This window comes from Vidua chalybeata, chromosome 8, assembly GCF_026979565.1.
Source record: "Vidua chalybeata isolate OUT-0048 chromosome 8, bVidCha1 merged haplotype, whole genome shotgun sequence".
Lineage (NCBI taxonomy): Eukaryota > Metazoa > Chordata > Aves > Passeriformes > Viduidae > Vidua > Vidua chalybeata.
The window spans coordinates 29,518,482-29,806,839 of NC_071537.1; the positions used below are offsets into that span (position 1 = coordinate 29,518,482).

At 41.0% G+C, this 288,358-nt stretch overlaps 3 protein-coding genes across 12 annotated transcripts; 2 read left to right on the plus strand and 1 right to left on the minus strand.

The window, feature by feature from the left end:
- Positions 1-760: 760 nt before the first annotated feature.
- TMEM26 (transmembrane protein 26) lies at positions 761-17,406 on the minus strand. Of its 4 annotated transcripts, none has more exons than XR_008432089.1 (7): positions 17,109-17,406; positions 13,979-14,057; positions 8,532-8,645; positions 7,783-8,003; positions 6,721-6,797; positions 2,452-4,468; positions 761-2,367 (listed from the first exon to the last, which is right to left on the minus strand). XR_008432089.1 is itself a non-coding variant. In XM_053949395.1 (6 exons), the coding sequence occupies exons 1-6, from the start codon at positions 17,297-17,299 to the stop codon at positions 4,053-4,055; spliced, it is 1,098 nt and encodes a 365-aa protein (XP_053805370.1). In that variant the 5' UTR covers positions 17,300-17,406; the 3' UTR covers positions 761-4,052. The 4 variants fall into 4 exon arrangements, 2 of the variants coding, with proteins under 2 accessions (XP_053805370.1, XP_053805371.1); XR_008432088.1 differs by having other exon boundaries at positions 761-1,395; positions 2,255-4,468; XM_053949395.1 differs by having other exon boundaries at positions 761-4,468.
- A 6,881-nt stretch (positions 17,407-24,287) lies between these two features.
- CABCOCO1 (ciliary associated calcium binding coiled-coil 1) lies at positions 24,288-123,107 on the plus strand. Of its 4 annotated transcripts, none has more exons than XM_053949398.1 (10): positions 24,288-24,341; positions 78,975-79,105; positions 81,982-82,151; positions 85,164-85,308; positions 89,420-89,492; positions 99,413-99,452; positions 118,889-118,929; positions 119,056-119,109; positions 119,509-119,649; positions 122,277-123,107. In XM_053949398.1, exons 1-10 carry the CDS (start codon positions 24,330-24,332, stop codon positions 122,316-122,318), a joined length of 849 nt encoding a protein of 282 aa, XP_053805373.1. In that variant the 5' UTR covers positions 24,288-24,329; the 3' UTR covers positions 122,319-123,107. The 4 variants fall into 4 exon arrangements, with proteins under 4 accessions (XP_053805373.1, XP_053805372.1, XP_053805375.1 ...); XM_053949397.1 differs by lacking the exon at positions 24,288-24,341 and adding an exon at positions 72,020-72,073; XM_053949400.1 differs by lacking the exons at positions 24,288-24,341; positions 119,509-119,649 and adding an exon at positions 72,020-72,073.
- A 39,191-nt stretch (positions 123,108-162,298) lies between these two features.
- ARID5B (AT-rich interaction domain 5B) lies at positions 162,299-279,944 on the plus strand. Of its 4 annotated transcripts, XM_053949156.1 has the most exons (10): positions 162,299-162,399; positions 162,572-162,832; positions 175,920-176,145; positions 209,319-209,549; positions 241,532-241,644; positions 247,769-247,973; positions 250,332-250,384; positions 257,575-257,672; positions 269,941-270,139; positions 274,002-279,944. In XM_053949156.1, exons 1-10 carry the CDS (start codon positions 162,379-162,381, stop codon positions 276,150-276,152), a joined length of 3,558 nt encoding a protein of 1,185 aa, XP_053805131.1. In that variant the 5' UTR covers positions 162,299-162,378; the 3' UTR covers positions 276,153-279,944. The 4 variants fall into 4 exon arrangements, with proteins under 4 accessions (XP_053805131.1, XP_053805130.1, XP_053805132.1 ...); XM_053949155.1 differs by lacking the exon at positions 162,299-162,399 and having other exon boundaries at positions 162,420-162,832; XM_053949157.1 differs by lacking the exon at positions 162,299-162,399 and having other exon boundaries at positions 162,420-162,832; positions 250,356-250,384.
- The last annotated feature ends 8,414 nt before the right edge of the window (positions 279,945-288,358 follow it).

The following is a 288,358-nucleotide window of genomic DNA, read 5'->3' on the forward strand; positions in this document are numbered from 1 at the left end:
TTGTAGGGAAGGAGAGACTTCCTTCCTCATAACAGTGCGAAAAAAAGTGGAAAATTGAATCCAAAGACAGAGGGGCCAGGAACTCTCCAACCTGCTGATTTCAAAGCTTGCCTATTTTCTATTGACACAGCACCAGTGAAACAGCATTGTGCAGTTTTAAACACCTTGTTCTGATGTTATGTTCTAATGCTCGCCTAAAAAACTTTATGTATGAGGGGAAACTAATGCTTGGGTACATTTCATTCAGCTAAGGAAATCTGCATGGAAAGAATATATTCCAGAGAACTTAATTTTTTTTTTTTTTTAATCAGTGTTTTGTTCAGGGTATGGTGTGCTTAGTATTTAAGTTTCAAGATAGTTGTAATGCTTAGGTATTTTCTGTAAGTGTTTTTGAGGCATCTGCAGAGACTGGCAGTCTCACAGATTGTTAGAGAAATAAAAGCTGTATATTGGGCATTGCCAGGTGTGTGTGAGGGTATCTAAATGCATGTATGTATTTGTGTGTGTATTTTAAAATGGCTCCTGTGTGCAGATATTAAACATATCCTCTTGGGGATTGCAGTGTGACTTGCATACTTGGAGGCAAAGGCACTGAATAAAGAACCTATCCAGAACAGAGTGAAATTAGCTGCAGTTGCTTGTGGGCTTTCAAAGCAAAGGCAGCAGTCAGAATCTGGCCTAAGTAATTAACTTACGAAGCATGGAAAGGAAAAGCAGCATGTGGAAGATATAATTAATAGGAACATATAACAGTCAGCTCTCACATAATAAATTGGCAGCTATGCCTGAGGTAACTGCCTTTTATTTGCAAAATGCTGTTGGAATTTTTTAAAAGTAATTGCACATTTTCTTCCATTTCCACATGGTCACAGAGAACATAGTACAGTACAAATACCAACAGGAATGCAATAAAATCATCGCTGTTGTTTGTTGTTTTTCCTGCTTAGGGCTATGATCTTATTTAAGCCAATGTCCAAAAGAAAGGAGGAATACATTTTAGCTCAGAAAAAGACAAGTGGTAAAATATTTTAGTGAGGTTTAATATGGAATAATTTAGAAGGACTAGGCAGGAACAACCAGAATAAATAACAGTAAATGGTCAGATATCTATTTGCAGAAGAGATTTATTAATGTGTTCTCCTGACTTGAGTAAATAATGGTTAAGATAAATGTTCTGAAGATCTTCCATTTTGGAGGCTTGAATTTTTCCCATCTGAAGTTTTACTGCAGCTTTTCCTGCAGAGCAAGCATGACATCTTTGGGTACACCACAGATGCTGGCAGATCTTCAGGTGATCCAGTCTATCCCTTGCCTAGTACAGGGCTCTGGAAGGCTGTGGGATGGCACCCGGGCTCCCCACAGCCAGCTGCTGCTTCAGCTGCCTCCACCAGCCTGCTGCAAAACACAAAGCTGCAGTCCTGCTCCAAACATTTGCAACAGGAAACAGCAGGGCTTGCAACTGAGGTTTGCTGCTCTACCCAAAACATGCAAGTTACTAGACTTTTTAATTGCCATTTCCAGGCTTCTCAGTGAAGTAGAGGGAGCTCCATGTCACTCCTGCTGCTACCTGGTGTATGTGATTCCCCTCTGTACCCAAGTGGGAATTTATAATACTGCTTTGTTAGTCTGGATTTTCTTTTGGTTTTAAGCAATCTGATTGCCATCACTGCAATAGTGGGGAGGAAAAGGAAGTCCAAATCTACTTTATTGTAAATGTGAAGAGGATCTGACCTCTATTGTCTGTGAGTAAATAAGGATGGGATCTCGTAACCACCTAACACTGGAGTGAGTTCTGAGCACCATAAATGTGATTAGAAGCCTTACTGCTGTTTAAAGTTGAACAGCCTGAAGACTAGGAAATAGAGTTTGCTGTGAAATATTCCTGCTGTAACTAGTCTTTGTACTGCTGACCCCAGGGGATCTTGCATTTGCTGCCGGCTGAGTCTAGCAGGCAGTTTGTTGCTGAACAAAGACTTTAAATAGCAAGTTTTAAAGAAGTACATACTTGCAATTTTTGGGCTGACAAATTTAGAATTGTGTTCTAGCAAGCTCAGTACACTCCAAATTAATTAACAGTGATCCTTTTAACAGGATAATTACTATATCAGCAAGTGGTAAACTCAAAATGAATACAAGTAGGTCCAGTTTGCATCCACAAGGAAGAGCTATCTTGTGGTTCTACCAAGTGATTCTAAATTCATTCCAGTGTGAAAGGTTTTAGCACAGATCATCATCAGAACTGTCACTTTTTTACCTCTAGACTTGAATTAAAATCTGAAATGAAGTTGCATTCCATTTTTCATATGTCTACTTCACAACACCATGGCAAGTAGTGATTGGCTTTTTAAAGCTGCTGCTGGAAAAAGGCTGAAAATAAGCAGAGAAGGAGGTGTTGCACATTATTACTACTATAGAAATGGTAGACAGGGCTATGAAGCATGTGATACTTACTTATGGCTGTGCATTTTCTTCTTTCATAATGGAAGGGTCTTATCCTGCATCGAACAGTAAGAACTCACAAGTGTAAACACGTGTTCACATCTTTGGTATTTGGGCTTTTTAAACAGGTTCATCTTTCAAAGAATAAATGTGTCATTGTTTATCAGGCTGGGGATAAGTAAGTATATGACTGCTGCAGTGATGGCAGAAACACTTCCATTCATTCTTGAAATCAGACCCTGGTCTTCAGATAGCTGAGGCTTTAGAAAATAAAGTTTAATTTGGTGTTTTAATATGGGAAATTATCTTAATTAGGTCAGTCTATATGCTTTTCTGCTCTCTTTCAGAATGGATGCAGGAATCTGTAAAAGCACCTGCCATTTTCTGTAAGAATATAATTTTTAGGCAGACTTTCAAAAATCGCTTAGCTAAGAGAAGCTGAAACTAAGATAAGTTGAGCAAATGATCTTACACTAATCTCAAGTGTGCTGTTGGGAGAAATTTGGGTCCATGTTGTTCACTCCAAATGTGAAAGAAGGAAAGTACTAATTATTAGCCATTTCTTAAAAATGGATCCTGACACTCCAGACTAGACAATCTCTCAGGTTATTTCATGGGTCCTTGTGGTGCTTTATGAAACATGAAGTGAATGCCTGAATCCTTTGGCTTAGATTGCCTTGAGCAGCAGTGCCATCTTCTTTCTAGAGAGATTCTATGTCTGGGTCAGACCACTTTTAAAAATTATACAAAATGGAGACATTTTAAAAAACTGTCTCAACTGTAAAAACAGAACTGTAAAATCAATAGGAAAAAAGTATTTACAAATATTTTGGTCAGGTTTTGTACATGTGTGTTCTGTGTATGTTCTAACTGGTAGAAATAGAAAGGCAAGTGACTCTGTAGAAAATGCCTGTAGCAAAAAACAGTTGACTTCTAGTGGTCCAGGGGACTGCTTTTTTCTTTTTGTTAAGGTTTAGGTTATTCAGACCAGGCAGGTCATAAGAGTCTTTTGTATGCAGTTTCATGGTGTTGCGTAGTTCTTAACTGAATACAACCAAAGACAAGGTAACATCTGAAGAAGGTTTCCTAAAATTTCTGGAATGAACAATGTTCTCATATCACAGTAACACCACTAGCATGCCTGCACAGTTGTTGCTGCTGAAGTTCCCCCTGTACATGGCAAACATATTGTTCATCACACTGTAGTTATAGCTCTACCATTCTAGTAGTGCCCAATGCTTTTGTGTTTTCTATAAAGAACAAGCCTGTCCTTCCACTTGAATACATGCAAGTACGTAGGTCAGCACAGTGCTGCCATCAGTAATAACCAATCTTGTTAGTGCTCCCAACCTTTCTTGATACTACAAACTATGGCTACAAGATCCCTGGGAATAATATAATATGGAACTAGTCAAAACCCACCATATAAATGGCTTTTAAAAAGGTCCCATTTCTAAGAATTTGTTTGAGAATTTGCTACAATTTAGAAGAAATTAATGTTCTCTTGATGGAAAAGATGACTTAGGCACTCAAGATGTATTTGATCATAGAAACTGACAGAGCCCTTATGAAGAAGCTGTGGGAAATGCAACCTCTTCCAAGTCAGTAACTGCTCAGTGGTCTTCTGATGGAGCTTGGGATTCCTCTTTTGGAGGAAAAGCAACAAACTCTTTCATTTCCTTCGCTTGGTGACCAGTAGCCTGAGTATGAGCTTCATAAGGCTCACATGGGCAGCAACACACTTCTCCTTTCCTGCTCTTCTGCAGAACGGTGGTGCGGAAGTCTAAGCTTATCACTGCCAGCCGATACAACTGGAGAGTCACAACTAAGATATTCTTAGCTGTAAAAAATACCAGCATCTGATTGAATATTCTGAAGTGGCCCATCAGAATTGAACGCACAATGAAGAAGGGGCCATCCTGTATGAAGAGGCTGACGCCAATGTTCCAGAGTTCTGCGCTGTACCTGCACAGCAGCAGGCTGGGGATCCGCCTGGCCGATGCGCTTGGTTTGCAGCCAATATGCTGTACTGCAAGGAAAACAGTCATGTTAAAACAATTTTGTGAAGTGGAGCCAGGGTTGGCCTAAAGGGCACTCACAATACAGGGTACTCTGGATTATAAATGCATTCACCTGTAAACTTTGCAACATGTAGAATATCCAGTTTCTGGGATGTTTTTCAGCAAAACACACTGAACTCACCTGAGGCACTTATGTGATCTGACAAAAAGAATTAAAAGCCACTTCCCCTTCTGTATGCCTCAAACTTACCAGTATTTATACTCTTCTACAACAAAAAGCAGAAATAGATCACCTAATGATTCTTCGCAACTTCCCCAGACCTTTTATTTGGTCAATCAACATGCCATACCAGTATGCATCCTTATGAAAAAAATCTGTGCTGAAAAGGAACAGGTAGTGCTGTAGCACTTCACTTTCTTCCAAGCTGTCTATGACATTGCTTTTAAAACGTTCACTAGATAGTCATTGCCTTTTTCATGTGTCATAGTAAGAATAAGGCCTTTCAGTGCCAGGCAATATTGAGCACTGTGTGGTTTCTGTCTGCTATGTAAGACTTGAGGCACAGTTAATTGTTCTTAGTCTTGTGGGTATCAATGTCACACAACTGCTGAACTTGCATGCATGGATTTCCCTTGGCTGTAAAGGTGGTGGTGGGCTCAAATGCTCTCTATGGTGTAGTGCCCAGAGAAGGAGCATCAGAAGGGTTTGTGGGGATAAATTTGGCTGTGTCTAATGGAAATACACAAAGCTTAATTAACCTGTCTCTTTGATAGGGAGATTTCATTGGTTTAACAAACATCACTACTTGCGATGCAGTCAGAATGTGATGCAGTAACAACTGCCAAATATTGCAGCTTGCCAAAAGAATTCTATTGTTTGAGTCAATGCTGGGGTGGAGGGAGAAAGAAATGAAACTCAAATGGAAAATGAGTTGTAAAATGTAGAAATTTACTGAATCCATTAGGCAAAGCTTCAGCAGCAGCTAATGTTTTAATATGCCTCTGTGCCATTGCTGCTTAATAGTCCTAAGTGCACTGCTGTAGTCTAATCATAAGTGCCTAAAAATTTCTTTTACGTCATGTTTGATGTGTGAATAAACATTGATGCTTGAACAAAAAGTACTATTTGTGCAACTGTATAGAACTACCTAAAATGAACTGTACCCATAGTAATTTCAGGGAAATAGGTGTTCAGTAATTTAATTTTTAACTGGTAAATGTAATTAAATAAGTAGAAAAGCAACAGCTGGAGGAAAAAAATGAACAGATTGTTTAAGTGCTATTTGAATTTATTTGTGTGGTGGTGATGTATACAGGATGTTTTTTATTTGGTTGAGATTTTTTTAAACCTGACTGCTGTGCATCTTTAATAGAAATTATTTGAGCAGTAGCAGGAATTTTAGCTATGATAAAGCTGAAATGTGATTGCATCTGATTTTTTAGGAGTTGAGCTGCTGAGCTGAAATATTTTCATAACTTCCCTGTTGGAAACAAAGCCTAGCACTGTCAATGAAGAAAATACTAATGAACAAAATAATATTTCAGGAAATTTTAATTTATTATTTTAGTCAGTGTGTCAGCCTAGAAATCTATTTTGTATAGATGGTACTGAGGATAATGCATTTTTGAACTGCTATAGTTGTTGCAAACTTCTTGTGATTGGAGGCCAAAATGGTTGGAACAGATGATGCTCCAGAGAGCTTTCATTGTTCTTTTTGGACAGGGTGAAGCCCTTTCTGCCCAGGAACAAACACAGCCCTGAGCTGGCTGAATAGTTGGCCCTTTTAGATTAATATAACAGTGTACAGTCCCAACATCATATGGTCCTTTAGGTCTCCAGTGAATAGGTAATTTCTCCTGTGCTTTTGGCTGTGCTATTTGGTGGTTCACAAGTCCCTGCCTCTCTGTAGGGTCTAGGACCTACCCAAATTTGAGGCATAATATAATAGACCAGCTCTAACATGAGAGCACTCATAGTGAAGTTTAAGGCAGTAACAGGCAACTGGAGCAACACAATAGTGTAATCATTTTTTCCTTTTCCTGAAAGTAGACAGCTCTATCAGAGAGATCAGAGGTTAGCCAGAAACAAGTGTTTCCTCAAAAGAAACCACAATGAGCTTTCTTCAAAAGCTGTTGTCATATGAATTCCTCTCCACCAGAAGTCCTTGGTAAAGCTTATAGTGTGTGCACAGCCACAAGATGTACCAGCAAAAACTTAAGAGCATTTTTTCTCTTTTCTATTCTGTGTGCAAGTACTAACCTGCAAGATCAAGTGGAAACTGTAACATACTCCAGGTCCATACAGCAAGAATTGCATTTATGAGAGCGTAATTCTTCCTATGGGAGGGGAAAAAGTGATAACAATGAAGATGCAGTTTCCTTATGAGATTACAAAAATGCTTCCTGTAGTGTTTGGAATGTCATTTGAAGGGTAGTTGAGTGGCACAGTAGTTGGTTTATTTATATGTGCTTTTACAATGCAACACTAAGGAAAACAGAAGCATCTTTTTGTATGGAATTTTTGCTGTTAAGGCTTACATGTTCCAACTGTGTAATTACACTAAATATCTGAAGCTAATGTTATAATAATAAGCATATGAGAATAGACTCTGTGGCTCAGAGGGGATATCTTTACCCTTGTAGTGATTGCATGTTCCTTGCAAGCCTGAAGCTTCTCTGCCAAGCAGGAAGGACTCTTTTCCTGCTCTAAAAGCCTTGCTATGATATTTACAAAAAAGAAAATAGTATTTGTTAGAGAGGATGAATCTCTTCTGTGACTCTTTCTTTATGATGGATGTTCACAGCTCATCTCTCAGCAGTGTGAGGGGGAGGTGAGCTTACTTTCTCTGGGAGAGATCACAGTGTTGAAAATCCACACCAGACTGTGCCATTCCCTTTCTTCTTATCTTTGAACACTTTGTCACTCTATCATGAAGTACACATGAGATAACCAAAGAAGCAACTTGGATAATGAATCACTTAAGCCAGCTCTCGTTACTTCCTTGCCCATCTGAAACAATTCATTAACTTGAAGGAAGTTTACCGTGTATCCAGTGTTTCAGCTCCTGTAGCCCTAAGAACTAATGCTGCCTGGCAGTTAGGCTGCTCGTTTGGCTCCCTGAACCCTTTCATTGTGATGATGTGACATGCTTCTCTGCTGGCAACACGTGAGTAATCCCCAACAAAGCTCACAGGACTTTCCCAGGGGGAAAGGCAAGAGCAGGCACACAGAGCCCTTCAATGTAGCCTTCTGCTTTCTATGGGAAAAGCAGTTTTACCAACACTGCACCTTACACAAATATCGTCAGCAAAAAATCCTTACCGAACATCCTCAATGTCCAAGGTTTCACTAGCAAATTCAAGTATATCTGCTGCTGTTCCCACAAACATGAGAAGCAGCTGAGATAACTGATCCCGGGTAATTTCAACTCCAATGGGGAGAAGCCATCTCCCAACTACTAGTAGCAGTAGAAAAGTCTGGTGGAGGGCCAGTGTCCATACAGTCTCACAGATGGTGGAGAGCTGATTGACAAAGACTTTAGCCTGTTTAAAAGACAACAATAATATACTGTAACTTCAGGAGATTGATGTTAGAGATACCGTCAGAGACTGTGTTTGTCTTTGAGCCTGCTTTTGTTCTCTTTCACATTGTATGAGAACAAATAATTTCCATCTGGCAAGCCTGGTTTAAAAAGGCACTTTAATACAAACTTTGGATAACGAATATCAAATCTTTCTCTGTGTACTACTCTTCCTGTTCTCATTTTTCAATTGGGCATTATCCTTTGCAAACTCATTACCCAGGCATTTTCTAAATTCAGTTACTGAGATTCACAAGAGAATGGTAGGGTCACCTCTTCTTTACACAGAGACTGGTCTTAGCAACAATAGTTAGTATGCAGTATGCTGTACTTTCACAATGTGGTTTTCTAAACTACAAATATATATAATGTACATGTCCTGGGTTGTTTGCCTTTTTTTGTTTGGTTTTTTGTTTTGTTGTTTTACTCTCAAAGTGCTTATCTCTAATTGTCATAAGATCTCTACCAGAAACAGGAAAAGGTGCCCTACCGTCTGAATGATGTGGTGATCTGTTCCCTCACTTCCATGACTGCTCTCTCTGGATTGATTGAAGTCTTGATTGCTGACATTGACCTGAACAGCCCCAGGCTCATTGCCACAGTACTGTTGTGAACAAAAGCATGATACATGTGTAAACATCCTACCCATGGAGCAGATGTGCTCTATGGCTGAGTGTCCTGTTTTGCTGAACTGCAGAGGGTATCTGATGTTTACAAAGGTCCTCACTCTTAATGTAATTCCCCTCTTCTTCAGAAGGGAGGAATTCCTCTCATGAGGACAAGAGAGATCTGTTGGTAGGTTCCTGAGAAAGTACAGGGTTGTACTGCAGAAGAGGATGCAAATTCAAAGGCCAATGGATTGGGTGATGTCTGTGCTCTTAAGTCTGCACCCTGTGAATGTGATCTGCTTGAAGCTCTCCTGAACTTGCTACTGGATTCCCTACATGGTCTCTCTTTGGTTAAAACAGTCAAATATGGTAAAAACTGGTCATGGTAAGGCCCTGTATTCAAACTTGTTCCCAAAATATCTGCTTTTCTTTTCTACTATCCAGGAAGAGCTCTCTGAAAATGTCACTGTTTCATTTTTCTGTATGACTTCCCTCAAGGCCGAAAATTAGTTAAGGTAGGATATTTGGGTTGTATCCTCCACCTCTCCTGCCCCTGCTGTGCCTTATTTTGTAAGGAAATTCATAGGGTGAGAGGTGAAATAAAGGAGTATTTAAGAGAACTAGACCTGTATTGTTGCCTATCCCTTTGAAATAGAATAAAGGGTATTTTTACTTTCTGCAAGTACATGGTGATCTGGGAAACTGAGTGTTCACTAAAACATACTGCTACTCCAACTACAGTAAAGCAGTGGTGGGGCCAGGTTCTGTCTGCAGCACTGTCCTGCCTTTCTACCTTCACACCCATGGCTGGCCCAGGAGCAGCTGGGGGGGCATGGCTCCAAAATCTGTCTTCATAACAATCTGTAACATCTCTCCATTGTAATAAAAAGAGGATAATTAGAAAATCGAACCATGCTGTTACTAAGACTTTTATCCTGTCCTATTTTTGCCAGAGAATTGCAGATGATTTGCATTTCTCCATTGGGCCCCCCACCATTTTATTGCATGGGGATTGATTTTCTGTGACAATTGGAATGTGTTTGAGAGCATACTGAGTAGTTGTGTTCAGCATAAAGCCTGCCAATAGAAGAGCAATATTTTTCAGAAAATTTCAGATTCTACTTTGATACTTTGCTTGGTCTCTGATAATGTTGTTCAGTAACTGGGTAAATGCTGCCTCTTGTCCGACCTTATGGTAGATAAATTTCCTGTGACTTGAAAAATCTGGAAAAAATGTCAGTGCTTGTTGCTTTTAGAGTTGGCGGTAAAGAGTCTTAAGCTGAATGCTTGTTTTATTTGAACAGTGGGTGTGAGAGTCTTGAAAGATTGACACACAGATGTGGGGAAGATGATATTTCCATTTAGTCTAAAATTCTGGGCATGGAAACAGTGAGATGCAGGGGCTGGTACTCTCTGCCTGGCCACAGCCTTGTAGGGCTAATCTCCCTGAGTTTGCCCTTTAACTAAAGGAGAGAGCGGGAAAGGCTTGTTCGGAGGATATTTTGGAAATGAAATTTAATTGGTGCTCTGGAGAGGCATCTGTAGCTGCTGCCTACAGAAAAACCCTAAAGTCTATAGAGACCCATCCCAAGGTCAAAGTCAGGCTGAATTACTGCCACTGGCTGTGTGACACAGCTGAGGAGACCACAACCTAAAAATATTGCATAGCTGTCCTAACCACCCCAGAATACTAAGAAGTGAAGATCAACAAGTAGCCTGGGTAGGGCAAATGGATGACTAACCTGTAAGGAGGAGGAAGGCTGACTCTGACAGCCTTTGGTTTGTCATTAAGTCTGCATTTAAGCTCACCCCTCTGGCTCCTTGCCTGGGCTGGCATGGTAATAGGAAAGCAGCCATGAACCTGTACAAAACTTCACATCCAAGGCTGAGGAGCTGCAGGACTCAGCAGTTTGACTGCTAGAAGGAGGCAGAAGAAACCATACCATGGCTTGCAGGGGAGCTCTTTTTCTCTTGTTCTAGTGGCATAAAGGTGCAGGAAATACCTCTAAGAAAATTAATTCACATTATTGGTGTCTTTGGTAGGTGTCTTTCCTTCTATGTAATTTTTGTAAGTACTTTCAGCTGAGATGTGGGTTGCTATTTCAGAACAAGGCTCAATGATCTTGGGTTGAATGGCAAGCTCAGGGCCAGTCCATAGCTCTTCTCAATTGCTTCCAGGCAGGAAATGGAAATCTGCATCTGCAAAGCCAGTCATTTAAATAGGCTCCTGTTTTTTTGTTTTTTTTTTTTTTTTTTTTTTTTTTTTTTTTTTTTTTTTTTTTTTTAAGTAGGCTTCTGTTTTTTTAATTTAAGTATGTTCATATCTTGTTTGGGTTTGTTCTTCTCTGAATATTTAATGAGTGGTGATTGTGAAGTGATTCACTTGAAAATTTGGAGAAGAGCCTTTATTTACATCATGTATATGCATGTAAATAGGACTGTTGGTGCCAGGAATATCTACTTATCAATTTGTGAATGTGCAGTGACTAAAGGGGAATATGACAAAAAGCAAGTGAATATTGTTCTACTGTTTCATGGGCATTTGATAAACATGGTTTGCCTTTTTACTACTAGACTCCAGTTAGTCCTAAGTGTTGACTATGTACCAAACTAAATAAAAATGGTTTTGTTTTCAGGTTTTTTTTCTGTACACATTTTGTATAAATTCTGACTTGGCTTGCTTTCTTTTGTTTCTTCTGAGGTGAAGTTTATGTACCTCTGATTCATAAGCCATCTAATCAAAACGGAAATGCTGTTGCATGACATGGCGATGTCCCAGTGTATGGGGGACACCCGAAACACCAAACTAATGCAGGCAATTTCTGCTTGCACCTTATTCGCAATCTATTATTTTCAAATAAAACTGAGGTTAGCTAAAACTTTTCATAATGGGGCCAGCATTGGGGTGTAAAATTGACACTTGAATATTAGGGTGGAGTACCCTCAACCTATTAATGTGCATGGAGGCTGTCAGTCTGAGGACATTTTGGAAGAGTCTAGCCCTTCCCTGGAGCAGGCCCTGTGCCAAGCAACAGGTACCTGGCTTGCTCTCTGTGCTATGCTGCAAACAGTGTGACTGTCACTATGGAAACACATGTGATGTCAGAAATTCAAAGCACTCCTGACTGCTTCATTTTGCTCATACAGGAAAGCTGAAATGTAAAACATGAAGAAAAGATTATCTAAGTTGTTTTCCAAGTTGAGGAATATAAAGGGTATGGCAAGGAAGGAATGGTGAAAGTATGTAAGATCACTTAAGGAGTTCATTATGGTATAATTTTAGCTGATAAGAGAATCCCACCTCAGAATGAGGATGAGGGAATGGACAGTAAATATTCACTATATCCCCAAAATGTTCAAGTTAAGGTGATTAAAAATAAGTGCAAGGTTTACCAAGTATCTCTCTTATTCCTGACTGGAAGCCTGCATTGACTACAGCCCTGGTAGTTGGGTAAGCCCTGCAAAAGGTGATCAGTTACTGCTTGCAGTGGCACACCAGGCATTTGCAAAGGTAACAGAGCCCTGAGATCCTGAATGTTATAATGGAAGAATGTTTGGGTTTTTTAATGGATTAAATGGTTTCAAATTGCTTGATAGCAGACAGCAATTTTTTTTCTCTCTGTACAGTTCAATTGACTTTATCATCTCTCCCGAACACATATTTCATCGCCAAATACGTTACCACAAAGTAGAAGTTTGTATGCAGTCAGTATTTCACCCTTGATGCATGAATGGCACCATATGTCCAGTTCTGCAGTATACAGAGGCAGAATTGCCTCTGTCTTCAGGAAGAGAGACTGCCTATTAGCACCTGCTTTAAATAACAGCACTGACATGAGCAGCTGATGCTTCCTGGTAAAGATTCAACATGAGATCAAAGTTCTACTGCCTTAAAGATGGCACACTGTTTTCATAGTGTATATATTAAAAGTGTGGACCTAGTGACTGCATAATCACCCATTCTGTTCGCATTTAAATAATGAAATCCCAGGAATACATCAGTATCGAGAGTGGTGCTAGTCTGGGTGCTGTGTTTGAGATGAATTGTTAAGAAAGCCGCTCCCCTTCTGGAGGTATTGTTTTTGAATCTGTTAGATTGTGTGTTTCCAGAACTCTCTATCCTATCTCTCCAGGTATAAACTAAGCTGTTAACTTGATATACTCCCTCTTTAATTCACCATAGCAGTGTATCAATAAGAACAAGTATGCCATGTTCTAACATCATTTTGGGAAATAAACTGCTGCCTTTGACTACAGAATTAGCCTGTTTCTTGGACCAGATTTAACTATGACAAATGTTCTCAATATCCACATTACCTGTCTGTGACTGTTTAAGGAGATTTGGGAAAACAAGAAGACAATAAATTCCTGCTGCTGTATTTAGAAAAGGCCTGAGGCATTTTTAGTGTAAACACAATTTTGAATATTTGATTATGCTTCTGTTGACTCTAACAATATTTCAATGGAGAAAATGAGGTACTAGTTCTTTTTAGTCTAATTTATGTATTTTCTTCTGTTACTTTTTGTTCTTGTTCCAATCTGAACCTTTACTGCTCTAGATGTAGGGCACTGCATATGTGCAAATACTGGCACAGACAAAATTCCTTTTCACTGCGTGGAAGTGCTATAGGGATTTGAAAGTAGCCTGCATGAGGTTGACTCAGTGAGACCTGTTGGGTGAAGTGGCTCTGTTCTGGCCCTAACTGACCCCAGAACACTTGCCCTTAAAAATTTTGCCATGTGCTTTAGTCCTGAATTGGAATCCAGCCTGCACCACCCCCCCCCACCAGATTACTATGCAGCACAAAGAAAGGAAGGATATAAACCTTGTCAGACGTATTTCTAGCTGTGGTAACAATCTGTGTGTTCTCTATGTTGCAGCAAACATGAGGTAACCTGTGTTTAAGACCCCTTTCACTGATGCCTGTCTCAGTTTTGACTTGCTTGAAGTTGTGGCATTTGCTTTTAAACACTGTGAAACTCACTTTATTTTGCAAAGGCCTCTAAAGCAATGAAGTTTTTACCCTACTGAGCAAGATTCATGCTCGTAACCTGGTGGTGAAAGGCTGTGTTTTTCAAACTTGTAGTCCTCATTTCCTCAGATAAATACAAATAAGTGGTCTCATTTTTAGCTAGGAAAGAGGCTCATTATCTGATAATTAGGAAGTGCACAGTAGTCATAATATAGCTGTACCTAGACTGGGACACCTACCAATATGAAAGAAAGAACTGGAACAAGACTTGGCAGACTTTTATCTGCATGCCTGAAGCCAAACCATCAAATAATGCATCAATTTCAAACTAGTCCATCTTGTGTCATAATAAATACCTGAGTCCCATGATGAATTTCTAGTAGCCATAGTGATGGTACTATGCAAATCAGATATAAAAATATTGCTGGTGAAAACCTGTGAAGGAAAAGAAGAGATATCTTGGTATTATGATACATCATAAATACTTTCCAATGCAGATAATGTTTGGATATATGGTATCTTGTGCCTCTACCGTATGGGGTATTAAGAGATAGGGTAATTGCATATTAGAATTGCTCTTCTTGCTTGATTGCTTGTGCTGTGTGAATATTATAAATAATAGGTTTATCTGTACATCCATCTAAGTTCATATATGGAAATTTATTTAAAATTTATTTTTTAAGAACTAACCAAAGGCACTTTGCTGTTTGTATTTCTATCACATCATTTTCTGTCATTAAATAGCCTTTACCTAACATGTTCTTTCTGATTTCATGAAGAGTAAATTAATACATTGAGTCACTTCACTGAGTGATGCTGAGATAAAGGTGGTTGTTCACAATCCTGTGCATTGACACAGGAAAGGTAGAAATAGCTTCAGTTTGCCTAAAACAAGCACTGCTTCAGCAGATCTTTTAGTTGCAGGCTGTGCATTTAAAATGGATTTATGAAAATGGGTCTTGGCCTTGTTTCCCCACTTGTGCTAGCAGTGGTAGAATTTTCTTGTTCTTTTCTCTCTGCCAGTCTCTTATATAACTGTGATGGGTTGGTGCTGGCCAAATGCCATTGCACCCACAAAAATAATTTATTCAAATAAAACCAGCACAATAACTGATGTTGATGACGCTTTATTATCTTCAGCTTCTTTAGCTGGGTTTATTCAGAAGTAATGGGGAGGTTTCATGATTTCTGCAACTGGTGATTCTTGTGAGAGTGTGTTGCTGATATTTTCTTATGAAGCATATGACATTTGATTGAGGTGGGTTTTTTTGGCAATTCTGTACTTCTGGAGTAGGAATGAGAGGCAATGCCACAAATTTTCCATCCAGCTCTGCATGCTACAGTATGAACTGAGCAGCGGGGTCCAACTCGGGACGTTTGCTTGGTTCCTTCTATCCTGCCACTGGCACATTCAGCAATTAATTTAAACTGCTTATAAGTATGCAACTGCAGCAGCATTTTGGACACATGTCGTTGCATTTACTGTTTGTCCCAATGTTGAATATGCCTTTATTTTTGTAATCATTACTTTTCCAGTGAAGATTAAGTATTGAGGAAAACAAAATATCCTGCTGCTTAGGGAAATTACTGGGTTGCTGGACTGCTCTGAAATGTTTTAAACTATCCCCTATAAGATAGTTTAGGTTTTAATGTTTTTGTTTTTCATGTTTGAGGGGGTGTTACTTGTTTTGGCAGTGGGCTTTGTTGTTGTTGATAGCTTTTTTCCCCTAAAAAAAAAAAAAGGCTACTGATTGTGTGGGTTTTTAGCCTGGTTATTTTGGGAGAGAACACACCTCTTATTTGAATGGAAGAACTAACATTTTACAGTATTTCCTGTAGGACTTCAGCACACGAAAAATCCATCCAGCTGGCAGGTTAGCAATACTGAGCTAATGATACCACATCAGGCCAAGAGACTTCAGGGGCTTTAACCCTGCCTTTCTTTCAGAAGGAGCAATCTAGAGGAAGTATTACATGGCCAGGCTCACTAGAAGATTTTTTTTCCACATGTGCCATTAAATGTTTTATGCTGGTGTAATAAGTAACAGTCCTCTGTCAATAATGAACAGAGAATACAAGGGTGTTGGAGGCAGGAGTCCTGCTGCATAGTCTGCCCCTTGCTTGGATTGGTGATTGTCTGTGGAGTTGTTTCTACAAATGCTGATGATGTCTGTTCTGTGATGGTTTTCCACTGGAGCAGAAAATTATCCTGATGCAAATAGATGCTGGCCATTTGTCTACAGTTCTCACCTATATGTGTACTTTTATTTTGATGCTTAAAGTGCTGGACCACATCCATTTTCAAAATTTTCTTCTAGATAAATTTAGCCCAGTCTTCTGTGTATGCATCTAACATGGATCTGCTTTTGGTTTCTGTTTTTGTTTGGATTTTTCAAAAGCTCCATTGCAAGTGTTCCTTCATGAAGATTCTGCTGCTGCCCCCTCTCCCAAAAGAATTGGGTCTGTTCAGTCTGCCTGTCTCATAACTGCATTTGGGACTCTGCCGTTGTTCAATTTTCCAGTGTACCAGACTTCACCACTGCTTTTATTGCATTCAAATTTAGAGTATGGAACTCTTGTGTGAATTGTCACACAACACTCCTTCTGTTATAATGACTTTCACAGGTTGCAATGGGCAGGATTTTAAGAACATGGAAATACTCCAGGGCTCTTTAGTCCTGGATTTGTCTCAAGGCCTGCCTGCAGTTTGAGTTTTTAACAATAAAAGGTCCTAGTGAAATCTTGACAATTAGTTACATGACCGCCTCCTTTTCACAGAGCATTTTGTTTTGGCTGCCTGAGCGCTGATGAGCTGTAGATGACAGCAGTAATTCTTTAGATGCATGTAAAACCCCATGTGCTTGGGCAAGCTCTGCTATGACTAACTTTTTTGTTCATTTCTCGGGTAGCCTTTCACGCATGAAAGTTCCTCTCTGGAATAGCCTCTCAAATCCAAATAATGAAGCCACTCTTGCTGTATCAAAAGAGTGGTTGCTACTCATCTTTTATTTTTTCACCAAGTTTAAGTTCATGCAGTAGCACGGTGCTAGCACTGTTACATGGAGGAGAGAAGAGGCATACAGTCCTAGGGAAGGAGGTGCAATCCAGGGCACGGCAGGATGGGTGTAAGATGCAGGGCATTTGCAGGGTCCCTCCGCACCCCTGTGCCCCTGCAGCGCGCAGCCCCGGCCCGCTGAGGAGGTGCCCTCAGCCCGCTGCAGCCCCACAGCATCCATACACACCGCCGCACAGAGTGGCTGTCTGCTGTACAATTGCCCCTCCTGAAAGCCCTCTGTTTGGCAGCGGACCAGCCAAACTCTACCAGCTTTCCATCCCTGCCTCCCGGGAGCAGCCGGCGAGCAAACGCGATCCCTGAGCGCCTGGCAGCGCCAGGGCCAATGCAGCCCCTGCTCTCGGGGGGCAGCTTCGTATCTGCAGCAAGGTACATGCAAAGAAGCAAGAGGGGCTCCGGCGGAATATGCTCACCATTTGTAGCCTCTGCCTTGCTTAAACTTGAGGGTGAGCCCTGTCTCCAGGCACAGGAGAAGATTGAGCAGTGCCAGCAGCCAGTACTTGGGTTCCTTCTTCACGGCGGTCACTCTCCAAACCCCGATGAGTGAGTGCAACACGAAGAGCAGACGAGTGACCAGGGCATTGAGCAGCACCATCAGCTCCATGCCGCAGCACCCCCTGCCTTTGCCCCGCACCGCGGAGCTCCGCCGCCTTTAGGAGCCCTGGCGAGTTACCTTGGCAGGCACCGGGAAGCCTGCGCCTCGCCGGCACACAGTTCTCTTCTCCTCCATCTCCACAAAGGGGCCCATTATAACAAAAAAGAAACAGCATCGCCCCTCCCCCAGACTTCCTGAAAACTTTTTGAAGGGAAGAAAAAAAAAAAAAAAGGCACGCTTCCATGCTGCAGTGGTTTGCAGGCTCGGAACAGCCCTTGCCGGCCCAAGGCAGGGGTGGGGAGCGTTGTTTCTGTCTCCTCTATATCGGCTCAAGGACCAAGCGCGGCGAGGTTTTCCCTCTCGCCCAGTTACCATCGCTCTGCAGCCCCACTTGCTGCTCTCGCCTCGTGCATTTCCAGCAAAGACACAATGAAAGGCGCGTTATTAATTTGAATCATTGTTGCTGAAAGCTCCACTCTCCATCTCCGAGAGTGCAAAACAAACCCCTCTTTCTGCTCTCCCTAAAAGACAATTCATATTTAGGAGCTTTTAAAATCGTTTAATATTGCAATATACAAAGCAGAACTTGTATGCTTAGTTCAATACTGGAATCCCTTGTGCAGCAGAAGTCAGAATCTGAAATCTAGTCAAACCACTCTATTGTATGATCTATACCCTGCTTCAGGACTAAGAAGCAGGCCAGGTGCAGAACTCCAGAAACAGTGATGAAATCTGGGGTAACACTAATTTTACTGAATTCGTCAACAGAGGCACATACAAAAAAATGCACTAAAGTTTGACTGTGAGGTCAGTTACCTCTAGATGGACTTTTTGTATCCTGTGGGAAAGTATATGAAGTACAGAATTTGTTTTAAAGTTTCCTTAATATTTCTCATAGAGATTATACATTGTATTAGAATTTACACTTGGTTAACAAAAGAGAAATTTCTTCTTGATCAAAATTGGCACTATGCTGTTCCAGTTTTGTGTTAATTTACTGCCAAAGCATTTAAATTGAGATAGCCAACTCAAGAATCAAGTCCATGTAAAGTACTGTGGGTTTCAGAGGTCCTGACTTCCTGGATTTAATTTTAAACAATCCTGTTCTACTTAAACACAAGATTATATTCTTCTGAGAGCTGTGACCTTTCTAATAAGGTATTTTTCCTCAATTGCTAAGATCCAAATTTTCCTTACTGCAAAGCCAAGCCTCTTCCTTTATGAAGTGCCGGTGCTGGTCAGTTGATATCCTTGGGGGTGGTGGATAGGGAAGACTACTTTACTTTAACCCTGCCCAGAAAAAAAAAGGAAAACAAAAGTCCATTCCACAGTAGAGATGACTCACTTGGGAAATGCCTGAGTAAATAAATGGACTGTATAGGATGCCTTTTTGAAGGAACAAAATCAAGCTCCTCACGCTCAGAGGAAAATGAATTCAAGGCAAGGACCTACTATAGATAATCCCTGCCAATAGCCACCCTGCCATATCGTGCTTGGGTGCTGCTGGTTCACAGCACTTCCGCTGGCGTTAAGGTCAAATGTAGTTGAAGAGGAAACTGGGAACAGACAGATTGAAGAGATTGTTTAAACAAGATATTCCTCTGTGGGAGTGCTTAATGTCAAAGAAATTACTTGGGGAAGTGGTATGTCCTATTGTTCATGGTGATCCTTACAGGGCAGATAGGTGTCACAAAACTTGGAAGGATAATCAGTGCAACATTCTTATGATACCATGCTCAGGAAGGATGCAGAGAGCTTTGCTGAGAGCTAAGTAATTCTGCATAATCAAGACATGTGGGAGCTGAACTGCTTAACAAGGTAGTTTCATCAATGAACAATCCAAGCTTCACATGAGTGAGAGTCCCACACTTAAGTAGGAAGAAGATACAATATTGACTCTGCTTACTCAGTGGTGGACCATGATGGCAGCACAACAGCCTGAGTAGAGGGGGAAGTACTCATGGACAGCTTAATTTCTTTGGCCTAGAAGAGGCAAATATTGCATCCAGAGTGCATTTGACAGAGTGCATTTTTAGATGTTTCAGTGGCTGTTTTGTGGAGCAGCTGATTCAGGAACCCATGAAGGCAGTGCTTGACTTGAATCCTGAGTGGTTTATGGGATATGATGTAGGGAGTAACAGCTGAAGAGGTCCCCTGAAAGGGGGATCTTAATGTGCTTAGATTTGGCATCCTTGCAGGAGTAAGACAAGCCAGAGTTCTTTACCATTGCTCTGCTCAGCTTCAAAAAGGAAAACTAGACACAGATCAGCAGGCATGTTGAAAATAAGACAGATGGAACACCTAACTCTTTGCAGGGAGTGTGGATATTGCTTCTGTAAATCACATGGGAAGTGCAGAGATAACTGCGCATCAAGGGAAACTTGAGAAAGAATGAGAAGAAGCCAGCATTTGCAGGGTAAGTGAGACTGCAGGAGCAAGAAGGCATTCTTCAAAAAGCTGAAATGCTGTCCAGCTGAAGAAAACTGAAAAAATTATGAACTCTTGCATGGACAAACATGATAAGACTGGCTGAAGGAGTGTGAGGGACAATTAGCAATAAAACATAGTAACTAAAATGTCTGCTATCTGTTCAAATATGTTGTGACTAGGAAGTCTGCCAGGGAATTGTTTGGTCAGTGGACAGCCAGGTGGTACAGAAGCCCTCAGGTGTGATATTGCTGGGGGGAGTGGAGTCCCAGCATGAGTACAGATGTACACTGTAGTATGGGAAAGCACTGACTCCTGCACAGAACCTTATAGAAGGAGTTTCTTTAGTGTTTTTTTTTTTCTCTATGACTCTGTATGTGCTGGTGTTCCATCAATTAAATTCTTTCATAGTTTCTACTGATCTGCATCTTAGACTTGTCCAGGCTAGTTAATCATGGACTAGAGATTTGTCTAGGGAAAAACTTTGTTTAGCTTGTTTTTGTGCTCTTTCCCTGAGGATGGAGTTAGGTCTAATGCTGGATGCAGACAGTGGAATTAGATGGACCTTTGCCCTGACCTGAGATGACTGCATTAGTAGAGACTTTCTGATGTCTGAAGAAATTGATCTGGAGTGGGTTGTAGTGTTGGTTGGATCCAAGCCGAAAGCAAGACTCGTGTCTGTTTGTATAGAGTGCTCTACTAATGATATATCCTCTTCCCTACGAATTTTTTTCTTTCTCTCTCTCTTTCTCTCTCAAAACTCTGGTCTCTGTCTGGGAACCCTTGAGAGTTAATATTTGCAGGAGCTGCTGTACTCTGACAAAGCCTTGATACAGTGGTGTGAACATGCATCACACTGTGTGGGATTTTCATCCAAGACACCTTGGTAAGATCTACTGCACAGCTCTGCCACATAACAGCCAACTGCAGCATGTTTGATGCATTTGGGAGATATTAAACCTTACTGTGCCCCCAGCACCAATGGTCTTTTTACAGGAATAGGGAATCTGGCACTTTAAAAACTGTGCCACAGGATCTCTGTGCTTGTGTTGAATAATTCCTGCCTTTAGGTAGAGTCACTATGATGATTGCACTAAGCAGACTCCATAACTGTCAGAAATGTGAAATTGCACCAGTTCCCAAAAACAAACTAGGGTTGGAGGTGGTTCACTAGCTGAACATGAATCAGCAGTGATGGTGGGTCACATTGGCAAGTAGATACAGAGCTGAAACCTGCCAATGTCCATCTTGCACTTAGGAGGGCCTTAGCTGAAGTGCTGCCCTACCTTGGCTCAGTGAGGGAGGAACAAGTGGAGAAGGGCAGGAGTGTTTCTACAGTAGGAAATTACTTAAACAAATGGTTCCGTTTCAGGTGGCTAAAGTGACATCCTTGTCAGGTTGCAGTGCTTATAGAATCACAAGACCCCTGTTCAACTACCTGGAGGGACTCCAGTTCGAACTGGAGTGCAGGGCTCAGGAAATCCTTGTGAAGAGGAATTCCAGAACAAAAGTTCTGTGAGATTTTGTGATAGTATGCAGTGGTTTTTTACTCTTTGTGGGAGCTCTGAACAAAGATTCTCAGAATTTACTTCTCTTGCTTACAAAATGGGATGTTTTAGGCAGTGAAATTTGGGGGTAATGGCTAATTGCCTTCAGTTCAAGAGACTTTGAAGTTTTGATTTACAATATTCATAAAGAAATAATTATAGGGTATTAAGCTGGAAGAGACCAGGGATGAGAAGGGGTCATAAATTCAGTGTGAGTCAGCAGTGTGTTCTGCTGTGAAGGAGGCACACTGGGATGTATAAACAGACCTGTAATGTGCCAAATTTCAGTTATTTCTTTGCCTTCCTTGGTGCTGGAAAAAACCTCAACTAAACTACCCTAATTCTAGTGATGCTTTTCCAAGGGAGAGCTGACAGGATAGAATGTCCAGAGATGGACAAGACTGCTGAGGAAAGAATAAGACACCATCATTCAGTGTAGAGAAAAGAAAACTGAGATGGAAGTGGCCATGCTTTCAGGAATAGCCTGTTCACCAGTCCCAAAGCAGAGGGAAGGAAGTAAAAGGCCTAAAGGTGAAAAAAAAAAAAAAGGGAAAAAATGCAATTAGATGTCTGGAGACATATCTTGCTAGGAAGGGCAGTGAAGCACTGAAATAGATTGTGTAGAGAGATGTCCATGTCTCAGGTTTTTAAGCGCAGATTAGGGAAACATCTGTCAGGGATGACAGCAGTTTAGTTATCACTTGGGGGTAGAGGGCTGACTAGATGATCTCTGGAGGTTTCTTCAAGTCTTTTACCTCCTAGGGCTCTAAGGTTTATTTCTTTATTATCCAGTCTTTATCTTGAGTCTCTAAGGAAGTTTCTTGCTTAAATTAAATCTGTTTAGTTTTACTTGCATAGGGTTCTTAAAGAAGAGGAAATTGTTCTGCTTTCTCAATGCTTGACTGCAAACTGTGAATAATTATGACAGCCTTCTAAAGAGATCACCACAAGTGGCAATTAACATACATGTTGAAACAAATGGGAATGATTTAGTTGTGCATGTGAAACAAAAAAACCTATCCAATTCTGTCTTAAGTGAAAGCCTAACTATTGCTGATCAAATTCAAGAGGGAAAAGCCAAATCTTTCAAAATATGATATATGATAGAAGGTACTAGCTATAGCGCAGTGAGGGTGTGAAGGAAATGGATAAAGGAGTGAAAAAAATAAGAGTATAAAAAGATTAGCTCTCTAGTAAAGAGCCAATATGATTGCAGAAGCATTAAAATCCCTGCAGGAGATTTACTGAAGACTCTGCCCTGGATTAGAATTTGATATAAAATAATTTAACTGAAGTCATACAATTTCTGTGCCATTTGTAGCTGAGTTAATAGCATATGTTCCTGGAGGATTACAGTCAATGATTAAGGAAATTAGGTTTTGTTTGAATTTAATTTAGTTGTATAAAGCTGCTACAATAATTTACAGCTTTGATATTTAATATTTAATAACCCAGATCTTAAAAGAATACGAGGTATAGCAATGTCATCGTATATTGAAATATTATCCCCATAAGTCATTTATATTTGCTAGTTGAGAAGAATGTTCATCACCTAGATGGGCTAAAATGGAGCTACTTGATAAAAAACCAATGCAGTTTTATAGGTAGTGGTAGTGAAATTTTTCTGTATGTTATCCAGTAAATCATAATTCACTTGGAGAACTTCTCAATCTCAGTTTCAGCCTTCATAAGAATATAACCCTGACAGTTTTCTTTTATCTAATTTCCTAGCTTTTTTGCTTTATGAACATTACAAATCCTGTCTGTTCTTTCTTATAAGCATGCTTCTGATGCTCCCTCTTTTCATTTAAAAGTAGTAAAATGCTCAGTCTCCAATTTAGCAGGGTGCCCTGTTTCTGTTGAGAGAAAAGGAGGCATGTAAAAACACCCTCATCTGAAAATCAAACCCCCAGTATTTTCAGGCACCTTTCTATTTATTTTCTAGACACTAAGTTTATAAGAGCCACAAGACATGGTCCAAGTCCCCTCCGTACTGAGGCCACCAACTGCAGAATCCAGTCTCAAAATATTCTTGTGTGAGCTTATAATCCAAAGTGCAAACATGTACCTATGAAGCAAGAAAGCAAAAGGCTTCCTATGGCCAGCCTGCTCTCTTGCATCTCTCCATGCTTCCCTTCTTGTGTTCGTAGCCATTTCTTTCCTTCTCTAGACCCTTTCCTAGGAAGAGAGGACCCATCAAATGGTTGGCTCTTTTGGGTAGCTGCCACCTGTTGTGGGTCACTGCCTTCCAAGACTCAGATCTGATAAAGGAGGGTGAGCTTAGCAAAAACTTCAGCTCATTTGTAGTGCATTGTGAGTCCAGGCTTTCAGAAAGGAAGGAAAGCACTGGCAGCCTGGCAGGATGGTTATGAGTGGCCATGGGTCTGCCAGAAACACCCTGGCCCTGGCTGGAGCGTGAGGTGCTGTGAGCTGGCAGAGCTCCACTGACATCAAAGCTTCTGCAGCCCCAAAATATGGCAAAGAGGGTTGTGTTTTCCTCTCTGATTAAAACTAGGGGAAAGCATATGAGCAGCTTATAGCTCCCTACAGTTATACATCTTTTTTGTTGGTTTTATAGTTCAGGAAAAAAAAAGCCCTCTGAAAGGACCATTTTTTCCTTGAAGAATAGAAATAAAGAAAAGATTTCAGGTATTTTATTAGGATTTTTAATTCCTCCTTCAGCCTGGGCTCTATTTCTGGGAACACACAGTAGTTCTGCAGCACTATATATTTCAAAGAAGAATAGAAGCAACCTTGTTCTGCAGGCACTGTTTCAACTGTGACTGAAGTGGAAGACCTAAAGTTACAAACAGTGAAAAACTGTAGCATTTGTCCTCAGCAAAGAGAAAAACTTTCCATTTTTGGCTAGGAAACCTTGAAATGTCTTCCTAGTCATTGTCTCTCTCCTGTTTTCCAGTGTAAGGATAATGTGATGAGCTGACTGGACTAACACTGTTCATGTTTGGGGCACGAATAAATGGAAGCTGGGTTACAGCTATTGCCAGTGAAAAGGCCAAGCTCCTCTCACAGGTGGAACAGAGGCAAAATATCTCAGGCTTTAGACAATGGTTGTCAAGGTAAGCTGTAAGCTAAAAACTGGTGGCACTGTTTTTGTTTACCCTCTGCATAGTCTTAACATTTAAGTTTTTCCTCCATGGACTGAATTTACTGGAATTCCTATAAAAGTGTTTATTATGGCACCCAGCCTAAGCTAATGAGTCTGAAGTCAAGCCAATACAACCTGTGTCTCACTGCAACTTGATTTCTTGGGTGTGGTGTCTTGCTAATTACAATCATATGCCTCTGTTAAACTCAAATCATAAGTAAGAGGGATGTAAAAATCTATATAAAAAGAAAATCCCCAAACCTGTAATGTTTGAGCTGATTACCTGAGTACATGTATTGAGTCAGCTCTCACAAAGCCAGGCTATATCTCATCAGGAGACTCATGAAAGGACACTGGCTTCCCTCTTACCTGTGCCTGTTAAAATGTCTAAATTTTTTTTTTTTTTTTTTTAATGATGTACAGGTTGTGTGTAGGCCTTTGCTATGTTTGCTCAGAATAGTTAAACAATGGTACTTGGCTATGGTCCTAGCAAGCCACTTTTTTCCCTGGTGATATTGGGATCCAGTGATGATCATCTGCATGTATTTTTTATGTATATTTTTATATACCTATATTGATTTTGTCAGTCCCCTAACACATGTTCAGAATTTAATGAAGAAAATAGTCATGAAGCTGTGTGCAAAACTCCATAATATTTTTACAAGCTAATTAGTTAAGCTGACTTTTTAATCTCTGTGCTGGAAGGGGCTGAAAGACAGGACTGTACCGCAAAATACAGGTTGGCAGACTGGGAAATTACTTCACAAATGCAGCCAAGGGTAGGGGGAGCATGTAAAGAAAACAACTCTCCCATCCACAAAAAACCCTGCTAATCATATTCATCTTCATTGCAGTAGGAATATAATGACATGGGTTTTTGTCTGAGAGCAAGGCTTCCATAAACCTGTCAAGATGCTTAATTATGGTCTGTTGCACTGGACTGCCATAACCTGCTAAGAGAAAAAAAAAAAAAAAAGTAGTTAGAGTAGATACTCCTTTTGAACTGGAATAGTGTACTGACTTTCCCGTCCTCTTGTTATCAGTGAAAGCTTCCTAAGGATAAAAATTTCCACATCTTTGTTGGTTGCAAAATATAGTCAGTTTTACAAACAAGCATCTTCCTAAAGGCTGCAAACCATCTGCTCAATCATTTTCTATCCTAGCAAAAAGAGAGGCTGAGTGCCAGAATTTTTTTTTTCTGTGATGTTTACCCATAAGTTATTAATACCTATCTGACACCCACAGAGATCTTCAAACTTTTTTGTTGGGTAAAACAATATTGCTGACTTGTCTGACAATATCCAAAAATGAGTGAGCATTGTTTCTGATCACCCCCACTGTACAGCTCATAATGCCAGTTTGTTTATAAATAATGTCATCTGTTGTCATCTCTTGAGTGTTTTATCCCACTGACTATACTTCCCTCATCCTTTATTTGAGACATCTGTCTATGCTGGTCCTAGTATGCATAATGACTTGAGAGATGTGAATAAAGAGAGCTTATATGGTGTAATAGACACATCCAAATATCTTCTGGAATTTAGACTCAGCAATGTCACAGTGTGGTCCTAATAGTCTTTAAACTGCTTTGAAGTCAGATGTCAATTCTTAGTACTGCTGATGGGAAAAGCCACTTAAGAAAATCCAAAAACCTACTAATGATCCAAAAAAAAACCCAACTAATGATCCCAGCGAAGGGCTACTAATTTTAATGGATTTGCTAGGTCTGATAAAACAATGTTTGAAATAGCAAAATTTTACTTGACAGGAGAATCTTCAGCATCTGGCAAGAAATAATGAGAGGTTTTAGACTGAGTTTTGTAACTAGTTGCTGACTTTTTCCTGTTTACTATATACTAGTACCAACATTACAGGGTTGGCAGAAGAAAGGGTCTATAATGATAGGTCTGGCATGTGTTTATGGCAGCTTTAGCCTCAGACTCCTTCAGAGAAATTGTAGCGCTATATCCAAGTATTTACCCTGCTAAATAACAGTCATGGGGCATCAAGCTCAATTTTTTGGAGTTTTTTTTTATGGTAATGGTGGTGGTTCAGTTTTGAGTTGTTTTTTTTTCAAGGGCAAAAATTAACTATTTTTATCTCACCAGAGTATTTCAGTTATGCCATGTTCTGTGAAGTTTCTCACTGGGGCAAGACAGTCCTGTTGCTCTTTGAAAAACCTTGGCTGATTAATATCCTTCAGTAGCTCTGTGTTCTGGGGGTGTGATTGGGATCTACTCATCTAGTGTTCTTACTTTAACTTTGTAGGAATCAAAGTTTATCCAAATGCAATTAATTTTTAGAAATCCTACTAATGGATTCTTTTTGTCAGCAACTGAATTGGAAAATAGAGGCTCTTCTAAAACAGGATTCATAAGGTCCTTTCAGTCCTCTTCTTGAAAGTCCCTTTCAGGGTCTCAAGGACAGACAACATGGTTTTTAATGTGCTTGTTGGAAGAATTGAGGAAGGTATTTTCTTCATAGAAGGAACTTTTTTATTATTTTTGACTGCATCAAGTAAAACCAAAATCTTTTCGAATAAGCCCATTACATTGTAAATCTCAGTGTGTCAGCCCAAAGACAGAGCTGCTACATTCACAAGTGCTACAAAAATGCACCACAATTAGAGTTACATTAAAAAAAACCTTGTGTTAGTAATTGCAGCTAGTCTGAGTGGTTTGAGTTTCAGGGGTTTGGTTTAAGTGTATGAGAGGGGTTTTTGGGTGTGGGTTTATTTGGTGAAAGTAGGAACCAGGGAAAGAGAGGTGAGCAAGGATGGTGGGGGCCTGATCAAGCGGTCCCAAGCACTTTTATTGCACAGAGGTAGTATAAATCGTAATAAGGTACATTAGTGTGAACTGCAGCCCAAAATGCCCAGAAGCTCAGGATCCTAATTTACAGCACTCTAAGCTAAACACATTTTGCCAATTCTTTCATTTCCATGGTGAGTCAGGAAATATTTAGTACTTTTCTTGAGCATATTTTGAAATCTTGGGCTTTTCTAAAAGTTTGTCTAATACTGGCAGGAGAGGCCTTTGCAAATCAGATATTCAGAAATCTTTATTCTTTGAATTCACAGAACATGTGGCTCCCAATTATTGCATCAAGGAATGTTGCCTTGTGTGACTCTGGATTACCATGACTGTTGGAGGAGTCAGATAACACTTAGCAGTGGAGTACTGACCAAAGTCACCCAGTGGTGCTCCAGAACTGGAAACTGCCCTCAGTGTGCTAAACCTGAAGCACCAGTGTGACAGAATGGCACATGAGCATAAAAATCATAAATTTTAAATCATACTTTGAGGAAATCATACTTCGAGGAAATGTAATACGTGTGAATCCTATCCATATTGTGATACTGAGATTAAGATACTGATGTTGCAATATAGTAGTTCTGGATTGGGCCCAGTTTCTGCATAATCTTTATAAATATATTTATCTCATTAACTAATCTTTGCCTTGACAGGATTTTTTTTTTTCTCTTAACTGTTTTATACGTGTTTGATGGCAACAATGAGCTGCAAGTCTGTGAGCTGTCATACACAAAGGAAACGGATTCTTTCCAAATATGCATTTCTGGAACAGGAAAAGTTCTACCAGAAAGAGAGAGGGTTTTTTTTTATTTCTTGTTGTAATTATTTATGAGCATGTTTATTACACTGATAGGATGGTATTATGAGGAGTATCCAGGTATACGCGTTTATGATTCTCTTTTTTGTCATTGTTTGTTAAGAGCTTTCCTGTGGCACCATTTATTTCTGCACAGTATGTTTAAGAAAACTTAATCCAAACTGATTGTCTATTCAAAGGATTGAAAGGTAGTGGGACTGGGATTTGACTGGAAAAGAAGATGCAAACTTTAGTAAACCTTTTGTGTGTTGCTATGGGACTCCAAGAAGCCAGGGAGAAAGTTGGTGTACCAAATGCAGAAGTTAGGGGGTGTTAGTGTGTCATGAGAGGTCACCTATAGGTAAATTAGGATAATCAAAATAGGCACAAGTTGAAACAGGCATCTGTAAAGGAAGAAGTGAGCCTGGACAATGAGAGCTAGACTTTGAAATCATAGAATTATTTGAGTTGGAAGGGACCTTAAAAATCATCTCACCAGGTCACCACCACAGATAGGCAGGACACCTTCCACTAGACTGCTCAATGCCCTGTCCAGTCTGGCCTTGAACACTGCCAGGGATGGGCATCTGTCATTTCTCAGAGGAACCTGTGCCAGTGCCTCACCACTCTCTCGGGGAAGGATTTCTTCTTGATGTCTAACTCTACCTTGCTTCAGTTTCAAGCCGTTCCCTCTTGTCCTATTACAGCATGCTCTTGTTAAAAGTCCCTCCCCAGACTTCCTCATAAAATGACTCATCTGCTGGTGTTCCAAGTTCAAGAATCTTCCAGTGTGCTGACTGGACATGCATTCTTGAACTTGTAATAACAGTTCCTGAGCCTGATGAGCAACCAGAAAGGCAAGATGCAACTGAGATTTCAGATAAGGCAGAGTTGAAGCTGTGTTGGAGATGTTGAAGGGCAGATTTACAAACTCAGCAGGGACTGAGAGAGGGCAGCATTGTATGGTATGATGTCAGGAGTGAAGCATGAGTTAATATAGCTAGTAATAAATGTAGCACATTGTGCAGTGTCCTAAAGGGACATAGTGCATACTCTGGAGGATGTGGATTAACTGTCCACCCATTCTTGGCAAGCTCCTCAGTTTTGAAGTCCTACACACCAAGGTTACAAAACTGAACATTTACAAAATGAGGCATTTGGGAACTGAAACCAGAGCTGCATTATGCTGTACATGAGTATGATTACAATTAGAGTTGAGTAAAATAGAGTAGAAAGAATTTGTTTCTTATAATCTGAAGTCACTGGCTCTTCCATTTGTATTTGGAGGAAGTTACCCAAACAAACTTAAGAAATCATGGGATTACTGATTCAGTGGTAGCAGAGATGTTTTACAAACTCAGCTGGGGTGGCAGGATTGGTATTTGGTGGTGTTTTAATGTTTTGTTGGTTGTTAGCAGCTGTCCTGTAGGTTTGTGAAGGCTCTCAAACTCATCCTTTTCCAGCTTTTTTCTCAGAAAAAATAGCTTTTTTAGTGTCAGCTTTTTAAAAAGAAATGTTACTTTCCTTAGTGCACCTGGCTTCTTCAGTCTGTCACTACCATAACTTTTGAAGGGGGAGGAGGTTATGTCCACACTTACCATTGATGCCTTTTAGCTCTTAATTTGTAGGATTATTGCATTCCAAGAACAGGAATTTTCTTTGTTTTAAGAATAAGATATTTATGCACTGTTATCAAGATATTGTACACCAATAAAATTTGGAAGAGGAAAAATGTCACAGTAGAGCATATTAAATAAGGTACATTTCATGGAATATGGAAAATATCATAAGTCAAAGTAACTAACCTTGAAAAACTGGCAACTGCTATTGTTTTAAATACAGCTGTACCAAAGAGGTGGAAAAAGATGCCTCCATGGACACATAAAGGTATTTTAGTCCTTCTGTCACTACAGTAACTATATATCATCCACAGGTGAAACTGTAAAATGTTCATGTGTGATAAAATAGCTAAATAAGAAATACCAAATAACAGCACACAAAAAAGTATGCATTTTTCTTTTGCAATGTGTTTATTGTATAAAACATGCTTTAAAATAGTCTGTGACAAACTTGCTGGGACTTAAATTAGGATTTTGAATGGGCTCAGTCCATTTCTTGCTTGAGCCTCCAAGAGCAAGCTTTTAATGGACTTTTGACCTCTTTTGTACTTGCACATGAGCAGGTTCGAGCCCTTGCAGCAGGGTGGGCAGAGCTGACCGTTGGGTGTTCTCAGGAACATCTTCTAGACATGATGTCTATGTGAGCAAAGCTACCAGCCACAGGCAAGTCAGCTGTGTGCTAAAGCTTGGGCAGATAAGCCACTGCTGTATTCTGATGCTGGCTACTGGGTTAAAAGTGGTTTGATGCATTGCTGTGATCCTGTCTGAAGCCAATGCAGAAGGAATCTAAAGGTTAGACTATAACTAAAAATATGTTGATTAATCAAAACGCTGGCTCTTGAGGAGATGTCAGCCAGGAAATCCCTGTGTGTGTCTTGGAGCAAAAGGAAAAAAAAAAAACATCTGGGGTGGCTTTTCTCCTTGCCATGGATGATGCTGTATCACTCCAGGTCTTCAAGGATGGCCAACATTACATGTAATGAAGTGATTAGCCACTGCAAAATTATAGGCTGAGCCTGCATGGCTAAGCCAGAGACCAGTTTTCAGACATTTCCTTAAAAAAATACTCCTAGCCAAGTTTTAGATAGTGTAATTGAAGCTTCATATTGCAGTCCTATAAGAATCCTGGACTTTGAGGAGCACTCTCCAAGCTTAACCAATTCAGCTGGTCTGAGGTGGTCTTGGTGGGCACTGGTATACTGTGTACTGGTACTGGCTGTACTTCAAAGTAGAGCAAACTCTTTTCATTCCAGTTCTTGGCCAGCTGCTGCCTGCAGAGGACTGGATGGGGCAGAACTGTGAAGGTGATGGACACTGCTTGTCTCTTCCTCCATGTGACCAAACATGCTGTCCCACTACCCTGCCATGCCGCTGCAGCCTGGCACAGTTAGTGGTGTTGGACAATAGATGGGAGAAGGTAAACCATAGCTGGGTGGCAGGGATTCCAGTCAGCCAGCAGGGGAATTTATAAATGCCCTTGTAATAAGCTCAGCAGTACCTCACCATAAAGCTTAGTGAGTCTTGGAAACTCCAAAGAGCACAGGAGTCGCCTCACCCCAGGAGTTCCCAGAGCACATCAAGCCTATCCTCACTCTGCTGTCTTATTACTTGGCATTGAATCAAGTTCAGCTCCTCAATCCTTCTATTCAGAGACACATGGCTTAGGCTCAGGCCTGCTAGAAGGCAACTGACAGCTCTGGGTCTGACATCTTTCTCTTCAGACCTGATGGAGCATCCTTATGGTCAAGAGATCAGTGCCAGAAAGTAGTCTTTCCAAAAGGGGTGCGGTAAGAGCATGTTATAAATTACCCCAAGAGCTAAGGACCTTCAGAGATTCTTTCCCTGTTCCACGTGTAAAATACATCTCCTTGGTCTTGGTTCCTCTAAGATAAACATGTAGCTGTGTGCAGTTTTTTTCTTTTAATTTCCTACCAAAACAAAACACTTCACTGCAAATGCTTTCCCCCTTGAGGGATAAGAGTACTAATGGCACATGACAGATGTTAGTCATGGTCGCTTTGTACACTACTGGAAGGCACTTGGGTGCCACGGCGATGTTTATAGCATAAGAAGTTTTAGAGTAATGCAATTGGAGCTTATGTTGGTATTTAAAGTTAATCACTGGCTTTCAGGTTTTTAGCCACTAAGTTGACAATTATTTTCAAGCCATGTGAAGGACAGGTCTCAGGGAGAAAAATGAGTTATTTTTCTGCCCTATATCAGTGCATTAGTAATAAATAATTTAAGTTCAAGGGAACTTGAAATCTAGTCCATAATGGTGAGGTATGAGAAGTGTGTGCATGTGAAGGGGAAAGAGCAAATTCAATGATCTACTGATGTGAGTCTCTCACGCTCTTCCCTGGCCCACTTGCAGTGTTGATAAAGATGTTAATGGGCCTCTATTGTGCATGCGTCTATTTTGATAATCATAATGCAGGGGGGAAAAAAGCATTACATTGAAGTGCTGCTTCTGCAGAAGAGAATATTTGAGTTGTTCTACGAAAGACAGATCTGGGCTCCCAGCTGAACACTGGTTTCAGATATTAAATTCTAGATATTGCACACATGGCATGACCCTTGCTAGGGAGGAGCTCAGGGCCTGTATTTTCAGCTGATCCTACAGTCATTGGACACTATTGCAAATACAGGCAAGTTCCTTAGCATCCCAAAGGGAACTTTCCCTCCTAGTCACAAGGTTCAGCAATTCTTGTGTACAGCCAAGTCCATACTGCATCTCTCTTTCCCAAAGCCTTGTAAAAGATGATGGCTTAACTACTAGCTAGCAGATTTCAACTGTCATTTTAGTCGAAGACATACAGCACACAGTTTTGCATGCCTCAGCAAGAACATCTGTTTGGCAGCTGCTTCTGGTTTCAAGTCAAACCTCCCCAGTTACTAAAAGCTGCAGATGAGAGAAGTTAGCTGTGCCTTGCTTCCAGTTGCGTTGTGTGATCAGCTTACCAGTGGGGCAACCAGTAATGGTAGAGAGCACTCACCAAGTGTGGCTTTTTAGCTGTTGGATAATCCACAATGTGGATTTCTATAAGAAAATTGAATATAGGCAGGAAGTGTTTCCAAACATGTTTGAACTGATCACTTGTTTTTGGGTTTTGGGGACATAAGACCTCATCCAGTATCATAGGAGAGCCCTGAGTATTTCTGTAGTCTAGGAAACATCAAAGTACTTATTTAATGCCTTGCAAAAAAGCTACATGTTCCACGTAGAATATTACAGTATTTGTTGCTATTTGTATTTGTTCTTTATAGGAAGTGTAATGTCTGTAAAATGGCATTGGAGAAAAGAACTTGTTGCAGTATATGGTTTGATTTTACCTTGTTACCACATCTGCAAGGGGTGAAGGGGTTTCCTGGATCCTCACATATCCACAGTTGGCTTGCAAAGCACAGTATTAAATGGTTTGTGGAATAAATGGGGAGCTGAGATGTTTTTAGAAGAATAGGAGATGATATAGTGGATTTTCCCAAAGAGCAGCTGGGTAAGAAATTCCCTTGTTCAGTTCTTTGGCTGTTGTAAGAATGTGCTTGTTTGTCTGGTTGTTTACTAACTCTTGTTCACCCAGTAGCTTGAGCTCATTTACCTGAGTGAGCCTTCTGTGTGCAAAACAACTGCAGAAGTGGAAAACAGGTACCTGAATGCAGCATCTCCCGCTGATTTTCAGCCTCCAAGAGAATTACTTGCTGCTAAAAGGAAAGTTCAGGAAAAATGGGGGCTATAGATATTGGGATTGGGCTTCAATCTACATGAGATTAGGGTAAATGTTGTCATTAAAGGTACTTTAAAACAGTTTTCTCTGAAACTAGTTAGCAAGGGCTTTTAATTGGTGGGGGCATATTTTTAAGGACTTCTTCTTTAATCTTTTATGGTAATAAGGCTCCCACATTTACAATTCAGCAGTGCTCCTCATACAAATAACTAGATAAAATTCTTAATTAGGTTATAGTGACTGTAGGAAAAAGTTGTTCTAAAAGTGAAATTACAGACTGTTATGACTAATGCTGTACAAATTAGCATAAAGTAGTTCAGACCAAATTATCCCTGAGAGTTTGCAATTAGGAGCACCTGCTATTAGTGCACTTGCTAAACTTTTATCAATTAATCATTACTTCCTCGAATAACAAGAACAAAACTGAATGTTGTGAATATTGTAAGAATGATTAATTGCTAGTTGTAAAATGCTGACTAGCTCCATTATTACTTCTACTTTAAAGACTTTCAGAAATGTGTCTATCAGTTTTATGAATGCATAAATTACACTAATGTACTTGGTATCAGTTGGATTTTTTTTGTCCTACTTGGCTGGTAGCATCTGTTCTCAGATGTAGATAAGTCAGAGACTTTTAGAGTGTGAACTCTGTAACAGAACATTGTTTTTACCTTGGATTTCTTTTTCTTCTTTTCTCTTTCAAAGTGGAAAAACTCAGACTCCTTAATGTTGAGCAGCTAAATCAATGACTCTATTAGTTCTTTTGAGTACTGGCTATAGGGTAATTCCCTCACCTGAGGATACTGACCTTTGACATCTGGAAAGATATTTAGTGTTATTATCATTATTGCCTGAAATTACCTGTTTGTTCCAGCTTTGTGGTGCAGCATTATCCTGCTTCTTTTTCAATATATAAATTAACATATGAGGGAGTATTACAACACTGGAGTGTAACTAAAGGGGATGTTTTAGTATTTTGTTTTCAAGAAGCCTCTGTTTTCATGGGTCTTAGGCATTCTGAAAAGGTCAGTGAAGTAGAATACTAATTCATGATTTAATAAATGATGTTATTTGAAGCATTCTTCTTTATATTAGCTGGGGGTTGGAGTAAATGTTAAATTTTGCCATCTCAAGAGGCCTGTGTAATCAGAGGCATTGCAGCTTTAACATGAATTGAAAAAATCTAAACCAGAGACCACAGCATTACCGCTGTCAAGTGAAACAACAGCAGGTTGCCAAAATGCATGGTACTATGTTAGCAGATTCATAAGAAATATACAAAAATCTGGAACTGATCAAGAGTTAAAAATCAAAATAGATAGAATTGCTTATCTTGGTTGTTCAGAGATGAAGTCACTACATGGATGGAATAATTCTAAAGTGTAGCTTGTGAAAACTGTCAGAAATTAAGATTTCACAAAGCTGGGAAAAAAAATGAGGTTGGAAATCAGCCAGCAGGGGAAGCAAAAATCCAAAAGCTAGATATTTTTGACATGCTTCAGAGATATAAAGGGAGATGGTATGGGTGAAAGACTTTTCTCATTCCCAGATCATCTGAGCTGTAAGGATGAACCACTTTCTAATAACCCTTTAGCTTCCTAGCCTAAAATGTACCTGTCAGTTAAGTCTATGGGTTTCATTATAGTGCTGTTGAACAGGTAGTGCAGGTAAATATTGCTTCAATTACTTAGTACCCAAATGGAGACAACACAGGAGCAGCAGAAAACATGTAGCTGTCACTTAACTAGCACCTGAAACGTTCTCAAGCTTTAATCACATAATAAATGAGATAATAATAGCCTTTGTTCTAAATGTTGCAATCAAGCTACTTGACACGGTGCTGTGGAAATTCCTCCTGGGAGCTAGCTCTTGGTGAGCCAGGCTCACTGCCTCTCCACAAAGTGCCCCTCATTTGGAGCACTGGGCTTCCAAGCTCTGCTGAAGTGAACTCTCCTTTGTGATTAATTCCTATATTTCATGAAGTGACTATTTGAAGGCAAATAACATCTTTGTGTGAGGCACTTAGCATGTTTTGGTAATATATTTGCACAATTTTCAGTTATTCCATAATACAGTTATAGAAATTATTCTAAATTAAAGTATTTTACTGAGAGCTTAGACTTGAGGCATGTGAACCATGGAGGCACAAAGTGGAGCCCTGCAGGGGCAGCCTGGCAATCATCAGAGCAGAGGTGGACATGTAAGGCAGAAGCATAGTGAGGGAGTCACCAGCAACACCCTCAGGAAATGTAGTAGTCATTAGATAATTTCTTCTATAATTGATAAATGAGCCAAAAGTATAGTTTCAGCCAACAGCAATGAAAATTACAAAGCATCTAATTATGACCATGCTCAAAATCCTAAAGATTTTTGCTGTTTGTCTTGCTGCTGCTTTCTTACTTTTCACCTTAAATGTCAGGTACTTTTGACGGATGAAAATTTTCTCATCCTACACCTTATCAAGCATAAGACAAACTGAATTTTTGTTTTTAAATGAGCCATTTGTATAAGGTGGTTGTGTGCCTGTCTTCAGTAGCCTCAGGCTTTTGTTTTCTGCCTTCCTCTCCCTGTATGGAGCTCATTCTTTGCACAGCTTGCACAAATGAAGCTGGTTATGTATGATACAGTGCTGAAGCCTAAGAACAATCCCCTTGTTTCCTTCAACATACCTTGGATCCCACTCACATTTTTACAATGGTGCAAGTAAGAAATAGCTTTGGTCATGATGAGTGACTATCACCATAAGTCTTATTCACCTGAAGCTGCTACCACACTATAATAAAAGAAATGGGTGCTACTGGCTTTGCTTAAAAGAAGAAAACAAATCCTAAATCCTTGGGACAGGTGCTGAGCATAGCAGCACTGATTTTAAAGAAGCTGCAGTGATTGACACGAGTGGAGTATGTAACCACATAAGGATATATAGGTCACCAGGGAGCTGATGTTTCAAACGCTCCTGCTAGGCATCCCCGTTGGCACTTTGCTTGGCCTAGTTGGGGTGCAAATAATGAGGAACACAGTGACTCAAGTGACCACTCTGTAGCACTTTTCTCTCTATGCTTCTCTATATTCACACAAATCATCAAATATTTAGTTTTAGCCTGTTCAGTCCTCTCTCTTTTAAACACAAGGCAGGGAGGTGTCACAAGAGTAAATGTCTCTCATAAGAGTTTCAGCATTTCCCCATTTGGTCTTGGTTGAAAGTTCTGCTACAAATCCTTTTCTTGTCATACTGCCACTTTAACAAACAAACTTACCAACACTTTACCAAACAAGTATCTTAAATATTTCCCCAACAATCTGTAATACAAGTTCAAATTATATTAGTTTTTAGACCAAAGAATGCAGCTGCTCTCACTTTAGTATGCTAATTCCCCACATTCTGACTACTATAGGCTTCTCTTTTTAAACTGTGCTGCCATGTGGCTGCATTTGAATTATGCCCATAGCTCATTTGGAAAATTGCAGATGAGATCTGTCCCCAAAATGCAGTTCTCGAATGTGAGCTGTGATTTACTTTGTATGTTAGTGTGTGTGATTCATATTTAGGGTAAAAATCAACATAAATGTTGGTGGGCACATACCCAAAAAACAACTTTATATGCCAATGCTTTTCTTGTTCAGTTCTATTTCCACTAATCTTGCAGCAAGCAGGTGAGTGAGATCTTGTACTCCCCCAGCAGACCAAGGGATCCCCTCTCCTGATGTTACACCAGCACCTCCATTTCAAGCTCTGATAGGAATGCAACTGGAATCAGAGGTAGATATGCTCCTTAGCTAGCTGGCTGTGCGTTCAGATCAGAGCCACTTGGCAGAGGTCAGAACAGCCCCATCTGTGTGCTAGACTGCTCCAACCCAATCTGCTGAGGAGGATGGGTCCAAACCAGCAAAGGACCACAAGCAAACTCTTCTGCTTACTCAGCATCAAGGAAAAATTGTACTTCACTGATTAGTGGAGAATGTTCCTAATATATGTATGTGTATATATATATATATGCGCATGCATATGGTATGTTAACTTTTTGTAAATCTAACCTTTGGAATTCTTTCAAAAATTGCATGGCTATTTGGATCAGGTTTAGATTTATACAAGCAAGTCTGTCTGGTTTTTATTGTTCTCTACCAAATAACTGTTAGCTCATTTTGCCTAAATTTAATGCCATCATAGAAGCTGGAGATTATCAAGTTTCTATGTGTTTTGCCAACTAGGAGAAAAGCTGTCACGTCACTTGATAGATACTACAGAAAGTTATAGAAAATTAGGAGAATCTACAACCAAAGTTTGCACATACCCTCCCAGATACTGAAGCCAATCAATTGCAGCACACCAAAACTTAAAGAAATTCATCTGCTACCCTGCTAGTTTTCATTGGGGCTGAATGAATTAGTTTCACAATACTACCCTTTCTGATCTTTTTCCTGTGATAATTTAATTGTCAAAAAGTTGTTTTTTACAGAAGGTCTCTTGGAGATTGTCTGTTGTGCAGTTTCACTTTGTCAAAATTTGTGGGAATTTGAGGGGGTCTTTGAAATACTGTTATAGTCAGGGCACATTTCAAAGCTCTCAGTGACACTGCAGAGACTGAAGTACGTGACTCACTGAGTAAATGTGGCTCATGCTAATTGTCTGGGGACCTTTGTTCTAGTAATACATTGAGTTTGCTGCTCTGAGATGAGTTTAGTCAATAAAAGTCTGGTTTCTTTGAATGCAGGAAATAACTGAAACCCCAAACTGAATATCCACTATAATGGACATCTTAGAAACCTCACAGAGCAAATGAAATTAGGTTATGGGCACAGGCCTTGTTAGAGGTGACTGACAATTCCCTTCCTGAAAAAGTTGTTTCTGTTGCACAAATGCAATTGCTAAGTAATTGCTTTGCATCATTAATCCATTTTTCAGTACAAATTGGTCTCATTAAAATTGGCTGGTGAGAGTCAATACAGCCAACTCTTTTAGAAAAATTTGTTGCTGTGTGCAAACATGCAAGTCTCAGATCTGCCTTTGCTGGCTGGCAAGGCAGAAATTGGAAGTGCTCTGCTGCAACAGTAAGGATTGCAGTGCATACCATGCAACAATATATCATCACTTCTTACAGCTCAATGATATTGCCAGACCTCTGAAAATACCCTGGAAATGGTTAAATTCACAAGGACAAACTTTATCCCCAGTCATAAACAGCAAGAATACTGTGATTTCTCAGATGAGAGAAGAAAACTGTGGTGAGTGCCAGCATGATTTATAGATCTTGATTCGTGTAGGCAAAGAGCAGCATGTCTTTGTGTCATGTATAGGTTGTGCATATCTGCAGAAACAATCTGTATTTGACTTTACCCTGTATTCCTGAGTAGCTCTGTGCTGTTTGCCTTCAGCAAACATTCTTCACTGGTTTGCATTAAGTATTTTCAGTGATTGATAGTTTTCTTGTTCAAGGATTGATAAATGTGAATCTGCTTTCATCTTGGCCTAAAGGGACCCTTGATGGAGTGGAGCTTTTGGGGGTGTTTTTTCTATAAGCTTTGAAAAGAGACTGAAAGACTTGATGCTGAGTCACTAGGGAATGCAATTTATAATGTGTGGCTTGGTCTGTCACTCATTATGCAGCATAATCAACTAAGTGACCAGTTCAGATGGGAATAAAATCACTGGCAGTTTTCTCAGAGAACGTGAGTGGATGAATATCCGTTGGCAGATTCTTAGCCAAACTCCAATCTGAGAAACAAACTACGCTCTCTTTATGAGTGAAGAGCAAAATCATGGTCAGGCAGAGAACTGGTGAAAAAGAGCAGTGCAGAAGGGGCATCTGTGTGCAGATCAAAGCAACTGTTTTGTCAGGTCTTCAGTGATAGCAGATTTTGACATCTTCACTAGGAATAATAGTTTGAACTGCAGAAAAACATAGTTGCAACGTTAGATATGTGTGAGATCTATGAGTCAAACCAGCAGGGACTCTCCTAAAAAAAAAAAATCCATGAAATATGCAGACCTTGGAAAATATGAATATAGTTGGCAAACAGTGTTCAACATAAGAAGAAACTCTCAACTAAGTAACTCTTAAGACTTAACATATAAATGCTTATTTACACCAACATATCCAGGAAATTTTTAGCAATGAAAGTGTTAAGTGAAAGTGAACAAAATTTAAAGGAAACAAAAAGAGCATTTAGTGAAGAGGATTTAAAGAGGGTAAAAATCCATTATGAAGTTACCAGAATAAAAATCAAAACTTTCTGATGATCATGTAGCTTTTGCATCATAAAAATGTAGATGAGGAATATTTATTGCTAAGCCAAATTAAAGACTCGGCTAAACATTAAGTACACTGCTACACTAACAAAATGAAGTTGTCCATGTCACCAATGGAGAATGGTAATTCTTCAAGGTTAGGGTGGCAGCTCTGCCTAATACTTGTAACCTCTTCCTTTTGCTCTGGTGGATTCTGCTTTCCCTGGTGGCCTAAGAAATCTCATGTCTCCTCTTGTGAATTAGAAGAGAAAAAAGCAAGCAGAGAGGTGAAATAGTTGATTACACAGATGAAACAAACAGTAAATGATGTAGCTGCTGGGGCAGTAGCAAAGTTGGAATATAATGAAATGTTTTGTTTTAATGTGTAAATGAGATAAAGCATAAACAAAAGGGCCTGAAATTAAAACATCTTGAAAGGGAGGTAGGCAGGGGTGGAGAAAGAGGGGAAGTGTCTGACAGGTGGTTGTGTGTGGGAATAGTGAATTAGAGCAGCTGGACCAGAAAACATAATATTACATGTGTTTCCTGCTTCCCAAATGAAGGGACACCTTTTCAGGTACTGTTTGAATGGAAGCGATTAAAGAGGATTTTCAGGTTAAATCCAGTTTCCTGTAGACAAAGTTAGATATGAATTTGTAGAGGGTATCTTGCCATCTACTAGATAGCAAACTTTTTTGCTGTGGAAGGAAACAGCATCTTTTGAACTCTTTAAAGTTGTTACATAAATGTCACAAGGTAAATAAAATTTAAAGAATAAAGTACTCATAGGAGTTGTAGAACAAATTATATACAATACGCTTCTCAAAAGATGGTTTTGTTTTGTATAGCACTGGTATTTGAATTTTTCACAAAGCAGTCTGTTTAAATATCAGATCCAAAAAACCTTTGGTGTGGAATGTTAAAAATGTATTAATTGTTTTAAGTTTCACAGTGAATTTTCATTTGTCGGCCAGAGGTTATTTAGATATTTACTTGACGTGAAACTAAGTGATGAGCTGTTTCTAATTGCAGGAACAAACGTGATCAAGGAAAGGAAAACGACATCTGCATTACAAGTAGTAGCTGCTGTTATTGGCTCTTTAAATCCAACCCAAACAAACAAAAATATTTCAGCTATTATGTCTTACTCCAACAGGGGAGCACATATCTGCTATTGTTGGCAAGCTGTGAAATAACATTTATAGATCAATTTACATTACTTTAAGCAAAGTATTTCCAATAGTTGCTTTTAAAGATAATTTCATTCCAATCTGCTTCTTTATCCTCTATAACAAGTTTGTCTAAGATGTTTTTATGCTGGGGTGTGAAGGCAGGCTTTGCGAAATCCAGCACTGCTAAGGACAAGCTTTCATGCATGGACTCCACATACACTGCTTATTATCAGAGATAAGTTTAATACTCCAGAAACCAGGGAAGCTGTATAAAATGAAACTGGGATGTGCCACCCAACCCTTAAGGCTGTGAAGAGACCCAAAATAGTAATATACATGTGAAACACTCAGTTGGATTCCCTGTGGGTTCATGGCAAGAATGACCGATTTTTTTTGTGCACTTGGTGATATCTTTTTTCCCCCATGGGCTGGGCTGGACACACTAAGCTGCCTTTGCACATCCCAGCACCTGACCCACTAACCTGATATTTCCTCTCCCTCCCCTGACAAGGTGCTGAATTTTTCCCCACACAGTGTGATAGCTTTTTTAGGGCTTTTTTTTTTGGAGATTTGTTTTCTTTTGCTGTTGTCCTACCAACAGTTCAAGCCTGACAGAATTTTCCATATTAAGTTATTGGCTGTTCCAGGTTTGAGCCAGTACCATTCCAGTATTTCAGCTGAACTGTGACCTGTATCTTCCCATGTGCAGGCTGCTCCTCAAGACTCAAACAGGATGAATGTGGGTTACCTAGTATGCTACCATCCCATTTTTTCCTAGAGAGTGAAATTTTACTATATATAACACAGAAAAGTGGGATGGAAGTTGTGTTTCAGGAATTTCTTTTTGCAGCCTTTTTTTTTTTTTTCAGCCTAGCCTTTACTACTTTCCAGAGAAAAGAAGCTTAAATGACCGAATTGAATCTCTTTAAACCTTTAATCAAAGTATTGGAATGAAAACAGAGAACTTTAAAAGTCAGAAGTCTTATCTGCAGGAAGCAGCTAATATCATCTGTTCTCTAAAAAATTATTCATATCAAACTGTTGGAGCAAATTTTCTTTGGGAAAGGAATTAAAACAAAGTGATAGTGTGGGGCCAAATGCACTCCTTAACATAGCTTGATTTTACAGAGGCAGAGCGGGTGCAAAGCAGCTGAATGATTATAGAAGATAAGAGCAGCCGTGGTTCAGATCTGTGACCTGCCATTTCATCTCAAGATCCAGCAAAAGCCTCTTCTTGCTCCTACATCTTTTTTTTTTTTTTTTTAGCAGGAATTAGGGAGCAGAGCTAGGGGTAAGGATAGCTGCCCATTTCTCTGGCAGGCTTTTATTGCACAAGCAGCAGACTCTGCTTCCTCCAGACTCTGTGGGCCATTTGAGTCTTGTGCATTGGAGGGGAATGGGGGCTGCTGTAGGGGGCCAGGCAGAGCACTTGGGACAAGAAACAAGCTGAGAGATGCCAAATGCAGAGGAAAACTGGGGCTGTGTGTGTGCAGGAGGAGAATGTAGGGCAAAGTTACTGACTGTTGCCTCAAGATGTTCAGTAACAGATAAACCAGGTCATGGAAAGGTGGTATTTAAGCAAATACCCCAATATTTTTGGTTTAATGTGGCAGGGAGCACCATGCTGAACTAGTTATCCTGAGCTTGTGTTTCATGCACTGCAGCTTAGGCAGGCCAGCAAACAGTTTGGTAATGTCACATGAAATATCTTGGCATATATCTGACAGCTCATTGGGAGAATATCCTGTAAAATTGATCACCTGACTCCATTACTCAAAAATAAATTGAGTTGGTGTAGTGAGGTAAACATTGGTGAGGGTGCTTGAATGCTGTTACAGGAAATTAAATCCTCTGCATATATGGCAGTATTTATTTTACATTTTGTGTGCTTCAATAGGAAATGAGCTCATATTTATCCTTGCTCCACAGCAAGATGAATTAAGCTCCAGAGCAAGTACAGCATTAGTCTCCAATAGTTTCCAACCTAGAAAGCTGTATCCCTGAATCCCTGTTGTCTTGCCTTACATTTATGTGCCTGCATAGGATGGATAGGGCAAAAGCCCTTGGAGATGCCTTTTCTGCTTGCAGGCTTACTTGCTGCAATGTTGTTGAGGGGGAAAGGGGAAGTAAGAGTAAGTTATTTCTGCATTTAGCTGGAATAACTTGCCCCCTTGACTCTTCTCAGATGTTTGACCAATAGGACTTTTTTGGTTGCATCTTCAATATCATCAGAAATAAAAGTCCTAATATATCGCTCAGACATTGGATAAACTTGTGGCAGTTCTGGACATCATCTGGATACATGAATGAAATAGATGATAGATCTCACTAATCAATCTAAATAACACAATACCAAAGTAAAGGGGAAAAAAACCCAATTTTTGTTACTTATTTTCTTCCTTTCTACCTTACGATCTTCTTTCTGCATTTGAAATTAATATAATCTGTCTTGATCTGGTCCTGCTTAAGTGAGTAGCCAATTGCAGGGTGGGATGGAATATATGTTTTACTTTCTGTCCTGAACTCATTTATTTACTGCACTTTATTCCTCATTCCTGTGACTACAGTGCCCATGACTTGAAATCAACAAAACAGAGTTATCATGTAGAGCAAAATGTGCTGGAGGAAAGTTTGTAAGCTTAGACTTTGTAAGGGAAAGAAAACAGTGAAATTAGAAGTGTTTGTAGTGATAATTGAGTAATACATATTTGTCATATGTTAGAGTTGAGTGACCTTTATTTTCCTCCTAACTGTAACACTCAAAAATGTGATAGCAGAGAAATTATCTTATCCTGCTTCTTTATTCCTAGCTCAGTAGTTGTTTGGGTTCCACGATTTAAAAGCTACATTCTCACAGAAAGCCCTTATCTAACATATGGCATTGTCTCTGCAGTGACTGAATGCCTTATGAGCATAGAGTGACTCTATTTTCACAATAGCAGCACTCTGAGTTGAGAAAATTTTCAACCTTGCTAACTGGGTGAGGTAGAAGGAGAGAGAGGAAATGAAATGCCTTGCTTATTTTTCTCAGCTAACTGCTGCTGAGAAGCCAGTCTTTTCTTCCATTGTCTGCAAAGGGGCTGTGATTTTCACAGATGCTAGGAGGATCTTCTCTCTGTTGGGTGGGGGAAGCTGGTCGGGCCATTGGTGATGTGAGACACCAGTGTAGCACATTGCACTTCAACAATTACATTTACAATTATAACATCAGCACCAGCACATCAGCATTACTTTAAGAAGTAAATATTGGGCCTGGTGATAGTATGGACAAATAGGGCTATAAGGTAGCTGGCTTTTGAGGGTCAGAATGAAACTGGGAACATTCCAGTTCAGCTAAATTTAGTGCTACAATCAAGTAGTGCACACCCTTTCTTCCCAGCAGCACCCACTGACCGGTATTTTTCCTAACATTTTCTTTCTTCTATTAAAAACATACCTTAATTGACTTAACCTCAGAAACCTGCCCTGGTGCTTCAGTAACCACTGTCATCAGCACAAGAGAATGAGTCACCTTGTCCTGGCCATGTGCAAGTGTGCAGAACTGAGGTTCATGTCCCAGTCACCTTTGGCCAAAATGCTGATGTAGGTGTTGCGCCTAAGGACACATCTGCAGAGATTAAACAGCCCCAGTGTAATGTGTTCTGCATGCTCTTGAAATTGCTACTGTGAGGTCCTTTTCCTTCCAGAGCAAAGAATCTGGCCAAGAGCCTTCCCTTTGCCATTTTAAACAATCTACTGTGAGAGGTGGTTCGCCAGCTCCTTGAGGCCTGTGGCCTAGGACTATTTGACTGCATAGCCACTGTTTTTACACTGTGTCTTTTCTGTATAAAAATGTGAATACTCAGCATCAATTAGGTGTAATTAAGCACTTGGGTTTTTTTCCCTGAAAATTCTAAGTATATTAATAGGTATCCAAAATGTATTAGAAGCAGGGTATGCATGTGTTTCTGTTGTGCTAACAACAAATACTTCATTTCTTTAGGCCTTTCTTTCTCTTCAACTTTTCGTTCCTCTTTGTAGCAGTTCTGAAGCATAATGCAACTGTTTTCCAACCTGTCTGTAACCATGGTTTTAGTTTTTTGTTTCCTTTGCTAATGAAAAGGAAAATCAAATCAATTTTATGAAGCTACTGATAAAGTACAGAGAGCATTTACTGTAATTAGGACACTGCATTACAGAAGTGATCTAAAGAATTCTCTTAAATGTCATTGCTCTTAGCAAAGAAACTACAGAAGTTGAAATGGAATTCTGAAAAGGAGAGTTGAGTAATGTGCTTAGCTGTTCAATCATGTTGACTGATGTACTCATGAGCTGTGTTTTAATTTAACAAGTTGGATTTTCTTTCTGCGGTAAAAGATTAGGAGAATTCTTTGCTCTAAACCAGGTAATTCCACACTTGCCTGCTCTTTGTTTAGCAGCTGTTATGCCACCCTCCATTCTGGCAGTTGGTACAGTGCAGATAATGATGAGGTATGTGATGACAAATACTTTCATTGTCTTATTTCTGACTGATTTCATATGCCAGGTTGTTCAAACCAGAGTAAACGCAGTGCTGATTAGAGTCTGATTTTTTTATTCTTTTCAAGTTTATTTTTAAGGAATATAAACTTCCTTCAGAATATGTCTGGTCCTTCAATCTGATCTATATGGATATATAGCCTGTGTCATTAATTCATTGGAAGTAGGTGCTTATCCTCTTGCCATTGTTGATTGGATTTGCAAGATTGGAGCCTTAATAAGAAGCTGTGTATTCTGCAGTGAGGAAACATTGTGTGGTGAAGATCTGCTCAAATACAGCACCATTTGGGAATTAATCTTGCAATCAAAATGAATGCAGGATTAGCTCTGAAACCTTTTTTCTATCTGACACACGCTAACCTTCATGTCTAAGAGCCAGGCAACTGCTTTGGGAAAGTGGAGTCATTGTTCAGTTGCTATGAGCTGGTAAATACAAAGTGGTAAAGGCTTGGCCCTGGCTCTTCCTCACCTTGCTTCAGAAATGGTGAGGGAAAACCTGGCCTACACTTGAGACAGAAGTCCACAGTTAATGGACTCATTTCAAGGTTTTTTTCTGCTTACTTGTTTACCATGCTTTTCTAGGCCTGCTTGAGTCCTTATACCTTGGCTGCACGTGTGAAACCCCTCATTCTGCTGAGAGGAATTTAACTTTCTGTTCTTCCTTCCCTCCATGAGTGAGAGTGTATCCTCTTTTTAGCACAACTGTGTGGTCACAAAGCCCCTGAGCAGTGCACAATGTGGAGGTGGTGGTTTTGTGTTAAGTATGTTATTTTTTTCATCCCTTATAGCAACATTTCCTTAGATAGGGAACTGTCTAAATTTTGTGACATCAGTCAAATGCTGGTTGGGTTGTGAAGGAACTTATCCTCATAGACACAGAGTATAATACTGAATATATCAACTCTGTCTCTTTCAATATGTGCAGAAATTTGAAAGAAAAGGATCAAGCAGTTCTTTAAAGTTCAGATCCTGAAAACGATAAATTTTCCTCTGCCTCCATCTACCCTCCCCCACCTGCTACTTAAAGGTCTCTAAAATAGCTTTAGACAGAGCAATGCATTGTAGTATTTTGGACTCACCTGGTTTGAGGATAAAGTACACTCTGCAGAAGAAACAGGAAAAGAAAGTAAAAAGAACAAAAAGACAAACATTCAGTGGTGATCAAATGTGCCATATTTGTAGACAGGATGTCAGGGTGAAATAGATTATGAAGAAAGCATGAAGATCTGGAAATTTAAAGAAAAATAAAAAGTGTTCTTGAGAGCTAAACATTGAAACTTTTTTGAAAAGGGACTGGTGTTGTAATGAAAACAACATCTGGCTGTGATTGCTAAAATTTGATTGCAAAGGAAAAACTGCATGATGTTATCCCACACTGATAGACATTTAAAAAAAACTTGAAAAAATGGACATTAAAAAGGAAAGTTAGACAGATGTAGCAAAGCAACAGCTGTTGGAGATGGACAAGCTTTCTCAGGGGACCCATTGCCAAGGAAATATAAGAGCCTTATTCTGATTGCCTGCTGCTATAAATTAGCGTTAGCTCCACTGAAGTCAAACTTGTTGTGCCAGTGCAAAACTAGCACAAGATCACAAATAGGTATGGAAAACAAAGTAAAACAATAGAATATGGTAAAGTTCTATCTGGAATCTAATTGGTTTGGCCTTTTTCTCACATGTACCTGGCTTTGTAACCATATTTATTTTTTTATGATTGACGAATGCACTCAAATATTAGCAGCATGATCGTATTCCACAGGGTGAATCACTCAGAGGACTATTCTAGGCACAGGAAAAGGAGAAAAGGGTAGGCACAGGTTCAGGTTCATCCTCTCGTGCAGCACCTCAGTGAGAGAAAACCAGTGCTTACCTATTCTGAGCGACAAATAGGGGTAAGATGGGGGCAGAAGGAAGATGACTTGAGCCTGCTGTGATTCTCATCTTCTTGAAGGTCCTCAGTAATTGTTTCCAGTGATGGAGCATGGGTGTTCCCCAAACCAGGACTGAGACATACCCAAACCCTCGGCTCTGGAGCTCTCTCTGAGCTCTGCAGCCTCACAGTCTCATGGCAGAGCCATCAGTCAGTGTGGTGAGCTGCTCGGACTGGGCAGCAGGAATGCCACCTCCCTGCTGCTGTCAGCAGTTACAGACCCAGTGCTGTGGCTGCTCTGCTCAGTGCCCCCAGCGTGAGGAACTCCCTGCATGCAGGAGCTCCATCCCCAGCTGTGGTAAAGTAAATAAAGCCTACAAGAAAAAAAACATGCTTCCCAGCCAGCCTTTCTTATTACATTTTTCTAAACAATTCTTTTGGTTTATAGAGAGGTTTTATTTTTCACTCTAAACTGTGACTGTATGTTAAGGGTGAGCAGTTTCTTCACACCTTTCTTAACTTGCTGTAAAGAGCCCGGGTGGAGGTTGCTGTGTTCTGGTGGATAATCCCTTATTCTCTACATCATGGACAAATGCTGGCTGCAAGACAAAGAGCTGGAAGTGAGTGTGAGCAGATTTATAATGTTGTGGTAGGGGAAGGGGAATATGGCAGAATTCAGAAGGGGAAAAGTGTTGGAAAATCAGAATAGATTTCCAAAATAACTTTTAAGAAGCTGCTGTTAGTGAAAATATTTTAACACAGTGTTTTGTTTCTGGGTGAAACAGAAAAGAATATGCTCATAGCTCCTGATGTAGTTCAGAGAAAGGGAGCAGGGATGGAAATTATTAGGAGAGGGTTGATATTTAGAGGAGAATTTGCATGGTCTGCTTTAAGCAGAAATCTTGCATTGGTAAAGCTGAAATCAGGACAATTTACTGCATCTTCTCTTCTGAGTGCTGTAAAACCGTAAGGATCCCAGAGAGAGCAGCCCCCCAGCACAAGCACAGAAACACAGCTGCCCCAAGCAGTGACAGCTCCCTATTAGTGCTGCCCCACAAGCATGGTATAGGAGCACAGAATATAATTTCATCCCATTGTATCTGCTCTCAGAGAAAACACAAGATTAAATAAGTCTCACCATTGCTAACTGCTACCAGTAGAAAGGATGAATGTTCTGCCTCCCTTTCTCATCAGGCAGTTAACTGCACACATCCTTTGCTGACCACATGGACTTTGTGCTTCAGCAAATTCCTTTCAGCTGAGAGGAATAGGAGTAATGTGGCTCATCAATCGGGCTTTTATCCTGTTTCATCAAAATTCTTAAGCTTTTTCCCCCCTGGCTTTCTGATTTGTTTCTGAATCTTCTAGCTCTTCCTCTCAGACTTCTTCCAAAGAGCATGTTGTACATGCTTTTCTTCTACAGAAACCAGATTTATGGGATTTACAGCATAGGGGGATCTGCTTTGCAGTGACTGTTACCCCTTGGGTGTCAATAGATGCTTTCGATGCAAAGGAAAAAGCAAATCTATTCACAATTGTATTGCATGTTATTGTTCAAAGTCTGGTATCGAGATCAAGGGGGTCACCCAACTGAAAGTTATCCCATAGCAGTGCTTTCTTACTGCACAGCAGAATAGTTTCCAAACAGATTACTGGTCCTGGCAAGAAATAGCAAAAGTGTCTTCCAAACCTTAATAAAAGAATCTTTTTCAGGAAACTAGTATCATCCAAGTAGTTCTGAGGTTTTAGGTGGTAAGGCAATAGCACAAAATTAATGTCCTCCCAGTTTGGATTAATTTATACTAATAGATTTTAAAACTGTTTTGTGGTATTAGGAGGCCTGGCACCTGGTTAGTTGGTTGTTTAATTCTGTCTGCAAATCTGCCATTCCTGCTTTCTGAACTCTGGGATTTTTGTTTTAATATTTATCAAATTTACAGAAATGTGCTGTAATTGTTTGGGTTTTTTTCCCAGCATAAGGTATACATGTGGGAATCTCTCTGCTGGACATCTCAGTACATATCCAGTGGCCAGGTGTAGGTAGCCCAGTGTGTCTCTCCCTCCCACCCAAGCTGATGCTTAGGCCAATGCCAGTCTGGAAATCTCAGCCAGCCTTCCTCTCCATGGCCCTGACATCAAGGCAGATTGACTGCTGGAGCTGGGTAGCATCCAGTGGTTCTCTGTGCAGCCAGGACTGCCTCTTTCTGTACATGTAGCTCTACACGACCTTATATTTACACTGTGATGCAAGTAAGCCATTTTGATAGCAAACATTATTCATACAATGATATTTCAAGTCTCTGTATTATTTCTGACATGGCATACTATCTTGTAATTTTTTTTTTTGCATTTTCAGAAAACTCCTTTTCGCTTTAACTGTATACCAAATGTATCCATTTTCAATGAATTTGAACTTATGCCTCACTTGGCCTTCATAGGAATATAAAGAAATGGTGTCTTCTCTTGAAGCAAAATTTCAATATTTGGTTGCAATTCCAGTTGATTACAGCTGGTGTCAGTCATAAATCCTATCAGACTTCCATCCTTCAGTGGAAAGATGATCAAATGACTGATTTCCATTTGCTGTGTTTATTGTTTAAAAACATTTAAAATACCTTAGAATGTTCTTAATAGGTTATAAGCAAAAATTCAGCTTCATTTCATCAGATTCAAAATGTGGAGATGAATCTTTCCAGGCCTATGGTACATTGTCACTTAATGTTTAGAAACAGTTTATCACTTCTTGTGTTCTGTACCACACACTTGAGGTCTCATTCTTTCCAGAAAGTCAAAGATTTCCTGTCTGCTGCAGTCATAGGGAGTTTTTTTATATGAGGGTAGCAATGGATATGATGTCAGATTGCATTGGATACTGCAGAGTCAAAGGCTATCACTGGGGAACTTACCTACATGATAATCTAACTAATATTTTTTAAATTTTTTAATTTTTTGTGTGTGTGTGGCAGAGCTTACCCCTTTTATTCCTGAGCAATGTCTAAAAAATTGCATCCTTGAGCTGGACTGGAATCTTGCTCATATTTAAACATTAGCTGATGATAATTTTATGCATCATGTAAACCTTTACATAATGAAGTGCTTTGGCATTCATCTCATGCAGTAATATTTGCTTTTTTGATGACAAGCTAAACTGTCACTGGTGTGTGTAGCATTCCAAATGCCCTTTGCTGTTAGAGCCTGATTTGCTTTGAATTGTGTGGCTGCATTTTAAATTAATAATACAATATTAAAGCATTTATTAGAAATAGCAACTTCTGAATGCTTAGCCCTTCCCAACTGGAATATCTGTGGGTTAAGTGTGGGTTTGATCTAAAGAAGTGCTATTTTCCTATTGTCTCTCAAAGGGCTTTCTCCCTGTTATTCCACAAGTGAATTTGACCCTCAGTTTGCAAGTCCCCATTCTTCTTTCCCTCTCATATGCAATGTTCTGGGACAATAGAAATATAATGTTCAACCTTGGTTTGTCTTGTTAACAGCATGTGGTTAGAATAGTATGCTGCCGTTTCAGTCACATTTTTACACTTGTCCCCTACTGTCTTGGCTGGTTGCCAGCACAGTGATTTATGCTTTGTTTGCCTCCAGATGTGATTATTGCTTTTCTTTCCTGGATGGGCTGTCTGAAAGAGTTCTTCACACATTAAAACGTTGAAGCTCTTAAATCAGGGATTTGCTTAAACTAATTTTCAGTGAAAATGAGTATCAAAATTCCTAAAGGAACAGAAAACACCTGGATAAAATTTTGATTTCAATAAAAATTAAGAAACTAAGATGTCTTCACTTTAAAATGATGATGTAGGCTATTAGAGATTCAATATAACCTCATCTATTTAAGTGCAGCCCTGGGCTATATTTTCTAGTCAAGGAAAACTTTTCTGTGCTGCTTAGTGAAAACTCACACTTTCATGGTGAAAAGACAGCTTAAACATAAGATTTTTATAAGCCTTTGATTTCTTTCTTCTTTTGCTTTAAAAATTACTTTAATGCCTATTTTAATACATGTGGAACTTCAAGGAAGTTATAATTTAAAATTCCTAATCAGTGCTGCCTTCAGAGCACTTAATCTTACAAATATATTCTGTTTCAAGTAAGGCTCCTTCTCCTCTACTTCTCAAAGTATCTGCAGAAAATAGTTCACCTAAACAAGTTATGATCATGGATGTTGAAGGTGAGTGCAAAAATAATAATGCTTTAGAAACCAAAGCTAAGAATTTTGAATAAAAAAAATGTGCTAGTTTTTATCCTTGGATTCAGCCCCTCCTCCCCACTCCATGTACTCTTGAGTTTCTTGCATTTAAGTGTATGTTGCCTCTGACTTCAATGTGAATGATAGACTAGCATAGTTTTCCATAAGATGTCTTAAGAAAATGCATTATTAATTTGGAGTAAATATTAACATCTTTGTAGGAAATGGCTTGGATTCAGACATCTGGAAAGTGAAAGCATTATGTATTGACCTACTGTAATTTGCTAGGATGCTGGTAATTTCATATTCATTTGTCTTGGTACCAGTGGAGAGAGTATTGCATATAAAACCAGAACTTCTTGTGCTGCATTATTTAGAACAGTACTCCAAAACCAGTGAAGAACCACTGCAGCTATAGCCAATCAAACAAGATGCATTCCAGTTCTGTTGCCTTTAAGTACATGGGGTCAACATGTGTTCATTTGTAAAGACTTCTTCACTTCTGTAGCAGCAGGAGGTAGATCACCTCTGTAACCACATACAGGTAGTGCAAAACTGCCCCACCAGTGACAGGAATTTGTGCTTTCTGCAGAGTAACTGGACCAGTTAATCTCTGAAAGTCCCTGACCCAAGGCAAAAAAGGCTTTTTTAAATTAAATAAATACCTGGAAAAACTATGAAATAACAAGGTGCATGTCCAGCTCAGATTCTATTTATTAACAGCAGAACTGTGCACTGCTAGTTTTTTACAATGTGTTTGTGCTCCCTGCAACTACTTGCTGAGAGCCACTCAGATCCAGCCCTGTGTCATTGTTTGTATTGCACAGGAACACGAATCAAGTCTGTCACACTCTTGATGGCTGCCAAGTCAAAGCACAGTCATTTTAAGTACTTAGTAAAACCCCCTCCATGTTTCCTGCCAATGAAGACAGAACAGTTTTTGCCCCTTTGCTTGTTTTTATCACTCTGTGGAAGATTCATTTAAAAGTGACATTTATTTGTCAGCTGAAAAAAAGGATCTTTTCAGGTGTTGTTTTTAATTATAGGTTTTGATATTTACAAAGTTCACATTTTGTTGCTCACTTCAGAACATGTTGTCTCAAAAAGCATAAAGTAAATATTATAGCCAGCATTTCAGTTATGTATTTTCTTACTTTGGTAGTTCCTTTTAAAATTCCTCTATTTCTAAAGAACCAGATCTAGCAGTAGTCCTTCCAGGAAGCAGAGGTTTGGACAGGTAGGTGTACCAAATCCCAAAATACAGTTAAATTCAAGCTATCCTAATCTCTTTATGGCAGAATATTAAGCTGACATTGTCAGTTTAATTTCATCAAAGGCATAAATGTCCTTTTGCCCCAGGGACTCCAGGAAAAGGTATTTTCAGTTTTGGTCATTATGCCAGGCATAATAGTCCCTTTTCTGAATTGGTGTTATGGGCTTCAAATAGGAAAAGTAGTAGCATGCAGACTGCAGTATATAGAAAAAAATAATGCACTTTAATTTGGGATGTCTGAAATGGACAAAAGCTCCAAGACAAGATAAAATGATGGTAAAGTTCCAGCCCTGGAAATTAGGTGGTCTTTGTTTCTGTATTTAATACTGTTAATCTGGCAGTTTTCATTACACCTTGGAGTTGGTTTTACACTCCTTAGAGTTCAAAAGAGTCCTAACTGAATAGTTGATGCCAATGTCACAGTTTAAGACCAAATGACAGTGCAGAGACTAAATAGATTTGGGTATCAAAGCACTTCAATCATAGATTTATGTAGTCTTTGAAATTACACATCTTCCCTGTTCTGTGGAAGAGAAGGTACAGTCCAGGAAATAAATCAGTGAGTTGGCTTAATTGTTCCAGCCCTGCCACATGTCCTCCTTCAGCTGTGACCATCCTATTCTGCACAGGTGTCCCTGGAGATTGAAGCCATGATCCCAAACCTTTCTGCAGGGCTCTGTGTCCTCTGACTGCTCTCCCTGCAGGGCTCCAGGTAGAGAATGCCTGATTTTGAGCTGGCTGGTTCTTACACTCAGTGCCTGAGAAGTGGCTTGCTGGTGCTCACAATCTGCTCCTCTCCAAGGTAGGTGACTTCTCCACTCTCATAACTAAATTACTCCCTTATGCTGTAGGGTTGAGCTGATACAGCAGGTTGTTTTCTTTAAAACATGTCTGCAGTGAATTTCTCAGACCTCTTCAATAATTCTTAAACAATCATTAAGTGTCAGGTATGAGCCTTGGAATTACTGGATTTAGATTCTCACCAGCTCATTTCTCTGATATCTAATAATAGCCATCAACAGTTAATTTTCTATCTCTCTTATTACATTTAAAACAAGCAAAAAGCTAACTGCATTGCTGCTGCTGACATTGGCCATGAAGCTCCAGCTGTAAGCTTAGTGCAAAAAATGAAATTAAAATCAACTTCACCAACAATCACCCCACATCCCCAGCCCCACTGAAACAGCAATAAGAAAACCTGTGGCTTTGGAGAATGCAAAGACTTCTCAGTTTGATTTGATACAATTTATTTCCAATATGTTTCACAGTCAGGAGAAAAATTTAAAAGTTGCTCTGTTTAGACCATAATAAAAAAAAAAAATTGAATGCATTCATTTGCATTTTTCTATCAGTTATCCATGATTCATACTTACCTCTTGGAATGCAATACACAGATGAGTCATACAGAGAAACAGCCTCTGCATAGGAAATTACACTGTCATTTATAAGTAACATTGCTTTCCTGAGCCGAAATAAAGATGGGCCACAGTAATCACAGATAAATCTCCACTGACTTGGAGCACTTGTTTAGAAAACCCACTCCCCTCTGTGTGTGTGAAACCAGAGCCTGACTCAGAGCATATGGTGCATGCAGTTATTAACTCCCATTAGCTTTGGGCATCCTGGGAACATTTCAGGATCACCACTTCAGCTAATTTTTTTCGTTTTTTTGGAACAAGATATGTTAAAGGACACCTTGCACTTTGGCGTTCTGACTGAGCCTCCTTGCAGGGTTGTTCTTCCCTTTCTTGGAGCCCTGTGTACACCTGGAGTCAGGTAGTCAGGCCTCAGACTCCTTGTCTGCTCCATGCAAACTCCTCCCTTAGCACACACTTGGCAAGCTTTGCAAGAAGCTTGGTGAGAGCAGCAAAGCCAGGAGCGTGTGCCAGGACAAGGTGCCTGGGGTGGAACAGCCAGGGATTGTCCCACACTCCACAGGGAGCTGTACAGGGCTGGCCCCAAGAGCTGTGGCTGATGAAGCACCCTGCTGAGAGAGATGGAATTACTGCTGAAGAGAGATGGAACTCCTGCTCTTGTAAGACCTTTGATGAAGCTGTGTCCCTTGTGCATTAATACATTCTCCTAAAATTTCTGGAGGCTTGTTCTCTTTTTATGAGATCATCATCAAGACAGAAGGAGTCCAAAAGCTTCCTAGTTTTTCCAGGATGCTCTTGAATATTCCCAAATGATGGAAACAGGAGAGAGAGAGAGAAAATATCATACCAACAACATCTGTTGACTGCCAAATGTCTTGTAATTCTCTGGCCTTTTAAATAAATGCTGTTCATATGCATTGCAAAGCCTGCAAGAGGAGGAACTAAACATACTAATATTTGAAGCCCTGTACTCAAGAGGCTGAATGTCATTCAGACTGTGGTTTCTGACTTCAAATATGAGTAAACCACAAATTTTCCAAATCTGGAAACACAAGACTGCACACCTTTAATCACTGGTAGATAGTGTACCTGATTGGTATTTTCAGAGCATCAGTAAAATTCACAAAGGGAAAACAGACATGAAAACTAGAGTGTATGCATAGAATATTAGTGATTATGTTATATATGCATGTGAGATTTGTACTTAATTCAAGTCAGGATCTAATCCAGCTCCCATTAAGTCAGTGGGAATTTTGCCAGTGAAAACAATAGTAACAGGATCTGGCCAAAATAATTTAATCCACCCTCTTCAGCTGCTGTGCTCACAGCAAGAATGTTGCCATTAAGAAGTTTATATGGACATAAATATTCACTTTAATTTCCTAGAGTTTGTCTACTTGCTTAAAATTGCATTTGTGATTAAAAAAAGAGCAACACAGTGTACTATGGCAGCATTTTAATCACTCTAGTTTCAGGAATAAATAGAAAAACATCTTAAATATTTTATACAGATTATATTGCAATTTTGAGTTAACAATTTATTTTGGAGTTGTTTATATCTTTTTCATTCTTTGTTGGTTTATTTTTCTTCTGTTGGTTCAGGTTTCCAAACTACTCTGTGAGAGTGATTGTGATGGGTTTGGAGTTTTTTTCTCCTATAATCGCATTCTGGAAAATTGTCACTATGCATGTTGTGTCACTGAATTGCATCTTGCCTCATGCTGTGATTCCGTTTCAGGAGGAGGAAAATTTTAGGGGTGTATCATACTAATACTATGTTTAATGGACTGCTCTAAGCCTTTGAAGTATGCAAGAACATCATAATGGGGAAGTCTTTAGCAGCTGAAGCATTTTTGAACAGTATTCAAAGGTTTTACTACACCAGACCCTGCTTGTCAGTGCTGCCCTCTCCCCATGAACTCCATTAGGGGCTGTACCAACTGGGAATTGCTCAGGTGTAGCTCCTTGGCTTAGAACTTCCTGAGGGAGAACAAGATGCCTCTTCTGGAGACCTGGTGGCTTGTGCCCCTGTGCCTGACATCTTTTCTGAGCTGACCACCCTTAATACTTCTGCTCTGTGCCCTTCTTTTCCTTCCCACTGCAGGAGCAGCAGTGAGCCCTGAGCTGTGAATGCAGCTGCAGTCAGCCCTTCTCAGAGAAGGCCAGCACTGATGTGCTCCAGCACAGACTCCAGGATGGCTCAGTATGGGGAAAATGCAGTTCTGCTATTGGCGAAGAGCTTGGGAATGTGTAGGAGCTGACCAGGAGTGGCGATGGGGGAGCTGGGGGCTGTGGCAGCTGCTTGTGCTGCTCCCAGGATACCGCCTCACTCTACAGCCTGCTCCATGTGCCCCTGCAGGCGCCAGTGCAGGCATCGGGTACATTGCACCTCCGGCGTTGCCACTGAAAGCATTTAGGATTTGAAACAATTTTCTCTGGTTTGTTTCTCTGCCAGCTCGGCAGTGACAGGACAGAAGCCAACCGGACAGAAAGCATGTGGTTGTCATTTATGAGTAATCACAGGTCTAAAAGCACCTTGCACTGAAGGTGGCCATTTCCTGTCCTGGCTAACTGCAGTGCCGATATGCATATTGTCCATGACTCCCGAATTTTTTTTCTCCTGATGCCCCCCACAGCCTTGAAACATCAGCTTTTCCTGTGTTACTGTTGTTAAAAAGTGTTGTGGTATGACACTGGCCCAATGCCAGGCACGCACTAGAGTCACTTGTCACCCTCCTCTGCTACAGCTGGGCAGAGGAGAGGAGGGAAAAAATTAATGAGCACTTTGCATGAGATATGGACCAGGAAAAATATTTCAAGGGGCTCAAAACAGGCTCAACTTAAGTTGTAAAGTGAATTTTATTGCTAACAGGGTCAGAGGAGTCTAATGAGAATGAAAATAAGCCCTTAAAACACCTTTTCCCCAGCTCTTCCCTCCTTTCCACTGACAGCACAGGGATACAGGGCACGGGGTTTTGGTCAGTTCATCAGAGATCCACGAGGGATGCAAAGATCCACCCCCAGCCCGTGGGGAAGGTGGCCATGTAGGAGTGGGTGGATGCCTGGAGGAGGCTGTGGCCCAGTGGGAGACCCGGTGGAGAGAGGGCCGTGCTCCCAGGCTGGAGCAGCCTGTCCTTGGAGGATGGCACCCCGTGGAAGAGTGACCCACGCCACAGCAGATTTGGGAGGACTGTCTGCCTGTGGGAGGGACACACATTGCAGCAGGTGCAGTTTGGCTGCTGCTTGTGGGAGTGAACCCATGCTGGAGAAGTTCACTGAGAACTGTCTCCCATGGGAGGGACCCCATGGTCTCAGAGGGGAAGGCCTCATCTCCCTAAGTAGTGGAAGAAAATCTTGGTGATGAACTGACCAAAACTCCCACACCCTGTCTCCTGCACTGTCAGTGGGAAGGAGGGAGGGGCTGGGGGGAAAAGGTGGTTTAAGGTCTTATTTTGCTTCTCATTATCCTCCTTTGATTCTGTTAGCAATAAAATTTACTTTGCAACTTAAGTTGAGCCTGTTTTGCCCCTTGAAATATTTTTCCTGGTCCGAATCTCACTCATAAAGTGTTCATTATTTTTTTTTCCCTCTCCTCTGCCCAGCTCTAGTAGGGGAGGGTGAGTGAGTGACTCTTGTTGGGTGCGTGGCATTGGGTCAGTGTAAAACCAATGACAAAAATTTAATGACAAAAAGTCATTAAAATTTCAACTCTTCTCCTGCCCTCCAGTTTCTGAAGCCTTGAAAATCTTTGGGGTTTAAACTAAGGCAAGAACATACTATGCATCCATTTTAATACCTCCTTATGGCCCCACAACAATGTCTAATATTGTTGTTCTTCTTGGGCAATCTAAGTTTTCTTTCTTAGTTTTAAGGACCAAACAAAAGAAAACCATCTAGGTGCAGCCTGGTGCAGGCAGAGAGGCCTGTGTAAGGCACTAACTGTGGTTAACACTAGGTGTGCTGGCCATGTGTGGGTGTTCCAGCTCATGACCCCACAAGGAGGTTGGGTATCTTCACCTCCTCCTAGGACAAACTTTAAATTGGGTTTGCTCTATGCTTTTTATTCTTGTCAGTCCTTGGATGTGATCTCAGTGATGGTATCGAAACCCTTCTCTTTGCCAGTCCTGAATTTGATATTGTGGCTCACTTTTTCTTCCCTTCATTGTCTAGTCTTGCTTCCTAGGACTATCTCTGTACAGCATTATAGAGATCTGTGTATTAGCTGGTCTTTTTTTTTTTTTTTCCTTTGAAATTAACATTATAACTGCAGAGGCTGTAACCCAGGATATGTTTGGATCATTTCACAGCAGATATCTGAATCCTATTAGTGGGTAGTGAGGGTTACAAAATTCTCATACTCTATCCTAAAAATATTTGTGAGGATTTTATGAGTGCCTCTGCAAAACTATTTAATTCTGTATTCTGACTATCTGGTTATAAAGTTCATTGTATATTAGATTTGGTTTATGAAAGAGACAGCAAAATTCAATGCATTGAATTAAAATCCTGAATAGGAAATATAAAAGCATTCCTCCTGGATATATTGAGTTATGAGTTCTGTGACTGAACATTATTATTTATATTTGGTGAATTATTTATTCCAAATAGATTAATTATAAAGATGACTGGGAACAAAACAAGATCTCCCAATGTATAGTTGCTTGATTCTGGGGGTGGGTGGTTTTTTGATTATCTAATCTATTGAGAGAATCCATGTGTCTTTATTATACTACTTAATGGCCTGGAAACACATTACAACAGCACAGTAGTTTATTTATAGCTATATAAAGTTGAATTACTTTTAATGAGACATTTGCATACAATTATTGCAATCACTCTGAAATGGAGCAGCTACCTCAGCACAATTTTGAGACTTTGGCTCAAGAACTCTGAGGATTTCCCTTTACAGATGCTGGTAAAAGTAAATTTTTTTTTAACAATGCTTCAGACTGTGGTACATGCTCTACCACTGTTTCTGGAGGGAGGGAGCCCATGTTGCTCCAAATTAAACTGTAAACACTGATTCCCCTGAGAAGTCCAATAGGCTCAGTGCAAAATACAAGCAACTAATATTTTTATGGATGTCAGCTCTTGTAGTAAGTCTGCTTTCTATTTCAATTAATATTTTGCATAAATCAGTGTCTCAGTAAAATAAGCAACACCACACTGAAAAGAACACAAGGCAACTGTAATTAAGCCATATGTTTAGTAATGTGCTGAACAAACAATGGAAAAAAATTACTCTTTGGTTACTAAATCAGTTATAATCAACCTCATTCCACCCACTCATCCACCTCTAGGAGCTGATAATACAGCTGTAGATAACAGGAACAAATCCAGCAACTAAATTAATAAAGCAAAATTGGTGGTTCAGCTACATGTGTTGGCATGAATGTATTGCTCCCCACAGCTTTATCTCTACAAACATCTTTTTGCTCCCAGAGGGCACTTTAAAATCCATACTGGTAAAATAAATATAAAGAAATTACTCAGCTTTATAATTACAGCATCATTTAAGAATTTCTCTGCCTTTTGCCAAATGGGTTGAAATATGATGGATTATTGCTAGCAAACTATTTATCTCCCATAGTCAAAGACAACCGATGGGCTAGTATTGCTTTAGTTCATACCCCATGAATAAGGCTCTCGGAATATCTGGTTTGCTGTCAGATAGCTTGTCAAGCTCACAGTGATGGCCTGAGAGAGGGTATTTGTGGCACAGGAACTGCCATCACATGGTGCAGGATAGCAAGTCAATGTGATTCTGCCACTTCAAGGTAAATACTTGATAGTAATAGGGTCATCTTTATCAAACCTTCCCTCATAGATGTGGGCAGAGGCATTTCCTGCCTACCAGAGTAAAGGGAAAGATGCAATGGATGGGTTTAACATTTTCCAGAGCCTGAAGGCAAAAAATACATTCTTGTTAGCTTGGTAACTGGTCATGGCTGCTGGCTGTTCTGCTGTGGTGTATCACTGGTTCCTGCCAAGAAGGAGTGGTGTTGATAACTAGGAAAGCATTGCAAAAGTGCCTGCTCCATGTCCATGTGGTCACAGTAAGGAGCATGGCAGCATCCTGGGCTCAAGGCAGCCCCCCTGTGCCTGTCTGGGCTCCAGTGTGAACAGAACCAGAGCACACAGAGCCCTGATTCATTTTCATGTGTGTACAGGCACAGCTGGAATACATACACAGGCCTTTATAACTCTTGGGAGCTGCAACAAGGGAAGGTCAGCTCAGTTCCCAATGGCTCTGGTTTGGTTATCCTGCAAATTGTAGTATTCATGTATGGCAGGAAGTGTCTGGGAATTCATTTCAGGTGAAGTGCACACAGATAATGTGTTTAATGCTTTTATCTTATTAACCTGTGACTATTAGATGGTGAACTATTTGAAGAGCTAAGTGCTATTTAACAATAAAGGATATTTCCTCAACAGCTATTTAATAGTCTTCAAAGAGTAGACATAGCTTATGGGTATAAAAAAGAATGAAAGGAAGAAGCAAAAGTCTCTAATTCCTGGGTTGAAATTCCACTGAGGTGTTTGTCCAAAGAAGGAAAATCCAGATCCCCAGAGCTCATTCCTAAAGAGAATGTAAAACTTCATTACTTTTCTGTATTTCTTATGTAAGATTCCACTAATCAGGATTTCCTGGATAAAGGAATGTCAGCTAAATCTTAATTTTTGCTGGCTTCCCACAGAGTAACAATTATTAAATCCAATAAATACCAATATATATGCAATGCTAAAAGTATAATTCTTATTGTAGGAGAAAAAGCTTTACAGCTTTACTTGTAGTTTATAAATATTAATGAAATAATTTTTAGTAGAAACTTGTGAACTTAAAAAATATTTAGAAAGTGTGTGTAATTATTACATAATGAAATCAAGGGTTTGAAGGAAGTGGAGACAAATCCTGAAAGAAAATCTAAGTTTGTTTGGAAGGTTTCAATACATATCTTCAGTGATTTTTAAAAACATTTTAAGTTCTAAGTTACATTAGTGCCTTGATGATATTGAAAATCTTGAGTGCCTAGTTTTATATGAAAATAATTTTTAAAAAACATTAGTGGTTTGATCAAAACCACAAAAATTAGTGAGAATTTAAGTTAAGAGCTGGAAATGAAAGTACTTATTTTCATTTTTTTTAATTCTGCTGTAACCAATCTGTGTACATTGGACTGACTTTGCTCCAGCTTTATTTACTCCATAAATATACAAATGTCATGATATGCTAGTAGGTCCAGCTTGGAATCTTCAGTGAAATTGCACTATATGGGCTGTGGATGATGATGAGATAATAGACACAGACATCACTGGACCTTATCCATCCAAGTTAGCTAAAAAGCCAACTCCAGCAGCAAGCTCATGTCTCCTGTTCCTGCTTTGAATGTTTGGGGATAGAGGCTACAGTAGCACCTAGATAAAAACAACATGAAACCACAGAGAAACAGCAGTAGCATGGAAAAGTTGTCAGTGGCTGTGGCTGCAGATCTGCATTTGGAAGTGGAATGGGACAGGGGTCCTACAAAAGCCCAATTGCTTTTTTCAATATTTTATTGTAAGGTAATCAGAGTAATAAAGGGTATGCAAATAATTCTGGCATTGGAACACCATGGAATTCCTTTAGCATACAACTGCTCTTCTAGGGAATGATTTGGGTGCAACAATGTGGATTCTGCTGCACCAAGGTGAGATAGGTTTCCTGATGAGAAGCAACTTGAGGACTGTTGATGAGTAAGTAAGTACATCTGTCTGTACTGCATAGGCAGTGGAGGCAAGGGTTAAAAAAATCCCAACAGTTCTCAGCAGACCTGAAGTCATTCCAGAGTAAGTAGTACCCTACTGCTTCTTGCATTTCATCTTTTCTCTATTGGCAGATGGAGAGCATGGGAAGTACTGTGACTGCATGAAATAAACCCAGGCGTACCAAACAGACCATGTGGCAGCTTGTTTGAGAGGTCAGTTCTGTGAGCTGGTGGAAGGGGTCACATCTTGTCCGGTGTCACCAGCTGGCGCAGGGCTGCGTGTCCTGGGAGTGATCCCGGAGTGTTACATTGACAGAAGCGATGCCAGGAGGGCTCAGGCAGCTGAAGGCTGGGAGGGTGAACAGGATGTGAATCAGCCCTGAGCCAGCTGCCCTCCAAACAGCCAAAGCTGCTTCAGTGCTGCTGCTGAGGCACTTGAGGAGTGTGCACAGCTCTACAGGGACAGTGGGACACTGGTTGCTGCTGGGGACGGGGTGCTGGAGGAGCTCTTACACCTTGCTCCCTGGCATCCGCTCTGCTCAACTCTCTCAAACTGTGCTTCAAGCCATTTAAATCCTTTGTGCCTTATGGTGGTACAGGCACTGTGAAGTGAGGGATGTCTGAGTTGCCCCCAGCTGGGCCAGCAGACTGAGATCTGGGGCATCAGCTTCCTCCTAGGAGTGGAAGCATTGCCCTCCTGAAATTACAAAAAACTTGGTGGTTTTACAGTATGTTTACATACATTTAAAATATAATGAATCAAATGGAAGTAAAAGAGAACAAATGTGGACTTCATGAAGATCTATAAAGTGTCAGAACTAGGGAGAAAAAATTGCAGTAATGATCTAGCAGATTAAAATAAGTTACTTTGCATTACTAATGGACAGTTTATATTGCAAAGCCACTGTCCCATATTGCACACATTATAGAACCTCCTTGCTATCTCAAATAGATAAATAACATTAGCACAAAGCCAAGATTTATAGCATGCATGACTCTCTCTCCATTACTCTTTTCCGACTAAGTTTCTATAACTCTTTCTGTTGCATATGAATCACTTCACTGGCCAAGCTAATTCCTGGATTAACTCCCTTGGCTCCAGTGGAAGTACTCTAAAGATGATTTTGAGGTGTACACTAAAGCAGGTCATACAGTGAATAGATGGATGTTATAAAACAAAGCACTTGTGCTAATTGGCAATGGCATCATCCCATCAACCCCAGAGCAAGTGGATTGTTCCTAGCCTCTGTTACAGATCTCTATTACAGACAAGTAATTTCTTTTTTTTCTTTTTCTATTGCTTGTATTCTAAAGCAATTAGCTCCTTGGAAACTATTTTTCCTTTCAGCTGAATACAAATGCTATTTCTGCTTAGGTTTTTACAGTTACTACTTAATATATCTTTGGTTGTTCTGGTGGAAATGTACTGTTGTACTTGGACTGTCTGTCACCTTCCAACTAAAGATCCCAAAGCATATGGCCCATCTTATGCCTCCCAACACTCAGAAAGTATATAGGTAATTTTATAGATATTTAAGAGACAAGAGGATTTCAAATTCTGTCTTGTCTGGAAAATTCTAATGGATTTAGAGTGCTTGCCTTTTGGGAATGATCCTTGCACATTCACATCCCAGATGTTCCTTCTGGTGGAAACCTGAGTATTGCTTGGTGGACTGTGCATCTAAATGGAGTTTCTGTTGTGGGTGGAGGTTACATCAGTGCACTGATGGTTTGGTATGGGCCTGGGTCTGCTGCAACAAGCTGTTATATTTCTCCCTAACATGTGTTTCACATCAATGCAGAATTAGCACATCATCACACAAATGATCAATGCCGGGTTCAGTCCAGGAAGGAACCAAATTTAAAAGGAAACTACATATGCATTATTTCAGATTTTTAAGTGAGAGCTGCTGCTAAAAGGCTCATAGAAAAATCCTGGCACATATTGAGGTAAGAAAAAAGTCTTTACAGTTTTAAAATTTCAGATCAATTTTTTCCAGAGTTCTCAGCAACATTAATCAAGATTTAAAAAAAAAGCCTAAGTTGTGTTAGTTATGCATATGTAATGATCTGGGAAATGTGGAAAATCTTAAAATGATGAGGAAAAGAGTTTGATATCCTATTTAATATTTAAGTTCATTGACACCTCCCACCCTTAAAATTAACAGAAAGCTAAACGGTGCCTGAGCTTTTTAAAATGCATATGAACTGACACTAAGTATGAACATTTTCAGTCTTAAAGGAATAAAACTGAGAAAATGGCAAGCAATCAGAAACAAAAGTTACATTACATGCCTAACTATTGTATCTATAGTGACCACTACTACTGCCATTATAATACACAAGAGAATTTGAAAGCATTTAGATTTGCCTTTTCAGCTGACAATCTGCTGCAGGTGCTATGCCATTATAAATGACTATTCAGCTGTTATGTGTTATTGTCTAAATCACCATTTTGAACCTGAAGTATAAGCTGCACAACACATAGATCAAATCTAAGAAATTGGCTCTTGTTTGCAATGTAGTTATTTTAAAGGAAGAAAATACCCAGTAAATCAAACTCACAAAGAATTTTAATTACGCTACTTGTTCCTAGGAGCAGTATTACAGTTTTACATTCCAACACTGTGTGCATGGGAAATGTAATACACAACACCTGTTAACAATACATATGCTGATGAATGCTTGGCCAAAAATTGGTGTCTGTTTTTTTTTTAAATTATATAGGGTGGAGAGAAAGAAGGTTGAGTCCATTTTTTTCTGTAAGCAGACAAAAAGTATCTATTTAGTATAATGATTTATGTTTTACTATCAGATGAAATCATACATGGAATTTTTTTGGTGTAATACAGAAATAATTATGGTTGCTCTATCATTACAGGAGTGATAACAGGATTTATGCATAGCAGCAAAAAGTGTAGGTAGCACTGGAAAAATTGTTTCCATTATAATCCGCTACTTGCAGCCTCTGATTTTAATTTTTATTTGGCACCAAAAATTTACATGATTGAGTTCAACTTAAAAAATGCTTTATTTGGATTGCATTTAATTTCTCTGTATTTTCAACAAAACTTTTCACTGTGGCTGTGAGAAAAATATTTCTCTGGTATGTGTATAAAACATCCAGTTACAGTTTATATTTTGAAACACAGCAGAGGTAGTGAAAATTGAAATAATCATTTATCAAGGGTAATGTCTGGCTTGGGTAACATGCAAAAGGTAGTTACCAAGAAGGAATGTGTGATCCATGTGCTAGCGTAAAAGCAAGAGGTAGAAGAAAAATTACATTGTGTGTGATAAACCCAAGAAATAAAACTTTGAGTCAGTTTTGTGTAGGAAAGCCTATAATCATCTTTGGAGCTTGAGCTTCTTTTAATCAAAGGGAGTTTGAAAATTTATATCAGAGGAAGGGAAGAGGCAGAAATCAGAGTTGAAAGAGCATCCCGATCCTCCATTTTGGGGAATTTCCATTTTTACTGCAGCTGAGTTCTAACTGCTAATTTTACAAATAAGTAATGGCTCAGTCCTCCCATCCTCGCTCTGGCTGAACTTCTGTGGCTTTCCCTGTGGATTGCTGAGCTGCTGCCCTGCTCAAGTGGCTGCAGTGCTGAGGTAGGGGAACCCTGAAAAGGACTGGGTGGGTGCATCGCTGCTTCTGAGCACACGAAAAGGTTGAGGAGAACTGGAAATATTACCCAGGCAGCCTAACAAAGCCGTGTGCTTCTGAAGAAAAATGTTTTCACTGCAGGGTTCCCAGGGAACAAATGGAGTTGTGGCCTTTACAAAGTACACAAGTGGTAGAAATACTTGTATACAAAGTCTGACTCACATCTCATGTAAAGAATAAGACAAACTTCTTAGTCTAATTCATTGACTCTAAATAATGTCCTTTCAAATGCCATCCCCAGAAGCAGCTTCTATTGGAGCTATTTTTTATCCTTTTGCCACAGATTGTTTTAAAAGAATTATGGGAAATGACAGCTGTAGAACTAAAGTTCAATTTTTCACAGATGAAACTACAAAATGCATGGAGTAATGTAATCCAGTCAGACAAGTGAGTAAATTATATCTTGGTTGCAACAACGCACCACTTGCTGAATATCAATAAGGATATGTTTCCTTCTTTAGAGTAAAAATATTTGCTGTTAATGTAAATGGTTCTGAATGTCCCTGGCAGTATAGGCACAGATGCCAAACAGCATTAAAACTGAGCAGAATCTCGTATATTTTCTTTGCGAGGAAGAGGAAGACCACGTTCCCAGATGTTAAAACAAGGAGAATGATTCCTTTTACATTGCTTTACCATAATGAAACTCCATTAACTTCTATCATCTTCTTTCAAATTTCAAGTAAATGAGAAAAGCATAAGCTCCGGTTCAAGGAACACTGTCAAACAGTGCACTCAGTTTTTTCATTCTCCTTCTAAATTTCCTAGGATAAGTATATGGGTAATGCTGCTCCCTGTGTACCCCTGTTCTCCATAACCCAAGTCATAAATGTCAGCAGAGTATATGTGAGCTGTGCCCCATCTTTCTCTTCCTTTGAATTTTCAGTTCCAAGATACTGAGACTAATCAGATTTCTACTCTAAAACAGGCTAATTCTGCCTCAGCTAAATCAATAAATTACATTAATGAATACCTTATGGAAGTATTTGACCCCTGCTCTAGAAGAAACCCATAATGTTCCATATGACATCACATGCAGAGCTCGTGTGCAGTTAAAGTGATATTCTTAACACAAATGTATGTGCTGGCCTTGGGTCCTCTGCTCAATGAGTTTTTATTTTTACAAGAAGTAATATACTTAAGCTCTCTAGAGCTCTGCAAATTCATTTTTTACATGCAACTACATAATCTTTTTGGAGTGAATATGAACATTAACTCCTCCTTGCAACTCTCTATAAACATATGCTTGCACAGCAGTTATTTCAAATTCAGAATCCAGGAAGGAAAGTGCTCCCAGGACTGACTACTAAGTTATATACCCTTTTATTTTAATGTACTTCGCCAAGATGAGTCCATAACCTCAAATGAGTCAGGGAAGAAAAGAGGAAGGGCAATAACAAACAGCTTCATTGTAATTTTAACCCTATTGCCTAGTGATCACAAAATAACCTTCATGCTTACATGTTTAAGGAGATTACATGGACACGTTCTTCCTGAGTGTGCTCAGCCACTCCTTGGGATTTGTACTCTGTGATTCCAAGTACACAGGTAGAAGACACGTGACACCGAACCCAATTTATTACTTGGATCTGGTGGCAGGGACACTTAGGATGTATTGCCAGGCTGCAGACTGACACATTTCACTCTCTTGGATAGACCTCTCTCTGTAAAATGAAGATACATTTGCCATACTGACTCTCCAGGTGTTGCTGCTGTAGTTGGGATCCTACTCCAAGACATCACTTAAACATGATGTTATTATGTCCCAGTAATTCAGGCTTGCTAGTCCTTATTAAATAACTAAAGAAATATTGAGACACCTTGGAAGCTGTTTGTGTAGTCCAACAAACAAGCAATTCACAAATAAACAAAAAATACAGTCACATTTAGTACACAAGACAACTTTAGTCTTGAGTAGCTATAGTCTCTATTAAAATCCCTCTGTAATTTCAGCTGGATGTATTTTTTCACTTGCTGCCCTACACTGTTATAGGTTATTCTAAAAGCTGGTTAACATCAAATGGAGAAGGTGTCAAAAAATCAATAGAGCTTCACAACAAAGGCATGAAAGAAGTAAAATATGAAACCTATGAAAGAAATTATGTTCTCATTTGGGGACAAAAAGGCAAGAACAATGGAATCAGCGAATTTATATTTTTTCTGTAGACTTTGCTGTGTTATTAAGCTGTAATACTTCATGCAGTTGTGTCTTTCTATTTTCTTTGGTCTGCCAACACAATGAAACAGTAGTTCAAATGGAAAAGTTAAGTTTTGTCTATCAAAATGAAATTTCAAGAGAGTTTGCCCAGAAGATTAATGTCTCATCTTTTTCATGGAGTAAAATATACTCCAGTTCCTGTAAATTTGCCAAGATTAACAGTAGTTTATATCTTTAGAAAAGATACAGACTAGATGGGAATCTGAGCTCAAATGGCAGTCTGAAAAGAGAACATATACATATGTATTATACAGAACCAATACTTAAGTATGTGTTTAATATATAACATTTTATGTAGAATATGAATATATATACTCCTCTATTTTACAAGTTTTATTTCTATTTGCAATTATAACTTGTTAAATTATTCTTTCTGGTGACTTTCATCACATTGGCAAATTCTGTTCTGCACAGCATGTCCTCCTGAAGAATTCAGCTCTGTCAATGAAACAATTCTCTCAACAAACCCAAAACCCTACACTAACCTTATGTTAAATTATTTCTCCATTGTCACCACTGTACTCATGGCTGTATAAGACTTAGGGGGCTTAAATTCACTCAAGGGTCAGTGCTCTTCTTTTTCTCTTGTCTTGAATTTGGGACTTCTGAGTGGATTGTTCTGGTTTGAATAATAACTATGAGGAGTCCTTGAGTTCTATAGAGATTTTGGGTTTTATCAACTGGTGACCTTGAGGGTAGGTAGTTTGAAACAGCTGTGCTCTAAATTATCCATATTGCTTTATCTTATGCATCAGGTCTTGTAGTTTAGGTTTTTGTACTAAAAGGTATTTAGAGTGGAGAAAAACCTAAGCTTTCTTAGTTCATACTGATGGTGTACTGCAATGTTATACACAGATTTACGTTATTCCTACAATTTAATGCACAGTAAGGAGTTGTCTTGAACTACTGGATTAAATAAAATCCTATTTCTTCTTGAAGTTCTTGTTGGCAAGAAAAAGTACAGGTCCCCTGGAGATGGGTTACATGTTCTTTTAAGTCTTTTGTATCTAATTTTTAGGATTTCTATGAACCTCAATTCAATTTCTTGGCAATAGATATAGCAGTCTTCTGGCTGTGATCAAGAAGAGAATCAATCTAAAATTCGCTTTTATCCTACATTGAGCCACTTCTCTTTATGATGAGAAGATAATGGAATTATTGATGGAATACACGTTTTGCTACTTTCATTTCTCCGTATGCATATTGTTTTGAATAATTGAAAAGTTATGATTTGCTACATTTAACTTGGACTTTCTTATTGCTGGGCAGAGTACTAACATTACAAGTCTCTCAAAATCACTGCCAAATCACATGGAAATTTGCCTACCTATTAATTAAACAGGCAGGAAGAGATACTGAGCTGGATTATGTTGACAAACAGTGAGCAAAAAAGAAGCAGCATCTCTCCATAAGCAACTCGGAACTCTGTCCTGCTGCTGATACACCAAAGCAGTTATCTTCTCCTACCTGTATCTCATTTTTATTGGATACTGCCTGAGAAATGGCAGAATTATCTTTTTGTTTCAAAAACAAGTTTCCCTGACAACCTGGAATTTGTATTTTTCTTTTCCTAGTGCATAAGCATGCCCAGATTTTTTTTTGTGAAAGTGTGTATCTATATATGTAAAACAGAAGAACATCACCTAGAGGGAATGCTGTTCCCTGGATAGACTATCTGCAAAGAATGTTACAAAGGAGCCAGGAGGGGGATGGTTAATTACTATGTTAATGTACTCATGTACAGTAATGCAGGGCTCTTTATTAAAGAGTCACGTAGCACTAATGTCCTGTTGCTTTCACAAATTGCCTATTTGTTACTAGGAGGGTCAATCCCAAATACTGTGTGCAAGTCCTCCACATATGCCCATGGTTTTTCCTCAATTCTTGTACCACAGGGCATGAGTATAAGCAATTTGTTGTCATGAGGGCTGGCAGCCAGGGGAGCTATATGTCCATCTGATGTTGATGTAACAAGCAAGGCTCTGCTAGGAATTTCCGTCTGCTTTTCATCCTGAATTTGCCTATGGCTAATTACTGTGCTTGGTGATGCTTAACTAAAAGTGACTGGAAACGTGTTTGCAATTGAATGTTTTTATAGGATCTCTGTCAATAGGAGGATGTTTCTGTGGGTCTGTTTTGTGTTACAAAACCTTTGCTTTGTAAAAGGCAGCTTCTGAAAATGCATTCCTTTTCTTAAATTAATAAGTTTCATTTATTCCTGAAATGCCAGGATCTCTGCAATGGGTAACAAAATCAGACTGAATGACCTTGATTAATAAAACTTTGGAAGACTCAGTGGAATATTTTGGAGCACTTGCAGCTGCTGGTTGTGTTCCAATTGCAGGTGCCCTGCCCTGTCAAAACTTTGCTTGCAGCTGTGACCTTTACTCCTCTTTTGATATGGACTTATGTGATGCAGGTGAACCTGCTCCCTGCCCAAAAGATGGAGTATCGTGATGAAGAGGAAAGTATTTCTACAAAGACAGCCATGTAGTTCATTGTGCAGAGAGCAGTGTGGAATTGCTATATTGGTGATGCTTCAGTGCATAATTAGCAAAATGAAAATTTGGCAACTTGAAGAAAATTAAGGGCAACCGCCAGGGCTGAGTGTTAGTGGGCTGTGTGGTGATTATCTTGTACAGGCTAGAAGTGGCCCAGACACCATCAGCTAAAGAGCTTTAATCAAAGACAGAATATAAAGAAGTGTTCCTTCCACAATCCTCATGTGCTGAGTGATACCAGTCTTGGCAGAGCATCTCCCAAACCTTATCTCTGGTTGCTTCTCAGACAAATAGAAGGGCACTTATGGTGTAAAGCCAGATTTTCAAATATATTCTGCCTAAATGACATATTTTAAATATTAAATAACAGACACTTTCAGGACACCTTTGTATCTAACAGAACTTCACCAGTGGAGAAAGACCTCTATTTTTCTCTAACTTGCAGTCTCTCTGATGATTAGAAATCATAGGAAATCTACCATGGTTACCTGTAGTAGGAAAGGACTATATCAGTGTTTTAAAGTCAGTATTTCTGTGTTGCACTTACAAGTTTTATGTTTGAAGGAAATCAAAAAAGCCACGTTAAATATTCACATACACATGAATGTGGTTTTGTAAACATGAAGGATCCACATGAAATTAGACAGCATGGCTTGATGCAACTCTTGAATCCTTTTTTTTTTTTCTATTTCTAAGCCTTCTGACACCAACTATCTAAAAATCTAAATTGAAAAGTAGGAAGTTTAGGAGCTCACAACTGGAAATGTGGTTTGAGCTTCAATCAGTGCTCAGCTTCAATCACCTGCTCAGTTCAGGTTTTGTGTAAGAGAGAATTCAGTCCTTTTATAACTGAGCATGAGAAACAGAATTAGATCTTTCTAAAGGCTTAAAGCCCCCAAGTCTTTTACATTGAAAATGTTCATGGAAGTCAATGGGCATTTTCAGTTCCAGAGGAACACAGGGTTAAGTCTAGAATCTACCTGTGACCAACTCGAAAACATAATAATGAATGTACACAATGTTACATTGCATCCAAACATCACACTTAATTCCCCAGTTTTAACACCTTACTACGTGCAGTGCTTGCAGCTCTGAATAATGTTCTGATTTGATTAGATTTATATACACTGTAAAAGGGGCAGTAACACAGCTGTGCAGCAGCCACAGAGCACAGTACGAATTGTAGGAATTCACAGTGCGGGCTCTATTTCTTTAAAATTCACAGTGTGGGGTCTATTTCTTTAAAATACTATGAATAATTCTACAAAACACGGCAGGATCCAGCTCTCTGAACCTCAAAGATTTCTGACTCCTTTTGGAAGCGCGATTGGTCTACCTGTGTCAGTGAGGGTCAGGGTGTTTGAGCAGGAACAGGAGCTACAGATGCTCCTGTTGAATCTCACACTATACATCACAATCTTAATGGGTCATGGGCATGTTCTTGTCTCTTGTGCCCCAGTTAGGACACAGGTACTGTACTTGGTGGTTTGCACATTTTAAGAAACTGAGGATGACAACCTTCTGAAGGTGGCAAACTGCTCCGAAGCAGTGGCAGAGCTTGAAACAGCTGCAGAAAATTCTGGCAGGCCCTTGCTTTATGTGAGGCACTGCAAATAAGTTATTTTGTCATACCAGCTCCCTCAGCACATCCATAAACTCTACAAAGTAAGTTACCTCTTTCTTTGTTCTCATTACTGTTCATCTACCAAATGCTTGCATTTTATTTGATATTGCGGGTAATTGCTATTACTCTGAATTACTGCTGCTGCATGCAATGCAAAGCTAACAGAGAAAAGGTTTCGACATACTTTTAGTTCACTACTGTTCCAAATTCATTAAAGCAAAAGGAGGAGGGGCTGGGCCGGGCCGCGGTGCCGGCGCGGCCGTGAGGGGCGGGCGGGGCTCTGAGGGGAGCGGGCGGGGCGCGGTGAGGGGCGGGCCCGGCCGTGCCGGCGGCGGGCAGCCATGGCCGACAGCGTGCAGGTAGCGCTGGGACGGGAGCGGTTTGTGTTAAATTGTCCGTGCTGAGCCAAGGGCCACAAGGATGGTGAGGGGTCTGGAGCATCTCGCTTGTGACGAGAGACAGCGGCAGCTGGGCTCGCTTAGTCTGGAGGAGATTGAGAGGGGTCTTGTCAATATATTTACATGTCTTAACGGTCGGGAGGATGGTGCCAGTTTCTTTTCAGTAGTGCCCGGTGACAGGAGGAGTAATGGCCATAAACCATAACAGAGAAATTTCTACCTCAATATGAGGAAGAACTTCTTCATGTGGAGGGTGGCGGAGCATTGGAACGGGCTGCCCGAGGAAGTTGTGGAGTCTCCGTCTCTGGAGAGAGACATTTGGAGACATTGCAAACCCACCCGGATGCGTTCCTCTGTCACCTGCTCTGGGTCACCCTGTCTCAGCTGGGAGATGGACTGTATTACCTCCAGAGGTCCCTGCCAACCCTACCTATTATGTGATTTTCTGTAGAAGAGGGTGTGGTGTTTAAAATGATGTCTGTGTGTGTAAATATGTATATGTACATATAAAAATACAGCTGTGTTACTGTTGCCACCCCAGTCAGTTCCATGGAGAGACACTGCCTGGCCCGGCGAGGCAGCTCCTCCAGCAGAGACTGTGGAGCCTGGGCTGGCACGGCCCAGCCGGCTCTGTCCCTCACCCGTCCCACCTCACCTGGAGCTGCTGCTGGTGTGTGCCTCCTGCACCTCTGACCTCCCACCGCCTCGCCAGGTTTCACTTGGTTATGGACTCTCCTTTTGAAATGCATGGTTATTTCTTGGTGTGTTGAGTTTGTGTGGCTTTTGTCATAGGGAGCTACAGGTGTGACATCTGTGAGAAGCTGCTGGAGAAGCTGCTTCCCATGTCCACTAGAGCCAATGCCAGACCGCTCCAGGGCATACCCACAGCCGGCCAAGGCTGACCTCACCAGAGACAGGGATCTGGGATAACAAATTTAGGAGGGGGAAGAAGGAAGCCATACAACAACAGATGGAAGAGGAGGGTGAGAATATAGGAGAGTGACAGTCCTGCAAACACCAAGGCCAGCAGAGAAGGAGAGGCAGGAGGTGCTCCAGGTGCCAGAGCAGATTCCCCTGCAGCCCATGGTGATGCAGATGTGCCCCTGGGGCCCATGGAGGTCATGCTGGAGGAGACATCCATGTTGGGGCAGTTCATGGAAGACTCCCTAGTGGGGCGCACCTCATGCTGGAGCAGGGCTAGATTGTGAGGAGTCTTCCCCATGAGGAGGCAGCAGGGTCAGAAGCCACATGTGATGAAATGACTGCAAGCACTCTATCCCATCCCCCTGTGTTCCTGCAGGGAGGTGGTAAAGAAAAATGGGAGTGAAGTTGAGCCTGGGAAGAGAGGAGGAGTGTTTTGAAATGTAGTTTTTATTTTGTATTATTCTACTCTGATTTCATTGGTAATGAATTATTTTTCTGCCCAAGCCGAGACCCTTTTGCTCATGACAGTAATTGGTCAGTGACCTTTCCCTGTCCTCATCTTTTTCCACAAGCCTTTTGTTATGCTTTCTCTCCCCTGTTCAGCTGAGGAGGGGGCTGACAGAGAGGCTGTGGTCAGCTCCTGGGCATCCAGCCTGGGTCAAACCACCATAGTGGGCTTTTTTGTGGTGGTAGGAGTCTCCTAATTTTTGGTTGTTGAGGGAAAGGCTTGTGGTTTCCTTTTAAAGAGCACTGGGGGAGCGGAAGCAAGCTTACACTTTCCTTCCAGCAATATCACAGTTGTAGTTCTCACCTTTCATTGCTTTAGGTAGCTGAAGTGCTCTGGAGGATTTTACAAATCCACAGTGTTTGCATTAATATTTGCTTTATTTGCTTGTCTTTGGCCTCCTCCCTGTTTTTTTCCTGTTTCCTTTTTTTACTTGGTTAACAGAGGTGTGGTTTCTGACAGGCGACTCATTTCATGCTGCTTGTCAGGAGGTATAAGAATAAAATTCATTCCTCCCGAGAATGTATGAGGTGTTGCATCAACTCAGAATTTCTCCCTCAAGCCTATCTATGTAGTTGTAGCTACTATGAGATAATTTTCTTCTGCTTGAACTGCTTTGTTGTCTCCACTGGCCGGGAAGTTGCTGTGACTGCTGTGGGAGTGATTAAGTGCCTTCAGCCAGTGTCATGGTTGTGTCTTTGTCAGTACAAAAGCTTACCGTTTAGGTTTCCTTAAATAAATAAACCCTCTTCCAAGTGAAATGTGTTGCTAAGTATTCTAAATGCTTTATGGAAAATATATGCATCTTTCACAGTGCGCTCTGTTAGCACTCTCCGTAAATATTTTGGCAGTTGGAGCAGCGTAACATTGGGGTAATGCAGTCAGATCACAGGAAAAGGACACAGGGTGTGCTCTATGGGACATGACAGGCTGTCAAAAATATATTGTACATCTGTTTGAAAAGTGCCATTGAAATTTTTGTAGTTTTTATTTCATGGCTTTATAAAAAGAATCTTTAGAGGAATTCAGTGAACTTTTTTTTTTTCACATGTTTTCTCTTCTTTATGTTTGTTCTACACACAGTAGCTTACCTTTGTGATATTTCTGTCTATCCTTTATTATTTATTTTTATTGGAAACCCTGTGGAACTGTGTATTTATATGAATCACATTCTATAGTCTCTAATTTTGGCTGAAGGTAGCTTAGCATGGTCCATATATAAGGTGTAGGAAACACTGTATTCTGGTACTGTTTCTTTATATAATTTCTTACATTTGGAGACAATTCCTTTTGATTTAAATTGAATATTTTTATAATTGTTACGGCTTGTAATGACTTTCAGCAGAAGGTCTGTTAGAAAATCTGAATACTGATCTTATCAAGTCTTGCTGCTGCTTTATTTTTAACCACATTTTTCTCATAAGTGGTCTGCAGCTGTGAAAACATCAGTAAAATTTACCGTCATCATACGTTTGGTTAACCATAAATCTTGATATATAGACTGTGGCATTTTTGAAACATACTTTGTTATTAAAAGGACACTATCATGTTTATAGTGTTCCTTGAAAGCTTTCTTTGCCTATAGGTTTTGTCTTTTGCATTTGGCACATCTGCATATTTCCCTTTTGAAGGCAGTTGAAATGAGTGCTGCTGTTTTTATTTCCTCATTTGTTTGTTTGATGACAAAAAAAATGTTTATGACTAAAAATAGCAACTATTGATCTTAACTTCCCATTGTGGGAGTGGACAAGTGAGACCTTTTAAAAACAAACAGGAGCAGTGGATGTGTTTCTGTTTCTGCCTTAACTATTTGTGTAGAAAGCTTCAGGATTTTCTGCTGCTACTGAAGCATTTGACAGCTTGATAACAAAATGTGTATAATAATACAAATAACAGCCTGTGTTGCTGGTGTAGTTTGGTTGGGGTTTTTTCATTCCCATTTCGATTAAAGTTGTAACTGATACACAGCGCTCTTCCAGGGTACATCTGCTCTGCTGTCAGCCCAGGCAGAGCAGCTGAACTTGCTTTACGTGAGCTACTGGAAGTTGAGTCCAGTCTGATTTCCCTGGTAGGGTGAGGACAGCAGGATCTTGGGTTCCTTACGCTTTGAGTATTTGCTACAGCTGATGAGATTTGGTAAGCTGTTCCCTTGTGTGTATGTTTTTGGAAGCCATGATTTTGCAAAGTGTGGTGGTGTATTGTCAAACAAATGCAAATGCTATCTTCAACCACTGCAGAAGGCTCATCCCAAAATATAAGCTTATTTTTCTTCAGGAATGCTGGTGCTCATTTCAATTGCTGTGTTTCAGGGTTTGGCCACTCTGGAAAGGCCCTCACCAAAACTGCAGGTAGTGGGGCATTTTTCCTAGCTAGGGTGACTCAGTACAGGTTTGGGGTTTTGAGAGTTCTTCCCCACCCCTGTAAACACAGCGCTTTTTTACAATTTGCTGTTCAACTGTATCACTCTGCTGCTGCTATTTCCTGCTTCATGGTGGTTTGTGAACCTTGACTGAGAGATTTAGGAAGATCTTGCTCTTTTGTTTTAGAATGTCTGGTTTGGTATTTTGATTTGATGCTGTTAACAAGGGATGCCCACAGCATTTGGAGTAATGTATTGAACAGCTAGAAACATATTATGCATTCAGAACAGCTAAAAATCCTTCAAAGGAAAATTAAACCATAACAAATAATTCTCTAGGAGCGGCCTGTATTTAAATAGGCAGTCTGCTGCTGGGAATGGGCATTGGTAGGATTGGTTTCAGGAATTTTTTTCCTGACACATGAAGACAGCATTACTAGAATTAACTCACTTTGGATTACCTCAGTCAGTCACTGCAGTTAACACTAAAATGAAGAGTACATTCTTTGACACCAGTGAATGCATATAAAAATAATCTCTGGTATTTTCAGTAGTGGTTAAAGAGACAAAAGTAATCAATCAAAATAATTGTGAGCTTTTAGTCAAGTGTGTGTGTAGATTCAGCCCAAAGAGAAACTGTCTATAAACACAGGATTGTTTAAATGATTTATGGACCTTCAATACTTTCTTAAATTACAGAAACATTGCTGATTTAAAAAAAAATTAAATAATGTTCTTTCTCTCCCATAGTTCCTCATCTGTCATTTGTAACAGTATTTCTTCTTATCTGATACCTGTGCTTGTTATAGTGGACAGTGATGCCCACACCCCATCCTTATAATGAGCATTAACAAAACCAGTACTACACTGGTGGGAATGTTGCTGCTGGGAATGTTGTTCCAGCCTCCAGGTGATGAAATGGTTCTTGAGAAGTGTTCACCTTGCCCTGTAAACTGTTGTGGTTTAATGTGCAGATTATGGAGCCTTATCTAAAACACTGAGTTACAGCAGCTGCCTATCTCTTCAGTTTAAATGGCTTGTAAAATATTAGCATTTTGCCTTACTAACAATTATACCCAGTAAGGTGTTGACTGACTGACCAGTCATATGTAACTTATATAGTGGTGGACACTGTAAATACTAAAGTATTCTATGTATTGAACATCCTAAGAGAAAGTGAGGAAGGAACATTAATTCAGTTTCCAAAACATTAATATCAGTATTCATTTCATTCAGTCCCCACAGCTTCTAAAGAATCTCATGTTCAACAGGTTTCTAACAGCACTTCAGGAAAGCAGTTATATTTTTTCTTCTTATTGAAATATGTATTTCAATAATTGTATATTAGAGGTAATGTTATTGTTTTTTACCTGCAGCTTCAATTATAGCAGCTTTACTGACTGTAAGAGTATTTTTTATGCTGTTTAAATTACTGCTAATAAAAGCAAACTAACATCAGGCTTTTAACTGTGTTAAGGAAGCCTTCGTTTATTTCATTCCTGTTCTGATGAGATATTGTATCTGAGACTGACTTGTTTACAGTTGGGAACAATGATTTTTCTTATTGAAGTATATGTGAAAGAACTTAAGTACTTAATTAGAGAGGAGAAGAATAGTCTGTCCACTGAATGAATGTTCTTTGTTGCTCTCAGTCTTGTTTAGTCCCTCCTGTCTGTGGTGGTTCTTCAGCTAGTCCCAGGATTTCAGTATGTCTTGTAGCTCGGCAGCAGCAGGGGGAGTAGTGTAGCTTTATTTGGGGGCTCTCCTTGACCGGCGCTGGAGTGAGTTGGTATCAGCTCAGAGCAGAGCTGGTCAGGCTCAAAAATCAGTGTGCGTCAGGAATTCTGCTTCACTCTGCCTGTATGAGCTGGAAGCAGGATTCTGCAGGCTTTGCCTTGCTGCACTTCTCTAAACGCCAGGTCCTGCAGATGTACAAGTGTACCTGCTAGAAGCAAGTTGTGACAGGTGTTTGTGTGGTCAGGCCAGGCTGACCAGCAGGAGGCTGGAAGGCATTCTGGGACTGGTTCAGCTGCTTGACCAGAGCTGGGCCAGCACCCAGTGCCCAGCAGGGCTTTGTCCAGTTTGGTCTGGAAAGCCTGCAAGGGTGGAGATTCCTCTGTCTTTCTGGGTTATCCTAATGCTTAAATATTTTCATACTGAAATATTTTTCCTTATGCTGCCCATTGTGGATCCCTTTCAGCTGGAGCACAGTCCCATGACCATTGTCCCTTTTTCCCCTGCAGTGCACCTCTCTGAAGGGGCTGCTTCATCTCACACCTCGCTCTCTCATCTACATATTCTATTGTGAAACAGTTTTAGGGTTTTTTTTTCTACTGTTTTTTGCATTTCATAGATTTCTTTGTTTTCTTCTTCATAGATTTCATACATTTCTTACTGAAATTTCTTTTTTATCAATGACAACACAAAATATCATCAAATATTCCTATTTTTTCGAAGACCATTGTATTCTTAATTCATGCTCAGTTTGTTATTCCCTAAAATATGTACATCCATCCTAGGAACAGTAGTGTCAGACTCTTGTGTATTATACTGTTGCAGCAAACATCTTGGACTTTTGTTTGGCTAGGGGAAGGAGAGAGTGTAGACAGTAAATTTGAAAATGCAATCAAGTATATGGTGGAGAGCAAATAGCATAGTAATATTTGTGTATTCTCATAATATGTTTAGGAGAAAGTTAATTTTAAAATTTAATTATTGTGCAATGCAGTGTCACGTTGGTCAAATTTAGATTCATGGATTCTTTTGCACCTTTAAATCTCTGTTGTTTTTACTTGCAAGTTAATTTAATCTTGTGCAGCACATAATATATCAGTGTGTTCCCATATGAATTTATGATAAAAATACTATGTTCCATGTATCTGCCCAGCTTTTCTCTAGTGAGAGTGTGTTAAGGTATTGTGTTACTGCTGTATAATTACAGCTGTCTTACATTTTTGGCATTTGTTGAAGTAATCCCTTGCATACCTCCTCAATATAAAAATGTTATTTAGATAAGTCACTGATATAATAAAATAAACATTTTTAAAATTACATTCCTATGTATGTGTATGCAGGATGAAGACCGAGATCAGGATGAAGGCCAAGATCAGGATGATGTAGGTGGAGAAAAGATTACTAGTAGGACATTTCTTTCTCTTTCCCAAATAACTGCCTTGTCAGAAGAAAATCTGGAAGGAGTTGAAAAGTAAGTAGCAGTGACATCAATGCTGGAACCCATATAATAATGAAATAAAAATTGCAGACTGTTTATTAGATGTCTTTTGTGATGGCTATGTCATTAATTTAATTGTTCAGTTAAATCATTGATATTTAATGTTATTCACAAAAGATGGCAGAAACACTTTTGATCTCAGATCCAGTCTGGTTTACTGTTTTTCCTACATCTTTTAATTTTGCTTAGACTCCTTTTTTTTCCACTTGTATCTTACCTTGTCGTGGTTTCTGAATTTACAATAGCTTTAAATACGCTGTAAACAAAATACTAAGATGTAAGTAAGAGCAGACTGATACTGAGCATTTTTTTTTTAAGTCTCACTGGGTTACTGTTTTTGCTAAAATATTCAAGGTTCTGTACTGTAACATGAGTTACCAAAAATCAAAAAGGTCTTAAAAGTTCAGCAAGGGATGGAAAGCTTAAGAGGCATTAGTAGGTCGCCATCATGATGCACTGGGGAAATAGGAGGCAGCCAAAGACTTCTGATGTCACACTGCCTTTGTCTTTCCTGTACCAACACTCTCCCTTGTTATTAGTATGTAATAGCAGCTAAATTTAGGAGGCCAGGAGTTCAACCTGGGACTCCAGATTTATGTTTGAAAGATGGGACATTTCAGAACTGCAAGGATTACTTAGGAGTGCTTGTTTCTGCTAGCAGGTTCTTAAGGAATTGAAAGCCAAAGGGCTGGGCTGCTGGTCTAGTTTGGGAAGGAAGAGGTGGGGGGTATATAAAATCCAGCTTTGTTCCTCTGAATAGGTAGCCATTTAATAGAGATTAAAATATTCCTTAAACATATTCTGTTCTTCCTATTTGTCACTATTCTAGGGAGAAAAGGTTTTTCTGGATTTTTTTTTAAGAAAACAGAAAAGAAAATTTGCCACCATCAAATAATAATAGAAAAAATTATTTCCTTTCCTGTTTTCTCTTGCACAATTTAAAGGCCTCTTTAAATTTAAAGGAGACTGAAGTATACAACTCATGGAGACTAAAATGTGCTTAATGTGCACAATTCTTTGTGCAACTTTCTTATCAAGATTAAAAAGAAAAGCACTGAAAGATCATATGCTCTTTTAGTCTCAGCTGATCACATATGTATTTATATATACATGCTGTACAAGGGGAATGTAAAGTATATACTGCATCTGACTGGAAGGAGCATAGTTACAGGGTATTTTATGCACACTAAGCAGTTTAGCAGCAGCATTAAAATTGTGTTTACCAAGTGCATTGTGTCTAATTACAAGAGCAGTTTGAAGGCCACAGCTCAAGTTAGAAAATCAGAATAGATCTGATTCAGTATGAGAGTTTTGATGTCCTGCATTCCCATCTATCAAGGAGTTTTGTACTGCTGTCCATCTTGGTAAGACTTGAGCCCTATGAAGAAAGAAAAAGCAGGGAGGGTAACTATGGAATCTAACTGCCCCATCATTTTGCAATGATGTACAGATACTGTTGTCAGTGACATGCCTTACAGAATATTAGAAAGATGAGCACTGGCATTGTTAGCATAATCAGAGAAAATCTAAATCCCTGAGAAGCTCTGATTATGAAAACACAGAGTTGGCAGAAGCTTCAGAGAGAGAGGATATGGACTGTTTCAAACCTTGGAAAGTTCAGCTGGCCATGTTCCACTTCTATTCCAGGACACAAGTTAAGTGTTTTTAACCGACTTGCATGTGTGCAGCCGTACAAATTTGTCATGCAGAACAAAGGAGTACATGTTTTAAACAAAACTGATTGGATTATATACTTTACTCTGTTAGCTATTGAGGCTTTAATTAAAGAAAGAAACTCATCTCTTTTGACAGTGCATCTGTACTGTGTTGGTGAAACCCCTGAAAATCTAATGGCTGCTATCAGTAGGTCTGGGATTAATGTCCTCCTTAGGAAGGAATGAGAAGGCAGCAGGGCTTGGGAAGACCTTGCTTTTTTGCAGGGGACAAGAAACTCTGATCACTGGCACCTGTTTCCTCAGCTGTACTTAAGAAGCCAAGGATTGCTTTAATGTAAAACTTAACTGCCTGAGACATGGCCAAAGTTATACTGGAAGAATTGAAACCAAGTCCTAGCTCCAATCCCCTCTCTTCATGTGGAAAAAAGCACACAGTTATTATAAAAGATGTAACTAATTCTGTGTTTGGATAGAGTAGACATAAATGTGTCAGCAAGTGTATGGCCTCCTACAAGGGAGTGTATTTTTTCATAATTCTGCAAGTTAAAGTAAGTGGAAAAATTTTCATCATGTGCCAATAAAATGGAATAAGGCTCTTTAAATGTTTTGACCATGATGGAAATGCAATTTAAACTTCTAAATATTTTAGCTACTTTCAGTAATTATATATTATATTATTTACATTAATTTTCAAATGTAATTTTTCATTAGAGGCCACATGAAAAATAATCTTGAAATGTAAACAAGATATTAAAAAACTATCTAAATCAGAGTGAAAGCATGATAGTGGAAAGTGGAGACTAGAGACTAGTTGTGTCATTTCATCCCACAAACCAATTCCTGGTGAAACACTTTTTTTTTCCTCTGGAATTTTCAATGTATTTCTCTTTGGTTTTGTAATGCTCTAATTTTTGTTCTTTTGTTAGTCATATCTTAACACTTCAGTAGTGTTTGCTGAAACCTGCAGGTAATTGTTTACTTTTTGATACTTTGATAATAAATGTAATCTAGGAATTGATGTAGCTAAATTCAAGAAATTATGTACATAGGCACATATGAATAATATAGCAACTAAAGAAATGTTATAGATATAATTGCACGCAGACCAAGTAAGACTTTGGAATCTGTAATTTATTTTTTAAATTCCATTATTTTACTCTGCAATTTTTTTAGGAAGATGGAAGAATTTCTGAATCTTACACAACTAAAGACATCTTTGAAAGAAGCTATTTTACTAGATTATTATACTGCAGGATTTTGGTGGGCTAAAGAAATGAACTTCAGTCTTATCCAGCTGTCAGGATTCATGGATCTATTAAATTTCGCCTTGGAGAACCTCAGCAGTAAGTATAATTAAGAATTGTAAAATATCTGAAGTGGAAGGCAAGAATGTTTCCCAGACATTTTAATAAAGTGATATTTAATTACAAGTAATTGTGAAATTATTTATTTTCCTCTTGAATGTTGGTATATTAGACCTTGTGCCTGAAAATAATTCTTTCTGGCAGATCTCAAGTCTTTTGAGTAGAATATTCCTCATTCTTTGTTTGTACAATATGTCGTACAAATGGGCCAGGTCCTGAAGAGACCTTTTCTTTGCTATGGTAAAATAAATAATAATTACAGTAGAGTGAGAGCAAGGAGCTCCTACATTCCAGTTCCAGCTTTCTCAGTGACTGACTCGCTGTAGTCTTGGGCACATTTCTCTGCTGTTTGAGATATTCAGTATATCCTGTAGCATTACAGCAGGTGAATTACATTTTTTTTTATCCTCAGAGGTCAACTCTCAGCTTCCTATATGGCAAATGCTGCACTTCTGGCACAAAATAGATGTTAACTAAGGACTGGTGAGGGAAGTAAGCTGGCATTACTGCTGAAGATGAAAAATGACAATGAAAGGACTGTAGCTTCTGTGGTTACGAGGAAATTTGCCACAAAGCATGAAGCTTGGTCTAGTGGGAATGAAATAGCCAGAAAAAAAAAGGTAGAACTGTCCTCTAAAACCTTTGTCAGAGATTCTAATGCTTGTTTAACATTCACTTTGAAGGTGATTATGTTGAGAAAAGTCCATCCCAGAGGAAGAGTGAAAGGACTCAGCAGTTTCATTCAAAAGAGAAGGCGAACATTTAAAATCAAGCTCATAATAGTTATTATACTCTTTCACTGTAATTTAGTTCATGGGCCTTTCTGACTTGGAATTTTGACAGAATATGTACGTGCTTTATGATCATTGGAATTCCAGTTGTCCTTCCTGTCTCCAATGAGAAAGTATCTTAACATATGCTAACTATATTACTATAACAATGGAGCAGAGTGGAAACCCGTCAGAAATTAGTTTTATGAGACGGTGTAATACATGTGTACACGACAGGCTGGTAGCACAACCAGTTATTAAAACTGACTGATGTTTTGCAGGAATGTCATCTTCGTTGCATTATGTTTTGCCAAACTTTTAACTCTTTAAGCTTAAGATTTTCCATGGCCCCATCTGCTTTTGGTGAATTTTTATATATAAAATTGCAACTGAGCCAGTTCAGTGGGCTTGCAGACAGAGGGCTGTGGGAAAAAGAATCTATTTCGTGTCTTTTTCTTTTGTTAACAGGTCTAATGCCCCAGTGCTTTGAAGTAAAGATAAAAGTTTGGCAAGCAAATGTTGTGAATTTGCTTTTTGCTGTCCTGTGAAAATCCATTTAGATTTGGCTAAGATATACATGGATTTTAGAGAAAGAAAATGTCGGTTTTAAATGCATGCAGGAAACTTCTTATATTTGCTTCACAGCCCAGGGCTGAGATGAATTTTCTTGTAATTACCAAACATTTCAACTAAAAGCAAAATTCTAATGTCTTCTATATTAATGACTCTTTCTTTTCCTTTCCCTGCGCTGGACCCAGTCAGCCTGGAGAATTAAGCTGACTTGGCCATAATAGCAAGTGTAGCATTGAGCAGGAAGAATGGATTTAGGAGAAGGAGGGTAGTGGAAATGCATTTAAGGCTGGTAAAGCAGCAAGGAAAACTGGAGGCCTTGCTTGATGGGGAGTCAGAATGAGTTACATGATTTGATTCTCTTCTATCCATTGAGGGTAAAGTACTCCTTAGCTCACAGAAGTCCTGCATGAATCTTCCTGAGACAGGTGGTTTGGGCTGAAAATCAGGTGTGCAGAGGAAAGAAAATGTGGATGAGTTGGCAACAGACTCAAGGTCTGGGTGATCCTGTTATGTCCCTTCACTTCCCTGCAAAGGGTGGTATTTCTGGTTCTGTTGCTTTTCCTCATTTCCTATGGCTTCTATTTCCTTTGCATTCTCTGTGTTCCTTTCTTGTCCCTTCCCATATGGTTATTTATATTGTGCTGCCTCTTACTGAAAAGTGAGGTAGAATTTTCAAGCCTTTGACTACTGTACCACTAAAGGGCAAAACTATAAAAGAAAAGAAGTCTTCTAAGTATTTTAATTTGTTTTCTGTACAAAAAACCCAAGGAGTGTATCAGTAGAGACATACTATAATGAGTAAAATAAATCTATTTCACCACTGGTGGATATTTCCCCATTTTTTTCTGTAGATTTTTTTTTAGACATAAAAGGAAAAGATAAAGTGTATTTGAAGCTTTTTTTTTTTTTTGTTTAACTTCCAATGGTTTTAGTGATGGCAGACACTATGTGCAAATCAGAAAGATGAATCCTTTCTTTTTATAGGTTCAGCAAGCACTGATACATTTCAGATTGACCTCTTTGTCAGGACAGTTATCAAACAGAATTTAAATTCTAAATCCAACCTGTTGTGGCATTTGGTTTTGATTTCCAGGGTAAAAATGTAAAGTAATTATCTGGTTTGGAAGGATGCAAAAATGTCTCCAAGTTTGATGATACATGCAGGGTCCTATGCATATTCGTGTTTAATCTATTATGACTGTAAGCACTTTAAAATATTCTTCGCCCTTTTTAATATCTGTCCCTGCATTAATGGCTTATGTTGCAAGGGGCATGGTCAGAAGAATAATCTTTTGCAATTCATAAGTAGACTATTTTAAAGAAAAAACATACTCTGCTTTCAAATTTGCATATTCTGCCTGTGGTTCTCTCAGCACAGGTAAGAGGTGAAGCTGTAGTATCTTGAACACCCATTATTATGATCCTTCCATTGTGAAGGCAGAGTGGTGGTTTTGTAGTGGAATTTTAATGGACACTTTATTGATGAGAATGATGGCAATAGAAACATTTGACTGCTGTTGGCTTTTAAGTTTCAGTGGTGGGTCATAACTAAAACTTCAAGAAGTCTTATAATTAAAATGGGCCAAAAAAACCCATCCCACCTTGTCATATTTATACATGGTTTTTGTTCTTTGGGATTACTTTGCAGACAAACATATGACCTTGGGAGATAATTTAAAAGAACTTGAAAGAGCAATGGCTGAAATAGGAGAAACTGAGTCAGAAGAAAGAGGTGACCTAAATTTATTCAGCATTGAGCAAGCCAAAGCAATCATTGATTACTTGGTTACCAGGTATTTATTTCTACAGAATCTGTTTTTAATTCATTAATCTAATATACTGGGAAAATGACTGATAAAATAAGAGCAATAATAAGAACAATATCAACATTTTTAAAATAATTATTTTTACACTACTACTACTAGTATTTTACTGTTATTTTACTAGATACCTTCTTACTGTGCCAACATACTGCAAACACCAAACTTTAAATCATGAAAAAGAAGAGAGAATATGCCAGGAGCAGTGAAGATCTGGCATCAGATGTCAAGGCCCAAAAAATAAATTTAGACTGGAAGTTTATAAAAATGTGAGATTATGCTGAAAATATTCCTTTTGAGTTTTGTTTGAAGTGATAAAAAAAGCCCATAGTGATGCATGGGCAATAATCTTGTTTTGCTTTTAAAAGCTACTTTTAGATTCCATCTGAATAAAATTGTAGATCTTATTTAGATCTTATCTTGACTCTGTTATTCTAAGTATTTGTATGGCCTTGACAGTTATTGTGGACTGAAGTGATTTAAAGTTTTGTACTTACAGAATTAAGGTTCTGATCATATAGTAGTCATAAAAATGTTGTATTTCAAAATCAGCAAAAGTCCAGTATGTACATGAAAAGGTTTTATGACAGGTCTCAGCTTTTAAACAGAGATGCAGAAAGAGATGCAAACAGCAGTAAATTCATTATTTATTTGAGAAAAATACTGAGTCTGATAGCAACAGTAATGCCCCTGTATGAAGTTCTTACTGTATAGTAATGTGTACACCCCATTTCCACTGGAGTGCCGTGGTTAAGGCAGTGGCTGTACTGACATACCCCTGTCTGCAGTACATGATGGACAGAATGCTTCTCAAGCTGTTTAACCATCCATGAATGTCAGGGGCAAGGAGATGGAAAATTAATAAGTTACTCCTGTAGTATATGCTCATCCACTTTACTGCAGCTGTAGCCCTTCAGCCCATTTTCTGACCCAAATGAGGGACGAGGAGGGTGGGGGGATTTGTGGCAGATGGGCATAAAAATTGAGTGAGATCATGGCTGATCCTTAGGTAGATTTGCTGGGAATTTTCTGACGGTTCTGTAGGAAAAGTTTAACACAGCAAAGAGGGAATTTTGAGAGTGTTTTCCTGAATGCAGAAAAGTATTTTCTCTTGAGGAAAGGCAAAATGCTAGGGTAGCTATTAGCCTTCCAGTTTAGAGTACTTGGATTCATATGGGGATTTAAACCCATTGCAGGCAATTTCTCTTACGATTGGGCTATAAAATATGCTCTTTCTCCTACTCTCTGATTTTTTTCTTTTGTTTCTTTTTCATGGAAAATATGAAACACTTAAGGTTCTTCCCATAAGAAATGGGAACATCTCTTTAAATCTCAGATTTCTGTAGTCAAGGTAAAATAATGTCCTGCCAAGTACTAGCCCTAAACTAAAAGGAAACTTGGCATTTAAGATGTCTCAACTCCTTTTACTTCTGCCTTCCTGTCTGTCTTTTGTATATTTATATGGAACAAATGTTCTTTCCAAATAGCATGTCTATAACTCATGTGTAAATTATCCATTGAGAGATATCTTGTCCATGAAGTAATTCCTTCACAGTCAGAAGAATTTTATCCAAGAGATTAGGTGCTCCATCCTACTTTGAACTAAAGTATTAGCTGGGCAGGAATACAATCAAGCTGCAAAACTTTAGCAACAGAATGGTATTTTGGCCACCAAATATGCAGTTGTATGTCCAAACTGCTCAATTTATTACAAATGGGTGCTGTGGCAATGTTGTGGAAGTGGACACATACGCTGAAATGTATCATGTGTGTCCAGTTTATGCAATCCATTATTTCAGTCACTGGAATATTTATTTCTAAATAAGAATGGAATTGGCACACTTAAATGGGTGTATTTTGAAGTTTATGAACTCAATAATAGGTTCAGTTTTATTACAATTCAAATTAATGTATTAGTTCAATACATTTTTTTTCTTGTTTAATTTTAAATGATAAGCCTGTAGGTTTTTTTCTACTCCAGACAGTATGACATGTTGTAGTTCAGATCACATTTTTATAGATGAGCTGTAAACCCACGGGATTTATAATGGAAACGGGGACAAATGCTTAACCACATTGGCACAAACTGTGCAGCAACTATAATGACACCTTCAGGTTTGGTGGAAGGTGACAGTTATCATCTTTTTATCTTGTCTCCTTGGGCAAACACACATCAACATAGCTCCTGACATTTTCTTTTCAGGAAGCAGTGGAGCTGGGGAAATATGTCATTGTTAATCACCTTCAGATTCTCATATGACATCATAAGAGGCCTATTCTTAACAATATTACTTACCCAAGTAAAATTATTTCTGTGTAATTGCTAGAAACACTGGTATGGAATTTTTAAATTGTTCACATCAAATTGAAACAAAAAGGGGCATTTTGTAGAATGCCTGATAGAAGAAAATGACACTGTTTTTCTAAATAAATGCTGATGTCTGATTTATGTAATTTGATTTCAAGACCATTAAATGGAATTTTTTTTTCCTTCATACAGGATTAGGAGTGCCAGGTTGAACAGAGATATTTTTAAAAATAAAGACATAAACTTCAGAAGTGCCAAAAATAATTACTTCTATTTTTGTGTATATATTTTAAGTTATATGTACCTGTAACATAGTCCATGAAGAATATCACAACACATTTGGAGGGGAAGTGGAGGGAAAAGACCTGACTTTTAGGTGCTGTAAATCTGACTTATTTCCAAATCACTAGGATAAGAGAACAAATTTGAAATATTAATTTCTGCCAATCCAATTGGAAGGATATATGTCTTATTTCCTGTGTGTCTGTGATGTTCATAAAATATTTTTTGTTTTTTTTTCAAATAATCCCTGTTAGAATTTTACCAAATTACAGGTGTGCATGAAAGGGGACATATATTTACATAAATCAGTGTGAGCCATTTCCAGGTTAAGTCCTGAACTCTCTTTAAACATAATTTCTGTGTCTCCACTGAAACATGTCAGGAATTCTTTGGTGACGTACTGCAATAAAAATATACTTAAATAAAATTGCAAATACTGTAAGAACTTAATTAATTGCCTGTGTGCTTTGGGTTTGGAGGAAGACAGCCTCTAGCTGACTTCTTAGGTGGGCCTTGCCAGTACCAAGCCAAAGGTGTTGCTGACCCAACTGATGGATCTCCCAAAAAAAGAACCTGGGTCCTGTCCCTAGCCAGAAAGCACAGGAACCAGTTACAGATGTTCCCTGCAAATATTGCTGTACCTTTCTGGATACAGCAGGCAGGGCAGCGATAAATTATTGGAATCATTCTTCAAGCTGGACTTGCTATGAAATCACAGAGCAGTGTTTTAAATCATATGTCAAAATGACGTGAGAGAAGCCAGGAGTTGTGTATCATGATTGTAAGAGAAGAACTAATTGTAATGGACTATGACAAACAAAACTTTTGGTTAAATAAATGCTGAATCATTGATCATTAGAAAAGGAAACAAAGAAAATTATTTGAAACACGTGAAGTGGAAAGCCATACATGTTTTAAGGAAGATAAATATTTCAGTCCATTGACAAAGTCTATTTAAAGTTACTTTTGATGTAGTATGCAAAACTGCTGTGTGTTAATCTGGTTTTTAGTTTTTCTTTGAGGAAATACTACACTGCTTTTGCAAAGTGACCTTGAGAGAATAAATACTTCTATTCTTTATTGTTTTGGTGTTCCAAGATCAAACTTTCTCCCTGTACTGGCAGTCCATCCCAGAATCTGAAAGCTGATTTGGCTTTGTTTCCTCCTTGTCTGCTATTGCTGATAATAAAGGCGCAAGTATCCTGGTGATAAGTGTTTCGGGAATTACTTTTTTCAGAGTAGAACTTTGTCTTCTCAGAGTTCAATTTTATAAGGACTAAGTGAACGTATTTTTAAGTATCACACTGTATTTTCTTCAGCCATCTGATAATAAATCCTGCAAACTAAATATGCTGCTTGTTGTATCTGAAGTTAAACAACTGTTTCTTTTTAAAATTTGGAATGTTAACATGCTGGAGAGTAACTCTTCGTTTAACAAAACTTGTAATGTTGTTACCTTTCCAAAAACTTACACTATGTTACATTGTTTTTCAGCTTATTTAAACACTATAAAGCATATGAATACCTCTTCCACGGTCGTAGAGAAGAACCTGTGATAAGTAATGAGGTGAGTCATTTATATAGATGGAACTCATTATGCAGAGCTCCTTAACAAGTGCACCATGGCATATGTTTTATATTGCTCAAAGCGACTTCATGTCAACATCCCTGCATTGCTAATGTAAAACGGCTGATTAAAGAGCGCAAGTTAAGATGTTTTGATCCTCATATTCAAAATTAATTTGGGATCTCAAAAAAGTGTAAATGCATTGCTTGGTTAAGTCATTAGTTGTGTTACATCAGGAACAGTTTTGTGTAGGTATTTGTAAGTTGATGCATGTAATTTGAATTAGTAGTGTGTGTCTGACTTTGCTTTAAAATCAGCAATCAAAATCAGAAAATGTTGTGTGCCATGCCTAGTCTGACCACAGCCATAATAGACATGTATGCATGTGCATGTACAGAGTTCTGTGTCTGCTGTAGCCAACAAGAGTTAATTATACTGACTGTAAAGAAAGAAGCAAGCTAGAAACTGATCATTTTGAAAGAATTCAGTTAACAATAGTTAACAACAGTGAGTTGGCTTCATAATGAGCTTTGTCATGTGTTCTAATTTACACGTGAAAAAATACATAAGAAAATGTCTTGATGCAAAATGTAGCCTTTAATCAAATGGGCAGGTTCAATTAATCAAATAAACCTTTTAGCCTGGTTGTGCTTTTTGAGGATATTTGTTATTACACATTAAAAAATATTTGCATTTTAAATTTGTATTAGGAGTCAACTGATTGCCCAGAGGGGCACAGTAGTGTATTATTTTTGATAGTACTTATATTTTAGCTTATCAGTACATAAGGAAGTAAAAATCAGTGTACTGGAAAAATTCCTTTCCACTTTCAGCTGGTATTTTACTCTGGTGATGTGGGATAATTGCTTTCCATGTTGCTCTTAAGTAGCCATATTATAAAATGACTTTTCTTTACATGGATGCAAATATTTGGAGATTATTCTTGTCATTTACAAGGTGGGTTAAAATTCCAACTATGATGAAATAGATGACAAAACTGTTAATACAAAGGTAGAGCAGAATTTCAGCATTACTATGTTAGGCTGGGGGTTTTCTGGTAGGTAATCAGATCAATGGGTGGTTAGCACTTCTTAATTGGTAAAATCGATTTTAATGAGGCTTTAATTAAGTAATTCTTGTGTAAACTTGAATCATGAATCTTAGAAGGTTTTAGACTAGCTTCAGTGTTTGTGTTTCCTGAAGACTCCCTTCTGGGTGGGTGGGATCATCATGCGCTGTCCCAGCCGCAGGACAGGGGCTGCCCTGGGCAGGCTCTGCCAGGAAGCAGCACCTCTGCTGAGGGTACCAGCACCTCTGGGCAATGGTAGAAATGGATTTCAAGGAATCACTTTGGTGATGATCCATCCAAGCAACAAGTGCCATCTGCAGCTACAACTGTCACAAAACCCTACATGACAGTCTTTAGCTGTAACTCCTTCACGGCCTTTTCCTACCTATGGTGCCACTTCACTTTAATCCATCTGTTTTGTATTCTGAGCTACATGGCAGAGAGCTTTTAATTTGTTCAACTACACTCCAACACCCAAGAAAATCAATACTTATATTCTATTAGAGTTCATTTTGATAGGGTGATGCATTGTTCTTCAATAAGTAAAAGTTTAAGGTATTGAAGCTGCACATACAAATTTATGACATTATTTGCACTTGCTTTATGTGTTAAAATGTGAGGAGAGGTGAACTCAGCATAGACTTCAAGTTCTTTTGCTGTAACTTTGTTTTATTTAGTAATTCTTATGCAAAAAAAGAGATCATTACTTCTATTTTGCAGTCCCTTAGATGAACAGTTTTTTGGGCTGCCATGGTTTGGTTGGTGTGTATGGCTGTGGCAGGAGCACCCCTGGGGTCACTTGCTCTGCAGTGCATCTGCTCAGGGAACAGGAGATCAACTGGGAAATCCATGTGCTGAAAGTAGGCAGTAAATTTGTGCTGAAAGTTTGGCTGCTGTCCTGTTATGTAGAGCAGTGTCTTACCAAAAAAAAAAAAAAAAAAAAAAAAAGCGCCACTGCAGACACACCACAGCCCAAAGCTGGATCTGACCCTGACTCTAAGCTGAGCGCAACTAACATCTAAAAAGTTTTCCTTTAGCTCCAGCAGTAAAAGCCCATTCTTTTGGAACAGGACACTCTGAATTATAATGGCCAGATTTGTCCAAATAACAAGAACCACAGTGTTCCAAGAGCTTAATTACAGCATTATCTCCTTTTGCAAATGAACACTTTGAGATGAGTCAGTGAAATGACTTGCTTCAACAGAATTGATTTGCTTCCACTGAAATGGCTTTAGCTCAGCGAGTGTGTGTGCCGAAAGAATTACCTGCAGAATAAAAGCCCAGCACCCTCAGGAGAAGATCTGCTTCTTTAAAAGAGATACAGCTACAACAAATAAAAGCTGTACTCAGTGTTGTAATGGATATCCTTTTAGGGAAACCACAGTGTGTGTTTTCCAGAGAAATCTTATAGCGATGGGTTGTAAAGTCATTGGAATTTTTTTTCTCTAGCACAGGCAATTATACAGTGTTCTCAATCAAGTTTCCTTTTTGATCTCTCACTGCAGTTATTTCCAAATGACCCTGTCATTTCCTGTGTAGAATAAAATCAGATAAGAAAAAGGAAATGACTCAAAACTTAGATTATGCATACAATATCTGTGGTCGTGCCACTTAACAAAATCTAATTTATTTAAATGTAGCACATAATTAGTGGAGCTTCACAGTCTGATTAATATTCTGCATTTGATGCAGCTAGCATAATAAAGGCACCTCTGTAAAACACAGACAGTGTTCAACTCTTAAAAAAAGGTAACAAATGCCAGGCTAATTTAAATTTTTTTTTTTTTTTTTTTTTTTTTTGCATTGGCTAAAGTCTTTAAACCTCAAACTGCCTGAGGTGATCATATTGCCTAGGAAAAAAAAGGTTAAAACAGAAAGACATGAGTGCTTGGTTAGATGATAAAACACACATCACACTTCTAACCTACTTTGACAGTATTTAAAATTTAAAACTTGCCTTTCTAGCTATCAAATCCCTTACTTCTTCTTCTTTCCAGATCTACAAAGACCTATATATTATGTATGCATGAATACCTGTTAGAAAACATGACAGTACAAGGAATTGCTGAGAAGTGTTAAGATTGCCAAGTAAATTCGTTGCTTTTTTTTCCTGTTACTATTATGAGCAGTTCCCCCCATTTAGAATGATTACAAAAGAAGCTGTGCTTTAGCTGTTCTGTGGCTGTGATCCAAAATAAAATGCAAGCAGTGCTACCATACCAGAGTTTTTCAGGAATATTGCTGTTAAAGATACTGGGTTTTTTTCCTTCTGCCTGTTCTGGGCATTTTGCTCTCTAGCTGTGATTTAGTAAACCTGTATTAGCTCGCAATTTCAAGGAAAGCAAAAGGAGTACAGAATAAATATTGATGTTCAGGGATTCAATGGAGAAATTCCTATTAACACATCAAATCTTAGAACAAAGGTTTAAATTGTTAATACATAAATTGTGTAGAAGTTTTTACTCTTTTCTATTTCTGCATTTAGTTAATTTATTTTGCTTTGATAGGATGATATATTACAACATATCTTGCAATTTTTTTCTCTCATTTACAAGTTGTACCTTATACTGTAGTTCATGTTTTTTGCTGCTCTCCGTTGTGTATTTTTGGATGGTATGAGGCTAAGGTCTTTTGGGATTATGTCTGCTTTGAAACATTTCCTAATAAAAATAATGTGGTTGGTAAATCTAGTTTTATTCCTAGTTGCTTTAGCCAGTCTTATGGAGTAATCTGCTATTTTATGACCCAGATGACTAGCTAAGTTTGACTTCTTGAAATAGTAGTGTACAATGTAATTTTCTTTAGAGATGTCATAGTGGGTCAGGTTGCAATAAAAATATCAAAGATTAAATTTAATGGCAGTGCAGATTCAGTATTATAGCAGTCACTAGATATCATCGTCTGTACTTAGAGTTCCAAACTAGTTTCTATTAATGCTTTCATTCTATGTACTCCCTACTTTCTGAAGCATTAAGCTTTTGGGCTGTGTCTGGTCCTTATCCAGTTATGGGTTGGGTTGGGGTTTTTTTTTAAGTTTGAACAAAATCCCTTCTTTTTTGAATTTAAGGAGGTGGATAGGAAGAATATGCTTTTTGAAAGCTAATAAAGCTTTTTTTTTCTTCTGATGGCAAAAGCCCTAAAGTCTGGGACTTGACTTTGATACGTAATCCTCATTAGGTGTTGCATATTTAGATTGGTTAATCAATCATTGTTTAAACCAATTTGCTCCATGACTTCTTGAGAATATGTTTAAGAGATGTATGAAACCAGAACATTTCTATAAGCATATCAGTTCACACTACAGAAACTCATTCACCAGCTAATGGAGTGCTTTTCAAAGCCTGGAGGTTTCAGATATTTTTAGTACCTAAAAACCAGTGAGTTGATTTTTTGTAGCTTTGTTTTCTAAATATCACCATGGCAAAGACATCAAGAAGAGCATAGGACTGGAAGGGATGTCTTCAATTGTCAGTTCTCATGCTGCTTTCTCTTAGGGAAGCATTCATAATCCTCTTCAGAAACCTGTCAAACTCCAGTTTAAAAATGTAACTTTTTTTTTTTTTTTTCTTTACTCCTTCAGGAAGTGCCCTGATGCCTGGTTTCTATAATTGTTATAAAACTTCAATTTCTGGTCTGGGTGTATTCATGACAAGCTTATGTAGATTTGTCCTTGTGACAATTTGTGCCCGTATTGACCTTTAGCTCTTGTTCCATCCCCAGTGTTTATTTTTCTAGTGTATAAAGAGACAGCAATCTTACTTTCAGCCTTCATTCAGCTAGACTAGAAAAGCCAGCTTTCTCTAATCTTTGGTTTAAAGGTAGACTTTGATACACATGTGCTACATCCATATCAGCTTCTTGTCATCCTGTTGGCCTTCTTCTATAATTGTTCCACTTTAAATCAGTTTTGTTAGAACATAAGTGACCAAACCGACATAATATTATTGCTGAGATTAAAGCAAGGCCTTGTAAAATATCAATAGTGCTTTCTTTTCCTCTGCTGGGAATAGCCTACACGGTAGGTCCTAGAAGCATTTTTTACCTGTATCATGTGGCTATCTCATCGTACATCTGCTATTCTAGTTCTCCTTTGTTATTGTATTTTCTAGCTGAGGTACTCACAGTGCACTATAGGCTTTAAAAAAAAAGATGTCCCCACAATGTCACCTGCCAATTTGTCATTGAATACAAGAGTGAATAGACTTCAAAGGCATTCATTCCCATCTGTGTGGTATTCCTGCCCACTCATAAATTGATCATGTCTCTCACATTGCTTTTGTCTAGAAAATTATTTATTTAATAAACTATGAAATTAGTCTGGCATCACATATCTTTGATAAATTGATGTTGTGTTACATTCCATTTCTCTCTCATTTCCATGCTCTTATTTAGTTTTTCCTTCAAAACATGCTCCTCAAGACTTTACTGCTATGAAGATCAAAACTACAGCTTCAGGAGTAGGTTCATTATTTTCTGATTGTGGATGTTTAAAACTGGTACTTGGTCTTTTGATGTCTGAGGGGAAATTTTTGATGTCCGTTACAGAAGTGTGCCATATCCAAGTCCAGATTACTGAAGTAAGCAGCTGGAGAGCCAGTGGGTTTTTGACAAAATTCACAGATATCCAGCCCTTTGATCTTGAGGCTTGCTATGGCTGTACCCAGAGATCTTGAAGGACTTGTGATTAGTTTGAATGAAAATTGGAGTCTGTTGGAATTGTATGCAGTGCTGCTTCAAATATTTAAGCATCTGTTGTCTAGTAGAAACAGCCCTTGTTTTCCAAAGATTGTGTTGGTATACTCATTTGTCAGTAGGGGAGCTACTCTGACCTTTAGCAGTTACATTTCCATGTAGGTCACATGCTGATGGTCTTCTAATGAACTTTTAAAATTCCTGAGTTTTGGTAGCTAGTCTGCCCTAAAAGCTGGTGAGAGCTCCAGAGAGCTGGTGGAATTCATAAGCCAGTGCTGAGTACTTTTACGATGATTTAGAGAATGATTAACAGAACGTTTTTTAAATTATTTTCTTAGGAAACAAATACAAAACAAGCCTGCTTTTTAACTCAGTAACATGCGTGAAGTCACGAAAGAAAAGAATTCAGGCAGGACAAGTGCCAAAGAGCTGACATGGGCTGTGCCTTCAGTGTGCTGAGCACCATGGTTCTGACCCAGCCAGCGTTTCAACAAGCGCCTCTTCTTAAAAACTGGGAACTTTAATTTCAATGGACCTATTCACATACACAGAATTAAACTGAGAAGTGACTGGGGTCACATTGCTCAGCACCCTGGAGGATGAAAAACTAAAGATACTAGAGAAAAAAAAAATTGAGGCTCATGATCATTTTTTAGTTTAGTACAACTGACAAAGCATCACATTTTTTGACTGTATGATGTTAGAGAGAGAGAGGGAAAAAACTTGAATTCTTGGCAGGAAAACATTTCTGGAACTATGCAGGAATTAATATATACACAGATGTGCTCTATAAGTTTTTTAATTATTTATTTAGAAAGTGGCTTGATTTCCACTTTCTGTATGTGTGTATTTGTTTGAATGTGTGTTAACATATATAGTTGTGATAAGAGCAGTAATGGCTCATTTATTTGCTGGAATGCAGGTTAGCTAAGAATTGTAGGCTTTGACTGGAAGGATAGTCAGTACATTAATGACAGCCTGTTTCTGCTATTCATCAGAATGTTCTATGACCCAAATGATGAAGTGCTCTATCAGAAGACTACAGCACATTTAAAAATGGTTATCAATCACGATGTAAATTTTAATAGAAGACATTGAGATTGGCAAAAATGTATTGACTTGGAGAAATTTTTAAGTGGTTAAGCAAAGTAGCTGAAGACAGACTATTAGGATAAGAATTTTGTTTTGCTTTTCTAGTATTCCAGAATAGCTCACTCTCTTGATACCCTTTGCGAATTCTACTTGTTTAACTTGACCAGCATGAAAAAAAGTACTTGAAGCTGAGCAAAGATCAGTAATTTTGTTTCATAGGAGAATCTGAGAATTTTGCAGTTTGATTTAATTCCAGTTTAAAACAAAAAAATAAACACTTGGCAGAATTGCTATTCTTACATGTCTGTATTTAAACTCCCTGACACAAAGATAGTGCTTTTGAAGATCATTTCGGAGCCCCACCTCCATCATGGTGCCATGCAGCATAGTTAGCTCTGCTGGAACAAGACCCACATGATCTTTATGTGGGTCTCAGCTTGCCATAGGGCATGTTGCTGGGGAGGCAGGAATCTAGAAAACAGGATTCTCTATCAGCCAGTGTGGCAAACCATTGGAAGGGCTTTGTACATAAGCTGGTGAGAGCCAGGTAGGTTTCTGCTAGCACGTTGGCAGAAAGTTATTTGCACAATAACTCCACTTTAGGAAGTTCAAAGAACATAACTTGAAAGGAATCTGCTGAAAAAAAAATAGAGACACATTTTATTTTGAGCCCAGTGCATTATGTCTGCTGCAGTACAGTGCTATTTTCAGTGTTAAACTCTTCCGTGTAATGTAGCAGGGATCAAGCAGTTATTCAAGAATGTGCCACATTTTGTTTATATTTGCTGGTTCAAATTTAGCTGCCCTTTTTAAAAGTTGTTTGCCAGCAGGTACCATTTTGGTGCCCATACAGTCTGACTTACTGGAGACTGGTTTTCCAGAGGAGTTGCCCTATTTCCAAGATTTCCTGCATAATTTTTGGTAATTGGCAGACAGAGATCCATGACCTTATACTACAATTAACAACTGTTTTGTACCCATTACCTTTATCTGCAGCTTTTCATCATCTTGAAAATCAATTTGTATACATAAAAGTATCGGTGGAATGAGCAACTGATGTGATATTTCATGAGAATGTATCCCCACGGGTGAATATTTAAGTATCAAATTCATACATCTTGTGACCTTATGTTATGAATAACATGTTGACCTTATTCATATAAATAAATAGCATGACATTTCTTCACCATGATGATTTATAATCAATATACATTTTAGTAAATTTTCATCTGCTTAGTTGATGCTATAAGGACAAATGTAATCCAAGTCTAAATAACAGACAAGTTTTACAATCCTTTAAAGTTCCTTTTTAAAACGCACCAGAAAGTTTTTGTCTTCTAATTCCACCTTGAATTTTACAACTTGTCATAAGATACAACATAAAGTATTTTTACTGAACATTAAATCTGATGTATTTGAATATTAATTCATAAAACATTATTTTGATTTCCTAGAAATATGCTAAGCTTAGCAAAATGTAGTGTTACTCATTAGAAAGCTAAGTTTTATAGGATGTCTGGTTGGTATTTGAGGTAACTTATATTGCTACTTAGGTTTACATTTAATAAACCTTAGCTAAGAAAATTGTTTAAATTTCAAAGCAAAGATAATAAATAAAATGAGGGCATATAATATTAATGTGAACTGCGCCTTTATTTTGTTAAAGCATTCAAAGTTAAATAGTGGTGGTCTGTTAACAATCTAGAGCTATTTGGCAAGTCTCTAAACTTACTTAATAATCAAAACATAAAAGGACAATGGAAACTTTTCACAATAAAAGAAAAAGGAGTTGAGTACAGAAACCAAACAAATTATTCTCTGCTTTTTCTTGGTAAGGAGGTGAACTTTATAGGAAGGGCAGCAAGTTCTGTGTTAGGGTTGCCTTTTCCTGCCTTTGTTATAAATTACATCTGTCTGTGAAGAATCCTCTCCAGTTACTTCGTAGTTCATGGCTACGGGGGAGGTGTGCATGTCTATCTGGAATGGGGCAGAGAGAGACAGATTGTGGGGGAGCCTTTTCATTTTACTGGTTTGTTTTTCACTGAGGAAATGGCAATTCTAAGCACATTAATTTGCCTTGCTTACTAAACATACAGATGGATAAAATTCCTAAGGATCCAGCTGTGTAAATACAATATTAACAAAACAACTGTTTTCTTCAGCATTTGTATTATTTGTTCTTTGAAGCTTGCTAGACTTGGAAGACTTCAGCACCGTTTAGGTTCAGTGTAATCATTCAAAATGTTTTTATTAGGGCTTAAATGAGGAAAACATTTGGCAAAGGGATGGAGTTTATCCAAAGCATAATGTTTGATTCTTTCACAAGAATCTGAATGCACTGCAACAATATTGTAAGGCACCAAAAATATGGGAGTAAGCTGCCAAATGGTACTGGAAAGAGAGCCATATATGTACCCAATATATTGGGTGTAATGTGCTCTCCATGCCCTCCTTCCCCTTGCACCTGGTGAGCATCCAAAGAGATCAGGCTGAAGTAGCCCAGATGTGGCAGTGCAGGATTCTGGCCCCTTTCTCTCCTGCACAGTTTCCTTCACCATTTGATCCCGAGGCTGGAGTCATTTGCAGGCTGCTAACAACAGAGCAAGGTGAAAATTCCATCCTTCCAATCCCTTCTTCAGTGTGGGCTGATGACCAGCTCCCATCAGCACCAGCCCACTGAGCCTCCCTCTCTCCTCTTCTGATTTGGAAAATAGGCTCCCATCTGCCTCTTCCATCAGCCTTAGCTAACCTTGTGCTGCCTGAGTCTCCCACAAATCCGCTGTGTTTTTGTGGAAGCTGAGACTTCATTATGTGTTTCAAGCACTCAGAAAACATCGAATAGGTAGAATATCTTCTCAGGGCAGGCTTGAAAACACAGCAGCTGGAGCCTTTTGGTGTTCTTCACAGTTAAGATTATTATCTAAAGTATTTTTTGGTTTGACTTTCCACATGTGCTGTTGAAAATTTGGTAGTGAACTCATCCTGAATCTCCTCTTGGCCACCTTAAAGGAAAGAGAAGAAATACTTGACTGTTTATACTTAATGTTTGCTTTTTCCTACTTCTTAGAGTGGGCAGACTGTTTGGCTGACCTTAAGATGCGTATATGGTGAGTGTTCAGCTTTTTTTTTTTTTTTTTTCTTAGGTTGATTTCATCTTCATCTTTTGTCCTCTGACTGTAAAGCCTATGTCAGAGCCCATGTAGGTTCCGCAGGGTTACATTGCAGATGGTGCTCTGTCCAGGATAAAACCTAAACAAATGCAGATGTTTTTGGCTGAAATACCTCAACATTCTGCTTTCCACTTTTATGACAAGTGGACCTTTTGACTTTTTGGTTGGTTCTACAAGAATCCCATAATATTGTAAATACATATTGCAGAAAATATTGTTACTACTCCCACAGAACAGGTCAATCTTCATGAATTACATGCTGATACACATATGACTATTTTCTTAGTCTTAGAATTCCTGTGCTTGATGTGTTGTTTCTGTTCTATTCAAATAACACTAGGTAAGGGAAAATATCTCCTGGGCACTTGCACTGTCATTTATTTTGACTGTGCATATCAAATCTGGCTTGTGAGCACAATCTAAGGAAATGGCATAGATTGTAAGTGATAAAGATGAATGTTTCATGCTTCATTTATAGGAAGACCATCCAAATATGGTTACAGAGTTGTGAGAACATCCTTTGCTTGAGACATCTTGAATTTTGCATTGATTAAGTCTGTGGACAAGTTTCAGGCATTAACAGGCTGGAATTCAGGTCATTTTCTAGATTTACTGGACATTGTGTGTTGTGAAAAGATTGCAATACATTGCAACCAATGCATATAGTACTCTTATATAATAAAATGAAAGAGTGCTAGGGAGGTGTCTTACAAGATTATTCTACTTCGAATATCTGCTTTACATTCTCTCAGCGTTTTTCTTAGCATTCATTTTGTATTCATGGTGCCCATTTATCATTTTTGTCTCTATCTGTTAGACATTTAGGATCTTAATTATTTTCTTTTGTTCTAAGAAAGATATTGTGCCAGCTTTTTGTATTCCTCAGGAATTAGGATGTAGTTGAAAACTTACATTTGGAGAAATGTTAAATTACCTGTAATGGTCAGATTTCCAATGAAGTATTGAAAAGTTTTACTCCCACAATAGACTATTTTCAGTTTTCACTGTTACTGCTGTCCTGGCAGATCTAGATGAAAAGAAAGTGAGGGCTAGAGCCTAGGTTGCTGACTTTAGGGTGGGGAGGGGGGTGGGAGGGGATGGCTGTTTTTTTGTGCAGCTGTTTTTGTTTTTCTCTCTCTTTTTTTAATAATCCTACCATTGGTCCACTGTGGTGCCCTCCGGTGGAATTTCTAAAAATGTCATTATGTTTCAGTCGATTTTGAGAATGACCCCTTGAGTCTATTGATACTGCATGCTTAGAACTGTGCACTGAACCATTAATTTCTGTTTAATAATCATGTTTTGTTTGAGAAATAAAGAAATTGTCAAGGTGGAAGTAAGGAGCCAAATGTTACTTATTTTGCCATGACTCAGATTTTATCTTTTGTCCTTCCTCCTTGCTTGCAAATAGAGCTCTCTGAATTACTGAACATAAAATTAATATCCTTTTCTTTGCAACCCTAACACGGCCAAACACAATAGGAGTAGTTAAAGACAGGATTTCAGTCTTATCTCTGTGTTTCTGAACTACTGCTGGTTTGTCTTCAGTTCCTACTCTTGTTATTCATACTGATTTTATTGCAGTATATTTAATTGTCTCTTTGTTCTGATCAATCCTTAGTTAAATGGGTAAATAATAAAATAAAGGGGGTACATAATCAAATTACCAGCAGTAATTGGTCAGTCCAAGCATTACTGGAACTTTATAGTGGGTGGAATGAACAGGGCTTTGGTATCAGAGTTAAAAAGACCAAGCCTTTAAAACTGACAACATAAATACATTGCTACATTGGCACATCTTTGTGAATTTAAATTACAAATTATTGTGCATAATCAGAATCAGAGCAACTGGAAAATCATACAGCATGGATAGACTTTATTAATTTTGGATACAAGTGAAAGACATTAGACAAGCTTAGAAATCTGACAGACTAGGAGAATCTTAATATTTGACAAGTGTAAGATAAAATGAGAATTTGTCTCCTTGCTGGGGTTTCTTTCTTTCTTTCATAGTAGTGGAAACATTACAAAAACTAATAAGCAGCAAACCATATGCATTAGAATAAAATGCAGAAGTCTGTGGTAAGGAAGCTTATTCAGGTAAGGGGAAAGTTTAAAGATTATACATTAAATGGTCAACAGGGCATTGTGTGTAACGCAGGGGACTGAGTTGCTCTGGGAATTGGGAATTAAGGCCTAATGTTTTTCAGAGCTTGATTGCCATTTTAATACATGCGGCATTTGCTTTTGTTAAATACATTTATGGCTTTGCAGACCATAATGTGAGTTGGTTTTGTTTCATTTTGTAGTGAACCAATACAATTAAGAAGACAAATCTGCTTTCTTCCTTAACATTTATCTGTTAGCATACTAGCAATTTCAGTAGCAAAATAAATTGCTTAATCAAATAGGTACCAATAACTCTAACCTATACAGACATACAGAATTTGATTTTTTTTAATTTTCATTTTCTCTTTCCACCAAATCAGTTGGAGAAGAATGGACAAAGAGTAAAGAAAAGGTAGCATGACTTAACAAACTAAACCCTGCTCTGTGGAATTCAGTTACATAAAAGGTCATTTTTATAGATTTGTGCTACTTACAGGATTCTGCCTGTCAAATCTGATAAGATCAGTATGGTGGGGAAAAATTAAAGCTGCTCATGAAGAGTACACTAAACTTGACCAATGCTACAATAAATAGTTGTGTTTCAGCAGGGTATTGCAGCTTCATGTTTACCTGGCTTTCAGGTTAACTGTCAACTACTTCCCAATTAAGATCCAATTTGCTTAGGCTGCATAAAATCTTCGATGTGACCCTTATGTGCTCCGGAACTCTGCCTTCAGGAACATCAAAAACATCTTGAATTTGAAAATTAAAGAATTTGGCATGGGGATTTTAGACAATTTTTTCTTGCAGTAATGCATGAGAAGACTTGTAATGTCTGTCCTTCTATTACTGTTGTCAGGTGTAAATTTTGAGTGAGCTGCTAAGATTTACTGTTCAATTCATGTTTCCTCAATCCACCGTGCCCCAAGTAATTTCATGGGAACTGCTAGGACTGTATCGAAAATAAACACTACATTACCATGGTGTGTAATGTTGGCAAAATTTGGCCTCAAACTGAAAAATATTACGTTAAAAATACTCGCTCTAAAATGCAAACATCCCATATTTACAGCTGTAGAAAATACTGCTACAACTTTGTGATGTGTGGGTGTATGTGTGTAAAGTAGAGTTGAAAGTGCTGTATTGGTTGATCTTGTGGGTCATTCCTAAATAAGACTTCATTTGAAAACATTTTAACTAATTGTGCTTTGTATTTTCTGTAGTGAATTAAGGAGCCTAGTTAGTTTTCAGCATTAAGAGCAGGTTGCTGCAGTATATCTGCAATATAATGGGAATTATATTTGTTAATGTACTTTGGGAGCATTTAAATTCTAATCACGCAGACGAGAGGAAATTTCAAGTGATGGCAAGTAAATTTAAATTACACAACAGTAAAGACTTTCATACCTTTGAAAATATTTCAGCACTGGCTTTTTTTTCACTTGCTTTGATTATCCATGATCACAGCAGCAGAATTCTATTGCTGTTGCCATAATTTCTGAAGCATAACTGTGCTAACATGAAATATGTATATATAGGTACATTTGCCAACTTGTTTTAATTTTGTCATTGGCTTTCCACCTCATATGTTGGGAGGGGCTGCTGATCAGTGCAGTGGCTGAAGGAGAAGGCAGAATTGTTGCAGCAGAAAATGAAGATAAGCAGGCAACATTTGCAGAAAAAGTAGGCACTTTTTCTGTGGTTTCAGAATCAAGAAAATAAGATTTCCATCCCATAAAACCTGTCTCTGTGACCTCTGGGAGCCCTCCGTGGCCATGCAGGTGTTAGTAGCACACAAGCACTGTGTAAGGCAGGATTCTTATGCGACATAAAATTGTCAGTCTTGTCCTCGTTGAGCAATCCTCTGGATTAGGTCTCACAAGCTGTATATGTCCAGTAATCTAATGGATATAGCTTGGCTTCTCCTGCAAGCTGGATCTTGGCTAAGGTAGGAAAATGGAATACAAGATAGGTAGTGACTGTGGAAGGGGAGGACAATTCTTTCCAAGGAAGCATTTTCCTACCCTTCTCAAGCTCAATGTCCTCCTACCATGAGTTTTTTCACCTCTTCAGCAACCCTGCTTATTGTAAAAAAGAGAGGAAAGAACTAAGCACCACTGTGACCAAAAACAGAATTCCCCATTTTTTTAAATTCTGTGTTTAATCTCTGCTTTTTAATCATATGCACAGCAAGAAAAAGGGGATGTGCTGTAGCAACTTGTCAGCTATGAAGCAGTACAAATTTTTAGCTAGAATCATGCTATCAGTTGGAAGTAAACAATAAGTCTGCATATATTTAATTATTTACTAAATTTTGAGTTATACTATTTTTTAAATTATGTTAATGAGGCAGTCTCCAACACTGCAAGCCTTAGGGCTTGAAGTGCAATTTCAATGCTTTGTAATAAATTTGCTGAACTTTGGAAAAAGATGAAATGGCTTAATATTAAACATTTGCTTGATTTAAATTTTACTAACTCATGCACTTTATAACTCATATTCTTTCAGTGCAATGTACAGCCCCAGCAGAAGGACCATAATAGTAATTGTGAGTAAGTGTTCCTTTTGCACACAGGTTTTGCTTATAAACTTGATGAATAAAGGCCTGGCTGTTGAGGGAATGGTAAAGATCTATTGTGCCTTGCACTTCAAGGTCATTGGTTCAAGCACACGTCATTAAAGGCAGAAAGTTAACATCTGACTGGTGCTTCATAACATACATTAAATGAGTTAGTGGTGTCAGTGGAGACAAGGAAGGGAACAACCAGTTCAATAACCAGAAAAAGGATAGGACTAATGCACACCTCCAAAAAGGGGGAGGAACTGGGAGATGCCCAATCTCGTCCTGTCTTCCCCTGCATGCAGTCCCAAGGGCTGTAGTCTTTCCTCAATCTGGAATGGTTGTAGCCACCCTGCTTGTTCTCATTTGGTAGCATAAGCTCAATTGAGTTGAGCTGGGTAAATACTTAGGTGGAAAAGGATCCAAGGAAAATGCAGGTAGAAGATGGTTTGATGATGAAGTAATAGTGAACCTGGTTTGGTGCTGCACAACAGGCTCTTTGAAGGGGGCTGCCACACTGATATTCTGGCCATTGGTCATTACCTCAGGCATATAAATCACAGGCAGAGAACAGTTCAAGTGCTTTCAAGTGAGTAATTACAGCCTGCCAATGGTAATTCTCCAGAAAAGTTAATCGCATGAGGTGCTCTCTCTTTTGATCAGTTGTGATTGTTGCTTAAGGCTCATTTAAAAAAGTAGTTGCTTTTCAGTGATGTGATTCCTTTATGTGAGACCTTTATGAACATTAGGTGTGTTTAGAGGAAAGAGTTTGTGGAACATGGCAGTGATTGTTTTATTAGCCATATTTAGTTGTCAAAACTAAGTAAATCGCTTCTGCCTGCTCTAAAAAGTGCATTCTTTTTCCTTCAGCTTTTTCCCTTCCTTTGGTCTTGTTGTCATTGTTTGCTTTGAAACCTGGGTTGACATTGGACCCAGGATGTCTTTACTTAATGTATACATAGGACTTAGTGAAAGAAATTATTTCAGCCTTATAAAAGAGCCCTGTGACATTTCCTCTGTGGTACCTTTATTCAGTAACAGACCAAAGAGGGAGGTGGGGGGAGATCAAACAAAAAACTTAACCTAAGTAGTTCCTTTATTAATAAGCCCCATTTAGAACATTTTGTGAATAAGAAGGAAAATAAGGTGAGAAAAACCAGAGAAGGAGAAACTCAGCCTGAATTTCCAGAAAAAAAAAATACTGAGATATGCAACCCTGGCTTGGTTTGGTTTGTTTCTTTTGCCCTTTAGCCTTGTTACTTGTGTAACATAAAGTTTTTATACCTTTGGAAGATGTTTTAGTCAAAGGTTTTTTATAGTTTTAATATGAGTCTACATTGAAAATACTTAGTAATATTTTACATTTAATGTGAGATTTTCTTTTTATTCTCAATACTTCACTGAAGCAGAAAGTATTTTTTGAAGAGCTCTTGCCGATCTGAGCCACTGAATTAATTAATGTCGCAGTTGTTTATTGATAGGTAGTCTCACTTAATTGTAATGGGGAAAAGCCAGCGGAAAATTTTGCAATGGAATTTTATGGATGAAATTGTGGTTTACTTTTAAGTAAGTATGCAATGCTCAATGAAATGATCTCTGGAACCTTCGTAAATATTTTATTCAATAACCTTAGCCCACATTTTTTTTATGAGGAGTGAAGTTCTGTCTTTTTTAGATTTTAAAATGTCAAAAGCGTCTATATAAAAATATATATTTCAACCTCTAGGTATTCAAGCATTGCAAGATTAGTATTTTTTTTCATAAAGGATTCTATCTAAATCCACATAATAAATTATTTTCTTTTTAAAATAGACCGGGGGGGAAACATGCATAGGATATGTCAGGTCTTTTCTGAAAGAAAACAAGATAATTAATCCCTCACTTTGCACCTTGTTTATTTTGCCTCCAAACTCGAATAGAAAACTTTTTTGACATAAAAAGCAATTAGGTTTAAAGTTGTTGTCATCTCAGAACATTACACAACTTGTAGGTAATCAAAAAAAAATCTTCAATCTCAAGTTATGGCAACCTGTGATATTTAGTTGGAGGATTTTTAGGACTTAAAAGAAAAAAAACAGAACTTTTATATTTCAAACTATTATTGCATCAGCTTTATTGGAAAAAGCTGAAGTTGTTCAAGTGATCTCGGTAAAACAATTTGGACTACGATTCCCGGAATGCTCATGAAGCTGACATATCTACATGTTCTCAAAAAGTCATAATCCATCATTCTGATGCTAGATCGATGGATTATGACTTTCTGATGTCAGATCTGTGAATTAAGGCTTTTTTGAGTACAGCCTGCTATCCAATTATTGTCCCTATTCATATATTATAAATCATTATTCCTTCACCAGGTAGTCAGCAGTTTCTATTTCCTGAAGTTTCAGAGCCTTCTTTTTTTAGCCATTGTGGCACTCCCATTGAGCAATCAAAAACGGAGAGCACTGACCTGAAAAATAAAGCTTCTATCACAGCAAATTGTTGAGGGAGCAACAGTCGTTTCTAATTCTTCTAGTTTCTGTTGAAACAAATCTCATCCCCTTCCTGCACAAACAAGCAATATAATAAATTAGTACAAAAGTCAGTAGTTGGCACATACTGACTTCATTTTTAAGTGCTCATGCCTGAGTTTCTTAAAACTGATGCTTTTTGCTGAGAAGTTGCCATTTTTTTATGTGAAGAAAGATCAGCTTCTGATTTAAAGCTGAAATTTGCCAGCGTGCTACCTTAAGTGACTGTGTCTATTAGGTGCTGTTAAACTGAAGCTCCATTGAATGAATTATTTATAGAGTAATAAACTTACCTCTAATGTAACGGAATGTATGATAAAAATAAAAAATGTTTTACTGTAACCAGTTTAGGTGTCAAATCAAAACACATTTAGAACAACTTTATTAAAAGATATTCAGAAAAACAAGGAGGAGTGGTTTTAGGACCTGTCGTGCATTCAGAAAAGTCATTAAATGAAATGTAATCATGCTGTGTTGGAGAGTTATCTCAACAGATTTCTCAAGCTAAGGGAATTTAGGTCTGGTCTGTGTGGATGGAGAAAATCAATAGTATGATCTTGTTGGGTTTTATTTCATTTTGCTGTACTGATATTCTTCATTAGCATGCAGTTTTCACAGTAGATGGCTGTGCATAAAATATGCACAGTCAGGACATTGCTGGTGGAGTAGTTGTCAAAAAGGATGGTAATCGATGAAAAGGAGTGTGGTGTAATGAGTGGAGTAGAATTCATCTTTATTAACTATTTGTTCTAGTCCTGTGACTGTTGTGAGAGAGCTGTCATAGTGCTGGCTTATGCCTCAGTTTCTCCTTTGGGTGGCCACATGGATTCTAAAATCTGTGTTCCAAGGACCGTTTCCTTGGCACTCTCCTGATAAACAGGTTTGTGTATCTTGTGTTACCCATGTTGCTCTTCAGTCAAGGGTGTTATCAGAAACCATATGAGAGAGTTAACAGACATTTTGCACATCCTGCCATTAAGTAGTTGGGGGTACCGTTTGTAATATTTTAATATAAGGGGAAAAACATTGTCTTGGCATATTCATCTCATTCTTTATTGTTTATTTCAGGAGTTCTGGTCATTAATAGCATCCTTTTTCTCACCTTCCTTTTACTGTTACCTCAAATTTTGGCCATCAAGACTTCCAGGGTGCTGCAGAGCACTGGAAAGAGGTGATTTGTTGTGAGAACAGAAATAGTTGTTCTATGAATGCCTCTGCAGAAAACATTATTTCAAGGACAAGTGCCAGCACAGGGATGGACCTGGGGCGGGGCTCCAAAGCCTTCCTTGTTTCAGATAGCCCAGTTCTGCTGGTGGGGAGTCGAGTGAAGCTCCTTCTGCCACCCACGGAAGTCTGCTTCAACTCATTTTCACATTTCCTGTAAACTGCAGATGCCCACTAGATGGAGACATAATATTTTATACATTAGTGGCTGTACAGATGGTAATCAAACCCACCAGCTGCTGCCTGCGCATTCCGGGCACCTCGCCAATTTACTGGCAGTATGTTGACTGGGAAGCAGACAGTGACACACTTTGATCGAAAAGCTTGTATGATGATTTTTTTTTTGTTGTAATATTATTGTTTTTTTAAAAAAAATGATAAAAGAGATCAAGATGTGTATCTTGATCAAAGGGTACTGCTGTCTGCTTTCCCATCAGCAACTTCTAATTTATAGAAATCAGATTGCATGGAAAGCAATCAGCAAAGGTTTGAGGTCTTTCTTGTTCTCACTGCCAAGGCATACTGACAAGTGAGAAAATTAAAATCAGAGAAGGTAGGGAGAGAACTAGTAAGACACTGGTTGAAATATAATTATTTAAAGTTCACAATTTTAATAATTTCAAGGCTGCTTAAAAATCGAGTTAAAGTGCCGCCATTTATCATTCACTTGTATTATAAGAGCACCTTAAGGTCTTTCTCTGATGGAGGGTGTTGCTTTGAGACTAATTTACCATGGAGAGAGAAATATATCTATTACTTGTTATGGAAAAGTAACCTGTCTCTGGTTCTGGGGCCAAGTTTTTCAAAGGTATCAGCTCTGTTTTTCATATGGAGCTGTGCATCCAGTAAAATTTATAAGCATGTATACGTGATACAATGGACACCTGTAAAGAATGCTTAAACCAGTCAAACCTATAAATGTGAAGATACTTTGTACAGAGGGACTTTAAGGAAAAATTGTCTATTATACTAGGTAAGGTCTTTTCTCTTTAGGGTCTGTAGTTGAGTCATTTTTGTTTTCAGCTCTTGGTATCGACTGCTTCTTTAAAAGCCTTTTTGTAATTTTACTTTTCAGTCCTTTCAGGCTTAAAAAACAATTAGCAGTTGCATATATATATGTATGTGTGTGTGTTTGTGTGTATGGACTGTGTTTCCATGCAGGGGTCAATATTTCTGGCCAACATAAAAGCACAAACCCAGTGACAGTGACGAGAATTGCTTCACATTTTTCAAACCAAAATGGAGAAGGACATGATAGAAGGACCTGGGATATGTGACATTTTGTCTAGATCAAGCAAGGCACTATTGGACAGAAGAAGCTTGATGTAGGTAAGGAATTGAATAGGGCCCACCTCCAGGAGTCTTCAGAGTGTGATCTTTGATCTGGTCTCTGGGTTATGCTGAGCCTTACTGCCTGTCCTCCACCCATGAGATGTGGTTGCTGCTTCCCATCACTCTTGCTCTTTTCTTCCACAGCACCAAATGAAGTCCTGTGTCCTCATCCAGCCTGCCTTTCTCTCTGATGCCAGCCAAGCTTCCCAGCAATTAGTGATTTTCCTATCTTCTCCTCCACTTCTCTCCTTGGCAATCCAGACACATTGGATTTTCCTGCTGAGTGCTTTCTTCTAAGGGTTAGATCAAAAGACAGCAACTTCAGAGTAGGCGATGTCATGTTTCTGGGTATGGTTCTGCATTCTCAAGAGAAGATGCTGCCATTGGGTGCTTGCTCCCTCTAGGTATTTATGACATTGCTATTTAGGAAAGCTGCCAAGGAAAAGGTGCTGCTGAAAGGAATAAATAAAACCCTTTGGCATCATTGCTTCATTTTTTCCCATCAAAAGCTGACACATTGTCTTTATCTCATCAGGCAAACTACGTGCAAACTTTGTTATCACGTGTTCTTTGCCTATTTTTGTAGAACAGAGTTTCTCAGAAAGACAAAGTACAAGGGGAGTAGAGGAAAGGCTGCAGTGTAGAATTCAATGCAGTACTCTTTAGCTTCACTTATTCTATGGCTGGCTTAAGATTTTCACTCCAGGGTTGGAAGTGTTTGCTCTCTATTCTGAGTTGTGATAGAATTCTGTATGATTGTGGAAATCTTTGAGCAAATGTTAGATTTTTGTTGGTTCTGTTACTTGTGTGCATGGTAATTTTCTATAAGATGTAGTTAACAGAGTTTATAAGCGATAAGGAGTTAAGAGACTGTTTTTAGTTTGGTTTTTTAATTAGAGAGAAATTATTCAGTAGAAATGTTTGTTTCTTCTCATGCATTGTTGGAACAAATTCTAAAAATCCACATTGGATTATGTGATTTGTCATGAGCTTCCTAACAAGTCAAAGCAGAATGAGATTTATGCTATTTTTCAGCAGAAACCATTTCATGCCCCAACAGAAATGGAAATTACTGTTCTCAGAAACCTTCCAAGTTGAAGTGGGAGGAGATAATCTGTAAGGAGATGTTACCTTCTCAAAAACAACCTCACATCATCCAAGGTGTGGTTGGCTTTGGCAGTTTACCAAGGGGAAGCTTTACTAGATTTCAAATCACCCACCTAGCCAAGCTGTGCTGAGGCAAGGCTTTGTTTAACTCCTGCATTCACCAGACCAGCCCTGCCCCTACCCACAGCTGCGTTTTTATCGAACGTGAATGACAGGATTATAAGGGAGAGTTAAAACAAACACAGGCACTCACACTGAGATGCAGCATAAACAGATTTATGAACACGTACGTAATGAGAGAGCCTCTTTACATTGGGGCACGATATCCAAGTGTCACGTAAGGAAGGGAGGGTTTCTTTAGACTAACAGGCTATGGTTACAACTCTGCAAATTCAAATTCCATAGAAATGGAGTTGTAAAGAAGCACCAATACCTTAGACTTGTGGAGGGTTTGTGTGTGCTGACCAAATATTCTGGTGTTAAAATAGACTAGTTTCACAGAGAGAGGTGACTGAAAACTGTAACTGAAATTTCAGAGAGCTGGCTCGCTTCTGCATTCCCAAATTGGTAAATGTATGCTAATGGCTTAATTTTTATGATAAAAACATGAAAAATAAGTCCCTAAAATAGTGTTGAATCAATTTTCTGATAAAACAAATTTGTTTTCCCATTTGTGATTAAAATGACCTACAGTAAGATTTTTTTTTTTAACTAGGTGTTAATTAAAAATATGGAAATGGATTTAAAAAAACCTTGCAGTTCACAGTGGAAGAATTACCATAACTGATCTGTTCTCAGAGCCATGGCTGTTCTGAGATGTTTTTAAGATGTCTAAGTTACTGGTTGTTTTTCTGCCTGATTGTTTCCAAAGCAAAATGTGATTCCAATAAAAACAGTAATTGAATTTACAGTCCACAGGACAAATTGTTGTTTTAACAGAAACTTACACACTCAGGCAAAGACCTTATGTTTTATGTCTAATAACAAAGAACACAAGCTCCCCATTTTTATGTGGCCATATATTGTACAGTTTTCTAATGTGGCATTTTTTCTTTAAAAAATCTATATTGTATTTTTAAAATTATGTGAGCAGTTTTTTCCCCCTCTTAACTCTGGATCAATATTCCTTAGGTTGTGTTGGTTTGGGTTTTTTTTAAAGCAACCTTTTAAATGTTAGTGCAGCTATTTTCTGTAGCATCAGCTGGGGGTGAATCAATACAGAGAAGCCTATCCACATCTAATGCACCTAATGACTGAGAGGAGTTTGGAGAGAGCTTGTTCATCTGGCATTTGGTGCTGAGAGAACGTGCAGAGCGCAGGGCAGTTTGTGTGAGGGGCTTGTCCATGACCAGTGTTGTGTGGAGAAAATGCTGATTTCAGAGGAAGTGGGTAGGACGGGAAGGCTGTCCAACAGCAGTGGCAGACAAAGGCAGGAGGTGGGACCTCTTTCCAGCGTCAGGCAGTGACTGCCCTTTACTGTACTGTTTTTCTGCTGTCACACTTTCTCTGCAGGCACCCCTGGGCTCTTCTCAGGCCCTTTTTGTTCTAAAAGGTGGGGGGATTAAGTTTTCCTAGGTTTTTGGAATCTTGGTGCCTTTTTTTTTCCTGTTTAGGTAAAGCCTGAAGTCTGTGCTTGCTGAACTAAGAGAAGTTTGGTGGGGCTCAGCTCCAGGGGCACACAGGCTGCTCTTAACTGGTGTGTACAGAGCATGAGACACACTGGAGATTCACACATGCTGGAAACAGGCATGTCTACATTAGCAGGCTTTTTTTGGAAGTCTTAGGGCTGACCTAAAGCCCTGTGGAACAGTAAGAGTTGGTGAGATATTGCTGCATCTCGGATGTAACACCTGGAAAAAACAGTCCAGGATAGTGCCAACAGCTGTCTGACTCTTCCCCTAGACACTCAGGGGTGCAGGAGGAACACGTGGTGCTGGTAGTCATCTCTGAGTTCCTACAGTGACCATTTGAATAAAAAAGGGAATATTTTATACTTCTCAGCACCAGGCAAACCAGGGAACCTGAGTGAGGAAGCCAGCTTTCCTAGGTTCCCCTTGGGAAAAGGCCAGAGAGAAGGCTGTGCTTGCTGCAGTCCAGGGCAGGTACATTAAGGAATTTTTAGGTTTTTAATTCATCTTACTTGACTTAGTTGACTGTCTCTCAGGAGAGGAAATTGTCTTTGCACTTCCTGCAAGCAGGGGTTTAGGGGGTTGACAAAGCCCCTAAAGCAGGTGTGATGAATACCAGCCCCCTAAGCAATTTAATTCTTATAGGCCATTTTGTTGCCAAAGGCACATGCTCTCATGCAAATTGGTTTTCTGAGAGTATGGAATTGCAGCAAGTATTTATAAAATTTTTGAAGCCTGTCCCAGAAAGAGGGTACCAAGATGCACCTGGCCAAGTTTTGTTTCACATTTTTATCATAATGTTTTCAGCATTCATATTGGTTCTTTGCTGATTAAGTAATGTGGGAGAAGATATGCACAACAAGGAAGTGTAAAGCTCCAATCTGATAAAGGTGGATGCCACTGCCTGTTGTTCATTGGGTTCAACAGAACTTACTTTTATGTTTTCAGATGTGATCATATGAGTAATAAAATGGCCTCCATTTTTTAAAAACATTTATAGCTCTAGGTAGGTGCTTCCTCTGGGAAAGGTGCTTATGAGGTTTTTTTCTTTGTTTTTTACATGATTTTAGATCCCTGTTGATTATGATGGTACGGCCAGAATAGGAGCTAGCTGTTCTTTGGTTGTTCCATGGTTTGTTCCATAGCCCCTTGAACTGGAAAGAGGAGGTAGGTACTTTGAAGAGTCCAGACATGCAAGAGTTGCGCTTTCAAGAACAAAACAAAACAAAACAAAAAAAAAAATCGTTCACTTCACTCCTCCTGAAAATCTGTATTTTTTTAAAGGGTTATGTTAGCCTTGAGTATTTAAAATGATGAGACATATCCCAGAAATAATGAGTTGCTTAAAAATAATTGTTTGGTTCTTTTTCCATGCAGTCTAGCTTTTGAGCTTTCAAGATTCATGTTTTCAGTCTTTCCTCTGCAACCATAAGAGCTAACTTTATTTTTAAATGAAAGCTGAAATTCTCTTGTAATCCCATAACTCTAGGAGATTTGGCAATGCTAAATGCAATGTGAATTTAGAGTGACCATTCCAAGGTGAATCATTTAGTGATGTGTCCTCAGCATTAAAGCCAACTGGGGATTTTTTTTTTATGTCTTTTATTTTGTCTTTCTAAATAATCTGCAAATTGGCAGCAATAATTGGAAGCTTGGTAAAAGCAGTAGAAGACAACTGCAGCCTAGTAAAATCAGGGGGTTTTGTTGTTGTTTTTTTTTTCCTGGTATGTTAAGATAGATTCTTACAGAATCTAGGTATTAAGGTCACTCTGCATTAAGATATCTCTAGAGAGGAAGGCTTTGGTTGTTTTTGTAGAAGCACCCTTTTCTACTCAGTCAAGCATTAAAATTGGCAACAGTTCCTGGAGTAGCAAGAAAATCCTGGTTGTCCTCATGTAGTTACTGAAAACAGTAAGAGGATATGTAAAAGCTTTAACTCCAAGGGAAAATATTTATAACTGTGACATTGTGTTTCCTTATAGTAATTTATGGGCAAAATGTAGGAAAGGAGGAACACAAGCTATAAATAATATTTCTTATGTAAACATAATGGCAGTATCAAATTCTTTTTATTTAAAAATTAATATTGATGTTCATTAATATAAATTACCACATTTCAGATGACTCTGATGTCCTTGAGGCCAGATGTCACTGACTGATTTACAGCTTCCTGGGGGGAGGAGGAGATCCTGTTTTGTCAATGTAGGCACCAAATTGCTTCAAATAGCTATTTTAGACTAGATTCTTTACTAATGTATTGTCATCAAAGTCCATTCACATCACAGATAAGAAACATGGAAAACTCTTTTAGAACATATTGACTTGGATTTTGAAATACAGGAAAAAGAGCATATAGCTTACCTTTGACTCATTGAACTTCTCTGTCTTTTAGGAATAGTGATTTGAAAAATCCTGCCCAGCAACATGCACACAGAATTTCCATGTGCATCATTAGCAACCAAGGAACATCCTTCAGAGGCAGAGTTTTAGGCCTTCATTGATCTTAATTCTACTTTTAATATTAATACAAATGCATGTAGCAAGGGTGTGCAGGAGGAAGCTCTGCTACCTTAGTCACACCACAGAGATCAGATACTGGATTTAATTTTTGAGTGCTTCATAAAATCCTTTGTTCCTTTGGACTTCATGTATTAGATTGCTGCAAAAGAGGATGGCAGATGTATTTGCAGAGCTATCAGCAGCTTCCCAGGAATCTCCTGTGGGAACGCTCGTGGGTGATACCTCCGCAGGCAGATGGGGTGGATTTGTTGTGTTTGCATACGCTGGCAGGTAAAAGGGGAGGGATTAAAAAAAGCAGGCTGGTTTAAGTCAGTGCATCTCTGTCCATTAGGTATTCATTCAAATTCAGCCACATGAAATACAGGCATCCAACAAACCACCTCTTGTAAGTGCCTTTTATTGCAGCAGCTGAAATTCAGCACATTTGTAGGTGTGTGGCCCGCCATGCTTAGCATGAATAGCAAACTAATGTAAATCCTGTATTACAGAGTTTGATAGGAAAGCTCACATTTATAGGAGAGAAATCTGTGCAGGCCTCTGGTAGCACCAAGGTCCCAGAGCAAACAAGTACAAACTACACAAGTGATATGAATATAGAGAATAATGCACAAAGAATTCCCTTTTTGAAACTCATCTGCCATTCAAATAAATCAAACCAATATCCACTGAAAGGCTTGGAAAGATGTTACAAGGATTTAGAAATGGTCCATGTTGAATGTGGGATCTTTTTTCCAATCCTTATAAATAATTATTTTCCTATATGTGCTAAGTTTAGCTGCAGAGAATTTATGTTAAGACTGTGTGGAAAGGAGTACGGAATCTCAGGTAATATCAAGCTGAGAAAATGGTTTTTAAATATTTCTGTGATACAAAAGTCTTCTATCAAAGAGGCAAATGCATCACCCCCTCAGTCTTTTTTCTCATTTATGAAGTAAGTAAACATAAACTCTGAATTCTCATTTTCTTCAAGTACATTAGTGAAGCCAAACTGACCTTGACCTTAGCTTTGCTAATTCCCAAACTCTGATATTTATTCCTGGAGTACATTGTTCTCCTTCATACCACATATATAAATACTGCAAGCCTTTCCAATGCCTTGAATTAGAGTGTAAGTAAATAGCTAGTTTTAATCTACATAATATTTTGAGAGCAGACGTTCTGTGCTATGACTATTAAGATATTTCCAGCAGCCATTTCTGTAATACTAAAATCTCTTACATATATTATTTAAAGTAACACTATCAGCCAGGGCTTGTTATATGCCACAGAAACTTTAAATAATAAAATACAGCATGGATAAAATCTGCAATAATAGTAACTTAAGCAAAATTAATTTAAGTAACAGATAACATCTGGGAGAAAATGCAATGGTATATTGGTAAGTTATGCAACCACATCTGTGGAACTCATCTATTAGAATGCTTTACCAATCTTCTTTGCTGTTACTATTCTGTTTTAGAAATTTCTCTGTGTACTGTTCTACTGTCTTTTCTCTGCCTACATTTGTAAAAAGGCAATTTGCTACCTCTCAACAACGAGAAAAGTGTGTGAGTTTATGTGCAGAACAGCATAGCGCTTTTTATACAAACCTGTCTTTATGCACACTTTATGCACACTTATACCAGAAAGAATTCCAGAGCAGGACAGTGGCACGGGGCTGTGCTCTGAGAGCACTGTCTGCACCAGCTGAGTTCTCAGGTGGGCTGATGCCACTGGGCTGGGGAGATGGTGCTGACCAATCAGTCCCATATCAAGCTGGGCTGACTTCCCTGGCCAAGCAGCCTCCTGGCACCCCACCTCACCTCAGAACTGGTAAGAATAGTGCACCTAATAATGCGCCTTATTGTCCCTTCAGTCTCTTTCAGAGCAGCTGACACTGATATGCCAGCTACATTTGTGCAACTGCCTCACAATGTCTTTATGTTTGAATTCCCGTGGACCCGTTGGACTGCAGTGTGCAGGAAAATATTGCCAATTAATTTTTAAGGCATTATCATCTTGCCAGGCTGTTTCTCACATTTCGATAGTTATATTGATTCAAGAGGACAGTTTGAGTAATACATCTTTGTCATAGTGAATAATGCTCGCATAATGACAAATCTTCAGGAATTAAAAAAAGGAGAGTGAAGTTTTTAATGTAGGTCACTGGAAGTAATTCACCATAAATTTACTCAGACTTCAGAAACTAGCAACATTTTTTTTAAGCCTCTGTAACTGTATAAAACTTACTGTGTCTCCTTCTCTGTTTTTAAATAGATTTTACTACAGAGCCGTTGGTGCTATTAAACATGAGGTTTTGTTCAGAGGAAACACAAAGACTTAATTGTATTTTTAAAGGAAAGTATTGCATCAGAAGGATTCATTTAAATACGTTTGTTGGCTTCGGGCTCTCACCACAATTCATTCGTTCTAATTTTCCCCTGGACTTGTTAAGGACACAATGTATAGAAAGGAGCAATGCAGAATGGCATTTTTAGGTCACTATACTTTGGCTGTAAACTGTAGTCCTGCTCATAAACTTGTTATTACTAAACAAAATGCTTCATATTCTACATTAAAGTTTCACAGTCTTTAAAAAAACTTTTGGCTGAATGTTGGGACTATTATGGCTCATTAAAGAGACTAGTTCTGCTGTAATTTAGTTATTTCTTAATGATCCAAGGGTTATTATTAGACATGGAACAGACGAGTAAAGAATGGCTCTCTGTAAAAAGATGCAGTGAAGTAAAAATATTATTCAGAAAAACAGAACCTCTGAAAATCTTATCCATGCAACAAAAGTGTATTCAATTGCTTGGAATTGATTCTAAAAACATGGTCTATTTTTATTACATAATTTGACTTTTTTTTTTTTTTTTTTTTGGACTGGAGAGAATAAATTGAATGATAATTTAATCTAAATTTAAAAAATATATTTTGGGTGAATAGGTAACTAAGCAAAAAATATTTTAAGGAAGCAGAAAGTAATTTTGAATTGTCATCCATTTCAGCTAATATTTTAAATAAGAAAACATAAGGTAAGAAATCAGAGAAAAATGAAATAGTTGCTAAATTTAAAAAGCTCTAATTTTTAAAAAAATACAATTTGAAAACAAAGTGTCTTTATTTCTGAAAGTACAATTTGAATCAGTTTTTTCATTTTGATACCAAATGCAAACTTTCTGACTATTTCTTTTGTGAGTATGTAGGCACTGACAAAGTGCTGAAAATTTGAATTACAAGTGATAAAGGGGAATGCTTCTATAACTCTTTTTCTCTTCAGTTATAATCTGCAAATCTTTCTGTCAGCCTGTTAGGTTCTTATAAACATGGGCTAATAATATCTACCTATTTTACTGAGCTCACACATAACAGGGACCTTGGTGGTAGTGACAGAGTCCAAACAGAAGTTCTGAAAAGCTTTTAGGACTACAAAAGAGATTTTTATTGCAACGAAGTGGCTAGATCTAACTTTGTATTTCCAGTTGTTGCTGTCTCTTCTGCAGATGTATAGAAGCTTTAAAATTTTCAGCATGTTAACTGTAGCAAGTAACTAAATGAGCCAAATATCAACCTAGCTACAATTTCAAAAATATGAGGAAATTAATTTATGGGAATTGCAATTACCCTGATGTGAATTAATGTCGTTTACTTACACCATCCAAGCAAAATCCTGTTTGTAATTGCTGACTCAGAACTGGAACATCTGCCTCGTATTCTCAATGGGCACTTCCCCTGTAGAGGCCCCTAACACACAATTTCAGTGCTGTACCCTGCTCCTTGCTTGGTCACAAATGCCTTTTTTCGCCCTATTTGGCACATATGTTCCCTGTCATCCATTTTTTTAAAGTAGGACCCAAAACCTTGTTCCTTTAGAGGACACGGGGCTGCCTTCTGCATCACTCCTGAGAACCTGAGCATGAACTTGGTGCTTCATCCAGCTGCTCCATGGGGGAAAAGCCATGCTCTTGTCAGAGCATTCCTGGAGCTGCAGGTGCCATGGTCCCCCTCCCTGCACTGAGGTTCCCACGGTCACAGCAAAGGAACAAGAAGAAACAGCAAAACTCAGACCATTAGCAACTCTTAAATTATAGTTACATATTAAAATAGTTTCCTTAGGGCCTTATTTGATTTAGTGTCACTGCAACTTCACTCCAACTGACTCCTTTGATACTCCCCTGCAATTCCAAACTGCAACAATGTCCCTGTTCAGAAGTGACAAATTTGCACTGGGAAGACAGAATGTTACCTAAGCACTGTGTTTTCTAAACGTAATTATCCACATGAGTAAGAATCTGTAGTGTTATGAAATTATGAAAATCATCTGTTCTTTCCAAGCATTATAAAGAGGGCCCCTTGAGATGCAACTAGAAATTAAAGCTGATCTATAATCATTTTCAGAATGCTTTCCAGTTCTGAGCACCTGGATAGTAACAGAAAAGGTATTGTTTTTTGCTGTTTGCCAACCATTTCATTTCCATTTAAAAAAAACTGCAAGAAATCTCCAAGCAATAATTAAACATAAATTACTTTCTTCTTTTTTCTTTTTTTCTATTTTATGCTACCAGAATAAGATGGAACTTGACCAACCTGCAGTTTCCCCCTCAGAATCAGAATCTCAGGTACAGTTTTGTTCCTTTCAGTTTATTTTGGGGGGGAGGGGGGGGGCTAATCTGTTTTTCTATGAATTTCCATTGGATCCCAGTCACTGATGGCATTTATTCTCTAGGACATAGCATGCATTCTCTTCTAAGATTGAATGAAAAGAGTTTTAATGCATTAATCAGTCAGCAGAGGACATTTCTTTGAGTGAGCCCATCTGGGCTCTCGCCCTGTGGGAGGATGTGTCTGCCTGGCCTTGGCCTGGGCAGTGTGAGACAGCCACGATGGTCTCTGTCAAGGCAGCGCTTCCCAGAAGCAGCTCTGTGTGTTGTTGCCTCTCTTTGTGCTGGTGCTGTTGGGTCTCATAGAGGGCAGGAAGATGGTCTAACTCAGTGTTTCCTCTGGCTGGTTGCTGCTAGGGGTCTGACCAGGGGGATTACCTGCAAGAGCCCTGTCCAGAGGCAGCATCTTCCGAAGTGGATGCTGTAGCTGGAGTCACTGCTGAAGATGAGAAGTCTGCAGTGTGTGAAATCCCAAATGAAATTATTGGCAACCTTGAGGTACTATTACTAGAAAGCTATTCACTAATTCTGTCTATGGTTAATTAGCTATCTCAGTCTTAATGAATATAAACTGTGTTTGTGCTAAAGCTGGCAAAAAGCACATCCATATGCTGTAAAAATGTGAATTAGACTCTATAAATAACTCCTAGTTTAGTCAGCTTACATATGATAAGAAAAAATACTCAGTAATATGACAACATATATCTTCAGCCTTACTATGTGTCAAAAACACGGGCCAAATCCTGCTCTCAGTGATGTCAGTGATAAAATTCCTTGTTAGGGGTTCAGGACCAGCTGCTGCGCTAGAGTATATGCAATGTGTGCTTAATATAAATTGTTAGATGCATCTATATCACACATCCTTCAACTTGTGTAAGAAATTACTCACTTATGCCAATTTTAGGCTTTGTCTTGTAGGTGTGTGACTACACAAGAGCTGCCTTAATGAAACAGATCAGCTGTCAGTATGTGGTCTTCAGACTCTGAGGGGTCCATGATTTCTTTCTGTGAGGTTTATGGAAGGGAAGGAAGTTGCTGTCACTGGAATTAACAGGAAATGATTGAAAGCCAAATCTGCTAGAACAGTTTTGCACCAAGGAGCTGCTGGAATTTGGTCTTACTGGCAACAACAAGGTGGCATTAGGCACTTGGAACTTCAGATACAGCACATTAGACACTACTGACTAAGCAGCAGTTTAATAAATACCTAATATTATCTGAAAATACTGTGGTATTGGTAAATTGCTTTACTTGGACTATGCATCAGTAGGGAATATGAATAAGAATTATTATATCAATTAATATATGAATTAGAATAGATTAGATCATTAGATCTACCTATTTGAGTTCATATTCCATTTCAAAATGTCTTAAGAAATGGGAGGAAATCTCTGGCCTGTGTTATCTCATTCCTGTCCCTACCAATAGAAAAGAGTAGATACCTAGTTTTCACTTGATCTTGATGCCATTAATATCAGTGCTAAGAGGTTTTTTTCTTTACAAGACTGCACAGATGAGAAAAATGTCTTGTTTTTTCCCCCTCAGATTTTAATTCTTTAATTCTGATACCAGTGTATAATTTTCACCTGTTTTCTCAGTTTCTTGACCTCCGAAGAAATCTCATAATTAGATTTTTACCTGATTCATGATAAAACTCATACCATTTTTTGTTATGTGAAATATGGTTTCGCAATCTGCATTATGTCTCAACATATGCATTAACAAGGCAGCTGTTGCTCTGATTGAGTCTAGAAAATAACTTTTAGTCAGGTATCACAGTGCTGACACTCAGTGGTCTCAGCAGTGGCCATAGTGAAGTGTGGTGGCACAGGATTTTCAGTGGAGGTAGGACCAGAGACAGAGGTGTATAAAAACTGGAGAAGAAAAGGCATCTGGAGTGGCTGGGAGTTGATTAACCTATAGGATCACTGTTCCAGCAACCAAGTATACACATCACATAAAGGGATGAAGACATATTTGTTGATTCTTGAATTGAATATGGTGAAGGCTGTCTCCAAAGATACAAAGCTGAGAGAGAAATGCCAGCCTTTTGGTTCTAATCTGAGCTACTGAGAACTTTGAAAACATTTCAGCTGTGGTTACACATTGATATATTGCAGAATAACAATAATAGGGATTTCTAGGACTGGGAAGCCACAAAGTTCCTGAAATGTCAAGTCACTGCAAGCACTTCTGGTACAAATCCATTTGCTTTATCGAAATTACCTGAATTCCATTAAGACTGTAACTCTGAGTTTTGGAACAGTTTACACTGAGTCTGTAAAAGACCTGTGAACCAGTCCCAGTTGTTTGAACAAAACTTTATGACTCTTAGAAATACTGTCATTGCGCTCCTTCCATTTCTCTTGTATTTTTGCAGTGATCAATGCTCATACTTAAAAATATGCATAAATTACCCATAAAACACCAGTGTTTGTGGCCCTTTTTCCAGTGATCCATCCCACATTTCCAAGTGCCATACAATCAGAAATTGCTATGCATTATTACTGCCAAAGATTTCATTAGAATACATCACAACCCCTGTACCTTCCCCACAAATGTTAGATTGCAAATTAAACACTCAATGTCTACAGGAGTTTGGATTTCCAGAATGAGATGCATATTCATAATTGTGTTCATAATTAAGACAGACAAGCAGCATCACAGAAATACATTTTTTTATTGTTCATTTTCAGTAATGCTTTTTAATTCCAGTACTGTTTCAATAAAACACATTACACTAGAGAACAAACATCTGCAGCAAAGGAAAACAGTAGGAACAACCAGGTCCCAAAGCAATTTTTCTGATTTGGTGTCTATTGGTAAAGGCTGTCTGAGAATACAGGAAAATTAGCCTATCTCCTAAGACAAGGTTACATGAGGAATGGCTGTCCCAGATCACTTCCTGCTCATGGCAGCCATGCCATCCATCGGAATTGTGCACGGCAATGTGATAACGTGTTATCGCATAAGGACAGACTGGAACACCATTCTGTCTGCGAAACAGGAAGGTGTGGAGGATAATGTCTGCCTTGCTGCTCTACCCTGTGTCAAAACCACAAAGACAATGTGCAGCCTAAGATAGCTCCATCATAACCACTTCTTTCTTCTGATTTTCTTTACAGGCAGACGTAAATGAAAAGCTGCAAATGCAGGAAGAAGCTTAGACTTGGACAAGAGAAAAACTGAGAAATCCTAAATAGCCAGATAAGAAAGGTGATGCTGAGTTTTGCAGGAATTGGTCAGCAGGGGATGGCACATACAGAGAGGCTGGCTCACTACCTGAACCAAATTATTTTTGTATAGAGGATAATGGTTATATTAACATTTACCTGGAAGTACTTCATCCCAGTCCCTCAAATTTACATGTTCTGCCAGCATTGTTGTTTAGTTTAGACTTAAGCTGAAGATTATAAACAGAAGGACACATAATTAAAACATGTTGAAGTTCAGTTTATTTCTGAATACAAATTCTAACTTAAAAAAAAAAAAAGCTGCAGTTTCATTCTCCCAGATGTGAAATACTTAACAGTTTCTGCTTTACACCTATGATTTTTTTCAGAAAATGTTGCTACAAGGAAAATATATAGAGAGAAAACATTATTTTGAAGCACTGTAGATATAATAAGGAGAGAATTTAATTAACATGTAATTACGCACCTTGCACTGTAGCTATTCATTAATAATATGTATTTTGTTTTAATTTGCTTCCTAAGCTTTAAAATAAATTTAATAGCTTGCACTTCTTTATTTCCACCATATTAATATTGCATAACTGAAGAGTTTGCACTTAAGTATTCCAAGAAGAGTTTCTTTAGATTTCAGTGGATTTTTTTCTGGAATGCATGTATCCTTTCATCTGAGAATGTTTCCATATTTTGTCAGACATTATAGAAATGTTTCGTGCTCAAAAGGATTCCAACCAAATAAATGACCTCAGAAGAACCGGTTGAACATCTATGTTTCAAACTTGTAGCCTGTATTTGTTGTGTCACAGAACTCTGTGCCCTAGAAAGCATGTGAAATACAAGTCATGCTTTGAAGCATAAAGGCTGGATTGGATTGCATGTTTAGTGGAATACATGAGAAACAGAGTATTTTATTCATTGCATTTTCATGTTTATTTACCACTAAGTAAAATTTAGGTTTTGTTTGATTAAACATCATTTTTTGATGGTTGCAAATGAAAAAAATTTGCAAGCCCGACTCAGTCATTCAAAAGAAGAAAACAGCTTGTAGCAGTTCTAAAAGGTCTGATTTGATGCTGCCTGGCTTTCAGGGGCTGCTCCTGGTGAGGACAGCACTGAGTGTGCAGCTGGAAGGGTCATTCCCATGTGCTCAGCAGGACGTGGTCAGACAGCTGAAGACAACACCCAGTAGCTGTGCCTGGGCACCAGGAGCCTGGGTGTGCCCTGCAGACTGTGTGCCCAGTGTGGGCATGGAGCTCATGCAGACCAATGGTTCACTGGTTGAAAGGACAGAGCATTTTACTTGGTCTTATGCACTGAGAAAAATTCTTCCCCTGGTACCTGATAAGGAGAAGTAAGGCCTGTAATTATTCACTTCCAAGTTCTCTTGATTGCTGTTTCCAGTGCTGGCCAGAAAACTAGTGAGGGCTTCCTTTCAGCTATTAAAAGCTGTCTGTTCTGCTTTGAACAATGAAGGAATTACTGAGGCATTAGTAGTTTTATCTTTAAAAAAATATTTTGGTTCCTGGTTATGTTCTTTGTTGTTTTATTCCTATGAAATACAATTTTTTTTGTTAACGAAACTTTCTGAAATCAGAATGTCCTTTATTTTGATACATAAATCCATCTCCCAAGACATTATGCTAATGTCACCATTTCCCTAGTTTTGAACTCAAAGGTGAGAACAGAACTTTTGGAGAGAGCTGTCCATATGACAAAGAGTATTTAAAATACTTTTTAGTGAAAATGTGTTATTGGCAATTTAGCATTGTTTAGCACTTCAGACCTAAATCCGAGGGCTGCAACATTCCTGCTGTAGTGCTAAACAGAAAGGGACTAACTATGGTTTATATTAAAACCAATGCTAAACAATGACTTTTGCCCATAGCTCTTTCTCCCTCTCCCAGATTTTGTAGAACCTCTGGGAAATTTTGAAGTGCTTTGAAGATGAGAAATAGTATATGAACCTCAAGTATTACTGTGATGATTTGTTAGCAGTCAATCTTAGTACATATGCATAACAGCTGAGGTAGTGCAGAAATCCAGAGCGAAGTCCAAATCCCACAAACCATATTTCGTAACCAACTTTCTGCTGAACTAAATAATGCTACCAATAAAGAATAGACCCTGGGATTTTTTGGGAGTGGCAAGGAGGATGGTTAGGAGCCTGAGGAAGGGAAGATGAGTAAAAGGTAGACATAGCATCTCTCTAAGCAGTCGGAGTGTGAGTTCTGACACAGCATATGAACATTGAATTGAAGAATTCTTTAATGTCTTCAGAATGTTAATATGAAATGCAAAACATCATGCCTTGGATAGATGGGTAGGAACAAAATGTTCAGATGCAATATGGTGCATTAGGAACAGTCTCCATTCTGTATTCCTGGCTTTCCCATTGGTTCAAATCAAGCTTGCTGTTTCTCCAGTCTCTCATGTCATGTTGAGTTACTGCTGTAGTCATCTCTAAAAATAATTATGCTGTCATTCCTGGGACCTACACTTGAGGCTTTGGTATTACTATCTTTGAGTTTTTTGGCGGTTTTTGCCACACTGTTGATCTAACAAAGTTCTTTACAATGCACATACACAGCATAGTTCTTAACAGGTTCCCACCCTACAGAGTTCTCAATTTAAAGCAGATAGATCTTGTAGAAATGAAGAGGTGTTGTGTTCTACCTTGTCTGCCAGAGAAGTGGTGGTTTTTCAAGGGCAGAGGACAGATGAAACAGTATAGTTTCTCCTATATAAGGTATAATATTAATGCTTTTTAGCATGTTCATGGCAAAATCCTGTACTAGCATTTTATAATGAGACAGTGCGCAACTAGTAATTATCCTCCAGTAAAAGAAAGGCTCTATTTTCAGGCAGTGCTTTTCTGCATTACACTGACAGTGTGATGGAAGTTTAGACAGAGCAGCTTTTCTAGTAAGAAGCTGGCTTGAAAGTGATGGGAGAGGAGACAAAAAGAGAAGACAGTTTTTTACCTGTTTTATAGTATTTTGTCATGACCTTTTCTTCTCAAGCCTTTCTTCTCTTCTTTTGCACTGGATTTTGATTTGAATTTGAAAATTGCCACACTTTTTCCTTCCTAAATTTGTAACTGGCATTCCTAGAAAAATTGTTTTCCTAGAAAAGCCACTGTGCGTAGGCTTCAAATTCAGCTTTTCGTATGTGAGAATAAGACATTTTCTTGAATAACTTAGACTGCCAACCTGACCACAGAACATGGGCAAAGTCAGCACTGGCCTGTTTCAATCAGGCTCTTCAGCACGTGATCCAGCTGACCACTCAAACATGTTCATCTAGATGGACGTGTTGTACTTACCTGAAAAGCCTCTGGACCACAGGTTTGGCCCTGGGCTGACCCAGAAGGGTGTAGAAGAGAGAACCACAAAGTTCTGTCAGCTGGCAGTCTAGGGAGGGCTGTGTTCAAGGTGAAATCCTCTCTGCTTCACCACCCTTCACAAGGAAGTGACAGCAGTGACAAAACACTGTGCTGCTTGCCACAAGCAGCTCCAAACTGAATGTTTGGAATGAGCATTTCAGCCCATTTTGTTGTGGCACTTTGAGTGTGCAGAGCAAGCTTTGGGCTCCGGCAGTTGTGGATTCAGATCACATGTACCAAAAAAAAAAAAAAACTAAGGATAGTTGCAGTGACTCATGTAATTGCAACTCCCATTCAGATGCAGAGCCTTAAAGAGGACATGGAATTAGTAATGCTGCAGAAAGAACGGAATGTAAAACATTTCCAGAGTAGAAACAACCTGACATTTTACATAGTGGACAGCTTTAAATGCAGTAGTGCTACTCTAAAGCCTATGCTTGTCCTTGACTCAACAGAGGGTGCACTAAATGGGAGGCTTGTTCATGCACAATTCTTCACTCACTAGGCCTGCTGGGAGTTGTGTTTATTTTTAATGTGTTTTTGAATGTTTCTGCAGCTGACTAAAAGAACAGAAAAGGAAAAGGTGAGTTGTTACAAGCACCCCACCCAGAAAGGGTAGGGGGAACAAGAGGGGAGACCTGTGGCCTTGACATCTGGAGGCTGTGAGGAAGAATGGTCCAAAAACGTTATTCTCCTTAATGAGCATGGCACTTCTGTGTTCCTGGAGAAAGGCTGATGGAGCTGTATCACTTCAGGATGCCGATGTGCATGGTCATTCATGTTGGGAGCCTCTGGAGGTTGTTTTCAGCACCTTTTAAGGTGAGCCTGTTCTTCTAGTGACTGCAAAGGTGGCATCAGGATTTTGCCTCCCTTCACTGAGGTTGGTCTACATGAGTATCTCAAAGTTCTCATTTCTCTTTTTCCAGCCATTTCTGAAGGTCTTTCATACAACATTTTCTTGACATTTGAATCTTATATCTTTTAAACTTCAGCCAAGACAATTTTCTTTTCTATTTTTATGATTGTATTGGTTGTTACTGTAAAATGCAGGCGAACCCAATGGGAAGAAATGATGATGTCCAACTCCAGTTCAGAAGGCTGAATGATTTCTTTATTTTAACTATGCTATAATACATTAATATACTATATAAAGGAAGATAGTAAAACTACATACCTACTTTTTCTAACTACCATATCTAACTCACAACTTGTGACCTTCTCGCAAGAGTCCAGACACAGGTGGATTGGATTGGCCATCAGGCTCAAACAATTCTCACCAGAATCCAATGAAGCAATCATCCCAGGTAAACAATTCACCAAACACATTCCACATAGGAAAAGCAAGGAACAGAAATAGAATTTGCTTTCTCTTTCTTTCTCTCTATGCACCTCTATGAAAAATCCTGAGAGAGAGAGAAATGTCTTGCCACAGATTGTAGCATAAAAAATGTCTTATCTGAGTAGAGCAGGATCCAAGTATCCCAAGCTGCTACCTTTGGCATTGGCTGTGGGAGATGCCTAGCAAAGAGCATAGGAGCAGGACATCCTAAGGGCATACCCTTCCATGGACTGGTGCTTTAGAAACTTGTGGAGCCAGAGTATGCGCCCATCAATTGAAATCAAAGGAGTTTGTCTAGTCTGGTTTTGCCCTCAGCTGTGCTCCTGCCCACCATACTATTCAATGGCAATAAGTTCCACACTGTCATTTTTGTGTTGGTGATGAACCCCAGCTGCAGTGGATACTGAAAGCTCAAATTTCCTCAGCTCAGTGGCTTTCAAGATCCTCAGCTGTATTGGTGGCTTGTGTATCTTGAGAGTGGATAACCAGGAAGGCACTGACTTTTCGTGTACAGCAGGAGCAGCTGAGACCCAGGTAAGAGAAAGCATCTGTCAGTCTCCACAAGACTCAGCCAGCATTTATGCCCCGTTACTGTTTGTCACTTCTTTTTGTGCCATATCTAACTTGGATTAATCCTCCTGAGCAGAGATGCATTATTCAGTCTTCATCTGTGTGTCAAGGAACACACAAGTGGCCCTGCCTGGACAGAAAGATACTGACAAAGGGAGGAAAAATGACCATTTTTGGTCTGTTAGGCAGACAGCAAATAGTTTACTATTCCAATCATCAGAGCAGCGAGTTTCCTTGGAGCATGTAAGTCGTGCATTACCACACGGCTCTGAGAGGAAACTTTGCCCTTTGATTGTTTTCCAAAGAAATGTTCTCAATTTCTTTTCTGCCAAATTCATATTACAGATCATGCTAACAAATTTTCCCAAGCCTTCTTGACCTTCTCCCTCCTTTCTAGTAGTAAAAGAAATTTCACTCATGGCAGGGAGATGTTGAAGATTGCTAAATTTTGCTGATTTAGGAACAGACTGAATGAAACAAGCTTAAAAATATATAGATAACACATTGCAGAATGCAGTTAGCTCCACTGGTAAGGAAAATGAAACTTGTGATAATTCTGCTGTTTGACAGTGTGTTAGAAAATTGCCTGCTAATGGGTAGGTGGGGGAGGCTGCACATGCTCCCTTATGATGATGGCAGAAGTGTGTGTATGGCCCTGGGGAGCCCTGATTAGGGAGGATATTGGTTTTGCTTTCTTTTTCTCCTTATTTTTCCAGTAAATCTGTTCCTGGTCTCGCTGAAGTAAGACAAGGTAACAACAATGCTTTGCTTCAAACGAGGTGTTTTACGTTGATTGGAGCTTGGGGGGCCCAGTGTTCAGTAGCACCACTTCCTCTGTTACTGACTCATTTGTAAACAGCAGAGTGAGCATGAGAGGCCTCCAGCCTGAGTTAGGATTTTGGAGTGTTTTCTGAATGAACAAGGTGAGAGGAAGACACCCCTTTGCTGTGCTTCCCTGCTGTTGACAGTTCTGGCATGGAATCGTCACAGGCAGTTTTGCCACTAACCCCAGTTTTTCACTAGAGTTTTCTTACCTGGCATCTGTCTGGATAAAAGAGGGATGCAGATTTTTGTGTTGGTTTTGCTCTAAGACCATTCCAGCCTCTTTTTGAAATGCCACATTTCAACTTAACAAATCGCTGGATCATGCAGTTCTAATGCCCCAGAAACCATTTTCAGTGACATACTACAAAAGCAGGACTGATATAGATCTCCTGACTGCATTTCAAAGACATACCTTTGGATGACAGGGTTGCAGATGAGACTTTAATTCTGTAGAGCTCAGTGGAAAGATGTTCATTTGCTACCAAAGGCTCTCACTTTAATTTTTTTATCTTCTACTCTAATTTTCTGTGAGTAATATGGATATGGAGGCTGATCTTCTATTAAAGTAGGGGGATCAATTATTCAAGTGAATTCTTTTACTATCAACACCAATATTTCTGTGAAATTATTATTATGTAGGGCTACGTGAAGGTATGTCTTTGTTATATATGTCAGCTTTCAATACTATCTCCCAAATATAAATTATGAAGAAGATTTTAAAGCCCGTGATCTCAGTTTTACTAACTCCCTACTCAGACAAAATGCTTCTTGATCTCACTAGGCATATTTACCGTGGTGTGACTCGGGTGTGTCGGAGCTGGGCTGGGGCTGGGGCAGCAGCAGCAGCTGGAGGTGAGCCGGGGGGGCTGGGCAGGAGCCAGGGCAGCTGGGATAAGCCCCTGCTACTTCACCTTCAGCTACATACTGAAAGGTGGCTGCCACACCACGGGGGAGCCTCACTTCTGCTGAGAGTTTTCTCTGAGTAAAAACGGAGTTTTAAGCATGAATCCATCAGGCTCAAAGCGAGAACTGGGATCTGTTTGCACATCCCTGCATTGCGTTCTGAGCAGGTTAAACACATGTGTGTGTGATAGTATTGAGAAACAGAGTGATTTAGATGGGTGCACATTATTCCTCAGCTCTGTGTCAACAATCAAAAATGAGCTTTTGGATTTATTAGTTCCCAATCCTGCACCTATCTTAAATCATTACCATATAATAAGGACTCTATATGGTGCATTGTCAATAAAACCTAATATTGAGAAGATTACCAATCGTCTAGTGCAAATGGAGAGCACTGTAAATGATTTAGAGAATACGTGTCAAACGTTAAAGCTGTCTAATACCTTCTAAAGTAGGTTGATACTCATAAATCTAAGATAAACGACCTGTAAAACCACTTAAGAAGAAATAATACTCATTTAATCAGGCTTCCAGTGGAAAGACTGGGTAGGAGAGCAATTCGTAAGGAATTATGAAATCTCTTCTAATTCAGGACTTTGTTGATACAGAATGCATTTGAAACATACATTGGATAAGCAATTTTGGCTACTTGAAACTACTGTTGTAATAGCACTAAATTATGGCCCCACTGAAAAAAGAAAAGATCAAAGGGCATTTCTTTTATGGTTTATTGAGCTGTTATTTTTCCAGATTCAGCACTGTGTATCAGATGGAGATATAAAAAGTATTCATTGGAACTACTGTTTTGCTTAATTATAGGGATGTGGTGTTGAATTGGCTTCTGTCGGTGTGGCTGTCCATACTCACTGATAACAGTAGATTCATTATTGCATTTCCCTGGGAGGAGCAAGTCATCATTTACTGGGACAAGCCTGGTAACAAATATAGTGAAACAATCTCCATGTTTTCACAGAGCTGAGTGTTAACTTGCACAAACTTGGTCTGTTGAGTTTAGTGGTCTTTTCTACCTTTTTATCTTTTTATCCCCCCCCCCCCGACCCACTTGAATGATGGCTAAATGTGTGTGGCGGAAAAATTAGGTCATGATTTTCACTACCAAAATGAAAAAGGTCTGATTCTTCAGTTCTTGCGCAGACAAAACTTCCATTCCCTTCAAGATGTTTTCAAGGCCACTTGTTAATTCCTGTTCATTCTTTTGGCTCTGTGAGTGCCCAGAGCTCAGCGTCACTGCCAGCATTTATTAGAAATTGACGCAGAGCTTTTCTTGAAGCGACTGTAGTGGTAAATTTAGCCATGGAGCAATCTTTCCAAAGAGCACTGTGCTGTGACTCATGTGACTCTGCTGCTCTGCTGACCCTAGCAGACTTACTCATCGTTTACATAGTGGCAAACAAGATCAGGTTCTGGCCTGATGCCTTATTTCCCTTGATGCAATAAATGTGCTGCTTGCACACGCATTTAACTTCAGTTCACGTTTTTTAAGATAAACTGGGAATCCAACTTCTTTTGTCTTACTGTGAAAAATAAGGGTGCTTAACTGCTTCTCTGAGTGGAATTGGTGAATGACATGCAAATGCAGCTCAACCCTACATATCTTGTTTGTACTGTAAAAATAACCATGGGATAGCAGGATTATGGTTAAAATGCATTATCCATCACCTTTCTTCTTCCCTGCTCTCAAGAGGGCAAAACATAGATGCAAGCACACCTATGCAACAGCTGTAGTCTCACCCAGTCATAGCAGTGGTGTTTGGAATGGTTGGGTTTGTAATGAGCAGGGAGGGCAACCTTGGCAGCACATTCCCACTGGTAATTTTTTGAGATACTAAAGTCTATCTGAAAAAAAATCTTGTTGATTTACTTTCTGCTTTCTTCTCAGCTGGCATAAAGAGTCATTTTACTAAAATACCAGTTAAACCGAGCATACATTAAAGATCATTTCAGAAACCTGTCAGCCTCAAGAACATTGCTTTTCCATTTCCTGAGAATACCTTGGAGTAACTGGCTTTGCTACTCTGAAGCAGAACAGCTGTTGTGTGTATGTATTGTATTTGCATTGTGTGGGGCAGGGTATTTGTTATTAGTTTAAAAAAAAAAGAAAAATCAGAGGCAACAGCTGGACTGACTTTCACCTGGTGGTTACAGGATCTGTTGCATTTTGCTGTTGACAGAGAGCAGAGGAAAATTCACACATGATTGAGAGCTGGAGAAGCCTCTGAGAGCTGGGAGCTGAAGCCTTCCATCATGTAAAATGGCTTGTGAAGGGTGAAATTGCTTGGAGCTGATCAATTTTTATTTAGGTGTCAGTGCTTTTTAAAATCTATGGGTTTTTTTAAACAAACTCTAAGGGACGATAGAAGGAGGGTGATGCTAGATAACTGGCTATTAATTATTTTATGGCAGTCCAGTAAATAGTTATTTTATGGCAGTCAGGTAACAAGTTAACCAGTTATTCAGTGGCAGTTAACCTGGGAGATGCAGATGGCTGGGGCTGGATGAGGTATCAGTGGTCTGTGTTGTTGAATCATGAAGAGCACTCAACAGCAGTCGGGCTGGGGCCATCATGCACCAGCTGCAAACCCAGCCCCAAGGGGCCTTAGCAGGGCTGAGGACCTGCTCCTCCTCTGCCACATGTGGGAGACCCCCATTCCTCACTCACAAGCAGGCAAATCACATATGCACTCCTCAGTTATAATTAAATTAAAATCCCACTAATTTGGCAGCATACCTATCGTGCTCTATCCTAGCAAGAAACTATTATTTCTTCTTTTATTCTTTTTTTGCTTGAATCCCAAGCCATCAATGGCTTTCAAAGAAAAAGGAGGGTTTTTTTTTTCTTTAGAAAAAAATCTATTCAAATTATTCATGATTTCTACCAAGAAGGAACCTTTCCTCTTTCAACTAGCAAAAAAAAGGGGGAGTTTGATCTTCCTCGAAATCATTTGAGAACCTTGTACGTTTCTTTCCAGAACTAAAACTTTCTTACAAAGCTTTGGATATTCAGTGGAATAATGCCTATTACATAATTGAAGCTCAATACAATACCTTGGGGCTAATAAATGGTCTCCTGGTTCTATAGAAAATGTAATAAATCATAATAGTTCTTACTGGGACTAAGCCAGGCACAAATGACAAAGTTGCTTTTGAAAGTGGGTTGTGGCCAGAAATACTCTTGGACCAAAATCATTCTCTCGACTGTCAGGGGGACATTTACTTCCTTTAATTTTCAGCCTAGATTTTATGTTGATCCTGCATACTGAATAAAATCAAGCCCAACAGAGCTGCTACTGCAGCTGTTACAGCTGTAAATGTGAAGAAGGCCATTTAAGACAACTCTGTTTCACTGACTATGTTATTTGGAAAGTATGCAGATTATATTAAAAATGGCTTGATATGTCTTTATCGTGTGGCTTTTTTTTTTTTTTAGGAAGCAAAAGATTCTCCACTATTGAGTAGTTTATTAACATTTCTGATGGCAGCTCTTTTACTTAGAAAATAATTGTTCTATTGTGTGCTGTGAACTGCCTGTAAACAACTGGCAAAGGAGTACACTGGTTTGTATTCTGCATGAAGAAAAAATCAAATTCAATTGATTTATCAAAGGGGACATACTTTGATGGATGGGAACCTTTTCAAACTTATTAAAAATATTGAATGAACCATGAGCAATCAAAGTTCATAATCTAAACTGCTGCTTCTACTTGAATACAGTAAACCTTCAAAATAACTCATAAAGCAGGAGATGAGATGTCTAATAAAAAGAAATGCTCAGAGCAGCCTATTTCCAGACCTCTGTCTTGGTCTGGATCTTGGCTATACTATTGCAGTCCCACTGATTTTACTGGAGTCACCCTGTGTTTCCACTGGAGAGGCTGGTAATAAGAATTGAGCCTTGAACCTTTTTTTCTGTGACCAATTCAGAAGTATCTATAAAAAGACTGCCTGTCTTTTCATTGAGGGTTTTTCCCTCATTCTGAAAGAAGAAATGAGATTGCAGTCAGCAAAGCTGCACAGTGATTAAAGATAATCTAGGTATGACCTGCAGGCTGAGTGACTGTCCCCTCTGTTCTAGGAGGAAAGCAATCATATGGCCAAATGCAGGATGGCTGGTGGGAGTGAATACAAGTGAAATGGAAATTCCCAGAACTGCAGAGAAAACAGAACTCAAACAGGTGGGATAGCACAGCTCTGTCTTGCAATCAGCACTGAAATCATGGGCCCTGTGTGAAATACTATGTGTAAAGCTCAAGTGTGTTAGAAAATAAAATGCTCATATTTAGCAGCAAGAAAATGTTACTGGTATTTTGATGTAAAGGATAAAACAATTGAGGATAATAGGTTGACAATAACTGAAGGTATACAGGTAAAGAGTGAAGGAGAGGAAGCAAACACACTGATTGATCAGGGCACAGTAACCTGATGTCATTTCAGTTGGGTCACAAGGTAGAGCACACTCAGCATGTCCATATTGCAGGCAGAGGTGGGAGGTCGGGCTGCAGCTCGCAGGGGGATTTTCACCACACCTGGCAGGGGGGTGGAGGTGGGTACTTGCTGCCTGGGGTACCCTCTGGCTGGAAGGTGGGATGGAGAGCTGGAAGAAGACACCTGATGGTGCCCAGCACAGCCTGTCAAAGACCTTTGCTCTGAAGGGGGCAATTAATAATTTTTTAGAGTAGCACCCCAGGCCCAATAGAGGTGAAAAAATCCAAACCAACAAAAAGCCAAAACAAACTCCCACCCTGAGAGCTTTTGTGAGGGTTCTATTGGGAAAACCTTTGTCTCTTGTGGGTTCTTTGCTCTGGAAATGAAGCAGAGAGATTTGCAGTGAAGACCCTTTGTCAGTCCCCAGCCAGGGTAAATATAAAACCTCTGAAACTCTGATTAGTTGTTTGGGTCAAAAGAGATCACATGCTATAAAAAAGCTGCCTTCCTACATGTCATCCCATCCTGTGCAGCACTGCTGTGGAAAGGGCTTATCCTAAATACGCCATTCTGATATAGCAGCACATGAAAAAGAAAAAAAAGGACACTTTATTAAAAAAAGAAGCTCTTTCAAAGAGTGACAGATGAATGTAGTGACAGATTAATATAAATTTTAAAACCTGAACATTATTCGCTAAGGGGAAAAAGCTCCTAAATACAGGTGCAAAACAAAAATGGCAGAGCAAAACCTCCGACAATGCCTTGCACAGAATCATTTATTAGGTCTCTGTAAGTGATCATTAACACGAAACTTGCATTTAATCTGGTATTCAACCATTCCCTTTTATCTTCTGGCTCCATGTGTTTGTGGGAGACAGTAGTCCTTCAAGCTGCTTTTTTCTCGCTGGACTGAATGTGCAGGGGACATAGGTCAGAGAAGGGAATTTGAATAGCCCTGTTTCAAGCTCATCTCTCTGATTCTAGCTTAGACCAAAAGAGGAAAATGATCACCTCTTCTTTAGAGATGAGCAAATTCTTTCCAAACCAAATAAACCCTCAGCCGTCCTGTCAGCAGTACAGCCCTTTGGGTCAAAGCACAGGGGAGCAGTGTGTGAGCTGGAGTGGGCTCAGGGGTGCACAGAAATACTACCTTCATTTCACTGCATGGACGTGCTCTCTCTGGGATGTTGGCAGCAGCATATGGGTTGGCTGCAGCAATTATTTACTTGTGCTGCTATTGCCAAAGCACCCAAGCAAGAGATTTCTAAACTAGCCCCATGTATCTGCCACACAGTGGTGTGTGGCCATCACTGACATGGTTGCACTGTGAACTCAGCTCAGTATCCTGGATTTCTGATGAAAACTGCTGCACACCTGGAGTAACATCTAAAGCCATCTCCTTGACCTGCTGCTAGGAGTGCCTAGCTCAGGGAGGTTGGTAAGATGTGAAATTGCCTCCCCTCTCACAAGAACGTGGCTCACTGCTTCTCTAGGCCATGTTGACACCTATTGACAAATGTAGGTTGATGGCACAAGTATAATATTCACTTTGGAGGTGTCCAAAACTCTGAGTGCTTTTTTACATGTATATCCCTTTGTGGTGCATGCCCAGCTGCCCTGCCAGTCCGCACTGCTGATTTCAGGGAGTGAAAAAGGCATTTCAAAATTGAAAGGAGGTATTTTAAATACAGTCAGGAACAACATATAAAATTACCTCAAACAATCCCACATAAAATCCTCTGTTATTTTCAAAGCACTTTCCCAGCTTGACACCTTTGCTTATTTATATCCAATATAAAATTCAAAATGTTATCTTCAGGGCAGTACATGGATCTAAAATATGAATATATTGAACCCCAAACTACCTTTTTTTGTGCTACTGCTTTGAAATAGGACCTGAAGTAAACTCAGTGTAAAGATCCAGAAAATTATCAAGAAAATTCTACTTATCAAACTTTTGCTCCCTGTGGTCTTGTAAATAAAGAACTTCCCTGAAGCAAGCATGAGGAGCTCTGATAGCAGTGAGGAGCAGCCTGAGTGTGGATGGCTGTGGGCAGCCGCTCAGGACTGCTTGGGGATGAGCCTGAGATGCCTCAGGTGTCCCTTGCATAGCTCAGAACGAGAGCTGGAGAGAGGGAGCTCAGTCCCATCTCCCAGGAGAACATCAGGGTTTGCGCGGTGAAGGCCAACACAACCCTGAAGGGCCTGGCAACTCCTTCTGTTTCCTGACACCTTTCTCTGCAATGCACAAGGTCAGTGGAAATGGTCTGTTGTGGTTCTGTGCCCAAAAGGTTGATGTCTGGTTGCTGCTTTCTCTACTGCTAATTGCTGTTTTTAAATGGCTTTGAAATTACCTCACAGTAACTTAGTGCAGATTTGGGGCCTGTGTGTACACAGAAGTTGAAATGAATCAGCTCAGAGATGTTTGGAATAGGCATAGCTGGCAGCACACAGCAAGGCAAATGGCTGGGTGAATTTGCATCTTGTTTAATACATCAAAAAAAGTTTTAAGCTGTGACTTGCAGAAGTCAAGCCAGGAACAATAAGCTTGTCTGGAGAATTCTGGACTTAAAAACGAAAGGATACAGAACCCTGTCCAAGGTAAATATTGACATGACTCAGGATGAACTAGTAAAACGTTTAATGAAGCTGAAAATAAGGCATCTGGGATAGATGTTTATTGTTAAAAATGAAACATTCAAGCAAAAGTAGCATAGTGATGATGGAGGTTATCCATAGGGAAGCCAAGTTGGGGAAACAGCATCATCTGAAAAAAACTGACTCCAGCTATTTGTGAAACATGGAAAAATGTTAGAATTATAAAAGAGCTAAAAATGTAGGTGAATAGCAAACAGTTATTAAGGATATTCAGAGTGGATTTGGAGGCTGAATCATACCAAGGGAGAAATTACTCAGGTGTCCTGAATAACTCTATTGTCTTTGACAGATTTCTTGATATTTGCCTTTGTGTAATTGAGAGTTTACTCCCTTATGCCATATGAGGACTGAATATTAAGAAACCTGGAGGGGAAAAAAGTACTTTCTTTCCTTCCAGTATCATTCTCTTGATGATAGAGAATAGGTCACATTAACTTCACAAGGCATTTCAGGAACACATTAGGAGCTTTTCCGTTTCATGCAGCAGGAAAAGAAACAACCCTTGCAGAATGCTGTGAAAATAATCAGAAAGGTTCCATTGAACTGCGCATGGGAATGAATTGCGCCGCTATTTTGGAAGTCTTACACCTGAGTCTATGGTGTTACTGGAATGCTCTGTGGAAAAATCTATGGCTGGGTGAGGCAACACTACCTTCCCATGCTCACCAGTGGTGGAGATACTGGGGAAGAGATGCCGGGAGCTGGAATTGCCTGCTTAGGTGTGCTCTATAAACCAGCTTTTTTCTACCTCAGAAATGTAACCTTAACGCATAAAACTGATCGTGTGCAAAAGGTACCTTTGATCTCTTCCCATGTACTGTGCCTATAGTTGCAGTGGCACAAATGTCAGTTCAGAACTATCTGGTGCAGAACTATCTGCATATCTGGTGATTATGCACATGCAGCTGCAGTCCCCCAGATGGCTTCCTGGTACAAGGGCACATGTTCTTCCAGCCCCAAGGCACAGGATAATCCACACAGCTGACCATGTGGCAGAAGGAGTAGAGGCAGGGACACAGGAGAAGCAGAGAGGGATGCCTGAGGAAGACAGCAACTGGGAGAGACTGCTGTGCTGAGGCAGTGCAAGTGCCCTTGCTCCTTGGCTGCTTCTGATGGATTCAGGAAAACTGTAATTGTGTTTAGCTCTGCACCGTCTCTCAAAGCCTTTATCCAGGGACAAAGTGAATGCTACAATCTCTTTTAGTCCTCCAAGCAGTCTTTTGGAAAGCTGGGGTCTAAAATAATTGAAAACTTAAAGCATAACCACCAACTACTTGGACTAGATTTAGAAAATCCACAGTCAACCCATCCGCTTCCTTCATCTCCTGTTCACTGAGGAGGTTTCCTTTGGCCAGGCTTCTTTTCAAGGCCACAATCAAATAGTAGTTGATGGTAGATTTTATTACTAACATAAACAAATAGCAGCTTATTTTGTTATTGTCCCAAGCTTCAGAGCTGGAGCTGGTCTTTGCATCAGTGGGCTCTACCAGTACTGACATGCAATTGGAATGCAAAGGGGATGTCGATAATATAAAACATATGTTGCTTATGCAGATCACTGAGCGTCACTTCAGTGGTCTCTGCAAAGCACCTCGGCCTATTGATCCTCCAGCAGCCTCAGCCAAAATAACCCAAAAGCTGCACATTCTCTGAGCCACTGCACAGCAGCACAGCAGCATCCCAAAGGCTGAACACCCTGGAAAAAGATGTTGACACAAGCAGCAGATATGTAAGATCATATGCTGGCATTGCTGTCTAAAACTCAGTGCAGAAATGTCTTCTCTGGGCAGAGCAAGAAGGATTTAGTGGATATAAAAGCACATCTAAAGCAAATAAGGGATTTTTATTGTCATTTTCCCCCACACCATTTTATTGGTTTTGTGCTCATAAAAATATTAGCTGATTAACTCACTATCAGAAAGGCAAAGCTGCTAACCAGAAGCTGTGTGCAAAATCAGATACATGCAGTGCCTTGATAATGGTAGTATGAGATTTTTCTTTTCCTGCTTGCTTACTTTTAAACCCTGGCCAATATAACTCTTTTCTGTCATCATAACATTTGGCACTATTCCCATATGTACAGATTGCAACATCTGCAAGTTTTAAAAATTAATATAAAGTTCTGTAATTGTATAAGCCTTGCTCATTTTAATGGTCCTGAATGAGCAGCTCTGATGCAACTGAGACGCAGGCAGCAGATGAAGTGCTCTGTCTGTACTGAGCAAGCTGCTCCAATGGGGCAGGATGTCTGTGTAGCTGGTGATCGTGTGGGTGACGATCACAGTGTAGGATTGTGCTGTGGAGGAACACAGGATGGACTTGAGTTTCTGGCAAACAGAAATACAGTAAGTTGCCAGTAAGTGCAATCATGGGTGCCAAATTGCAAAGTAATCATATTTGGTAGAGCTCATTTCTGTCACCTGCAGTCCATGGAGATCCAACATGAAGGGGTGAGGTTTCACTTTGTCAATTTTAAAACCACATTTTACATGGACATGTAGGTGACCTTTCATGGATCTTGTTGAAAGCCCTAAAATGACTTAGTCATTACCTACTCAGGTATGTTGGAAGTATGGTTCAGTATTTCCAGGTTTATTGAAATACAAGCACTCATCAAGAAGTTTTAGGAATGCTTTACTTTTCCTGTGTGTATATAAAACCTTAAAGAACTCTCTGATTGTGACATATTTCAGCATAAAGGAAGCAGAAATAAAATCAGGGCCTATAATTCATGTATTCAGTAATGGAGGACCAAAGCAGGAAGAGACAGGTGCTTTTCTGAAAAGAATGAAAGATTTGAGCAGCTGATTCATGGTGAAGTAATATGCTTTTAGCTGAGAACGTCTATTGTAGCTGAACCTCATGCCATCCCTCAAGCCAATATCTTAGATGAATCAGCAGCTTGCTAGCTTTATCTCAGCTGTACCAATAGAGTTTATAATATTGTTCTGTCAGTGCTATTTATACATCATCACATGGCTGACTACTCCAGGCTGTGCTTTTTTTACACAGCCTTGGATGATGTCACTATGGAGTAGGCAATTGTACTGAATAAAGGCTTTCTACAGAGCAGCAACAATTAAAGCTGATGGCAGAGTACAACACCAGAGCCATGGAAATACAGAAACAAGCTCCCCAGTTTTAAGGTAGCTCTACAGGGGTGTTCAGTCCTTCAGTAGCTGCTCCCACTGGGAAATTACTTGAAGTGATGTCCTACAGATGTTAGTGCCCACCTGGCCTTGGAAATGTGTGGGGAGCAATGTGGTCTGAAGCCTGGGGCTGCTGGGCAGAGCGCTCACTAACCATGTAATTGTTTAGGGAAGAAAGAAAGCAAGCTCCTCCAAGAAGGAAGATCTGTGGATCCATTCTGCATCATTCACTAAGAGAAACAGTGTCAGCCTGGAAGCCTGCAGCTTTGCCATGACTGTCTTCCAAAAGCCATGGAACTGGTATCCATTTGTAGTATGAAGCAGTGAAAGGATCTACGATTTGTAAAGGAAGAATTCAGCATCCTCAGTTGATTGCCCTTTCATTTGTGATGTTCCAGTGAGCCTGAAATTCTTCACTAGATCCCTATTCCCCAGTGCATCATGTGCATTTCCAGCTGTTTATCATCATTCCATAAGGCCAGCAACATGTCAGCATCGACAGCTGTGTTCTTCTCATCTGCTACTTGGAGCTCTCAGAGTTTATCCACCACCACTGTTGATCAGTGCTGTTCGGACACGGTGTGTGTTACTCTTCCCTAGAAGCTGCTTCTCAGGAGCTCTCTCTGGACGTCCTCCAGGCAAGCCATGACAAGCTAGTCACTGGGTCACAGGTGGAGGCAAGGAAAAGTGTTACCCCCACCCCTGTCTGTGCTTTGCAGAATGACTGCAGTAATGAAGTGGTTTGTTTCAGAAGTACTTATAAATTGGATACAATTACTGGCTACCTCAGAGACAGAGCTGCAACATGCTTATGCTGCAGGTTCTGACCTCTCTTGCTTTGCAGACCTCTCCCTCCATTTTCCTGTGCCGGTTTAGACTCAGGTGTGGAAAACTGCTGTCAGCAAGGTTGATTTTTCCCCATTAGGTTTTGCAGACTCTCCAAGTACATTCCACAAACTCTCAGAGACCTGCATTTTCAGGCAGGATAGTACTGGCCTACTCCTAGGGACTGGTCCAGTTGCCTTTTTGCACTTACAGTGGTCACCCCTCTCTTGGGAATGGCCCTTCCCAGTGCTTGACAATTTTTTATCCTCCCTTTAAAATTACTTCTTTCCAAACCCTCCTTCCAAGGTTTGGCTCTGCACAAAACATGCCAGCATCTGATAAAGGTTCAAAACAGAAACAGAATGGCATAAATAGAAATTAAGTGAATTAGGAAGAGGTGCCAAAGCAGCAAAACTCTAATGATAGCTGTGACTGCATGCGCATGTGCTGTGCAGCTTCCAGCCCCTGCCAGAATGCCAGGCTACTCCTCAGTATTCCTGGAAACATATGCATCCACTGTGTCACTGGCACTGCCTGCTCCACCTTGGACTGAATCTTCTCACAGACTCTCTAGAAAGCTGGGGTTCATGCAGAGAGTTGGTGCCAGAGCCCCAACCAAGCCAGCAGCAGCCCTCTGTGGCCGGATGATTTTTCCTCACTTGCTAAACTGTATTTGTGCCATCTGGTCAATGCAAACAGCTTTATCCTCTATCCAGCTCCATTTTGTCGTGGTCTACCTGCATTGTCAGCTCAGCCATGATACTATATGGTTTATTTCCTTCAGGAACCAGAGGAAACCGGGGCCAGATTCCCAGCTGGTAAAAATCAACATGACTAAGGTGAAGTAATTTTGGACCCTCTGATAGTCTTTGTTAATGGCCAGGGCTGGAAAGGTAGAGCACATCTTTTGCTACTTACTCATTATTGATGCTGTTTTTCCATAAGACCATTGATCACCAGTGAACAGGAGATACATATGTGAGAGCTGTTCTCCTAAGCAGCATAACAACAGAGGGTTCCAGGCTGAGATCTTTCCAGAAATGGCTGTGTGTGGTGCTGGCTCTGCTCAGGTAGCCCTGAGTCCCTCAGCTGGGCTCCCTCCACTCTTTCCCACAGAGCACAGCTTGGTCCCCCAGAGCTGTGATGGAAATAACCTAACCTGGCCTTATGTTGGTCTTGTTTTTGAACCTTGGTTCAAAAAGTTGGCAAAGTTTCAGAAAACTTTTGGGATGAGAAGCAAATGTGGAGCCAGTTAAGAAGGGATATAAGAACCTGTCACTCTTGGGTTGCTCTGCCTATGCATATGTTTTTGGCCTTGCTGAGTATTGAATTCTGGGGACCTGTGCTTTTGAGGGAGGAAACCTAGAAAGGGACGTTTATTAGATCTTGTGCAGAATCTTTATTGCCTTTTGCTGCCTCCTGATGCCCTTCCTCACCAGCTTGGCTTGCTGGGCTGTATGAGGGGTGGCTCTGGGGCAAGGGAGAGATAAAATTTGCACTTCTGTCAACAGCTGTTGGTCTGAAGCTCACAGGAACTGCCAAGTATGAGCACAATCAAACTGGAGTTGTTCTTCTGTGATGCAAAACAAATGGTGAAGATCTAGAGTGGTGGTTTAGAGAAAGGTAACATCTCCTGTCAGACCAGCTGACACGCTCAAGAGAAAAGGGATGAAGTTTTCAGCACATGGGTCTGTGTAATCAAAAGGAGTGCACTGAATGAATGGGCCTGGAGTAAGGGAGGCAAAAATAGAACCAGCCATCTGTCAGTACACTCCAGGATGGCTAATTGGGAAGCCTCAGTGCTCAGCTGCTGAACGTCCTGCCTGGTTTTGTCACGGAATAGAGGCAGCCATAGCAATGTCTCCTCGCGGGTTGGGCACAGCTCGGAGCGATGGGGCGTCCGGGTGAGCTCCCCCAGTGCACTTCTGCAGCACATGGGGTCCTGCTGCGTGTGCCAGAGGCATCTCTGTCCTGAGGATCATTATCTTCCTGCGGTCAGGCTACAGGAGAAGTCCTCAGGGCAGAAAAGGTAGGCAAGGACTTGAGGCAGGTTCATATTTGTTGTCTCCTCCTGCATGGGCAGAATTTCATTCAGAGCCAACAGCCCAGCTGCCAAGGCTGGAACAGGGAGGAGGCAGCCCAGCTGGAGCTGTTGCATTTATCCAGAGGAGATCCTAACATTACTTTGAGACGTTACGTCTGCAAATGGTAGTCAAACATTATAAATATATATATGTAGTGTGTATGTATGTAATGATTGATTTCATAGTCACCACACAAGTTGGAAACATTGCTAATGTGATGCTTATAGACAGGAGTTAGTCCAAGTTAAAGGCAGGAAATTCCAAGGTATTGTTCTTATGGAAGCTGTGACAGCTGAATTATATGGGCTTGTTAAGGAACTAAAAATAACCTCATTCAGAGTAGATAAAAGCATTATGTATGAGCAAGGAAACTGAATTACAATTGCAGTGGGAGCCATAAGTCTGAATATCTTGACTGTTGTGCGCAGTAAATGGAAACTCCACCATGCTGTTATATTAATTTGGTACTTTTTATTTAGGGACAAATCTTCAAATTCTTTACCTTAAAACCCAATGAACACAATGGAGAGTTTCAAATATAGAAAGATTCAGACATGGGGATTCAATGCCTGGTTTGTAAAGGTAGGATGAACTTCCATCTTGATTGCTTCTGCTGTCATGATTTAGTAGTGGGTGTGACTGTGGGAAGCATCCTGCATTGCCTTCAGACTCACTAGGATGAGACTTTAGAAAGTAAACAAATCTGGAATTCATTTCTTGCTGATCCCAGCCTTGGACAAAAACCATGGCAGGATCTTGAAGTGTAGAAGCCTGATCTGGTAAGATCCATGGCACCCCTCAAGGCCACGGTACCCCTTCCCACCACAGCACGTGCCTGCTTGCCAGCAGGGGCACTGCCAGGCTGTGTCCCACCTCCCACAGCTCTCCCTTGGGATGACCACTGGGATGAAGGACCAAGGTATCTGGCTGCCATCAGCCATGCTGCTGCACCCTTGCAGATGCCAGGCAGTTGGTTTGGCAGGAGATCTTGGAGAGCCCTTTGGGCTAAAGAGAGCATCCTCAGCCGAGTTCACTGCTGCCTTTGTTTGGGGAGCACTGAAAGACACCCTGGGGTTTGTACCTGCTGTCCCTGCTTAGTACCCATCCTGAGCGAGCATCCTGGCAGACACTAACCTTTGCTCTAGTCAGGCAGGTATAGGGAAAGCACACCTCTGCTGGCAGATCTGGAATGGGATGCTCTCCATTTAGCATCAAGCTGAAATTTTACAACATGAAAATCTGATTAAAACTCACATATTTCAGCTGGCCTTTCTTCATCCTGTATTTGAAACCTGGCATCTGCGTGCTGGCAGCACTTCTGAGACCCAGTGGAGCAGCTTTTGGAGATGGGTTGGGGCTGGACTGGGGCTCTGCCCCAGATCTGGCAGAAAACAGTGGCTGGGTTTTCCATGGTGGATATCAGTGTTTTTCTGTAATTTTATTGCAACATCTCTACCTTGCCACTAGTTTTCCTACTCTCAGACAGTAATTGGTCTACATTTTGTTGCCACAACATTACTCACCTGGAATTTGAGACATTTTGCTTCTGCTTTGCTTTGTTTTAATCAGACTTGCTTGAAATGTCATATTGAAATGAGAAAAGCAGCAAGGCTGTAGAAATCTCAGCCATAGACTGCAAGGCAGTAACTGCATACAGAGCTTGGCAGGAGGCACTGGGACTACCTGAGAGTACCTCTAATTGCCACCTATAAATATCAAATATCAGTATGTGTAGAGAAGGTGAGTGCAGAGGACAGAAAATAGTTTTACTCTATGCTGTAGTATGATTCATGCTTTTAAGATCAAGATTAAAAGTCTCTGTTAGGTTCCAGACTGTGATTTTATTTTCATTTACATCAAAGGATTTAAGAGCCTTCAAACCCCAGCATTTTTAAAAATAACTTTTAAGCATACTGTCTGGCAATGTGAATCCCAGTTAGCATGGAAGGAGCCAGGTTCTGCTCAATAAAGCAAATAACTAAAAAATCTGAATTAAAGAAATACCTTGTCCTCAATTTAACTCTGACAGCTTGTATTGTATTTTTGTTTCGGGAAAAAGACTTTATGAAATGTGGGCCTTTGTAGCCAGGACATAGCCCTGGCTGATTAGCCCTACAGATCAGCAGAAACCATGCACCATAAAAGCCTGTGCTTTTATGCAGGGTTCAGAGCCTTAATTTGAATTTTTGGGCTTGTTTGTATTTCAAAAGCAAAAGCTACTGAATTGCATATTGAAAATCACATTTCAGGGCAAGTATCCTCAAAACACAGCCCAGGTTTGATCAAAAGATTCTCAAGTCTGCAAACTTTTTTAGAAACCCAATGAATGTTTACAATTTCTAAGTAAACTCCAAACCATCGCTGGCATCTTGCTATCAAGTTTTTTCAGATTTTCTCTCTCTTCCTCTCCCCCCCCAACCCCCCTTCCCCCAGTTCTTACAAAAATCCAATCTGTCCTTTGGCACTGGACTTTCAAGATGGGCATTTTCATATTTTTATTAATAAACACATGAGCAGGCACAATAAATAAATATCTACATGCAAGCAAAATATTGAGCTGTATTTGTAAAATGCCAAATGAAAAACAGTTTTGTATTTTGGCTTTCTTTAATGTCCATTCCTGTGGATCAGACTGCACAGAGTTCACTAAGATAAACCTTACCACATATAGAAATAGATTTTAATTACAGAGCAATAAATACTGTATCTTTTTTTGCTGTATGCATTTTTCTATCAGCAGACAAAAGCTGACATTTATTTTACTGATAGCCCTATATTTCCCCTCCCGCTACCACCGCAGCAGAATTTCCCTTGCCTAAGGAAATTGAGAGGATCAGAGCACATCTGATGTTCCATTAATTTAAAACGGCTGCCAGGACTTGCATATTGTAGCAGCTTTAAAGTGATTGAATTTGGATTATTTCAAACTCTGGAAAGTCCTGCCTTGCCTGACAGAGGTGTCTTAAATAAAATATGAATATGTCGTGTCTGTACATCCTCATCCTCACATGCAGCATTGCAACAAGCACAATAGAAGCCATGGAAGAAACAACCCCCTGATTTTTCTTTTCTTTTTTTTTTTTTTTTTTTTTTTTTGGTAGCAGGCCCGTTTTTTAAGCTGTAGCCCAGCTAAGTGGAGACACCTGGTGTTTGCTGCAGCAAGTTCACTAAAAATATGTGAAAGGGGAGGAGGAGAGTAGGGGTGTCTGGGGTGCCCTGCCTGGGGTACAGCCAGAAAATTCTTTTCCCATTGCAGGGGCTCCTCCTGTGAATATCGCCCTGCCCTGACCACAGAAGGGCTGCTACAGCCCAGCTCTTGTCCTGGGAGGACATAAATAAATAAAACACCAGCTTTTGGGCAATATCTGTTTTCTAATGCTTAGTGGATAGCTTATGCAGCATAATTCCAAAAGCAGAAAAAGTTTATGCACGGCCAAAGGAATATTAAAGTTTCACTACAAAAGAAATATTGTGGCTGCCAAGGCCTGATTACTCATAAACCCCACAGCATTATCACCATCCATCACTGCCGAGCTTTAATGACCAAACTAAAAGGAGAGACATCAAAGTGGGGGGGTGGTGTCGTTGTCGTTTTTCAAGGGTAAGAGTCTCTAAATATAGGACCAATAGTAGAGCTTTTTTGACCAAAAAACTTGAAAAATCATTCAAATGAATCACAAAACATATGTTATGTTTTGCTGTAAAAGCTATGAAGTTTGTGCAGTGTTCTATTATGGTGACTGCTTGGCTTTTCATGCATTCCTAAATTACCATGTAATCTAAAACCTTGTTTTCAGCTGCTCTATATTGGAAAGTCCCTTGCAATAATCAGGATGATTACAGGCTAGTGCAGAGAACAAAACTTGTTTGTATTATTGCAAATAAAAATGTCGTTTATCAGAAATTTTACCTTTCAAGGGAAAAATAAAAATAATAATAATAAACTTTCTCTTTTCCCTGGCTGGAAGTATTTTAAGCATGGGATTAATTTTGGCCACTCTACGACTTAAAAACACATGGATACTTGGTATAAAAATATGTTTCTTTCCTGTAGGGACTTGACTCTAATTGGTGTGCCAAAACTATCTCACAGAGATTTCATTGTCTTATCTACTTACATCATCTTAATGCGATTTTATTTTACTTTGTCAAAGTCATATTAATGTAAATGTGTTCTTGATAGCAAACAGAGTTCTTTTTTATGCTAAACAGGATTCAGCTGACTCTAATAAAACAGCTTGCAATCCATTAGGCTATAACTGTAATATAGTTATTTTGTTTCCCAAATAAAGACCGTGTCAGAAAGCTGTATAAGGATTTTTGTCTTGTTTTTCCACAATAATTGCTTGGGTGGGGTTACATTCTGATCTTTAAATGAACAGTATCGCTTGGAACAAACACTTCATATATCTTTTATCTTCCTCTTGCAATGCAGTTCTGAGTTTTCTTTGAAAATGCAAAGCTACTTTTCCAGATAAGTCATCAAAATGTTTCCAAAGTATTTTAACTGCCAGATTAACTATATCTTGAATACAAAGATAGATGGCTTACATTCTTTATGCAGAAATCCTGCCAATGCATAGCAACTAGCAACAAATTAATTTCTTTTGCAACAGTGGGAAGGAAATAAATAAAAAAGAAACCCTGCTTTGCTATGCAAAGCTCAAAAAGGTAAATAGATATTTAAAAAGAAAATAAGGTTACTCGTTCTGAAAGGGTAATCTGTAAGCAAAGAACAGAGGATTAAACATACATTTGCTCTCTTTACAGAATCTGTGTTCCAGCCTTCTCTTAATGTATTCAGCTAATTAAGGACTGCGGTGACCTTGTGGCAGATTCTGAAATCTAGTAATGTCTATTTTTTTTTTTAAATTTTATTTTTATTTCTTTTAATGCTGCCTCTCCCACAGAGCTTAATACAATCTGTTTCAGGTCAAAGTCTGTTTATGTCAGCAATGTTCATACTACACAACTAAAATGTTTTAATGCATTTATCAACTGAAAATATTGCAAACATTTCATTTCCTTTGATACAGACACAAAAAACCCTCTGCCTTCATTGCAAATTCTTGTTCATATGAATCACTCTGAGTAATATTTGCTTTAACTTTCGTGTGGTTCTACAAACAGCCTTTATATGGCTGGACTTCAAAGCTACTAGAAATAAAGGTTAGAAATGTGATAGGAGTAATCTATTATTAGGCATGAAACATTAAACCACTTTTAGTTATAAGCCTTAAAACCTGAATAATGTAGATTTTTAACTTGCTGCATATTTATTGTGTTTTCAGTTAGTTAAGTCATTTAGCATGGAGGGACTGTTTGGAAGAGAAATATTTTCCATAGGAACACAGACCACAATTGGGTTTAATTTTTCCTAATATTTAATTTAGAAAAACTGCAATATAGTAACAGACGTCTCATATGTCAAAGCTGAAATACTCTGCTTGGTGTTCCTTGCAGTGTAAAATAAATCTCTTACCAGCACGCTGACCCGAAAGGCAGGTTTTAGTGAAACAGGCATGGGGTGACGGGAGGGGTGTGGGAAGGGAAGATAAAATCTCCTTCAAATAGCAGGGAAAGGGGAAAAAATTAACACAGAGGAATGTCACGGATTTTGCCATTGATGTGCAATGACATGAGCTGATCCAAACGTGTGTATGTGAGGGGTTTCTTTGACCAACATGCCCCACACCATTCACGGTTCATCCCTGTCACCCCACAGTGGTTTGTGAGGTATCAGATCTGCAGGGAGACATTGCTGAGGAGGGATGTGCCCATGAGCCCTCGCCTAAACCCCTTCACTCCCCTTGATAAATTCACATGCTCGTGGTCCAAGAGGAGCTGGACAGGGAGATTGCCATCACTTTGGGGGACTTTCAGCCTGTGCAGCCAATGGAGGCTGAACGGTGTTGTTCTTGTTCCTGGTTGGGTTTGTGTACTAATACAGGAGCATAAAAATAAGCTGAAAACATGTAACAGTTCAAGCCAAACAGGTCAGCCAGAAATAAACTACCATTTAAAATCCAGAATTTTGAATCTTCATGAGCCTGGGAAAGAATAGGGAGGCAGCCTGGGCCCAATCCTAGTCCCTCTCCTAGCAGTGGGAATTTTAACACTGACAATACAAGACACATTGCCCTTTTCTAAAAATCTAATTTTGTTTCCTTAGGTCTGGTTCTGCCAGCTTGCCGGGGCTTTTTGGTTGCCCTGCACAAGGTGGGATGAGGGGATTCACTTGCCCTTTCCTGGTGGGTTCAGCGACAGCACAGGGACATCAGCCACCTCTGTTCATATCGCCAGGGACACCTCGGCAACGTGGAGAAGGAACCCATTGTATCATGTGGAGTGGGTAATATCCAGATTTACAGCATGTTTGTGGGGCAGGTGGCATCTCTGAGCTGCCCTGCGCTCCCCTCGGTGTCACAGTGGTTTGAGGGTTTTGGTGGCTTCCCTCGCAGCTGCCTGCAGGGCAGGCACAGTGGCAGAGACCAGGTCCCACCTGGGCCAGCTCTGAATGAGAGAGAGGTCTTGGGACCTTTAGACCAGCAGAGAAAAATTGTGAAATGTGTGAAATAGGAGAAGCCAAGCAAGACCCCTCCAGCATGGAGTGGGGAATGGCTCGCTCAGCGTCAGGGAGCAGAAAACTCTCGCTATTTATATTTTGGCCAGTGGAAGAAAGGGTCACACCCATCCATCTCATTAGTATAAAAAAGCATTGACAACACCATAGTCCCCACCTTTCCTTCTCCCATGCTTCTCCAGAGCACCTGGTCCTGTGCCAGAGGGTTTAATAGGTTACCCTGCAAAGCCCCGGACCGTGGTGTCGCGCAAGGTTGCACATTCCCAGGAAGCATATGTGCACAAAGCTGTAACAGACGCACACTAAGGAGCCAAGGCCCTGGCTGGCAGTGCTGGGAGGTGTTAATATTGCTGGGGAAGGTGAAAACATAATTGAAACCGTTTATTTTGGGGGGCATGCAGGACACAATGAGGTAATAGCTTCTGAGCAACAGATACCAGTAATTCATCTATCCTGGTCTTACAGATTTTTAATTTGCTCTACAAATTTGGCTAGTTGCAGAACGTGTAAACACCCAGAACTGCACACGGCAAACCATTAAACATTAACTTATTGTCGACTTAAAAAAAAACCCACTCATGATATTAAAAACATAAGGGGAAAGAGATGCCAAGCTAGTGAATGAAGCCAGCTGACTGCTGAGAAGAGGCTACAGGGTTTGCTCCTTAGCTTTGCTGTTTTCAGTAATCTGACTCACTGAGATATTTTTAGACACAGTAACAAGTTCCATTGTTAAGTAATTTTTCATTTGAATTTTTCTCAAATTATGCTGTCCTTTTGGCCTGCAAATCCCTTTCTTCAGCAAGGCAGTGCTGCTCTCCACACCCCAAGGAGGAAGGGGAGCTATGGGGGACTCTGATGATTTGGACCACATGGTGGAACAAGATAGATCTCAGCGTCAGGTTGGCAGGATATTTCCCTTTCTTCAAAGGTCTCCAAACCCAGCAAGATTTTCTTTGATATCTCTCCAAAGGGATTTATCAGCATTGGGGCATACATTTGTTTAGATTGTTCCTGTAGGGTGGGACTTTCAAAGGAGCAAAAGGATGCCAAGTGCCAAATTCTCACCAAGTTCTCCATAAAGATTTCCTTAGCTTCCTTTGAAAATGCTAGCTGTGCTCCCCATTGCTCTGTTCATCCCTGCTGGAAAGGTGCCCAGTGGTACCCTCACAACGTGGGCACAAGGGATACAGGAAAGATTGTGACATTTTTAAAAACAGGAGGAAGAACTGGCCTGAGAGGGAGGAAATGCATGAAAATGTGCAGGCTGGAGAGGAAACAAGGAGGGAAATGGAGCCCAAATTCCCTAGACCCATCATTGTTTGGTTTGTTTTTGGTTTTTTGGGGTTTTTTTTGGTTTATTTTTTTGTTTTTTTTTTTTATTCTTCCTCTCTGCTTATTATTTCTCTCAGGTTTTCCCTGACCTGTTTTAGTTAAAACAAGAGATGAGCATCTATTGAGATCATGGGCAGAACTCAGGCCCTGCGACCAACTTGGGCTCATGCTCCGAGCTTGAGACACATCGGAACAAACACAGGTGACCTGACGGTGCCAGCATTAGTCTGGTCCCCCTCAGGGCTCCCATAGGAAAAGCAGAGGCTGTGCCCTAGGACAGGGCCACAGGGAAGTTAGAGGTTTGGCAGCTGGTTGTCTTATGTACTGTTCATGAAGCAGGGGCTAAGTCCTCCCTGATGGTAATGTACTGGCTCAGAAGTTAGGGGGAGATCTACAGGGAGCTGCATAGAGACATTCAGGCCAGTAGCTCCCGAATAACAAATGCACTGATGTCCAGGGAAGGATTGCCAGAGCAATTTGTTCTCCTGCCCTGGGGAAAGGGCCTGATGAGGGCTGTTTGGAGAGGATGTCAGAGAAGGAATTTTTATTTTACGAGTAAGGAGATACAGAGGCTCTTTCTGATCTGTTATAGGTGAGTTAATGATTTGTGAGCTGCAGCAGAGCTTGTGGTCCTCTGGTTATTTTGCAGGCTGAGAAGATCCTTCCAAGTTCTCTAATACCGTATTTGTAGCCATGTACCTGGCTGGTTTTTTTTAATGATAAGTACCTAGAGATTGCTAAGAGACACAACATGTCTTAAACCTAGTTTCTCCTTAGTGCTTGTTGGTTTCCAGATACAATTTAAGATGTTGATTTTGCCCCCAAGTCCCCATGATTTAGTGTTGCAAAGAAAAGTGGTTCTATTAAAATGTCTTATATTATGAGCTAAGTAAACCTCAGCACATCTCTTCTCATCCCATGTTGATCCAAGGATTATATGTCAGCTCTCTAATTCAGTGAGGACAGGCACAGACCTGCTGCAGTAGCTCTGCCCAGTGCTTCTGAGGAGGGTGAGGGCAGCAGGGTGCTGAAGCAGAGAGGGGACAGAGGCCCTTGAGTCGTTATCTCTTGCAGAGAGCTGGAGGGCAGAGGGAAGAGCCTGGAGAGAGTCCCAGTTTGTCACTGGGGCACTGAACAGGGCCAGCAACCAGCTTGGGAAATCCTCAGATCCCAGCCAGGAATGGTTTTTGAAAGGAGCTTCATTAGGCGCTCCTGACTGTAAGTTTTGGGAAATCAGAATTTCACTTTGATTTATTTCAAATATTCAGCTACCAATAATAAAATAAGGACCTCTCATATGTGTTTTGGAGAACTAATAAAACTTATTTACATGTCCGTGAAGTCCTTTGCCATGTACACTTAAATCAGCATTGCAAATCTGTCCGAACGTGGTGCTCTGGCATCAGCCACCAAATGACATGTAACATGTTTGCGGTTTGATGGCTTTCACTCAAAAGGCTGGCTACAATATTTTTATATTTAGATTTATTTTTAGAGTTTACGGTTGAAAGATTTCGGCTCTGGGCAGCCTTTCCCATGGCTTTTAGCAGCAACACTTGCAGTTGTGTTTCACGTAATTAAACAGCCAACAATACTTAATGAAGAAATAAATAACATCAATAAAGTAGTAAATAATTATATGCAGGCAAACACCAAAGACATTATCCATCAGGCAACAGCTGTGAGCATTAGTTTTGATTAATCAATAATGTTGTACAATAGGAGCAGGAATGCTGGCCAGGCCTCTGGGGGAATCACCAACACTTTTCTAAGCAGCAAGCATTGTGATTTTAAGCAGAACTTTCAGCAGAATCTTTAATTAAATGTAACAACCAAGATCTCCTCCAGCAGCATTGCTGCACTTCTCAAAGCTCACTGAGCAGCTGGAGTTTAACCATGACCCATTTAAAGAATTTTCTGCAGCTGGGAAGGTTTCTTGGTACGTCTGTGTTGGGGGATGCCAGTGGGGTACCACGTCCATCAGCGAAGGCACTGTTGGGCCAAGGGTGCTTTGGTGGATTTGGTGACCCTCCAAGCAAGGGACCAGCAGTGCCTGGCTTGTGCCACCTGGGAAAAATGAGCTGGAGCTTTTGGATCTGCCTCTAGCAAGGTGGCAGAGGCCATACCTGCCCAGCCTGCAGCTGGAACTCTCAGGACCTCATCCCAGTCTGGGCAGCTCTTGGAGCAAACGGCTGTTCTGTATTTTGTTTCCAAATGTAAATATGGCTGAAATTTCCCACACATGCTGCAGCTCCTCAGGAACCTGATTTGGGCACATTCATGACAAAATCAGCCAAGTCTGGTTCATCTTTATCTGTACCTCCTGGAAGAGGAGCCTTAATGAAGCTTCCAGGATAAACAGAGCTCCTCCCAGGCATACCCCTATTGCTGAGCATTCCTGCCACCAGCCCACTGAATTCCATGGCACCGCTGTCTACTTGGGCAGCATCCTGGATTGTGCTGAGAGGTTCCACTGCAATAAGCCTGCCAGAGCATTGTTTTCTACCTTTCCTTCATATTTTCCCCCCTTCTTTAGTGTGTAAGAGCTTTTAATGAAAGTAAACCATTGAGAAAAGCTTGAGAAACCATTGATCATGGCACCAGATCCCAACTAGATAAAAGGCACGAGGTTTTATAGCCATTAAAAGAGAAAGAGGAGAAGGGACAGGAAGGGTTTCTGGCATGTCAGGGACAGGTTTCCAGAGTCTGCACTCATATCTTGATGGTTTGTTCCTAATGAAGCCAGTTGCTGATAACTTCTTGGCATATGCATAAGCAGCAGCACCACATTGCTTCCACCATGAATCTAATGCTGGGGACATCTCCCCACCAACGGAGATATAGGAGCATGAGAAGGGAGTGAAGCAAAGGCTGTAGCTTGGCTTGACATGAACAAAACAGATGTTCAGACCCACTCCTGGAGGGTTTCTTTTATTCTCTGAGATGGCAGATGCACGTAGGAATTTTGCAAGCATAAGGCAAATGGGTTTGTTGAGCTAAAAATGGCAAATCTCTGGAGAGGGATGGACAAGGAAAGCCCTTGGCTCTTGTTTGAGAAATGGAGGTTTACAGAAGGCAATGGGGGAAACATCCACATGACTTAAAAACTCAAACAGTGCCCAAAAACCAGTCTTGAAGCCTTTTTTCCCAAGCCTTCTCAGCAGGAAAACCAGAAACAGAAATCTCACATGATAATTGCTGATAGTGCAACAAACCCCAGAGGGTTTCCTTACCCACTTCTCAACATGCAGGCACTAATAAACTCCTGTGTTAACATTAATATTCCTGATAGTCTCTGTAGGCTCCTTCTCCCATACATGAATCTCATTAACATCTGCAAACCCAAAGTAAATTGGTGAGTGTTTAAAGGTGTATCCTGTAAAGTAGGGGGCTGCTGCCTGCTCACAGTCCCTCAGAGCACCTGCCAGTCAGCACTGGTAGCACTGACTGCACTGCACTTCTGGAGTCTGGCATGGCAAATGGGTATTGCCAAATCTACACAAATCTGGTAACATCTCAGATAAAGCCAAGTGAAAACTGCTTGCATTTCTCCTTCAAAATCAGCAGATATGATTATGGTCTCCTCCCTCCCCTGTGAAGGATATGTGGGGTGTTCCCACAGAGCACAGAGCACACGTGTACATTTCTCTGTGGATGCTCAGGCTGGTGAGGACAAATTGACTGTGTTTCCTGCAAAATAAAATCTCAGTTTCATGCTTTTAAATAATTAATGCAGTGTAGGTAGCCTATAAAACTCATGGCTTTTCCTTTCCTTAGAAGACAGGAAAGCATATCAATAAGCCACAGGTAAGGGCAGGGTTTGGAGGTTTTTTTAGTTCTTTGTCATATTCTTTCACAGAGTAACCCTATTGGCTTCTTCAGGAACAGTATTTATGGCAGATATTAATTTGTTCAATTATATAAATTTAAAAATTACAGATAAAGAATAAGTTTTTGGTACAATATGAATCTCTTTCCAAAAAAGCAGCATCTTAATAACAGATAGGGTATAGACACAACTTCAGAATAAAGACTTATTCTGGGGCCAGGTGTAAAGTACCTGAAATACTACTTTTTCCTAACTGGAATAAGGCTTCTGCAGACCTTTTCTTCCCAAGCAGACAATATTGGGCATCTTATGCACTGCATCAGATAAGATAAGTGGATGATTTTCAGGTATTTCTCTGCAGTCCTGTTATTCCTGCTTAGTTTTATTGAGATGAAGCTTTGGATTCCTAAACTTGGGAAGGGCAGATCTCATCAGGCCTCCTCCTTTCTTGCTGTCCTGAGCCTGTGCTTGCCACTGACTCTGCTCAGAATGAGTTTTCCCTTGGGTTGCTATTTTCTGGTAGTTTTGGTAGGGGTGGAAGCGCTGCTGCCAGGCACAGTGCCCGGCAGCCAGCTCTGACCTCCCTGTGGCTGTCACCAAGGACCACGCTTTCCTCTGGTTTTCACCAAAATTCAGGGCTTGGGAGTGAGATCTTTTTGAAGGACTGCAATTTTTAGATCCCTTTTTATTGCTAAGCTAGGTAAAGCACCTCTCAAAGTCATTATTCAAATGTGGCATATGTTTTGCTGTGAATTTTCAGTAGAACTCTTTCCAGTGATTTTCAAAATAAATGAGACTTTGCATAGTACCTTTTCCGTATTTAACATTGCCTTCCTGGCTTTGCAGCCAAGGCTTCCTTTTAAAGGCATGTGCATGAGATTATGCAATCATAGTATTCCGGATACCCAGAGCAATTAAAATAAATCAGGCTAGGTATAATGAAGATGAGCCAAAGCATCTGTTTCTCAAGAGGATTTAAAAAACCCCCACCAACACTATCATCCCCAGGGGCCTGAATCCATGGTGGTTAGACCTCAGAGATTCTTGTACTTCAGAAATGTGTCCAGCACTCACTTGGATAAGAAAAGGCGGAGCTGCAAAGGAGGAGAGGACTCTGGTATGGCAACTATCCCTGCTCCCTGGAAACAGTGGCTGGATAACCCTGTGTGTTCGGTAAAGCTGGACTTGTAGACTAATTCCATTTCCCTTCTAGTGTTTTAGTTTGACGTGTGCACCTGGATGGAGAGGAGAAGGAAGGATTTCTGCATCCTCTCCAGGGTTTACCACACACATCTTGTGTTTATAACCTGTAGTTATTGACGGTGGTGCCTCAGCAGGAGGTGCAGAACTGTCCATCCCCCTGTGCGAGGGACCACAGTGACCTGGGACACAGGAGCACTTGCTTATTGGGCCGCTTGTCCTGTGAGACAAGAAGGACACTTCAGGCCATAGAGTTGAGGTACCAGGAGCTATTCTGATTTGTTTTCTCCTCCCCTGCCACTTGGCACCAGATGCCAAAAGCTGTTTTCAGGCAAGACCAGGAAGGGGGCAAAGTGTGGGGCAGTCCACAGCAGGTTGTCTGCTGAGCTGCCTTGCTTAGGTAGGATGGCTTGAAGACAGCTTAGCCAAAGGTTAAATGTTGCTGAACTGTACCAGATGATTGACTCATCATTTGTAGCCCAGGTAAAGGATGAAGACGTGGGAATAACTGCAGAAGAGACTGCTAGCACTTACCAGGAAAAAATCTGCATGCAAAGGAAAGAGCAAGTTGTGGTGGTGGACACTCCAGCTCTGCAGGTACTCAGGGGACCTCAGGAAGGCTTTCTCTGTGTCAGTGCATCACATTCCAGTGCTGGCAAGAAAGATCTCAGTAACTGGGAGATCAAATGTCCTTGCACAAACCAAACTGGGGAAAACAGAAAAACTCAATCCCAAACCAGGTGAGCAAGAGTTGTCATAAGCACATAGGCATTAGGAAGGATGTCAAAGTCAGTAAGGAGGTGAAATCCCCTGCTTTCATATGATGGCAGGGCAGAACAAAGCAAAATTTGAGTTTGGCTGGTGCAAAGCCCACTTTGCCCTGACTTGCTCCCCAGCAGCACTGACTGCTCCCTCTGAGACAACTGCTTACTGTCCTCTGGGGCCCACCAAATTTCTTTCAAAAAAGGATTTTTCTCAGGAAACAAAAAACCACAACAGCTCAGACCTGCGAAGTGGAAAGAGGTCAGCTTGTTTACTTAAACCGATTTAAATCTGGCACACTGAGAATAGCAACTTGCTTTGACCACTGACTTGGGTAAATATGGCCTGGCATTCTTACGGTGGTATTTCCAGCCCCGGCTATCCCAATCATGCAGGGATATATATATATATTTATATATACATACACACATATAGGTATATTTTCACTAAAAACAGTTGAGGTAAATTATTTGACAGGAGCTGGATGTGAAATGGCTGATGTGCATTTCCTGTGCGTTGTTTGGAAAGTGAAGCCCATCTAAAGTCCTACCAGGCAACGTCCCCTTCCAAGCTTTATGATTATAAATTAAATATTTGATCACATTTAGGAACATTTCCACTGGAGAAATTTTTTTCAGGATTTGGTGAGAAGACAGCTGTCTTTAGCAGATAAATTAGCATGTTGTCTGAAAAGATCCACACAGGAAAGGATAGCCAGGGATTGCTTGCTGGACAGTATCAGCATTCCAGCTTTGAAATGACAATTCAGCCCTTGTAACATGAGATGAAATGATCTCCGTGGCCTCGCTCCCTCTTTCTTCCATAGCCATCCACGCTACCACCAAACATAACAAGACATAATTTTACAGAAGTAGAAGACTGTGCTCTGAGCCAATATACGAGTCGTGCCTGATTGAATATTGCCATTTCAGAGCCACCATCTAATCACATTTTTCAGGCCGTGTGAACAAAATAATGTTGTTATAATTACACAGAGTGTTTGTGTGTATGCGCGCATGTGTATTATATATGTATAATGACATTAGGATGATAATATAGCTGTTTCTATTAGCTCTGTGGTATTAATAAGGTATGACAGAAAGTTATTTGATACCATTTGAAATCCCACTTGCATTTTCATATTGCTCTCAGATGTAATTCAGGGACTTGATTTTTATGAGTTATGGCTCTGATGTCACTTGTATTTTTGCCCATAATAGGTCCCACTGGAGTAAAATTCATCAGACTCAATTAACAGCATCTGAAAAGTGTATTTGGTTAGCAACCAATCAGGCAGAAATGGTGTGGGCTCTGTTTTAGCTGACCCATCACTCTGTGCCACTAGATGAAACCAGCTTTGCAGGCAGCAGTTAGCAGCCACTGCAGCTCAGTTACTGTGAGAGTAAAACAGCTATTCTGGGGGCTGCTCAGCTGCTGGTTCTTCCTGTCCCATGGCTTCACCCCTTGTTGTGGGTCTCAGAATACTCTGCAACCATTTGGGCATCCTTCTCCTTTCCTCATGTGCAGGTGATCTGTCCCACCAGTCACTATTTTATTGGTGATTGTTTTGATACTCAGTGATGATTATTTTCTTTAAGCAGCCTGGTCTGGGAGCCCTGGGGCAATGGGGCGCTCGTTCCAGGCAAGCTGCTAGCAGTGCTATGGGGGAATTAAAACCACAATGCCAGGGCAACAAAAAGAAATGTAAGGTAAATAAAAATAATTCCAAATGCACATATGCATTGAAGACTGGGGCTTGAAAGCTGATCTCAGGGTTTTCTGCTCGGTTTGGTCACTTATTGGGGCTGGTGGCTATTTTGAAGGGAAGATAAATGCTCTGACTCCTGGTATTATTAATGCTTTGAGCTGGTCATTTGTACATCTAATCTAAAGAGCTCCCAAAGTGAGAGACTGATCCCAAAACCTGCTGAAGTGAACATGGGGCCTCATGGCAATTTCACAGGGCTTTGCATCCCATCCCGTGTGCTGAGTGCGAGCAGGGGCTGGCATCACCCTCACAGCCCCTGCTCCCGCTGTGACTCTGTCTCCCACCCTGAACACTCCTCATAAAACTCCTCTGTGTCTTAGAAGCCTGGAAGGGAAAAGCTCTGGGCAGAGAATCAGTAAATGACCTGGAGCCCCCCAGCACTGCTGGCTGCCCCCCCCATGCAGGCACAGCCCCATCACAGCATGGATCAGGCTGTGTTCCCTTCCAAGCACAAAGCTGGGCTTCAAGACTCCAATTGCTTCCTGTCTCCCAACATGCCTGACCACAACTATTTTTAATTGTAAGGCATGAAAATAAGGTTATTTAATAAATTAACACTTCAAATGCTCTTTGGTTCAACTTTGGCTGTTTATTAGGAGCAGCCTTATTTTGGCTTCTATGCAGTCATTTCCAGCTACCACTCTGTTTGATCCCCATCTTATTTCCTGTGTAATCTACTGGTCTTCTGTTGTTATCGTTGCTGTGTTTTATGGTTTTGCATTACTTTATTGACTTGGTATACTGTAGACTGCCTTTTTTTTTTTTTTTTATCCCCTCTTCACTGAAAATAGCTGTTTATGAGAAGCTTAAGCAAAAGCCTGGAATGTCCAAAAGAAGGCACAGAAAAATTACAACATTTTGCACATTTCTTTTGGCCAGAGAAAGTTACAAAATATTCATATGAAGAAACTTATTCAGTGCCTGCAGGACAAAATCCAACTTTTGATAATATGTGGAATTTCAATTTCTCCTATAAAGAGGCTCTGTATTTTTTGTATTTATTATTTTGAAGTATAAAGAATTTTCTAGGGGGGAGGGGGAAGGCTGCTATAAAATTGATGTCAGAGCAATGATGAGTATGCATACCTCACTGCTGGGAATATGTACTCTTCTGCACTGCCACAGCCTCTGTTGCTACCCCATTCCAAATGCTATCAACATTAGCAACTTAAACAGGATGCTGAGGGTCCTACCAGCCAGCAGCACTGGATGAAGTGACACCAAGGGCTGAGGGCTGGAGCCATGGGGATAGAGGGTGAACCCTCCTTTTGTTCATGCTGGGCCCCTTCTCCTGCCCCATGGACAATGAGCTCCTCTACAGCTGAAGGTTAGGTAGGGTCCTGCAGGAGTAGTGCATGTACAGTACATGGAGTAGTGACTTGGGCTATCCTGCATAACCCCTGGCTCCCAGCATGCTGCACAGATGGATAATCATCCCTCTGCTGAGAGGACCAAAACATGCTCTCACCTGGTTATTCAGCCCCACCACCTTCTTCATAGAGGCTGTAACACCATGGCTTGGAGGGATGCTTGGTGGAAGACTGTGGCTGGTGGGAAGGATGGGGCCCTGCAACTGTCAGAGCTGTGAGTGATGCTTCATGCAGTGGGGAGGAGCTCAGGGCTGGCACAGAGGTTGCCAATAGTGCCCGGGCCCCAGCTGCTGGGGTAGAAGCAGAGGGATTTAGGCACAAATGGAGATGGGACGTTCTCTTTGCTACTCGATTATACATTGTGGGAAAGGGGCAGCACTACCTGCCTGAGGTAAAGAAAACCTGTTTGTGCCCAAAATATTGTAACAATCATTTGAGGACTGTTTTATCTGTGTGAGAATATAACCCTGATTAAACATGCCAAGGTCAGTGAAAACAAAGGGGAATTGGAGAAGAAATTCATGTAATTCTGGCCAGGAGTTCACTGGGGGTGAAATGGAGCAGCACTCCCTGTTTTGCAGGGATGACGCAAGTGGGTCTCACTTGCGTCACCTCCCATACCTGTCTAGCCCCTGACAAACATCCTCCAGGGGACTGAGCTCCCAAGCACAAAGTGACAAGACTTTAGTGGCCAGAAGGGCTGCTATTTGCAGCTCTCCTGAGCTGTTCTGCTGGGTTTGCCCATCCAAGCCATGCCAGTGCTGGGTGGAAGCCCAAGCAGCGGTACCCGCTGGCTTCCTGCTGTCCTCAACAAGCATCCCAGCCTGCCCCCGGGGCTCACAGCGTTCTCACCGCTGTACGAGCCGTGAGGCCACAGACTGGACAGACACCTGGGGCATGTCAAGAGGATAAAGGGCAGGAAAGTTGAAACCTCTTACAAACTGTAAGGATTTGGTAATTCCTCCAGAGGAACCAGCAGAAAATCAGCCTGCCCCACCAAGCATCCCAGCCAGGCTTGGCGCCGGGATTTTCAAGATGAATCCCTCACCTTCACGGCACCGGTGCGAGCGTTGCCCCAATTCCCGTGCCTTCTCCGTTCCCGCTACCCGGGGCCAAGGGAGCCCTGCGCCTCGCGTAGGGGCTCCCGTCACCGAACATCACGGCTTGCAGCGGGGAGGGTCCCTCAGTCCCAGCGGGATTTGGGCACCGACCGTGTCCGGCACCGCTGTCCCTCTGTCCTGCCCCGCCGCCCGCGCCGCGGCCGGGGCAGCGGCTCCCGCCAGGGGGCGCCCCGCCCGCGGCGCCGCCGCCCGCACTTGTTGCTGCCCCCCGCGGCGCGCGCTGTGTCGTGATGCACGCGGCGCTGACGTCACCGCTGGCGTCATTATTAACGATCTCATGCATTTATTTATTTATTTATTTGCTCGTTTATTTGCTTACTTCATTATTTATTTGTTTCCGTTTCACGGCGCCCCGCCGGGGCGGCTCCGAGCCTGTGCCCGCCCTTGCCCCTATCCCCCTGGGATCAGGGCCGGCGGAGGGGGCTTGGGAGGGGAATGAGACAAAAATTAGGAAGAAAGTGCCACTGCTGAGGAAAGCTCAGGGGGACTTGGTTCCCGCGGAGCCGCTTTGCAGTGCTCCCTACCCCCTGCCCCGCGGAGCCGGGGTTGGCTGCGCTAGCGCGCAGTGATTGAGTCCCCGGGGAAAAGGGGAAGGACAGAGCTCCCCTAGAATGACCCGCCAGCCCCTATCCGGGGCTGGGCGGATGGAGGCTCCGCGGGTGCGGGAGGCCGCGCAGCCCTCCCGCCTCAGCAGCATCTACCTGCAGGGATGCAGCTCCCGGAGCCCCGATGGGAACTTTCCGTGCCCGGCGCTGCGGAGCGGCCCTTGCGCCGCTGCGGAGCGGCCCTTGCGCCGCTGCGGGACCAAGTGCGAAACCCGCGGCGCCCGCCGGTCTCGCCGGCCGGGGCTCTCCGCGGCTGGGGCTCCCGGCGGCGCCCCGAGCTGCCCGCCTCAGGATAGCGAAGGGACGCGCAGAGCCGGCGGCTCTCCCCGACGTGGGGCGCCGCCGCAGGGGGCGGGCGGGGCGCAGGTAAGGGGCCGCCCCTCTTCGCGGGGTGCGCAGCCACCTGTCCGCCGCCCCGCGCCCCTCCGCGCCCGCGGAGCCATCGCCCCGGGCCCCGCGGCGGCAGCACCGGCACGTGCCGCTGCGCGCCCGTGTCCGCGGGCGCAGAGAGAGCGCGCCCATCGCCGCCGCCGCGCTCCCCCTCCCCCTGCGCTGTTCCGGCCGAGCCGCGTCCCTCCGCGCAGCGCCATGAATATTGATGTGTTTATATAATCGATAACCCACTTTCCATCCCTTCCCGGGGAACAGCGATAAATAAATTAGGGACGCGCCGCCCGCCCTCCGCGGCCGCCGGGGGGGGGTGGGGGGGGCGGCAGGGGGGCGCAGCCCCCGCCGTGCGCTCCGCGGCTGCCGGGGGTGGGAGCGGGATCGGGCGGTGGGAGCGGGCGGTCCCGCCGGGCGCGCGCGGACGAGCAGCGCCCCTCGCGCCGCAGGAAATGGTCTTTATATTAGACATATACGGGCAGGTCCTGTCAGATCCGCAGCGCGCCCGCCCGCCCTTTCGGCCCCCCAAAAATCGCCGAGCGCGGATAGCGGCCCCGCCGCCGCCCCTCCGCCTCCGCGCCTCCCCCTCGAGGCCCGCCGCCGCCCCGCGGCATTTTTGCCGGGCCCGGGCGGGCGTCGGGGGCCCAGCCGGCGTCGGGTGGCGCCGGCGGCGGGACGCGGCGGGGCGGCGGCGGGGCGGTGGAGCGGGGGGCGGGCGGCGGGGGGGGGCGTCGCCGCGCGCGGCGGGGCGGGAGGCGGCGGCGGCGGCGGGGCGGCGCGGGGGCGGCGGCGGCGGGGGGCGGCGGGCGGCGGGGCCGGCTTCGCCCTGCCAGGACCTGCCGGGCTCCATTCACGCCAACAAGTTTGGGAGAATGTTGAGTTCAATCGCGCCGGAGCCGCGATGGAGCGCAGCGCACTGCAGGTACCGCGCCGCCCCGCGCCCCCGCCCCGCCCCGCGCCCCCCGCCGCCGCGGAGCCCCCTCCCTCCCTCCCGCGCTCCCCTCCCGCCGCCCTCTTCCTCCTCCTGCCCCTGCGCGGCGCGGCGCGGCGCGGAGCCGGCGCTGATGCCGCTGCCGTGTTGTTGTTCCCCGCAGTGGGTCGGCGCCCCGTGCGGCTCGCACGGCCCCTACGTCTTCTACAGGGCGTTCCGCTTCCAGCGCCGCGGCGGCGGCCGGGCGCGGGTCCTCTCCCTCGGCGACTTCTTCTTCGTGCGGTGCCGCGCGGAGGAGCCCGCCTGCATCGCGGAGCTGCAGCTGCTCTGGGAGGAGCGCACCAGCCGGCAACTTCTCTCCAGCGCCAAACTTTATTTTCTCCCCGAGGACACCCCCCAGGGCAGGACCAGTGACCATGGCGAGGTGGTAAACGCGGCGCCGGCCCCCCTTCCCCCGCGCCCGTCCCCACCTGCATGCCCGGGCTCGGCTCCCCCCTCTCCTGGCTCCCCCCACCCGCGTCCCCCTCCCCGCCGTGCGTGGCGGGGCAACGCGGAGGGGCCGCGCCGTCGGGGCGCACCGGTGCGCGCTGACCGGGAACTTGTGCGGGCGGGGGGAAGGAGGGAGGGGGTCGGGGTGCGGGGCGGCCCCGGCCCGGCGGGCAGCGGAGTGTGTGCGGGGCTCGCCCTGTCCTTCTGCTTCCTTAACAAAAAAAAAAAAAAAAAAAAAAAGAAAAAAGAAAAAAAAAAAAAAAAAAAAAAAAAAACACCAAAAGCAAAACACACGGAAAAGCGAAAAAAAAAAAAAAAAAACCGAATAACCACGTTGGGGGGATTTCTATATTGTTCGGGGCTTTTTTTTAAGTATTCGATATGTTTAAGAGGGCGGAAATTACGAAATGGAGGCAGAGGGAGATCAAACGCTCTCTTGCTGGCAGGGACGTGTTGAATAAAGTGATAAATGACAGGTACGGGAATAATACATTCAAATAACTTGCAGATATGCCTGGGCGTATTTCGGAGCCGCCGCGCTCCCGGCGCAAACGCGCTGCGCGCCGGCACCCTCCGCCGGCGGCCGCGCAGCCCGCGATGGGGCCGCGCAGCCCGGGATGGGGCCGCGCAGCCCGGGATGGGGCCGCGCAGCCCCGCACCGCCCCGCCCCAGCCCCGAGCCCTCCCGTTATCTGTTTTTCAAATTCATTGCTTTCAGTCTGTGGTCTGGGGCGGGGGACGGGTGAGGTACCCAGGCAGGGGGCTGTGGGGAATGGCGAGGGTCCCCGAGAGGGGCTGGAGACCAGGCGGGAGGGGGACGAGATGTTTTGGGGGAACTTCTGTTGGAGATGCCGGGGGGGTGGGTCCAAGGGGGGGCTGTCCGCAGGGGCTGTTTTCGGAGGCACGCGTGGCTGTAGGTGCCGGCGTAGCCGTGTACCCGCACACACGCGTACGCAGCCGAAACGCGTCTCAGAGCCACCTTCGCCCGCTGCCACCTCTTCACTTTAATTTTCTGTGCGTGCCGCTGAGATAAGGGAGCCTTTTCCTAAGAATCAGGGAGATGACAGTGAGCAATGGATGCTCTGAAACTGCCCGTGGTGACTATTTAAAACTGTGCCTCTGCGTGTCTCGTGTGTGTGTAAAATGAAAGATATTTGGAAGGGAGGGGGGTGGGGAAAGGGACACAAATCATTTTAATACGCCTTAATGATCAGTTCATGTTACTGTGGTAGGAACATCAGAGAAAATTAATCCTACCATTACAAGTAAAACACTGCTCCGGTACGAGAGTTCTCAGCTGCATGTACCTTCTTAATAATACGCACGATTTTATTTATTTTTACATGCAAACACCGCTAGTAATTAGCCTTGTGATTATACTTGTGCATTTCATTGCGGCTTTAACTGATGTCATTCTGCATTATTCAACCATATGAAAACAATTTTCAATTAAGATAATGGCACGCCTTGAAATTATGCAAATGCCGGCCGTATTGTGTGGAATAATTATGACAAATGTAAAGCAGGTAAAAAGTTTCCTAATGCAGTTGTGTTTTACACCCCGGTGATGTCATTTCCCCTCTGGCCTAAGTTAGTCATTCATTAGCAGAGTAGCAGCAACAGCAACAGCTCTGAGTGATACTTCTCTGGCAGGGAGCCTACAGAAACCGGCGCTGAGAGCCAGGGCCTAGAGAGGGCAACATAACACTCCCATTAAGAAATGTACTTTGTTTTCACTTACTCCATTAACTTGTTTATAGACATAGGAATGATTTTTTATGATCGATTTTTAATAGTTTGGAACAATCCGAACAGTGCTTGGGGATGTGCAGGCAGCAGAGAGACAAAAGGCTGGGTGCTGGCCGGCTTGGGGTAACTGCTCTCATTGGGAGGCAGGGGCAGCTGTTTCCCCTTGGCACCCCAAGGTCTCAATCCCTTCGGTAAATGACACTCATCTTGGTCCCCAAAGGGGCAGCAGGGCCGCCTCTGGGGTCATGGGACTTCCTAACTCCTAGCTCCTTCTGCAGGAGGAGATGTGGCTCTCGAGTCAGATGCAGCTTATAGCCATCAGAGGGGACCTTATTTGTGGTGTGGGATTCTGATGGGATGAAATACCTCGTTGTGCATTCAGGGAGTAGGGGTGGAGTGAGCCAGTGCTTAAGCATGTACTGCAAACCTGCGGTGTCCAAGGCAAAGGGTGATGGGGCGCTCGCTGTCACTGAAATTGCTGGGGAGGGGAGCAAGTGGCTGAATTGCAGGCTTGTGATCGAGCCCACCAGAGATTTAGGCACGGTCTCCAGCAGCTACCTGCGCTAGCGGCGTGATTAATAGAAGCAGCTGGCTGCCTGTTTTCCGTAATAGCAGCACTGACTCTGTGACAATATTCAGCTAGTGGCTGTAAGGAGGGAGGAGAAGCAAGGAGGGATGTAATGCTTCTGTTACTCAGAAATGTCTGATGGCGTATTTTATCTGATTGCCAAATGTTTGAGCTAATCAGCAATAAGTGTAAATATAAGTCTTTTTATAGCTAGCTGAATTCATCATCCAGATTTAAATATAACCCCAACTGCTGCTAAAACCGGATGTTTCCATGCACTGCCCAGATCCAGGGAAGGTTCAAGCCCAGGTGTGCTTCTGCTTCAGTACCCTTTTTTCCACCTAAGGTTCAGCATCCCCATCACCACAGTGGAAAAACTCCCTTTCAATGCCAGAAGCTGACAGAGATTGTTTCCCAGGGAGTCTCAGTGGATGATGAATGTAGGATGGGGCTGCTCACATGCAGCAGGTATGGGTGCTTCTGACCCTGATGCTCATTGCATCCCAAGGAGACGTGCATGGAAAGACTGAGACCAGCTCTGGCATCACACTTAGACCGGGGTCTTGCTGCTCAGGGACAGTAGAGACACTTTTGTAAGAGCAACAAGGCCTGTGAGGCCACTGCTAGGTGAACTAGAAGAGTTTTGTGCTACTTCACTGAAAACTTTGTTGCTGCTTTAAAAACACTGTGGCCTGGGCACGCTGCTTCCCACCTCACCATCAAGCCCAGACACTGCAGCAGGTGCAGCACTGGCCAGAGGGCAAGACCAGCCTTCTCTCTTTTCCCTCCAGCAGGGAAGAAGTGATTCTCCTCCATCCCTACAGGGCCATTGCCAAAACAGTGTCTTTTGGTAGAGGAAGTCACCACCTTGCCTTGATTTTCTCATTCACTCTGGTCTGGTGCGGTTCCGTGTCACCTTCCGCATGGGCTGGGAAGATCTCCTTGATGGCAGGTGCCTCACGCAGGGGTCAGAACAGGATGCTTGGAGGCCCATGGAGATCCAGAGGGAGCGCCTTTAAGGGCACCCCATTGTGTTTGAAACAGATTCATGGGGTACATGTGGAAAGCAGGCCCCCAGCTTTGCTGGCACCCGAGTGTGAGAAGCTGTGTGCTGTCAGAAAGCATCTGCCCAGTCCCCTCATGCAGTGCTCTGGTCCGGTGGCATTCAGGTGGCACGAGGTGGGCTCACCCTCCAGCTCACAGGGTCTTGGCCAAGCCTTCCTCCAGCTCATTTACTGCTCTCTGCATTTACTGCTCCAAGGGGTGGTGTGGGGTTGTGAAATGACTGACCTTTGCAAAAGCAGTTGTAGAGCAAAATGCTTGTTAGTGCCTTGTGCTTTCATGTTTTTAAAGGTGTTGGCATTAGTTAGACTAGGCTTAAAAATATATTTCAAAGTTGATACTCATTTAGTCCAGGGATGGTATTTGATGTGATGCATAGAATTCCTAAAAAACCCTAAACAAGCAACTAATTCATTTTGCATGGTATGATATTCCCTGCATTGCCCTGCATGGTGGTGAATGCTGCTTCCATTGAGGCTGGACTGTCACTGGGGATCTGCCTTTGGTTCATTCATCAGCAGCAAAGTTTACTACGAACTCATGTTGATTTCATCTCTTCTCCCAAACTGGGGATCTGATGCAATGCTTTTCGCCTTGCAAATAATCCTTACTCATGCAAGTAATTTACATGAGTAAGCGTTGCTCATACAGAGGAGAGGAGAGAGCTAGTTTCCTGTAATTATTTCCCTAGAAGTATTTTGCATTTTCAGAATAATTGGGGTAAAGGAAAAAAAAAAAAGTCACTCCATAAATGTGTGTCATTTATAATTGCAGAAGAGATTCTTCCAGAAAGTTAAGGGAGTCGGTGGTTTTGTTCTCTGTTCATTTTGGGATAGATGCTGACAGCATCCCTCGAAAGCCTGGTTCATTTTGTAGGGTCTCTCCGTTGCGGGGGTCCTACTCCAATGCCTAAGGGTAACATAGGCTGGCCCAGGCATGGTGTCTTATATCAACACTGCTTTATTGCCACCCCCTAGAAAAATGTGCTATTCCCTTTGCACAGTAATAGATTCTGGTTTTTTTTACAGATGTAGGAATCTGTGCACTCTTATTTGAAATGAGAATAGCCTTGTTTTAGTCTCCACGGTGTGTGCCTTTATGCTCGTATCTGTCAACACTGGTAATGGCAACACGTTTCAAACATGCAGATTATGATTATTAAAGGGTGCTTTAAAAATCATGCTAATAGCATCAATCTCCAATGTACACTTGCTCAAATTAATTCAGCTTTGGAAATCAGGCACACTGTAATAGCAGTGTTAGAGAAATGGCATTTGTCATAAAATATCGTGGGTTTGGTAATTGCATATCCACTCTGTATATTTTTATCTCTCTCGCCACCAGTAGCATATTGCTGGCAAAGGAGGGAGAGGGCAGTGATATTATTCAGAGAAGCCACATGTTGCTAGCCAGCAGTCTGGAATATCTGGTCATTTAAGGTAGATTCCTTAAAAAAAAAAAAAAAAAAAAAAAAAAAAAAACCAACTTTTTATTTTATTTCCTTTCTTCTTTCCCTCCCCTTCCCTGTGCATTCAGACTGTAAAATACACCCACTGCTTTCCAGAGTTGCTGTTCCCAGTCTGATCAGTGGCACTAAACATTAAACTCTTGTCTTTGGAGAATAATAGGCCTCACATGGTACACCCTCAAGCATGTTGAGATACTGTGCAGGCTGGAAAATAAAAATGTTCTAATTGTGTCTTTTAAATAAGCATAGGAGTGAATTAATTAGACTATATTTTGTCTTTAGTTGCTTAGTTACACAATAGTATTCCTAAGCGCAAGTAGGATAAATTGGCTCTTTTTGTGCTGCTTGTCCCTTAATCATAATTACTGTATTGCTCAGGAGAGTAACGCATACATAGATTTTGCATTTTTAATAATATTCAAACAATATGCGAATGATATAGAAAGTATGTTCTGATTCAAGTTCTCGTATGCTTTTATTCGGAAAGAAGTTCTACTGCTATGGGAGCAATATTTGCATTAGTTGCTCAGGGATGTAGTTCTGGGAAATACATAATTGAAATATTCTTGCAATGCTTGTTCTGGCCCTTTCATTCACATTCAAAATAACAATGCCTTAAGTCTCTGAACAGTCATCCATTCTTGATTTAAGAGCTTTTTTTCTTTGTGTGCGTGTGTGTGTTTGTGCGTGTGCAGTGTGGGTTCACAGCCAGCGTTAACCCTGCACAGCCTAGACACTCGTGTGATTCATAGTGTTGTATCAAGTTGAGCTTTTTATTTGTAGCTAAAATGCAGTCAGAAGGTCAGATGAACATCAGCATTTTATGGCATTAATCCAATGACCTTAATGCTTGGCAGGCGTCCATGTTTCTATGCGAAGGTGCCAGGGTTATAGATAATAAAAGAGTTTGTTTTCATTTTCTGGATATTTTAATCTTTCTTTGCAAAGCATAGCCTCGGATTTGGGGAGCTTGGGGCTACACCCGGGGGCCAAAACTTTAATGTCTTACTGGGTTGTTGAACGTTAGCTGCTAATGATGGGCAGATTGATACAGATACTGAACAATGGAAGGTTCTGGCAAGAAACCCCCTAGACATGCTCAGTGGATGTATGTGAAAATTGGCTCCATTGTTCTGCTGTATGAAAAGCAAGTAAATTATTTACAGATATTTGCTAATTAAAGCACATATTGTTTTACCAGCACAATAGAACACAATATAACAAAAGACAAAAGAATAAGCTTGCATAATTTAAACCTGCTAATGCCATGTACTCCTTTTTAAGAAAAAATATAATTATGTAATCTATGAGGAAAGCTTCTCGTACTGTAACTGTAGTAGGCAAAATTAGGAATGAATTGCTTGTCAACTTGCCTAAACTAAAACAGCTCTTTGAGATCTGTGAGCTATCTGACGGCAAAACATTTTGACTGAAGCCTATTTTCTGTTTGGTCAGAACTTCTATCTGCAATGACAGATATAAATTCAATTTGAACCTCTGGCTGGGAGTGGGAGGAGGGAGAAAAAGCCACCCCAGTCACAAAGGAGGAGGCTCACAGTAGAAATGTCATGTTGAACTGCTCACAGCTGTCCTTCTGTGCACCCCATCTCTACCCCACTTCTGGACACCGATGTACCAGGACCCCAAAAAGTATCCTGCAGAGACATGGTGGTGTTCTGCCCCAGGTGGTTTTGCGTGTCTCGCTTTGGAATTACTGACTCATGTAGAAAATGCTGCTTGCTAATACAAGGGAAAGCAAAAGCTATAGGACTTCACATGCTTCAGCCATGTCCTTTAACTTGGTCTTTTCTCTTGGTTTTGGACCCTGGAAGAAGTGATGAACACATCAGTGTGACTTTCAGACAGCTCTGTGCAGCTGTGCTTAGGCTGGGGAAATACCTGTCACCTGAATTTAACAAGATCATTATAGCCCTTTAAAGTAATTAGGAAAGGATTAACAGATGAAAGGTTCTGCCTTAGCCTCTTTAAAATTCTCTAGTGTGCCTGGTAAATTCCTGATCTATACATTTCCCTTCTCAAGGCTCTCCCCATGGGTTCATGTGGAAAGCAGTGGTCTCTGTAGGTCACTGTATGTAGGCACCTCCAGGGAGCAGGTCCAGACCCCAGCAGTCAGTTGTGCTCCACAAATCCTTTGGGACACCTCTGTCTGCCCTGGGCATGAGGAGATGGCACCAAATGAAGCACTCCAAGCAGGGTCAGGGGAAAGGAAGCTGCCCCTGCCTGTGCCAAGCTCTGGAGCCTCTTCTGAGGCTTCCCTGCCATTCAGTGGTCCGACCTGTGGAACAAGAGGAGCAATTCCCACCTGGCAGAGCTGTGCCCTGGTCTCCAGGTCTGCAGCATGCTTACAAGGGCTCTGCTGGAAGAATAGGGGGGTGTATGGCAGGAGAGTCCTTCATGTGCCCTGTAAGGGAGGCTGAACAGGGCACATCTCAGAGGCAGGCCTTTTCTACAACACAGCCAGTTTTTTAGCCAGTTTGTTGTCCTGCAGTCTTAAAAACTTTTGTGTATATTCCCAGCCCACCGCTGGCAGTAAGGAGACGGGACCTTTTTGCTCTAGAGAAGTCTCTGAGAGCAAATCAGCCCTGTACAAATGCTCTCTGCCTCTTCAGAGCTGGGTATGGTCCCTGAAAGAAGTGCTGCTTTTAGGTGATGCTTCTTGAGACCTGGGTTCAGGTTCTTGAGTGACTTTGAGTGAGTGAGTTGGGACTGAACTGAGATGACCTGGTTTGTGCTGCTATCCCAGAGCCCTGATAGTGTCTGTATGGCAGAGAAGAGCTCTGGACTAAAGACTGTGATCAGGACCTTTTTGTTTTGACTGTGCTGTCAAATAAAGCTGATGGTACTTCCCTCAAACATCCAGGTAAATGCCTTCCTACAGGAGAGGTTCTAATTGGCAATAAGCCCCCTCCTTCCCTTCTGCATGTCTGCAGCGTGACCTCCTGCTCCTCAAAGGGGTCTAGAGCAAGGAACGGGATTCCTGAGTTGAGAACTGCTGTGTTAGATACACATGGTACGGGAAGGTCCTTTTCACTTAAATTGCAAAAACCCTAAAATACAGTGGTGTGTAAAACCAGCCCAGAATAAGGGAGGCTTTTATGCCCAAATGAAATAACAGTTCTGTTATCCCTGGTGAATGCAGTCCGTAAGAGTCAGACTGTATTTTTTGCTCCTGTGGATGAATGTGTTTTCATCAGCAGTGTACTGGGCTGTAAAATATACATTCCCAGCTATCTACTTTGCTAAAGATTTCATGGAAAAGGCTTGAAGATGTTTTCTTATTCAAATCATACTGATCACATAAATGACATGCAGTGTCTCCTGTAATTATCAGCAAGAGTTTTTACAGTACATCTCCTGTTTCTCTCTAGGCCACATATTTGATGTTAGGAGACAGCCAAGCAGGTGTTTGACTCACTCATGCCCTCCAGAATTCCTTAAATGACCTCTGGAAGTACTGGAGTGAAAACAGTCTCAGCATGTCAAAATTTTGAGATATCTCAGTTGCTGTAATTCTTTTAAGGCTGCCTCAATGTCTCTAAAATATAAATCTTTCCTAGTTATTGGTGATGAGTAAGGAGTTGTGACGTACTGTATGTGGGTGTGCAATCAAGATGTATGACCTCCCTGTGCTGCCCCGTGACTCCCTGCCTTGTAAGAGTTAATATTTCTTCTAAAAAATAATTATCTGCTTTAAGGTATTATAACTACCTGACCTGTTTCCCTGAATATAAGTATTTCAGCCATCTGCTGAGTCAGGCAATATAGCATTCTGTGCTTTCACAAGGCTGTGATGGTTGCTTAGACAACAGTGACATAATATTTAAGCATAATGGCTCTCGAGAAGATGCTGTCCTCTTCTCCCTGGATGACTTCTCTGGAAATGCAAATCCAATATGCTCTTAAAAAAACAATAGATGGATGAGAAGGGTTTGTGTCACCATCTTTCTTAACCATCTCCCTGTTTTCTACTTGATAGGTGAAAGAATTGTACTTTGCTCAGAAGTCTTATAAGACATCCTAAAATTAAAGGCTGACTAGATAACCATTTTTACAGAAGCAGCTAAAAAAGTGCCTCTTTCTATAGTCAGTACTTATTTAGAGATTTAGACAACATTGTGGCTGAGACCATTGGTCCATTGTACCACTGACCAATTGGTCAGGTCCACCAGATAAATCTCATTCCTGATCAGAGTTGAAATCTCTGCTGGTTGTTTTCTCTTCTTGCTGTAGCGGGAAAAAATGGTAATTAAAGACTTAACTGTGCAGTGGAGACCTCATAAACATATCACTTCACAGCATAGCTAATACATGATGAGTTGATTTTGTATAGATAGAGATATATATGCACTGTTTGCAACGTGCGTGGTTTTTCATGTTTACACAGAGATATAATTATGAATGACATGAAGGTTATACAGCAGATTTCTTTAATCTTCTAAAGGTTTGTTAGTCATGTGTCACTGCATACCTGGTTTTTATTTTTTCAACATCTGTATTCCTTTGTCATCTAGTTGAAGGGGTTTCTTTAGAAGGGCTGTGGCAGTAGGTAATGGTTCATACCAAAGGGGTGCAGGAGCTCCTGTGGCTGACAGGTCCCAGAGCAACTTTTGTTGTGACACAGGGCTTTATCAAAAAGGAGAAGGACCCTTTTGTCACCTGCTACTCAAAAATAAAAAACCCAAACACCACAGCAGTTTGGGGCTGAGCGCTTGGAAAGGTTGCTGAAGAATGTGTGAAAGCGTGGCATGGCACACTGAAATTCCAGAGCTGGTGAGATAGTTGGGTGACCTCTGTTTGGGTGGTGTGGCAGAAGGGCAGATGACCTCTTGTGTCAGCAAACTGCCAAGATGTGGGCAAGACAGCCCCGCTGGAGCTGCCCGTGGCTCGGGCTCCTCCGAAAGCAGAGACTGGAGCCGCCTGTCATGCGCTGCTGGGGGACAGCGTTTGCAGGATGGGGCACCGGGCTAGAAGTGCCCATGGAGATGTAGTCCCACACTGGTGAGATCCGCACTGGCAGAGGAGGCCTGCAGTCTGATCTGCATATTTGAGGAGTATTTGAGGAGTTGGGAAGAACGTGGGCAATTCTGTGTGAGCTGGGCCAAAAGTGAGTGGTGAGGGAGGGGAGCAGGTCTGTCCAGTCCTGCTGTGTGACAGGCAGGGCGACCCAAGGCCGGCTCTGAAGCTATTCAGGTCGTTTTTCCATTTCCCGCCTACAAATGAGCTAGGCCGCGTTTCCCCGATGCCGCTGTGGGGATCGCTGGCAGTACAAGGGGAGGACAGGGATTTGGGGGCCAGCCTGGCGCCCTTAGGGACAGGGATTTGGGGGCCAGCCTGGCGCCCTTAGGGACAGGGATTTGGGGGCCAGCCTGGCGCCCTTAGGGACAGGGATTTGGGGGCCAGCCTGGCGCCCTTAGGGACAGGGATTTGGGGGCCAGCCTGGCGCCCTTAGGGACAGGGATTTGGGGGCCAGCCTGGCGCCCTTAGGGACAGGGATTTGGGGGCCAGCTGGCACTTTTAGGGACATAGCTGCTGCAGGGGGTGACCAGCTGTCCTTGGGGACAAAGCTGGTGTGGAGGTGACTGGGTAGCCTTGACAAGGGGCCAGCAGCTCTGGAGGGAAGTTTAGCCCAGAGCCCTTGTCACAGCACAGGGACAGCGTGGACTCCTGTATTTTGTATTTGTGCTGGGCTGCTCCCTGGTGCCATCTTGGGCACCTCTTTGCACTTTGTGGCTGTATTTGGTGGCTTGGTGGCACTTTGCAGAGGGCTGAGGGGTGGCAGAGAGTGGCGTTTTTGCTGTGTCTTTTGTTTTCCTGGCCCCTCACATCAGTGTGGGGATGCTGAACACCCCAAATTCCCATGGCTGGATGTGCTGCTGCCACAGGAGACTCATGGCTGAGCTGTGCTTTCCCCAGCTCCCCAAAAGGCCCCCTGCTCCTGCCTCTGCAGTTCCCCCTCCGTGGCAGCCTGGACAGAGTGCACCAGTATCACTCCACCCTTGGTACAGTAGGGCTCTTTTTGGGGTTGTGTGCTTTTATTTTTTTTGTTTGGTTTGGGTTTTTGTTTTTGTTTGTTTGTTGTTTTTTTTAATTTGTTTTTTTTTTTCCTCCTATGTACACATCATGTGCATGTGTGCAAAGGTTGTATTCTCAAAAACAAGTTTATTCATTGATGATGTAATAGTGATTGTACTTTTCTTTTGGTTAATAAATTGTCTGCTGGGCTTACTTTGTATGCCAGCCAAAATTAGTCATACCAGTTCTTGGAAAGGATATGAAGAAACTAGTAATTGAAATCATAATCATTTGATCATGAGAGCTATTTGGAAAATAATATTTTAACCAGAAGCATGTCTGATCTCCATGTCAGGTTTTTTGTTAGTTTTTTGGGTTTGTTTGTTTTTTTTTTAACTGCTGCTAAGTAGATTTCTTCAGTACGGAATATTAGAAATTGTGTAGTAGCTGGTGATGTTATTCAACATCCTAAGAGAGGACTTCATCCAGAAATTGCTGAGACTGTCAGAAGGCAGGCTGGTATTTATATATATGCATTATTTTTTTCCATTCTGACATTTAATAATCACCATGTAATAGCTATAAAATGCATAGCAACTACAGCTTTTTTATTTCAAATGAATGGTGTAATGAAATTGGGTGAAACCATCCATTGAAATTGTACTTTCTAGTACCCAGTGCTTGTTTACAAAGTATTGACGTTTGTCATAAACAGAGATTTAAAGCATCACTGTTATTGTTTGTTGTTTGGTGGAGGCTCTTATGCTGTGCAGCAATAAAGGAAAAGATTTTATTACAAGCTTGCTTAGCATATAAACATGCTGTTCACTTCTGACCAAATATTTGTTATTGCACTAAATGTAATGAAGGTGCCTGCTTATAAAACAGTTTTGTATTATATAAGGAAGAGTGGAATATCAGATCTGTTTTTTTACTAGAATGACTTCAGGTTTTGTATTGTATGCAACTTGTCACAATAAAGCTCTTTTTTTTTTTTTCCATTGAGCAGTATTTTATTTCCTGAGGAATGTGTTCAGTGGACAAAAAAAAAACACACAGAGAGAATCAATCGTGCTTTTCCCTTTGTTTAATAACTCAAAGAATTTCTCTCCCTTTGCAAATACTTATGTTTATTTGAGAGAAAAATTGGATTCTGGTTTATTTATTTCAAGAACTGTAACCTTACTTAGTGTTAGAAATGTGTGGTGGGCAAGGTGTGGTGTACAGCCAGCTCTCATTACAACATAAATTATTTCTGCTGTTTTAACAAAAAAATCTGGAGTGTATCTTGCTGGATATGTATGTTTGTTTGTTTATTTTTTGAGGCTTTCTTGATCCCTTGCTCACTGGACTCAGCTGTAAAATATTCTGCTTATTCATCATGACTGAGAGGAGTTGATTGTTTCCTGGAAGGTTAAAATCCACCAATTAGGACTGTTTAATTTGAGTGTATGTTCTGGAGGCTAAACTAAGTTTAAGTGCTCTTCTTAGAATGTATGTTTTAGAAGGGGAAAAAAAAAATTGCACTTCTGATCTTGAAAAAGGTTTTAAGAAACATGAGAATGTGCAAGTTTCTTTTGGTGGGAAGCACATTTATGTAGTATTTCTTTTGGGATTACATCACAGTTTTATTTAATTTTAAGGACAAAAGTTAAATTCAATATTTGTGTATAAGCCAAGGGAAAATGTACCATAAACATAGGAATTTTCTGGTGAGTCAGAGTTCCAAGAATCTGAGATTTACTTAGTCCATTTATTTCAGGACTAACTATAACCATTAGTCATCCAGCCATGAATTTTTACATTTGCAGCTAATTGCACCTAAAAAGCAACTTTCCCTCAAGGCTTTGGGTTATGCAGAATGTGATTTGGCAACCTGCATTTCAAATGCCTTTTAGGATCATTGCCCTGGTCCTAGAAATTGTCTTTAGATGGTGTATATTTGCTTCAAGTAAACAACTAATATTTCCACTTAGGTGGCAAGAGGAATAAATTAAGCGCTAGCTATTCTGTGATACAGAAAAATGACTCAGCCTGCAGCAAGATAGGCTTTTGCAGGAGTCAGTGCAGGATGATATTACTGGTTTCTCAGTCATCAGGGAGCCTAGAGTGACATGTATTCTCATCTGATCACTTCTTGCAGGATGAAGTTATTGCTGTTTCAGAAAAAGTTACTGTGAAGCTTGAGGACTTGGCAAAATGGGCACAGTCCGATTTCTCCAAATGGAAGTGTGGTTTCCGGGCTGAGCCAGTCCAGCCCATGGATGTGGGGAAGAATGGGCAGAAAGAGGCCTTGACAAGATACAGACAATCCACACTGAACAGTGGCTTGAACTTCAAAGATATTCTAAAGGAAAAGGCTGACCTTGGTGAGTATCCCTTACTTTCTCTTGTGGGAAGGGGCCTCTGGGAGAGTCTTTTGAAAACAGATGAGCCTGATCCTGCCATGCCATTGCAGATTCCCAAGGTATGTCTGAGCCTGGGGCAGAGGTGTGGCGATGAGATACCTGTGTGGGATGAGTGGTGGTAGTGAGCTCATCCCAAGCTCCTTGCAAACTGGTGTGGGGTAACACTGTGATACCTGTCTGTATGGCCCCGAGCACTACGGCTCAAACCCTGCAGATGTGCATACAAATAATTGTCACAGGCTCTCCTTGGGGCTCTGCGGGCTGGGGGATCAGGTCAGAGCTGTACATGTGGGAGAGGAGGCTGACATGTCTTCCTGAGGCCTCCTGTGACAGGCAGGGATGAGCAGAGGCCTTTCACTTCTCATGTCCCATCTTCCAAAAGCTCAGTGGTGCTGCTGGTGCTTGCCCTAACTCTGTATGGTTGGCTCTGTGTCTCGTTCAGTAGGGACGTGTTCCTTCCATGGTGTTTCCTTGTCAGCTTTATGTTGCTACAGGGCTCTGCAAGCACCCCACTGTTGTCTCCACACACAGACCTGTGCTTTCTTCCCCTGTTTGCTTTCAGAAAGGGAGTTGGTAGCTCTGCTACTTTGGATGGTTGCAGACAGGCTTGCAGGTGTAGGACTGCTTTGTTGTACAGGCACTCACACCTATAATACCTGTGGTGGGTTCCCAGGTCCAAGGGAGATCAGTCTCCTGCTGGTAGACGTGCCTGTTTGTGGTATTAGGACCTTGGATGTGTAACAGCTGTCAGAGATGGCACTTTGAAGTGCATACCATTTCCCTCTTCTGCTAAGTTTTTAATAAATGTTCCATGTTTGAAGAGCATCAAGTTTAGGCCATAATGTGTTAAAAGGTAAGAAATTAAAAGCTAAGCCTAATGCATTTGAAGACATGCTTCTGTATCTATGTGAACAGGAGTGCAGGGCCTAGTTCAGTTTTATAGTGTTGTGACTAGGTTGGCATCGAAGCCAAGTTACATGAAGCTGAAGATCTGTCTTGGAAGATTTATCTTCTGCATCTCATTTTTCTGATCTTATCAAATGGTGAAGTGATTTTTTCAGTCTCACATTTTACAATTATCTATGTAGGTTGGAAGATTAAATTACAATTGGAAGCTGATCTTGTTTTTCATTGCATGTCCAGGGAAAAAATAAGCCATGCAATTCTTTCTCTCTTTGCTTTTCTCTGTGGTTTCTTCTAGTTCATAATTACATGCAGTAATTTTCTCTGTTATTGCCCTGGTATCTTTATGCACTACATTTATTTGCATTTGTTTGTTGTGTCAGAAGAATCTTAATGTTTTTCAGACAGAACTTTTGTGTGCTAATGTTTTCTTGTTTTTGTTTTCAACAAACAAAAAAATCCTTGTGGTAAGTTATGAAATTGCTATTATCTACCCTAGGAGCCAGAGAAAATTATCTTTAAGCCCAAGGCTTATAGTTGCATGTTAAGCCTTTCAAAGTAGGGGTTATACTGAAAACGCTCATGGAATGCCAACTATATGGTATAATTTTGATACCCCCACATTCTGATGTTGCTCATTTTCAGTTGGTGGCTCTGGCTTTATTGTTGTGTTGTTTTTGGTTTTTTTTCAGTAGAAAAGAGAATTTTGGCTAATGTTTGGTTATGACTGCCTTTATCTTCATAATGACTGGTTGACAGGAGTGAAACCAAAGGTTCACAAAGACCTATAGCTGACTGGATACACTGATATAGACAATTGATCCAGCCTATTAAGGGCATCAAAGAAATTTCTTAAATCTGGTATTGAGATTTTTTTTTTTTTTACCATTTGAAAGAGCCAAGAATTTAATCCTATTTTGCTTCCTGGATCTGACACAAAAACTCAGAAGAGTGGTGATCTTTGAAGCTGGTGCAGCAGCCCTAGCTGGTGTCCTGTGGGCAGTCCATGAGCTCTGGTGTTTGTCTCATCTATGGCGTTCAGCACCCACGAGACGAAGAGGATTTACTTCTCTCATTCTGAGTGGTTGGTTGGGGTTGACATTGCTCTGGGAGTTGTCTTGTCCCTAGCTGGAGGCAAGGGCAGGAGCATGATGTGGGGTGTCCGAGTCTGTTGAGCTGCTGGTGTTGTCTCTTCTTGGCTGTCAAAGGGCATCTTTGCTGCCTGTTAGGACATGTGCCCACAGACCTTTTCCAATACTCAGTGTCTTGCTGACAGAGCAGTGCTCAGCTGCAGTGATCTAAAGATTTATTAGCAATAACTTCTGCAGCAGGTCTCCAGCACAATGGGATGGGGTTGTCTTTTCTCTTAAAATAGAGTTGTATAGTTTAAAAGGAGCATGGTGCACTGTCAGGCAAAGGTCCCTCACATGATGCTGGTGTTTAACCCTGGCTGTAGATGAGGAAGTTGCTGAACCAGATGTTGAGAAAGCCTAGATAAACAACGTGATCCCCTGGACCCCTTTTTTCCTATGAAATGGCATGTTTCCATTACAGAAAAATCCCATAAAAGTGAGTAGATTCTGCAGCTTTTCCTACTAGATGTTTTTGAATTAAGCTCTGGAAGGTAATAGGAAATTATATCCCTACCAAAGAGCTCAAAAAAGCTTTACAGAAGAAACAAAATCAGTTTTCACACATTATCCAGGAGTGATGAGGAGTGAAATAACCCGGATGAAATGAAAACATGGCTGATCTAGAACCAGAGATGCGTTGCTGTACAAACATACTTAATTAAACACGTTGCTACTGGGAGCAGGGCAGCTTCAAACACCAACCAGGCAAAGTGAGGCCTCGTGTGAGCAGTGTGCACCCTGTGCCATGTGTTCAGTGGCACTTGCTTAGCCAAAACTAAGGCAGCACCTGGTTAATACACAACCTATAAAACCCATGAATCTATAACTGAAAGTCAACCCTAATTCAAACAAGATAGTTCTGTCTCCTTTCTTGTTCTCTCTTTCTTCTCTTTTGTTGTCCTCCCCCTCTTTCCCCCTTTTCTCTTTTTTTTTTTTTTTTTCTTCTTTCTTTTCTCTTTGCCTTTCTTTTCTACAGAAACTGTTGGGTTGAGGTTTTGTTTTTTTTTTTTTTTCTTCTGTAAAATACTGTTGTTTTTATCACTAGCGAATTATGCAGAATTTTTCCTTAGGACTGTATTAAATAAAAGATTGCGCAATAGCATTTTTTTGTGTGAGCTTCAAGATTTCAGCCTGAAAAATGATTTTTAAGAATTACTTCTTTCTGCCTGTTGAGTTATTTATGTTATACATTCTGTCCCTTTCTACAAATATGTCAATACTGAATGCTAGCAGTTTATGTCTTAAGACTATTTATAGCTTTCTGAATATTTCTTTCAAATGTTGAGGAAAAATAAAGAGCAACAACAATGCAGCATATAAAAATAGAGTTGCTCAGGAATGTATTATTCATAATGAACATAAGAACCTGTTTTTCCAGAAGAATTGGTCTGATAAAATCATTCACTTCTGAGGTCGCTGGTTATTTATTTTTGTCTTTAGAGTTATTTAGGGAATTTTTCTTTGTAATAAATGGACTTGTATACCCATATTTGGTAAACCAGTGGGAAGTCACCAAATGAGGAATTATTTCATTTTACAAAATGTTTAACAACTAAGCAATGTAAACACTATCGGTTAAATATGGCAAAGTTGCATATTTGTATTCCTTGGGCTATAGTTCAAAAAAAATTCAAATTATTTTATATAACATTGCTTCTTACAGACTTCCTTTAAGTGAAGTATGAAAGCTGCAGTGTAAGCTTTATTGGCCTATAAATATGTCATTATAGTTGGACTACATTTATATGCTTTGGATTGTTGTTTAAGCCAAGAAAATATGTCTCTACAGGTTGACTTTTTATTGAAACCCTTTGAGGCATACAACAGAATGTATTTTAGGCCAAGGTTATTAAAACAGCATTTTCATTTTTGCAGCAGACTCATTGTCAATTATGCTGCCACAAACTGTCTGTGGATAGGCAGTTATGAATGGTTTCATCTCTAAATGTGTCTTTAGAAAAAGAAATAAAAGATAGAGGAGTCAGAGCTGAAATTGAGAGAAGAGACTGAGGGAAAAATGACTGAATTTAGTGCTCGCCAGCTCTGCTGGTTTGGGTTAGGCTGGGCTGCAAAGCTGCCTGGGCTTAGCCATGGAACAAATGGCCACTGTGCCTATGCCGGGCCAGGAAGGTGGGAGCTGCTGCCACAGCCAGGCAGTTTGCAACCCTCTGGTTCTGGCGTGACAGAGGTCTGGGTTTGGTCCCCAAGCTGGCATTGCCAGTCTTTTTGTCCATCCTCTGTGAGTATCACGCCAAAATGGGCGGTTAAGGTTCCTGCACTGGCAGTGTTAGTAATGGGATGAGCAAGTTCTGGTGAACTGAAGGGGTTTTGCTGTGCTTACTTCTTGTTTGTTCAGGTCCAGCAAGGGGAAGCCCAAAGAAAATTTAGCAATCAGTCCTGTCCTGTCTTTCATTCCCCACAGTCAAGCATTTGAGGGTATAAGATCTGGATCTTTGTTCCCTGTGAAACCCAGGGAAATCAACTACTGCTCCTAGCTGTGGTGTATATTCTAGCAGTCACGCTTTTCTCGTGTGTAGGTGGTTTTCCAGGAGTTGTTTCCTACTTCTCATGAAGTAGCTTCTTTGAACTCTCCAGAGGAGCTTGCTGGGCAGAGCTGGGTGCTGCAGGATGGGGTCACCCTCTTGTTTTCTTGTCTTTACCAGTCTCATAATTTGCATATCTTCACTTAGAAGACTGCAGTTCCTTGCTGGACCTTGTGTTGCCACACAAATTGGTTGATCCCCAGCAGATTGCAGTGATTTTGGAAGGATAGGCAGAGCAGGGATGAGCTGTCTTTCCAGAAGGTGCCAACTGCACAGTTACCAGCCCCAGTGGGCACTGGGCTGTTGTATGGCCCTTCCAATTTCTCTTGCCAGTGGCCTTCCAGCATGTGTGACTTCACCAGATGAAGATTATCAAGTTATAATGTAGTCAAACGGTGCCATGATCTGCAGCTGTAGCATGTTCAGACACTTGTGGTGACTTCTGATCTGATGCTGATCTCCTATTTCATTGTTTGTCGCGTGCTGCTCAGTTCAGGCTCACCTGGCTTAATTTGGTGCAATAATTTTCTGACCAACTAATCGTTAGCTATTTAGAGTACAGCCACTTTGCATACTTAGTGCCTAAATCATGCCTCTCTTCCCCTCCCATTCTTCTCTGTCTGCACTCTTTGCCTCTTCTTGTGCCTTCCTGTCCCCATTGCCCTAGTTGAATGCCATTCTGATCTTGATAAAGCTCCTGTAAGTGTCCCATTATCCCATTTTCCCCTGTCTACCCTTGTGCATCGTATGTTGTTTTTTGTCTTGTGGGTCAGAGTGACCTCTCTAACTCATTTTACCCAGCCCAATTGATACAGTTCTTTTGCCATAGATGAGGCTATTACATGACTCGTCTGTTGTGTTTCATGGAGCCTGAATAGAGAAAGACAGCTCCCTTGGGAAAAAAGAGGCTGTGGCCTGCCTTTTTCTTCTGTGTTTGTGCAGCTTATAGCACATGCCAGCACTACTGCAGCAGGACAGGAGCACCAACAGGCTATGGAGCAGGAAGCTCTGTTGGGATGACTGTTCAGAGAGGTTGTGAAGCAGGAAGGCTTCAGTTGCTTCAACACCTCCTTTTGGTTTAATTACTGCTTACCTTTGGTGTTAACATGTTTGGGATCAGAGATAACCTGAGGTGCTGAGCAGACAGACAGAGATATATATTTGTTTTATTACTGGTCAACCAGTTAGTTTAACAAATACTTGTTGGCTTCAGTTGTTGACTGCCTTTTAAGTGCTGAAAGGTGATGCAGTTGTTAAGTCCAGTGTACTTCCAATAATTCAGTCCTGGAGATGACCCTATCTTCAGTAGCATTTTGAGGCTCTCCGTCCTCAGTTCCCCCTCTCTCTTGAGCCACTGCTGCTCTCCTCTGCACCTTCCCCCACCTACCTGGAAGGAGGTTGTTGGGGTTGTTCCGAGGTTGTCTGTCCTTCTTTTGGCCACCTGTTTGCCTGAGTAGTGCTGGGATGTTTTAAGTGCTGTTACTGTTTTTGTTACCCTGCGGAGAGCCTACTTCATTGCAAAGAAGCGTGTGAGGGTGAGGTTGAAAACATTTTAATCTGCAGGACTGGCTATGGAAGCCTTTCACTCACCACTGGATTGTGTTGAGCCTCATCTACTTGTGATTCTTGAAAGGAGTTTTAACACTGCACACCTCAAACTTCAACCATGCCTTATCAAAGAGTTTTGGATTTCTTATCAAGCTTTGACCTACCTTTCAGCTTTTATAGAAAGGGGGTGAGAGCATCACCCCTGGAAACTGAGGATGCAAATATTTTGTTCTTTGAAATGTGGAAGGTATGCCAAGAAATGTAAACAAAATCCCAGGTAACTTCCCTCTTGGTAGCCCCTAACTCATAGTGGTTGTTCACTACCCACCCTGTTCCTGCAGCAGGAGCAAGCTAACATGATTATCAGAATTGTGCTGATAGCAGTTGTCACTGTGTCAGCATTTTCAATTATAGATTGGTATGACAGGGCACTTTGCCGTTCATGTAGAGCACGGCCATTTGCAATTGCAGTTCTGGTCTGTTCAGAAACATCAGAGAAGGAATCACTGCTGCAAACCAAGAGGAGGAAGAGTTAAATTTTACTTTCTAGCCTGTGGAGCTAGAGAACTGCCCTGCATTCTCTTAGAGTCAAAGTTTCAGCAGTTTGCACCATCAGTAAGAGTTTTGTTGCAGCCTCTAACTGGAACAGGATAGCCTACATAATTACAAAATAAGTAGATAAAAAAAAAATAAAGACCATTCACAGACAGTGTCAAAGCAGCCAGTGTGGGACAGTGTCCCTTTAAAAATGTTTGATGGCTTTTTTTATTTTTGTCTAGTTTTAGTACCGGGATTGACCTTGCCAGGCTGTGTAATAACCCACATGTGTCTGCTCTCCAGGATTTTTTCCCTTCTAGTCACTGTTGGATCTTGCATTTAATTCTTACTGACCATGGGTTTTTGTTCCAGTAACTGAAAACGTCTGTGTCCTGGTGCAGTGCTGCTGTGCTGTGAATCTGACTTTATGTCAGTGTATGGTTTTTTTTTTTTTTTTTTTTTTTTTTTTTTTTTTAATCATTGGTTTAGAGAGTGCTATTTTGCTCCCCAGCCTTCCCTCTATCTTCCACTCCTGCTCATATTGTGTCTGGGTCCCACAGGGACGCAGTTTGGGACATCTGTTGTTTTGTATTGCTGTGCTTCCCTTGCCCAGCACCATGGAGGGAGGTGATCAGTGGTCTCTTCTGCGTGCCATGGTTGCTGGTTAGATGTGGTGATCCCTCATAGATCACTGATGTTTTTTTCCTGCATTATACCCTTTCCACACAGTCAGCCAAAAATTTGCTGAGTACTGAGATCTGTAAACCCAACACCTATGTAATGTTGTGGTGTAGTTGGGTGGGCCTCAAGGACATCCTCTTTTTCCTGCCTGGCTACTGTCCTGTGCTGTAATTCTGTGCTGCTGGAGCCCAGGATTAGAGTCCTGCAGACATCTTTGACTCCAAGTGCTCCGTTAATCAAGTCAGAGCTGTCTTCATACCAGCCCATGAGTCAGGCTGGCTTGTGACCTGTATGGCTGTGCTGAGATGCTTAGGCTCTTCCGTGGGTGCTGTTGATACCATGGGCAGATCTAGGTGTCATTTCCCATATAGGGATAAGGAGAAAAGCCAGAACAAATTTATTCACCACCTCCCTTCCATGCCTTCTTGAGTTGCTCTTTGTGGCTCCCTTGCCCAGAAAGGCAACTGGCCCTTTGTTTATAGGCAGAGTATGATGTGTCTGGCTTCTCATTATCTAAGTATCCTAGTCTGGTTCTGACTGTTGTTGTAGAAAGGCCAATACTTTTTTCTCTGAGATACAATATTCATCTTCTTATAGATGAGAGGTTGTCAGAGAGAACATCCTTTGTGTCATATGAACTTGAAGGTGGAGATTTTCTCTATATTCCTTTTCTCTTCTTCTTGAGAAATCCTTTGGTAGGACAGAGGCACACAGGAGCAAAAGCTGTCAGTGAATGGCCATGTCAGCATTTATGGAGATCTCAGCAACAGCAGGTGATGGCTCCTCAGCTTGCCAAGGTGGACCTTTGCTTGGGCAAGCAAGGGAAAGTGGGAGGTGGGAACGCTAGAAAGAAAAGGAAGATTTTGGACAAGATTGTGGGAAGGGGCTTGGCTACAGCAGCTGAGTGGGCAGCAGCAAATGTGCCTTCCCAGCCCAGGGATCTCTTCCAGCACTGTGTATCACCTTTGTGAACACCAAGAGGGGCTCTGTGGGTGCGCAGGAGAAGACTGTGATTCTGGCAGCTTTGCCTTTGTTGACTGAGTTTTAAGAGTCTTGGTATCAATTCTCACCGCTTCATCCCTTTTGGTTAATTTGGGTCCTGCTTGTCTTTGCTGGCTTGGTGATCCTTGTGTGATGAGAGCATTGATAGATGAGGGTGTTTGGGAAGGGAATGGTTAAACGTAGTGTGTGTGTAAATTGGAGTGTGGTTTGTGGGAGTGGGTGATAAAGTATAGATTTAAAAATTGTAACAGCATGAATTTTAACTTACTGGGCAGGTTTTGTATTAGAGAACCTTGTGGCATTCATTTAGTAAAATCTGTACCATGTAAAGTAAGTTCCTCCTTAATTTTACTGCTAATAATAATTTGCTTGTAACAATGAATCCTCAGCACTGTAAACCTTCAGCTTGCGTCTGTCTTGCTCTGTAACATTGTGAAGGGCAAATAGTTAATGACAATAAAGAGGTTTTTGTTAGTTATAGGTAATGTGTATGGTTTTAGCAGGAATATATTTTATCAGCTTGTGAAAAATCAAGGTGAATTTTTACATCTGTGCACTACTGCATAGTTGATATATGTAGAAGCTGAAAATCAAAATAAGCTCCTAGGAGAGCCCAGATTTGATTTTCCTAAACATTTAAATATACGTATCACACCCTCATTTTAAGATGCCGGTTAATGACTTTATGAGCATGCTGGCAGCCAGAGCATTACATGTGGTTTGAGAAATGTGTCTGGATATGCTTGGTAAGCAGTATTGTTCTGACAGTGTACTAAAGGCCATCTTCAATTTGACTGTGCTCTACTTTGTTATGCTGTGAAAGAAAAAGATAATTCAGCAGAGCTGAATTGTGCTGTCGGTTGGAGACGCCACACTTCAGAATACAAATATTACTAGGGATAAATGAATCATTAAAAGAACAGTAGCATAAAATATCTGATGAATGAACTCCAGGAGTCTGTGCTGGAATAAATTTAGCATTCACGGACAGTACCATAATATGTGAAATAATAGTATCAGTTCTACATTCAGATGCCAAAAACATTTATGGACCCAGAATAATTGTGAATTACAAGGCTATAAATACATGGAGGGGATTTGGTGATATCATAATAAACCATGAAAAATTCACTAGGCTGGTTTCTAATGTTACCAGAACCTTGAGATATATTTACAACCTTGTTCACACTCCTGCAGTTTTAGGGGGCAATTCTCCTCTCACAACACGTTCGTCATTCCCATTAGTGCCAAGGGGAGTTATGCATGTGTGTCATGAGTGGAATAGATCCCCACACAATTCAAGGATCCTATAATGAATATCTCATTTAAGAAAAAGCTGGAAAACATTCACTCTTATTCTCCCTCAAGTTCCCCCACGTCCCGTTCTGCTCCTGTGATCGAAGCTAGTGAATATAGTAGAGGATGATACAGTTGCTGCTGTGTTCCTGAGCATTTTATCCACAGCTGCTTCGTTTCTTTCACTTTTTATTACTGAGAAACAAAACAACCAAAGCCCAGATGTTCTCATCCCCCCCAGTTTCTTTAAAGTGCAGGCCTAGTGCATTTTAAAAGCCCGTTGTAAATACCCGGGAGGCTGGCATCATCAGCCTGTCCTCCAAAAGGAGGCTTCATTGTTGTGATACCGGATCCATACCCGATAAGAACAGTTAATTAGGAACTCGGGCTGAACCTGACGTGATGTTCAAGAGCACGTTCAGCTTTCTGCATGTCCCATGTCACCTGTTTGTAATTAAGCCTGGTGTCCCCTGCCTTGCTGAGTTGGGGCAGTGACAGTCTCCACAGGTACTTAGTGTCGTTCACACATCCCAGTATTAGGTGGATTACAGCCCGGTCTCCCAGCATGTCCCCCCAGTCAGCTGTGCCATGTTACCTCATCCTTCTCATAAGTCATTGGTAAGATACACACATTCAGTGTGGTGCAGAGCAAGTCTGCTCAGTAATTCCACATTCCTTAGTGTTGGAAGTCTCTTGACTGGCTGAGCTGCAATCTTTCTGCTCATTCCTCTCCTGGCTGTACATCCAGGCCTGCCAGGGGAGCATTTGTGGTATTCACAGTGGGAAGGGTCTGTAGCTTCATTTATGTCCTTCCACGTGGTTCCTGTTTTACTTTTTGGGTCTTGGTAGACTCACCCTCTATCAGTAGATTAATTAAATCCCTGAGATATATCCTGGACCTTCCATCCTTGTCGGCTGATGAAACAAACAGAAGATAATTACAGAATCAGAAAAATAACAGCAGTGGTCACCAGCAAAAGGAGTGAACTTGTCAGCCTTGTAGGTGGTTTGTAGACTTTGGTGTATCAGTGATAGGTCCTCAACCAGTTAGACACTGAGCCTCATTTGGCTTTGTTCACTGCCAGTTTATTTCATTGTCTTTCTCTCTTGAATTCAACCATGTTTTTGCTATGGCAAGGTCATGGGATTATTGATTATTTGTTTTTGTTAATTACTAATGACTTTAACTTGATATTCTTTGCAATATCTGTGTGAGCTCTCGTGGCAAACCCAGTTGACAGGGTACAATGTAATCTTAATGCATGTTTTTCTCTTTAATTATTGTGAAACCACAGTCTCCACTTTTCTTTCACACTGAATATTTCCAAATTAAAAGCTTTGTAGGATGAAAAATTAAATGAGAAAATACTATAAAAATCTATTTCAAGGATCTCAAATGCTTCAGCTCCATTTTTATTTTTAGTTTTCTTACTGTTTGAATGACCCTTTCTTGTGACAGTGTTTGTCACTATACACTTCCAGTCTTGTTGCACAGAGAAAATAGATTAAAAAGTCCTTTTACGCTTGTGATTTTAATCCTCTGTTAAGATACATAAAAATGTGGCCCTGTAAGTTCTGTGGTATAGTAAAAAAAAAATAAACTAACCCAAATAATTTTGGCAGTTCAAACGCAGAAACTAAAAATAATTTAATCTGCAGTGTGAACATAGTTTCATATTTATACTAGCATCTGGCCTCAGGAATTGAATACTCCATTCTTTAAATAGCTTTGCTCTGGCTCTTGAATGCTTTGTGACTAGAACATTACCCTACAGTCATACACCTTGTTTACATATTTCTGTTAAAAGGCAAAAGAACTTACAGTACTTCAAAACATTGGTACAAGCTCCCTCCTCCCATCTTGCCTTGGAAAAGAGAAGTTAAAAAGAAAAAAGTGCGAGTGGTCTGAAAGTGCATTTTAAATTTAGGTCTCTCAAATTGCTACTGGGTACATATTTTGCTGTCATTTGTATGAAAAACTGGAAGAAAAATTTTCCAAAGAAAATGTGTGCCGTTCCAGATGCCCAGCAGTAGTCAAACACAAATTTATGTACACTTTGTCAGTTTGTTTTTAATCTGGCATGTGTCTTTGTCTTTAGAAACACTTTGCCTGGAGACAGTGGGTGCTTTTTTGTTACCTCTGTGGTAGAAATAAGGATCCAGGTCCCTGCAAGGAAAAACAGATCAGAATAATGATCTATTCAGAAAAAAAAAAAATCATAATAATGTAATAAAAAGGTAACCACTATAAACAGAAGGCTAATGATCAGCTTCTTACAATCTTTAGGGACAAAGTATCTTTTTATAGTTTTATGATCCGTGCCCAGCCTGACTTTAGGAGGAATTGCATTTTCAGAATTACGTATTTGTAACTTCAGCTAGCTTTACAAATTTAGTAGATCCCTATTTAGTGTCTGTTGGTGAATGTAAGTCCAGCCTAATATTCTTACTGCTATTTTTTCATTCACATGTCTTGAGGTGAACCTAGAAGCAGAAGAGAAAATATCCCATTTTTAAACCTTAAACCAGAATCCATTCGTATGAGTCACTAAAACAAAATCATAGTGGTTTGGCTAAAAAAGGCTTCGTGTCCAAAGGGAATGTTCCTTAAAATGCTGGCGCATTTCCCACAGTGTTTCTTGAATGCATTTTATATGTTGCCTTTGTGCTATTGTAAAACATCAAAGGTTAGATGCTGCAGTTTGGTGTGTGGGAGGCTCCTGGTATTTCGGTGGACTGGTCAGTTTGAATGAAGGCAGTGGGCTTGTCCCTTGGGAGTGCTCAGCCCCCTCAGTTGCATGTGCAGGTCTTCCTGTGGAGGATGCTTCCAGCTCAGGTAGGGAGAGCATTTCTCTTTCTTGTGGTAACTCTTCCATGCTGCAGTACTGGCTTAGGCTTGCTGCTGTGGTGCTCAGAAACACCCTGCAGCAGCGTGAGAGACAGGAAAATCAGGGCCCGTCTGCCTTTCTGAAAAACTTTTGAGAGTAAGTTGCTTTGTTTTTCCTACCCAGCTATTAGACCCCTCAACAGAAAGGAACTTTTAGGATAATCATCCCACTTGGGTTTTGGGAGGTCAGTGCTGATTTCTGTAGGTTTCAGACCAGCCTGGGACACTGAGAACGTGAGTGCCGAGGCTGTACTCCACCATGACTTCCAGCTTTGATCCTCTCGTGATGGAGTGAGAAAGAGGTGGTGCAAAGCTGTATAGGAGCAGGGGTGAGGATGGTTGGAGACAGCAGTAAGGGCAGCTTCTCTACCTTGCCACTGGGATTTTTGTTAGCCTTCTCTGCAGGGAGGGTTTGTGCTTATATCTTGCTTTTTTTTCAGACCTGGGTCTTCTGACTTGAATAGAGTGAATGCAAATGGTGCAAAATTTAGGCTTTGGTGACTTCAGATACCATGTGATTCTAAGGCACAAAACATTTGATTTATTGGGTAAAGCCTATTTAATATCTTAAAAGCATAGACTAGGAGATCAGATGTGAGCATAGCAGCCTTAAAATATATTCCCTGACAACATACTTAAGAATGTTTAGGTCTGTATGAAATATACAGGAAATGAGGCCAATTTTTTCCCTGCTGTTTTGATGGCAGGGTCTGCAGGGGAGACAGAGAGTGTGTGGACAGGAATTCATGTGTTTGATAATGTGAGCCCAGCACATTTGCACAAATGGAATAGAAGCATTTTTCACCCTCTGCAGAAGAAACTATTAGTAGTTTCTCTGCCTGTTTGAGAGACTATGACTGATCAGATATATCAGCAAATCCATGTAAGTAAACCTGAAAAGTGATTCCCTCATCTCTGGCCGGGTGTGTATGGTGTTTGCACAGTACCTCTTCACCATTTCTGGTGGCTTAGGGAAGCACAGAGAGTTAATTCTTAACGACCAGAGGTGAAGAGAGGCTGCTGTCCTCTATCAGACCCTTTTTCCCTCATCATCTTGTAGATCAAGTCAGTCTACCAATAAGAAAAGGTTTATGTATGTTCACTCTGAGAATACTTGTTAAGTATTCTAAAACAGAGGACTTTCATGAACAGTGAAGCAGAAAAGCAATTGCTAGAAGGACTTGTAATGATTTCTGATCATGCTAATGTCTGACCATGGTCTTCTGCTACAAAACTAAATTCCCAAGAATATCAGACTGCTTAGTGTATGGCTAGTTTCCTTAAGGAAGCACTCAATTTTCTACTTTTTAGGAGCACAGTGCAATTAAAGTTCTTACATGGAGAGGAAGATTGTGCCAACAGTACTTGGAAATTATATTGTCCAGGCTGTAAAAACATACTGAAAGCATTGTTTATACCTTGCTGGGCATGTGGCAGATTTCCTACTTAGTCATGTAACATGTCTTGAGCAGCAGATATTCTTAGTTGGGCAGGTAACGAAAGTTTTGCAAATGTTTGTTTGGGTGGGTAGAAACTTGGAAAATAAACTGTGGTTCAGTTTTCTCTAGTTATTACAGTGGTTTTGTCACTTCTTCTTACAGTTGTAGCACCTCCAGCTGCAGCACAAGCTCTCAGGAAACAAGACCTTGTTACAGGTGGTGCAAGGAGTGCCCTAAGCTCAGTGGGGCTGGCAGGGCACTTTGCCTTCGTCACTGAAAGTTTTCAAGACATGAAAGAATGGGATGGCAGTCAGAAAAAATGGAATTCCAGTTTCCATTGTGCTCCTTTTCCCTCAGAGCACGTCTGTATGGATTGCATGTGGGACAATTCTGTGTGTGCCTCCTTGAGATCTTTGCCCCAGCTATTCCGAAGAATTTCTCACCGTGTCCATTTCCAGATCACCAGCCAGGTTACCCAAATCAAAATAGGAAACAAGGCTCCTTGGAGGAGCATTCCCTTTCACCTGGTGAAGTGACTCCAGGTCCATGCCAGTGATTGCTGACTCCAAAGGGAGGAAACCCTCTTGAGTGTGATAGCCTGAACATTGAGACCAAATTTATACCAGAGTGGATCCTCAGTTTTTGTTGGTGCTAAAACTTCAGCCAGAATCTGTCTTCAGAATGGCTTTAAGCTTTTCTTTTCAATTAGTTTACCTACATAGCTGGTATCAGAAGCGCAGTTGCACATAATAGAGTTGATTTTTCCTTTCCAGGATCAAAATGTTGAGGTGACAGTCACTGCTAGGCACTCTGAAGTTCAGGCCTTCCTGCCGCAGTGTCTCAGAATTAGTATCCTGGTTTATCATTCTGTGTTGCTGGCTAAGTGCTATGTAATTCCTGTTGAGCTCGGTGACCCAGTGCAGAAGAGCTCAGGTGATGTGCTCTTCCAGTGTCAGGAATCCACAGAGCAGCAAAAAGAGCAGCTTCTCCAGTGCTGTTGCTACACTTGACTGTAATGTTGGGAGTTTGGGAGAGCATTATTTCAGTTACTGTAAAACTGCCAGAGATAGTCACACTGAAGACCTTGCTGTGGCATGCTCTAGCTTTCTTACTAAAGATTGGTTATTTGCCCTTTCCCTACTAATTGTGACTTTTCCAGATTTTGCTTTCTGGATACCATCCCTTCCCATTGTCAAACCCTCTGATATTGTAGGTTTGAATTGCAAGGGACGTTTAGCATCCTCAGGCTTGTCCTCATGCTGGTGTATGGGCCAGCAACAAAATGCTTGGCATCTCTTAGAAATTCCCATCTCACTTGCATCTGGTAGAAATGCACCCTGCAGTTTTTTCAGTTGCTCATCATGAGCACTGTGGCTACTGTGCAGTAACTATTCTTTTGCATATTCCGTTCTTCTGGGTATTGTAGGAATTACTGCATCAGTTGAGTACTGATGAGAATGATTATATGAGAGTGAAATGTTATGGGTCATTAAACAAACAAACAGCCCCACCTCCATTTTATTGAAGGTACCTATAAATCTCATCAGTTTTCTGCTTTACAGCCAGTTGATCAAGGATCTGTGTGAAAGGGCGGGCTGTTAGCTTAAGGCAACTCAGACTGCTTTAAGTGGCTGTGAACTACTTTTATAGTGCTACCAGTCTATTTCGTTTCCAGAAAGTGAAAGTTCGAAGTAGGTCCTGAATCTGTTTTCTCACATGTGAGATCATTTTGCTACCCATGACCTAGAAACCAACAATGAATGTGTAAATTACAGGCAAGAAGAAAATTCAGAATTGACTGTAAGGTGAATGGAAGTTGAATAATTCCCTGAACTTCAACTGTGAAAAGAAGAAAAGATCCCTGAATTCTAAAACAGATTTCAATATGGACAAAGAAAATGTTATTTTAGTATAGATTAAACTCATGACTAAGATGTAGACGGATTATTGTATCTGTTTCAGATGTAATTTCATGCCTGAGAATTTACATTGAAGGGAAACTGGTCTGGATCACATTAGCAAAGGCCCTGTTTTGCTGTCAGTTTAATTAAATGGAAACTGCTGGCAAGGTGACCTGAGTAGGTTTATAGAAGCAATACTATTTTGTGTGTTGGAGCAGGAAACTGTTAGGTCTTCCAGTTTGAAAGGGACACAGAAATGAAATCTGTGATTCATTCTTGTTTACAAACTCCCAGATAGTATGTGCAATGACCTTAGTGATAAATTAGCTGCAATTACACATTATATGAGGTGGGCTTTACAATAGCTGCAGACTTCATGGTTATGAGAACCATGACCTTTGACAGGGAGGTTAGAACATGAAGTTTTTCCAAACAGTGCCTAGATCTTCAAAAGTATTTGCATTTCCTTCCCTGTTTCATGTGAGTAGATTGACAAGATGTGTGGTGGGTGTTCTGTTTGCTCGCCACAAGATTGTTGTCAGGCAGAAACCCCCCAAAACAAAAAAGCCCGCCCTTCAGGAACATTGATTTATCTGTTAACTGTGTCTGGCATGCTGCCTTTTGGCTTTGATTTCAGAGAGAAACATATTTGGTTACTTTAATAGGCAAAAGCACTGAACCTGACTTGTAGGGGAAAAATTGTTTTCTTTCCCTTTTGCAGTTCTGTTTATCAGATCCTGACGTACTGTATCATAATTGTGCAACAGTTCCAAGTTGGAGTAAAGAAAAGTAGAACTGGATGTCAGGCTCTATCAGCCTCATTATTTGAGAGCCAGCTTTTCTGGGTGACTCGGTGCGACTAAAAATGCATGTTTATGCCAGTTAATAACCACCTTGTGACACCAACTTAGATGATATCAAATGCTTTTTTGTTTTCAAGAATTGTTTACATCACCTATTTATATCTCCTCTTTTTATTTATGTTGGTTTTTTATCTTAGAAATTTTTGCTGAGCTGGAGTTGACTTGCCTTTTTCCCCTAGATCTGTTTGTTCACCCTTTTTTGCTTCTTTCAGGTATTTTCCAGATATCTTTTGCAGTATTCTTTGACCAAGGAAATCTAGGTCTTACCTGTTTTTGGCTACTTCTCCAATTTGATGATACAGTGTGCAAGAGTAAAAGCTGAGAATTTGAGAAAGCAAGTTTTTTAATCATGTCACAATAATTGTATAATTTATTCTGTATGTATACTCAAACAGAAGGTGATTACACAGACATATGCTGATGGTTACATAGTCATCTCTCATATGTGAAACTGCACGTATCTCTTTGTGTGTGTACATGCAACTGTACTGCTGCTGAGCTCCAGCACCCATAAAGCACTTGGCCAAAAGAGTGTATTTTTGAAAGGCTTAACATTCTTCACATAAGTATCAGAAGTAATGAAATGCATAGACCTACAAAGATCAAAAGAGAAAGAAGGAAGAAAAAGAGTTTTTAAAAACTGTAATAGCAGCAAGAAAAACAGAACAAGGACATTGTTGGGAGACCTCCATCCCTGTGAATGCAATGTTTTTGCAGGGAAGCTGTAGGAGGAATTCTTGTTTTAATACTGATTGCAGTCATGCTGTAGCCCAGTGCCTCCAGTAAGCATGAAGCTCTGCATGGCTGGAAGGTAGGTGGAGATGAGATTTGGAAAATGATTGCATAACTGTAGGTGAGCAGAGGGAAGAAACTCTTCAGCCATGATCAGTGCTTTTGCCTCTCCCAGTAACACAATGCAGTCCATCCCAAAGCATCTCCTGGTGTTTTCCTACATGGTGCTCACATCTACTTGGTCTTCTGCCTTAGCTGGGCAGTGATCTCTCGAGGCCCAGCTCCCAATGGCAGTTGCTTAGCAATAATTAAAAACTAACCAACCAGCAACAAACTCTCTTCCTATCCCAGGGCCGTCCATCAAAGCTGCTCCCCAGCTCTTGCTTATGTGTGCTAGGGGTAGAAAAAGAGAAGAAATGGTCAGTTAGTTTTGATTCTGACAGTGGTGAGGTAAGAACTACAGAGAGGTTGGGGAGGAGTTAGTAAATTATTTTGTGTGCATAAGTAGCAAAATACCTGACACGGTGGGACAAAAAATGCTCAGTTTGCTTTGTTTGCATTGCAAGGAGGGACTTCAGCTGTCTCCCCCCGGAGCTTCTAGCAGGACAGACTGCCCTAGCAGTGATGGCCCCTGTCCCACCAGGCATTTGGCTGGCTGTAGAGAGCTCAGGTTGCTTTGTGTTTTTCAGCCTGGCTCCCTGTTACCCTGGTCCTGACGGCTGCATTGCAGGCACATCCTTCCTACTGTGGAATTGCGGGATTCCTCAGTGGAGCTCTGCCAGTTGTGTTGGAAAGCTGTAAGAAAGCACAATCTTTGTGGAGGAGGTGCCTTTCAAGGCAACTGGAAAGGAGAAAAGACTTTCCCAGTTGTAGCGGTGGTAAGACTCAAAGCTGGTAAAAAATTTCAGTCTCGAGAAAATAAAATGAAATTCTTTAGCAGCTAGTTTATTTTAGTTTTTCTTTTCCTGTTCTGCTTCGTGACAGAACTTCAAATAATTATGTTGATTTATGATTACAGGTAGTTTAAATCTGTAGTATGCTGAAACAAAGCAATGCCAGCTTATTGTTTCTGGCCCTATCCAATTATACAATTGAATTTAGGCATGTAATAATGTTACAACAGAAATATCCATCATGATGGATTGAATTTCATGAAGTACAACACAAGAATATTTATAGCTGCATTCTTAAAACCACTTTTGAGTCAAAATGTGCCTCCTTGGTATGGCCTTTATAAACAGGAGAAAATCTGAAACTTTTTTTAGCCTAGCCCCAAACATACCACAAACCATAGCCTACACAGGAAGGGGGTGTAGGTTGATGATAAGCAGAAAATGATAGAATAGAGTAATTATTTCCGCTAGAAAATGAGGATCCGGCATTATTTGTACAGTAACACAAAGTCATTTGGCTGTGCCACTGTAATGAAACAATAAAGATCATACTTAATTTAAGTATCAGTTCTGAAGAGACTTCTTACTCTCTCCCTCTACCATTTTAACTATTAAAGCAAATTTGAATTGCTAGTCTAGTTTCCCACTGTTTTTTAGCAAGCGGAGTGGGCAAAACCTCCCCTCCTCCCGTCTCTGTTTAAATGTAGACCTTTGGCATTCCAGAAATCTGACCTTGTTTGTAGGGAATGGCTCATTTTTCTATAATGTAATATGAAGCACTCTTGTGTTTTGATTCCATGAACTAGAGAGTTTAATGTTCCAGCTTGCCATGATAAGGATATGATCTGGTTAGAGATAGAAACACTAAAGGAAATTAGCTATTGTACTATTCTTTAACATATTGTTTGCCTAGCAGTTTCATTTAGAATCATTTGGAATAATCTTGGAGTACCTTTTTAGAGGATTGGGTTTTTTTTTTCTTTTTATTTTTTTTTTTTTTGGGGGGGGGAGGGGTTGTGGGGTTTTTTTTTGTTTTGTTTTTGGGGTTTTTTTGGGGTTTTTGGGGTTTTTTTGTTGTTGGCCAGGATAAAAAGTAGGGCTTTAAGATATTTCTCCTAAAATAAATGTGAGGCCGCCTCATTTATAGTCAGCATGCCTTGATTACTTGCAGACATGCTGGAAATTTACATGCGCTTTTCTCCATTATAAAACACTGATCTGTTCAGATCATTAGCTCCCTCATGACTAGAGTTTGGCAGCAAGCCAAGGCAGGCTAAATCTGTAGCTGTAAATCGTGAGTTGAAATAGCAGAAAGTGGATTTGTAACTTAAAAAGTGTAAACAGTTTGGAAAATGAAGTAATTTTAGAGTATGATTGATTGCCTTAAGATTGCACTTTAAATTAGCCCAGGGTCTCCACTGCAGATGTATGTTGTAACTGCTCATTATATATTTTCACTTTTCTTTGGAACAATAGCATTGTTGGTAGGCTTCGAAACAATGTATGTTTCTCCTGGAGTGACCTTTGAGGAAATGAATAGTTTTATTGTGTGTCCATTAGTTTGCCTGGAACAACATTTTTGAGTTATTAATTTGCTGTGGTCTATAAATAAAGGAATCAAAATGCAAAGCAGCTGTATTATGCTGCATATAGTTCATCAAACTTGTGTTTAAACATCACCATTTGAGATTTGTAATGCACTGTATAAATAATTTTTTTTACTCCTCTGAAAAAGAAGTAATGTTTTGCCTAGCCTGGAGATTGGTTGTGTAATCTCATAGAAGCAAAATTATTATTTTTAGCACAAACAATTGGTGAATGTTCTGAGTGTTCTGCTGCACTGCATTCCCTCTTTCAAGGACCCTGCTTCACTTAATTGTGTGTCTGTGGGCTATGGGGCTGTGGGCTGAAAGGGAAGGAGTAATTGAAAGGCACATTCAGGAATGTGGCAAAAGTTTGCTGGATTTGGAGTGTTAAAATTTTAGGCCATCGTCTGCCTAGCTCTGTCTGCGCTGGTCGAGGGCAGTTAAGTAGTGGGTGATGCAGGAGCCTGGTGATGGAAGAATGTAATGCCAAGATACCAATATCTGGTATCTTGTGAGCTCTGGCTGTTTGCAAATGGTGGCTGAACCATTTACTGCTCCCTCCCAAAGAGACACAAAACCTTATTTTGTGATTGTTGTGTTCCATTGATAATGTTCCTGTGTACCCAGGATGTCTGAAGTCACAAAGGTTTCCAGCGTGGCACAACATCTCAGTGTAACTTTGAGAGTGTGAGCACGTAATTTACATGTATGTGCTAAACACCTAGACTGTGTGCAGCCAGCATTGTGGGCTTTGACCATTCGAGGAATTAGGAATGTAAAGCTAGAAAACTGGCATTAGTGGTGGTTATGAACCACAGTAAATAGCTCTGACTGCTTGAATAGAATATATTATAAAAACTTATACAATTTTGTATCAGTGTGTTTTTCATCTCCTTCCTTGTTCTAGATTTGGTATCTAGCATTCAGTAGATACATAACTCGCTTTTGTTGTTCTCCTGGAAGCTCGTTTCCCAGAGAAAATTCTTTCCCAGTGTTATTACCCCTCCTTGATCTTTCCTTTCTCCCTCCACGTTTGAAAGGAAGATTTGCACTTGTGAAAGAGGTATGGCTGAGAGGTCTGAGCACAGGTCTGGGAGCCAGGACCTGCTGGGTGCTGAGCTCAGTGACTCATTCGGTGGCCTTAAGCAAGTCAGAACATCTCTGATGAGGTTATTTCATATGTAAAACAGGGGAAATAATACTTATCTGTCTACCTGCCTCATAGGAATACCCTGAGGACTAATTAGTGTTCATTAAGTGCTTTGAAATAGGCAGTGCTATCTATTATTAGAGCTGGTTTCAGACTAGCAGATAGTGTGTTAGGATTGTTTCTTACTTGGGAGCCTTCCTTTCTGCTGTGTGTGGGACCAGAGCCCATGGGGAACAGCACAAGCCGCCTGGTGTTTCTGGAAGATTGGCAGGGTTCTGCCAAGCCCTTCCTAGGCAGGTTCACTGGAGACTTAACCCTCACACTGAAAACTTGGAAAGAGGGTTTGCCTAGAGAAAAGAGTGGGAGGATACTTGCTTGTTCTCCTCAGCTCATAGGCATAACTTGTCCTAAAATCCTTTCTCACCCTGCCTCCACCTGAGGCCTCTTCCGATAATTCAGGTAGCACGGCTTCGCCTCTTTTCCAGGGACGTTTTCCTGGTCCTGCAGAAGAGGAAGAGAAATCCTGTATTAGTTCACAGGAGGAGCGTGGGGCTGGGTTGGTATGTTCCCATCACAGGGAGCCCTTTCTTATTCAAAAAGCCATTCCTCTTACTTGAAGAGCAAATACTTACATTCTTTCCCTTCACTGGATAACAGAGTTCTTTGCAAAGTCCTTAGAAGGCAAAATCTAATTTTGGGTATAGGATCCTAAACTCTGCAGGTGTGTGTCTGCTGAAGTCTGGGAGTCTTTTCATCATCATAACAAGGAGGGTTGTCATCTGGCCGGCAGCTTCTTTTGTTCTCTGAGGCATCTTCTCTCACTGTATACTTTTGTACCTCTCTTAGAGATGCCATAATAATCTAGTTCAAAGAACCCAGCCCTGTTCTCACTGAAGCCCACATGCCTGGTCTTTCTACCAGTGAGACTAGGACTCAGTCCAAATTACCTGGAGAGAAGCTTTATTTCTCTCCATTTGCTACTCACGCGTCTCTCAGGCCATGAGTAATTTGCAATGAGACGGGAAAGCCTGTGTGAAATTTTCCAAGGGAATTTGCTCTATTTTAATAACGTTAATGAAATTGCTTAACACTTCATCCGTTTTTCAGCGTACGTTGCTGGGATTTTGGTGCTTTCTGATTTTTCTTTAGTACCAGAAGGCCCTTACCTTAAAAATGGGACTGAGGGCTCATATGAGCATTTGGACCCACTATTGAACCTCCGTCCTGCAGAAACATTTTTGCACAGGTATTGGTAGATACCATTTTGAGGAGGCTCTCTGCCTCTCCTCTTGTGCCTGCAGGAAGGGGAAGCGATCAGGAGCAATTGTCCCACAAGCTCTCACATGCCTGCAACTAATTCTTTTTACAAAGAAATAATCCCTTTTCCTTTTTTTTTGCCCCAGGAATACCTAATGATATGACCTTGGTCACATAGGAAGGCCCTGGCATTGCTAAATTTCAGCACAGTTGCTTTGTTCGTCTTATACTGCATATCACTCAGTTTTTGGTCCTTGTATCCTAGACAGGGGTGTAAGTTAGCTCCCTTTTCTTTTAGACCTTTTCCCTATTACTCCTTTTCAGCTCCAGTCTACTTTGTTGTGATGCAGAAAGGATTAAATGAGCAACCACAGTCTTATGAACAACCACAGACTTACTCATATGCCTGTAACAGATTTTAAGACTGCATTAAAAGGCTACATGAGCAACAGTTTGGGGGCTATTTTGTGCAACCTAAGTTTAGTTAGGAGGTGAGGGTTTCCAAGTAGCTGGGAAAGCGTGGTACAGGGCAGTTGGGTCAGTGGCTTGGAGTTTGGCAATTCCTGTCTGGCCTTTCCTCATAGCCTTCATGTTGAGTTTGATCTCTTCACTGCAAAGGAGGGGAACCCGAGTAAGGTTCTTTTGGGGAACAGGTATGTGCTCCATTGGGATGAGATAGAGGACAGCAAATTCTTGGAAAAGTAAATATGACACTAGCATATTTGTGATTGCTCTTTAAAAAAAAAAAAGAAATGGCACCATGTTTCTACTTCCAATTTTGTGCCACTCCTGGGTTTAAGCATTATTACACTGCAGATGATAACACGAGTTTATCTGTAAAATTCTTAAACTGTGGTTTTTGTTTCCCAGCTTGACTTCTTTTTCTCTTCTTGTCTTTGATTGGCTTCCAAAAAAGTTATTAACATGTTGCAAAACAAATATAAGGGGCCACTGAAGCTTATTAAAAATGGTTTCTTTTGTTCATATCTGGCAGTTGACAAATTGTGTTGTGCTCTATCTTATCTGCTCCCGTGTGAAAGGTTACATGAGAAAATGGCTGCAAATAAATTGCTATTGAATATTGTTGAAGACTAAGCATACAGCTTCTCTATTAAGGACCTCTTTTAAAGCTCGCTATTCAGACTCCCCCCTGCATGTCTCTCTAACACTTGTCTGTTATATTATGTTCGGCGCAGAAGGAAACATTAAACAGAAAAGCAACATCTGACTGTGGTGTTTCTAGACCCTATTATCCCTCTGTCAAATGTCCACATGAGCACGGTACAATTTTTGTCTATATTGATGATGATTTTCGAAGGCTTTACAAACTGTCTTCATAGTGAAATGCTAGAAACAAATGAAATTGAAAAGCATATTTTTACAGCTTTGGAAATCTTACTTAAATCAGTGTAATGAGACGCACTCAGTAAAATGTAATTATTCTCACTTCTCCATGTGTCAAAGAAATCAGCAGTATGGTTAGGGAGGGGAGGGTTACAGTGAGCTTGTTATTTTTATACAGAGCCAGATACTGCTTGTGTGTAGTAAATTGTAAATAGTAGATAATGCAGTTTTTATGTGTATTAAATACCCTGCCAGAATTAACGGGGTTGTTACTTCATTAAGGGTTTCAAAGAGGGCATAAACGTCAAAAGCAGGGTTTGACTGTTTAAATCACTGGACCATTTCCACCCTCCACCCCTCGTGTCGCAGCTCTGGGACCGGCAGCTTCTGCCGCTGCTATTTCAAGGAGGGCGCAGTTCCTCCGAATTTTCAGAATGATAATGAAAGAGCCCCGTGTGAGACACCAAAATAAGGCTTTTGACTCATACTTCTGGGTGCAGGGGAAAATGAAGGCGGTTGATTCTGCCGCAAGGAAGAGGTGATGAATCAGTCCCTTATAAGTAGGGCTTGCATTTCCTTGTCTGTCATTTATGTTTGAATGGTGTGCAGAGGTGAAAGAGAGAGGAGATGACAGAAGACCTGGTTAGTCTGATATTAAACGTAGTAACTCAGTTTAACTCTCAGCGACCTCCCACTTTTTTCAGTTTTTCATGCCACACAAGTATGGATTTGTCGTGGGCCTCTTCAGCACAGGAGACAAAAAACAGACCATGAGAATAAAATTCATCAGTCCAGAGAATATCTTGAGGTTCAGTCCTGAGCACTGGGTTGGGGAATCTGTTATATCTTTGAGCTCATTGTTCCAGTGGTTAATTACCACTGCTGTAAAAATGTGTACCCCTCTCTTGCCAGGGGCCCTAGTTGTTTCTCCACCAGAGTAGGGCTTTGCATTCTCCAGTATTTTCGCTCTACACTGCTACAAGTCAAAAAGGGGGACCAAGACACACGATCATAGAAATAGTAATAATAATACAGAGAATGAGAATGTGTTTTAGGGAAAGTTAGTGATTGTGAGGATGTAACCCCTCCTCCACAAAGGTGCTGTAGGGAATGTATGACTTCAACCTCAGCTGTAGTACTTGTGTTCATTGCATACACCCCATGCTCAAGTATTTGCAGGATCAGGCTTTATGTGTAAGTATTGAAGTGTAGTTCAGTGGTATGTTGGATGGTGTTCAGAGATTGCTGAAAACAGTGCATTAAATAGCACTTTGAATTGCAAAGTGCCGGTTCAGTTTTGTCTGTGCGAATGATAACACTTATTATCTGATTGTTCCCTGTGCAAATCTCACCTCAGGAAAAATTAAATTATGTTTGAATTCAGCTAAAGCAAAGTATATCATTATTTTCTTTCGTTATTAAAAGAGATTTTTACTGTTTGTTTGTTAAAACTGAAGCAGCTGCCATGTTAGAGTCTTAGATGATTTAAAAGCAAATACAGAGGTAGAGCCATTTACAGTACAATTGGCTTGTTTAATGTGATTTAATTCCTCTTGTTGGCTTCGTCATATTACCAAATTATGTTTTCAGCTCCCCTCCCCTTTTTAATTCTTTCTTCTTTTTGTTATCAGCAGAATTGAAGCTGCTTATCAGTAACCACGACAACCAGGATAAATACTTGTTTTAAAGCTGATGCACATTCAACCTGAATGGTCTGCATGACCCAGAACATTCAAGAGGACAGGCAGCATGTGCTCCCTTCTACAATCAATCTCCCCCTTCCCCCATCTCCATCTGCTTTAGAAAGCTAATAGGGCAGTTTAGAAACCTTTTATATCAGAGCGGTTTTCTGTAGCCGTCCATGGCTGTTTGGACACAGGCTGGCCCATGCTTGTGTCCTGAGGAGTGAAGAGAGAAGGAAATTTAGGGAGGCAGCCATGTCCGCGGTGTTGGCTTGCTTTTCTGGGGTTCCTCCAGCTGCTGTCACGGCAGTCACCTGCCGTGGGCAGGAGGGTGAACTGCTGCTCTGCAGACCCTCCCTGAATGGGAAGATAATCCCGGCTGGGCAGCAGCTGAATGGAATGAAGGAGTGACTGGAATTGTGCGGGACCGGGTTGTGGTTGTGGTGAGAGAGAAGCCTCAGCACAGAGCCACCTGATCCATGCCCCATCTCTGGTGGAGGCAGGCAGGCTGGCTGGGGTGACCAGAGACCGTCACTTCCCTTTTGAGGAAACGCGGGGATCTCCCACTTACTCAGAAATTTCCCAACAAGAATTTCTGCCTGGCCTCTTTGCTCTTTCCCTTGCACTCCAAATTGCTTAATGCTTTAGAATAAATCCTTTAAGCTCTCTTTGTCTCAGTTTCTCTCTCTGTGTAATGGGGATAATAATTTTTACTCATCTCCATAAAGCAGTTTGAGGCCTGTGGATGGAAGGGTTATATAAAAGCTGGAAATGATGAGTGTCAGTCATTCTTCTTTTGAGTCTAGAAACACCTCGTAAGGTTTATGAGGCACTTCCTAATGTGCAGGAGGATCCTGGGAGTGCAAGGTTGGTGCTGCAGCTATGAGGAGCTGAATATAGGATTAGGGTCTGAAAAGGATGTGGAATACCTGGTTGGAAACTTTTTCATATTAAATTTCATTTGTCTTCTTCAAAAATTGGATTTAGGATTTGAATTTTGAGTGATTTAGTGAGATAAATATTATGGAATATATGATTATATAGACATACTGTCAGTCATCGATCAACATACTTGGGTTTGTCCCCATTAAGTAGGAGTAGAACATCTCTGATCTAAATAGCCGAGTGTAAAATATTTTTCAACCATGTGCTTTAAATAAGTATTAGATGATGCTGTCCTTTTTTCTTTTTTTTAATGACTGTTTTTTAATGCTGTTCAGTTGAACAGTAGTTTCAATCTCCAGTAGATTTGTAAGTATTCTCTTTCTTTCAAATGTTAAACTAAGCTTAGGAATTCTTTGAAAGGCTGATGCTCTGCTGGCACTGTGACAGAAAACAGAGGGCTGGGGAAGTGGCATGAAATTCTGAGAAATAGCTGTCTCCTCCTTAAAAGGGGAGAAATATCTGACACATGTAGAAAGGCTGAACATTTTATTCTCACTATTGGCAGAAATGACTTTTGCCTTTTGATCAATTTAAAAGCAGAATCAGGCAGGCAAACGTCCATGTCAGAATTACAGGCAACTTGTTAACACCATCATTATCTGGTAAACATAAATGTAATCACTGTGTTCTATCCTGCAACACATTGCCTTTGTTCTTGATTGCATTAGCATTCAAATAGAGGGGGGTTCTCAAAGCAGGATGAGTAGCACGAGTCCTGCCGACAAAGAGGTATCCCTGTTGTGTCAATAATTTACCCAAATTTATTTAAAACCAAAACCACAGATTTCCTGTCCCATCTCATGGGGCTAAATCATTACTGTTGAATTTATCTGTGAGAGAAATACGATTCTTAGATTAATATTTTTAGGTCTTGTGATTAATTAGACATCTGGGGCACACCAAGTGTCTTTACTAGTGAGTAAAGACTATGGGAATGAAAAAGCAGAGTGGATTGGAAGAGCTGTGTTTGAGAAGTCTTTCCTAACCACTGGAGAGAGGGTGGATCAGTGTGCTAGAGCATGCCTTGTGATGATGATGCAGCTACCTGAACTCCTCAGCTGTTGCTCCTAGTCCACAGCCGATTCCTACGCTGGGGCATGAATTCCTGCTGCGGATCTTAGCCTTGTGTCTGTGCAAAGAATTCAGTGTGAGAAGTGGTCAGGGAGGAGCCAGGCGTAATCCTCCCATGTTATTTCACTGGGAGAGCTATTCTTGCCCGCACAGGAGTCCCCAGAGGTGCAGGTGATGACTGTCATTGCTGCTTGGCCACCTGCAGTTATCTTGGAAGTTTGGCAGGTTATAGCTGGACTATGATATGGAAAGGTGTTCTCATTGCATCACTCCTCTTAAAGATTCCTCTTAAAGATTTTAAGGTCACAAAGATCCAGTTTCTTATTCCTCTTTGTGGTTATTCCTTCGTTGTTCTGCTGTTTCTGTTGCTTTTGGACCTTTTGAGGGATTCGGGGTTTTTAGGTAGTTGTGTGGTAAGTTAATTTCCATCTGCTGAAAACTGTGCTCTCTTTCTTTGGGTTTTTATTAGAACAGGCAGCTCTGAGCTGTGTAGAGCCTGTCTGACCTGCAGATTCTGGTTTTGAACGGTGAGCTACACATCTTTGCTTCATCTACACCCGTGTTCTCATGCCTGTACTGCAGAAAGTCATTGCCAGAGGAGTAGAACAAGAGAAGGAGAACTAGATCTTAACAGCTGGAGGGTCTTGGAAGGTCAGTGAACACACTGCCCTGCAATAGTCAGGAGACCTCCCATCACAGGGGTCAGAGCTGTGCTCATTCAGCACCACACCAGTCCCTCAGACACCCAGATGCATCCTCCATTACCTCTCTATCGCCTGCATATTGATGATAATGGTCAAAGCCATGCATACAAGCAATGATAAGCTAATTGTGATATGTGAATCCTCTGGGAGACCCCCTTAGTAACAGAGGGTTATGAAAGAAGGCAGAGGAGCGAGGGCACCATGTGGGAGAGGAGCCTGATGGACAGAACCCTGCAACTTCCTTCATTTTCTCTCTGTATTCCAGACAGCTCCCTTGCTCAATTTGCTACCCACACACCAAAGCATTGTCCCATTTTATCTGGTTCCCCTGGTGCTTCCATTGCTTATCTTACGAAGATCTGTGTCAACATTTATCAAAACAAATGGCAAACCTGGGACCTTTTAAGTAGTTTTTTTAGTTAATAAAACCAATCTTCTACTTCTGTTATGTTAAAAGTACATTATCTTTTTATTGCAAACTCTCTACAGCTCTGTCTGTTTTCCTTCTTGGCAATTTCATGACTGCTCCAGTTGATTGCTGTATGGAGAATTACAAAATCATTAAGGGTGGGGTTTTACCAGCTGACTTACAGTACAAGCCATTTCTCAAAATAACCACAACAGTGCAATACCGATGTGTAATTTACGTCACAGTATGTTTTTATGAAATAGTTTGTGGCTTATTCATTTAGATCTAGAACTGAATATCTCTTCTTTTGCTTTTTAATCAAGCCTGCTGCTTTTTTTTTTTTTTTTTTAACTTTTTAATATTTTCCACTCCGAGGCTTGGCTTGCTTCCAACTTACCAGCTACATGTAGAAGGAAAAAAATTGATTTTTTTTTTCCTTTGCCTGCAGTTTAACTGCAAGTGTGCTTCCCCTTTGATGTATACATTAGTGTTAACTGCCCCAGAAGAAATGGTAGATGTGTGGTATAATATATTGCACAAAGGTAGAGCAGAGGATTGATAAGAGATGTAAAAGTTTGCAATTTCAAACCATACCAAACAAGTGTTTCTGTTTAGCCTCCTGTGCTGGTACATTTCCTTTTTAAAGATTACTTTCTGTATAATGTCTTGTAATTAGAACAGGAAATCACTGAGTAACTGTAAGAAGAAAAAGAGCACTTAAACTGAAAAGAAATTTACCTTCTGAGAAATTATATTCAGCTTTTTTCCCCTTTTTTTTTTCTTCCCTTCACATTACTGAGTTGTTAATGATAGTAACAGATGTAGAGACCTTTATCTGTATCATTGTTCTGCTTGTGTTTTCATGGAGGGGAGGGGGGTATTGGGCCAAAAAAGTCATTTTTAGTAATACAAAAAATGAATGGACAGAAAATGGGAAAAGCCTAATTACAAAAAATATTCTGTGTCACAACAGAGTAGCAATTAAATTGAAACTTCAATATAATTATCAATAACAGTCGAGCCTGGAAGGGTGCCAGGCGCGTAAAGTTGGTGCTCAGCCTTTATGTGGTTGCTAGGAGGACGGCAAAAAGTGTAAAGCTTAGAGAAAAGGAATGTCTAATGTAATAAAGTAACAGAAGGTAGCATAAATCATTGTGAGAGCAGTTCATATTGACATTATTTTACTTAAATTGGGTCGAAACTAGACATTTAGTCTTACAAGAGGCACAAATTCATATTTCTTCTGCAAGAATAACTCTGTGCTTTCTGGGAAGAAGTGGAGTGTGCTTTCATAGCACCAGCCTCATACATATTTGGAACCTTTTAAGCAAAAATCTTAAAATGTTTGTTTCTGTTGGCATCCAAATGCATTTGCACTAATACGATTAAAAGAACTAAAGGGCAAAATACTTGGCAGCTTTTTCAGTTGAGGTAATTAGGTACAGGAAGGAACATGCATAGTTTTTCCATCAAGCTCTATAAAATCCTGGTGTGAAGGTCTTTTTAAAGAGAAATAATGCTTACTGATGTTGAGGGTAGATTATGGCAGTTAGCAATAACATTATAGGCTGATGTTTCTGAAACAAGCAAACAAAAAGCATGTTACAGGGTTTTTTTTCTCTGCTCTCTCTGCAAATAGTTCTGGCTCTAGATGGATTTGTTAGGAATTCTTCCTTTTAACAGGCTTTATTTTTTTTTTTCTTTTGGGGCTTTTAATTGTCTTGCCTTACATATTAAAAATGGTTGTGCTGATTTGAAAAGTCAGTTCTTGCATAGATTCATTGTGTTTGGCATTTCATGCATCTCTTACTTACAAAGACAACTTGAAGAACATGTAATCCAACATAAATGCCAGGCTGTGCCAAATCCCAGCTCTCTTTACCCCTTGACAAAGGGAACTGTTGGATTATATCTCTGCAGATATAGGCAGTGCTTGGAAGGCAGGGGTGGAACTTTGCTTCCTAATTACAGTTTCTCTGTTTTCAGCCCTGAAATATAAAAATAAATGAAAAGTTGATGTTGGATGGGGTTATTAAACCACACAATTATGATATAAGCATAGGATTAGAGTCATTTCAGTTGAGCCTCGCAACTGAAGCAGAATACTGTAGGTATTATCTTTTACCATGTTATGTCTGTTGAATCTAAAATGAAACTCGGAAATACAGCATCTTGGTTTCCTGATATCTCAGTTGTATGTTTATGGAAGTCATATTGTTTTTCTTAATTTTAATGGAATGTGATCCACATTTTGAGCTTCGCTTCTCCTAAGAGTAAACTCTTTCTGATCATATTTCTGAAAAATACTTGGCAATATTCACTGAGTCCACCGTTAAATGGCACGTGTGAGATTTTGATAAAAGCAAATAATAGTTCGTCTTCAGGCTTGCATTTTTTAGGGATTGGTCTGCTTTGATTTCTTTTTTCTCATGTGGGCGTGGTTGAGGAAAAAATCTTTGTTCCAGGAACACTGTGTTTGTCTTTCACTAAGCAAATTTTCAGTTTATTCAGCCTTTGTTCATTCTTCGATGTATCTATTGAACCTGGAGTAAAAAAGGAAAGGAAACAAATGCCTCACAAAGTACTCACAAAGTACAATTGGAATTGCACAAGCATGTATGAAAGTGATCCTGTAAAAATTACTTGGTTTTTCTTTATGCCAGGGGGTTTGAGTTAAGTCGTCAGTTGTCAGGGGTACAAAGTTTGTGTAATTCTGCGCAGGGACTTGCAGCACATTTGTCTAGAAGCTAATGGTTTACTACAAAGGCACATGGGACATACATTTATATACACCCTGTTTAAAAAGCTGACCACATCCTGGAATAAGAAAGGTGCTGTCAGATCGACAGATTCAGCTCACCGCTATCTGCACAAAGGTATAAAGTAGTAATAACTGTCAAGCAGGCATACATGAAACTCTCGAAGGAGTTAAAGGACAGATCATGTGCTTGTTAATTCCTAGAACAGTTTTCCTGATCTGATTTTTAGAGTTTCCTAATAAAGAAGAGAGAGCCTTATTCCCAGGAGTAATTGGCTCAATCGTGCTGTTGTGTAGGCTTATGGGATACTTGTTGGAACAAAGAAAAGCATGACCACATCCTTATTGGCCAAAAGAGGTTTTAGGGCCATCAATTCTATTTTCTTAGGAAAGTAATGCCAGTGCTGTTTACCAAAATATATTAACTTTACTTTGTTTTTTTTCTTTGTTTTTTTTCTTTTTTTTTTAAACAAACAGTGTTATCTCCTCACCTATGTCAGGATAGTGGTGAGAGTTCTGAGTTTTTAAAAGTGATGACTTTCAGGAGCTGTGCTAGTAAAGGCAGTGCTTTCTAAGTCCGTCTGTCGTGTTGATTTTTTTTTTTACAGCATTGCATTCCTCTGCAGTGATGACATTCTAGGTGATATATCTGCTTCCAGAGACTTCTTAAAATTTAGCCTTTTATGTGTCAACATTTTCATTGCCTCAATTGAATCTAGATGAGTTGTGCTATCATATTTAGTTGGGGAGAACTGATTTGAATTTTTTTTCAATGTCTGAAGAGATTTTTACTTTAGGAGTAAGAATGATGATTTCAGTATTGGTAATGGGATTAAACAGTAGACCTTCTGTCTCTGGCAGAAGAAATAGCTGAGTTATTCAGTAATCAGAGTAGAACAAAAAACAGTAAAGTGAATGCTGTTGCTTTGTCTTCATTGGCATGCCTGGAAAGCCATGTTCAGTTACATACCTGAGGAGATAAATGAGCATAAAAAGAAGTGATGTTGAGTATTGGCTGCATACCTGCAAATGAGTAATTTCTCATGTTTGTATCCCCAGTTGAGTTTTCTTCCTCTTAGGTTTCCTTCTGGTTATATGACGACACTTGATTGTGATATTTCAAAATCTGCCACCTTCATATGTGATATCATCTAAACCAAGAAGGAATGGAAAGCTCTGAGGTCTAGATTGCTTTATATTTTGAGCCCAGCAGCACAAGCTGTTCGAAAATTCATTTGCTTGTGCTCTGTAGGAGTTAATAATTATTGAGTCCTGCTGCATTTGCAGTTAATGTGAAGAAAGTTGCTTCCACCTCTCGGGGTTTAGCAGCAATGACCAGGTTGGATCAGCCCACCTCCCTGGCCCAGAAGTCCTTCAGTAGTTGCCAGAATCAGAGACATGAAAGGAGACATAATAGCTGTGTGCTCTGAGGCTTGTATATTATTATTTTTAAAAGATGTTAACTGATGTAAACATGAGTGTAGTAAAGCTATATGGGGAACTGAGTAAAAATTACAGATAATATTTCTACTGAAGCAGCCAAATTGGCAAAGCATGGAGAACACTTTGATTCAGGCCCTTGGCCAACTTCAGCAGAGCAGTGTTTTCTTGCTCATCCAGGTAGTCCTTTTGAGTAAGTATGGGAAAACAGAACAGAAAGGCAGAAAATAACCTATTTTAATAAACTTTATTTAAATTACTGGTTTTTAACCTTTCTTTCCAGACCCACTGTGCTATAAAAGTTGTGTCTTGAGAAAAGATGAACTTACTTCAGAAAAATTAATTTTTCTGAAATACTTGAGTTATAGCTCTTGTTTTGTGTTTTTTTCTGATATGCTAAGAGTCTTTTTTTTTTTTTCTTTTCTTCAAGGTGAGGATGATGAAGATTCAAACCTTTTAATTCTCAGCTACCCACAGTACTGTCGATACCGTTCCATGTTAAAGCGCATTCAGGACAAGCCCTCGTCAATACTAACAGACCAGTTCGTTTTAGCCCTGGGAGGCATTGCAGTAACAAGCAAGAACCCCCAAATCTTCTATTGTCGGGATACATTTGATCATCCTACCCTAATAGAAAATGAAAGTATATGTGATGAGTTTGGTAAGTCCCATTACAGCTATTTTCTTTTTCTCGCATAGCATTTTTCTTCTTTTAAGTATCCACTGATTTCCAAAGGGAAGATGTGATTCCTTTGAAGTGAACCTATGCTATTTATGATTGAAATGATCAGTACCAAATATGCTCTTTCTTCTCTAAGTCTGAAGGCTTCTGGCCACTGGTGATCTCTGTATTGCAACTTGAGTTCACAATCAAAATAATGGTGGAGTGTAGCACAGTGACTGGGTCTGAGTGAAACAATTCCTTGCCTGGAAGTTCATCTACCTTAACCATTTGCCTGTAGCCTGTCTTCCAGAAGCTCGACAGTGTGTGTTAGTTTTTTGAAGTCGTTGTTGGTGCGGTATGCTAAAAGATGCAAAACAGGAGAGAGTCCTGGCACACCCCATTGCTGTTGCAGAGCACTCGTCAGCTGTGCTCCCAAGGTCCTCTAAGACTGTCAGCTGTAGCTGGTGTGTTTCTGGTCATCTTGGAACATGGGCTTGTTCAACATGGGCTTTGCCATTGCTAGGAGCTTGATTTTATGAGTGCAGAGATACTTCTGGGAGGTGACCTCTTAATTCAAGAGGCATAGAGAATACTCTGCAGCTCTAAAGGACTATGCAGCCCCTTACAGCTGGGGGAAAGGGCTCCAAAATTTGACACCTGATAGCAACCAGGTGATTTCACACAGGGTTTTTTTGGTGTCAGATCATCCCAACAACAGCAGGTGTGCTTTGAATATGTGGCAGAATGCATGTTGTGTAGACACCCGGTAATGGGTCCAGTGTCGTTTCTTCAGCAGTGTACAGAATTAAGTATTATGCTCCATATCACCAGATAGATGAGTTCTGTGGCTAATGCTTGCAAAGTCTGCATGGTGGTGAGTACACCTTGGCTTGCAAGACTCCCACATCTCTGCAAGGAAGCTCCTGTAGTCTCTTAGAGAAAAAAATTCTGCTGATGCCCTTAAACATTTACTAATGAGAGTAAGAGGGAATGTTTCTGATGGGAGAGTCATCTACCTGTTTTTCTGAACTCGAGCACACTGGCTTTGAGCTTGGTGCCCAGCTCAAGCATTGTTGTGTCGGCAGAGAAACCCTGACTCATCTGGTGGCATTGGGACATTTTGTAAGGTAGTGCTGCTCTGCCACTCCATTCCCAAAAGGCAGACAAGATCCTTCCTCACATGGTGTTGTCACTGGAGCACATGACTGCTGAGAGTACTTTTAGTTTTGTGCTGTCAAGATTGTTCAGAATCTGGCCCAAACTGTCAAGTCTGCTCACACTCACACAAAACACTACAGGTTTTGAATGAACTATGAATAAAATGTTGGTTGCTCTTAGGGGCTGGGGGTGGGGAAAAAAATGAATTAAATGCCCTGGAAGTTTGGTCCAATGACACAATAGTATCATGTTGGTTTTTATTTACTCTGAGCTCAAGCTCAGAATATAAAGTTCAGTTGTAATTGACTCTCCTTTTTATGTGGGAAAGGTTATTTTAGGCTTGAAGGCGTTTGATGAGCCTACCATCTGCTTTCTGTGGAGTATTTTATTCAGGGTCATTCCTTGATTACAGGTTTGTTGAAATAGTTGGATCCATAATGCAAGTGTATCATGGAATATTAGTAATAGATGAATAAAAGAGATGTGGAATGATGCAGAAACTACGCTTAGTGAACCATAGCAAGCGCTTTGTTCAGCCTCTGAAAGCAAACTATGCCATTCTCTTGACCTTTGCGAGGCAATTATCTCATTATCAACCAGAGCCACAGAATTCTTAGCCATAGAAATTAGTAATGTGTATTTAAATTTTTGTTTGGTTTAAGAAGCAGATTTTTTTAAATCCGTATTAAAAAAAAAAAAGCCACAAAAAATCCCCCAAAAAACACTGTTTTAAAAGTATTTATTATGAAAATAATGATGTAGAACTTGCAAGCCCTGCTGTTTTAAGAAGGAAAAAGTGGCCAGTGTGTGGTTTCATATCTGCATTGTAAAATGTATGGTGTCAATTATGCTACCTTTGTTGAAGACAGCAGGCAAAGTACTAGTTTATCCTTTTCTTTGCTGGCAGGACAATAAAATGTACAACGCTTCATTTTACAAACAGTTTACATTGATACCATGTAGATTGATGTCACATGTGGAAAGTGATGACTGCTAAGGCTAAACAGAGGCCGGGTGGTACAGTAGATAAATAGATTACTCTAAGGCACTGGTATTTATCAGTCATATCTGAGGGGATACCAGATTACAGAAATGGTGACTAAAATTCTGAAAAGGTGTCTATAAGGAGATCCAGACACATGTAATTTGAAGGTATTGTCTCTCTCTTACTTGCAAATGAAATAAGTGTGCAGAAGGAACAAGATAGGATGTGTATTTCACCATTTTTACCTGAAATTCCCCCAACTCTAAAGCAAATACAAAATTTGGGAAATACATTCTGCTGATGTCTTTATGTGGGAAACACTGGAGCACTGGTTTCTGAGATGGATGCCAAGTCTTCTTCAGAAGCATTGCTTTTGAGGCAAGTTTTACACATTCTCTGTATGTTGGAGTAGTTTGCAACAGATAGAGCATGTCACAAATGAGACACCAGAAGCACCTTTACAAAGAACCCCCAATATGTAAGCTGTTGTCCTTGTTAGGCAGTTTTAATAGACCAAAATGTTTTTCCTGGAAATTTTCTCTCTACTTCCATTATAAATTTATAACAAAAAAAAAAAAAAATGTTGAGCTCTGACTTGTTCTCATACTCTTTGCCTATTTTCCCCTCTTCTGTAGGTTTAACAAAAATAAACAAAGCAGGAAATGAGAAAGAAGAATTACGTTTTGTTGACAATAAATGCTGTTTTGGTGTAGGACTTTTTAAAGCAGATGTATGTAGATGCTATCTGTGAGCTCCCACAGGTATGGCTGGGAGGGATGCAGCAAGGCTTTGGGCAGCCCTGTGTGCATGTTCTGTGTTTCCATGGAACCTCTGTGAGGCTCACGCTGTGCTAAGCCTCCCCTGCAGCTCCAGCTTGGGCTGCCAACACCACGGCTACCTGTGCTCGCCTCCGCCCTGCGTGCCCACTGCTCTGTGGCATGTGCCCAAGTGCTTTGGACAGGAATATTTGGGACCAGTTTTTCTTGCATGGTCCTCTTCTGATTCCCCTCTGGTTTGGTTCAGTGTGCCACAACATCTCATCTAAGGGGCTGCTGGAGGAGCAGGATGCTGAGGAATGGGCTCAGCAGCTGGAAGGCTCAAACATTTGTGTGTGTTTCTTAGCAGCCTGCCACAGAAGGACTTGCTCTACGTCTACATGTGAGTGGGAAGCCTCCTGCTCCCATTCTTGTTGATATAACCACTGATTAGTTAATCCAACTGCCTTGGAGGGTTCTCCTCCAGAATGCAAATAGGCTCAAGAGCTTGCTTCTGTTCAGAAAGCAGAAGACATAAACCGTGCTTGGATATCTTGATAGCCCAAGTTCCTGGCTATGACTGCAGTCAAACTGCACATATATCCCTCTCCTGAAATAAGAGCAATTAGAGGTCCTTACCAGTGTGAAGCAGTCCAGGTGGATAATGAAATGAGCATGAGCAATGAAAATGAACAGTTCATTTCTCTTCAACTCAAGACATTTTTCAAAATCTTTTTCATTTATCAGCCTCTGGGGTTACTGTTACTGAATAACTTTTGTAAATGCATATCATTTACTGGCATCTGTGGTCATACGTGCTGCAAGAGAGAAGGAATGAAAAAATTAGGTTTCTAATAATTTTCATTATAGACCAAAGTGATCTAGCTGGAGGCAAAGCTGCCTGTGAGTGTTCAGAAGGTGTATCTGAAGGTCACTGTGCATAAATCAGTGTGCACTTGTTGCTAGAGCAGCACATGTCCTCTGTGTTTGCTCGTCCAAAAAAGGTGACTTCAGTTGCCAGGCTTGTGCCAGCTTCATGGCATGGAGTGGCTTCCAGGGCGTATCAATGAGCCAGGATCTTTCTGTGATCCAGCTGTGGTCTGAGTGATGCTGAGTTTCAGCTCCATCAGCTTCACCAGGTGAAAATCTCACACAGAAGGACTTGTCATGGTGCTTTGCTAGATAAATGTTATAAATCCTGTCTGCTAAAGATGAATCCAAAGGCTGTCTTTCATTCTGTGAGGATGGGCTTGCTTTTTCTATAAACAGGAGTATGAGAGAAAACTGAATACCTTATTTTTTCCCAATTTTCAAAATCTGTTTGGTAAATTTTAAATCATTCTGGATTTTTTTTTACAGCATGCTGGGTCCAATATGCCGTTAAACAATATGTTTGATCCCTGGAGTACTGTAAACACATGTTCAAGCGCAAAAGAAGGTTTTGGGTTTGCATGTAAAACCCATTTTTTTAATGAAACATTTCATACCAAAAAGTGAGAGAACTACAACCTATTGTGATATAAATACATTTTTTTCTCTGAAAAATTAACCATCTTCTTCAAATTAACCATTTGGCCATAACATGAGCAATGCAGAGGGAAACTGCTCATTGAAAAAAACCATGTGCAAAAGGGCATTGCAGGTCCCTCTTATCTCCTCCCCATCCCCCAAACCAAACGTAACGATATATTGCTTGCTAGGGGAAAAGTTATCTACATCAAAATGTAAATCTCAAAACCTTCAGCAGCTCATCTCTCCCTGTAAAACAATGAAGAAGACAGTGTTTCTCACTTCCAGGGCTGGCAGGGAGTGGTTGGGAATGAGGGGTGATTTACCAGTCCTCCAGCTGCTGGAGTTTCTGAGCCAGCAATTTCAGAAAGACTTACCCTCCTTCTTGTCATTGGCCAGGGAAGCCATGGAAGAGCAGCATTATGAAGGAGAAAGGACTTTTTAGGGATGGGTCATGTGCCAGAAAAATTCTGTGGCATGAAAGCTGGTGACTCCAGGGTATAGAGTGGTACCATTACTCCTGGTGTAGCTGAAATTTGGTCTTTGCTCTCATTATGCATCTTAGTTTACAGAAGTTTGGGACTCACAGATAAAATCAGTTGTTTGGGGGAAAAACATAACAAAGTAAAACCTTGGCAGGGAATGAGTCTTTAAAACAAACAAAAAAAAAGGACTGAAAAATGTTTTCAGTCTAAATGAAATACAGTTTTCCTGTTGGTGACTTATTTTATTTGTGTGAGTCAAAGTTGGCTTTTCTTTTTAAACTAGCTCCAGTACAAAAATTGTACTTGGGCTAACTGGGTGTTTTTTTAAAGTTTTTCAGCTTGATGTAATGTATCAGCATTATTGCTGTTGTCTGTTTTGGCTACCTGCAGGATAATTTATGTGACATTCAGTGACATTCAGAAAAACCTGAAATTTCAATATGGATGCTTCGGGCTTCTTTGTTTTAATACAGATGTGATATTAGAGTGGGATTGGTGTTAGTGCTCCTCTGCAAAGATTGTAATGTTTAAAACATTGAGAACAGCAATAGGAGGAGTATGGAGACTTTTTATTAACATGGATACTGGGAGCTCCTTAGATGGAGCTTTATGGTGGCATCTCCCAACAGTCTGAAAAATATGCAAATTTTTTCCAAGGTCTTGGGCAGAGTGGCTTAGCTAAATATTTCAAATTTTAGGTCTCTCGAAACAAAAACAGGACATAGCTGGAGGGGAAGTAGTGATTAATGCATAATAGTGCTATATACAATACAGATAAATGTACATTTCCTCTTCCCTCCCACCCCACCTCTGCAAACACAAGCTTTTAGCCTGAGAAAGTGAATCTGGAAATGTTCTGGATTCTGGTCAGATTTCTTTCTTATTTTGTTAATTCAACTGTGGGGCAAGATATTAATGATCCCCAGATGTTGTTTATAATGATTGATTTTTCAGTTGTGAAAAAATATTTGGAGGGTTTTTTTTAAACAATTGATATTTTCTAGTGCGCTCTGCAGCATTTGAATAAAATGTCTGAAGGCAGAGCTGTTTATGTGCCCAGCATAATTGCTTCTGTTAAGTGATTTCTTCATTCTTAACATTTTTAGCTCTAATTGCTTTTTCCCCATACAGCTAAAAATAAATATTTGCAAGTTTTGCATTCTGTCACTCATTGAAATGCATAAAATATTTGTATACTCAAAGCAAAAAGGCACTGATAAGGGGTCACATTCTGCCTTCCTTAGTGGCGTAAATCCAGCATAACTCGATGCACTTCTGTGGCTGTTACTCAAGATTTTCACCAATTAACCAAAGACAGAATCTCACCCAATGTTAACAGCAAACTGTTAAGTGAACATAAGTAATATGTAGCAAAGTAAGATAAAATACCTTCCTGTCTGCAAGAACTTCAATGGAAACAAATGCTGTTAGCTTCTACTCCTTTCTGTTTTTTTATGCTAGTGCATTTGCACTAGCAACTGTAGTTGTAACCAGGATAAATAGTAAGATAGATTATTTTTTCACTTTATATTCAAAACTCCTTGATGGAGAACACTGATTTTATTTGGGCTGTGTGTTCCCGCTGCCCTCAGGAAGGCAGCAGATGCTGAGTGGAAGGGCAGGTACTGCTTGAAAAGCTTCTGCCCATTGCCCCAGTGTCCCTTCTCCGCCGGGGCTGGTTGTGGCTATCAGCCCTGCATAGCAGAGCAGGGGAGCTGCAGCATCCACCGCTGTCACTGCCAGAGAGCTGCTCCCATGGGAGGGCACTTGGCAGTTTGGTGTGGCTCCTTCCCTCTTCAGGTGCCCTTGGGCAGCAGTCTTGGAGACAGGGGAGACAGGGGGCTTACACCACGTGCCTGCAGTGACTGCGTGGGGCCGTGACCCAGCTGCTTGAGAAACACCAGCGCTGTGAGCCATGGGGTGCCCAGTATGGCCTGGCCTGGATAGCTCTGGACTTGGGGCTCTCACTGGACAGGAGGTGAGAGATCCCCTCTCGAGAGTGCCTGTGGCAGAGGCAAGGGCCTGGCTGTGCTCAGAACTTCTTTTTATTTTTTAGCTTAGTGACTATGCAATGGTATTATGGGGTTTACATGTTTTACCAGACAGAGTTCAGCAGAGAATTAATGTGTAGTTCCAGCAAATGAGAGTTTGCAAGTGAGCTGTTCTTCTGTGCCTGATAAATGGAATGCTATGGGTTACATAGCATGCATTTTGTCATCTATTACACAAGCATCCTCTTTATTGGTGTCCATTCAATAAATTATTCTAGATGTACATTACTAATTCCTTCCGTATGAGATTTCCCCTTGATGGCTGGTTTTGCAGTTCAGCTATCAAAATCACGTTTTGTCATCATAGCAAAAAGTAAGATGGGCTGTGTTCATCATATTTGTGAGCCATGTCCATCAGTGGTCTCATTTCTGGAGCAGTCTCTTTTGCCTCATACGCTTTCATTAGCACATCCTTGTTTGACTGTTCCCCTGGTTTCTGTGCCTCCCTTGGACCACCAGGCCTGCTCAGACTCTGGAGCTGTGTCTCAGAACTCTGGGCCCACTGGCAACCCAAGCCTCGTGAGCAGCATCCCTGACGTGTTGGGGCTCAGCAGTGGCAGCGAGCAAGGGAAACCTTTATGGCCGGGGAAGGGCCCCTATTCCCATACAATGGAAATGTGGAGTGGTTTGTGTCAGAATATGGTCACATTCTTCTGATTAAACCCACTCAAAAAAGACAACATTGTAATATTTTCCAATGACTGTTTATCATGAATTACGTCAGCCTTAGTTTAAATTGCTATTATTTCTCCTTAATGCTTCTTGGTGCCTGCATAATTTACAGCATTGGCAGCTGCGGGACTATGAAATAACCTTTCACAACCACCATACGACAGTAAAGGACATGAAGTTTTTGTTGTTAATTATTATGGGACTCCTTTAACTTTTTTACAAAGTGACATAAAATATTGTTGAGGTATTTATGGTTAAAGCTACTTTTACGTGGATCTATTTTGTTTCTGGCTAGTTCTTAACTAAAGCAGTCATTTGTGGTTATTATGCCTAGGGAAATATTATGTCAGAACTGGTTTAACAGTATTATTATGTATCCCATGTCATATATTACATGTCAGCACTTGAGGCTGTCTTTCAATAAAAACAAATGTAATTTTAGCTAATGGTCTTTTAGGTATAGGCCGTTTGTAAATTTACCTGAGTTCATTTGAAGGTATACTAAAAAGCTTTGTTCTCCGAGAGTGCACTCGGGTAATTTCATTTTGGCTTGAGATGGAATTTCCAAAATATTTATCATTATTTCAATCAGAGGGTACTGCCTCTAAAAAGCAAATAGTTTCCCAATACCGAGGTTAATGTACACATTTTAAGGAGCTGTAACTGTTACTCATGACTTTGTTTACTTTTCCCCCCTTTGGAGCTCACGCTTCCCGGGTTCCCTACTGGTCAGGCTGATAGGAGTATCCCAGGCAACTAAGCCACCTAATGATGATACTTCACTGTGCCGCTTAAATGAATAGCTTATACCTTCTGCATAATCCATGGGTGAAGGGGGAGAGAAATCAGAGGTTGAAGGTGAGTTTTAGGTTTCCTTGAAGTTGCATTTCAAATTTGGAAAACACAAACTTACACAAAGTAAACTTCGAATTAATGTGTCATTCCCCTTGGTTCCAAATACTATGCATATTTTCCAGTACTTACTTATTTAAAGCAAGAAATGAAGCATATAGGGTGTGCCAGAAAGTTTACACAAAGAATGAAAACACACAAATGACTCATGAGAACTTTTTCTGTGGTTCTTTTTTTCCTCTTGTTGTTGTTCTTAATGTGTAATTATTTAATTACTGGTAGGCAAAAAAAAAAAAAAGAAAAAAAAAATCATGATTTCTCTCTCTCTTTCCTTCTCCCCCTAAATCTATGCTTGGGCACCATAAAAATGATCAAAGCCTCTATTTTTCTCCTGCATTTTCCTCCATGGGATTGGTTTTGGTGACTCTATTTTAAGAAACTGAAACTGCTGGACAAAAAAATTCAGTTTCTGTCCCCCCTTAAATGCTTGGACTAAAGAAGTAAAGATGCAAACATGAAACTGAAAAAGCAAGCAAAGAGCGGGGTGAGGATTTTGTGTGTTGCTAAGGTGAAATTTAATAAGGGGAACATAAAACGGAGCTAAACTTGCCTGGATGCCATGAGATTTTTTAATATTAGGCAGCATGCTTGATTTCCCTGGAAGTGAGTGAGCATTCTGAATTTAGAGTTGTTTGGCAGGGGGAGGGGGTGTTTCGTTCCCTTTTTCAATCAAAGGCATTTCACAAGCCGATTGACTGTGAAAGGGGAATCTATCATTAGGTAAGAATGTAACAAACTTTTCCGTTTAATGAATGAATATTAGGTATTTCAGGAGCCCATAAAAGATGGTAAAAGAGAGAGACAGAGCTGACAGTCTGAGAGATTTTAATAAAGATTGAAGTTAGTAGTGAAAAGGTCAAAGTGCCATTTGTTGAGCCCTTGCTTCTGGCATGGTTTCAAAGCTCGCAGTGCTGACCGGGGGGCTGTGATGTGTGTTAATGAACAGTTGTGGCACTTAACTGAGATCATGGGTTGGTCACATGAATATATAAAAGATATGAGTGAACATTTTCCCCCTTTTTGCAGCAGTTTGGCTCTTGGAAGGACTAAACAATTAAAAGAAATGTTTGAAATGCTTGAACACCACATTAAGTCCCCTAGTCTGTAAGGAAAATGAGCTATGAATAATAGAATACTGCTCTAGTTAAATATAGTTATTCAAAATTGTTTTTAGCCACAGATGTTATGCCATTTTAGAAACTTAGACTAAATAATGTCAGATCTTGTTTGCTTTTTTAGTATGTTATTCATTTATTGGGAAATTCAAAATTTAAAACAGCTGGGAAAGGGTTTGGTGTTCACTAAGTAATCTTTAAAATGTGTACATTTCAGACTTACTCTTACAGGGCTGTTTAGAAATGACTGAATTGTATATTATAGTTATAAAGTTCTGTAAACATGCTCTACCATGTAGATGATAGGGAAACATGAAATGGGAAAATGAGATCATTTTGGAGCCATTTTTTTTCTATTACAGACTTGATAAAACAGCAAATGGCTTTCTCAATTTAAATAATTTGTAACTTTCCAGGAACGTTCATGGATGTTATGAAGAGTAGGTCTAAAATAGCAGCAGAAAATAATGTTCGTTCTCCTTTAATTCTCCCTTTGATGTTTATGTCAAAACGAAGGAGTTAATTTATCTAAGAGTTTCACTGCATGAGTTGGACTGTACAAAACCAATCATGTAGAAATAATAGACTACCATTGGAAGTGCTGTACTATTGCAGTTTTAATAGCTCTTCAGTTCTGCTCAACAATTAGTCCATACATTTTATAGCTGTGTATTTAAGAAACTGGCATACTCAGCAAAATCATGGTAATTTGGAGATGATGCAATGTGGAGAGAAATCAGAGTAAGAAAATTAAATGAAAAATAATGTTTTGTTCAGGTTTGGGTTTGTTTTCTTTTAAAATTTTAAACACTGCAGTAGTAATTGCTGGTGAGTGAGACTTCTGCAGAATGTAAATTTCACGTGGCTGGGATTTTGTGAATTTGCTTTTAAATCAAATTGCAAAAGAGGCAAAATAGGTCATTAAAATTCTTGCTATAGTTTTCTCTCTCTGAAATCAAATGAGGGCATTTAGGGGGATCCAGAGTAGGGCTTTTTCTCTCTATTGACAATAGTGCTGTTTAAGTTCTCAGTATCTGTCAGCATCTTTGTAAACCTGATCAAACAGATCACGGGCAGTTAAGCTACTTGTGTAAATGATAAACTAAGAGACCTCGACAATCCCTTCTTGCATGTGTTCATAGCCACTGGATGCTGGTAGTTTCTTCCTAGGTCCTGAAAGTGAAGGCAGATTTTAATAAAAGAAGTAGTGTGGATTTTTTGTGTGGGTTTATCATTGGCAATTATCACTTTTTAGTGATTTTTTTTTTTAGTTGATATATTGTCCATGATGGGCCAAAGGTCAGTGAAGTGATGATAGTTTACATTTCAAATAAAGTTTGGGCCTCAGTATTAGACACATAGATATGTCTTGGTCTTTAAGTGATCTGGCAGCATTTCCATGTGGTTCAGGGTTGTTGTGTTGGTCATAATGGCATAAATTACTTGGAGTAATGATAGATAGCCAATTGACTAGAATAGGAGAGCAGACCTGCTTCTTGGATTAATAAACAGGGAGTAGAGAGGTGTGACTATTCCTGCCTCTAATGCTAGAGGAAATCATTATCAAGACACTAAGAGCTGACATTTTTGGTTAGTCAAATGATGATGGCTTGCTGCAAAAAGGGTGGTACAATTTCATGGGATAACTGCACTACTAATACTCAAATGCATTATTCTGAACTATGGGCTTGTAGAGGAACATGGAAGAGCAGGAAGTGTTTTCAAAGAGAGGTTTTGCCATAATTTTATCTTCATACCTGATTCTGATGCCTGTCCTTTGCATATTCAGATACTGGACAGGGTTAAGGAAGGGCCCAAAAAGCCATCCATGGGACAGAAAACTTGTTTCTAAGTGAAAGACTAAACAATGTTGCTCCAGTTAGTGCACAGAGGAGAAGACTAAGAAGGGGCCCAGTCATTCTCTTAGTACTTCCATAAAGAGGAGACCTGTGGCAGTAGAGGTCTCTGTAATTTGGCAAACAGACACATAGCAAGACCCCATGCTTCAAAGTGGAAGCAGGTAAATTAATGCTGAAGCTAAGGCACAATTTCATAGCAGCGAGGGTAATTAACCATGGTAACAACTTAGCTAGGAGTAGCGTAGATGCTTTATTACTTGAATCCTTTAAATCAAGACTGCTTTGTAAAAGACAGGACCCTTACTCAAAGAAGAGATACTGTAGTCCAGTACTCTTCATCCAGTAGTCACTCAGCTGTGTAGGCAGTATCTGCAGAAGGTAAACAAGGTGCTAATATCCTCCTAATTCCTTCTGACCTTAAAAACTCTAACTTTATTAATACATGTAGTTTATAGCATCTGGGCCAGTAAAGTCTAGTCTGTGCTGGATCTTGTGTCCATTATACAATAAAACAAACCTTCAAAAAAATTTGCTTGCACTCTTAATTAGACAAGGCAGTGCTTTGCCTCTGTTCTGTGGACAGGAGAATGAGGAACAGGATTATGGAGGAAATATAGTATGATAGGAGCTAGACATCAGTGTCTTCACTGATCCACGCAGGTGGTTGTTGGTAGCCTATGTCCTCTTTGTTCTCCTTCCCTGTCTCCGTCCACTATGAGCAGTTGTCTGCCTCAGAGCACTGACTGGGCAGTGTGCTCCTCTGCTCTCGTCTCTGGGGTCTGATCAATCCCTGGCCTGTTCTCTTTTCAGGAGATCAGCTTAGGGAGAATTTTAGGTCCATTTTAGGCAACTTTTAGTAACTTCTGCAAAGGGCTGTCTCCTCAGGTGAAGAATGGAAAACATAATTCAGCATGTCATTTAAATGTGTGGCAACACAGTGCAAGATCATCAGCAGACTTAAGAGTATCTGCTTCATGAGCCTTCCCCGATGGGTCTTTCACAAACATCTCTGGTCACCTTAACTTTGCAATAGCTTTAAAGAGATGTTAATTAAAAAGAAGGTGTTAGAAACAATTGGGTAGTAGAAGAGAATGAATTTATTTGAAATCAGCAGTTTCAGGTCACTGAAAGTGTAAGAGAATATGTGAAAATGCTACTGGTGATCATCCTGCTGACATAAGTGATATCCATAGACACTGCTGCTGCTTCAACAGAGAGGTGTGCTGCTATCTTCCACCTCTGTCATCACCCGGCTGTGTTTCCCTCTGGATTTGCAACTGTAGAGGAAGTTGAACTCCCAGTGAAAAACAGCTGTTTGTTGTGGGGTGGCTTGTTTAAGTAGGTATTGATGATTCTACTTCTCACTTCCCTGATTAAATAAGTCCCTTCGCCTTCAAGTCTTACAAACCTTAGCTGAGCTGTGATGAGCTGAGCCTGTGTCCCATTACAAACTTTCACAGAGGTAGAGCACAATTTTGAAAAATGGAAAAGGTTGTTCCCAGGGTCTTGAGCAGCACTTAGCTCAGTATACCATGTTTAAAATTAGCAGTATAGTTGCCCTCATTCTTTTCTAGCATCCCGATTTTGCAGTGAACCATAATAGTGGTACTAATTTGCCAAAAAAGATGGTTCTTCAGGGGGTTTTTGGTGCTGGTTATTTTGAAAGGCAGCCTATAATTAAGATGAATATGTGTACATTGTGGATGTCTAGTTATGGTAGAGATGGTTTTTTTATAAAACACCCCCCCTAAAAATTACCTAGCTGCAAATCCTTGCAGTTACTTAGTTTAGAAGTTTAAGTCAATTTATGGAAGTCTGTGTTTACTGTCTTTGGAGTTTGGTCATGACATTGGAATGTATTTTGGAAAAAAAGACCCTATAAAATGAAATCCACATTTATGGATAAGAAGCACAGAGCACTTAGGATCAGCAGTGAGGCTACAGCATCTCTTTGAAGTGTAGCAAAGAGGAGTACTTGCTGGTGCCATGTTTGGTTTAGAAGGTACTGAATTGATACGCTCCCATACGTTGTAACATTGTAACAGCAGCTGGACCCAATGCAATTAATTTCATTAAAATGTGGACTGTGATATCCCAATGACAGCAGTCAGAAGATAAAACTAGATCTGAAGCACTTAATTTAAAATAAAACTTTATAATAAAGTCAGGTCTGCTAAGATGCTGCTTTTGTGCTGCACTGCATGTGAGTAATCTGAGTGACTCATCTGGCCTCTGACATACTGGAGCCTTCAACATTCCTAGCCACGAGTGTTGCCCTTCATAAAAGAAATATCCTATTTTTGGTATGGCAATGTCCTCAGTTTTAAAGAATTTTCCTCTTTTAAAGTGCTCATACAATTAATGCCTCATGCATGTATTCAACAATAGTTGCCTAGCAACCATCAGAAATATTCGGGAGAGCAAAGGCAGGCAAGATGAATGAGCAGTAACATCAGCTCCCATTTCAGGTGAGCTGGAGAAGGCATCAGGGCTGTCCTGACTGGGTCTAAGCATGCAGATCCATGAAAATCGGACGGTCCCAAAGTAGCAAATACAAGCTCCAATTGGCACATCAGCCAAAGTCAGAGATGAGGTGGGTCATGCAGCCAGAAGCAGTTGCACGAGGCTGCAGTTGGATGGACTTTTGCAGTTTCAGAAGCCTAGACCAAAGCAAGGTAACAATAGTTAAATAGGTTACAGGAAGTCAAAAACCACTCCTTAGTGGATGAAGAGAGTTTTGCCACCTTGTCTTGCATTTCTGCAGCTAGGGAATGGGTGAGGTTCCTGCTTCCTTTGGCAGGAGCATTTGGCCATGGGTCTGAGCTCCAGGCAAAACCCCATGGTAGGGTTTGGCTCCACCCCTTCACTGCCCCTGGTTTTCACTTCTTGCTGCATTTTAGTTCTGGAATAACTTTGGCCTCACACAAAGTTGTCTCATTCTACTGAGTCAAGTCCTTCATGCCTTTTTTTAGCCCTTAAAGATGCCATTTAAATGAAATGGAAATCTTTTCCGCGGTAACAGCCCACAACTACTATACGACTGTTTAGATTTTGGTCTTTTTTCCCTTTTTTTTTTTTAATCAGAAAGGTTGAAATTAAATGCTTGGTCTCAGATTGGAAGGATTAGGTTTTATCATGGGTTGACATATTCAGTGCTGTCACAGCTGGTGCTAGTGTGCCATGTCCTGTACCATCCCTTTCTCTGGATGAGTTTTGGTGCTATTCCACAGTGGTTGTACCATTGCAGCAGCTCAGGAAACTCAATGTTCGCTGTTCAAGCACAAGGCTTTGAGCCCACATTCAGTAGAATACACTATCTTGTCAAAACCATTTGAGATGAGAGTTTTAATCTGTATAAGTATTTCCAGTTGTTTTCTTTTCATTAGACACGTTAAAATTAAAAAGCCTATTAGTGTTGCTCAGAACATTTTTGACTGCCTGCCCAATTTGAAGAAAGTTATGAAATTCTGACATATTCCTGTTGGATAGGATAACCTGATTTATGATCATCTCTACTTCAAATATAAAGGTTAAGAACAAGATTAGGATCCCCTTTCCACTCATGTAAATCCACAGGAGTCAATTACTTTGAATTCACAGTGCTGTGATTTAGATCAGAATCTGGCATTAGAGCTTTTTGGGGTTTGCTCTTACACCCACCGGCTTCAGTGCCACTTGAGTGCCGACTCTTTGCTTTTGGTATGTGGTGGTGGTATTTGCATGTGGAAGTGCCTCAGGGGCCCCACATAAAACATTGCTTCACTAGCTTTAATGGGATTTTTTTTAGATTAGATGGTAAGATGTTGAAATCAAAATATGTAAAGGGTGGTCGGGAAGTATTAGGCACACAATGGTAATCAGAATGTGATTTTTGAGTTGGGATATCTCATGACTTAGCTGAAAAGCTCATGTATCTTGGAGCTCTGAGGCTTTTAATCTTTCTGATTATAACAGGCATTTTATTTCTGGCATTGACAGTTGATGAGATATCAAACTTAAAATATGTCATGATTCTATAGTCTAGTAGTGCTTTCTGGCACTGGTCAGTGACTAAATATAGCCAGTTTTGAACTGCTGTGATAAACCTGGAAATAATGTTGAGCAGAAAATTCTCAGACAATTCCATAGACAAATGTGGAATATGAATTTACTTTTCTGGATTGCATCTTGTTTGTAGTATATATGTTTTTGTGTCCTGTGGCTCTCATCCCCAAGTTTTCCAACTGCTATCCTACAAATGTTTTGTGGTACAGCTAAATCTTAACTAAGGCATCTCAGTGGTTCATGTTGGTTCATGCTAAAGCAAAAAAATAACATGGTTTTTAAACCCCAGCTATTTAATGCATTCTTTTTGGCTTTGTAAACCATTTTGCTTTGTTTTTACAAAAATAAAGTGTATTTTAAAAAACCCGTGCATTTCCAAAAATCACTGATTATCTTCCAGTGAGCATAGTCCAGAAACATGCAGATTCTTGCATTGTAATATGGGATATATTACAATGCAAGAATGAGTGGTATTCATCTGTCATGCATAATGTGGAGGTGATAGAGGAGGAAAGGAGCCTTTTAGAAAGGATTTTTTTGTTTGTTTGGGGTTTTAAAATTACTTGTTTGCATACATTTCTTTCCTTTTCCTTTAATTTGTCTTTTCTTTTTGGTTATTTTTGTTGTTGTTCAGGGTTTTTTTTGGGTTTTTTTTTGTTTTGATTTTTTTTGTTTGTTTGTTTGTTTGTTTGTTTTGGCTAGGGTGTTTTTTTTTAAATTTTAAACTTCTACCAGGCTATGCTTAATTTCAAGATGGTGTCTTTACTAGAAACATAATCAAATGTAATATCTTCCACAACCTCTTCATATGCATGACTGCATAAAGCTTGTATAACAGTTTATTATTATAAAATTAGTATAGAATAGCATAGAGCAAATGGGGCCCCTGGCCAGATGAACTAGACAATGAATAGTTATATAAGGTTTTGAGGCACATGTATTAGAACACAAGCGCCCTGTATTTTCTTCTCAATTGTCTGCTGTTTGTTAATGTTTCCCTTTCAACGTGATTGCATCTCAATTTAATAGCACTTGCCATTTCAGGGTTTACCGTGCCAGCACTTGCATAGTTACATCCCCTCTGTGCTGCAAAGCCTGCATGTATATTAAAACTGAACTAGGCATGGTTGGCTAATGGGTACTTCGAGGGATATGCACTTATAGAATTAAGTGATGTATGTAATTGTTAATTCTGTGTTAACAAGTTTGAAAAATGTGTTTCACCAATAATTGTAATGCTCCATTCTGTGCAAAGTGTGACATTTTAATTCTTGTTGAACAGTTTCCTACCTCTGCTCTGTGTTTTCATGGCAGGGTATTATTTTGCAATCAAGATAAAAGCATTATTTATTAAAGTTCTAAAATATTACATTACTGGAAGTTATAAGCTGCAGATCAATCTTCTCTTTCATGAAAGCATTTCATTGATTTTATTTTTTTAATTGGCCTTTGAATTTTAACTTAAGTTCCATATTATGGATTGCATATGATTCCAGAAGCAGAGAAATGTTTTAGTGGAGACTTGATGCTGTTTTAAAGGCAGCAATGTACCTGTCACAGAACTGTGGGAAAGGCTTGCATTTGGCTTACGCAGCTTTGGGACTGTCAGATCCCAGCCTGCTGCATTTTTTGGCACAGGGAGCCCATTGACTTGGGCTGTGGGAAACCTACATTCAGCACTATCGGTCCTTGTGTCTTTCTTTGCGCCTCCAAAGGAATTTCTGTTAGAGACTTCACTTGGGAGTCAATTAACAGCTCCTTCATGCTTTCAGTGAGCCTTTCCATGGTGAGAGGGTGCTCCATAGCATCTGGCTGCAATAGCCCAGGTGTCTCTTGGTGGTGCTTTCACCTGCCTTGGGAGTGCTGGATTTAACTGCTTTCTGTACGTAATCCAAACAGTCCAGAAGTGCAGATCCCCCTAATACGTATTGCTTCAGTCCTCCTATTCTTCAGTTCCTCACCTTTGCCCCCCTTGCCACAGTGTCCCATCCCCATCCTGCTTCCTTTGCCATGCTAGGGCTGTTTCTCCCATGCCAGCCAGCCCTTGGTTCATTTGTGTCATTGCACATGTGAGACCAAACCCTGCCTATTTACTCCCTTTTGCGGTGAGTATATTAATTCTTCCAACCCTAGTAGGCCTAACTATGAAGCTGCAGAAAGCAAGGCTTACATTTTTCTTCCAGTTATTTACTTCATTTGGCTCTTCTGGGTCATCTCATCAGTGTAGTCTGACCTTGTGCAGACACACTGGTTGGCAGCAGTGAGGAAAGGCAGTTGAGAAGGGGAGACCATTGCTGTCCACCATGAAGTTCAGAAGCGGCTGTGTCTAGGATCTGCCTTCCCAGTGAAGCCAGTTTTTCTTACTTGCCAGTAAGATAAGGAAAGGGCAGGGTGGGATGAGCATAATAGGCTCAAAACGCAACAAAAATAGCAAAGGAAACAAACAGTTTGTGCCTAATTTGAAACCAACAGATCTCCATGGTGATTGCAACAAATCTGCTAAGTTTGACTGTTTAGTGAAGACAAAAAGTTAGAAATAGGAGTTCACCAGCTGTGCTGGACTGTTTGAATGAGCATAGGAGTAGGAGTGTTAAAACTTTCCCAGTGACTGACTGACTGTGTGAAGGTGCTAAGGGGAATTCTGGGAATAACTCAATTGAAAACTCAGAGAATGCAAGTGTCTTCCTTCATAATGCATCTTCAGAAAAATCAGCTTCTACAAATTTCCTGGAATTTTTGCTTTCAACAGTGCTGTTGTGTGGAAAAGGGTTCATAGCACTGTGGCTTCAGACAAAAATAACATGGTAGAAAACCTTCAGAAAGCAGGCAGTAAGCTTGAAACCTTAGATAAATAATAGCACTAATACATTTGCCACAGTGAATAATAGGACCATAACCCCTCCAAAACTCTTGTTTAGCATTGTACCAAGGTAAATTTTTATGTGAACTAGAAGCCAGAGATAAAATTGCAGTCCTAATTTACAGATACTTGAGATAGAGGAAGAAGGGACTGCATTAGTCCTCACCAAAGGAGAAATTCTGTTCATGGTGGCCTGAAATATTGCCATGCGATGCGTCAGAAAGTTGTTGTTGTTCACATCTTCAGAGTTCAGGGCTACTGAGTTTTGGCATGCAGACTGGGCAGATAGCACTTGCAAAATCAACACGTCCTTTTGCTGAGGCCATTGGCACAGAAAGCTTCCTATTTGCAGTTGTTGTTGTGTTTGAGTTTCTGAGATTTTTAAAATATGAATTTTGGAGAGAAGATACTTCTCTAGTATTTAGTCATAAATGAAAAGATCTTCAGAGACAGCTGATGAAGACATTCAGAGTGTATGTTACACTGCATCATGATTTAGAGTTTCTTGAATAAATATTGACCAATTTGACCTTTGCTTTTCCTCAGTCAATATTTATCTCTTGGGACAATGAATCTTCATATTCACCTTAGCTGAAGTCCGAGTCTTACTTAATAGTGTACTTGGAAATCCAGAAGAGGTGATGATTTGTCTTGGTGCTAGTTTTATCTGTTTAAAATCAGATATGTAGGTTTGGCCACTTGTGTAACTTTGTCAGATTTCCTAAACAAAGTAGCTTCAGGTCACGGCTGGTGGGGAGGCTTCTAGGAAAAACTTAAATCCAAGAGATTTAAGAGACCAAGAGACCAGTCTGTAGATGAAGGGGGCAGTAGCTTTCCAGGGGTCCCACTCTGTCCCTGAGAGATGGGTCTGGGAGCAGGTGATCCCTGACATGGCCAGGTGGTGCTAAGACTGTTCTACCCCCTTTATAATTTTAGCAGCAGTTTCAGTATTTTGGGACTCTGGCTTAAGTTGAAGCTGAGACACAGCCTTCTTCTGAAAAGTGGGGGTGCTGCAGCAGCACGTGTGTCTGGAACCACCGGGTCAGGGTCCCTGCACAGGTCCTGCCACCTCCTTGCCTGGATGCACAATGTCACCTCTTCAGAGTCCCACAGCATCACTGGCTGCTGTTGGAAAAAAACTCCTCTTACCAATTGGGGCAACACTTTGGAGTGGAACATGAAATTATTGTGCTTGTGAACTGTGCTGTGAAAGTGAGAGCAAGAGCAATGGAAAGTGCTGTTCAGGCAGTAGAGAAAGGCGGAGCCTTACAAATATCTGCTTATGCAAATGAAATCATTTGTCTTCTGAAATGTTCATTTCGCCTTTTCCCTGGTTATATTTTCTGAATTGCCATATGTACTTCTTGTGATATTTCAGTCTTGTCAAATAAAGAAGAGAAGGCCTTATAATTAACTTAGGATATATACCAAATAAAGTAATGTTTGTCATTTTTACTGTGTAATCAATCAATAATATTACAGGTGGCCTGTAAGTTAAAAAAAAAAAAAAAAAGTCTAAACTGGTTTTGTAACCTTATAACTATCAAAGGTATTTGTTTGGGGAGAAGGCATTGAGAAAGAAGAGAATTTTAAAATTGCACAATTACAGTTAAAAAAACAGAGCAAGCAACGTCATGTGTTTCTGAAGAGCACACTGTTTAATTTTATAGTAACAGTATTTTAAGAATGCTGACAGTACACAGGAAGGCAGTGAATAATTCTTGTTGCAAAACCCTGATGGTTTGCTGTTTTCAAAATATTAAGACTTAGTCAGCCCTGGATTTCTCTAAGGAAGAACAGGACATTTGGGGGAAAAAAAAAAGCCAGTAGTAATGTATCAAATCAGCATTTAAATAAAATAGAGGTTTGGTATCCTTACTTAGAATAGACTGGAAAATGCATTTGTTTTCATGTACTTTTTTTTTTTTCGTGATGTGCCTGATTGACGTGTTTTAATACCAGTGTTATTTGCATTTCAGGGATGGGCCTCTATTATGCAGGAAATTGTCCAAACCCCTCAGCTGTATTTTAAATTGAAACTATTTATTTTATGAAGTGATTGTGCAGACTTAATTTAGTAATCTATTATTAAATCTATAGTTTCAGGCTGTATAAAGTCTTTATATAGCATGAAAACGGGCACATATGAAGATCTAGGCTATATATACACCTGGTTCTGTATATTAAATCTTTGACATATGTTGTCCATTTTCAGAAACAAATAAACTGCTGCTTTTGAAAACTCAGCTTCTCTTCCATATTAGGGAATTCTGCAGACTCCCTATGTTCCTTAGCTTCAGTATAATGCTAAATCAGCTTGTACATTAGTCTATTTTTAGTTATGAATGAACTTTATGGAGTGCAGCACACAGAGTGATTTCAGAGATTCTCACTCATAAAACCCGTGTGTCATGCGCCTCAGTTACAGCTGTAAACATTATGCAAGCTCTGGCGTCCTGGGTCGGAGCCCTGAAATTTTCAGGGGGAAAAATCATCCCCCCCCCCCCTCGCCCTTTTGTGCAAAATATTAGGCAAATAGTAAATCTGCCGTCGTGAAATCAGGTTAAATTGTGTGACCTTGGCTGTGGCGGGCGGGCTGCCTGGCGTGGCAGCAGGGGGACACTAGAGGGCAACTGAGAGTTTTCTTTAAACCAGCCGAGCTGGAGATGGTTTTAATATCAATTGTTTAACTCCGTGAGGATTTATTTTCTTGTCTGCAGATTTCACATAAGTAACCTCGGAGTTTCCATTGACAGCAGATAATAATCCAACTGAAGTTCTTCTGGGGGAAAATGCAGCGGGAGCGGGTCCGGAGCCTGCTCTTGCCCAAATAAGGCTTTTTTTGCAGACCCCATGTGTTAGATAATGATCAACTGACAGTCGGTCATGAGTTAATAATGCTGGATGCTGAAATATGCATACCATGTGGTATACAACAGTTCTGCGGGGAGAGACAAACACAGCTATAATTAGACATCTGAAACACAAGGAAGTGTGTAAATTGTTTAATAGTCTTCCACTTAATTCACTCAGATAATTTCCTAAGAACCAGTATTGACTACGGAAGAATATTGCACAACTGACTGCATATTTAGTTTAAACCCTGCCCTGCTCAGATAAATTTATGGATACAGCTCAGTTTTATTTGGATTTTTCTGAGTGCTAGGGATTTGCTGGGGCCGAAATGAAGAGATGGGTTCAGTTTTGTTTGTGTTGATGTTTAGGATGATTGCACCAATTCCATGGGGTTTGCATTCATTTAAACTGGGCACGTTGTCTTACAATCAGGACTTTAAAACCACCATTTTTGGGGTGTTTTGGGACTTGTACGGATTCCCTAGCTGCCTATACAGAACCTGACAAAATTGCCAGAGTTCCACTTCTGTGTTTAATTGGTGAAAAAGTGCAGATCCCTTCCTGTACTCAGCAGTGCTGGGCAGCATCCCCTCTGCACCTCAGCAATAACACCCCATGTCAGGTGTATGCAGATCTCCCGGGGTGCCAAGGCTTTGTTCTGCTCTCTGCAGAAGTGGAGTTGTCTCTGAACCCTTTGCTGACTCTGTGCACTGTGGTGGGGGGGCCTGGCGAGCCAAGTGCTGCAAGTGAAGTTGGTGATGACCCAGAGATGTGAAAGGGCGCAGGGCTTAGGCTGTGGCTGCTGCTCCTGCCTCCACCTAATGCCTTGTGTTGTTGTTGTGGTGGCAGCTGAATGTAGGCATCAAAGGGGAGAGCTTACTCTGTAGTTTTTGCTTGTCACTTTACTAATATCTTCATGCAGGTTGATTATGCCTAACAAATTTTGATTACTTTGCAGTACAATGATCAAGTGCAAAGGGAAAAAAAAAAGGATAGGAAATTATAATATTCTTACACACAAAAAAAAGAATCTTATATAATCAGTTACAAATCAGATATGCAAGAGATTGTTTAAATAATATATTTGTCACTTTCACATTGTGCACAACTTGATGATCATTGCTTCCTACCTGGCGTTGTCATTCCCAAAAGCAGGGTCTTGGAAACTGTCCATTTTATCCTTCTGGCATGAATTTCTGCCTGTTTATATTCGTGCACAATGTCCATCAGTCAATTAGCCCATCTCATCCATCTATCTACATGGATACGACTGGTTACGTTCCTGTTGTGTTTCTGAGGTATGTAGGTCATGTCTCCATTGGGTACTGCTGACTCTGCTAGACAGCAATTACACAAACGCTGGCTTTTACTGGAGAGAAAAAGAAACGTGGTTAGGAAAGCTGCCCTAAGATTTGCCTTTTATTTTCTACAGCCCTCTAATGGAAGGTCTGCCTTGAGTGTTCTGATGAGTTTTGATCAGACTGGCTGACTTACATGGGTTTGCTGTATGTTTTCACTTCTTGCTGCCATGTTTGCATTGCTTTTGTCTTGGCTATTACATAATCTGTTAGGACCTGCTCATCTGCTTGGCTTGATTTTTTTTTTTTTTTTTTTAAATTAACCCAAACTATTTTGAGACGCCAGACCTACACTTCTTGGGTGTTGCTCTGACCCTCCAACAGAAACTGAAGCTCCTGTCTGCTGCGTGCAGCCTCCCAGGAGGTGACCTTTGGGGATGGAGGGCTTTGGGGCTGGAGATTGCAGATTTCTGAGAGGAAGGGAAATTTGATGAACCCATGTCTGATCCTGTGTTGCTGCCCAAGCACAGGGTGTTTCATGAGATAGGACGATTTCTTTGTTCAGGGCTTGAATGCTTCTTTCCCGTTAGTGACAGAGAGAGCCATGCTGGCTTGGTTGTGTTCAAAGCTTAACACAGCCTCAAAGATGTGAATAGCCCCAGTTGGGTCATCAGACGTCCTTGCGTGCTCCGGGTCTTTATGAGCTAGGCATGTACTTTGCTGAATGAAGTCTGCAGCTCTTCATGTTCCTTGTCCTGCATCGCTCAGTACTTGACTGTGTTTGATCCTATATTCATGCAATTTCTCACCAGAAGAGCTACTGAGTCATCTAATCTGGTACGAACCCCAAGTAGTGGCTCATCAGCCAAAATTGCTGGCAAACTGTTTCATCCAGTTCACCACCTTTTTTCTGAAGGAGAAGGGAAACAGCTGTTTGAGCAAGGACCAGAGCCAGACAGCTGGACGCCTCGTCGTGCAGCCAACCAGGCTGCTGCAGCCGCCCGCAGCGGCCAGGCTCTCCTGGCAGCAGCGTGGAGAGCCCTCACCATGCCTGAGGCGGGACGCCCAGCTCCAGTCTGATACCTCAGCACTCCAGACCCTCATGTATTACTTCCTGCAGCGTGCACACCAGCTTGTGTCTGGCTCAGGCTTTTCCCAAAGGCCTTGAGAAGGCTGGTTATGCACATGACTCCATATTCTGGCACTGGATCAGGAATGAGGACTGCAGTGCCTGGGCATGCCTGATTATGCCTCCTCACTCCTGTGTACCAGCTTTTTCTCACCTTTGAGGCATTCCTGTTGCCTGGTAAAGTGACTTCTCTGTCATTTTTGCTCAAACCCAGCACAGCTTGAGTTATTCAGACCTCCCTGAAGGCAGATATCCCGTTGGCCACAGCATCTTCCTATCAGTGTATGTTGAATTTCCAGTGGGGAGTGGCCTATGAACAGTCACCCTTGGCGTGGTCAATAGGACCTGTAATCCCTGTTCACAGGTTTCATCCTGGAGCTGTATTGAGGAGCATTGTGTTTTCCTGGTCTGTTTTCCTTCTGATTACTCATTTGTATGACTCAGTCTTAGCACTGTGCCAGTCCTTGTGTCAGTGTGAATGTAACTGTCAGGGGCTTTATATTTATTTCACTGATGAAAATTTGTAACAATTCCTGAACTTATAAGGTTAGGAGCAACCCCTGTGGAATCCCACCAGAAATCTTTTCATTTGGTAGAAATTCCCCACTGATGCCTACATTTAGCCACTTCTTAATCCATTCAATATATGCTTGAATAAAATTATGTAGTGCTGTTTTTTAATCAAAGTATTATCTAATATTAAATCAGCTGTCTTACTGAATGCAGGTAAGTTCTATGTGTGCAGCTAGTTTCTCTAACCAAGCTTATAGTTTCAAAGTGTAAAATAAGGTACTTTGTTTGTTTTTCTTTTCTGTTGTTTTAAGATCTGGTTTCTGTAAAACCAAGTCAATTGACTGGCTTTAATTATATTCTTTTGCAAGCATATCATCTGGCTTCTTTGCAAGTATGGAACAAATATTTACCAAACACCTCTGCCTCTTTTTGAATCATTAGTAATAGTCCTGTCATCTGTAGCCAGTAATAGGCCTACATTGAATTTTTTTGTTACTTTTATTTTTATTTGCTCTAAGGTCTATTTGAATGTCATGTATTTTTCAAGCATATATTTTTCTCTGAAGTCTTCAGCTTTCCATTTCAATTTACTGCACTTCATAAGTTCCAGCACATATATAGATTTTGTCCAGGAAAAAAAAAAAAAAACAACTACTTTTCCCCATTTTTTTTAAATCCACATTAGTCAGCAGGACATAAAGAAGTCCAGATCAAGGAAAAGTCTTAATATCCAACCATGCTGAAATGAAGAAAAAGAGACTCCAAGCCTCATCCGAAACCTTCTCTTCGTCTTCCATGGAAAAAGAGAAAAATTCCTTTTTTGGCAAAATTCACCAACCTGGTGTTTGCAGTGCCTCTAAATTTTCTGTTAAAAGCAATGCTAGTCTGAACTGTAATTCATGAAAAATACTAGCATTTTGCTTTCTTCAGAGATTGTCTGGTTAGGAGGAGGGTCAAAACAACAGTCTGCAGCAAGTCATATGTCTCCACATTAATCCACACAAGGAAGTGTCTGTTTCACTTATTTCCAAATGGGGAATGTTTTCTTTAGAGAGGTAGCAAATTGATTTTCCCCGCATGGAGCACGGGATATCTCATTTCCAAAACAAAACTCTTAGAAATGGCTACACAAGTCCACTTTTTCTCCATGTGGGTTAGAAAGCAGCATGATTCCTTAATGTTTCCTGCAAGGTTGTTCACTGCTGTGCTCTGGAGTTTCCAGGTCAGGCCTGGCATGTTCAGTTATAAAGAAAGGAATAAACAAGTGTTTTCATTTAGAAAAAGCCTAGTAGAAATAATTTTGATCTTCAAGTTGTTTCGTGTCAGCTTGAGCAAGCATGAGGGATGTGTGTGTGCGACCTCCACAGCTTGGTGAGGGCTTGAGTTGTTGGTAGGTGCTCATCATTGACTTCCATAGGTGTACTTAGGATCCTGTTGAGATCTTCCCCAAATTGAATTGATACTATTGTTTCCTAAACACAGGTCTGGGTTTTTTTTAGCACAGACTGATATTTTGCTTTTTTTTCCAGGCACTTTAATTTCTACCCTTTCAATGCAATATTAGGTTACTTACAGCTTGCTGCTTCTCTTCATCAGCTCAGCGTGCCTGGGCAATAAATGCTCCAAGCCCTCATTTTTGGACCCTGTTTCCTGGAGGCAAAAGCTTTTAAATAAACTTTCAGGGGCGAAAGGAAAATAAATTAAATGTGAAGGCCCGAAGTCAAAATGCAGAAAAGGGCATGAGGGGAAGGAGATAAAATAAGGAGATGGTGATGACGGGTAAATCAAGGAAGCAGCTGGGACTCCACAAAATATGCAAGATTAACTAAGCTTTGAACAGCTTTTGAGACCATTCTTAAATACAGCAATATGCTTTTCTTAACTTCCAGATATTGCAGAATGCCGGAAGCCCCCTAGAGGGGTAAGTGTTAAAGCCATTAAACCTGTTAACTTTCTATTCATTACATTTTAAAAGGTGCAACATGTAACCATGCTTTTCAGCCAAGAGCTAACTTTTGCCAGGCTGCATTAGGGATGTTCTCAGCAAGCAGCTGTTTGCCACCTGCTACCAGGCATGGTCAGTTCATGGATTTTGTGGAGATCTGAGGCCATTCTTCTCACCTTGACTTCAATGGCCAGGCACCTCCATATGCCACTTCCAGCTTCTATTTGGCACCTGAATCATGAATAGCTCTGGGATCTGACACATCCTGCCATATCCACCTGCCTTGGAGGGAAGATCTCTTAATCTGTTCTGTATGTACTGATGGTTTTGCAGCTTAGGGCCAAGGGTTCTGGTATCACAGTTTTTGTGCATGTGTGTGAAAACAGTTTTTGTGCATGAGAAGGACTGGCACAGTGCAGAAGGATTCTGTGAGGGGACACTGTGCAAAGTGTCCTTCAGGGAACAGTGGCTGTGGATGCATTTGGCAGCTGTGCTGCCACTGCCTTATGTCTCTTCTGAATCCAGCACCACTGTTCATCCCTGTTTATTCACTTCTTGCAATTTTCACTGCTCCACCTACATCCTGCTTTGTGATTAGCTCCCTCTGGTACACTCTCAGCTCTACATTTAGAGCTCACCTGACTCTGTGAGCCCACCCTAAATGTAGACCCAGATCTTCTGCTGGCCCTTCTTTGTTGATGGCCATGGAGATTTTTAGAAGCTCAGCTGATTTTTTTAAATTGATTTTTGCAGTTGGCAAATATGCTGTTGTTCTTCCTTCATCTTTCCACAAAACATGGTCACAGAAAACAGCAGGCAGCCAGAAGAATCTGGGTGGCAGTGTAAGTCCATTAGCTGAGTACATTCCTCAGCAAAATATGGCAATGGCCTTATTTTCTTTTTTTTTTTTTTTTTTTTTTTTTTTCTTTTTTTCTTTTTTTCTCTTACTTTTGAAGTGTGTCTGAGAAGCTGGAGTATCAGCAGGCCAGAATCAAAAGTTGTATCAGGAAATAGTTACGCAGGTCAGAGAGGCCTGGAAAGGCAAGAGCTTTGATCATGGGCATTACAATTGCTTAGATGTGCTCTAGAGTAAGAAATGCGGAGCAAGCAATTAAAAGATACATGTTTTAGGCATGAGTACAGTACTTGTTTACTTACATGGTTTGCTGAGCAGCCAGCAAGGTCCAAGGTTATTTTGGGCTCAATGTGAGTAAGTGATCCAGGTATGAAAAATGAGGTAATGCATTCCAGGCTCATTAAAAACTCTTGGCTACACCACTGATTTTGACAAAGTGCCAACATAGCTTGACCTCAGCTCTGTGAAGGCCACTATTTTTCTTAACACCCTCCTTTATAACAATAATCTTTTGCATCAGCCAAAATATCTGAATGTAGGGAACAGTGTAATTGGGAGGGTTGAACTCACTGGCCTTCCAGTGATAATCAAACTCATAAAAAAGAGGTAATTTTACAGTAAGTGACCTGCTGAATTCAGGTACCCCAAAACAACAACCATTATTTCTTGACCTTTTCATGCCCTTATTGGCATGGATGTAGCTCAGGTGAGGCTGACCTGATAACAGGGAGATGGTAAGCCCTGTGATCACTTCCCCATCCTGGACACATACGAAAAGAAGGTGGCAGGTGGATGTGCTGTCTTGTTGTGGCAGCCTGTGTTTTTCCATTGTAAGTAGTGTTAATGGTCATGGTTGACTTTGGCAGCTCCTATTTTGGGGTATTTCTCTTTCCCCTGCATAGAATTTGCCTTTCTTGGGGTAAAACCAGAGGTGGGAGTTCATCTAGTGAAGCTTGGAAATTCTTCTTTGTCTTGTGTCCTGCTGAGCAGGCAGTGTCTGTGGAAGTTGAACATTTGAGGGTGGTAGTGACTGGAGAACAGTAGCCACAACCTTATGAATTTTGTGTGTAGGTGAGCAGGGTAGCTGCCTTCTCCCTTTCCTTCTGGCCTATCCCAATCACCTACAATATCCTGATGTTTGCACAGACTGGTGAGAGTGCTGGAGGGGAAGATGTAATTTTTGAGCAGTGATGCTATTTCTTGGCTTCATGAACAGAAAGAATTTCTGGCTTGGAGGAAACAGCTAGCTAGTGAGCAAGCATTAGCCTTGAGCTCCTCTCTTTTCTGTGTGGTTCTCTTGGTGGGTCAGAGCCTACAACTGAGCTTATCAGTCTTTATTTCTCTGCACAGATGCCTCTGAATTGTCCTTGTTTGATTAGGCAGCTTGTGCTGAACAAAGAACAGGCTTTGGAAGCATCTTCTTACTGGGATATGTTTAGACAGCAAAGATTTGCCAGTCTACATCTACAGATAATCTAACTCATGCTGTGCATGGCACAGGCTTTGCATTTAACCTCTCAGGTGTAACAGTGTGCAGTAAAAACATGTAGGGCATTGCTGGTGCTTTGGCAGTACAGAGCACAGCCCCAGTTTGGGGACTCCTCCGGGCTCAAGGAGTGTTCACTTGTACTTGTGTGCATTTTGCTGCTGGCTGTGTTTTACCTGGCCGTACCTGAAAAGTTTGCCAGGACTCAGCAGGTAAAAGGAGTGGGAAAACGCCACACAGTGGCAAAAGGCAATCACGTTGTCAATTACACAGGAAAGAAAGTTTTTTTAACTGGTACTGTGTTGTGTTGTCTCTCTCATACTCCTGTTATAAGCACTCACACCGAAGAGGTGGCAAATAATGCAAACTTTTTTCTGTACTTATTTATTCATTTTTTACTTCAATTTTCTTTGCTTATGCTCTCACCTTCTGGGAATGTGCAAATTATCAGGCCTCACTGCCACAAATCTTTCAGAAAATGAATTTGAAAGCCATGTGCACAAACACATGAAGAAAGTGAAAAATTTTGGATATTCTTAGGTAGTCATGCCAGAAGTCCTTCTCCATTAGACAACAGAAGAAAACCCATAAAATACTCAGTTGTCCAGTACCTACTGAACATCCAACATCATCAGGAAAACTGAATGTGACTAAGCCACAAAATATGTAAAATTGCTTTAAAATAATTATGAATAACAAATTCAAGACATTTGCAGCATGCTCATGAATATGTCAAAAATTAAACAAAAGATGACAAAATTGAAACATGAATGTGACTTGTAAATTCTTTCTTCAGTCCTAGTCATATTTCCTCACTCACACGAACAAAACGAATGTCACTGAAATGCAATAATCTTCAAATAATGTATTTATTTTTAATGGCTTAGGGAGCAAATATTAATGGCTTTGTTTCAAATGTGACTTGGGACTACATCAAATGTTTTCTTTTACAGAGTAGATATTAGATGCTAGGACCTTCTCTTCTGATAATAATTCCTATTGCTGCTTTCTTGTTAATTGTGTGTCAGATCTGGAGTGGCTTTAGGTGATTTAAAATCATACCATGGGGCATGTGGGATGGTCCTTGTGTGTGCTGCAGACAGCCCCTCCCTGCTGCAGCTCCTGAGCCACAGGGAGAATGCAAATACCCCATTTCATAGTGGGTTTGTGCCAGTTCTGCTGTGGAAAGCTCCAATTTAAACAGTGTTTATATGCAAGCTCAATATACCTGAAATTTAGGAACAAATGCCTTCTTGCTTTTAAAGCTTTTAGCAAAACATTAGCAGTGCTTTATAGTGTGGTGCAAAGTACAGTGCCAAAACTCAGGATAACAAGTGTGTTTGAAAAACATTGAGCCTTGAACTAGTTTCTTTATTTGTTAAAAAGTAAGAATGGAATGAAGGACTGAAAGAAAGGACGAATAACTCGCCTGCAAGTATATTTGATGGTAGCTCAGCCACAACATCCCTCTTTGGCCATTGGTTGGGCCAGGCCTGGGGATCCTTTCATTCAAAGGTTAATCTTTTAATATGTATGCCAAAGTGTAGTAAATTGAGGGAACATTTCTGTCTCCTTCAGTACCTTTTTAAAGAACTCAGCGACTGCTGAGGCAGACCGTGGCTAAGGATCTGTCCATCCCATCCAGGTCGTGTGCCAAAAAATCCCTGTAGGCATCAGGAAGACATCAAAGGTTGAGCGGGGTTTATAAATAAGGCAGGGCGGCGTGGCCAGAGCTGGCAGCCGGCGCTGGAGCTCTCGGAGCTCATCCCACGCTCCCGCCGAGCCGCTCATCTCTGTTTATATGAGTAATGGAGCGGCTGGGGGAGGGGATTTGTAAGCACGGAGCAAACACTCTTAGTGTTCATTTTGTGTAAGACTGACATCCACACCACGTTGAGACTCCCAGCGACGTGGTGTGCAGTCACATGCTGTAGCATTCATGAGTACAGATATAAATCAGGCAGATGTTTGTCGACGGGAATGGGTAATAATTTCTTTCTCTCTTTGTTTGATTTTGCATGTTAGCCTCAGATGACAATTTCAGAATTGCTTTCTGCAGTACTTTTCAATAAGCAGAATGTGCTTCACTGGAGATAGATGGAGATATTTCTGTAGGGAGATAAATGTATTTTTAGATAGGCACAAATATGGACTTACTCCCATATGCACATGCATATATATACTCATATACATAGAGATTTTTTTTTTTTACCTTACACCAATGTTGGGGGAAGAAAAAGGATCTGACTTTTTATTTATTTTAAACCCAAAGCTTTTCTTTTTCTCTGAACAGACCAAATATGACAGTGCTACTCAAACTATAAAATCAAATTAGCACCCTTTATTGTGTTTGCAAACTAATTAAAATGTAAAATGTCCTGAAACCACTGGCTTACTGTGTAACAAATGTAAGATTAGAATCAATTAGAAGACACTCAAGAGGTTTGTGATGTTTAGATTTCTGACATTGTTCTAATCATCGCTTTAAGTAATGGAAACCATGGTTACCTAAAAATTAAAGGTTTAAAGGAAATGATCTTATTCGGTACAGTCATTAGTTAATGATTGTTTATCATTTTAAATGTTGCCATAGTAGTCAGAGGCTGATTTTTAAATCTGAAAGCAGAGGGGACATGTAGTAATGAGCAAACATCTGCTTCATCTATTATTTCTCTATATGATCATAATTTATGTTGTAATAGCACTATTGAAAGATGAGTGTGATATTTTTTATGATGATCCATATCCCATTCCTCGTATGGCTCAGCACAGCGAGGATTTAGTCACTGTGTTATTTCAGAGCTGTTTTATCTTAAAAATTGGACAAAACTGAAAGTGATTCACGTTAATTTGTATGTGTGGTATGTAACCCGTATGAAACAATCAATCACTTATTTCAGTACTTGTCAACTTCCAGAACTAGTTGTTAAGGGTTTTTTTTTTTATCCCTTTCAGGACTCAGGGGTAGTTTTTTTATTTTTTCTTAAACTTTTTTAGAAAAACTTTGACAAGACTGACAGGATATATAAACATTTCTTGGAGCTGTAAGGAATTTCAATATTTCAGAGCATTTACAATGCCAGATGTTTCCCAAAGTTGGAAATAGCAGTTAGTTCTCTTGCTTCAAGATTAGAAATAAAGGCAGCAGGATGATTAATGCAAAGTTGCCTATTAATATTAAATTTTGAGGGTTTTTTGTACCAGGGAGAAATATTTGTGCTTTCTCTCTGAGTCCTTGGGAGACCAGTGTTTGACTTTATATTAATTAGTTATGTGAAAGGAGAATAGATTAGCCTTGGGGGATATTCTATAGAAATGTATAGTGTGTCAAGACGTAACCCATAGAGGACAGGAATCTCATAATAAGCGTTTACTGTAGACAGATGTGTACATTTCTGTGAGTGATTGCAGTAGAATTATTTATTATGCTTTCGGCTGTTAAGAATCCAGTATAAGACAATGTGCTCAAAGTGTTCTCCATTAATTTTCAGCGCCAAATCTTAAAGGCAGACCACGCAAAAAGAAGCCATGCCCACAGAGAAGAGATTCATTAAATGGCATTAAGGATTCCAACAATAATTCTGAAAGCAAAGCTGTTGCCAAGGTAAATCACTTAATAATTCTCTTTTCGGCACTCTCTTCTTTTTTAGGTACAACCCTGCCTTTGTTTCCCAGCATGCGGTTTCACATTTAGAGTGTAACTTATTTTCTTGGGGAGGTAAACGTAAATTTTTTCAATAGTTTTATTTTTCACTTTAAATCATGCCTGTGTTCAAAGTTACCAGCAATTATAATCACCTAACAACCTAATGCTATCAGCTTGTTGGTAACTGGTAGTGCTTAAGCTTTCTTGGCATCTAGTGTTAGTTTTCACATTCTGTGACACACAAACATAGTGTATGACAGTATCTACGAATTAAAAATAAACCTGGGAGCAGCTCACCCTGTTACAATGTACTTCTAAATATAAGTTTGAAGATAAACAGACTATGAAACAAGAGCTGCCTCAGTAATGGTTTCTAAGAAGCAAACACAAATGACATTACCCTGATGTTAAGATCTCGACATTTTTAAATTGGAAAAAAAAAAATAAAAGATAAAGGCACAAACTCAGTATGAAAGATTAAAAAAAAATCTGGGCTGTTTCTTTAATACTTACTGCTGAGCTGCATGTTCCACGGTTTGCTGAATAGTGCATGCTTTTACAGAATCTTCTGTATGTGCTGCAGTGCTTAGCCCATGCTGCAGCTAAAAACTGGATCACTGATTAGTGTTTATAGATTTAATCTCGTAAGATATTTGTGGGTTTGTGTCTTTTCCTTAAAATATTTTAAAATGGAGTTTCTGTAGTATAAATTGCATCCTATTTTCTATGTTGTCTGAGTGGTTTTAGACAGGAATTTAGTTTTCTCTTAAAAAAAAGAGCAGCACAAATGGCTCCTTTCAAGATGATTTAATTAGAAACTCTAAGGTGCAAGGATGGAAAATTACTTAAAGCAATAGTTGATTTTTATCTGAGACAAAACTTTGTCGCTTATACTTTTAAGCTAAGCAGCTAAAGAGATTTGCATATACTGAATTTTTACACCAACTCTTCCCAAATCTATTGTTTCAATAAATTAGATGGATATGTATCTGAAAAACACTTCCATTGTTGTGACCATGTCTTTAGGAAATACAGTGAATCTATAGATCCATTTGCGTTGGTATTGTTGTACACAGTGAATGTCCTAGGAGATTAGGAGGTTAAAGAGGTCAAATAGGAGTGTTCTGCTCTCAGTTTCTCACAGGAAGGCAAATTAAATTCCACCTCCTCCTCCTCCTCCCTAGGAGTTCAGTTAAAGTTGTGCCTTCTGTTGATGACGATAAAAGAGGCTGAAGTTCATGATGAAACTCTGCCCTTAAGTCATTGTTTCTCTTCTTTTTGTGCCCTATTGTGCTCAGTTGGAGTCTGTACTATTGTATTAGACAGGCATGGTAAGAGGCGATGGAGCCTGGTGTGTAGAGTTGCAGGGTCCTGCCAGATACTATAGAGTTTGTCTGAATGTTTTCTCTGTGAAAGAATGTGCAAAATCAGTTGTGTGAAAATGTCTCAATTTGCCTCAATTCCCCCTTCCCCCAAGCCATTTTTCATGTCAAAATATTGCCCATGCACTGTGGCATGGACCATATTGTCAAAGCACCCCAGACTGTAGCACAAGTAGTTCTGCTTCTTCAGCACCTGATATATAGGTATTAGATAATTAAAAACAACAGTAACACTTCATACCAAATTGTTTATCCTTTCTGTTTATCTTTGGGTTCACACTACTAGTCAGATGGGAGGATATTTCAGATAAGAAGTAATTCCACCTATTTATCTAGTCATACTGTGCTCATCATTGTGCAGATATTAATAGCATTAATTATCCTGGCCAGCTTAATTTCATTATAAATAATAGACATGCTGATGATTTAATGTCCATGCATGTAGTCACACTGACTTCACTGTGGCTCTTCACATCAATCTGTGTCTCAGGGCTGTGGATGCACTTCCCTGAGAGCAGGATAGTGAATCAAACCCTCCATAGCAGATGTACTGCACTTTGTGCAGACCCTGCCTGTGTGTTACTGGGGAGGGAGGAGAAGGGTATTTGGGGAAGGGAAGAAATAGAGATCCACCTACCATCTTCTCATTGCTGGGAACTGTTGGGATGTGGTCATCTGAAGCTCCATGTTGGAGTTCACCATTGGTTATCCTCCTCTGTGAATGCTCCATGTCTGACTAATGCTGACAATGGGTCCATGGAGAGCAGGATTGAACACTGCTCATGTAAATGGGATTAATCCACTTGAGTCAGATGATGAAGCGTTTAGCAGTCCTGGCCATATTCTTGTCGCAGATAAAATCCCTTCTGACCAGAAGCTGTGCTGCTTGCATTCTCAGCTCATGTCACTCAGTGTGTGGCAGCTGCCTTAGTTCTCAGTGGTGGGGTGACTGCTCTGGTGGATTTGCAGTGGCTGTATGGTTTGGGTTGGGAAACGGCAGAAGGAGCGTTCCAAAGGCTGTGGTTTTGAGCCTGTCAAGACCAATGCAAGCTGCATAGTTGTCATGACTTGCTGAATTTCATGTTCTCAACTGCCAGTGACTAGAAAGCTTAATTCTTAAAACCTAGTTCTCATCAGGCATGTTTGTCTTGAGCTATCAGCAGATCGTTTTGAGGGTTTCACAGTTAACCTGACAAGGAAAAGTATCTGGTTGGGTAGGAGCATTTCTGGGTCTATTCTAGTATAGGTGACTTGTTAGAGTGATGGCATCACAGACAGTGTGGTCCTGGACCTGCAGGTGCTGCCAGGGAGAATGGGTCTTTTCTGTGCCACTTCTTGCTTTTGCTGTCTTCATCTCTTTGGTGGTCACTGCATCTATTTTACTGCCTCCTGGGGAAGATGCCAGAGGAGTTCCCTCTACAGCTGGGAAACCATCTACTCCAGCAGGATCAGCTCTCCTGGAGAGGGATATATCAAGATCTTCCCTCGAAACACTCCTAAGGACTCTGGGGGCTTGATGTGTCATCAGTATTGGACAGGCTTTTGGAACTTGTGGGCTCCAGCAGATGACCCTCATGGTACCTGCTTCATCTTCCCAGAAAGTGTTCACAATTCAAAGTGTGTTCTAATGCTTTTTAAAACTGGCTGATCTGACCATTTTGAGGGACTGAAAGGATTAACTTGTGAAACATGGAAATTGTTCCCAAACGAATCTGTTAATTACATCTCCTAGTGCAATTGCTGAAGTAAACCTCTCACTTCATTTGTACGGCAGGATCTGGGAAATTAGTTTAAAAGTTGCCAGGATATGCTTTTCCTGTGGCCACAGGTGGCCTGGCATGCTCTCAGTTTTGGAGATTTATTCCGAGTACCTCGACCATTATCTGATGGAAACTGTAAAATGCAGATCTGTTATGGTCTGTGTTGTGTGTGACCTCTGTCAGGATAAGACAAACACACAGTTGTACCCGTGAACGTTCACTAGCCATGGATCATGCACCGCTGATGGAGCACACAGCAGATGGTCAGATGTTCCAGACCCCATCTCAGTACACCCCCATTTTATCCAGCTTAACCCAGCTGTGGCACACAGTTTGTGTTTTGAAAGAGAAGGGCAGTTTGTGGTGCTTGGAGCAAATCTGGCAGCATTCTCACTGATTTTGATATGTTTATGCTGGATTTACACTGGTGTTACCCAGAATGGCATTTGGCCCTTTTTGTTCTCATTAATCATTGGTCATGGCATTCATCCATATTGCCTGTCAGATGGTGGGAAGGTTCCAGAAGTGAGGCTTGGGCCTCAAATGCTGAGCAGATGAAGCATTGTAGCCTTCACCAAAGCTTTGTTGAACCTGATACTGCTTGAAGTCTGCCCATTGCATTTTGACACCTCTGAGTTCCACAGAGGCTTTGACCCTGCTTCTGTGTAGACAAAGAGAGGAAGGTTGTACGTAGCACAGGTTTTTCCCACTCCTGGTGGCTTTCTTAATATTACTTTGCCTTTGTCTCCTTTAGGGTAGTATCCCTTGTCATTAGTTTGCTTGCACAGCTGTGAGCTTTGATTTCACATAGAGTTCATGCCCAGGTTGTCTTTGTAAATGTCGTTCTGAATTGTCCAGTTTGAAAAAGAGAATCCAAGCAAGTGGGTGACAAAACTGAAAAGTTGTTCCCAGGTCCAGTGAATTTGTTCCAAATTTGCAGCTCCAGTTAAAAGTCCTAGAATTATTGAAGTCATGCATTCCTTTTGGGAGTGTTAACCCAGTCTTTGGTGAAGCATTGAAACCAATGACAATGTAATGCAAACTTCGGAAGCTGCTAAATAATTTTTGTGAGGTGCCAAAGTAAAAAAAGTCAAGGAATTACAGCTCTGACCTGAAAAGTGGATAAGGATGTCCAAAGTTCATTTAACAGGAAAAAAAAAAACCAAACCTGTTAGCTCCTCTGAGTTTTGGATGAAACCCGTGATCTTTACGAAAGTTTAATCAAGAGGCGTATCTATTACTAAAACGCAAAAGATGCTGTCTTGTGCTACAGGAAGACAACATCTCTTTGAACTGTGCAATTGGAGAATATCAAGCAGTACACTGGACATATTTCAGCAGCAAGTGATCAAGAAAAATCTTGCAGAAAGTCCATTTCCCAGTCCCTGCTGCACTGCCTGGGAGGAGTGAGCCTGTACCCTCCAGTGGCCAATATTGGAGGTTTTTCAGCAGCATCATTTGCCTTGGAAAATCGTGACCACTTGTCCACTCTGCTTAGGAGCTACCATTGCTTTGTCCAGCATCTGTGGGAAACTGTGGAGCAGATCACCTGAACTCAATACTCTCTTTAAAGTTAATACCCAGAGCAGTACAAAGATTTTGTTTTCCCTGAGCCTGAAATGCCAGAATATCTTTTATTAAGATAAAAAAAATACATATTGTGGTTGTGGTCTTTCTAGTGATGTGTTTGTTGTTTGTTTACGAGCACGTATGTAATGCTCTTCATAGCAGTTGCTTCCAAATTGTCAAGAATCCAGAAAGCACCTGGTTTAGAAGTGACAGTTCTGAAGGAGGGTCCTTGGGTTGCTTGACAAAGAGCTCCTGCCATCCTGCACAGCAGAATACCCTGCTCACCTCTGGTATCCTCCTAAAATACCAAGTACTGGCTCTTAGAGTCCCTGCTTCCTCTGGGACCACAAAGGACATGTCTTGGATGGGGTATGGAACTACTAGAAGGCTCCTGACAGCACTCAGAAGCATTGAAGGGACAGTGCAAATCCAAAATACATGTAACCATCTCCATTACCTTGTATTAGAGAACTTCCAGTATTTCACTGGAAATCTATTGTTCCCATGGTCTCAATGTCATGAACATTCGATTTGTAATTTGCTTGATTCAGTGACAGGATTATCTTCAAGGGGGGCTGCAGGATTAAGCCAGTCTCACTGGGTATTTTTCCTCATGTGTGAATACTGAGGAGAAGTAAAGTGGTTCCAATTTATTGATTTCCTGACTGGCAGACTTCTGCTGGGCAGTCCAGCAGGAGACCTGGAGCTCTGGGACTTCTGTGCATTGGGGATGCCAGTGTCTACCAGGAGAGTCTCCAGCTACCAGCCTCTCCCTTCTGCTACATGCTTAGGGCTGTGCTCAAGTTTAAGCAGATGCTCTAATACACTTGACTTGAGTCCATGCTACAGCAGGACCTCCACTCGTGTGCTGAGAGTTCTGCCTGGATAAAGCTTGCCAAAAATTGCATCTATTTTGGTGGGCCAAAGGAGAAAAATGTGTCATTTCAGAGCTGGCTGCTGAGCATTCCTGGAAGGGGCTCAGCACCCTCAGCTCCAAGGGTTGTCTATGGGAGTTGACAATGCTCAGTGTCAATCCTGGAACAAGGGTTATTATTAGACCTGCTAATGGCAAGTGTATGTGAGAGATAGAAGCTGTGACATAGCAATGTATAGTCATAAAAATGCAGATCTGGAGAGCATTACCAGTGAGTTATAATGATTTAAAGATGTGGCTGTTTAAAAATGTTGTGACTAAGATTCAGAACAAGACATTTAGCTCTATAAATAGTTTCCTTTGTTTCCCCTCAAACACAGTCGCATGGTTTGGCCTTCATTTTTTTCAACAATCCATTCTGCTAGGAGAGGGTATTTATTCCTTAAGTAAAAATTAAAGGTTACCCAGATCTGATATGACATCTTTTCTTTTCCCAGGTAAAATGTGAGGCTAAGTCAGCTTTGCCCAAACCCAAGAGTAACAACAGCAACTGTAAGAAAGGCTCAAGTGAGGATAAATCAAAGATTGCCATAGGTGAAGAATGCAGAGCTGATGAGCAGGCTTTCCTTGTGGCTCTTTATAAATATATGAAAGAAAGGAAAACACCAATTGAACGAATACCCTATTTAGGTTTTAAGCAGAGTAAGTATCATTTTTCTCACTTTCTTGTTGACATTTTAGAATGGTTTGGCTTCTCTGGAGAAAGCAATTGCGCACAAAACCTATTTTAAAGCCTTATGGAAGGGGAGGGACCATGTTTATCTCTACACATTTTCCAGTCCAGGCATTTCACTGTCTTATGCCTAGATTTGCATCTCTTCCTTCTGGAGTAGTTGCTGCCGGATATTTATAGGTTTAAATCCACTGGTTATGACTAGAAATAGGCATGTTGAAAACTCTCTAGTTTTCTGTTTTCTAAATCTGCAGCGTCTGTAATGCCTTTCTTCTGAGTTAATAATATGACGTGTCTTTATTGTGCCCAGATGTTCTTTATGAAAGGACAAATATTAAAGGAAGACATTTAAAGGTGGTCAAGAAAGGCACAAGAGGGACCATATTTTTAAGCCCCAAAAAGTGTTTATAGTTAATAAATTACTGACTTTGGAGAATAAAACCAGACTGTATCTGCTTAATACAAAATGTAGTCTTGAGAATTGCTTTGGCATGTACAGTTTGTAGTGCCACAATCTGTAAATTAATTGTATGTGGAGAAGATACAGTTGAAACTGAATTTTGCATAAATATTGCAGCACAATGTAGATCTTTCACCGTTTCCAACAAAAGCTGTAAATGGTGGTATTTCTCCTCCTTATCTATAGATTGAATGATACTTTATTTCCTTAAAGGGAAAACGCCATGGATTGAAATATTATTTACTCTAATTTATCTCCTAGATTAAAACCATGTGTTATTTTGATGAAGAATGTCAAACCTGTATGTTTTACATAACAATTTACATACCTAATAGCAATTGGCACTGATTGCAACAGGCCTCCAGCAGCCATTATAAACTTATATAACTCAGAATGATTACAGTGTTTGTCTGAAAACTGGCTGCTTGAAATGGGAGTAAAATTAATGTACTATGAACAGCTTCATTGCATTATGCATTGATTCAGATTAAATCAAGGCCTAAGCAAAGCTCTTGATAGCTTTGAAGCAGTACAAGGTTCAATGAGGCTTTCAGAACATTCTGTGTTGAAGAAATTTTTTTTTCTCTCCCACCCCCCCCATATTATTCTGCATTCCATCAAGCATGGAGACAGGGTGGGCTTAAAAGACAAGCTAAAGTATTATTTCTGAAGTTGCTCACTGGGGGTAGGGCCTGCTGCTAACATTTAGCTGAAATACATTGAAACTTGCCTGACATTCATTATGAAGTAGGGGCCTGATCCGGCAATTACTTAAATACCAAAAGCATGCTGAGAAGAGCAGAAATGTTTGCAGGATGAGGCTCTGTATTTGTCCAGAAAGGCTTGTGCAAACATTGCCAATATAAATAGGCTGTTGGGAAGAGGCAGTACGTACAGTACAGCAGAGCATCCCCCCATGGAGAAGGAGATTCCGTTCTCCATGGTCCACAGCGTTACTGCTGACCTCAAGTATTTGTAGTGTGTCTGTGGGGAATCACTGTTGGTGGGATTGTGTATACACCCTTGATAGGACTAACATGGATTTTTCTTCTAACAATTAAATGAGCTAAAATAAAATAAAATAAAATAAAATAATAAAATAAAATAAAGTAAAATAAAAACCAGCAAGCAGTGACCCCATAGGATAAGGGGGGCCAGGATGAAAAGCACGAGAAAGGAGAGAAGTTGTGCAGGAAATAACAACTCTCTCCCAACACATCTTTTGAATTGAGTTGTCTCTGTGCTCTGACCCCACAGCCATGGGCAAAGCACAACCAGCCACAGCACAATTATTCCAGTAATGCTCATTCGTGCTCCATCTGGGTTCATTCACGCAGGGCCCGTTAGGACGCAGCTTATTGTTCATTGATTATGGAGCCCATTATCTGAGCTGCAGTAAATATTGGATATTGTCTAATCAATAGGCCTGCTTTGTGAGCCAGTGTGTGGGTCTTGCTTGCTTGCTAATGAAACTGGTATTAAACAAATAATTAAAAGTAACATTCTTCCCAGTGAGTAATTTTTATTATCTAAGTTATGGAAACATGCTACAGTCATTATACCCTGTCTCTTATCAGCAAAGTCAAATGAGCCTATTACCTTTGTCTCAGTGTATTTTTCCAGGCCTGTTAAGGAATCTGTAAGTGTGTTCTCTTATATGTAATTAAAAATATATATAGTATGGGCTAATATTTACTCTTCAGATTATGTAAATACCTCTTTTGAAAATGTTTCGCAGGAGCTTTTTCAGGGGCTGTGAGCTTTTTTTTTCTCTATTTTTCTTTTTTTTAAACTGTGTAATTTACATTTCTTTGAAATATGTTGGCTAATGCAATGCTTATCTAAATACTTATTGTCCCTCTAACAGTTAACCTTTGGACTATGTTTCAAGCTGCTCAAAAACTGGGAGGATATGAAACAGTAAGTGTTTAAGTAACTTAAATGAAATAATTGTGCAATCTAACTTTTCCCTGTTAGAAAAAAAAAAAAAAAAAGTAAAAGCAAACAATCATTTGCTGCATTTTAGGCTAGCTGTACTCATTGTGGGTTTATTGGGCCATTTTTGGAAATGGTCCCAATTAGTTCCAGATCTGGCAAAATTGTAAACTTGTCGTAAAAACTCCAAGTGGAAAACATATGTAACTCTTCTCTGTCAAGGAAATTAGTTAGGTCTGTAATTTTTTCCCATGTTGAGAAAGGGCTATTATTGTACAACAAGCCAAGATTGCATAAAAGAAATTTCACTTGGCAACATCCCTGACATCTGTTCATGTCTAATATGGGAAATGTATTAAAGGCTTTCAAAAGTAATCAGCATTGTCCATTAAAAAATAGTATGCTGCAGAATCTTCTCTTATTCCAAGTGCAAAAGATCTTTATTAGACAAGGGTCAGTACCACATAAACAGGAAGTTATCAAAGTAATTCAGAAAAGTCTCTGACACTTTTTATCAGCTAACCATATCTGACGAGAGCAGTTTATTTTTAGCTCACAGGAAAATTTGATGGCCACGGATTTTACAGCATGTATTTTGAACCAATAAAATATTAGAGCAACCAACTCAGATTAAAATCTTGAAATGAGAAGAAAGAGCTGCATTAATATGGCACATTGAGATGACATCTGTAATAAAAAAACAATTGACATAGGAAGATGCCGTCACTGGAAATATTTTCTTCGCACACAATGATCAGATTAAGTTGTTCAGTTCCTGCCACAGTTAGATGAAAGAAATTATTTTTGCTTTGCTTATGAAGTAATCTGGGACATATCTGTTCTGTAGAGAAATGACAAGAAGAAATGCACTATCAAGAAACTGAAAGTCATTTGAACCAAAATGAAAAACTCACTGTTTTCCTTCCATGCAGTAAAGCACATTGCTCTGTACATCAGCAGCCTGGGCTGGTTAGCATGGGTGTGCCTGGGATTTTGTGAAATGTGAAATCTAACATTCTTTTAAAAAGTATATGCTTGATTTGGCTTTTACTGTTGCTCTATCTTTCATTAATCAGCACATACCATGCTTATGTACAGGGGTGTGTGTAGGCGTGCTCGTGGGTATGTATGAATGAATAGCTACCATAGATAGATCGTTACAGCAATTATGAGCAGTAATTGCTTGAGTTGTAAAGTGCAACGAAAATGAGGGCTAAAATCTTGAACTTGATCCAGAGCACCAGGGAAGGCCAGGAGGGAGATTGAAGGGAGAGTGGCTTGTTCAGAGTGCTCAGGAAGGTGAGCAATTTTCACAGCAATGTATCAGGTTTGCTTGAGGGGACTGAGTACAGAAGCAGGGATGCCAACGTGGTGGCTTGCTGGAGAGACCTGAGTTTTAGTGCCAGAGGGAGAGGGATGGATTTAGACGAGCTGGAGCAGGCGAGCCTCTATACCTGAGGGAGAACAAGAAAAGGATTTTGAATTTCTGACCACAAGGCCACAGAGAAACGTGACAGGATCAGAGGAGAAGGATCACATACATGAGGATGTCAGCCAGAGTAGCTTCAGTCCACACTTGTCTCAAAGCTCCTGTCCTTTTATTGGTGACACATGTTCTCTGTTTTTTAGGGTAATTTGTCACCTTGAATGAAAGTGTACCAGAAATGCTTATTCTTCATAGAGAGTAAACTAAGCAATTGCTTCCTATTCAGTAAATGGCAAGGCAAGCACAGCTTACACCCTCTGACATAGCCGTGAGCCCAGCTTCCAGTGGAGAGTATCTGAAATGATGGGCCTGATCCTGTTTCTATGATGTGAATGGCATCTGTGCTTTTTGCAGGCAAGCTAAAGTTGGGAGGACTGTTGTGATGCAATTTAAGTTGTATATGCAGCGTGAGGTTTCCTTACCTCATTCTCTTCTGTTAACAGTCTCTTCCTCGATATGGATCTGCCTTTGCTTTAAATTCCCTGAGAATTATATTGATAGCTGTTGCAATACTTTGCCCTGTGCACACCCTGGGTTTTATTATTTTATGGCCAGTTGATATGCATTGAGTTTGCCAACTGCATTCGTTTGTGTATATTTTATAATGGCAAACACTGCTATGTTTTATTTGTTTCATTTTTCACAAGTCAGTGGATGGTAGGGGTGACACAGACCTCGGTTATCAGTTCTAGGATCTTTGGCAGGTCTACTTAGATGCAGAAATTTCAAGCAAGTGCTTTCATTCAATGTTGAGCAGAATCCACCACTCTCATACAGTGCCACCGTCTACTGATGAGGAGAAGTTGTGGAGTGCAATGACTGTGTCAAACCTGCCCTGTTTAATATGCATTTATCTCTATGGCCCCTTCCATCTGACTTGAGCAAACCATTACAAGGGCTTAATCATCTTTAATTGGTTTTAAAATTTCACAAGTTCCTGATTTGTGCATTGAGATAGAAATAGGTGTTTTCTCTTGGAAGTATTGTAAAGAAAATTATATTTAAAAGTAGATATTTGACTTCAGCATATGAAAGCCATTTTATGAACAGGAAATAGATAAAAGATTGCTTAAAATGACATATGGAAATTTAAAGTAGTAAAATGACAATTTTTTTACAAGCATAGAAACCTTCCCAGTTAAAGCAGTTGCAAACTTTACATCCTTTTATTTGGCAGAACAATTATAGTCTGCCCATTTTTAATTTTATCCACTGCCTTGTCCACTTTGTTCATATATAGGTGTTTTGATGTAGTCTATTGAGAAACTAGCATGGATCATGTGTGGTGTTTTTCAGCTTCTGCACAGATTCACAGAAGATTTTTGCGATATTTTTGAGTCCTGTCCTGTCAGTTAAGGATCTAAAAGTGACTGAGAACAGACAGGAATTGGATTTGAGATGCAGAGAACAACTTTCTTAGCCATCTGACTTTCCCCCTGGGGGAATGGATCCAGTGAGGCTTGACAGAGAGTATTACCTTTGTATATGGGATATACATACAGGATATCTAATAGTGTCAAGTCATGATCGTGTGTCATATTTAAGTGCTCTCCATTTCGAGTACTTAAGAGAGTCATTTCTCCTCCATCTGATTACTAATTCTTAGTTAGTTGTCCTCTATAACTGTGTAATACCACACTCCCTTGTACTTGTGGTTGAACAAGGCTTAATAAAAATAGCAATCCATACAAACTGGTTTAAGCCTTTAACAGATGAAGCTGTCTCTTTGTAGTTGGTGGAATCATATTTCTCTTAAACAAAGATATGTGAGATGAGCATCTTTGTTACTAATAATAGGAGAGTGCATTGGAAAGCACTCTCTATAGCAGACCTTCACAGTATGAATGATTTAGAATGTCCCCAGATCACTGGATGAAATATGAAACAATGCCATGTTGTAGGGGGCTCAGCTGCAGTGGCATTTAAGAGCCGTTGCCTGGAATTTTCTCAGTCACCCTAAGGCAAGTGAGTAAAAGGTGCAGAAGTTCACAGATGGGAAACTTCCAGGACTTTCCTAAAGAGTTGTCCTTGGCAAATTATGAAGTAGCATTTTTCCTTCTGAGCCAACATAAAAGGAGTGCCTTGGCATGTTTGCAGGAGGCTGTGCTGCTGAATGGACTCTACCTGGAGATGACTTAGAAAGATAAAGGATAAAAAGAAAATTAGGTGGAGCTTAACCTTCAGTATGTAGCAGCTTAGATTTTGCCAAAGGTCAGTGGGATCCCATTTAGCTGCTGCCTCCTGGAAGCAACAATGAAGTGCTTTAGTTTTTAAAAATTAGTGATTGATGCATTCATCAGTTCTGTGTCTGGGCAGGCCTGATGAAACTGGTATATCAGTGGAATGCAAAGCTAACTGGGTTTGTTTCATACAGAACTAATTCCCAGAGCTCTGAAGAGAGCTGTGAACATCATGTACCATGACCAGAAAATCCCCCATTATGTTTGCAGCAGGAAATAAGCAAGAAGCCTTTCACAAGGAAGGGAGCTGGGAGGTAGGATTGCAGTGCAGAAGACCTTAAGATTTCTCAAAGCAGAAGACACCATTAAAAGCATGTTTATAAACAGTCTTCTGCTTTAATAGATAATAAGATCATTGCTTTTATTTCTTTTTTCTTGACTACCAGTCACTGCATAATACTATGCTTATAGGAACCAGTTCAGATCTGCTCTTACGTCCCTAGACAGGATAGTCTTGTTGCTTAACTCAGATTTCTCTTGGTTGGGGAAGATTTCACAGAGGTTTTCAAAAGTGCTGGCTTCCAATGGGCCCAGCACAAGGATTTTGAAGCTGTAGGTTGGAGCAAATTGCAGGAGGGTTCTACAACCCAGAAGGCCACTTTAAAACTAAAGCCAGCATTGGAATGTGAATCTGTCAGAGATGATACTGGCCTGTGAAATCCCCTCAATTATTGGTTGAGCATGGACCATCCTGCACTTCCAGAAACATGGCAGGCACTGGGAGTGATGTATATGCTATTAGGATTAAGGAAAGACAAATCAGAAAACTAAAGCAGCAGAGGCAAACATTTTTGGTAGCAACACAACCATAAGCATAGCATTGCCAAGCATTATCTTTTCCTGACTCCTTAGGAAGTTTGGCCACTGAGGTGGCTGGGAAGAACTTGTATGAGAAAGGTCCTCAGTTTTCATATGGTCAGCAGGGACATCCAGCTTCAGCAGTCCTGCCCTGCATGACAAGAGTGCACTTTCCTCAGTGAAGCATTTTGTTCAGATTGTTTAAGGATGTAATTAATCAGTTCCTTTAGTCCTTTGAAGTTTATTAAGCATAAAAAATAAACTTTCCAGAGCAGGGGAAAACTCAACCCCAGGCTTTGTTAGAATAACAATTGTTTCAGGGAATGTCAAATTTAAACTCCCTCTGTGGGAGGGCACAACTCAGTTAATTGCCAAGGAGCTCTGGTCCATTGCAGATGTAGAATTGGATAGAACTGGGCAAATGCTTGTGAAAATACTATTATTCTAAGCATCTTAGAAGAAAGAGACACAAAAAATGATCCATGGACTTCAAAGGGATTTGCTTTTCCCCTTAGTTATGTTTACTAGTGTTCCAACTTGAATATCAACTCTTGAGTCTGCTGATGGTAAATGAGACTAAGGCTCTAAAGTTCTCCTTTTGAAAATGGAGACCATGCTTCTTAGTCACATCAGGATGTTTATAAGGGGGACTTACAGTAGTCCTCCAGCTAACTAATCCTTGGCTTTCATTTAAAGTTTCTGCCCAGCATCACTGTTCCTAGCCAAGGCTTCAGGCTCTGGACAGCCTTGCAAGCCCAGCCAGGTTGTGCTTGTCAGAGAGCCAGAGCCCATACCCCAGAGCAGCTTCGTGCACCTTCATTCCCCCATCCGTGAGCCTGCCAGAGGTTTGATTGCGGCAGTCCTCAAGGGATCTATGATTTTTTGGGAGCTCCAAGAAGGTGAGGGCTATCTGGCCACACCTCTGTCCTGTCTGTCCTGAGGACTGGTGGAATGTGGGAGGCAGGACCAGAAGTAGCTTCCCATCCAGGCATTCCTCCACAATAGGATACTTGGTCCAACTCTCATTTGACTTTTTGGGTTGCATAAGGAGCATCCATTCATATTCTCAGGATGTGATGTTCATTATGGCTCATTAGGACTCTGGTTCTTCAAACACTTTAGTAGTAATAATAAGAAGTGTGGGTAGCCTGGGGAAGAGACAGCATAAGAACTGAAACAAAACAGACTTAGTATGAATCTTATCATCAGATAAGTGTTTGATTTGTATTTAAATAATTTGCTTGTGCATAATTTATCCTTGAATTGCTTGAATCCTTGTGCTGGTAGTCTTTGGGTTTATTATAAAAGACAGAAAATAAAATAAGTGAATGAAGTCAGTTCATTTAGTTTTATATATTTTTTTTTTCCCCCAAAGTATCTATAGGTGCAAACTGTGGTCAAGTGCTAATAGTGAGTTAAAGCTGCTGCTGTTTTCTGGAGAACTCTGCAAACAATAAATTTGAAGACATTGTGACATTATCAAGTGATAAGACTCCAGCCATGCTTTTGGCTTTGGAGAATAATTTCTGCAAAGGAAGGATTTTCCCTTTATATTGAGTAAAACAGAAACACCTCTTACCCTGTAATGTTTAATGATGGTAGCTATCTCCTCTTGTTTAGATTAAAATTACAGGCCTCAGATTGCAAGTTGTAATGTTTGTTCTCTTCTGATTGCTGCCTTTAGCTCCTCAGTAAATGCCATTGACTGCTCTGTGGGTAACTCCAAAGAAGCCTCCAGGGCTGAATATATTAAATTCCACAGCATTCCACAGCAAATGACAAAATTCTCCCCAAATTGCCCCCACCAGTTTTCTACCGGCCTTCTTTATGAGCTGCAGGCAAACAAGGGTGATCTGTTGTGCTTGTCCTATTTCTGTTTCTCTTCCTGTTTTAAATATAGCAGAATATATAAAATAATGAAGTGGTATTCAGAAACAATCCTTTTGCCAGGTCTTCCATCTGTTATTCTGTATAATCCTAATTTCTGTACAAAAAAAAAAACCAAAAACCCAGAACCATGGTATGCAACTCAATATGTTACAAAATGTTTATTTTCATCAGCATGGTCGAATAAAGTACACAGCTCAAATATTAACATTGGAGTACGTTAAGATTTCAGTACTATTTGATCTGTATATTTTACAGATATAAATGGATAAAAATAAACAGTTTGTAACATATATAGTTACGGACTATGGTTTTGTGGATTTACAGAATTCTGTGGTGGATTTGGGTTTTGCAGCAGATTTATTTTCTCTAATTCAGTTAAAATAACTATGTAATCATTATATGTGCTGAGTATGGTTTGAGCTTCATTTTCATAATTCACCGTGGGATTTGTCTGCATAACTTTTGATAGTTAATGACCCTGTATTGATTGAGATTCTTTTGTGAGTCTGTATTGCTTGTGACTTGATAATGAATCAGTCAGATCACTCCATTTTAGAGAGAAAGAAAATAGACATAGTGTTAACTTAACAAAAAAAAAATACACCAAAGCTCTGTGTACTCTATATATTCTGTAGGGGCTTTTATAGTGCTTGTAGTACATGCTGTTCTGAAAGTGTCATATGTGCATTTGTTGTTGTGAAGTCAAATGCTGTAGAATCTGTAAAGATGCAAGATTAAATTTTCTATTGCCATTTTTACAGATAACAGCCCGTCGACAATGGAAACATATTTATGATGAATTAGGTGGTAACCCTGGAAGCACAAGTGCTGCTACATGTACTCGCAGACATTATGAAAGGTAAGATAACAAATCTGAAATGCTTGTTTAATAATGCAAAAATTAATTTGGAAAGCCTTCAAAGCATTTTATAAGGAATTAGAGAAAAAGAGAGAGAGTCTTCTTAAAGATTTAGTAAATAGTTCCCCAACAGTTTAGTCAGATAATCCATTGTGATTTAAACCAGAGTGTCTATCACCAGTGACTAAGTAAATAAAAAAAAGCATCTGATTTTCCTTGGGTATAGATCTTAATTTTTGCAACAGCTTTTCAGTTAAAGCTGAAAAATTGAGGAAAACATACTCAAGAAAAAATAAGAAACAGCAGCTAATTGATGCAAACACTTGTCTTCTCTCATTTTTTAGGAATACCAATTAGGCAGATTGTGGTTTTGATCAAAATAATGGGGTGGCCCATAATGCAGGGTGCTGTTAGTGTTGTAGGTCATGCCGAGCGTTGCATTCCTCTTCTACATGGCATTCCTTCCCTCCTCCCTGCCTGCGAGCTGCTGCCAAACACTCTTCTCTGCAGCCATTGTTGCTGGTCAGAACTGTTGAATTCTTATTCTTCCCATGTAGATAATAACTTCCAGGGCTTGTGAAGCCAGCACACATTGAATAAAATACCGGAGCTGGAATGTTGTTTTGATTTGGTTTTTAGAAACAACTGTTGGGGCTTTTTCTTTTCTTTTTTATCTTTTTTTTTTACTTCTGTTTTGGTTTTTTTTTTTGTTGTTTTTTTTTTCTTTGGACAAGCAAATGTGAATAAAAGCTCAGCAATTTTCAGCTCACATAAGTAAAATTCAGTCTCTTGTTCCTGGGCATAAACAAGTCATTTTGCTGGGCTCAGGAAGAGATTGTACTTGCCCGTGCAGGAGGTGGCATGGCAGAGCTGTGTTCAGTGGGCAGTTTCTCTCCTTATCTTAGAGCCTGATGTGTCAGCCTCTCAAAGAGAGATACTGCCATCCTAATAGAGGGTGGGGGATTTGATCATGTTCATTTACAGGGGACATCTCCAGCAGAAGGGCTTGGGTGCACAGAGGAGTTGCTTGTAATGAATGCCATTAGAAATGTTAGAAACTTTCTGGAGATTGAGCCAAGCAGCAGAGTGAAGTGAGTGAGTTGCTGTGCATGTCAGATGGGGCTTTTCCCTGCCTTCATGTTGCAGACAAATGTTATAGATTGTTTTTTTGACTCATCAGATTGCAGGTATTCAGCTCTTCCACCCCCATCATTATAGCCCTGAGAGTCTCAGAGCTTCCTCTTGCACCCAAGCCAGTTGATGGGTTTCCAACTGGCAGTGTGGCTTTTCCCTTGCCAGATGTTCTGTGGGGGATGTTATTTGACAGAGGGGACACGGGCACACATAAGCATTAGGTCTCTGTGGGATTGGGTTGCAGAGGGAGCCTTGCTGAAACCCTAGAGTCACTGAGAGAGTACATCTCTAGTAGTTGTGGAAAACTAAACGAGCCATTCACAAATACTCCATGAACCCCTGTCTCTCTCTTCTGCTTTCCTGACAATGTTCAATGCTAGTGGTTTCATTGGTTTTTTATATGTAAAAGTCTTGCATAGCACTCCCATGCATAGAGACTTGTGTGTGACTGACTCAGCAGTTACTTGGGTATGCTCTGAAGTGCCACAAACCCACTGTGCTGTCTGGAAAACCTGAAGAGCCCTGATGCCTTCCAGATTGAAAAGCCTTTCAAGGCTACCCAAAAGCAGTTCTGCTTGACTTGACCTGGTCTGAGAAAAGTGTCTTCTAGTTTATGATTAGATTTGTCTTAATACACTGAAGAACTCAAATCTGAGTTCATGGATGCCAGTCTATCATGTAGTTCTGTATAAGGTCTGATATGAGGCAGCACCTAATTTTCCACATCCCTGGCAAGTTATCAAAAGATGGCATTTGGAAAAAAAAATCTTGCTGGACTTTTACGTTAGCCCTGAGCTTACCTAAAATGTTCTTCACTAAATCTGGTCTGAAAAACCAAAACACGTGTACAAAAAAACCTCAGTAACTCATCCAGTCTCTACTTTTCTAGTGTTAGATGCTCTTTTTCCACTACAGGAAAGCTGTATGAAGCCTTAGACTTGAAAAAAGTAAATGAAATTGTCATGGTTTGTTTCAGCTGGTAATTCTGACTACAGCACCTGTGAATGTCATGCTCATTTATAGGCAAAGTGCTCAGATGACATTTACTCTAAAACCAGAACTGTAGTGCAGGAATACACATGCTCATGATTCAGGACACACTTACATTTTCAAACTTGAAACTGTACAGCTGTACAGCTAAACTGGAAATTTAAGTATCTGGAAATCAAATGCTGAGTAAATCTCCTGATTTTTCGTTTCTGAATCCCACTGGCCCTTCCTTGCCTACTGGAGGCAGAACAGGCAGTTCCCATCTCTACAGCTGGATCTCCAGAGCATCCATATTGTGTTAGCCAAGAGGAGCTACTGACTGTTTGCATCAGCTGTAACATATCAAGGCTGTTCAGGTGACAGCCACCTTTCAGTGACATCCTTAGGATGCTGTGGAGTGGAATGATACATATGTCCCAATTCAGACATTGCCATCCCTCCTTCCTGCCCCCTCCTGTTCCTGTTCTGCAAGTTGGAGTTTTACACATAATTTCAAAGGCTGAAAAGAGAGAGAGGGGAAAAAACCCATTAACAACAACCTACCAACCAACCAAAAAAAACCCAAACACAAAATACAAGCATTGGAGAAGGCAAAATTGTCTCTCTGTCTACCAAATCCAATGAAGAAATACTGCTTTCTCTAAAGGTGTTTATAACCCCTGCAAAGCTACCATGTGGCTGCAGATTCATGGTACAGTGGATGGCAAAAGCTGGAATAAAGCCAGATTTATTTGGTAAATAAAGGTTTTGGGGAATGTGTTGCTCTGCACCCTGCTGTTTGGAGCAGGGTTTGTGCTGGTAGCTACTGGTGTGCTATAGGTAGGTAGAGTGCTTCAGTTGGGGCGGTGTTTTCTTTGTTTCTCTGGTGAAAGGGAAAGAAAGGTTTCGTGTGCATTTTCAGCTGATTCATTTATCATTAATACAGTTTGTGTTTCCAGTAACTGTTTTCATTTTAAAATAAGGCAAGGCTGCCAGTGTTTCAGTAAGTGTTATATTATATATTAGTTAGACAACTTCTGTTCTATTAATGAGTATAATAATGAAAGTGCAGGTTTCTGAGTAGAAGCAATGGGTGCTTTTATTTAAAGCATAGTAGGCATCATATAATGCCAATGAATGCGTTATTGTCACTGTAGGCATGGCTGGTCTAGACCTGCCTCTGATTGGGTTATTTCAAATAGGCCCAAGCACTTCATAAAAATGTCTTTGTCAGCCTAGTTTTCCTTCCAAACCTATTCATCTCTGTCAGTTTTTAATATTAGTACCAGGCTCTTGGCTATAGTCCATTAGTACTGTACTTAATTGCTCATGTTACAGATGATTACCAATATAAAAAGCATTAATGTTTTCCCATCATGGGACTGACTGTTGCTCTGTGCACAACTTGGACCATATAGAGCTTATAAGGTGGTGTTGTTTTGGTCGTTACTTTCTTCATTAATGTTCCTCTAATGATCTTTCACGATCACAGAAAGCCAGAGGTGTGTGTGGTTGGTATGAGCTGATTGAGCCTACAGCGTTCCCTTGAAACTCTTACAGCCCTTGTCAGTACCCTACATCTCTCTCTCTCGCTTATCAAGAAACCCTCAGAAACGGCTACTTTTCTGCGAAGCACTCTGCCCCATGCTGCCTTCCCCTAATAATGCAGATGTGGTTTTCACATGCAGGGTTTGAGGTTTCTTTTTGCTTTTACACATGATCAGCAGCTTTAACTTTCTGGCATGAGCAGTAGGCTGTGTGTCGGCAGTGCTGATGACGTTGTTGATAGGGATTTTTTGTAAATACTACACCACTGCTCTCCCCTCCCCCCCCAAAAAAAGAAAAAAAAAAAAAACAAACCAAAAAATCCAGCCTGCTGGCAAGGTATGAAAAGTTCCCAATAAAATACATTGAACAAAACAGAAATACTAATAATTACCTGTTGGGGCCTTTTTCTGTCTACAAGTCTGGCTGTGATTCATCTTGGTTTCCTCCAGAGCAAGTCCTGTGCATAAGCTGTGCACAAACACACATGGGCTGGGGAACTGTGCTGTGCAATGGCATGCAGTAGCTCTCCTTGCCTTCTCTGGTGGACAGACATGTTGCTGTTAGGAGGTGTTGTGGCAGGCAGTGGATCTACCATAGACCTGTAGCTTCCTGGCTTCTTTGGGTGCTGCAAGAGGCTGGGCTCCCTTGGGTCTCCAGCAAGGATGGACCCAGAGAATTCCGTGGCCCAAGTCCTGCTCTTCAGCAGCATGTCTCCTGTGCTGGCCCTCACAAGTTACTAGCATTTTGAAAACCAGTCTGTCCTGGGCAGACACAGCTGGAGAGGGATTTATTAGGCCTTGTGCTCTCACTAAATTAAGACAGCTGAGTGGGAAAGTATTCTGCAGAGACACAGCCACCTGGAACTTGAGGAGGAGCAGATAGGTGAGATGCGTTGTATTTCTTCACAATGGGGTGACAGGTGGCTGTGCCCACACTTTGGACACTGGCCTGCAGAGGGTTTTATTCTGGCAGTGAGTGTGGCTCCTGGACACTTGCAGAGAACTCTGCCCATCTACCAGGGGACTAAACGTCAGGAAATGCAGTGCCTTGTACAGTTTGAGCCCATTCTGCCATTTTTCTTTCTAAATCTCTCACACAAAAATTGTATATGATCACAAACACAAGGCAGGTCAAAATAGGTCCCTTACACAGTTTCCCTTTAACAGCCATAAAGTCTGTCTACCCTGAGGATATTGTGCAGTAATTCAATATGCAGGAGAGCCCTGTGTTCCATGCAAATGCTGTTTGGTTTTCTAAAGCGTTTGGATAACTTTCATAACGTGTAAGCATTTCAGTGAAATTTTGCAGGAAATAACAGCCAGTCGTTAGAGGGAACAAAAAGTAGGGGGCTAGTATAGCATCTGCATGAAATTGCTTATGGTTATCTTTTTATACACATTGTAATTAATAGAAGGTTTTGATTTACACTGTTAAGTGTGAAAACATCCCCAGGCAAAAATTAATCAAATGTTATGTCATGCTGTAAACTACAACTAGCTCTTTGTTTGACTCAAAAAAAACTTGTCAAGCAACAGTTTTCTCTCCTTGCTTTATTTTTGTCTTCACCCCACTTCCCTGCCCCCCTCACACTTCAGCTGGTCCCAGACTCCCAGAAAACTTCGCAAGTTACAAATTGTCTCCATAGTTTTCCATCAAGCACAAATTTAAGCCTGAAGATAGATGAGGTGTTTCAGTTCTGTCTTTATTTTCCTAGGTTTTTGGTTTGGGGTGGGTTTTTTTTTGTCTTTTTGATAAATAACAAGAGGTTTCTACTTATGATTTTCTGCCCTCAGGGCTTTATCATTAAGATTAAATAACTGTACTCTCAAGCATACCACTGAACAAACATCTTTTCAATTATGTGAGTAACAGATGCTTTAACAAAGGAACTATTGAAAATTCAGAAAGCTTCCCCCCTCCCCAAAATTTAAAAAGTATCAGATGACAGAGGAATGTAATTGTTTACCATTAAAACAGATCCCTTGCTGTCCTTTTAAAACATCTGAGAACATGCATTTTTTTTCAAAATTTCTGGGGTTTCAGCCTCAGCAACTTACTGGCCAGTGCTAGAGTCAGCAGGAGTCCTTGAGTGCAAAGTGCTGGAGAGTCGGGCCGTGCCTTTAAGTGCCTGCAAGCAGATGATCTCCCTCATGGTGGGGAATTGTTTTCCCACCTACATCCTTCCTTTCACCCAGGAGTCTGTCCCAGCAGAACTGGGGCATGCTGTGTGCTGCCCAGTGCTGCTAGGTGTATTGTCACCCAAGCAGAGAAGCCCTTGCCAGGCATGCCCGCCATGCACGTGTGCCTTGGCGTTTACTGGGTTCTGGGGCCCTGCAGTGCCCAGAGCTTTGGGCATCATGGCAATCTCATTCCTTGACCTCCAGGAGTAGGGACAGACTCGACACAAGAGGACAAGCCCCTTTTCCTTGCTGGGAGCTGAGTAGCCCCAGCAGAGTGCTGCACAGTGAGAGGTGTGCCATTCTCTTTTGCAGGAGCAGCACCAATGAGTAAGTGCCAAGGAAGATCTTTTCCCTCAGACTGCCCAGGGATGCTGGGAATCCCCACCTTGTACTTCAGGATTTTGTTAACATGAAAGAGATTGCCCATGGTTTGTTCAGCTTTCTGCAGTGTAGTTCAGAGCTGTAGTTCAGAGCTCCAAAGAGGGTCAGCAGGATTTTGGAGTCCTGCCAGGAGACCTGCACCCCACAGGCACATCTGTAAGCTTGTTCTGAGCATAGTGACCTACCAAACAAAATGCATGTCTGCCTTTAGATGCAGAAATGGTGACTATGGCCAAAACAGAGTCTTGTAGTGGTTTTGGTAGAGTGATCTGGGGAAGTTACTTTGTGCTCACCACCCTTCCTTTAACTCTTTTCTGTGCAGTAAATCTGCGCCAGAGGCAGAAGACTAGAGTTGTTCATCTCCCCCTGCTGAGCCCTAGGATCAGGAGTGCCTGAGCTTGCCTTGCTGGGCTATGCAGTTAAATCAACAGCTGTGTTTGTAATGTCACTAATTTCCAGTTTACTTAAAACGAAGTGTCTTTGAATTCTCTTAGAGCAGTGCTGTTCCCACCTTTCAGCAGTAAGCCATTCTCATTACCCACCAGCACTCCCAGTGGGCTGTGAGGAAAGTTGTTGTTGAAAGGATGAAAGAGCCATTTCTTTAAGGAAGGAAAGTTCTTTGGAAAGAAAATTGAACTCCAGCATATTTTGTCTTTGCTGATATAATACGTGCCCGTTTTGTACTTCAGACAAATGCAAATAAAGCCATTGCTATTGTGTTCTGCATAAAAGCACGTGAGGCTTGCTTTCATAACCCCTGCATTGTACAATGCAATCCGGGGAAATCAGACTTCAGCAGCACACTGCTTCATTTCCTCAATGTATTTTATATTCCCATTTTGGAAAACAAGCTGAGACCTTAAAGTTTGGGTTATTCCTCTCCCCTCTTTGCTGGGAATGTGTTGCTGGTGCCCAGGAGAGCTGCCTCCTGCTCCTGGCTATCCCCACCAACTGATTGTTGAAGGTTTCCCTTCTTGTTTCCCTTGCCTACACTGGACCAGTGCTCTAAGATTTATCCTTTTGAAAAACAACAATGTAAAAAAGACAAGACTTCTCTTGAGATCAGAGCTCGGGCATTCCTGCTGGTCCCTTAAAACAGCTGAATGTTTTACCACTGACTTTCTAGGGGAAAAGAATCAGGTTTCTCTCACCAAGGTTACTGATAGGGGCCCATTTTCACCACAGGGGCTGTCCCAGCCCTGCACTCAGACCCTCTGGCTGCAGGGGCTGCGGGCAGCTCTGCCTGGCTGCTGTGAGGACATCCTGGAGCAGATGGGTGCCCCCTTGGACTGGAAAAATGGATTGTCTTGCCCCTCAGCTCTGGTAGTGCCTTCAGAGGAAGGAGTTGGAGTCACTGTGGCCTTATGTGTTCAGGAGCAAGGCGTTTTCCAAATTCCTACCACTAGAGACCTATTGCCTGTCCCTTTTCAGCATTTTTGAAGCTCTAACAGCTTAATGTTCTCATGATTTACATTAGCATCTAATCCTTGCATAATCTCACTAATCCCTTGGCCCCAAGATATCCATTGGCAGTGAGTTCCACGAGTTAACTGGTTGCTGTATTCATTTGGTGGAGCAAATTTAAATAATTTTCCATTTCTGTTGCAATTAGCCTCCTTAACCTGGCCAAGCATGCGAATGGGGCAACATCTCCCAAGGAGTGGACTTTGGTATTTTAAGGCCTTCCAAGATTATTCTTGTGGCTGAGAGGCTCCAGTGCATTCTATTTTGTGTTGGGCTTGGATCCCTGGAGAAAGTACAATTATGTCAATGGGAGACATGCTGAAATATTTTATTCTGCCAGAAAGAAAACAAGAATAAACACTAGAACAGCGATGCAGAAAAAATATTGTAGGGGTTGTGCTGAGTTGCCTCCTTCCCTCTATCACCCTGTGTGTCCTGGGCATATGGTTCCTCCCCAGCCCAGAGCCCCGTCATATCCATACACAGTAGGGAGAATTAAAGAGGAAACTGGCAGCCTTAACATTTAATTTCCTTCCTCTTTCTGGGCTGGTCAGATCCTTTGCATTTTTGTAACTATTTTTTTTATCATGCCTATAAATAGATGTGCTCTTATGTGTCCTGTGAAGCAGAGTCAGGCCAAAAAAGTCATTCATTCTGCATAATCAATACATGTAGTGGTTACTGGCTCAGATGAGAACTTGTACTGTTAGTTCTGTAGCTGGGAAAAAATGTTGACTAATAAAGATTAAGGGCTTTTTTTTCTCTTTATGAAATGCTAATGATGAAGACATGTTTGATATACTGTGAAATACATTTCTCTAATGTGAAGTTTCTGCTTTTTGTTGGGAAAGAGATTTAGTCCCTGGAGGATTTTAGAATTTGTAAATATAAAATTATCTGCTTCAGTGTTTTTTAAAAAAAGGTTGGCAGAAAGCCAGCTTACTTACATTACTGTAATAGATTTGCTGACCTCTGACATCTGCTGCAGAGAAGTACATTGAATTTTTCATAATATCAGATGATGCAGATCTAAAAACTCGGTACACTGCACCATTATTTAATTCAGGACTTACTAAAGGAAAATCTTTTTTAAATAGCAGTTTATACATGATTAAACTTAATATTGACGATTGTAATAAATCAGGATTAGTATAGTACTGATTTGTTAATCTAACTTGTATTGATTTTAAGTTGTCTTTATTTAAAAAAAAAGAAAAAGAAAAAAAGGAAAAAGACTGGCTTTTCACAGTGACTGAATTTAATAAGAAGCCCTGTGATAGCAAAGACTCCCCTACTGTTTCTGCTCTTGGCTGGAAAATGTTATTCTTGTATTATTCCAGGAAAAAAAAAAAAAAAAAAAAAACCTCATGCTGCTAAAAATCTGCTGCCTGTGGAAAGATTTTTTAATACACTAGTGCTTACATATTCTATTTATGTTAATTGACTTATAAATAATACATTTTATTAATGTTAATATTGGAATCTTGATCATGATAAAGACCCTTTTATTTGGTCTTCTCGCAGGCTTTACAAGTAAATATTCTTTAGACCACAAAATACTCCCCCTCTTTTCCTTTTTTATGAATACTTTTATACTTCCTCCCCTGTCGGGAAGTACAGCCACAGTTCAAAGCGACTGAAAACATGATTGTTGTTTCCAACATATGATACATTTGAGGTATCTGGATCCAGTTTTTTGGACGTTGTCTTTACCTCTCCTTGCAGAAGGATTGATTAAATCTTACCTGCACTGCAAATATTTGACCAAGAAAAAAATATCTTGTGCTGGTTTCAGACATGTCACATTCTGCTAAACTATTTGGCTAACAGCAGATCGCATTCTTCCGGTGTTGGGCAATATTGACCTTAAATTGGCTAAGCCGGCTGCTTTCATGGCATGTGAGCCGGCTGCTTACATGTTGAGAGAGCTGTATTAGCTTTATTACTCCTGCGCTATAAAAACTTCTAATAATCAAATGATAAGATCATATCCTGTGGGTAATTGTGTTGTACCATGACAGGATAACTGAAAAAACATTCAGTGAAAATTGCAACCGACGGAAATCTCTACGTGAAGAGGCAATTGCTGGTGTTGCTCGGCTCGGTGCTGCTCCCTGGGGTCTCGCAGCCCGTGTTCCTGCCCGGCTCCTCGCCTGCTGCCCCCAAAAGCCACCTCGGTCGGCACTCCTTTGAAACGAGGAGGGGAAAATCCTAGAACAAGCCATCCTTGTGTTTTGACTCAGTTTTACCTTAGTCATGCCGCCTCCCCAGTACACGAAACATTTAATTCCAGATTTCCTGCCACTGGCTCCAGGCCACTGACCGGCTATGTGAAATGTATTTTTACTGCTGTCGACCTGCCAACTGCTGAGCTCAGTGAAAAATAACTAAAATGAAAACCTTGTACTCCCACATGAACCCTTAAGATCAGAAAAGGAAATTTAAGCCACAGTTACTAATTAGCACCCAAGCTAATGAGTTCTGGTGAGGTGCAGAGGCAGGAGGAGGAGGAGGAGTTTGGGTCCCGCGTTACCCTACAAGGCTCAGCGGAGAGCACGCGAACAGTGATTAATCATGTTGGCCCGGGCCTTGCTCCTGGCCCGGCTGTAGCCACTGGGTTAATCCCTCAGCATCTTCCAAGGAAAGGCTGGTTCCTGGGGCTGGGAGCATCTCTGTCCCCCTTGAGGCACCGGACAGCGTCTGAGACCTTTACGGATGGAATATGTAGATTTTAATGGGCTATGCGTTCCCATGGAAACAAAACAAAGTCAAACACTCCCCTCGCAGTGCTAACAATTACTGTAATAAAATGTGTTTTTATTAAAAGCGACTTTAAATACTTAACACATGGCAGAGCAGCCTCGGCACTGCCCTGTGCGAAACCCAACCTTGCCTGTAAGTGAAATCCAAAGTGCTTTGTGCAGCGCAGGGAGGAATTTGGTGTTTTCACCAATATTTGTACTTTGCAAATGAAATGTAGCAGCCTCAAGTATGAACAGGATTATTTTTTTCTTCTTCTGCTTAGTTATGCTTTTTTTAATATAAACATTACCTGTAATATTACAGTGGGAAGCAGGTATTTGGCAACTATGTATTATTTTGCTAAGTTTGCATAGAGGGAGCAGTTTCCAGTTTTAGCAGCTGTAACATGTTTAAACTCAGTTTGTAATGGGATCTGAAGATGAATATTCCCTGTGGGCTCTGCTTAGCTTCATTACTGGAGCCCTGCCAAATTCAGGGCTAGAAAGTATTATTCACGCCTCTTTGCACATACCATGTCAGAGCATGCTCAGTTAATGAATTTTGTTTCTAATATAGCATAAATTAGGTTTATATTTTAACATAATTTATGTTGTATTTTATTAAAATGTAAAATATTATGATCACGAGCAATCTAATTCTGCTCTCTTAGGCCCAAACTGTGTTTGAACATATAAATATGTAAGTCAAAATTGCATGCTTAGAAACTGATTCTAGGATAACAAACGAATATCTGAACCAAAGAGGTTTCTGCCTTGGAGTCTTAGATTAAAGATAATTAAGGATTCCTGGTATTTGAGTAGATCTATGTTGTTTATAAGCAAAGTACATTTTCTTCACAGAGTCAACTTGTCTTTTTTTTTTTTTAACAGATTATGTTTGCTGTATTAATGTTCATATTTTTAAAGTCTGGGTCTTACATTAATCCCACAGTGAGTCATTAATCATACTAAAATGCATTATAAAAACTTTAATCACTGAAGTTGAAACTGAGATTGTAATGCAATCCATCCTTTTTAATTATATCAGTTATTTTTCCTTTCAGATCAAGAACTGCAAAGGGAAAACAGAGAGATAAAAACTCAGTTTCTTTGATGCTTTCAGGGGAGGATATTTTTTGTTTGTGTTTCTTCCTTGTGTTTTTAAAGCAATTTGGTGCACTTTGTGGCAGACAGCTGCACAGTGAAGAATTCCTTCATATTTAACTCTTCTCCTCTCCCTTTCTTCCATAAAAAGGCTCTGGTGACTGTCGCTGCATGGGTGCCTTGCACAGATGAGGCTGGGCTGCTGCTGGTGATGGCCGGGCGGGTGCTGTGCCCACCTCGTAGGGTTTCTGCAGCCCAGCTCTGCTGGCTCTGCCACGATCCTGGCACTCGCCCTTGCAGTCAAGGGAACCAGCAGCCTGGAAATGGTGTAGCTGTTACCAAGTTGGCTATGGCTTTGTAGGTGTTTTCCTGGGGCTTGCTGCACGCTGTTGAAGTCGGGGAGGGAAAATAAAAATAAATGGTGGATTTTTTTTTTTTTTTTAAATGAGTCTAAAACATAATGGCTGATATTCTCATCTGGTACAAATTGGCGTAGCCACACAAACCACTGTGAAGTTACTGACAACTAATCCACACAAAATCTAACTCCACTGAATTTATTCCACGTTATAATCTTGCCAAATAAATTGATTTCTTATACTTGGATTTATAGATGTAGAGTTTAAACTGTTGCTTTTATGGCACGGAAGAAAATGGATTTATTAAGTAAACTGCTCACAGTAGATACATTTTTTTCTTTGCTAGAACAGCAAAACCTGATCAATTATTTGTTCCTTAATCCCCTAGATTAATCCTGCCATATGAAAGATTTATTAAAGGAGAGGAAGATAAGCCACTGCCTCCAGTGAAACCTCGAAAACAAGATAACAGTTCCCAGGAGAGTGAAGCAAAAACAAAAGTGTCTGCAACAAAACGCATCAAAAATGAAAACCAAAAGAGCAAGAAGGAAAAAGATAATTCACAGAAACCCCAAGATGCATCTGAGGTCTGTTGCTTCCCTGCTTTTCATTTTTTCAATTAAAAATGCACAGTTTTAATCACATAAAATCCAGTGATAAAATATATCATTTAAACTGGAGAAGTCCAACCAGTTGGCCTTCTAGTTTGCTCAGCAATGGAAATTCAGCTGTTGTGATACTGTCTGTGCTGGGATTTTGCTGGGCTGCGAATGGCAGCCGATCTGCTCCATATTGCACAGCAGGGATGGCAGAGGACCAAGCTCTGGATCTGACTAGTACCAGTTCTGCTCATTGTATTATACAGTGGTCACCATTAACAGATCAGCAGCTGCCAAAGGGAAACCACACAACTACCACAGTTATTTCCTAATCTAAGTATAGGGTGCGGGAACCTCTAATATTGTTGATAATACTGTGGTAACTGTTGGACACAGCTGATTTTTATAATGGTAGCCTCTGGATCAGTCCTTCTGTGCTCACAGATGTATGCATGACTGAGAAAACATATTGCTCCTAAGGATTTTTGTTATATTATACTAAGTTTCTTTTTGAACTGAAAGGTCACATTTTGAGGGAACCCCCTTCCAAGCCCTGAGATCGATTTCCCTCTCTGGAGCAGTAGACGGTTTTTAGCTGAGGTTCCTATTCAGACACAGTAGGTTCCTACTGTGTCACTGCTGCACATGGGCAGGCCCCAGTTTCCACATACAGCCACGTTGCTTGCAGGCATAGGACAGCCCTGTAGAAGAGAGTTTGTGTTCACAGCATGGGATAAGATTGATGGTAGAACTCATATTTGTCTGCAAATAAGAGTAAATTTCAAGCGTTGTTAAGTGATGCAAAATCAATGGAGTTTTTGCTCCAGTGTTATTTAAGCACCTTCCTTTGCACATCTGCCCACTCTCTCCTGTGCCCTGCTTGCACCGCATGTGAAGGAGGTGGTGAAGCTCCTCACACACAACCCCTGCAAAACATGTTGCTTTTCCTGTCTCAGTCTGCCAGATCACAGCAGCCTTCAAGGCGTTGCAGTGAAAGTAAGTATTTAAAGAATGTCGAAACACATGATGTGCCCGGGAGACTATGGCTGCTCCTTTGACTTCATTGTGTCTGGCAGGTACAGAAGTCCTGTTTCTAAACTTGTTTGGAAATTGTATTGAGTCAGCTATCAACAATCCTCCTCTTCATTGTTTCCAAAAAACAATGCAGGTCCTGTAAATACAGATGCCTCTGAGACTCCATGTACCCAGTTTTGAGAACAGAAAATTTGGAGTTTCATATCCCACTACCTCTTTAAGTTGTGCTTACAAGGACAATTTAATCTCCCATCCAAGGAAGAATTTGTGTTTTAAATAACAGTGCCATTAATTTCTAATTTAGGAGCAATCCCCAGAAAGACTTTTTCTTTTTTCTGACGTTGTAATTTTAAAACCCCACATCAAGAGGAGAGTGTGCACAAACATGCTTCAGTCACTGGAAGGTTGCAAGACAAGTTGTCCAAAGCAAGGAGAAGTGAAGTGAAAGCTTGTGCTCCCTTCCCTTGTCATTCAGTCATCCCTGATTATTTATTGAGGGTCTTGGATCAGGAGGACACATTACATACTATCAGTACCACTGCTGCTATGCCCAGCATAACAAGTCAGCAACAGAGCAACAGCCTTCAGCAACATTTCCTTGCTTTTGTTGTTCCCTATCTCAAACTTCCTGCTGTTTAAACTGAAGTTATTTTTGTGTGGATTGCAGGAAGAGTTCCTAAGCTGCGCTTATCGGAAATGTAGGGAGCCTAGACAAGACAATAAAAATGTACAATTATGGCAGTACCCTATTGTAAAATGATACCTTTTATAGCAAAATTAATGTCTCCTCCCTGACTGGGGTGGAAGACATGTCCTGCCCCTATTTGATCAGGGTGGGCTACTAAGGACCTTGACCTCCATGTCAGTCACCATACAGGTCAGTGATCACACAAAGCCCAAGCAGTGAAGGGCCTGCAGGGTGGATGTTTCACCCCTGGTTGGGTGTAGGGCTCCAGAACTCGTCTGTGCTTTGCCATATGGAGGGCTCCATGCCCAGGATGTGGCACTTAATGGGGGTAGCAGGCTGGAGACGTTCAGCTCCTTTGGGTGGAGCAAAATCCAGGTGTGCTGGAGCCAGGCAGAAGGTTGCTTGTCGCTTGCATTGCAGCCATGCCCTGGCAGTGGAGCCCCATTTCTGGGCCTTCATTCAGGCACAGCAGTGATGGGGTATTGATCTGAGGGAGAGCCTTACAGCCACCACGTAAATGTGTAGGCACGTCCCCATCCAAGCCACAGCTTAAGCCATTTCTGCATGTGGCCTGGAAACTGTGAGCTGGAAAAGCATAATCCAGTTACAAATGTGTGGTCGTCTCAACTGCATGTTCAACTCATGCACCATTAGAAGTATGCAGGGAGAGAATATAACTTTAATTTATTAGGATTGCATTTGCCTTTGTGCTCTTCACTGTTTTCCTGCCATCACAATGACATTGTCAGTGTAACAAGACACCAGACAAAATGCTATTAGCCTTAGACTGCACATTTCCTCACAATAGCTGAAACTTCAATCAAAGTATTGCTTAACAGAAACAAAGAGCAGAATGTACAGTTATTAAGTATGATTCTCTTTTTTTTTCTCCTCCTTGCTTTGCTCATCTGTCTGGTATTTGCCTGTAATTTTATAAGCTCGAGACAGCGATGGTACTTTGTAAAGGACCTAATGATGGTATTTGGCTGCAAAAGTCAGCTACGAGTTTAAAAAGAAGAAGTTAGGATGACTAACAGACACTGTAACTAATAGGCCAACCAAACAGACAGGAATATTTAAAAGCAGCTGTGAAGAAATAAATCTCTCAGAGGATTAGATTCGTTAGGACCGTCTCCAGTTCCCTGCTTCTGCGAGAGACCATAAAGCAGCATTTAGATGATAACTTTCTCCGTGCGTCTTATCTATACAATGAAGGAAGAAAGAAAACAATAATAATAAAGGAGTCAGCACAATGCTGCTGTTTTATGACTGTCTTCTACCATGACATGTCAGAGGAGAGTGACAGCAGTTTTGAAAAGGGCTGTCAGTCAGCTGGATCGCAGATGGGATGCTCTGGTGACCTCTACGGGTCACAGTTCAGCCGGCTACATAATGGGATGAATAGTGTGAATTGTGCACACACGCTATATTAATGGGGGAGCAGAACGAGCCACGGTCCCATTGACGAGAACGTATAAAAGCCATGTTTGTAATAGCAGGCACACACACACTTACTGAATGTTGACAACTTCATTTTAATCCGTTAATAAAAAAATGTGTGTCCTAGTTAAGCTGTGGCAGTGATTTGCTGCCTACAATAGGGATTTCTAGTATGCCATTTCTATCATTTTCACACTTTAATGCAGAACTGGGTGTGAATGATCTCCTGTGTGATCACTGAATTTTAAGATAGCTATGCTGGAGAGACTTGAGGGAAGGAAAAGCGTAGGAATAGTGTGGTTTTCTTGGGTGAAGTTGGCTAGTAGGAGAAATTTCTATAGCCTTATTGTTTGTGTCTTGAAGTCTGCTCTTCTGCATTTGCCTAATTACTTTTAAAAGAGTATATAACCTCAAAATTTAGCTATCTGATCAAGCCACCAGTGCCCCTCATCAGGTTACAACCATCTGCTGTTTGGAAATGCTTTATTGTGATTCTGACAGGGATGGTGTGTTTTTTAATATTTCCTGGAGATACATCTCTTTCTTTGAGTTCAGTACCTGATGTTAGAGCCTTCACATGCCAGCAAGGTGGTTGGCAAGTCCTTCTCTAAAACTGTGCATAACCTTACAAACAGGCTGCCAGAACGTACTGCATTCTTACTGTTGTCTATTGAATCATTTCTTTAGGTTTCATCAGAACAAGAGAAGGATCAAGAATCAGCAGACCAGAAGAACTTCCCTGAACACCCTACAGTGGGAGAGATGAAACAACCTGTGCAAGGCCCTCCATCTCTTTTACCAGAGACAGCTCGGACACTACCTCTGGAGAAGACAGACATGACAGAAAACAGCACTAACAGTGAGAAAGCCAAGGAGGATGTTCAGCACTCGTCTTCTTTCTCGAGTGTATCCGTGCCTGCAGAAGAAGATACTGTGCTGGATGCCACTGTCTCAAAACGATTACACCCCTCAGCAGATGCCCTGGAAGATACAAAGCCTGAACAAAGACTACACAAAGCTTTTACTGACAGCCTAGAAAGTGAACCTCCAGAAATTCCCTTCACAGCTTTCCCAGTCCATCTGCCCACTCAGAGCGACATGGAAGATGAGAAACTGCCAGGGATGGCTGATTACATTGCAAACTGCACGGTGAAAGTGGACCAGCTGGGCAATGAAGATATCCACAATGCATTAAAGCAAACACCCAAAGTACTGGTGGTGCAGAACTTCGACATGTTTAAGGAAAAGGAGCTGCCCGGGTCCATGAACGATGACTCCACTTTCAGTTACACACCGCTGCTGTACTCAAAAGGTAATCCAGGCATCATGTCACCCCTGGCAAAGAAGAAGCTGCTGTCACAGGTCAGCGGGGCCACACTTTCTTGTAACTATCCTTATGGTTCTCCTCCACCTTTGATCAGCAAAAAGAAACTCAATAGCAGAGATGAACTGTCCTCAGGCATATCACAAGGTCCCCATGCCCCTAATTCTGATCCTGTAGCAATTAACAGGCCCTCAGTCATACAACATGTACAGAGTTTTAAAACCAAGGAAGAAAGGAAGTCAATTAATAATGTTTTTAAACATGACATGCTAAGTAAACCGGATCCTCAGCGCTGTGATTTTTCAAAACATCACCTCAGTTCTCTTGCCGAGTCATACCTACCGAAGTTGGATATCCAGGACTGCAAAGATAAAATGAGTGAGAAAAGGGCACTGCAGCACTCCCATGTGCCAACTTTCTTGGCAGATTTCTATTCATCACCTCATCTGCACAGCCTTTATAGGCACACAGAACATCACCTTAATAATGAACAGACATCAAAGTACCTCCCCCGGGACATGTTCAGAGAGTCTGAAAATATTTCTACTTTTACTCAACACAAACATCAAGAAAAACTAAATTTAAATTATCGGCCGTCTTTGCATCAGCAAGAAAAAAAGGCAACAGTGGAGGCTTCTTCAGATGATCAGCCAACAGATTTGAGTCTTCCAAAGAGCATACACAAACAGACTGCAAAGGTTCCAGGCTCCAGTCTCCCTCACTCATCCACAGCCCAGCAAGAATGCAAAGGGATCTCCCCGTTCCAGGCTGGAGGCAGCCAGGTGGTGAGCCTAGACTGTAACCCCAAAGCTTGCCGCGTGTCCCCTATGGCATTGACAGCCCCAAAAAAACACAGTGAGTTGCTCCACAGGTCTGGAAAGCAGCAGGCCCAGAGGCTGGAGAACCTGAGGAAGATGGAGGGGATGGTGCATCCTATCATCAGCCGTAGAACAAGCCCTCAAAATGTGGGGGCTGCCCGGCCTCTGAAACGGAGCCTGGAGGATTTGGACAAAGTTATTTCTGAAAAAAAAATCCGAGCTGTCTCTCCTATTCACTTACCAAAGGAGACCCCAGCGAAAGACAAGGCTCCCGACCAAGAGGGGGAAGGTAGCAAGTCAGTGCATGGCCTTCATTCTGGCAGCATGCTAGAAAGCCACAAATTTCCCCTGTCAGCCCCCATCTTCCCAGGCTTGTATCCTGGAAGCCTGTGCACAGGGCTGAACAATCGCCTCCCACCTGGGTATTCTCATCCCCTGCAGTACTTGAAAAATCAGACCGTGCTATCCCCACTAATGCAGCCTTTGGCTCTTCACTCCTTCATGGTGCAGAGACAATTCCTCACATCCCCTGCAAACTCCCAGCAACTGTACAGACACTTAGCTGCAGCAACACCTGTAGGAAGTTCCTATGGTGACCTTTTGCATAACAGCATTTATCCTTTAGCTGCTATAAACCCTCAAGCTGCATTCCCACCTTCCCAGCTATCCTCTGTACATCCCAGCACAAAACTGTAAACCCCCTCTGTCACAAAGAAAGGTCTGAGGAGAAAGTTCAGTTAGCGACATTCCTCCCCCTGTGACGATGTCTTGCAGATTTAGCGATCTGTATTTTTGTCAACCAGGATGCCTAGAGGAGCGTCTTGGAGTTTGATGGAGACAGGACTGCTTCTTTAATTCTGGCTCCCACATCAGCCCCCTCACCCCTTATCCCCACCCTTGTGAAAAAGAAAACCAAACAAAACAAAACAAAACAAAACAACAAAAAAAAAAAAAAAAAACCAACAAAACAAAAAAAAAAACCAAACCACAAAAAAAAAAAAAAAAAAAAGAGCGAGAAACAAAAACACAGAAAGAAAAGAATTTTTTTTAGATTTTGCATATGTGTTTTCTGAAAGGACTTGAACATGGTAAGAGCAGATGTTAAAGGGAGCCGTGGAAACGCAGGTCCAGTCCTGAGCTCACTGAAACCCCAGTGAGGGCTGTGTTTGCCTTTCACTGAGCCAAGGACCGGAGGCTGTGCATTGTTGCAAATGAGTCAAGGACTTCAGATGAACCTGGAAAGGAGAAGTGGGCCGAGAATCCGTACAATCAGTGGATGTGCTTTTTTGGGTAACTTTTCCTGACTTTTAAAGATTCAATCAATGCAATGTATAGTAAAACGGCAATAGATTTTTTCATTTTAACACTATTAGAACAGAATGGTAAACACTGTTTAATTTGACTGTACATATCCACTTCATAAACTACCAATGTCACATTTGGTCACAATAATTTATATAGTTTCGTTTGTCCAGTATATTCTGTGCTCTTTATGTTTGTTTTTTTGTTTTCGGTTCTTATTTTTTTTTTTTTAAATTAAACAGTATCATTTTATCTGCAACTTTTTTAAAGGCTGTGGCTGTCCTAAGTTTTTTTATTACGTGTTTGTAATTTTTCCAGTTTCTTTATACTTTTGAGCAGCGTTTTTGTTTTGTTTTTGTTGTAACGTTTACTGTTTACAAACTGAAGCAACTGGTTCAGATTCAGATTAATCTTAATGGTTATAAGCATACTGTAGGTGATGTTATGGTGCAAGGATGCTAACAAGGTTCCTTTCCCCACGGCCCAACCCTGTGAGGTGCTGAGCACCTCTCACCCTCTTCCTGTTGTTTCAATGGCTCCTACGCTGCTTCTCCCCTCCCACCGAGCTTTGCTTTCCTGTATCGTGGTCTGTGAATTTGTCGAGCGTTGTACTTAATCTTACCTAGGCTGTGAAACCCTCCTGCCTACCAGAGAAACGGTCTAGAAAACAAAATCTCCCTGGCTCAAGCTGCTGAATGACAAAGGAGTGCAGAAAACAGATTTGTGGTTTGTGAGAATGTTGAGAATTTCAGAAGTTGTGAGAGGAGCCAGTGTGGATTTGAATCAGAGGCTTACAGGTTGTTTCTGTGCCTCACAATGGGTAAGGGGGTTCTGTGCAGTGGTCGGGATGGTCCTTCCGCGCTCCCACGGGGATCTCGGCCTCTCCCTGCACATCCTTTTGCAGGGGGAAAGCCCAGGCATGGAGAGGCTGGATTTTCCTGATGAAAGAGCTTCCCTGTGGATGTATACTCACTTTGCAGGACATCACCACTACGTAGCTGAGCACAGACATTGATAAAGCAAAGTGTCACTTGGAGGCTTTATACAGTGTGAAAATTGGTTGTGGTTCAAACCATCTCAGTTACTGTTCAAAGACAGTGTACTTGATATGAAAAGATAAAACAAACTACTAAGAAACACTTTGCATGCTAGGCATGTCATTAAATTTTCCCGTGATATGAAGCCAAATACAATATATAATGTATCATACTTAATATCCAAAGGTGGAAACCAGAATAATATACTCGTCTACTGTTACAAATCCAGCTTCTTCAATTAAATACTTTATATTCCTGTGGTAAAACTATTTAATTGATTGATAAACAGACTAGTAGAACTTGGAACATTGATGTGCCAGTGCAGGGTATCCTGCTGCTCCACAAGTCATACAGGAAACAGAACCGCAGGCTCATCCAGGCAGAGGTCACAGCGTGGAGGACACCTCTAGTAAAGTTGCACTAGATCTGAATCACGTAAGAGTCAGGGGTTTGGGGACAGGGGGGAGAAGGACGGGGGGAAAGGGAGTAGAGAACATAAAAACCTACAGCAAACGCGAACAGAAGCCTGTTGTGTGTTTGGCAAAGCAAATGCTTCTCCTTGTTTTGGTTAAGTTGTGTGTTCTGGAGTTGTGCATTTGTTTACGCAAAGTGTCCAACATCCCTTTTGGTTACGTCCTGTTGGAGTTTGCTGGTAGGCTTTTTGGAGCCATGCTGAGGCAGCACAGGGCTAGGGGACAGGGAGTGGGGAAGAAAGCTCCTCGCTGGTCCCTTGAGGAGACTGGCCACTGCTAGCTGGGGAAGCTCATACTGGGCAAAACGTCAGGGCTAAGGAAAAGAAATGGTGGCATAAACCCCCAACAGAAGCAGTGCATTATTTGTTTAAGAACTCTTTTAACAGAAACCTTGGAAATCTTTCAACAGACTATTCAATTCTTCATTGGCAGAAAAGTCTTTTTTTTTCCTTCAATGTCTTAAATGGGGCTTTGTTTGCATTGTTTGAGTTCAAGGGGCCTTATTATTGGATGAAATTGCACAAGCCTTTCTTTGTGCAATCAGACCATTGTTATTGGTAGGTTTGTAAAGGAAACTGCAGAATCTAATTGGCAATAGAGTCATAAATCTATTTACTAGGAGCCAGTTCCAAGAAATGTTGCAATTCAAACGCACTATGTCGAGGATGCATTAGGGATGCTAAAGGTTGTGAGATCCAAAGGAGGAGGCCCAGCAGCAAACGGCTCGTGTGTAGCTTCTGGCCACACTCTGAGCCAGGCTTCGTGAAGCACATGGGAAGTAGGGCCTGATTCCCAGTGTGATTGTGCCCCTGGCCAGGCAGGGTGGGAGCAGGCCAGCAGTTTGTGGCAGGTCTTTTGTGGCTGTGAGCTGGCCTGGTGTGAAGAGCTTGCCCAGTGGGTTCAAGCCTGTTGAAGTAGTTTGTCCTAGCAGCAGACAAGTTGGCTTGGCAGCAGCTAGAGCTCGGGCAGGGCACAAGTGCTGTGCTGCCTCTGCCAGCAGCTCTGCCCCATCTGGGGAGACATGGGGCTGCCGCCTCCAGAGACTACCATGGGGGTCCCTCGCGCCCTCCGCTTGCTCGTTTCCTTTGTGGTGATCAGTGAGGTCACATCTGGGCCAGTTTTGCAATCGTGCTGATTTTGATGAGCAGTGGGACTTCCTGCACTGGTGTGAGGCAGGTGGCATTGGCAGTGCTGCCATGAGTGCTGTTTGCTGTACATGTGGTTGATATTTCGCTCGTTCTCTTCCTCTTCCTCTCCTCTCTCCGCCCAGCCCCGCAGTTTTAAATATGTTCTAATAATGGCAGCATAATCTACTAGCTGTTTATACTTTTTTAACTTTCTTTTGTTGTAAATATTGTATACTTTTTGTGATTCAAGTTATGTAGCCTATATGCTCTGTAAGGTGATGATTTGTATATATAAAAATGGCCCAGTAATATTATATAGTTTCCCATTTAAAAGGTTATTGAGTAACCTTTGCATTAGTTTAAACACTACCAGAAATAAAGCTGAGCCAACTATAAACACTCAATTTTTGTATGTTTTCCAAATTGTACTTATTAATGCTTTTGATACTGTATTATGTGCCAATAGTTTCCCAATCACATAGCAGGCGAAAGATATTTTGTACTTTTTGATCCACTGTAATATTTAATAAAAAATGTTACTATCTGTTCCCTTTTGTGTTTGATTAATAATTCTGTAAACAGCCCTTATCACATTGGATTACATATTATCCCATCCGACCTTTCAGCCCTCTTATATTGGCTTTTCTAGAGAAAGTATCTCCTCCTGCAAATGATTAGATTAAAGAAATGGAAGTTTGCAATTTCCTCAAGGAGGGAGAGACAAGATCTTCAGTCAGTGCCCCACTATTTTTGCAGTGTACTTGCTTTAAAGTGTGGCTGGGATCACGCTGACTATAGGAACAGCTTTTGAGAGGATAACTTCCATGCTTAGCCAGTGGCTCCAGTACCAAATTTGCTCCATTTGAATATCGGAGTAGAACTTTTTTCTACCAGTACTGCAGGCTTGAGCTGGGATCTGAAAATTGCCCCCTCTTCTTCCCAGCTCAAACATGGTAAGGTTCTGGAGTCTTCGAGTCAGATGCTAACTACTAATTTTGCTGATGATGCTGAACAACCAACAAGCAAAATTAATTTTTACTATGTTCTGTGGTGCGTCTGAAAAGCCCCCATAAACTTAGGGCCCCTTTGAGAGCCCGTAAACACAGCAAATGCTGTTAGGCTCCTGCTCTCCATAGGTGGGAAAATCATTTCAGTGTGTGTAGGTCAGGCCTGGGTACTGCCCTTGTCCAGCACAGCTCAGCAGCAGGACAGGAATGCCCAGTAGCCACCTGCTAATTCCACATCATTGCTTAACTCCATGGTTCTGGGGCAGGTATGCAACAGGGAGGTTTCCCTCCCCCATCCCTGGGCTGTCCAGGAGTTGAGGCCATGAGTGATCCTGGAGGCTGCTACTGCTTCATGCGTTCTCCCGGCGCTGGGTGTGTGGCCAGGCAAGCACAGACCAGTTTCACAGCACTGTTAGATGAGGCTTCCAAATACATGCTGCAGTCTCAAAAACAACCATTTCCTCCTCTGTGTGCTGGGAAATACCAGCTTGGGGAGGAGAGCCAGCCACTGGGCATGTGTAAAGGATGCAGCGCTGTTGAATCATAGGATATGCCGAGTTGGAAGGGACCCATCAGGATCTTCGAGTCCAGCTCCTAGCCCTGTGCAGGGCGCCCCAGGAGTCACACCCTGTGCCTGCCACTGTTGTCCAGACACTTCTTGAACTCAGCCTTGGTGCTGTGATCACTTCCCATATGTGAAGCTATGGGAGAAGATGGGGCCTTATAGCAAACCTTTTCCCCTATCCACTTCTGTCTTTGCCAAGCTGAGGCATTTTCTTCCTTTTACGTTGAAAATGCAGCCAACCTGTGAAAGAGGTGGAGGAAATGTGGACATGTGGATGCTGGCCCTTGCAGGAGATGCAGAGATGGCCAAGGCAACTTGGTTTCCAGCACCATCTTGCTTGCTTTTTTTAGCCCTTCCTAGTTTGTGGATTAATGTAAGACAGCACTGCCTGTTCTTGCAGTGCTGGGGGTGCCTGTTGGGCTGCCTTACCCACTCTTCAGAGTGTGGCTGGGAAGAAGACCCCAGAGCAGCACCCTGGAACTCTTCGTAGCTAGACCAGCCTTGCTCGTGAGCGGCACTGAGGCAGAGCATCCTCCCTTGGCTGGGCTGGCCACTTCCCAGTGGGTTTGCTGGGGGTCATCTGTGGGTCAGTGCACCCACACCTGGGCAAGCAGCGGAGCAAAGTAATCTGTGCTGGCAGCACCCAAAGTATTTGCAGGGAAACAGGGCCACCTCTGCAGGGCTCAGTGCACCCCACCAGTGGCTGGTGGGTTCTGCAAGAGAGCAGAACTCCACCCAGGAAGAATTTGTCACCCTATTAGGGATTCCAGAGTGCTTCTGTGTTTGAGTGAACTGTCCAGTGATCTGAGAGAGGACAAGGGATGCAGTACCACTGGCTCGCTGAAGACAAAGAGTTTGTCACCTTCTCACACCAGTTTTTCAATTCAGCTGCCTGCAGCAGGAAATTAACAGTTTTGAGGGTCTGAAGAAAAGTGGAGATGCACAGTCTGGTGTTGCTGGCTGCTGTTTAGTTCCCCTGGCTGAGTTCTTGGTCCTCTGCTTTGCTGCCTCACTTCTCCACAATTACATGGCAGTACCCCGTGCCGGGCTCCTTTCATAAGAAAGAATGTCATTGAATCTGGTTTCCTGATTTCTGGGCCATGGCATACACCCCTTGAGGACCTCACAGAACTTTTGCAAGCCTTGCACCCCAGCAGGTAAGGAGCAGAGGGCACAGAGAGCTGAAAGCTAGTGGGGGTCCTGGGGCAGGATTCCCCTTCCCTGGATGGATCACAGGGAAATTGGCCCAGCAGCAGCTGCATTGCCTGTCAGCCTTTTGGGGCCAATGATAATCACGTGGTGATGCCAACCTGTTGGGAATGGGGCCCTTCCTTTGTCTCTGCCTCACCAGCAGTGTGTCTGCTCCAGAATATTTCAGGACCATTTTTCCAAAGTTTCTGCTGCTGAGAGGAGCTGATCACACACAGACATCACTGCTAATCCTCACTGGCGCCCTAATTGCTCTCAGAAATTCAGCTCTCACCCACAGGCTTTCCAGGAATATCAGACACCTTTTGCTCTTCCTGAAGCAAAAACAACAGATTCTGTATGTTTGCCTTCCCAAATTTGGGCACACTCACAACTGAAGTGCTATAGGTATGTATTGCCTCAGCAACTGAAGAGAAACATGGGAGGATTGGATGGTCTTGAGGAAAGCAAAAGGAGTGGCCCCCAAAGCATCCCCAGTCTGCCTGGAGCCAGGGCTGCTAAGGGTTTGTATTCCTGCAGGAGAAAGCCATGGCTGTGGCCAGGCAGCATCCCCTGCTGCCTCCTGTGCAGGCGCTGCGTGGCCAGCAAGCAGGCAGGGATACAGCTTAATCTGTGCTTTCATTTAAGCTTTTTAGTTTGTCCTTTATGGGATTAAAATGAGTCATTCGCGATGTCAGATGCTCCATCTAGTGCTCACCTTTGGAACGAGCCCCCCAGGTCACAGGCCAAGCCTGCGGCCAGAGGTGCCCTGTCCTGGTGGTTGGGGCAGCACGGACAGCACCCTCCATGAGAACCAGCAGACTGGGGACAAATATGCCCAAATCTGGGTTAAACAAATTCATGAAGACTTTCCTGGCTGCTGAAAGAGCAGTGATTTGGGTAAAAGTGCCACATTCAGGAGACCCAAAAGTTCTGAATGGTGGCAGCTGTGAAGACCTCCCTGTGCTCACAAGGTGAGGGGTGCCTGTGGGGCCAGCCCTGTCCTTGGGTACTGCACCATAACACGGGCACAAAAGTCTTGGTAGCTCCCTCCTCCTCCTCCTGGGGCTGCTCCTGGGGCTCAACAGCTGCTTGGTTTTGGTGACGAGCATCAAAGCACTTAACAAATTATCTTGGGTGTGGGGGCTGCTCTCCTGGGAAATTAGGGGGCTGAGGATGCCGGGCCCATGAGGGACTTCTCTAATAAAGGAAGAAAGGGGAGAAACCTGCTGAACTTGCAAGCGTTGTTCAGTTTGTTCTGCACTTTAGTCAGGAAAGGAAAAAAAAGGCACCCCTATCCCCTCCTCTGCACGGGCCATGCCCCAGGGCATGGGCGGCCGTGCAGTGAGAGGTCATCCCGTGAGGGGCTGCCATGCCGTGAGGGGCTGCTGTGCCAAGAGGGGATCCTGTGAGGGGCTGCCAAGTTTTGAGGGGGTTGCTGTGAGGGGTTGCCATGCTGTGAGAAACTGCAGTGTCATGAGATGATCCTGTGGAGGGCTGCCATGTTGTGAGGGGCTGCCATGTTTTGAGGGGCTGCTGTGAGGGGTTGCCGTGCTGTGAGGAACTGCAGTGTCATGAGGTGATCGCATGGGGGGCTGCCATGCCATGAGGGGGCTGCTGTGATGTGATGCCATTCTGCGAGGTTATCTATGGGGGGCTGCCATGCTGTAAGGGGCTGCCACGAGGGGCTGCCATGGGTGACTGCCATGCTTTGAGAGGATGTCATTCTGTGAGGTCATCCATGAGGGGCTGCCATGCTGTGAGGGGCTGCTGTGAGGTACTGCTGTGCCATGGGGGTATGCTAGGCTGTGATGCAATGCAGCAAAACTTCCCATTCGCACAAGTCAGTGAGAGTTGCTCTTTAGCCATTTTGATGGCAAAATTGTTTGTTTATTGAAATAGGTGTCTCACAACCTCCAGGGGCTTGGGCAAACTGCAAATGCCCTCTCATGCTGGGAGACACCAGAGGGGTGAACAATGGCCCCACTTTATTTCAGGGCCACCACACAGAGGTGTGGTAGCTGCAGTGCCATTGGGCAATGCCATGTCCCTTCCATGAGGCAGGTGCCATGACAAGGCTAAGCTGTGGAAGTGCCAGGATGGGGAGCAGGAGGCAAAGATGAGGGGCAGCCATGCTGCACTCCCAGCAAACATTCTAAGTTCTAAAGGATGCACAATGGACACAGTGGTATCCCACGCCATGAGGATGAAACCACTGCACCTCTGTCATTCTGTGGATAGCTCATGGATACACCTAAATAGAGGTAAGTTGAATTTGCAGGCAGCCCAGGTGTGTGTAAGCAGGGGAGCAGTGGATATCTGCAGTGAGAGGTGCTGGCTGGTGTTGTTCAGAGCAGAATTCAGTTCCTGTAACCTAAACGCTATGTGTGCACCCAGTTGGGGTTCAGCCACTGCTAGTCTGGGGAGGGAAGCCCAGGGAGTGCTAAACCCCTCGAGTGTTCTGCAGGTGGGTGTCTACTCCCCACTCAGGTCCCATTGGGGTGGCTGGGACCTTGACATGATCAGCTTGTGTGGTTACATGGACATGTGATGGCCATGCGGCTCCCCTGGGCTGGTACCCTGCTCCAACCCCTCCAGTGTCCAGTACCAATGGGAGGAATTACCAAACTGCTGGCACAGGAGGCACACACAGGGGCCTCATCCTCTCCTGGCACTGCCTCCTACACCTCTGCCCAAACCCTCCGTCCTCTGCAGGGCTCTCGCATGTATTTTGGCAGTGGTTTTGTCTGCAAGCTCCCCAAAAAACAGACAGGCAAACCAAGCTCTCTCCCTCTGCCCCCTGCCAGTGTCTGTGGAGCTCTCAAATGAAGAATAAAGCCATTTGTTTCTAATTATATTTGGCAGCGACTCAGAGAATTTAGGATTAAAGCACGCAATTTTTTTTGCTCCTGATTAAAGTACTTGACCTCATAAGCAAAAAGCAAAGATTTCAACACACCCCCACAAGTAGGCTAGGAACAAACTGCAGAGAAAAGACCAAAAAAGAAAACTCCCTTTGCTCTAGATACACAGAATAATTCATTATGAAACAAAAGGCAGAATATTTAGTGCATCACCCGAGCTCGCCTAGGGCACAGCTAACCGCCCAATTACTGCTTTTAGAGTTCTTACACCAAGCAAAGGCACACACAGTGAAGGCCCATATGCCCCACTGAGCCCATGGCATGCACATGGCCAAGTCCCATTTGCTGCCTGCAGGAAGAAAGTGCCTTTCACAGGACCATGCCAGCTTGCCTGGCCCCTATGCCCAGCTGGCAGGACACTAGGATAGGGAATAGTGACAGCGGGCACATGTGTTGTCATCGACTTTTTTCCCCCATATTGCCAGGCTGAAATAATTTTTACCCATCAGGTGCATCATACTTGGTGCCTAATTTCAAGTAGAGGCTGCCGTGGGGTGGCCGGGGGTGGCAGACCCTTCTTCCTGCCTTCCACACAGCAGCATCCAGCTCCCATGTTTGCTATTTTCCCCATCTTTAATACAGCACAAGGATGTGTCACAACTGCAGAAGAGTCAGTTGGCTCCCAGCCAAGAGAAATAGCAGTGATCTTGATGGCATCCTTTAAAATAGCAAAGAAACCAGCTCAGACAGAAATTAACTACTCTGTGAGATTCCGTGGTCCATAAAATACTTCCCCCGGCTCCATGGTTTTAAAATAACATGAAAGAAATGCTTTCCATAAAAAGTAGTTAACTAGCATACAGATTTTTTTTAAGTCGTAATTCTGAGAGTCATACCCAAACAAAATAGCTATACAAGCATTAAATTATACATTAAAGAAGGCTGATAAAGACAGTGAATTACAGAGCTACCATATAATATTTCAGATATACAGATAACAGCATTATTAACATTTCTATTAAAGGTGACCTACAAAAAAGGGACTAAAATAATCTGTGATGCTTCTGATTTCTCATGATGCAGGAGAAATGGCTCCAGCCCAACTGCCACCTAGTCTCTGCTATCATCCCTGCTTTCCCTGCCATCATCCCTGCTTCCCCTCCTCATCGTCTCCTCCAAAAATTAATGGAAAATAGAGGGTTGCTTTCTGCTTTCTGCAAATAGCTAGGCTCATGTTTCACCTGCAAAACTTCCTTGGAGGACATAAAATGGATGTTTTCCTCAGCGCTTATCCAAAACAGTGAGATAATGAATTTTTAGGGGAGAGATATTTTTTTCTCTCTGTTTGACAGGTACCAGGGTTTGACCATGGCAAACAAAGGCAACAATGGGTACGGGTGGCTGCAGTGGAGCTGGGCCATAGAGAGCTTATTCTGCATCACCCTCCAGTAGTTCTTCCCCTGGGGGTTTCCCAGCGCCTGTGAGGTTGATCCTGTGCTTCAGCTCTCCCTGGGGTGGGGGTACTGCCTGCCTTGCCCCTCCAGCCACCTGCAGGATTTCATAATGCCTGTGGGCAATATAAAAGATATAATTAGAAAGATATATAATGAAGTGCTAGATCTATGTTTATATAGGTAGTTATATAAATACAAAAGTATAAATGTTAAAATAATTTCTATGTTTTTACAAATATTTTTCTCTGTAGGTTTATATGCTTATATTTACATAGATAAACTATATACATTTTCATTATATAAATATGTAGTCTAAATATATAATTACCTCTGAGCCTGCTGCTCCTCTGTCCCTGGTGGCTGGGATTGTTTATCAGGTTATTTGGTTGCTCTTAGTTTCAAAATTTATGTGTACGTAATCGATGAACAAATTGCCATACACAGGTACACTCAGAAACACGCCAGCCCTGCACAAGCAGCACATCAGTAGGTGGTCAGGCTTGCAAAATGGCGATGCCCAATGTATTTGCTTTTTCCTGCCACTGCTGGGCTCAGCTCTTGGGGCATTGCCACTGCCCTGTCATGGTCCTCCTCAGCCACCCCTGCCATGTGAGCCACTTTGGCTAGATGGGAGCTGAATTGCTGGTGGAGAAAAACAGTTATTAAGGACTAGAAAATACTGATTTATATAAAATACCAATATACAGAGAAGGGGAGAGAGAGATCATGTGTTCATGTCCTGAAGTACTGAGAACTCAGCATTTGCCATGAGAGCAGTGGGGTTAACAGGACCACTGGCAGTTTTGCAACAGAGTGGCTTTCCACAAGGAGCTGGTGATGGTTTATTGTGGCAATACCATCCAGAAATTAAGAATTTGGCTCTATTTTTCCTGATCTTTCAGTACAGTTTTGGCAGGCTTGACAGAAAGCAGGTGAGGAGGATTGGGAAGAGGCGGTTAGTGTGTAAGGGCAGCTGTCAACAGAGCCCACCCAGCTGCTGCTCTTGCCATGCCCTAGGATTGAACACCAGCGTTTTGGAGTGACACATGAGTGGTGTCCACCCTGCTCTGTTGCTGCAAACTGAACACCTCTTCCAGCTTGAAGCTGGAATCCCATTCTGGTGCTTGGTCAGTGATGATCCTGCTGCCATAGCCCATCCATAACCAGGTTAGGGGGGCTTGCAGAAGTGTGAGGGCTGGGTGATTTTGTAGAAGCTTCTCTGTGCATTTGGGCTTTAAGTTGTTAATATACAATGACTCCTGTAGGTACACAGTTTGTGGTAATGCAGCGGGGCTGCAGCCGAGCCTCATCCCTAATGGGCTACAGCTGTGAGAAGCAGGTGACCAGCACTGAAAGCAATGAGCCATGGAGTGCGAGGTGCAGTGACCAACCAGATATCCTACAAGGCAGGTGCAGATGGTCCTCTTCTCCAAATTAGTACAAAACACATACAAATGGTGTACAAGAAGAGTCTGAACTGCAGCAAAGAAGCTGGCCTCTGAAGCAAGAATGAGAATACAGGAGTGGCAGTTCATTAAGGTGTTCATTAATGAGAAGGGGATTTTGCTCCTAATAACTTAGAGTGTGATGTGAAAGGCATTCAGGTTTCACTCCTTAGAGTAACCACTGTCCTGTGCAGCAGTAGAATGACCCCACCAGTTTCCATCCACCATGCCTCATGCCACCAGCTGCTCAGGTCATGGTGGAACTCTGAGAAAGCAGCCATTATCCCCACCATCTCTCCATCTTCCCCTGCATATCCTGCTTTCAGCTGCTAATGCAGATGGAGAAACAACTCCAAGAGTGGAGCCGCCAGTAGTATTTTTCCCTGGCTGCAGTTGGGAGGGCATGTTTATTTATCCCCTTTTCACTGGTGCACAATAGC

Excerpts from the sequence above, each read along its gene's own strand:
- CABCOCO1 (XM_053949397.1), top strand. Across the intron at positions 79,106-81,981 it reads AATCTGGAAGGAGTTGAAAA|GAAGATGGAAGAATTTCTGA; the intron begins GTAAGTAGCAGT and ends CAATTTTTTTAG. Across the intron at positions 82,152-85,163 it reads CGCCTTGGAGAACCTCAGCA|ACAAACATATGACCTTGGGA; the intron begins GTAAGTATAATT and ends ATTACTTTGCAG.
- ARID5B (XM_053949155.1), top strand. The coding sequence starts at position 162,542 with ATGCCGCTGCCGTGTTGTTGTTCCCCGCAGTGGGTCGGCGCCCCGTGC. Across the intron at positions 162,833-175,919 it reads GGACCAGTGACCATGGCGAG|GATGAAGTTATTGCTGTTTC; the intron begins GTGGTAAACGCG and ends CACTTCTTGCAG. Across the intron at positions 270,140-274,001 it reads AACCCCAAGATGCATCTGAG|GTTTCATCAGAACAAGAGAA; the intron begins GTCTGTTGCTTC and ends TCATTTCTTTAG.
- TMEM26 (XM_053949395.1), bottom strand. The coding sequence starts at position 17,299 with ATGGAGCTGATGGTGCTGCTCAATGCCCTGGTCACTCGTCTGCTCTTC. Across the intron at positions 14,058-17,108 it reads CAAGGCAGAGGCTACAAATG|GTTTTCACCAGCAATATTTT; the intron begins GTGAGCATATTC and ends TTTCCTTCACAG. Across the intron at positions 8,646-13,978 it reads AAATTCATCATGGGACTCAG|TACTGTGGCAATGAGCCTGG; the intron begins GTATTTATTATG and ends TGTTCACAACAG.